A 207103-nucleotide genomic window follows, 5' to 3' on the forward strand; every position below is an offset into this window, starting at 1 on the left:
CCTAGTGTGTATGTCATGAAATGTTTCTGAATCAAATCCAACGAAAGTGGAAAATATAAAAGCAGAGAAAAGGATAAGATGACTCTACCTCTGTAGGCTGGAATGAAGGGGATACTCCAAGTAAGTGAAAGTGGGAGCGGTGCGGCACCTGCAGTGGGGATAGAGACAGTCTGCTTTCTCCCTTCTTCCATCCTGTATCCAGAAAGTTGAGGAAGAGGTGAGATGAGGTCAGTAATTACCAGAGAGGAAATAACTGACTTTGGCTGAGAGATTTTTATCAAAAGCAATGTAACAGCTGCTTTCAGAATCAGACAATGATGATGTTGACATTGCTCCCATATTTCACAGTCCAAGACGGGCAGAAAAAGGGGACTATTTTCAGTCTAGAAAATGCTCATTCCTTTCTCAGAACATGTCAACTATGAAGAAAGAGATTGTTCCCTGACCGGTGTGGCTCAGTGGACTGGGCATTATCCCACAGAGCCAAAGGTCACCAATTCTATTACAGGTCAGGACACATGTTTGGGTCGCAGGTTCCGTCCCAGGTTGAAGCAATCCATATTTCTCTCCCTCTCTTTCTTCCTCCCTTCCCCTCACTCTAAATATAAATAAATGAGAGAGAGAGAGAGAGAGAGAGAGAGAGAAAAGAAAGAAAGAGAAATTGTGATTAAGCCTCAGAGAGAAGAGCAACTGTGGATGGTGATGGGACAGTGAGAGGGGAGGTGAACACTCATGAGGACTGAGAGAGAGGGAAGGAGCGTGGGGGAGAGGGCTTACTAAGAGAAGCTTCTTACTTGCGGGGGTGGGGGTTTTTTGTTGTTGGTTTGCTTAGTGGCAGCGGTTATCCCAAATGGGTCTAATTGAGGCTAGGGGAGCTCAACGAACATGTTCCCATCGAAACCCACTTTGTCTCTCTTAATATGGGCATCTATCTCTGAGGACAAGACCATAGTAACTGATGAGCTGGTCAGTTAACAAGCGCGAGAGGAATTCCACCCTCTGAGAAAAGAGTGCTGCAGTTCTCTGCTTTGGAGGAGGGCCAGAAGTAGGCCGGAGGCGGGCTGGAGGCGGGCCAGAGGCGGGGTAAGTTTGGTGGGAAACGCTGTAATTTCCTTTTTACTTTCACAGTAATAGTGCAGTATCCAGAATGGATGTCCTCTTTGTGGCTATCCTTGCTGTGCCACTGATCCTGGGTAAGTTCACTTCTCTCCAAGTTTTAGGGCCAGGTCTTCTGCCATAAATAGAGTGGGAGAAAAGAAAAGGAGGAGAGGGTGAGAGGTACAACTCAATGGGGAGTGATAACACTCTCATCTGTGCTACAGTCCAGTGTTGGGATGGAGGGGAGTCTGGGAAACAGAGCTAGGAAAGAGGGTGGAAAGCGGAGTTCTGTCAAAGACGGCACAGCTGATGGGGATGGAGCTCGAGAACCAGGGAGGTCCTAACAAGAGTGAACTCAGCTCTGCATCACCACGGAGCTGCAGCAGATGAGAGGGACTAACGTGCAAGTGAAAGAAGAGAAGTGGACTCTGAACGTGAGGCAGTCTGAAACTCGTGGGGGAAGCCTGTATACCTTCTTTCCCAGAATGTTGGAGAAAAAAAATCTTGTATTAGTAAAGAGATACAAGTTGGGGTGACCTTTAGAGTAGTGAAGAACTGGGTGCCTTCAGGGACAGTCTGAAAAGTAACTTGGCTCCTTCCCTCTTTTGTCCCCAGTCTGCCAGGTGCTTTTTTTAAAAGGATGTTTTATTGATTATGCTATTACAGTTGTCCCATTTTGTTCTTCCCTTTCTCTACCTCTGCCCTGCACACCCGCCTCCCACCAGCATCGCCCCACCCTTAGTTCATGTGCATGGGTCATACATATAAGTTCTTTGGCTTCTATATTTCCTATACTATTCTTAACCTCCCCCTGTCTGTTTTGTGCCTACCAGTTATGCTTCTTATTTCCTGCACCTTTTCCCCCGTTCTCCCCCATCCCTTCCCCACTGATAACCCTCCCTGTGATCTCCATTTCTATGATTCTGTTCCCGTTCTTGTTGTTTGCTTTGTTACTTTTTGTTTTTTAGCTTCAGTTCTTGAGAGTTGTTTGTTATCATTTTACTCTTCACAGTTTTTGATCCTCTTTTTCTTAGATAAGTCCCTTTAACATTTCATATAATAAGGGCTTGGTGATGATGAACTTCTTTAGCTTGACCTTATCTGGGAAGCACTTTATCTGCCCTTCCATTCTAAATGATAGCTTTGCTGGATAGAATAATCTTGGATGTAGGTCCTTGCCTTTCATGACTTGGAATACTTCTTTCCAGCCCCTTCTTGCCTGTAGGGTTTCTTTTGAGAAATCAGCTGATAGCTTTATAGGAATTCCTTTGTAGGTAATTATCTCCTTTTCTCTTGCTGCTTTTAAGGTTCTCTACTTATCTTTAATCTTGGCTAATGTAATTATGATGTGCCTTGGTGTGTGCTTCCTTGGGACCAACTTCTTTGGGACTCTCTGAGCTTCCTGGACTTTCTGGAAGTCTGTTTCCTTCGCCAGGTTTGGGAGGTTCTCCTTAATTATGTTTTCAAATGAGTTCTCAATTTCTTACTCTTCCTGTTCTCCTTCTGGCACCCCTATGATTCAGACATTGGAACATTTAAAGTTGTCTGAGAGGTTCTTAAGTCTCTCCTCATTTTTTTTTTAAATTCTTGTTTCTTCATTCTGATCCGATTGAATGTTTATTTCCTTCTTCTGCCCCAAACGGTTGATTAGAGTCCTGGTTTCCTTCACTTCACTGGTGGTTCCCTGTATATTTTTCTTCATTTCACTTTGTATGGCTTTCACTTCCTCCATTTTTTGTCTGTACCCAATTATTTCTGTGAGCATCCTGATTACCATTGTTTTGAAGTCTACATCTGATATGTTGGCTACCTCCTCATCTCTTAGTTCTTTTTCTGGAGTTTTGATCTGTTCTTTCATTTGAGCCATATTTCTTTGTCTTGGTGTACCTATAACATTGTAAGGGGCGGAGCCTTAGGTATTCACCAGGGTGGGGCAACCAACTTGGCTGTGTTGTGGTGCTGTATGTGGGGGAGGGGCCAGAAAGGGAACAATGCCACCTACTCAGCTCTCACCCTGCTTTTCAGTCACTTCCCCCACTAGCCACAAGCAAATTGGGCCCTTCTGGTGCTGATTCCCATGTGGGTGGGTTGTGTATGTCCTAGGACCCTGTGGATCTCTCCAATGAACTATCCTGTGAGACTGGAAGTTTCTCCCGCCACTACAACTCCCGTGGGATTTTACAGCCAGAAGTTTTGAGGCTTTATTTCCCCACGCTGGAACCCTGGGTTGCATAGTCACTCTCCCTCCCCAGTTGTTCCTCCTGGTTTATCTGCATGTGAATGACTGCCCAGGTTTATCCACCTGCTGCCATCTCACCTGCCCAGTCTGAGGCCTTGCCACATGTGCTGTCTGCCTGGGCTGAGGATACAGGTCCGCCCCTCCCACCAGTCTGGATGAATGTTTCTTCTTTAACTCCATGGTTGTTGGACTTTCATACAGTTTGATTTTCTGGCAGTTCTGGCAATCCTGGTTGTTTTTTGTTTTTAAGTTTGTTGTCCTCTTTTGGTTGTGTGAGGGTGCAAAGTGTATCTACCTACACCTCCACTTGGCTAGACGTCTGACAGGTACTCTTATTGTTTTCTTTTCTCCAGGTTTTTATGTCATTCCTTGTGGTTAAGAGAGAGCCTTCAAAGTGTTTAGGGAAATGTTTTAGCAGGAGGCCTACAGTATTGACTCAATTATGTCAAAGCCACATATTTTCAGTTGGGGGAAGGAAGAAAAATGAACCCAGATGGGTCATTTAGTCCAGCTGACTCATTTAAAGAAAAAAAAAACAGATGTTAAATGGATTGTTCAGAGGTATTCTGCTAGTTAGCAGTGACACTGGAACTAAAACACAAATCCAAAGCCTAATGGTGTGTGTGTTCATTATTTGTGAGAGTCCCTGATAAGAGAAAAACTGTCATAAATACATTACAGTCTGGAGCATACCAAATAGTAGACTTGGGGTTCTTAATTTCTGATCTTTCTCTCCCCGCTTTCTACCTTATCTTTATTTTTTAAAATAAAGATTTAATTATTTATTTTTTGAGAGAGGGGGTAGGACGAAGATAAAAAAATCGAGATCCGTTGTCTCTCACACACCCCCAACTAGGGACCTGGCCTGCAATCCCGGCATGTGCCTTGTGGTTTGCAGGATGTGGCTCCACTGAGCCACACCAGTCAGGGCACACTTCCTATCTTTTTTAGGTTTAGTTATTGTTTTGAGTTTACAGTATGTGAAGGGACCTATTTTCTGTTCTGGGAGTTCCTGCATTGAAAGGACATAGAGTAACAAGCTTCATCACAGATGTGGAGCCCAGAAGACTGAGAAGAGTTTAGAGGTGCAGAAATAGAAAGATAGTCTGACCCTTGCAAGTGAGGCAGAGAGAAAGGAAATCGATAGAGCTGAGGTCAACCTCAGGTGTCCTTTTGTTGCTAAGAAGTTCCAATGCCCCTTAACCTCTAGTCCTTGTCCCCACAGGACAAAACTATGAGGATGAAGAGGGACTGGAAGAGGAAGATTATTATCAGGTGGTCTATTATTATACAATCACTCCCAATTATGGTGAGTATGTATAGGGCTCTGACCCTTAGCAGGATGGAGAGAGGTTTGGGGATAATTCTAAGACTTTGCCTTCCCCTTTGCAGTAGAGGAACTGGGTCAGAGAGAAAGTTGGCTATGAGCAAAGACTCTCAAGGCTCATAATGTTAGCAATTTTCAGTTCTTTGGAAACTGGTTGAAACAATTTGAAAGTTTTCAAATGTGTAAGTTATTTTACATATTGGATTGAAAGTATAAATGCATACACATTCACAAATACTTTTCCACATTAAAGTTCATTAGAATTAGATTGTACCATTAAATTTTACAACTTGGGCAAGTTGAAGTGTTTTGAGCAATTTCTTCCTTTTCTAATTTTTAGATGTAGTACTACCTTTCTTTTTAGTTATTTCTAATTATTTTCTTTTCCCCAGATGACATTATTGCAAATTTCACTGTTGATTACTCCATATTTGAGTCAGAGGACAGGCTGGTGAGTGACATCTAAGAAGAAGAGGATAGGTTAACAGTTAAAAAGGAACTGGGCAACGTTGAAATGTAAACTACCAGTAGAAATAAAAATGATTTGGGGCCCTGGTGGGGTAGCTAAGTTGGTTAGAGTATTGTTTCAATACACCAAGGTTTCAAGTTCAATCCCCAATCAGGGGACATACAAGAATCAACCGACGAATGCATCAATGAGTAAAACAACAAATCCATGTTTCAATCTCTCCCTCTCTCTCTCTCTCTCTCTCTCTCCCCTCACTCTGCTCCCTCTTTTCCACTCTTTCTCTAAAATCAATAAATTAAAAAAAAATTTTAATGAGTTAGGTAAAGTGAAACTGGGTAGTGGGCATACAACAGACCTGTTATCACAGCTGGGAAAAGAATGAAGCCAGAACCCAGGAGGTTAAGACGCTGAGAGGGAGGGGTAGTCCTTGAGTTAAGGGAACTGGTGAATGGGATGGGTACACAATCCTTGCAAATGTGAGATAGGGAAGATCCCTGAGCTTAAGTCTTGGAGAGCCAGCAGGAGGGATGGGAGGTGCGACAGGTGAGGTGAAAGAGAGAAGAACTCTAGAGAATCTATGAGGATGTTGGATGGAAACAATGGTAACTCTTTGTTTTTTAATCCTACTGAGGGTAGAACAGGTTGGATACGGAAGTAATGAAAGAAGAGACTACCGTAAGTCATGAAACAGAACACAGAGACCATCAGAAGCCAACTGAGAAACCAGTGACTATGAAACCAATGACAATGGGACAAATGATAACAGAACCAATGACCACAGAAACAACCACAACGGAACCAACCACAACAGAACCAGTGACAATGAAACCAGTGAGTTAATTGGGGATGAGGTTGGAGGGAGGTGAGACATCCTTACCCCAGACAGATCCTAGGGCTGGTGACATGGAGCAGAGGAAGAATTGGAATGCTGAACTTTGGTGGATAGGGGAACCAAATAACTAGTATTGCAATACAGACAATCATCTCAGCTTGGCTATCATTTCTTTCACTGAGATTTAATACTAACCCTGTATCCCAAAACCTGGGATATTTGGTGCAGTTAAGTTTCAGTTCAGTATGTAATGCCTGTAACCTGCATATGTAACCCATGCCTAAAGCAGCTAAGAATGCTGCTGATGATGAAAAACAAATCTATGGTGTTATTATTGCCCTCAAAGTATTTATAAAACCCAAGTTTACACTTATGAAACATTTAGGACAATATGAAAAGGTTTACAACAATGTTAGATTACAAATTTGAGAGCATATGACATAGACAAGTGCTTTAGGCAGTGGAAGGAGAGATCAGTGTAGGAGTTGCCTGGAAGACTTTTAGAAGGTGATTGTGCTTGAGATACACTTTGAAGAATAGGCGAGCTTTTGATTGGTGGTATGTTATAAAAGGATGAAAACAATCAGGAAGAAGAATCGTTATTCCAAGAATGAAAGAGTTGCATTGACGAGGGGGATGGAACAAACGTGGCATGTTTTGTGGATGAGCTATGAAGAAGAGGGTATGTGGAAAGGAACAGTGAGAAATTAAGAAAAAAATTACAAGACTCTTAATATTTGCTTGGTAATTTCCAATGTGGGAAGACATGGCAGAATTATAGAGAATCTATAGTGCCAGGCTGAAGTTTGGACTTATAAGAAACAGGGAGCCTAGTAAGTTCTTCAGAGTGGTAAAGACACAATGAAAGCAGTATTTTAGAAAAATATTGGTATGATTGTACACAGGATGCAATGGAACAAAGAGAGATTCTTGAGATTTGCATCATTCTCAAAACAATCCATTAAAGGCCTAGACTAGGGCAGTGGCATTTTCAATGGAGAAGGAAAAAATAAGAAATATTTTGAAAAAAAACAACAACAACCTTGTTTCAGTGATAATTACATATAAGCACTAAATGATGAAAAGAGTTAAAATAACTTACAAGTTTTAAACATGGATGTCTGGGCAAATGGTTGACCCAGAAGGTAAGTGGGAGGTCAGAGTAGTTTGGAAGTGATTATAAATTTGGTATTGGCCATCCAAACGGTAGCAGAATGAGTCCAGGACTGCAGTTCTAAGTAGAAAGTCACAGTTACGAAAGTATGTGAGCTCAGTAGACCAAAAGGCCAATGCCTGTGCCTGTAGAAGGAGAAAGAGGAATCAGCCAAGGAAATGCAGATAGCCCAGTTTGTATTACATAGTCTAGAAGAGAAAGTTTAATATAACCAACAAAAAGCTGCCAAGAGACCAAGGAGAAGGAGGTTACTCATAATCCCCCAAAAATCAGTTTTAAATGAGTGGTTGCAAAAGCTAGATTTTGTGGAATTAGGGAGTACATTGTAAAGTGGAGGAAGAGTATAGACCACCCATTTGTGAAACCTGGCAATAAAAAAAAAAGGCAACAGGACCAAAGTGCAGCATGAATATAGTTGAATGTGGATGGGAGGAGTTGGTAGGAATGGAAAACTGATGCTTGACAACAAGGACAAACAAATATTTTAAAGTATATAGTAGGTTCCCTTTATGTTGTAAATTCCTTGAGTAGCAGGTATGTCTTCATGTAGCACAGTGACCAGCACTTAACAAATAAAAAGTACATGTTGAATTGAGTTGGACCTCCCTAGGATGGTCGGGAATGGCTGAAAGTCTCAGAGGGAAGGATTATTTATAGCAATGGGGAGGAAGACTGGTCTTTCTTTACACTCAAGGGAAAGGAAGACAAAGGTTAGTATAAAGAGATGGCTATCTTTCCAGAGGCGGGAGGGGTAGTAGGAAGGATGATGCTGTCTGACTGTGGGGTGCCATCTGTATTTTAGCAGAGTCCAGATACGAACCATGCTGTATCCAGTCTGCAGAGTCCTGTTTCCCTCCTCCTGCCCTGGGCCCTCCTTCAGGAGTGGATGTATTTCATGTAGAAGGTGAGAGTACAGCCATTGGCCTTGGGGGAGTCCGTGAAGCAGTTTTTACCGCCATCTCTGGCTAGTGTTTCCAGCCTGGTCAATTCTCAGATGCTTAAAAGAAGAGGGGTCACATTTGGAAAAATCTTATTATCAACCTTAGGAACTATCAAGGCAAAGACTTTAGTAATAAGAGTCATTACTTTTTCTGAACTGGGGGGATTTCAGGACCTCCTAGAGCAGAAGCAGTTGGAATGGAGAAGAAACCTCTCCAGGTTCCCAGTCTGTCTTGAGGAATTAAAGGTAGTTCCAGTCTGATGGCAGTTTAAGGCATGGCAACTGCCAGAGGGCAAAATGGGAGGGGCCATATAACCTGGCCAAGTCTGGAGGCAAAGTTCAGAGGCAGAAGGGGTGGCAGTTCCGTAAAGTACGGGAGAGGTGGTTGGGAGAAAGGAGGAGGGAATAGAAACCTGTACTTATGGAAGGAATTTAAGCTGGGATTCTAAATAACTAAGAGGCTATTTAGAGATTTAGCAGAAGAAAGGGGTGCAAAAAGGAGGGGACACCTCTTCCAGATGTCATGGAGAAATCTAGCTCAGAAGATGAAATCTGGCGAGTCTTCACAGAGGTGGAGGGCACAGAGAGGTTTCCTGAGTCCCCTGAACCTGGTGGTGGTTGTTTTTTTGTTTTTTTGTTTCCCCTTCCTTTGCTTCCTTAGGAGAAAGAAGGCTGCTATGACTCTTTGGATGGGGAGACGGGAAGAGGAAATTGGACGATAAAATAAATAAATGAAATAATTTGGTTACGCTCTACTCCTGCACAAGGGTCTGTTCTAAAGCGGTAACATTAGGAGAGCAGGATGATATGGAGGTGGGATGAGTAGATTAAGAAAGGGAGTTAGTTAGGTGGCAACAATATTGGAGTTATTAGGACTTGAGATTTTTGGAAGAATGGAGAACAGCACCCACAGAAAACAGGTTTATTCACAGCCCATAATTCCCTCTAACTCTGTTGCTTTATTTTATTATATATGGTGTTAAAATAGTGTTTGGGGAACGCTGAAATTTATTCAGAACCTTTTTTTTCTTTTTATAAAAAAAGCATTGTTAAACATGTAAAATATCAAAAACTACTTAGAATAGATTCTAAAAATTCACACACTCCTCCACCCCCACCCCCAAACAATGTGCCTTTTCCAGTTAGTAATTAGGGCAGGCAAGGCTATTTATGTATGTATGTATGTATGTATGTATATATGTATGCATGTATTTTCCCTATCCGCGAGACCCTAATCAGAACTGGGCTGCCCCCTTGCGGTCTCTTCTATGTCACAGCTTCAATCAGCCTATAGTCCATGAGCCCCATCACCTTTTCTCTTCACTGTACCGTTTCAATACAGCAAGGGGCAGCGAATAGTAAAACTCCGGACTTGTAACCTTCCCGCCTTCAAAACCTTTCGAATCTCTCGAGGGAACAAATGAAACCGAAGATGGACAAACACATAACCTACAAGATCAGGGACCTCCCTCACGCTGTTCCTTTACAGAATTCACGGGCGCAGAGCCCGAGGAGCCCGGGTTGAAAAGTCTGGAACAATCGAGTTCTGCTTTGACCTCTAGAGTCGTGGCGGCCTGGCATCTGAGCTGGTAACGTGCACGGCGGGTTATGTAAGGAAAGGGCTGAAGGAGCCGCCCCAGGGGGAGCCCTGGAGAGGACGCGGTGTTCTCGGCGGCAGTCCCCACCCTCTTCACCCAGCAGGGCAGGAGGCACCCAACTCGTAGGAGAAAAAGGAGGGTATGGTGAAACAGACACCAGGAAATCACGAGGGCTGGGCCTCCGAGAAGGGTGAGGATACACAGTAGCACGCCTCCATTCTAACACACGTTGCAGACGCAAGTCGCTGACGGTTCCACGTGCTCCACCCGTGAGCAGAAGCGCTCAAATAGGGGATGGAGGGGTACGCTCGCAAGGAGTCAGGAGTTCCATATTGCGAGGCTCACGCCTCAGGTCCCACAACCAGTCTGCACACTAAAGCCAAGAGCTTCCGGCGCACCACCATCCTATTTAAGGTCACGAGTTCCGCCTTTTTTCCTCCCCTCCCTTCTTTTCCACTCTTTTTCCATCCTCCTCCTTTTCTCATCACCGGGTCCTCTCCGCCCGCCGCATGTAGGGGCGGAACACGGAATGCTCTCCTTCCAGCCAATCGTCACCTGAGTGCCTCTCTATTGGTCGAGCCCCTATATGCTGTAGCAAATGGGATATGAACTTCAGCAACTACAGTCACGTGCCACCGGCTAGATGACCAATGAGGGTGCGAGGTCTGTGTACGCAGGGGAAGGCACGTGCGGAGCTGCACGTGTTTGGGAGGGGGAAGGGGCGGGACCCAGTGGAAGAGACGCGGAGGTGGGGAGCTGAGACCCGTAGCGTGCGAGGAACTGGAGACAGTCTGCACTGAGTCGACCGACACAGGTGAGGAAAACCGAAGGACCGGCCCCGGTGTGCGCGGGATCAGCCCCAAAGAGAGTGGGTTTAGGGACCTCTTGGTTTTCGGAGCGCTCGTATCAGGTGGCAGAGGGACCCAAGAAGGTACGGAGCTGGGATCCTAATGGGAAAGAGTGGGAAGAGCCGGGGTGTGTGTTGGGAGGGTGGGGGTGGGCGGGGGTCTTTTTGGGAGGCGGTTCGTGCAGAGTCGCTAGATGGGTTCCGGTGCCACAGATCTAACGTTCGCGGTGGCGCGACCTCAGGTAGAGAGGCTGTCTGCGGGATCAGGTGAACAGTGGATCAGACTGGGGAATGTTAAGTCAGGTATTTACTCTGAAGCGAGGGAAGAAGGAACGGGAGTCTGTCAGGCTAAGAGCTGCTTTGCGGACACCAGAGAGGCAGTCCAGGTTCCTAATGGAGGCGGGGGAGATGGCTTGTCTCTTTTGTCTGAGACAGGTAATTTTGAGGAGGGAGGCAAGAGATGTGATTATCCCGTACTGTGCACCCCAGTCTCCCAGTCCATTTCCTAAGTCTCAGATGCTGGTTTCAAACTCCTTCGCTTTGCTCTTCAGTTGCAGGTCCGATCTTTGGGTACTCAAGGAGCTGCTCTCCAGCCCCTGCTTCTGAACCTATGGATTCTCCATCTAGCGCTTCTTCCTATTCTTCCTCCTCTCTCCCTTCCTCTTTTTCCACCTCCCCAGGGAACAGTGACTTTGGCTTCCCCTCCGATAATGAAGGGGAGGAAAAAGGGGCCCATGGCCCCAGGCCAGACACTGTTGGGCAGAGGGGAGGTTCTCGGCCCAGCCCGGGTCCTATTCGGTGCAGGCAACGACACAAGGTTTCCAGTAATCAACTTACAGCATCGCACTCTGAACAGCGGGGCTTGGCTTCTCCTATGGTGGGATCTGGGGTCAAAAGATCAAGAGATCGTGAATTGGAGACCAGTCGAAACATCCACAGTTGTACCACAGAAGGGGACCTGCTCTTTGCTCAGAAGGTAAGAGAAAGCTGAGAAAACAAGACACTACACACCCTGCTGATGGACAAGAACCCTGTGAGGATAGTATTGGCTCCCAGATTTGGAGCTGCAAGAAAAATCAGTACTAGTGTGGGCAATGCTTGGTCTTCTCATAGCTTTTGACCTGTTTCCCTGCAGTGTAAAGAGCTCCAGGGATTCATACGTCCTCTCACAGACCTACTGAATGGGCTGAAGATGGGTCGCTTTGAAAGAGGTAATTATTTGATTAGTTTCATTCTATTAGTTGCATTCATCTAAGCTAGGTTTCTTGCTCTCAAAATATGTTTTAAATGTGTATTTCTCGTAAGTCTTTGTTTGGGTTCAGAATTATTCCTTTTTTTTCTCCTGAGACTTAATTTCTTTGGGTGAATCCATTTTAACCTCCTTCTGTCCTTTATTTGATTAAATTTTTGAATTCCAATCCTTGATGTCTTTCTTACTTCCTGAACCCAGGATTGAGCAGTTTTCAGCAGAGTGTGGCAATGGACAGGATCCAGCGTATCGTCGGTGTTTTGCAGAAGCCACAGATGGGGTAAGTTCTCTCGGTTCTTTCCTTAGTAGTTCATAAAAAATGAGACATCTTCAGTCCTGTCACGTTCCTCTTTTCACACTTAATTTTTCTTATTTTTTTTTTCACAGAGAGCGTTATCTGGGAACCCTGCTGCAGGTAGAAGGAATGTTAAAGACTTGGTTTCCTCACATAGCTGCCCAGAAGTCATCACGGGGTAGTAGCAGGCACCAGCGGACCAAGGTAAGAACTTGTACACGTGAGGAAGAGGTGCAAGAATAACCAAGGAAATGAAGTAGACATTTAGGGATGGGCTCCCTCCTCCATTTTCTTCTGGGTCTTTTCATTTTTTCGACAAGTTTCTTTTCAGGGAAGGGAAAGATAAAACTTCCTTTATTGTCTTGATTCCTAGATGGGTTTTTTTTTGCTCTATCACTACAAAGAATTCCATGTGGCAGCTTATCTGTGTTCTGCATAGAGAGAATCTTTTTTTCACCCAGCCAGATGATTCATACAGGAAGATGCCTCAGCTTCCTTCTGTAAATTGTTTCTCCCCTACTGCTCCAAAAATGCTTTCCTTCTCCTTTTTACTACTGCCCAAGGATCCTTGTACCAGACCCTCTGGAAGCATGGGTTTATGGACTGGTCATCAGAAGTAAGAAATACATCACTGGGACTGACAAGGACAGCTATGAGGCACCCGTAGGGGAGTGTTGGATAGATCTTAGAGCTAGTATAAGAGTGACCTATTTTCCAGGTCTTCAAATAATAGGGTATTTAGGGGGTACTCAAACGATAGGGAGGAGAAAGTTTCCTGTAGATGATAGACATTCCTTGTTTCCGATCAACCATAGTTATCACTTTGAGAATAATTGATTTAAAAATAAGCAGGAGCCCTGGCCAGGTGGCTAAGTTGGTTGGAGTGTCATCCTACTACCCAAAGGATTGCTGTTTCAATCCCCAGTCAGGGCACATTCATGAGTCAGTCAATGAATGCCTGAGTAAGTGGAACAACAGATCAGGGTTTCTGTCTCTCTCACACAAATAAATTTTTTTTTAATTAATGGTTTTAAAAAAAAGAGAGAGAGCAGGAGGAGCAATGGCAAGGTTGCTCCCCAGTCAGGGCACATGCAAGAATCAGCCAATGAATGCATAGGTAATTGGAAGAACAAATTGATGTTTCTCTCTCTCACTTTCTCCCTTCCTCTCTAAAATCTATTTTTTTAAAATAATGATTAAAAATAAGTAGGAGGAATAGAATGAAACCTTACCATTTGTGACAGCATAGATGGACCTACAGAGTATTATGCTAAGTAAAATAAGTCAATCACAGAAAGACAAATATGATATGATTTCACTTATATGCGAATTCTAAATAACAAAATAAAAAGCAAACAAAACAAAAATAGGCTCATAGATACAGAGAACTGACTGATGGTTGCCAAAGGGGAAAGGGTTGGAAGACTGGATGGAAAAACATGAAGGGAATAAGATGTACATGTTGGTAGTTATGAAATAGTCATGGGAATGTAAAGTATAGTGTAAGGAATATAGTCAATAATATTGTAACAGCTATGTATGGTGCCCGGTGGGTACTGGAAATACAGGGGGGAACACTTTGTAAAGCAAGATTGTCTAACCACTATGCTGTGTACCTGAAACTAGTACAAAACAGTATTGAATGTAAACTGTAATTAAAAAATAAAATAAGCGTGAGGATCTTGCCTGCATATTAATTTATACTTTGTAAGGCATTCAACATAGGAAATTGAATTTAAAATATAGAAATTGGAAAGTGATTCCAATTAAACGAAATTCTAAAATGAACTAAAAGTAGTAAGAACCCATGGGACTGTTTTGTTCTGTATATGTCTTAATATCCAGTGCCCAACATAGCATGTGGCACATAGTGGGCCCTCAAGTGTTTGTTGAATAAATGAAAGTATAATTGGGTTACTAAAACTTTTACTTAGTTATGATCTGACAGGAAAGTATCTGTTGCACAAAACAAGGTATGTTTTCTTTGCAAACAGAGTTCCCAAGAAAAGCAAAGGTTCAAGCAATGGGTAGAATTAATCTAAAAACATTCTCATAATTTCTTTTCTCTTTTCTTTCCCTCCCTAGCATTTTCCGAGCCACCACAGTTATCCAGCTGCTTCCTTTCCTGCACATCCCGTGGAAAAGATGGACCAGATGCAGCTAGGACACTTAGTATTGACACCAAAGCAGCCTTGGCATCTCACTGAACTGCCACCTATGAACCTCACTTGGATCCACACCACTCCAATTTGCAACCCCCCTCTCAGTTCCCCAGGTACCATCTCCTTTAGCTGTGGTCCTTCAGGCACCGGAACCAGCATCGGTGTCATCCTTTTCCTCCAGCAGAGAGAGCAGCCCTTCACCTACTCAGCCCCAACCACTCCAGTTCCCCCTACTACAGCATCTCCCGGCATCCCTGGTTATCCTAAGAAACTATCTGGAGAGGGACCTCGTTGCCACAGCTTACCAGTAACTCTGCCATCAGATTGGAGCCGTACCCTGTCCCCTCGTGACCTACCCGACATGGCCAGAGAGATAACTGGGGGACACCTAGAGCAGATGAGAAGCCATCCTCCAGTTGCTCCTGATGTCCATCCTCTCAACCCCTAGTCCGGGACTTGAGCCTGTAGTTTCTAATTTGTATAAATATATGTCCATACGTATGTGTGTGTATTTTACTTTTAATGTGTGCATTCGTGTTAGGGGAAGAGAAATCCTTTCTGATTAAAGAAATTTTATACTTAAACAGTGTGCTGATTGGGGGAAAATTGAAACCTGTTTCAAATACCTACATTTATCCCCTAAACTGTAGAACAGAAGAAAGGGGGTGGGAAGGTTTGTGAAATTGAGCTCCACCAAGTTAGAAGTCTGGATGAGACAGCAGAAGTCCTGTGGGAGAGGAAGAGGGACTCTGCCGCCGTCTTCCTAGGAAACACCCTTGAGACAGTTAGGGAGCTCAGAGTTGGCTTTGTTTTCGTCATTCAGGCTCAGGGACTAGTACATTTCCCTTTGTGTCTCACTGGTGTAGTCATCCAGCTGGCCCAGACTAGCAGGTTCTTCTGCTTCCTGATAGCTCTTTACCTTAATGGGAACTGTTGATGCTTGTGGATAAGGGCATATATAATCTGCCAGAGGTGGGACCCAAGAGCCAGAACAGGCACTGTGGTTGCCAGTTTTGAAGAGGAAGGGGTGCCCTAGAACTGTTAGAATGTGGAGTCCCCTCACACACTGGGCCTCATCCTCAAATCAAAAAGCTGAAGCTACTAAATTATTGTATTACCGTATTTATTATTACATTATTTATTACAAACAAGTGTCAGCCTACTGTTGCCCACCTCCGTATCTTGGAGTAAGGAAGGGTACCTACCCACTGTTATCAGGTGGCAAAAATTAAGCCTGTGGATTTACCTATATCTATTCCTTCCCATATAATACTCTTTGTGATTTGTCTCACTTTCCACCAAAACCATATCCTCCCCCATTGTAAGCCTTGGCAGCATATGAGGGTATGCACTCATTTTACCGTTTATTGGCTAACGAGCATGTTTCTCACAGCTAGTTACATGTCTTTCCCCTGTGTTTCAAGTCCTCTGTTCTCACCACATAATTGTTTCCGTTGATTTCAGAGAACATGACCTCCTCTTTAAGGCAAACCTCTCCATTAGTGCTTTTGGTTACTCTCACTTCTATTATAACACTTACCCCCCTTCCTCCTATAACTTCAATTTATCATCAAATTATTTATTATTTATTTAACCTATGAGTTTGATCAGGTGATCTTTTCTTGAAAACCTCTCGAGCCTGATTGCCCTGTCTTGCTTTTTCTCCATGATTCTTGGCAGAGTAGTCTAATTGTACTCCTTCTGACTCCTTTTTACCCCTCAGTCCTTAACCTCGTGTGGCGTGTCCTCCACTCTCACTCTACTACACCTTCCCAAGTCACTGTTGAGCGCACAGAATCAGAGTACTACAGGGTAGCTACCACCCAATCAATAGTGAGGTCCGGGACACCTTTACAAAGACGATGTTCTTTGTGCTGTCTGTATCACTTGACACTCCTGATGCTGCCCACTGAAACTGTCCTCCCTTGGATCCCATGACAGTGCACTAGCCTAATTCTCCTCTTACCTGCCTGGCAACAACTTCGTAAACTCTTAATGGCCCCACTTCTGCCCACTCCAGAGTGTGGGTGTTCCCCTAGGCTCACACAGTGAGTCTTTTCTCTGACAAGATGTCTTTCATGGCTTAAATTATTGCCTCAATTTTTTAGAGAGAGGGGAAGGAGAAAAAGAGGAGAAACATTATGTGTGGTTGCCTCTCACATGGCCCCCACTAGGGACCTGGCCTGCAACCCAGGCATGTGCCCTGACTGGGAATCGAACCAGTGACCCTTTGGTTTGCAGCCCGTGCTCAATCCACTGAGCTACACCAGCCAGAGCTATTGCCTCGATTTTAGAAGACTGCAAAAACTTCATTTCCTGTCACAATCTTTCCCCTGAGATGACATACTGAATGTCTACATTCCTGCTGGAGGGTTCTATTTACATATTACTAACACTTAAAATTTATCAAAAACTTCAGCATTTTAGAGCCAAGAGGTACCCTTTGTATCTGATCCAACTCCTTCATTTTATAGATGAGGAAACAGGCGTCTCGTGCAAGAACACAACATGTGGTACAGAATGGGTTGGTTTATAGTCTGGTGCTTTTATTTGGTGCTCACCAGTCAAAATTATCATATTTCTTTTAAGGTGTTCTGTTCTCCCTTTTCATATTCAGTTTTTCTTCAGTTAATGCCATCTGTGGTACCATCATTTTTTCCAGCTAACTAGGCTTAAAATTTGGTGTCATTCAGGCACCAAATCCTTTTTATTCTGTATTTGGAATATCTCTTAAAACTCATTTCTTCACATTCATTCCATTGCCGCCTCTCTGGTCTGAACTTTGACTAGTCTTCCTTACCTCGATCCCCTTCTCACTAATAACCAGAAAAATTTTCCTAGAGCAGTGCTATGCGTGTTGTTCCCTATTCAAATCTAATGGCTCACTGGCGCTCAGAGATGAAAATCCAAAACCTTCCATCAAGATCCCTATTTCTCCATCTGCTCCCCTGCGTGATCCCTCTGTTCCAGTTTTCTTATTTGTTCCTGAAAATGATAAGGCTTTTTGCCTCTGCACTTACGTTCACGCTGTTCACTTTGCCCAGTCTTTCTTTGTTCTATCAACTAAACTCTACTGTTCTCTAACTCAAGTTCTTCTTCCAATTATTCTCTCCATTAAACATGATACATGTGGGCTCAGTCTTTGGCCTGTAAAATGAGATCATGTACGTAAAAGAACTAGTACAAGGTATGGTATATAGTAGGTCCTCAAAAATATTACTTTTCCCCTCCTTTATTTCAAAGTATTTTTATCCCATTTGATTCCCATGACAAAATTTGTGTGATTGAAGGCAGATGTTAGTTCCATTTTACAGATTAGGAAATAGACTGGTAGTTTAAGTCAGGGATCAACAAGACTTATATAGTAAATACTTTAGGCATTGTGGGCCATGCATCTCTATTGCAACTATCCGACTCTGCCACTATAGCCCAAAGCAGCCATAGATACATAATACATAAACAAATGAACACAGCTGAATCCCAATAAAGTTTATTTACAAACGCAATGGTGGAGTTGGATTTGACTTGTGGGCAGTAATTTGCAGACTACTAGTTTAAGTAACTTTTTCTAGGTCATATGCCTGAAATCAGAATTTGGATAGACTCCAGATCTCCTGACTTCTCATCCAGTGCTTTTTCACCACATTATGCTGTAGCCTATATAACTTATTTTGCATTTATGTCTACATATTGACTTTTGATAGTCCAAGAGGCCCTGGATGGTATCAATAGTACCTGGCACAGAACAGGCATTCAATAAGAATTTGTTGCGGAGCATAACAATGTCCCAGTCTAGCTCTATTATGGTATTTTGAGCCTGGCTTACTCTGAACTAATTAGTAAAACTTATCATGGTGTGTGCCACGCACCTGTTTTAAAGGAGGTACTCAAAGAACCTTGTTGCACAAGTACCTGGTTGGGATCTGCTTTCTTCTTTTGAGCTGTTTCCTACTATTTTCCAGTAGGCACTGGATCTGAACTTCTGTGAATAACCATAAATGGATATGTAGAAGTGACATAGGAATAAAAGGAAAGCTGTTTCCATAGTGAGAAAGAAAAAAAAATTATTTCTCTAGGTCTCACTAGGAAGCAAAATGACATAAAAGAGTCTTCCATTTTAAACCCTGCAGGTGTTTCCCAGTTCTTTATTTAGTGATGCAGCTGAAAGATGATGTTATAGGAAACTCATGGTATGTTCATTTTGCTTTTTTTCCTTAGTTTTTAGGCAGATGAGGGGTGTGACGCTGTTTTTCATCCGGAGAGCAGACCTCAAAGAATCCGTGTTCTTTGCTACGAGAAAACAGGAAGCATGCTCATTTTCTTTCCAAAAAAAGAAATGCCTTACATATCTATTAAAGACTTAATAGGATTAAGGGGTACAAAATCGGGCTGATCTCCGGAGCCTTAGGACATCGACCCCCTCAGAAGGCGAGGAAGTTGTTTGCAGGGGGTTTGAGGCTACGAGTATTTTGCTTTGTCAGGTGTAGAGTCTGTGGGGGTCGGGTGGGGACGGCTGGAGAGGCAGTCAACCCCAGCTAGAAAGAACGTTGCCATGGTTTCCGCGTTGGTACCTCCCCCCACGCCCTTCAGTCGGTGTTTCTTTGCTTGGCAGAAGATTACGTATTTCCGCTTCCGGTTTCGAACTGGCTCGGGCGCTGGCGGGGGTCGGGCGGGCGCCGGGTGAGGAAGGGTGCTGGGGGTGGGGAGAGGAAGGCCGGTGCAGCGGGAGGGCACGTTTGCGCGCAGTTGTCCCCCTTTTTAAAGCCGGAGAAAGACTCGGCTCCTAACTCCCACCCCAGCCCTCCTGGAGCTACGAACGGTCCTGGATGGAGGGGGGCTCTGCGGTGCATCCCGATCCTCTCGTGCTCGTCCACGTCAGTCCCCGTGGTGACAGCCTGCTACCACCTCTTTGCTTCCCCGTGGTAGAGCTCATATGGGCAGAAAGAACGAGGGAGTCTTGATAACGATTGGCGTGTGATGTGAAGGCTATGAGAACTTGCACGTGCCTGTCTTATTGAGCACGTTGCATATCCAGACTGAATAAGCCGTGCGGTAGAGTGTGTATTCTGTTGTGTGTTTTGTTTTGTTTGGTTTGGTTTGGTTTGGTTGACCTGGTCTCTATATGTTCTTTTCCTTTTCTCCATCATTCTTTAGGTCCTACGGAGTGAAGACTTAATTTCAAGTCATGGCAAAACATCTGAAGTTCATTGCCAGGACTGTGATGGTGCAGGAAGGGAACGTGGATGGTGCATACAGGACCTTAAACAGGTAACTGTTAAGGGACCAGAATCATGCTCAGGTCAACTCTCTTGAGAAGTGTGGTGGTTCTCTCCCCTCCCCTGCCATGCGTTGTTCTAACCAGTGCCAGTCCAGGTGTGCATAGTCTTGAAATTTCTCAGCCCCTCAGTTTACTGTCTTCGAAATGAAGTCCTCAGAAACCTAGCTATATGAAGCTTATTCATCGGCTGTCATTCCTTTGATGATGAACCTGAATTCTCTCCAAGACCTCAAATACAGCCAAAGGGAAAATTAAGTTACAAAGTTGCCAAGGAAGCAGGAACATGATGTTCCTGTATGCATCATGTACTATGCATGATGCATAGAAAGCTGACGGAGGGATTGGTGTGGGACAAACCTAATGGAGAAGACAAATTCAGATTTGGAATCTTGGAGGAGCAAGCAAGAGATGAAAAGCATTATAGGTTTAGAGGAAGGTTACTTGCATAAGCAGAAACGTAGAGATGGAAGTATACTTACTGGCTGGAGTGGAGGTGCTGTATTGAAGTGTTCTGAATGCTGTAGACTAAGAGATTTGAATGACCCTGCTGAAGAATGCCCTACCACTCCTGTTTCTTTTTTTTTTTTTTAATTTGATTTATTTTAATTTTTTTAGAGAGGGAAGGGAGGGAGAAAGAGAGAGAAACATCAATGTGTGGTTGCTGGGGGCCATGGCCTGCAACCCAGGCATGTACCCTGACTGGGAATCGAACCTGCGACACTTTGATTCGCAGCCTGCCCTCAATCCACTGAGCTATGCCAGCCAGGGTCCACTCTTGTTTCTTAAGCATGCTTCATTCTTGATTTTTTCTCTCCAGCATGAAGCAGAGCTTGGAGAAACAAATGCTTGTTGAGTTGAATTATCAAAGAATTGATGAAAGAGATTTTAAGAGATTATATGAGGTGGCCCTCAACCTTAAGGCCAGTGAGGTAGTAGCTTTATTTCATAAGTAAAGGAGGTCTGGGAAGGTAAAATTATACTTCTTGGTCACACCATTATTGAATGATGAAGAGGAGTATAAAACACACATTTCTAGTACAGTGTTCTTTGCTCTATGTTACGAGATTATTTACTAGTTTCTCTGGAAATAGAGATACCTGTGGCAGTTATTTTCCAGTTAGGAACCCTTACTTGACTGGGTTTAAATATTGGTGGGGTTCTTGGGGACTGAGAGGGTAAATGAAAAAGAACCTAGTTCTTAGCAAAGCAAAGAGTTCTGAGTGTGATTGGCTGGATGGCAGAAAACCACAATACATGAAGGCAAAGATGTTGTCAGGAGCTGTGTAAGTGAAAAGCTGTTGCTGGCTGAGGATGGTTTGTGTGTCTTTTACAATGATTTGGTGTTGAGTCAGCCCCATTTCCTCATTCAGTGTCTGTGCGTGCCAGTCATATCCTTGCACAGAAACTGTGCCCTCTGCATTACCATTTGTGTTGAAAGTGAAAATAATCCGTTACCTACCCACCCAGTGGTAAGATACCCTGTTTCATTTCTTTCTATTGCTGCTTATTCGCACCTCTCTTATTTCATTCCTTCTAGTGGCTGTCTGCGAGAGGGTTGTAGTGTCTCATGACCTTTTTCTGCCCGTAATTGAAAGCACAAAATGAATGTTTTACAGACTCTGTATGAATTAGCTAATGGGATGAAATGCTAAATTTGGGGAAAGGAAGTCTCGCAGATTACTCCACCCTTTTTCTGGCTTCTCTCTGTAAGTCCTTTTCTGTGTAATATATTTTGATGGCCCTTCTAGTCGGGAGGATTGAGATGTTTGTATTGTTATGAATGCCAGAGGGGAGCTGTTACTTATGGTAAAACAGATTTCAAAGTCTCAACTGTAGCATCCTTCACATCCTCTATTCCTAAAGTGCAGATAACACAAAAGCAAGAAGTTTGTTTTTAGGAAATTAGTTTCTTTGACAAAAGCCAGAAACAATTTGTGTTGCGGTGTTATTGTACTTATCACACCATTTCTTAAAATCAAGAAAGTAGCTACAACTTTAATACGTTTGGCCAAGCCACAGCCTGAAAATAGTTTTTTCACATAAATGAGGTTAAGGGCACAGACGCTGAAGCTGACTACCTGGTTCAAATCCCAGCTCTGCCACTTGCTAGCTTCGTGATCTCTGGTATGCTACTTAATGTCTCTCTGCCTCAGTTTTGTCATCTGTAAAGTGGGACTTTATAGTACCCTCATAGGGTTGATGTGAGGATTCATTTGTTATAATTAAAGTGCTTAGAACAGTGCTCACCACATACTAGGCATTATGTGTTACCTATTATCATAATTTGGAAGCTATTTTAAGGGAAATTTTTACCTATTTGGTTTTGCTTTGTGGGTAATTTATTTATTTTGAGAAATTTGCTGTAGTGGTTTTTCTCTATCTCGATCATCAGGTTATGCTCAAGGTGGCCTAAGAGATGAGAAAATTAGAAAATAATTAAGCTTTATTTTGTCATGAGGATTTAGTTTGCTGGTGGTATTAAATGGCTTTTTTTATAGACAGTGATAACTTTTCAACCAAGGTTCCTCCTGTTTATTCTGTTGCTAATCTCATTTTAAAATAACAGTATTTATTTCCTCTATATGCACTGCTTTCTCATCCCCCATTTCCACTTAACCAATTTAAAACCTGGAAAACAATGTATTTCTAATTTTGTTTGCCTGGAGGGGTGACAATGTTTTGCTTTTTCTGTTTTCTTTTTTCTTTTATCTAAAAATCCTTTCTGATCCTAGGTGGGTGGTAGATGAGGGATGAATGAATGAGAGAGAGAGAAAGAGAAAATACCTGGTGCCATCTGGCTTGGCACTATGTCAGATCTTGTTCTTAGGCCCTTTCCAAGTATCTCTAAACTTCTTTTGTCCTTTCTCCTTTTTGTGGCACTGCAGCCCCATACTTCTTTTAAGGGTCTGTCATCAGAAACAGCAGGAGACTGGTCAGTGTGACACCACATGGTTTTCAACCCAGGCTGCCAATTAGAATAACCTGGGAACGCTTTTAAAAAATTCATGCTGCTGGGGTCCAACCTCAGGCTAAATTAGGGTCTCTGGATGGCAGCATCTGACCAGCAGTGTTTGTTAAAATGCCCAAATCAGCCAGGATTGTGACAGACTTCTTAAGGATAGACACCCGTGCTTTTGCATTTGTATATCGTTTGCATCTACGAAAGTGTCTGGCACATAGAAGGCTCTCAATAAATATTTACTTAATGAATGTGAATGTTCCTCTTATCTCTCAGTCTTTTACTTTAGTGTTTGTCAAACCTTTCCACTGAAATATCCTTAACAGCAGAGAGTGAAGGAACCACAGGCGTACCTTGTTTTATTGCACTTCGCTTTATTTATTTATAGGTGTTGTGTTTTTTTTTAAACAAATGAAGGTGAGACCCCGCCCCCACCAGCAAAAAGATTATAACTGGCTTTATTGCGATACTTGCTTTATTGTAGTGGTCTGGAACCGAACCTGCAGTATTTCCAATATGCCTGTATGGGGGTGGAGGGTGGGGTTCTGCCAGCGCTAGCAAACAACAGGGAATGTCTTTGAAGAGTCTCTCTCTCTCTATATCTCTGTCTCTTATCTCTATCTCTCTAGTTCTCTCTCCCTCTCTTTTTAAAATAAAATTTTAGGTAAATTTTTAAAAATCTGTTGCTATTATGTCTCTTTTAGGGCTAGCACCCTCCCCCCCACTCAAGTTAAAATTGATGCTCCAGGTAGATGCGCCAAATTTATTCAGAGACTTTTGTCTCTCCATAGTAAGTACCCTTAGGTCTAAGAAACGTGGCATTACTTGTTCTTCACTAAAATACCAATGTAGTAATAGGTTTGGGGAAAACCAGTTTACAATGCTTAAAATGAAATTAAACAGAAGAAGTGGAGTGGTTAGACAGAAAAATAAATGAAGAGATTGAAGCCTCAGAGACTCAGGCCCTGAGGTGTGATGGTCTCTTTTAGGCTTCCTTACGCGTTTGGAAAACTCGAACTTTGTGGCTGGGATTATCTAGGGAAAGCAGAGCAAGAAGGCTGTGTGGTTGGAAGGAGCCAGCACTGGGCAAGTATTGTGGCAGTGATTTTTATTATCTCTGGGAAGGAAAGTTACTTTGTTGATTTAGATTTTAGGAAACTGCTTTTCTATTCCTTTTTATCTTGGAGTGTTAGATATATGTATCCCCATAAATTTCTTTAAGATTTAAAAAAAAGATTTTATTTATTTATTTATTTATTTATTTATTTTTAGAGACGGAAGGGAGGGAGAAAGAGAGAGAGAGAGAGAAACATCAATGTGCGGTTGCTGGGAGCCGTGGCTTGCAACCCAGGCATGTGCCCTGACTGGGAATTGAACTTGCGACACTTTGGTTCGCAGCCCGCACTCAATCCACTGAGCTATGCCAGCCAGGTCCCATAAATTTTTTTTAGCCTCAGGAAATAAAGTGGTATTTTAATATATATTATTTTGCTCTTAGAATAATTTTATAGGCAAGGATTTTTACGCATGCAGATATGGGTAAGCTGGTCCTGGTGTGTCCCAGTCTTCTGTCTGTCAGACACAACATTTTCTGATGCATTCTTCTTCACTTGTTTTTCTCTTCTTTTCCCTAACGTCCTCTCTCTGGCCACCTTTTCTGTATATATCTATTACATACCAGGCTTCTCCTTATCTCTCTCAGCTTTCTGATAGTTGGTAGCTTAAAAATAAGTTACACATTCTGAGGTCTAATTACAACAGTAGGTAGAGAGCAAATGAGAGGAGAGAGAGGTGGTTAAAACTTTGGCATGTTTGGCGAGCAGAGGCGATCTTACAAAGGAATCAGCCTATGTGTCTGCCCAGTGAGATCACTGCAAAATGTTTGTTATATAAGCAAGGGCCCTGATTGGTGCCCTGGGATGAGGAGATAGAGAGTGAGGGTTGCTAGGAAGCCCTGCATGATTGGCTGGCCCCAAGCAAGGAAAGACAAGCACACTGGATGCGTGCCTAAATGACCCCTTTTATTTCTGGTAGGCGAGCCTCTGGTCCTGACATAGGCTAGCTACACTGACATGTGAGTCTGCCACCTCCAACCTCCCCCAGCTCCTTTTACATAATCTGTTGAATTTCATTGAAACTGGCAGCTGATTTCTCCTTCAGTGTTACGTTGCCAGGCACCTGAACTCAAGGTTGATTTGTTTACGCTAAAGCTCTTGGTCTTCCAGTCCTTGAACTACCTTTAGAAGCAGAAACATCATTAATTAATATCCTCTCCTTTTACTTCATGAGTTCTATAAAGCTCTTCCTGTATCCTTTTTATTAGACATAAATTGAGTAGATGCCTCTACGGTAGGAACTGGGGATCATTTAAAGATGATCTGTGCTTTGTAGGATAACTAGAAAGTGCAGCGTAGGGGAGGGAATCCCCACCTGGAATCTTAGAATTTATTTGGTCTGTGTTTAGGAACTAGTTAGAACCACCCAGGGAACACCATTAGCAACCCTATAATTACATTGGGGGTCACCGATCTTTTCATTCTTTCCCCTCCTCCATTCTTTTCTTCTTCTGGTACTTCTTTCTTGCCTTGTATTTTTGCTTCATGACACAAGCATTTGCTGTAAGATGATCACTTCTGTTTCAAACCCCTTTTGAAACTCCAGTAGGATACCTGAGTATGTGTCTAAACTCCCTCCTCCCTTTGCAGTTTTCTTCATCCTGCTTTCAAATTGTCTTTGTTGCTCCAGTAGGACCCCCTTCCTAGGTGAAGTCATATCCAGGGGGGCTGTGTTCCTTTTATAATCTATTCTCAACTTCAGTCAGTCTCCTTGTTCTTTTTATATTACATATCTGGTTTTTTTCTTTTAGAGACTTTTTTTCTGGGGTTTTTTTCCTCTAATATATAGTATCTGGACCAAAAAGTGGGTTTTATTGAACAGCAGTAAAAGAGGTCTAGAGAGAAGTAAATGCTTAGATGTCTGGATCATTCCTTCTGCTGACTGTGCCCTGTCCTCTTGGCTTCCATCTCTTTCCTCTGATGAAGGAGCCTCGCCCAGCTCTTTTCTCCCTCGTTGTCTCCTTTGCCCATGGGCACTGCTGTCGTTTGTCTCCGGAACCTCAGCAGGTTTTGTTTGAGAAGCAGAAGTCCATTTTGGAGCACAGCACTAAAAGTCCTGATTTCTGCTTCTAGCTCCATTTTGTGGTCTTGGGCAGGTCAGCCTCCCTGAATGTCAGTTTCCTAATCTGTAAATAGATGAGGTTACCTGCTTGATCAGTTTCATAGGATGGTAATTAGGCTCATGGATGTGAAAAACCCTATCTAAAATCTAATGTGCCATCTTACTACAGGTAATATTGAGGCTTTCTGAGCCAATATTCCCAAGAACTGTTGTCTGTTATAAAGTCACTGAATCCCTTGAGCTGTGGGCATTTGTCAGTCACCTAGGGGACTCATTTGTATCATATATTTACTGAAGAAGGCTTAATCTCTAACCTTAAGCACACAACCCAGTAAGGAAGATTAAAAAAAAATCACAGTTAAATATACATTGTCTGATTAATGCTTTAAAAGAGGCCTTAACAGCGTGCTACAGTGTTGGTTCTCCTGGGACTGTCAGTGGCACCTTGGAGCTTGTTAGAAATGTCCACTGCTGGGCTCTACCCGAGACCTGTGGAATCAGCAACTGGAGATGGCCCAGCAGTCTGTGTTTCAACAAGTCTTCCTTTGCTACATGGTAATGTTTAAGAGCCACTGTGCTTTGGCACAGAGGGAAGGAGGGATGAATTTCACCTAGAGCACTTTACAGACATAACTACTGATTTGGGCCTTTGAAGTATAAATAGGATTTCATGAAACAGAAAAAATAAAGGAATGATATTCCAAATAAAGAGAACATCTTGAGCAAAGGTAGAAAGTAGATACACAGTATGCTTGGAGAACTGCACCCAGCTGATTGTGACCAGGGCATAGGCTTTATAGGGCAAGTTATTAAAGGTGAAGCTAGAGAAGTGGGGTGCAGCTCAATTGCTTAGGGCTTCAGGCTCACACTAGTGGTTCTTAGATTTAGCTGCACATTGGAATCACCATGTTCCTCTCCCCTTGTGATTTAATTTATCTGGAGGGTGGCCTAGGGGGTGGAATTTTTAAAAGATCCCCAGGTGACTGTAATGTGCAGACAAGATTAGGAACCACTGGCGTAGACTATTTTGTATATTGGAAAAGATTTTTTAGCATCAGAGTGACATGATCCAGTTTACGTTTTAGGACAATAATTGGTATAAGGAAGGAGAATGGAAGTAGGGCAACCTACTTATCCTTCACAACTCACATAAGTTTAGGAAGCCTTTATTACCACCTTCTCATCCTCAAGTCCAGTTTAAGTGATTCTCCTGTGTGCTTCTGTAGCAGTGTTTCCCTTACTTTTGCACCTATCACCCTCTTGTAGTTCTTGTATAATTGTCTTCTCTACTAGACCTCAGGTAGGGAAACATGTCTAACTTTTTCTGTCTTTAGCATTTAACACAGTGTCTGGCTTCCAGAGTTGGCATTATTAATAAGTACTTTTTCATTAAATGACCAGTTAGATGATTATTTCAGTACTCCAGATAAAAGATAATAAAGACCATAATTAGAACTGTGGCCACAGGAAAGGAGAAAAGGACAAGATCTAAACTATTTCAAGATATAAAATTTATAGGATATGGTAACTATGGATGTAGGAGGTGAAGGAGAACTCCTAGTCCAGGAACATACTGAGATTTTTAACTGGAGTAACCAGTGATACCATTAACAGAGTATAGAGAAGGAGGGATAGGTTTTAGGAGGAGACAGTTAATTTGCTTTTTTGGCATTTGGAAATAATCTAGCTCTCAGGTAAGATTGGGGTCAGGCATAGAGATCAGGAGTAGTGCTGGATCAGCTCTCAGTTGTGGCTCTACATTAGAATTATTTGGAGGTCTTTTACAACATTTCCAGTGCACAATCCCACTCTAGACAGGTCAGTCTGAATCTCTGAGGAATGGGGCCTAGGCCTCAGTACCTTTTAAAAACCATGTGCGGGGTGGTTGCATCATGGTTGAGGCTCACTGGCGGAGGGTAATAAGATCACATGTAACCAGAAACTAAATGGTTTATAGTCAGAATCTGAAGGAGTGCTGATATTTAAGGGTAAATTGAGGAAGAAAGCCATCAAAGGAGATCCTTCATGGGCAAATACTGAGTCTTTTGGTCTTTAGTGGCTTTTCTATTGTAAGACTAGTGTTGGGTCCACATGACTTCTGGGGGGGACAGTTTCCAACAGAACCCAAATTACCTGTTTCTGGGAGTTCATGGCAATTCCCTAGACTCTCATTTCTCTGCCACTAAAACCTGGACAAACTGATTTATACAAATATGATTCTCTGGTAGCCTACAAATCATTCTCAATATTAAACAGCAAGAGGCTGGGAGAGATCCTATAGGCACAGTGGTTCCCATGTCTATTCACATTTGTAATTTACCCAAAGCTCAAATCTTTTCAAGTTCATGTTCAATCTGTTGTTGTTATCTTGGGCTTTGTAATACAACATAGAAGCAATAAATAGAGTTTCCTACTAGGCAGAAGTAGCTGGTGGCTTCTCTATATAGCTTCTTCCTGTGTGCCCTTCTTCCAATTATAATAGCCATGTCTCAACCTCCTTATTTCCATTTGTGTTTGTGACTTGTTACATATAATGAAAGGGCAGGGAAAGCAGGAATGGGGCCATGTAAACAATGCCAGGAATGGAGGGCAGCAGCAGCAGGTGCCTCCAATCTCCTCTGGGTCAACTGATGATGGGTTGAGAAGGAGAGACAAATTACAGATAGGAGCCAGAGCTCTCAAGAGTCCAGGGACTAGATAAATTATAAAATAAGCCTCCATGTCATCCTGGCTCAGTAAAAACAAAGAGATGAGCCCTGGCTGGTGTGGCTCAGTAGACTGAGAGTCAGCCTGCGAACTGAAAGGTCACCAGTTTGATTCCCAGTCAGGGCACATGCCTGGGTTGCAGGCCAGGTCCCTGGCTGGGGGCATGTGAGAGGCAATCAATGTTTCTCTCACACATTGCTATTTCTCTCCCTCTCTTTCTCCTCTCTCTAAAAAATAAGTAAAATCTTAAAAACAAAACAAATAGGTGAGTTTGAGTTAGGTGTGTTATAAACCCAACAGGTGAAGCTGGATTGCAAGGACCTGGCAGGGGGTTAGGGAGGCAGAAAAAAACAAATTGAGCTCAGTTTTATGGTCACTTAAAGATTAATAAAATGTGGTTTCTGCCTTTGGGGATTTTCAGTCTAATGAGAGAAATGTTTGTGTAAGTAACTAATGGAAGAGCAGAATGAAATAATTGCTGAGTAGGTCTACAATAAAGTAAATGGTTTCCTCTAATTAAAGAAGATGAGAAGCCTTTGTGGAAAGGTAACATCTGGGTTTGGCATGAAAAAGATGAAAATTTCTGTCAGAAGGCTGGTGGCTGGGGGTCAAAGGTGGCATTCTAGGCGCAGGGAGCAGCGTGAGTAAAGACTTGGTGTTAGAGCGTGTTCAGGGACTGGGCAGCACCGTAGTGGGTGGGAGCATGCGGAATGTGGAAAAATGATGGGTGAGGCTGTTACTTTAATGTTCCCTTTTGTGTCACAGATGTGATGAGCGTCTCCCCTTTCCCTGTATTGAGTAGACCCAGAGATTTCTCAGACCTACTGGCTTCAGCTATATCAATTTTTAAACACAGCAATCATGGAACTGTATTCCCCACTAAGCATCAAATAGGCATCGCCCTCACTGATTTTCTTTTATTGCTACTACAATGACTCGCCCTGTGCGGAGACTCTGAAATGACCCCTTGGTTGAGAATCACTGCCACAGGTAGCCTCTGTTCTTATAGGACTGTCATAATCCTCAGGCATGCTGTGGTAGAAAAAAGGTTGAGAACACGGCCTCAACGATAAATTCCCCAAGAGCAAGAACCACTCAATTAACTGCTCTTTACTCCCCCAAATTCTTTTTTGGGGTCTCTATAAATAGGCAGTTAATGCTGTATTGCCACCACGTCGCATCAGTTGTTTGGTCAATTGACTTCTGACCATCTATAAAGTTGGAACGGAATAGTAATGAGCCCAAGCTTCTAACTTCATTACCTGCCTTCATGCAGAATCCTCACCATGGATGGGCTCATTGAGGACATCAAGCGGCGCCGGTACTACGAGAAGCCCTGCCGCCGCCGACAGAGGGAAAGCTATGAAACCTGCCGGAGGATCTACAACATGGAAATGACTCGCAAGATCAACTTCCTGATGCGAAAGAATCGGCCGGATCCGTGGCAGGGCTGCTGAGGCCTGTGGGTAGTGGGCCCAGTAGGAGAACCTCTATCCAGGCGCGTCTCCAAGTCTTTCTTTCTGCAGCCCTGTTTTCTCTTGCCATTTCTCGCAATAAAACTCAATCACATGTTTATAAGAAGGCCTGTGTATGTAGAAACAATCCCACTGGTCAGCAATGGTCCCTCTCTTTCATTAAGTGAAAGAGAAACTGGATCAAAAGTGGTCTAGGAGTAGAATGGTGGTTGCCAAAGGCTGGCTGGGAGGGGGCAATGAAGAATTATTGATTAATGGGGACAGAGTTTGAATTTGGGAAGACGAAACAGTTGCGGAGACAGGTGGTGGTTGCATAGTTGCATAACAGTGTGAATGTATAAAGCCACTGAATTGTACACTCAGGTGGTTAAATGGTAGATTTTATGTCACAGGTGGCAAACACAAGGCCTGCGGGCCGAATCTGGCCGTCCACCTTGCTTTATCCAGCCCAGCACCTTGTTCCTGCCCAGTGGCAGTGCCAAGCTCCTTGCCCCACATTAAGGAGTAGTTATATTTATGCAGTCCTAAAAGTACATTCGGCCCTTTGAAGGCAACCGCGAGGCTGATGTGGCCCCCCCGGGAAAATGAGTTTGACACCCCTGTTTTATGTATATTTTACTACAATAAATTTTTTAAAGTAGTCTAGGAGAAATGAGGAAATTTTCTAAAATGTAGTGGAATATATTTACCATTTCCTACCCAAATGTTATGAAACACAAAGCATGATCTTACCATTGGAAAAGCATCTGTTAACCCTTTGCTGAACTGCCCCCCTAACTGTTAGGTAAAAGAAGGAAAGGAAAGATGTATATGTTTGGAATAAATTCTGCTTCTGAGATACCCGTCAAGCAGACTATAGAGTGCTGGAATCCTTAACATAACTCTTAACCTGTTTTCCCTCATTCCTTTAGTTGTTCTAAAGGAGGCCAACAGAGGGATGGTAGAAAAGAGAGTAGGGTAGTGTTGAGAACTAGAGGGGCACAGAGCCAGAAACACCTACAGCAGCAGTTCTCCAACTGTGGTTTTCAGATCTGCAGTGTCCATATAACCTGAGAAATTTTTGGAAATGCAAATTCAAGGATGGTACTTGAGACCTTCTGAATTGTAATTTGGGATTGGAACCCAGTAATAATATAGTTTAACAAGCTCGGTAGGTGACTCGGAAGCCCTATCGTATTCAAAAGAGACTCCAAGAGACTCCAGATGGAGGTCCCACCACCAGCCCCCGACAGGCACTCCTGGGTCTGCGGTGAACAGCTGGGGGCATCTGACCCCTGGGAAGGCCAGCTGCTCTGCTTCCTCTCCTGCTGTGTATTTCCTCCTATGTTGTTCCTCCGACAGCCATGCTGCTGATACAAGGAGAGTTGGTGCCAACCACTGTAAGAGAACGCAGTGGGTGGGCAGCAGCCGCCAGCTCACCTCATCTCAACCAGGCTGCAGCCCTCTGGGCACAGCGTTTGAAAAGGAAGTAAACAGCAGACTGCCAAGCCCCCTACCTCTCAAGATTGCTAGCGTGCAAACATTGCCCCCTTGTGGTGTAGTAGCATGGCTTCAGATTACTGGCCTTAATTTTGCCTTTATCCTCCCTTTCACAAATACCACACTTACTGCTGAAGCAGGCCTGCCAGAAAATATTCTTGGAACCACTGTTCCTTGCTTATCAGGGCCTGATTATCTATCTTCCTTTTGGCAGCCATATGTGGAGGAACGCATGGCACAGAGATAGCTTAGGCCTGGCCCTCTGGAAACTTCCTCTGTGGTTGGAGAAATTTTATACAGAGAGTCTTCAACTTTGTCAGCTTTGTACAACCTCATTTTAGTAAGTTAACAGATTAGACTTTGATACTTCTGAATCACCTTCCAGTCTCTGAATTTGGTTTTTAATACATCATTTTTCTGTGATTTTGATCCACATCATGGTGACATCTGCCAATCGCTGTTGCCGAAGCACGAAGGCCTGACCGTTGCAGGATGGCAGGGTGTGTTTGTGGTGGTAGAACCGCACCTGTTAACTTGGAGGTATTCCTCGGAGGTGAAAGCTGCTTCTGTGCTCCCTCCCAAATGCTAAGGTGTGGCTAAGATCTAGAGTTTAATTTGGTCTGAAATTACCGCCTGCTTGTCTTAATCTCCAGTCCTGATCATAGTCCACATCTCCCATATCAGTGAACAACGATGGGCTTTAGCAGCGGGTCAGAGGGGCCTCCAGTGTAGAGGGTAACTGGCTGGCTGGCTGCAGTTCTAATCAGCTTGTCCTGTCATGGCAGGAAGAAAGATCTTCCACTCCCTGGTCTGGGAAGCCAGAAAATGACTTTTGGTCATATGACAAGTATGGATTGCCCTAATCTTTTTCTATTTGCATTGGGTTCAGGAGAGAGGTGGTTTGTTAATCACCCCCTTACAGGGTGATAGATACAATACCTCCCACCCTGATCTTATGCACCTGTGACATCTTTTAGAGGTACGATTGCCTCGGGCAGGCCTGTTCCAATCCCAATTTAAGGATCTTATAATGTTTAAAAAGCTCTAGAAACAGGTATCCCTTAAAATTGGGACTGTTGAGTAACTTTGACATTGTACTTCAAAGTTTTCAGAAGTGTGCCCTGGCTGGTATGGCTCAGTGGCTTAAGTACCAGCCTGCGAACTGAAAGGTCACCAGTTCGATTCCCAGTCAGGGCATATGCCTGGGTTGTGGGCCAGGTCCCCAGTTGGGGGCATACAAGAGGCAACTGATTGATGTATCTCCTGCACATCAATGTTTCTCTTTCTCTCTTTCTCCCTCATTTCCCCGCTTTAAATATAAATGAAATATTTTAAAAAATAAAAAATAAAGTTTTCAAAAGTGCACTAAATACAAAATGAGTTTGCCTATATGTTAGCTGAAAATAGTAAGGTATAATAACTCACTGTGTACTAGTAAGATAAAGTAATAATGATATGGTGTGGCAAATGTAAGTAATTAAAGGGAAAGGAGAATGTTGGAGCTTCCACTATATGTGCCAGCTACCTACACATACAGTTTTTTACTTAGTCGAAAATCTGATTCAGCCATGTTCTTGACAAATTATTTAACATAAACTTGTTTGCCCTGTAAAATGAGTATAACTGTATCTACAGGTTTGTGATTGAGTCAATGCATGTCAAATAATTAGCATAGTGTCTGGCACATAGAACTCAATAAACGTTAGCAAGATAACCCCCCAGGTGTGTCAGCCAGAAACCTGATCATTGATTCCTTCTCCTCACTCAGTCATCACCAGCGTCCATTTAGCCCCTTCTGGCTGTCTCGGTGATCGAATGCCACAACCCTAGTCCCCGCTACCGACATAACTCTTCTGGATCACTACAGTGGCCATTTCACACCAGTATTGCCTGCCTTCGGTCCTTTTACATTTTGGCCAGAATGATTGTTCTAAATTGCAGTCTTGCTCTTTTTACTCGCTTGTGTTGGTAATTGGTTCCTATTGCTTTCAGGATGAAGTCCAGATCCCTTAGCATGGCATTTTAAGGCCCTTCGTGATTGAACCATGCTTTTCTCTCTAGCAGTTTGTCCCCTAAATGCATTTCTGGATGACAGAGCACATTTTCTCTCCTCGCCTGTACACCAGCGCTCAGTTGGGCGTTCCCTGAGATGCCTTCCCTGATCCCTTCACCAGCTTTCCTTCCTGTATTCTCTTTAGTGCATCTTTTCTTTTTTAAATTGAGGTAACATTTGTTTATGAGTTTCAGGAGTGCAACATTATACTTCGACATCTGTATATACTCCATCATGCTCACTGCCAAGAGTCTAATTTCCATCCATCACCATACAGTTTACCCCCTTTGCCTGTTTCGCCCTCCTCCACCCGCTTCCCCTCTGGTAGCCACCAACTGTTTGCCTCTGTGAGTGTTTGGGGCTTTTGTTTGTTTGTGTACTTGTTTTGTTCATTCTCTTTGTGTCCTGAGTTTACCTGGATATGTTTACCTCTGGAATAGTAGTTTAGTTCTGTAACATGTTGTGATTTATTTCTTATTTGTTTTTCTTCACCCATCACATTTGTGGTTGTCTGCAGGGTTGAGTCTTCGTCTTTCTTACCACTGTATTCCCAGTGCTTAGTACAATGTCCGGCACTTACATGCTCAATAAATATGTGTTTCTTCACGGAATATATGACACTAGCAATGACCTATTGAGACCTATTGAGTCTTGCTATGCACCAGGCACTACATTTTATATATATATATATATATATATATATATATATATATATCATGAAGTTTTCCATTTTAACTTCTTTTTAAGAGAGAGAGAGGAAAGGAGAGACAGAGAGAAACATTGATTCATTGTTCCACTTATGCATTCACTCGTTGATTCTTGTATATGCCCCAACCAGGGATTGAACCTGCATCCTTGGTGTATTGAGACAATGCTCTAACCAACTGAGATACCTGGCCAGGGCTTACCATTTTTAAGTGTAAAATTCAGTGGCGTTAAGTACATGCACAATGCTGCATGCTAATCACAACTATCTCTTTCCAAAACTTTTTCATCCTCTGACACAAACTCTAATCTTTAAGCAATAATTCCCTATTCCCCCTCTCTGCTGCCCCTGGCAGCCTCTATTCTTTCTGTCTCTATTTGTCTATTCTAGATCCCTCACATATGTGGAATCGTATGATATTTGCCCTTTTGTGTCTGGCTTATTTCATTTAGCATATTTTCAAGGCTTATCCATGTTGTAGCATGTATCAGAAATTCCTTTCTGGAAAACAGTATGGAATTTTCTCAGAAAACTAAAAATGGATCTGCCTTTTGACCCAGCAATTCCACTGCTAGGACTATATCCTAAGAACCCTGAAACACCAAACCAAAAGAACCTATGCACCCCAATGTTCATAGCAGCACAATTTACAATAGCCAAGTGCTGGAAGCAACATAGGTGCCCATCAGTAAATGAGTGGATCAAAAAACTATGGTACATTTACACAATGGAATTCTATGCAGCAGAAAGAAAGAAGGAGCTCCTACCCTTTGCAACAGCATGGATGGAACTGGAAAGCATTATGCTGAGTGAAATAAGCCAGGTGGTACAAGACAAATACCATATGATCTCACCTTTAACAGGAACCTAAAGAACAAAACAAACAAGCAAAATATAACCAAAGACACTGAAATAGAGAACAGGCTGACAATTACCAGAGCAGAGAGGGGAGGGAATTTCAGGGGAAAAGGGGAAGGGTTTACAGGAACAAGTATAAAGGACACATGGACTAAAACTAGGGGGGGTGGAAATGGGAGGGAGGTGGGGAGCACTGGGAAGGTGGGCTGGGATGGGAGTAAAAGAAAACTGTACTTGAACAACAATTTTAAAAAGTTATAAAAAATAAAATAATTAGAAAGAAATTCCTTTGAATGACTGAATGATATTGTGTATATATACTACATTTTGTTTATTCATCTGTCAGTGGACACTTCAGTTGCTTCCACCTTTTATCTATGGTGAATAATGCTGCTCTGAACATAGATGTATCTCTCTGAGAACCTTCTTTCAGTTCTTCCAGGTTTATACCCAGAAGGAGAATTGCTGGATCATGTGTTAATTCTGATTTTACTTTTTTGACAAACTACCGCACTGTTTCCCATAGCAGCTGCACCATTTTACATTCCAACTAACACTCCAGTGTTGCAGTTTTTCCACATCCTGACTCTTTAATGTTCTGCTGTGGATTTTTTTTTTAAGATTTTATTTATTTATTTTTAGAGAGGGAAGGGAGGGAAAAGAGAGAGAGAGAGAGAAACATCAATGTGCGGTTGCTGGGGGCCATGGCCTGCAACCCAGGCATGTGCCCTGACTGGGAATCGAACCTGTGATGCTTTGGTTCCCAGCCCGTGCTCAACCCACTGAGCTATGCCAGCCAGGCTGTTGTGTTTTTTAATAGTAGCTATCCTAATGTGTGTAAAGTAGTATTTTCTTATGGCCTTGATTTGCATTTCCCTGGTGACTGATGGTGTTAAGCATCTTCTTAAGTATTTATTGGCTGTATTTGTATATCTTCTTGGAGAAATGTGTATTCAAGTACTTAACCTATGTTCCTTTTGAGTTGGGTTGGTTTTTGCTGTTGAGTTATAAGAGTTCTGTTTGTTTGTTTTAAATATATTCTGGATAGTAATCCTCTATCAGATACATGACTTCGAAATATTTTCTCCCACTCTGTGGATTGTCTTTTTACTCTCTGATGGTGTCCTTTGATACACAAAAGTTTTAAATTTTGATGAATCCAATTTATCTAATTATTCTTTTGTTGCTTCTGTTTTTGGTGTTACATCCAAGAAATTATTGCCAAATTCAATCTCATCAATCTTTTCCTCCTCATTTTCTTCTAAGGGTTTTATAGTTTTTGCTCTTAAGTTTAGGTCATTGATCCAATTCACATTAATGTGTGTGTGTGTGTGTGTGTGTGTGCGCAGAAGGGATCTAATTTCATTCTGTTGCATGTGGACATCCGCTTTCCCTGCACCATTCTTGGAACATGCTGTCCTTTCTCTACTGAGTGGCCTTGGCACCCTTGTCAGTCATCAACTGGCCATATATGTGAGGCTTATTTCTGGGCTCTCAATTCTGTTCTGTTGGTCTATATGTCTCTCTTTATGCCAGTGACACACTAAATGTGTAACATTTAATCCTCACAACACTGTTGAAGTAGAGATTCTTCTCATTTTATAACTGTGGAAACAACCTCAAAAATTAATTAACTGAAGGAATCACGGGTAAGAACTGGGAGACTAAGGACTTAAACTCACCAGATTCTAAATATTGGAAATAAAATCAGCTCCTAGAAAAACATTTCCCTCTGGGGAACTGAACCCAGATGGTTAAAAGCACTAAAACAAAAAAATTGGCAACTCTGCAGATTTGTAACTCACCGTCTCATTCAACAGACTCTTTGGAGTGAATATTAGAAAAGCCACTGGTGTTAGGTGTTGTAGATGCCGTGAGGAAACTAAGGCATGAACAACTTGAGCACCATATTCAAGCTCCCTCAGTCTGTTCCTCAAAGCCAGGCTTTATTCCACCATTTCTACTGCACAATAATTTAGGAGAGGTTTTGGTATATATTTCTCAAACTTCCTAAAAACCAATCTTCATATGCATTGTGTGCTCCTTGGGACATTCTAATAACCTCCCTAGAAAATAAAAAGACATCTTGGAATCTAAGTTTCTGTAGTGTGTAATCTGATATAATGGAATATTTTGTCATTTCCTACCTATGATATTATATCATAATGTTGGATATGCTTCTCCCAAACTATGCCCACACACGTTTTTCAAAATCACTAGTTTAAAGGGTCAGATAAGGTCTAGAGCCTCATTTTGAAGGAAGAGAAAAATACAGGCTTATTCATAGAATGAGGAAGACATTTCTGAAAAGTCTTACTTATCATTTATTGAGCTTTTACTGTGTCTGACACTGTCCTAGGTCCTGGAGGTATAAAAACAATATGACATGATTCCTGCCCTTAAAGAATTTCCACACTTTAGGTAAAAACCAGACTTCAGCAGGTTCTGAGGCCTGTAAGATCCACTGCAAAAAAAAATCATTCTTTAATTCAACAAATGTTTATTTAACTATGCCAAATGCTATGATAGACACTTAAGATATATTAAGGACAATGATTCCTGCCTTTAAGGAATTTACATTATAGCAGAGGGATTCAGATAATTTGCAGTAAATATAATAAGTAAATTATCTAGTACAGCAGGTGATAATAAGAACTATGGAAAAAGGAAAAAAAAAAAAACCTCGGAGGAATCAGGAGTGCCAAACAGTCTTCAGACTTAAATAGGGTGGTCAGGGAAGGCATCATTGCAGTTACATTTGAATAAAAATCTGAAGGAGATGAGGGACCAAGCCATGTAGATATCTAGATGAAAAGCAATGTAGGCAGAAAGCAGTAAGTGCAAAGGCCTTGAGCTTGGCATTATTCTTTGCGTGTCCAAGGAAAAACAAGGGGTCAGGATTCTAGAGATGAATGAGTGAAGAGTATCGGTAGATGAGATTACAGAGGTAATGGAGTAGCGTACATCTTGGAGATCATTTTACTTAGTGATATAAAAAGGCAGAGAGGATGGTTTTGAGCAGGGGAGTCACATGCCCTTTCTAATGTGTTAACATGATCACTATAGTACATGTCTACTAGTACTAGATAACTTGTTTATGTGATGAGACTGAAGGGGGACAAAGTGGAAGAAAGGGAAAGTGTTTAGGAGACTTCTAAAATAATGCAAGCATGAAAGTGATGTAAGTGGAGGTGGTGAAAAGCAGAAGGGTTTCTGTATGTATTTTGAAAGAAGGGCCAATGGAACAGAGGAGTCCAGGATGACTCCAAGATTACTGGCCTGCGTAACTGTAAGAATAGAGTTGCCATTAACTTAGAATGAGGAAGACTGTATTGGGAGCTGGGGTGTTTTGTTTTTCGTGTGTGTGAGGGGGTATAGAATCGAGTTTAGAAAATTGTGTAAATTATCTTATGTCTATATAGTAGGTGTAAGTAATACATAAAATATCTATAATAGAGATGTCTATTATACATTTATGTGGGCAATTGGACATCTTATATATGATGTAGTTTTATTGAACTCTGAGTAGCACTATTTTAAGTACGTTACTCAAGTCACTTTGAGATGGATTTTTTTTTACAGGTGAGGAAATAGAGGGCTTAAGTAATTTGCCTAATGAGTAGGAGAACTGGAATACGAAACTAAGCACTCGGACTTCAAAGCCTGTGCTCTTACAACCATTAAGCAACACTGACTCTCAGTGAATTCCTGGCACGCGCTAGCAGGCAGTCGATAAATACTTGTACCAATTAATGAATGAAATAATAAAAGGCGAGGCGAGAGGCGCTGCTATCTTCAGAGTCCTATAGTCGACTTTTTTCCGGGTGGTTAGTCTTTGACACTGTTAATTTAACCAAGGGGGAGAGGTTAAGGAGACGTGGCTAATGCTGGTGCTGTCGACTGTTAGAGAGTTGAGTTTCTACCAGAAAGGCCCCGTTCAGCTTCGCTTTTAGCGCACTTATTCTCCACACTGCAAGCGGCCCAACTTCTGCTTCAGGCCACAAGTACTTTGGAGTAACCTGCTTATCGGGTTTAGCTGGGGAAAACGAAGCTGGCGGGAACACGTGTGCTGCAACTGTAGGGCTCCACTACGCATGCGCTCCGCCGCCAAGAAGGTGGCTACTGAGGCTGCGCGAGTCGGCGACGCGGCCCGGCCCTCCCCCGTCACGTGTGGGAGGACCGCAGCGTGGAAGCGGCGGCGGCGGTGGCGGTAGCGACGGCAGGCCGTAGGGCAGTGAGAAGGTTTCCGGTTCCGGTGTAACGTTCGGGCTCCGTCTCAGGGGCTGAAGTTTGTGAGGTGAGTAGTGGCCCCGGGCCCGGAGAGGGTGTCCTCGGGTTTGGGCTCCTGGGGCTAGGGCTCCGTCCAGGAGGGAGACCGGAGCGGGAAGGTTCAGTAAGAAGGCAGCTAAGAGAATAAGGTTCCGTGGGAGAACGGGTTGCAATGAGATTATTGAGAGGAAAAGGGCGGGGGCGGGAAGGGGACGGGGTGGGGAGACGAGCACACAGAGGAGTTCGGGTAGACCAAGGTGGGGTAGGGGCCGGTCGAAGAGGCGGAAAGAGCAAAAAGAGAAGAATGGGAGCTTCAGGGAGGTAACTCGGGTTATAGTGAGTAAGCGCAGGGAGTAAGGAAATTCAGAAGACTGGGTTCTGCTACTTGGTCATTCAGAGATCATGCTGCCTTCCTCTCCACATCATAACATACACACCCGTCCCACGCAGTTCTTGTTCAACATTTGGTTAGTGACACAGCTGGTTACTGTGTGAAACTTTGATTTTTGCCCACTGCTTGTTTAATGTGCACATTATCTTATGGAGTGTTGTGTTGAGCTTGAATACATCTGTTAGTATAGTGTCTGAACACACATTTTATCTAATAGAGCAGTACCGCACTTACTGCTTTGGATTTTCAAATTGCTTACACTTTATTGCCTGTGACTTAATTCTACGGGAATATAAGCCCTTTTAAAGACAAAGATAAAGATAAAGACAAAGAATTCTTGTCTGTTTTGTTCGCTGTTGTATGTATCCTCAGCACCCAGTATGCTGCTTGACACTTAGTGATTACACGATACTTATTGGATAAATTGAGTACAGTGTAGGTATGGCAGCTGTCCTCATTTTGTAAGATGAGTAAACTGAGGCACACAGAATAATCTCTTGCCTAAAGGCTGCTAAATAGTAGAGTTCAATGTTGCAACTGTTCAGTGTGAGCTCTTTCTTCACTCTGTGTGAGACCTGAGTATGCTGCTTTTGGGCAGTACACATTAAATATGTAGAGATTGGTAGATTATACTGCTGCCTCATGATGAGTGGATAGAGTCACCATAGAACCGTTCATATGATGTGTCACGGAGGCATAAGATCTTTCACTCTGAGTTTCATGACTATTAGCCTCATGTGGTTATTCCAAAATTGCATATACTTTTTAGCAACAGGTCCTAAAAAGGATAAACCTGCCAAGAATGTAGAAGTTATTCATACTGAATCTTTTGGGAGAAAAGATGCCTTAAAACATCTCGAAAGACTGACTCACTGATCAGACCCTGATATGTGGCACTGCTGGGCGGAGGTTAGCTTGGAAATAGAGGTCAGTGCAGTTTATTGATTTTCAGGCATTGTGGAGAAAATCGGGGAGATAAAATTTTCTCTGTGCTCATGAGTTTGGAGATATAGGTGGGAAATCAAAAAGTAAACATGAATAATGTTTAAGAATTATACTAACTTGCATTAAATGACAATTTAAGGATTTGTTATAGAGAGTCCTTTATGGTAGTGTTTTTTCTGCTAAGCTAAAAAGTAGGAAAGTAAAGGTGAAAGGCAAACAGAGAGACCATCCAAAATGCGAGTATTCCTTCCTGAGCTGAGGGATTGCTTTTATCTGGGTACAGAATTCTCACTGGGATGAATATGACTTTAGAGAAATATGACTTCAGTCTAGCAGTGACAGTCTTAAGGATTATGAGCTTTGATATAGGATAACTGATCTCCCTTATTTGCTTTCCTTAAAAGGAAATCTATAGGTCAAGATTGAGTTAAGGAACGCCTGCTTAGAAGTAAGAATAGAAAAGCTGGCCTCTAGGTAGACTTTTTCAGTTTTGTTTTCAGGTTATACGTTTGCCAGTCCTTGTTAATAAGACAGGATCAGAAAAGAAGCTAGAACTCATTTCTCAGACTAGATTATTCCCAGGATTGGTTGGTTGGTTGGTTCCACAGATTTCATTGACCTACTGCTGCTGAGTTAGGGTTAAAAATCAAGTGTAATGTAGTCCTTTTTGCTGTGAATATGGGTTTTAGGGAAAGAATTTGACTTGAAATGAAGTGGAAGAACTTGGCCTAAGGATTGAGTATAGGAGTGGGAAAGACATTCCTGATGTACTAGCCACTTGGGTCTTTTCCTGTCCTCTAACTTAAGTCTTTTCTGATTCCTTTTTAGGTGCAGTATTGAATCCCACTGAGCTGTCCTTTCCTGAAGAATGGCACTATCTAAGAGGGAGCTGGATGAGCTAAAACCATGGGTAGAGAAGACAGTGAAGAGGGTACTGGGCTTCTCAGAGCCCACAGTGGTCACAGCAGCACTGAACTGTGTGGGGAAAGGCATGGACAAGAAGAAGGCAGCTGGTATGTGCCTTTCTGAATCTTTTGACTTACCATATAGGATGGCCCCAACATTGCCTTGAACTTTCCCAGAAGGGTCAGGCCATGTTTTAGTTTTTCTTGCATTATAATGGAACTACCCCAAATAACTAATTTTGTTCTTTAATTTTTTTGGTGACATTTTGAATCTCATACTGACTTCCTTTGCCCACTGTACTGTTACCTAAGTTAAATTTACTTAGGAAATGTGTTAAAGTAAGATGAATACATTCAGATTCACGTTGACATCTAAACATGCAGAAGTTATCGATGAAAAAATTTAGGGAGACAGATTTTATTAATAGTCATCTCCTACATTGTGCCATTTGGGAAGAGTTAGGGAGATTTTTAATCCCCGAGTTTGCTCTGGCTGTGCTACTTCTACTCTAAAAAATCATAACTGTATTTTTACCTCATAAAGTCATTCAACATAAATTCAGTGTAAGAGAATTTATGGGAACCCTACAAAAAAATTTAAGAAAACGTTTCCTTCCTTTCAGGGATAAATTTCCAGTGTTGGTGTTTGTTATATGCTTGTTATTGAACTGAAGTACTCTTACCTTTTCAACCCTGCCACCCTCTTTTTTTCCTGTCAGACCATCTGAAACCTTTTCTTGATGATTCTACTCTCCGATTTGTGGACAAACTTTTTGAGGCTGTGGAGGAAGGCCGAAGCTCTAGACATTCCAAGTCTAGCAGTGACAGGAGCAGAAAACGAGAGCTAAAGGTAGGTTACAGTTAACTATCTGGTGAACTCGGGAGTGTTTTGAAGGGTAACAAAGTTGCTGAGCTTACTTGGCTCACACTTTGATAGCCACTATTAGAATACCTAATAATCAGGAGAGGTACTTAGACCTAAAGCAGAGGGGGTGAAATGAACTTGCATTATCACCAATTTATAGTAATGAACTACCTAAGTTCATGGGTAGAACTATTCCAAGGAAATAATTGACAGCTTTTTTTTTTTTCATATACAGTTAGGAGTTTTGGTTTTCATGTTTCCCTATGTCTCCCCCCACCCCCACCCCCTTTACTACTGCCTATAGATTGATCTAAGATTTCTTGCTTTGATTTACTTGACACCTAATAGATTGTTTCAAAGTGTGACTCCACTGCTACCTGAGCTATAGACCTCATTGTTGCTCCTTTATGGAGATTTCTCTGCAGTGGACCTGCAGATGGAAACCTAATAGCAGTTACTGTTTAGTATATGTCTGGAGAGCCTGCCATTTTTCTATATATTATATTGCTGGTCATCTGGCCCTATAAGTAGAGTACTTAAATGGACCATTGTTATTCCCTTGCCTACTTCACTTTTTACTCTGTGATTGCTGATTGGTCATGGCTTCTGAGTATTTGCAGTATCATAGCTGATCTCTCTATCTTTCTCTCTGTCAATCTCTCTCTTAAAAAAAAATCTTTTCTGTGACTCCCATCAAACCTTCCAAAGTACTTTTGATACCTTGGCTATCCTATTGCTTTTCCTGAAGCACAAAGAGTGAATAAGCAATGTCTTCTTGTTCCCTGGCCAGGCTGTGGAACCAATAAAAATAGATATTTGTGTGTTCTTTGTGTTTAGGGTATTGGAGGGTGGTCAGAGGAATGAGAGATAGTCCTTGCCTTAAAAGAATGTGCAATTTAAGGGTTGGGGTGGGGGAACACAACAAAATATAGTCACAAATTTAAAAATCTGAATAGCAATTTCATGTAAATTTTAGGGTTGAGTATAATCTTTTGTTGAATTTTATTATGTTTAAAGGGGAATGCTTGATCCACATTATACACAGATCTGTAGAGTGAAGATGAGTTAGGGCAGGGCATGCTGTGAATGAAGTGACTAGATGGGGTGGGATAAATAAAAAAAAACGGTTTCTTGAAGGAGGTATCTAGATAGCTTTGGGATATGGGTCCCATTTTGGTCCATTCAAGTCCCCACCCCACACAATATATTATGGGAGAGTCCTTTTTCTTGAACTGTAGGAGTTCCAGGAAGCGCTCACCCCTGGCCGAGGATATGTCCTTGCAAAACACGAGCCCTCCTAGTGAAGAGGGGATGTCACCCAAAGCCTACCACCGGTGTGTACATTTGCTTTTTCCCATTGTCCCTTCCAGTTGGCCATTCTTGGTCCTGTTAAATTCACCTTGCAAATTAGTCAGCATATTTGAGTTCCCATTGTTTGATAAGAACAAAGTAGTACTGGGGAATACTGAAGAAGAAAGAGAAAGCCCCTGTCCTGGAAGAGCTTAGACTCTAGTTGGGAGAAAGGACTAACATTGAAAGACTTAACACTTGGCAAATGGAATGTATTTTACATAGTATGAACCAAACTATTAAGTGCTAAGGAGGCGAAACAACAGTTTGATCAGAGTGGGATGAGATTATTAATGAGGAAAACTTCCTGGAGGAGGTGAGTTTTAGGCAGGATTTAGAACAGGGGTTGTGGAAAAGTTGAGGGAGAACATTACACATGTGGCAGTAGCATTTGCAAAGACTGTGAAATGGGCACATTTATAAGGACATGGGGGTGAAATTTGCTTGACTGGAGTGGGAGAATGATGAAGTTGGGCGAGATGGTCCATTTGGTGGAGGGTCTAGGAGACTCTGGGAAATGCCACAGAATGCTGATAGGAACTAGGATGATTCTTCTCTTCTCCCATGGGCAGGGATACAACTCTTCTTTCATCTTGGGTTCCCTTAGGAAGTTTTTGGTGATGACTCTGAGATCTCAAAGGAATCATCAGGAGTAAAGAAGCGACGGATTCCACGTTTTGAGGAGGTGGAAGAGGAGCCAGAAGTGATCCCTGGGCCTCCCTCAGAGAGCCCTGGCATGCTGACTAAACTCCAGGTTAGTAATTAAGAACTGGAAATAGTGATTTTGTGAGTTGAAGAAGCAAGAGATGCTTGCTCTTTTTATTGTGGACTCTATGTGAATTAGTGTTTAGTACTGGGGAACTTTGATTTCCTGTTTCATGTTTCATCATTCCTTGGGTTAACCAGGAGTATTCCAGTTGAAGGTTAATGAAATGGCATTTACTGAGTACCAATTATGTGGCAAGCAAGGTGTGTTACATACTTCATTTGCCCAGTTATGTACCTCTTTAGATCATTGGGAAAGTTATTGAAATAATCAGAATTCAGCTTGATGCTAGAGGAGAATTTCCAGGCATACTGCAGAAAAGGTATAATCCACTTACATAATTTCAAGTCGACTTTGTATTTTTTAAATAGGAATTATCTGGTTTTTATAATAATGGGTTCTGTTTAGGCCCTGGCTGGTGTGGCTCAGTGAACTGAGCACCGGCCTGCAAACCAAAGGGTCGCTGGTTCGATTCCCAGTTAGGGCACATGCCTGGGTTGTGGGCCAGATCCCCAGTAGGGGGCTTGTGAGAGGCAACCACATGTTGATATTTCTCTCCCTTTCTCCCTTCCCCTATCTCTAAAAATAAATAAATAAAATCTTTTTTTAAAAATGGGCTCTGTTTAAAATAATATTGCTGCCACATAAGCAATAACTATTGCTTGTATCATTTAAAGTTTCTTGGGGGGAGTAGAAAAAATATATACATATATATGTTTGGGTGGATGGGTTTGCTTATATTTCTGAAAGGAAAGAAGCTGATAATTTTGTAGTAGGGAATGAGGTGGAAGAATTCACAATATATTCTTTTATACTTTTAACATTTTGAACTATATAAATATATCACCTACTCAAAAAGTGTTAAGAATAAATTTAAAAAATATTTTGGAGCCCCTTGACACCAGTTCTCTTGGAAAATTTGAGAAAGAGTTACTTGATTTTATCGTCAAAGCTTATCACCCTGAACTTCTCTGGACAGAAGGAGGGGTTTATAGAGACTATGAAGCAGATCTTTTATTGTCGTCTCTGGTTATCCAAACTAGGAATTCAGGGATCAATAACATAATTTTTTTTTATAGACATGATTTATTTGGGTTCTTTTAGGAATTTTGTTATTTAAATGCTCACAATAGCCCTGGTTAGGTAGGTACTATTTTTACCCCTTTTAGACTCTTGGAAGTTGAAGGATTAAATATGATGTCCAAGGTCACACAGGCATTAAGTGTCAGAGTTAAGATTCAAACTCAGGTTTCTCTGCCTCCAGAATCTTAGTCATCAAGCTGTGTTATTACCTAACATGCCAATCCTGCCTTGGGAAAATGCATTGAAGAATTCATTGTTTAGCTGTGTAGGTTTATCTTTACTAAATTTTCTAGCTGATGATACAGGCAGAATATGATGTCATTCAAAAGTTTCTAGCCCTGTAGACCTGAAAGCCTTTTGGATTTAGGAACCTGTATGGGAGAAATAGAAAAGACATTAATAGTTTTTCAACTCTCCCCCCACCCCCGAGAACAGATCAAACAGATGATGGAGGCAGCAACACGACAAATTGAGGAGAGGAAAAAACAACTGAGCTTCATCAGTCCCCCCACACCTCAGGTACTGTACCCAGATTACTCTGAAAAGAATAATCTTTAGCACGGAACTTCTTGCCATACTTTCGAATAAGAATCCAGAAGTCTACTACTATGTGTGTGTGTGTGTGCGCTTGCGCCTGTCTAATCCATCTAATTCTGATTTCTTTTTCTCTGTCTCACAGCCAAAGACTCCTTCTTCCTCCCAGCCAGAGCGACTTCCAATTGGCAATACCATTCAGCCCTCCCAGGCTGCCACTTTCATGAATGATGCCATTGAGAAGGCAAGGAAAGCAGCTGAACTGCAAGCCCGCATCCAGGCCCAGCTGGCACTAAAGCCAGGGCTCATCGGCAATGCCAACATGGTGGGCCTGGCCAATCTTCATGCTATGGGCATTGCTCCCCCGTGAGTATCTTAAAGCTTGAGAAGCAATAAATGCCTTTGAGGGATTTTCGTTTAAGTGAGCACAATTTTTTAAAAATTGGTTTTGGGGGGCGGAGAAGGTAATGGGGGGAGAGAAAGGAACATCAATTTGTTCCACTTCTTTATGCATTCATGTGCCCTGATCGGGAGTCAAACCCGCCACCTTGGTGTATCAGGATGACGCTCTAACAAACTGAGATACCTGGCCAGGGCTTCTTTGAATGTTACAGATCCTTTCCTGCCAAAGAACCTAAATCATTTTTTACAGTTACCTATTTCTTACATATGCTGAATAAATACCAATTTAATATATTCTCTTGGTTTCCTGGTTGCAGAGTTTATAATCTTTTTATAATTGGTAGGACTGAGGTTAAGGTTATTCATCTAATACTGAAGCTAGGAGTAGAATCGGGTCTCCTGGTTTTAACTCAACTATATCCATTGAACCCCATTTAGGGGTCACGCCTGACCAGTGTGGCTCACTTGGTTGAGCATCATCCTACCACAGTTGGGCTTTGATTTGTTTTATTTTCTGTTTGTTCTTTGTTTGCCTTATTGTTCCACATGTAATTTATTTCTTTGGGCTGTTTTTCAGGAAGGTGGAGTTAAAAGATCAAACTAAACCTACACCACTGATTCTCGATGAGCAGGGCCGCACTGTAGATGCAACAGGCAAGGAGATTGAGCTGACACACCGCATGCCTACTCTGAAGGCCAATATTCGTGCTGTAAAGAGAGAACAATTCAAGCAACAGCTTAAAGAAAAGCCATCAGAAGACATGGAGTCCAATACCTATTTTGACCCTCGAGTTTCAATTGCCCCTTCCCAGCGACAGAGACGCACTTTTAAATTCCATGACAAGGGCAAATTTGAGAAGATTGCCCAACGATTACGGACAAAGGTATCTGGTGTAGAACATAACCTAGAACTTCAAAGAAGTTAGGAAGGTGACAAAGGAAATTAAATACATCCCTAAAATACTTTCAACTCAGTTCTCTGTGTTTTAGGCAATTAGACTTGATTTTTAGCTTATTTGCCTTCTGAATTACATTCAGCTTAGGTGGAAATAAAATTGAATTTGAAAATTCTCCACATCCAAATAACAGTGAAAAGAAACATTTAAGAACCTTTTGGGTGACTTGAGGATAGCTATCCTGGTGTTAAAATTGACTGCAGACCGTCCACAGACATAGAGTTTTGAACTGACTATAGTCAGTGACTTTTGCCTTCTCATTTCATCCTTCCAGAATGAGGTTTTCATAAAGTTTCGTTTGTGCATGTTTGCTGCAGGCACTGTGGGGTGAAGAGGTGTGAGGAGGGTGAGATGTATGTAAATCAACTAGTAAAGGATAGAATAAAGCAGAATGGCTTTTCCCCTAAGCTTTCAGAAATTATGAACTAGTTCCATTAAGTGTAAAGAGTTCAACAAGGGAGTGTTTTAAAATTTGGGATTCTACTCCTTACGTGCTTTCTGTGACTCCAATTTATCTTCCTGTCTTGGTTTATCTTGTCTTTAGGCTCAGCTGGAGAAGCTGCAGGCAGAGATCTCACAGGCAGCTCGAAAAACAGGAATCCATGCTTCAACTAGGTTGGCCCTCATTGCTCCTAAGAAGGAGTTAAAGGAAGGGGATATTCCTGAAATTGAGTGGTGGGACTCTTATATCATCCCCAATGGCTTTGACCTGTGAGTTAATTTCTTTTAATAAGAATTATAGTTTTAATGGGAGAGGTGATAGTGATTCATTAAGTAAACTTTTAAAATCCAGGAGAAATAGGTAACTGTTATACAAGCTCATATACTTACAAAGAATATGTTATGTGGGTTATTTTTAGTTTTTTGGGGGGTTATGTAGGAGGAATGCACACAAATAATCTAAAAGAGCAGATCTGTAAATTATTTGCTTTTGTTATACATTGTTTTGTTATACATTTGCTTTTAGCATATTTTCTTACATTTTTTGTTACTTAAAATAGGTGTTTATGTTCTTAAAGATCTAGTTCTAGAATAGAACAAGGATTCTTAGTTGATAGGAGAGAGAATGGTAAATAAAGCATATAAGAAACCCTTAGAAAAGGGTAAAGGGGCCCAACTATATGGTGACAGAGGATTTGCCTCTAGGTGGTGGGACACACAGTGCAGTGTACAGGTCATGTGTCATGGAGATGTACACTTGAAACCTGTATAATCTTATGAACTAAAGTCACCCCGATAAGTTTAACTTAAAAATAAAAGGGAAACATTTGGAGAGCATTAACTATATCTGCTTTATCATTCTGATACATGGCTTTAGGAGAGTGTGTCTCAGCCTTTCCTTACCTTTCCTTTGTCAGCCACTGTCCTAGGGAATTATTGTTACTGATGACAGACTGATAGCCATCGGTGGTGTTAGAGTAGAAAAAAGATTGCACTAGTGAGGAGAGTTATCCATCCTTAGTGGGACCCAGTTTTCTCATCTTGAAAATCCTGTGTAATATAATTATATGTTATAGGTATGCAAATACTAAAAAGTGTTTGAGTGCATTAAAAAGAATGGATGTTTTCATTGTGTTTCTGAGACTTTTCTTGGAATCATCTCTATCAACATTCTGTTTTCTTTTCTTCCTCCCAATTTTAGTACAGAGCAAAATCCCAAGAGAGAAGATTATTTTGGGATCACAAATCTTGTTGAACATCCAGCCCAGCTCAACCCTCCAGGTAATATATAGATTACTCACTCAAGGTCCCAGAGAAGCATTATCCAATAGACAGTGTGATAATGGACATGTTCTTTATCTGCACTGTCTATACAGTAGTCACTGTCCACTTGTGACTATTGAGCACTTGAAAACTGACTTGTACTAATTCAACCAAGGGACTGATTTTAAATTTTAATCAATTTTTTTTAAAAGATTCTATTTATTTTTAGCCATGGCTGGTGTGGCTCGGTGGGTTGAGCACTGACCTGAGAATCAAAGGGTTGTTGGTTTGATTCCCAGTCAGGGCACATGCCTGAGTTATGGGCCAGGTCCCCAGCAGGGGGCGTTCGAGAGGCAACCACACATTGGCGTTTTTCTCTCTCTCTCTCCCTCCCTCCCTTCCCCTCTGTCTAAAATAAATAAATAAAATCTTTATATATCTTATTTATTTTTAGACAGAGGGGGGAAGGGAGAGAGAAAGGGAGAGAAACATTGATTGGTTACCTCTCACACATCCACAACCAGGGACCTGGCCTGCAACCTAGGCACGTGCCTTGACTAGGAATCAAACCAGAGACCTTTTAGTTTGCCCGACAATGACCAGCCCATTGAGTTACACCAGTCATGGCTAATTTTCAATTTTAATTAATTTACATTTAAGTGGTACGTGTGGCTAGTGACCACGGTATTGGACAGTGCAGCTCTAGGGCACTGAGGCCTAATCTCAAGAGGGCCTCATTGATGTCTGTTACAAGTTGGGCTTTTGCCATGGTGTTGACTCCCAATTTCAGTCTTGTATATCACTTCTAAATTCCTGCCCTTCTATCTTCTTTGTCTTCAGTCTTTCTCTTTATCATTTTTATAGCAAAAGTCTATTTGCTCAGCTCCAACCCATGTGGCTCATTAGGTTGGGTGTCATTCTGCAAAGTGAAAGGTTGGGGTACATAACAAGAGACAACTGATTGATGTTTCTGTCTCATATCGATGTTTCTCTTCCTCTCTTTCTGCCTCCATTCCCCTGTCTCTAAAAATAAATAAAGTCTTTACATCTACAAGTAAAAAAAATAAAACACTTTCTCCCCAACTTAATAAAAAAAGTTTTATTATCTCAGTCAAAAGAGATACGCTGTGTTTTAGCTAGGTGAATTGCTTGGGTAAATCACTTAGAACACAGAATTTTCTCATGTGCAGGTAATATAAACTGATGTGCTTCTTCAAGAGTTATGTGGATCCTAAAAGACTTTAATGCTTTCATCAGGTTTGGGATGGACAGAAGAGATAATATCTGTAAATTTGCTTGTCAGTAACTTCAGAAAAATAGAATGAGATCTTGAGCTAAAACAAGGTGTAATCATTGAATTTTACTTAATCTGAGTCTAGTTAGCTGTCATCGTTGTGAATCATTAGAAGAATATTGGGGGGAGGTGCTTGTTTTCCAAAGTTGTGTAAACCTGCTTTGGGGGTCCAGGTGAATTTTTTTCATTCTCTGAAACTCTAAAATTATAAATTTTATCATCTTGGCCAATGGTTTTCAAACTGTATTACATAGAAACATTAAAGTTCAGGAGGTAAGATCCAGAAAGGATTCTAGATACCCCCCACCTACTCAAAATCCTGAAGCAGAGAGACCAGAACAGCTCTAATTTTGTTTTCTAGATCTTCCACATTTCAGTTGATAAAGTGTTCAATTGCTTAAAGAAAATCAAGTTAGAATACTACTCACAAAAGATAGATTGCTTTTTAAAAATAAAACATTATTACCACTATCACAACCTAAAAATAACCAAAATGGTTAAAGTAAAGATTCTTTTAATGTGATTGATACAATATCTACATTCCTCTAATATGCTTATTGCTCATTTCTCTGATTAACAGTTGACAATGACACACCAGTTACTCTGGGGGTCTATCTTACCAAGAAGGAACAGAAGAAACTTCGAAGGCAAACAAGGAGAGAAGCACAGAAGGAGCTACAAGAGAAAGTCAGGCTGGGCCTGATGCCCCCTCCAGAGCCCAAAGGTACGTGTTTTAAAAGCAGGGGTGAGAGGGTGGCATGTTGCTCCCTGTAGTTCTAGAGGAACATCAGCGTCTGTCTGTATTTGGGTGCTATTTCCAAGAATCATTTATTGTTCTTTTTTTCCTTTCCTAAATTTTCTACTATCTTTCCTTATTTAAAAAGATCAATATATTCATTGTAGAGGTAATTAAGGTTTATTTTGAGTATTTTTGGTCATATAACACATTGATCTTCCTGGAAGAATATGGTATTGAAATTCGTGAAGATAGTAGTTGCACTGTTTGCCTAGAGTGGTTATGTACATAATTCTTAATATTTGAAAAATGAAAATACAGTTAAAAAACAAACCTCAGTCCTGTAGTTTCCATTGTCATTCAGCAATATTTTGAGTGAGCCCTGTCATGTGTAGGATCTTTCAATTACATGCTTTTATCAATGTGAAAATACCAAAGAAATTAAGTTCCCTGGGTGGAAGAGAGTAGATGGGGGATAAATGGTGACAGAAGGAGACTAGACTTCGGACGGTGAGCACACAGTACAGTGTGCAGATGGTGTGTTGTAGAATTGTAAACTTGAAACCTGTATAATTTTATTGAGCTGTATGACCCGAATAAATTCAATTTAAAAAAGAAAATAGCCCTGGCTGGGTGACTCAGTTATTTGGAGCATCGTCCCATACACCAAAAAGTTGTGGGTTTTATCCCAAGTCAGGGTGATTATGGGAGGCAACCAGGCGATGTTTCTCACATTGATGCTGCACTCTCTCTACCCCCCCAGCCCTTTCCTCTCTCTAAAATCAGTAAATATTCTCAGGCGAGAATTAAAAACAATATTTTTAAATAAATAAGAACACTTAAAAATACAAGTTCCTTGTCTTTCATAAAATTTTTAAGCCATGTAAATAAATGCATACCAACTATTTAGATTAATTGCATGAATTGCCACTAATGCCAAAGTTAACTGTATGGGCTTTTCAAGGTAGGAGCTTTTGGAAGAGGTGAATTTTGAGCAGATTTGAAATAGATAAAGAATATGAATTGGTAGAGGAGAGGATAGGTTATCCCAGCTGGAGAAGCAGTTTCAGAGATTGATTTGTGTCCTTTCTCCACTGCAGTGAGAATTTCCAATTTGATGCGAGTATTAGGAACAGAAGCTGTTCAAGACCCCACGAAGGTAGAAGCCCATGTCAGAGCTCAGATGGCAAAAAGACAGAAGTAAGTGCCATGGGATTGGGTGGAAACCCAGGGCAAGTATCTTTCCCAAGCTCTTGTGGGGGATCCATATTTGAAGGGAGGGGAGAGTCCTCCGTTGCTCTCTCTTTCCCTCAGCCCTGCCTCTGATCTTCAATGCCTTTCTCACTTGTGGATGTCCTTCCTGTCACGACAGAGCGCATGAAGAGGCCAACGCTGCCCGGAAACTAACAGCAGAACAGAGAAAGGTCAAGAAAATTAAAAAACTTAAAGAAGACATTTCACAGGGGGTACACATATCTGTATATAGGTAGGTGTCCAAACTGGGCCAGCCTTCCCCTTCAAAACACCAAAACATTTTCCAAGTTATTGAGGGAAAAGTACTGTGCTCTAAAAGCATACGTAACAGTATCAGCCCCTGCCCTCTTTAAATGACCCTAGCGTGAAGCAGGAATTAGTAAATCTTTTACAGTGGTAAGACTTACTCTTCTGTGTCTGAGGTCTTCTTAGTGAACCAGTAATAGTTCTGAAGAATGAGTGAACGAATGAATGAATCAATTTGTTCAGGCTACGATGTGAACTAAGGATCATGTGTGCTTTTTGAGGCATAAAATACCCTGTGTCTCCCGATGTACTGCAAAAATCCTTTTAGTCCCACTCCAGATTGCACTTCATACACTTTTACTTTTGTGTTAATTTAATGTTTTTATTCTCTTGTATTAGAACAAGTTCATGTTTAGTAACTAGTTCTTAATTATAAAAAGTGGTATATTGTAAAATTAGTGAATCCCTATTAAGAAAAAAAAATTGACAGTACAGAAGTGCACTTAAGGGGACGTTCTATTCCTAATTTCTGATCCCTTAGGTCCACTCGCTATGGGTAATTGCTCTGAACAGTTTTTCATGTATCTTAGAAATTTTTTATGGATACCATTGTAACTACATTCTAAGCATATAAGGGCAAAGAATATGTTGATCTTTATACTGGCAAGAACAGTTAAAAGTATTTTTAGATGATGGTGAATACCTTTCCTTCATTTTTGGTTATTTTCTGATCACCTGCTGTTCATTGTGAGGTGTCCAAGTGCTAGACTTTGAAGAGGTATAAGACAGTGGAAATACTAGACTCATTAGTTCTGCCTTTTATGCATTAGTATGTTCACTTACTCCAAAGATCTTTTTTTTCCTTAGAGAGAAAATCATTTTGGATTCATCTATTTATTTGCCATTCCATTCAGGCAGCTACTGATGCTAAAATGAAAGCCGTAACTAAACTTTCCCTTCTCCAGAGTTCGAAATTTGAGCAATCCAGCCAAGAAGTTCAAGATTGAGGCCAATGCTGGGCAACTGTACCTGACAGGGGTGGTGGTACTGCACAAGGATGTCAACGTGGTAGTAGTGGAAGGGGGTGAGTCTGAAAAATAATGTGGGAGATTGTCCCCAGGCAACGCTAGGCCTTGAAGTCATTAGCATGGTGAGAGAAAGGAGAAAAAGATAGTATATTAGAACCATACTTGGGTATACAAGGTCTATCCAGAAGGTATCCAGCCAGGTAATATGAAAAATAGAGACATTTATTGAAGAAGACAGATATAAGATACACTCTACCTAGGACAATGATACCTCAGTCCCCTTTGACATAGGCACCTTGGAACCTCACACAGTTCTCCCAGTCACCATCAGCTGCCCCATTGTATTTCCTGAATCTCATCAACAGTCTGAAATCCCTTCCGTTTCAAAGGTGATTTTAGTTTTGGGAAAAGCCAGGAGCTGCAGGTGCCAAATCTGGACTATAGGGCGTCTGAGTCACCTGGTGATTGGATGTTTCCCAAAAAAACTGCACCAGGCATAATACATGAACGGGTGCATTGTTGTGATGAAGCTGCCAATCACCAGTTGCCCATAGCTGCAGGCTTCTGAATCATCTGAATAGTTTCCATGGAGGAATTTCAAACTTACCACAAAATCTGATGCAGATTTGTTGCTCTGTGGGCTCAGTTATTTTGAATGCAGTGGCTACACAGTACACCTCACTCAGACGGTGTCTACCGTCTCCACTGACTAGTGAAGTTGTCATTGTTCACACAGGAACATTCCAGTTCACTCCCCTTGGCTGCCAGGTTACATTGATATTGTGCAGACCATTATCATATTAACAATGGCTGGACTTTTTCTGGACAAGCTCTGTAATATCCTGGGCCTCTGTTTCCATGTTTATTAGAGTAAAAGGACCTAAGCTGTAATTCCTGGTATTGCTTCAACTACCATATTAATATCTGGGCATTGAATGAGCTCAGAGGTACTTTCTATGCCACCATCTTCCACAACCCTGGCAAAATTCTCCTTTTCTGTTTCCAGGCCCCAAGTCCCAGAAGAAATTTAAGCGTCTTATGCTGCATCGGATAAAGTGGGATGAACAGACATCTAACACAAAGGGAGATGGTGAATGGGGGTTAGAGGGGATTAGGTGGGAGTTGGGGGCGGTATTCTGTCCATTCATGTATTCCCTACCTCTGACTTTCTTGCTAACACTAGGTAATTTTCAGGAATTTTCGAAAGACCCATTTGGATTATGAGCATGCTACACATTCATAGAGTATTTGTTATATGATCATGTGCATGAGTGTTAGTTATTTTTCTGCCTGTCCTTTCAGGCCTTTCTACCAGTTTCCCTGTCTGTCCTGGGTCTGGATACCAATTACTTGAGTGTGTTAAGTTTGTGAACATTTAGCACACTATATGCACTCATATATATGTACATTGGCTGTATTACTTTTTGGTAAAATGTTTTTAAAGGGTTGAAGCCAAAAAGACTTTGAGATAAAAAAACTTTCTGCTTTGTTCAAGAAAATGTACTTTTCATTCTTTTGCCCAACTTTATTTTATCAAATATTTATTTTTAAAAAGGGGAAGGGAGGGAGAAAGAGAGGGAGAGGAACATCAATGTGTGGTTGCCTCTCAAGCAACCCTTACTGAGGACCTGACCTGCAACCCAGGCATGTGCCCTGACCAGGAATCGAACCTGCGAACCCTTTGGTTCACAGGCCAGAGCTCAATCCACAGAGCTACACCAAACAGGGCAAGACTTTTTTTAAACCTGACTTTTGTCCTGTTATACTTTTTGGTCTTAAAGTATTTTTAACCTCACAAAGTAGTTACTTTTTTATGATAATTGACCTATATTTTGTTTTACAAGTGTTCCTATTTTTACTAGGTATATTTGCCTTCCTCCTCCATTAGACTAAAACCTCCTCAAGGATAGACTCTTGCCATCTGGTATCTGAAGCCTTGCTCTCAAAGTGCTTAGGTCAAGTTTTTATTTTGGTTGCTTGACACATACTAGTTCTTGACACATACTAGCTGCTCAGTAAATGTTGAATTAATTTCCCTGCCTATATAAAGCTTCCAGTCTGATTTGGGATGAAGAATAACAGGATATTTTATTGCAGTACATGGTAAAGGGTGACAATATTTAAAAGAATTTTGGCTGATTTGAACATTATTTGTTTAGAACCTAAATCTTGGTCTCTAGTCTAAATCTAGAGCAAGATTTAGCTATATTGTCTTTTCCAGATGACGAAGAATCCGATGAGGAAGCTGTGAAGAAAACCAACAAATGTGTACTAGTCTGGGAGGTAGGTGATTCTTTTCTTTTTTAAAATATTTATTTATTTTTTACAGAGAAGGGAAGGGAGGGAGAAAGGGAGAGAGAAACATAGATTGGTTGCCTCTCATACATGCCCCGGTGGGGGACCAAACACACAACCCAGGCATGTGCCTTGACAGGGTATCGAACCAGCAACTTTTTGGTTCATGGACTGACATTCAACCAGCTGAGCCACACCAGCCAGGGCCAGGGTAGTGATTCTTGATTAAACAGTGAAGTAGAACTTTAGCTAATTCTTGATTGTTCAGATTATTCAAATGAAGCAGTGGAATGGTAAAACTAAACAATGCCTAATCTGTTATGTAACTTGTGGGTGGGTTTTTTTGTTGTTTTTTATTTTTTTTGGAATTTATTGTTTAATGTTTGGCAGCAAATTCTTCATTATATTTTAGATAAGTTGATAAGTATGTTAGTATCTACAGTCTGGAGAAGAGTTTGGAAAACCTGTGGCAAGATTACAAATTCTCAACTGAGTTATTTCATAGTCATAGATCAGGCTTATAAAGAGGGAAATTAATTGTTGGGTTTTTGTTTGGATATAGTGAAAGAAATACTAAACTTAAGACTATAGAGTTGTGAGTCTGGTCAGTACCACTTGTTAGCTTTGTAACTGGGCAAGGCACTTAAAATTCAATACTGTTATTTTTGTCTATAAAATGTGGTTATAATTTTCCCTCCCTATAGAGGTTTCTTTTTTAATCCTCACTGTAGGACATGCTAATTGATTTTAGAGAGGGGGGACAGGAGAGAAAGAGAGGGAGAAAAACATTGATGTGAGGGAGAAACATTGATCAGTTGCCTCTCATACATGCACCAACTGGGGACTGAACCCACAACCTAGGCATGTGTCCTGACCAGGAAACAAACCCACTACCTTTTGGTTTATTGGACAGTGCTCCAACCAACTGACTCACACCAGCCAGAGCAAAGGTTATTTGTTTGAGAACCTAATTAGATTATTATATAATGGTACTTGGTAAAAAGTGTAAAAAGTAAATAAATCACTCTTCAAATGGAGATTTTGGTTATACAGTTCTTTCATCCCTGAAATCTTAGTGAACCAGCGTTAGTTCTGAAGAATGAATGAATGAATGGGCTTATTCAGGCCAGTTTGTGAATTATGCATTATTCACCCTTTTTTTGAAGCAGAAAATATACTGTTTCTCTAGGAACCATTAAAAGTTTCTTGTCTCAGTAATTATATCCTTATCCTGATATAGTATAGTAATCCTTTTATTCCCACTCGAAAATATACTTTATGCATTTGTAAATATTGTTTACCTTTGTATTTATTGTTTTCATTTTATATTCTTATGTGTATCTATTTTTAAAATGTGCTAGTATTTAGTAACTAGTTCTTTATTATAAAAGTATTAAGTTATTACAAAAGTAGTAAATGCTGCCCTGGGCAAGTAGCCCAGTTAGTTGGTGCATCAGACCGTGCACCAAAAGGTGGGTTGGATTACCAGTTAGAGCACATACCTAGGTTACAGGTTCAATCTCATACATACAGTTGGGGCTCATACAGGAGGCAGCTGATCCATGTTTTTCTCTCATGTTGATGTTTCTCTTTGTCCCTTCCTCTCTCTCTAAAATTAATAAACATATCCTCAGGTGAGAATTTTAAGGGTAGTGAATGCTTATTAAAATAAATTCTCACAACAAAAAAGAGCATTTACTGAAATAGTTCTTTTTCAATTCCCTGGTTCTTTTATTTTTAGATTTTATTTATTTATTTTAGAGAGAGGGGAAGAGAAAGAGAGAGAAACATCAGTGTGCTAGAGAAATACCAATTGGTTGCCTTTTGCATGCCTGCAACTGGGAACCTGGCCCACAACCCAGGCATGTGTCCTGACTGGGAATCGAACCAGAAACCTTTTGGGCCATAGGCCGGCATTCATCCACTCCATATCAGGCAGGGCTCCCTCATTCTTTAAGATCACACTTTATGGGTAATTGCTACTAACTGTTTTTCATGCAGTTTTCTGTCTTATCCTATATTCCTCTAATTTATGCGTAAATATTTAGTCATAACAAGCATAATACCTATTTTTTTTGTCTCATAAGTCCCCACCTGTATACTTAATATCCTAGCCTCTTCATTTCTTTCAAATTCTTTTCCATTTTTCTCTGAGTGTCCTCAGGAACTGCATCTCAGGTTCAGAAATAAGCCAAATTCTGTTCCAGTGTCCTTATTGGAATCTGATCCCTAAAAGACTTGAGGTAGCATTTTATGACTGTCATTGCTGCTGGTGCCTTTGGTGACAATGCACTTCCACCCAGTTACTGTATCTTGTCCTATTATTCTGTGGAGGTAGCCCCCTGGCTCCCCCTTACCTCTCTTCCCCCTTGTCCCTTTATTGTTCTTGATCACTGGGCCCAAGCCCTTCTTGTACACAGGGTCTCACTAAGTCTTGTGAAAAGAGTCCTTCAGCATCTGGCTCTCTAATACCTTTTTCCTGAAAGGCCCAAATCTAGTCCTGGAGGACTGGTGGGAGACAAGTTCATTCCATCTCAGCCTCTGTAGTCCTTCTTGACTTGCTTTCCCACCCAGGCACCAGGCCACAGAACTCCTCATCCTCCATTGAGTCAAAAGAAAAAACCCTTATGTGTAAATTCATGAAAAAATACACACCACATGCAAAGAAATAGAGATTAGAATTGCTTTTACCAGCCCTGGCTGGTGTGGCTCAGTGGATTGAGCCAACTTGTGAACTGAAAGATGGCCAGAACCATTTCCAGTCAGGGCACATACCTGAGTTGTAGATTCAGTGCCCAGTTGGGACACATAGGAGAAGTGACCAATTGATGTTTCTCTCTCACATCGATGTTACTCTCCCTCTCATTCTCCTTCCCTTCCTCTCTTTCTAAAAATAAATACAATTTTAAAAGAAAAAGAATTGCTTTCCCCATAAAAATCACTTCCAGTTAGGCACATTGCTACACACGCAAGCATTATTATAATTTATGAAATGATACTATGTCTCAGTGATTTTCAGTCTTTTTCATCTCATGGTCACTTAAACTAATGACTGAAATTCTGTAGTGCACCAAAAAATACATTTTTTGCTGGTCTGACAAAAAGAGAGAGATAATTTTGATTCATTCAGACCAGACAGCTATTGTTTTGTTGTTCACTATTGTCTTTTTTTTTTTTTTCTTTACAATCTAAGGGAAAGGTGGTTAGTGTGCCTGACTAAATAGTCAGGTATTGTGTGTTTTAAAAATTCTTGAGGCACAGCACACCTGTTGAAAATTGCCACTATGTACTGATTTAAACTAGAAATTATAGTGCTATTACACATTTTGTCTCTTTCCCAGGGTACAGCCAAAGACCGGAGCTTTGGGGATATGAAGTTCAAACAGTGCCCTACAGAGAACATGGCTCGGGAGCATTTCAAAAAGCATGGGGCTGAACACTACTGGGACCTTGCCCTAAGTGAATCTGTGTTGGAGTGCACCGACTGAGACTACTGCAAGCCTTGCCTCTACCCCCTTGCCTATGTTTCTTCAGTTCCCTCCCTTATTCTACTTCCCAGCCGTGCCCACTTGTGTGTGTGATCTCAGAACTGTGCCAAGCCGACACTGGGACAAAGGGAGAACACATTGCTCCCTTCCCCTGTCAGCCTGGTGCTGCCCTTTACTCCCTCATGTGCATATGATTAAAGAGTTATTTTTAAAGTTTGTATGGTATTTTTCACACACTCATAGGTACTGTAGTTTGGGTCTTCAGGTGATCTTTTCTCCAGACTTCTAGCAATTGCTGTGGAAAAAGCAAATTTTGTCATTGATGTTTATGTATATGTGAATGGATGGGAGGATGGATGGGTTATGTGTTTTTGAGGTCTAATGGAAATTTTCGGACCTCATTTTGGGGCAAGAGTGATAAAACCATTTTCCTGGAGCAGACTGAAGCAGAAAAGAGGCGTTAAGTGGGTGAGAGGGGAACAAATGAGTGTCCATCTCTCAGCTTTCAGTATATAGAGTTGGAAGGTAGACAGATTACTTCTGGTCTTGGCTAAGGTTTTTTGTTTTTTGGTTTTTTTTAAGATTTTATTTATTTTTAGAGAGGGGAAGGAAAGGAGAAAGGGAGTGAAACATCAAGGGAGAGGAACCATGTGTGGTTGCCTCTCACACACCCCTCCTGGGGACCTGGTCTGCAACCCAGGTGTGTGCCCTGACTGGGAATCAAACCAGTGACCTGTTGGTTTTAAGGCTACACTCAGTCCAGTGAGCCACACCAGCCAGAACTAAAGCATCCTTGACAAGAAATCATTCCTCAAATGGGTGCATATATGAGAATGTGTGTTGGAGGTCAAGTGGACACAGAAGGAGAATCCAAGGAGGATGTTACATGTCAGTTTGTAAAGTAGAATGGGAATGTAGCCTACTTCCTCACTTTAATGATATGTTTTAAAAATCTTTTTCTAAAAAACATGTAGGTTTTCTCCCAAATCTCTACCCCCAAGAATCTGACTTGATGTTCTGTTTAAACATCTAATGTTTCTGGTTTAGTTTTAGTAGTAGTTGAGTCAGAATAAGTATCCATAGTTAAATTATTACCATATCTATATATTTCGTGTTGCCTATTGAGGACATGGTGCAAATGAATCAAACACAGTAACTTAGAGCTCTCAATAACTCCCTGCTAGTTGGAGCTTACTAGGCAGTATTGTTGAATACTTGGCCAGAAATTACAACATTCTGTTATGAAAGTAACCCTTGTATCTTTCAGGTGCTAGTGTTCCAATTTTAAGGCAGTAGTAGGGAGCAGTAGGATAAAAGAGGTGGGAAAAGAGAAAGGAATGCAAAAGGTCTTAAGGAAAACTAGCAAAATCTATAAATAAGCAAACTATAATCTAGACAGGTGAGGTCACTAATTCTGGAGCAGGATGAAATCTGGAAAAACCAGACTTCCAACAATGAAGACTAGTTGCTTGCTAGTAATCATCTTTGTATCTGAGAACTGGGAGCTGAAGAATTGAACTTGCTTTTGATAATTTCTTGATTTAACCAAGTCCAGGAGAAGTCATTGTCATAGAAATAAGAGCTTTTGGTCCTGGCTGGTGTGGCTCAGTGGATTGAGCACTGGCCTAAGAACCAAAAAGTCGTAGTTTAATTCCCAGTCAGTGCATATGCCTGGGTTGCTGGCCTGGTCCGAAATTGGGGGGTGTGCTGAGAGGCAACCAATCGATGTTTCCCTCCCTCTCTCCCTCCCTTCCCCTCCTTCTAAAGTTAAATAAAATTTTAAAAAATGAGCTGTTGCTTTTATTAAAGATATATCACAAATATATGTGTAAGTAATTTACGCATAACATAATATAAAAGGTATATTTATACTAAATGGTCATTGCTTAACGATGGGGATGTATTCTGAGAAATGGGTCATTAGGTGATATCACTGTGGACATCATAGAGTGCACTTAAATCGAGATGATACGGTCTGTGACAGGCTACAAACCTGTATGCCATGTCACTACTGAATACTGTAGGAAACTAACACAATGGCGTCTGAGTACCAATATCTCTAAACAGAAAAGGTATAGTAAAAATATGGCATAAGAATGTTAAAAATGGTACATCTGTGTAGGGTACTTTGCTCTGGGTGAGTCAGGGAGAGGTGAATGAATGTTAAGGCCTAGGACATTAGTGTACAGTATTGTAGGCTATAAATACTGTGTGCTTAAGCTACACTAAATTTTTTTTCTTCAATAATAAATTAACCTTCGCTTACTGTAACTCCTTTATAAACTTAATTTTTTTAAACTTCGACTTGTAACAACAGCTTAAGACATTGTACAGCTGTACAAAAAACTTCTATCCTTATTCTATAAACCCTTTTCTATTTTTGTAATTATTTTCATTCTTTAAACTTTTGTTAAAAACTAGGATAAAAACATGCACATTAACCTAGGCCTACACAGAGCCCATCATGAGTATTGCTGCCACAGAGCACATCTTTTCCCACTGGTAGGTCTTCAGGGGCAATAATGCATGGAGCCATCATCTGTCTATGATAACTGCTTTCTGAAACACCTCCTGAAGTACCTGCCCAAGGCTCTTGAGGAGTTACCCTTTTTTCAGAAATTTGTTCATGATGGTTGGTTTGTTTTTGTTTTTTCCTATCATAGATTTGCTTGTGAGAGCAGATAATGCACCGTGAACATACCTTTCTATTAAAAACCTTTTGGTTTGGGGGTCCATGAATCATGTCTAGGAGCTCCTCAGTGTCATCCTCAGCCATATCCAGGTCGAAGTTGTTTACTGTCTCAACCAGAGTCTTGATTTTTGTAACCTCATCCTTGGCAAACACTTTGATGTCATAAATGAGCTTTTGTTTTTTTTAACAAAGATTTTATTTATTTTAGAGAAAGAAGTGTAAAGGGAGAGAGAAACGGAGAAAAATACTGATATGTGAGAGAAATGTCAATTGGTTGCCTCTCACACATGCCCCAACAGGGGACTAGTCCTGCAACCCAGGCATGTGCCTTGACCAGGAATCAAACCAGCAACCTTTTGCCTTGCAGAACTATGCTCAACCAACTGAGCCGTGATAGTGATAGATGAACTTCTTGTCTTCTTAATGATGCTGTTCACACACTCCTTGGTAACATCACCCCATGCCCAAGCAAGGTTCTCAATGCAATCAGATGTAATCCTCCCAGACCTGCATTCTTCCTCACTTGCAGGGAAGACACTGGGAAAAGGTCCTCTTCAGGTGGTTGGCCTTAAAAGCTGTTGTAACTCCTTGGTTCATTGGTTCGATCAAAGAAGTGGTGTTTGGAGGGAGAAACAGTGCTTTGCTATTGGGATGAAAATCACCAGTGAAAGGAGGATGTTCATGAGCATTATCAACCATAAGCAAAATTTTGAAAGGTATATTATTCTCCAAATAGTATTTCTTCATTTTGCTGGCATAGAAACTCAGGAGGGCATCTTGGAAGAGGAGCTGGGTCATCCGTGACTTCTATGCTGTGTGTTTATTTTTTTTATAACAATTTATAGGAGAATTATTTTTTTATCTTTTTTTAAAGATTTTATTTATTTTTTTTTTTAGAGAGGGAAGTGGGGAGAGAGAGAGAGAGAGGGAGGGAGAGAAACATCAATGTGCGGTTGCTGGGGGTCATGGCCTGCAACCCAGGAATGTACCCTGGCTGGGAATCGAACCTGCGACACTTTGGTTCGCAGCCGGAGCTCAATCCACTGAGCTACGCCAGCCAGGAGTGTGTGTTTATTAATATGCTTGAAAGCCCTAAGGTTCTCACTTTGCTAAATCACAAAGGGTTTTAATTTATACCTTGCAACATTGCCTCCAAGCAAAACTGATACCTTATCATTAAAAGCCTTGAAACCTGAGGGGTTCCAGTCAATATGGCACAGGTAAACATGGTACTTGGAACCTCCCACAACTACATCAAAATTACAACTAAACTGTAGAAAAGTCATTCCGAACTGAATATAGCTGAACAGAAGTTCTACAACTAAGGATATAAAGAAGATACATTGGGACTGGTAAGGAGTGGGTGGAGACATAGAATGCTCTGGTCTCATACCCACATGTGGCAGATAAAATTCAGAAGAAATAGCTCAACTGTGGAAGTCCCCCCTAAGGAGTGAGGGGTCCCAGCCCCACAGCAGGACCCCCAGCCCAGGGTTCCAGAGCTGAGAAGAGAAGTCCCCATAACTTCTGGCTGTAAAAACCAGTGGGGTGCTGGAGTCCCAGGGTTCCTCTTAAAGGACCTGCACACAGACTTATTCAGACTTACTTGGTCTAAGCTCCAGCACTGGGGCAGCAGGTCAAAAGGCACCAGGGACATACAGGAAGGAACTGAGTTGTCTGGCATCAGGGCAAGGACTGGACAGGCAGCTTTCTCCTAGACAGAAGTGCTGGCAGAGGCCATTGTTCCTTTTCTGAGTCCTCCTCCCACAAAGCCAGCAGGTGGATGCCATATCTGAGTCTCCATCAACCTAGCTAACCCTGTTTATTTTGCCCTGATGATTCTGATACCCTGTCCCAACCAACTTGTGGACACGCCCAAGCCACTTCCAGTGGCTTTTCCATACAAACGGTCTCTTGCCTCATGCTTTAAACTTTCCTAAAATCTCTTAAACAAGCAGCATCTGTTTTCTGTGTACCCTCTACATCTTGCTAAGTGACCCCAAGCCCAGCACTAGCAGCAGCCAGCCTTGCTTCTCAGCTTGGCCTCTCCTGGGCACCTCCAAGACTAACACAAGTAGCAGCCATCTGCAGGTCATTCTGCAGCTTGTGCCAGGTGGCCCCAGGCAGGGCACAGGCAGTGGTTTATGTTAAACCTCCTGGGAGGCCCAAGAGCCAGTGCACCCAGTGGACGGCTTCAAACAATGTCAGATTACAACCCTACTATTTCCATGAGTGATACACTTAAAGGGCAGACCCAGTGAGCACCAAAGCCCACTGAAGCACATCCTGCTCCATAGCTTCAACTCCTGCATAGCAGCTATTCCACTGTAGTCACAGCTGGTCCTCACAGTCAGTGGGCCTGGGGTCATTTTCTCCCAATGATGTCAATGACAATTAAGGCTCAACTACAGTGCACACAGCCCACACAAGGGTGCACCTGGAATGCCAAGCTCAGGCACATGGGGAAGCTGTAACCTACAGGACACCTACTACCCACCGCTACTTTGTTAAGCCTGGGAGATAGAAGCTCTATCTAATACATAGAAACAAACACAGGGAAGCAGCCAAAATGTGGACACAATGAAACAGGTCCCAAATTAAAGAATAGGCAAAATCTCCAGAAAAAGAACTAAATGCAATGGAGGCAAGCAAACTACCAGACACAGAGTTCAAAACAATGGTTATAGTGGTGTTCAAGGAATTTAGTGAGAACTTCAACAGCATGAAAAAGGACATAGAAACTGTTCAAAAGAACCAGTCAGAAATGAAGACTACACTAGAAGCAAAAAGAGTAGATTGGATGAGCAGAGGATCGAATTAGTGATTTGGAAGATAGGGTAGCATAAAACATTTAATTACAACAGTAAAAAGAATAAGAATTTTTAAAAATGAGGATCATTTAAGGGACCTTTGGGACAACATGAAATGTAACATCACATCACAGGGGTACCATAAGAAGGAGAGAGAGAGACCAAGGGATTTAGAACCTATTTGAAGAAATAATGGCTGAAAAATTCTCTATCCTGGTAAAGAAAAAAGACACACAAGATCAGGAAGCTAAGAGATCCCCAAGCAAGGTGAACCCAAAGAGGCACACACCAAGACACATCATAATTGGAATGGCAAATGTTAAAGACAAAGAGAGAATCTTAAAAGCAGCAAGAGAAAGACAGTTACCTACAAGGGAGCTTCCATAAGACTCTCAGCTGAGACTTCCAGCCAGGATGGAGTTGTAGGTAGATATACAATCGAAAGAAGGACAACAACAAATCTAAAAACAAAAAAATAACCAGAATTGCCAGAAAATCAAACTGTTTGGAAGTCCAACAACCAAGGAGTTAAAGAAGAAACATTCATCCAGACCAGTAGGAGAGCCAAGCACAAACAGCCAGGTGCAGAGAGGACTCAGGCAAGGTGGCAGCTGGAGGACCAGGTGGTCCAACATTTGTGTGGGGACAAGCCGGGAAGAAAAACTGGGGAGCAAGACAGACCAAGCCACCCAGGGTTCCATGAAGGGAAGTAAAGCCTCAAAAGCTCTGACTGAAAAATCCTGTGGGGGTCGCGGCAGTGGGATAAAATCCCAGCCTTACAGTAAAATTCATTGGAGAAACCCACAGGGTCCTAGAATGTACACAAACCCACCCACCCAGGAATCAGCACCAGAAGGGCCCAATTTGCTTGTGGGTAGTGGGGGAAGTGACTGAAAAGCGCGGTGAGAGCTGACCAAGCAGCATTGTTCCCTCTCAGACCCCTCCTCCACATACAGCACCATATCCCAGCCAAGTGTGTTGCCCTGCCCTGGCAAATACCTAAGGCTCCTCCCCTTACTATGTAACAGGTGCACTGAGACAAAAAAAAAATATGGCCCTAATGAAAGAACAGGTCAAAGCTTCAAAAATAGAACTAAGTGATGAAGAGACAGCCAACCTATCAGATACAGAGTTCAAAACGCTGGCAATCAGGATGCTCATAGAAGTGGCTGATATAATCACAAAATAGAGGAAGAATTGAAGACTATACAAAGTGAAATAAAGGAAAATGCACAGGGAGCCAACAATGACAGGAGGAAATCGGGACTCAAACAAACCATTTGGAGCAGAAGGAAGAAATAAAAATCCAACCTGAATAGAATGAAGAAAAAAGACTTAAAAAAAATGAGGAGAGACTTAGGAACCTCTGAGACAATTTTAAATGTTCCAACATCTGAATCATAGGGGAGCCAGAAGAAGAGGAAGACCAAGAAATTGAAAACTTACTTGAAAAAATAATGAAGGAGAACTTCCCCAATCTGGTGAAGGAAACACACTTCCAAGAAATCCAGGAAGCTCAGGGAGTCCCAAAGAAGTCGGACCCAAGGAAGCACACACCAAGGAACATCATAACCAAACTAGCCAAGGTTAAAGATAAGGAGAGAATCTTAAAAGCAGCAAGAGAAAAGCAGAGAGTTACCTACAAAGGAGTTCCCGTAAGACTATCAGCTGATTTCTCAAAAGAAACCTTGCAGGCAAGAAGGTGCTGGAAAGAAGTATTCAAAGTCATGAAAGGCAAGGGCATACATCCAAAATCACTCTACAGCAAAGCTATCATTTAGAATGGAAGGGCAGATAAAGTACTTCCCAGATAAGGTCAAGTTAAAGGAGTTCATTATCACCAAGCCCTTATTATAATGAAATGTTAAAGGGACTTACCTAAGAAAAAGAAGAAAATAAAAAATATGAACAATAAAATGACAACAAACTCACAACTATCAACAACTAAACCTGAAACAAAAACAAAAACTAAGCAAACAACTACAATAGGAACAGAATCAGAGAAACAAAGTATCACATGGAGGGTTATCAGCAGGAAGGAGGATGGAGGAGAATTGGGGAAAAGATACAGGGAATAAGAAGTATAAATGGTATGTACAAAATAGACAGGGGGAAGGTAAGAATAGTGTGGGAAATGAAGAATCCAAAGAAGTTATATGTATGACCCATGGACATGAATTAAGGTGGGGGAATGCTGGTGGGAGGGTAGGTACAGGGCTGACAGGAATAAAGGGGAGAAAAATGGGATAACTGTAACAGCACAATCAATAATACATATTGTTAAAGAAAGAGAAATAAGGCCTGGCTGGCATAGCTCAGTGGATTGAGCACGGACTGCGAACCAAAGTGTCACAGGTTTGATTCCCAGTCAGGGCACATGCTGGGTTGCAGACCACGGTCCCCAGCAAACCCACATCGGTGTTTCTCTCTCTCTCTCTTTCTCCCTCCCTTCCCTCTCTAAAAATAAATAAATAAAATCTTTTTTTAAATTATAAAAAAAGAGAAATAAAAGGCTCTCAGTTGATTTTTCAATACAAACTTTTCAGGCCAGAAGGAATTGGCATGAAATATTCAAAGTGATAAAAAGTAAGGACCTACAACGAAGACTACTTTACCCAATAAGGTTATAATTTAAAAGGAGAAATAAAGAGCTTCCCAGACAAGAAAAATATATAGGAGTTAATTACCACCAAATCAGTGTTACAAGAAATGTTAAAGGGTCTTCTTTAAGAAGAAGAAAAAATTAAAAATATGAATAATAAATGGCCATAAAAAAAAGAATGAAATCTTACCATTTATCATAGCATGGATGGACCTAGAGGGTATTAGTCTAAGTGAAATTAAGTCAGTCAGAGAAAGACAAATACCATATAATTTCACTTATAAGTGAAATCTAAAGAACAATAAAACAAAAACAAAACAGAAACAGACTCATATATGCAGAGAACAGGCTGATGGTTGCCAGAGGGGAAAGGGATTGGAGGACTGGGTGAAAAAGGTAGAGGAATTGAGAAGTACAGATTGGCATTTACAAAACAGTCATGGTCATGGAAAACAACATGTAAAAATACAGTCAAGAATAGTGTCATAACTATGTGTGGTGTCAGTTGGGTACTGGAGATTTCAGGGGGAAAACCCTGTAAAGAACATGATTGTCCAACCACTATGCTGTACACCTGAAATGATAGTGTGGGACCTCAGCTCTCACACATAATTCGTTCTGGAAGGCTGTTTGAGAAGTGGTTTGTCTGAAAACAGAATTATACAAGTGACGGATCATGCAGTTATCAGCATGAAAGGGTTGTCGGGTAGAGAGCTGCAGTTTTGTTTGACAACTGAGACATTTTTTCCATGAATAACTTGATCAAGAACCAAATTGTTCAAGATGGGAGACGTTCAAGAAGTGAGGTTTGACTGTAATACAAAACAATACCGAATGTGGGCCTGGCCAAGGATTTCACTTTGTGTGCTATGTAAAACAGAAAATGTGGCCAAAGCACCATTTCATACTCACTAATAACAATCGTCAAATGAAAAGCCCCAATTAGGTCCCTGGCTGGGTATCTCAGTTGATTAGAGCATTGTCCCAATACGCCAAAATTGTGGGTTTGATACTTGGTCAGGGCACTTGCAAGAATCAACCAGTGAAGGCATAAATAAGCAGAACAACAACTTGATGTCTTCATGTCTCTCTCTCTCCACTCCTCTCTCTTTCCCTTCCTGTCTCTGTCTAAAATCAATAAATAGCCCTGACTGGTGTGGCTCAGTGGGTTAGGTATCATCCCGCCAACCAAAGGATCAGTGGTTTGATTCCTAGTCAGGGCACATTCCTGGGTTGTGGGACAGGTCCCCAGTTGGGCGTGTGCGAGAGGCAACCCATCAATGATGTTTCTCCCACACATCAGTGTTTCTCTGCCTCTTTTTCATCCTCCCTTCCCCTCTCTCTAAAAATAAATACAAATTAAATTAGAAAAATTAAATTAATAAATAAAATATTTAATATAAGCTGCAATCTTTAAATTTTAATTTAAAAAATTTTTTAAAAAGCTTTGAAGCCTGACATTGACTTGGACTCCATTTCCAGAATTGGGAGGTTTCATCCATATTGAATACCTCTCTACCATCAGCTTACCTAAAGTTTCTAAAAATTCTTCAGCTGCCTTCACATCAGCACTCAGACTCACCACTCACTTTCACATTAATGAATAATGATTCTTGAATCCTTTAAATAAGCCAGGGCTAGCAGTAAACTTAACATCTTAATTGAGCCCAGCCTTTTCTTTCAACATTGCAGATAAACATTTTGCTTTGGCTGTGATGGTCATGGTGCTAAAAGGCATGAAATGTGTCTGGTCTTTAATCCAGGCCATTAGAAGTTTCTCTGTGCCAATACAGGTCCTTCTTGAACTTTTGTTCTTATTGCCTTTAATGGAGCAGATCCTTCAACATCTTCCCTCACTTTGTTCTTGTTCTTCGAGATCGTGGCTATGGTGAAATGGGACATGCCTGACTGGCGAGCAATAACCATCACTGATTTTCCACATTTCTACTCCTTAATCACTTTTAATTTTGTTTCTAGGCTGATTACTTGATATGGCCTCTTACGGGGAAGATTAGCCGTGGATTGTGTATGCTTAGGGGCCATGATGAGCAAAACAACATGAAGTTAAATTGAGCACAACATAAAGTGATGCAATCAAGAGACGCAGTAAACATGAGATGTGAGAGGCTGCTGCCAGCGTAACATGGCACAGTTTTTACAGCACTTTTTTTTTTATTGTTGACACTGTTACAGATGTTCTTCATTCCCCCATTGGCCCACCTCCACCCAGCCCCCACTCCCTCAGCCCTGGCCTTCAAACTCTCTTTTTGATAAGTAGAAAGAATACACTATAAAATAATAATAAAAAGTAAAATGTAGTAAATACATGAAGCAGTTACCCAGTCATTATGCAGAGTCCAAATATTATGGACTCTACATGACTATACGTGCACAGTAGGTTTGTTTACACCAACACCACCATAAGGAAATAAGTAATGCATTGCACTGTGACATTATGTTGCCTATGGCATCACCAGGCGATAGGAATTTTTCAGCTGCATGATAATTTTTTGGACCCTCTGTCATATATGCAATTCATCTTTGACCAGAACATCACTCGGCAGCACACAACTGTACTATTGTTCATTATGAGGTGTTCACAATGAGACTTATTTCCGTCTTGAGCAATCTTTCATCTCACTATGCCTCCAAGTGGTTTTTGTTGTTTTTTTAATTTTCTTGACCCCATACTTATTACATTGAGCATTTTGCTCAATAAGCGTTACCTTTTTAATGAGAAAAGTAGATTTAAGAGGCAAGAGATCTGAGGCTTAGAGTAAGTACTTTTCCCCATGGTTATGGTTGGTAAGCGGTGTGGCTTAATTTGAACCCAGGTGTGTCTGGCCTGGGCCCAAACACGCCCTGCGTGTGCTGCCTCATTTGTGAAATGAGGTGGGAGAAACAGACGTGCTCTCTCAAATAAACGTTAATGTCAGCATAGTTCCTGTCTTGGGACGCTGTTATCACTTAAAATAGTAATTTCTTTGCTACTCTGTTTCAAAATATGTATAAAGTCTTTAGTTAATGGCAGTTATTTGTCCTCTGGAGAGTTCTGAAAAGAACTTTAAAAGTCATTTGGAATTTACAGTGGATAATAAAATGAGGTGATCAAGATAAATAATCACTTCAATTTTTTTTGTGACCAGTTTTTATTGTTATTCTGTTACAGTTGTTCCAATTTTTTCTCCTTTGTCCTCCTCTGCCCACCCTACCCCCCATTTCTACAGTCAATTCCTATGGACTAGACAAAGGAATGAATGACCCATGGATATGGATAGCAGTGTGGGAATTTTCAGTTTTTTAAAAAATGTGTCTATAAAGTAATTGGACTGATCCCCCCCCATATGTGGCTTATCTTAAAGAATTTTTAGAAATATTCTTGCATGACCCGTGAACATGAACTAAGGGGGGACTGCTAGAGGGAAGTGGGGTACTGGGCAGAGGGGGCCAAAGGGGGAAAATTGGGACAATTGTCATAGCATAATCAATAAAATATACTTTAAAAGTATTTTGAACAATGGCAATACCATTGGAATATCAGTACCCAATAGTTATTATTGGATAAATAATAATTAACAGTGCTTAACAATGTAAAGTTTTAAGGTGCTTTTACATGTTATTCAAAGCAATGTTCCTGGAGGTAAGAATACAAATAATTTTATTCAGGGCAGAAGATGCTATTGTATAAAAGAGAAATTCCATCCACTTGGAATGATCATGGAAGTTTGCATGAAAGAGGTAATTTAAGGTAGCGCTTAAAAAATAGGTAGAATTTTGGCCCTGGCTGGCATAGCTCAGTGGATTGAGTGCGGGCTGGGAACCAAAGTGTCCCAGGTTCGATTCCCAGCCAGGGTACTTTCCTGGATTGCAGGCCATAACCCCCAGCAACCGCACATTGATGTTTCTCTCCCTCTCTCTCTCTCTCTCTCTCTCTCCCCCACCCTTCCCTCCCTAAAAAAATAAATAAATAAAATCTTTTAAAAAATAGGTAGAATTTTGGTAGCAGAAGAGAATATTTTTGGCAGAAAGAACAGAATTAATTATAAATAGAAAATTACAGGACATATTTAAGGAAAACAATAGTTTAGTGTACAAGGAACTACAGGTGGAAGGCATTTGAAACAATACTGGGAAGTTAGATCATTACCATTGTGGAGGATCTTAAAAGCCAGGGCTTTTACTTAACTTGGTAGGTAAGGAGGAAGCAGTTCACACGCGGGTGTGTTATTTATTGTGCTGTTTCATTTTGATAGAGAACCAGTGGATTAATCTGGTAATGCTATATAAGCTGAAGAGATAGACTGGGAAACTGATTGTGATGCTGTTGATATATAGTTCATCAGAATGGTGATGACAACCTTAAGTAGGTAAAAGCAAGGGGAATGGAAAGAAGGGAATTTATGCAAGAGATTTCTGGGTGGACATCCATAGGATCTGATAACTAGATGGAAAGTATGGAATCAAAGATAACTAGGATACCCAACTTAAATAAATCTGAATGCAGGTGGTAAATTTAATCTTTGGGAGAGAATGAAGAGAACGATGAGAGAAGGGCTAAAAATGAAACTGTCAAACACAAGGGGTGAGCAATGGGCAGAGAAAGGAGCCATTAATTTAGCGGAACTGATTGCGGATTTTGTGTTTAACAGAAGCAAAGGGAAACTAGTTTTAAGCAAGGTTGAAGTGTAATAATAACTGACATCATCATCCAGCCTTTACTAAGGCAGGCACTACTCTAAACAAGTACTCTACATGCATTAACTCATTTAATAATTATAGCACCACTGAGAGGTTATGAAATTTCCCTGAAGTTGCTGCTGGCAAGTGGCAGAGCCTGAGTCTGAGCGGTCTGGTTCTAGATGTCTCGCTCTTAACATCACACTATGTAGTAGAAAAGTGAAAGTTAAGGCTGTAATCAGTGCACTGGAATTGGCAATTCATGGATCATTGGTGTCTTTTAAGGGGGTTTTTCCTCAGCACCTATGATAGTGCACACCTATTTCACTGAGAAAAGAGAAGCAACTGAAGAGAATTTCTGCACATTCTCACCAACAAATGTACCAACCTACCTAAATCTTTACCTAGATTCTCCCTTACCTTGCTGTTGCAAGAAAGGAACTATCTGTGGATCTATCACTTGATCCTAACCTCTCCTACCTACTCAAGGACATCAATCCATAAATTGTCCTATTTCTATCATGTATCAATATTTCCCCCCATGTATCATTTATAACAGCTACAATTATTTTCCATCTTGGAAAAAGAAATGATCCTCTGATCCCACACTTCCTCCAGCTTCAGCTACATTTCTCTGTTCCCATTTTATTTTTTCCTAGTCCTGGAAAAAAAAAAAAACCAGATGGGTGAGTGCACAGATTGGGTGGGGGGCACATGTGTGGAGTGCACATGTGGAGGGTGCACAGAAGGTGGTGCAAAAGTGGGGTGAGGGTCACAGGTCTCCCCATTTTATTTCTTGTAAAAATAATATATATAAATACTATATGTGTGTGTGTGTGTATATATATTATATATGTAATATCTCCATTACTCTAATTCTCTCTAGAACCCTCTCCAATTACTTTCCTACCTGGAAGCAGCTCTTGTCAAACACTGGCAATGATCACCTTGTACTCAAGTACAGTGGTCACTCCTCATGGAATGCAATTTGCACAGCAACACCTGACAAATGATTACTGCCTTCTTGACAGAGTTTCATTACTTGGCTTTCAGAACATTATTCTCTGGGTTTTCCTTTCAAAGTTATTCCTTTTCAAGTTGCTGTTTATATGTACAATAAAATAAGTATATTTTATTGACTATGTTATTACACTTGTCCCAACTTTTTTCTCCCCTTTATCCCAGCTCTGCCCTACACCCCCCAAACCTCCAGCCTTCCCCACCCCCTTAGTTCATGTCCATGGGTTGAACATGTAAACTCTTTAGCTTCTCTGTTTCCTACATCATTATTAACCTTCCCCTGTCTATTTTATGCCTACTAGTTATGCTTCTTATTCCCTGTACCTTTTCCCCCTTTTCATCCCCTCCCCCTCGCCAGTGACAACCCTCCGTGTGATCTCCACTGTTCTCATTCTGTTCCTGTTCTAGTTGTTTGCTTACTTTTTGATTTTTAGGTTTAGTTGTTGATAGTTGTGAGTTTGCTGTCATTTTACTGTTCATATTTTTTATTTTCTTCTTTTTCTTAGGTAAGTCCCTTTAACATTTCATATAATAAGGGCTTGGTGATGATGAACTCCTTTAACTTGACCTTATCTGGGAAGCACTTTATCTGCCCTTCCATTCTAAATGAGAGTTTTGCTGGATAGAGTAATCTTGAATGTAGGTCCTTGCCTTTCATGACTTTGAATACTTCTTTCCAGCACCTTCTTGCCTGCAAGGTTTCTTTTGAGAAATCAGCTGATAGCTTTATGGGAACTCCTTTGTAGGTAACTCTCTGCTTTTCTCTTGCTGCTTTTAAGATTCTCTCCTTATCTTTAATCTTGGCTAATGTAGTTATGATGTTCCTTGGTGTGTGCTTCCTTGGGTCCAACTTCTTTGGGACTCTCTGAGCTTCCTGGACTTCCTGGAAGTCTATTTCCTTTGACATATTGGGAAAATTCTCCTTTATTATTTTTTCAAGTAAGTTTTTAATTTCTTACTCTTCCTTTTCTTCTTCTGGCACCCCTATCATTCAGATGTGGGAACATTTAAGGTGGTCCCAGAGGTTCCTAAGCCTCTCTTCATATTGTTGAATTCTTGTTTCTTCATTCTTTTGTGATTAACTGTTTATTTCTTTCTTTTGTTTCCAGTTGTTAATTTGAGTCATGGTTTCTTTCCCATAACTGTTAGTTCCCTGTACATTTTGCTTTATTTAATTTTGTGTAGCCTTCATTTTGTGACTGAGCTCACTCTATTCTGTGAGTATCCTGATTTCCAGTGTTTTGAACTCTGCATTAGATAGGTTGTCTATCTCCTTGTCACTTAGTTCTTTTTCTGGAGTTTTCATCTGTTTTTTTTCATTGGGACTATACTCTTTGTCTCAGTGCACCTGTTATGTTGTAGGGTGCGGAGTCTTAGGTTTGCCAGGGTGGAGCAACCCTGTTTGCTGCGTTGTGGTGCTGTCTGTGCTGGAGAAGTCAGAGAGGGAACAATGTCGCTCACTTGCTCTGCTCTAGCCACACTTTCCAATGAACTGTCCTGTGAGACTGGGAGTTTCTCCCACAGTCGCAACCCACACAGCTTTTATAGCTAAAGGTTTTGAGTCTTTAGTTTCCTGTTCAGCCAGTCCTGCCTCACCTGCATGGTCCACCGCCTTGCCCCTCCTACCAGACTGGCTGAATGTTTAACTCTTCAGTTGCTGCAGTTCCATGCAGTTTGATTTTCTGGCACTTCTGGTTGCTTATTATTTTTAAATTGGTTTATATCCTTCTTTTGGTTGTGCAAGGAAGTGAACCATTTCTACCTATGCCTCCATCTTGGCCAGAACTGTTCCTTGGACCTTTTTTTCTATCTATACTCACTGCCTGGGTCACCTCATCCATCTCATGGCTTTAAAGATCATCTCTATACTGAAAACCTTAAATTGATATCTTCTACCTAGACCTCTCTCATGAACCCAAACTTACATATTTAATGCCATTGATGTGCCTGATATCTCAAACTCAAGATGTCCATTCCTGAGATTCTGATTCCTACTCTTTTCTCAAAAGACTGCTCCTCTCTCTCTTTTGTGTCCTGGTCCATCTGAGAAAATGGCCACTCTATTCTTCTATTCTTCTAGTTCATACCCTCTCTCTCTCTCTCTCTCTCTCTCTCTCTTTCTCTCTCTCTCAAGTTCATTTGAATCTTTATTGGCTATCTGGGCCTTAAAGCTGCCCCTCAACTTAGGGCTTCCATGAGCTGTACAGAACACCTGCCACCTACTGGAGCCAGAAAGGTGACACAGAGGTACAGAGGTTGGTGGTCCTTGTCCCAACATACACACCCCACCCTTTGGGGCTTCTAGCACTGAGACTTCTAGGGCTACAAACCTGTATCCTCAAGGTTTATATCTCATCATTCTCCAGTTGAATAGCATGAACCTCAAACTCATTGTGGTGTTCTTAGATTCCAGCATTTCCTTGGAAGCTCTTCTGTTTCTCTCCAGTCAGTCTCTTCCTGCGCCACCCCCCCCCCCCCCCAGCCTCCTCTCTAGGTCCTGGGGCATCTCCTCCAGCCTCTGCCTGACCACTAGCCTCCTATACAGGTTCTAAGAACTGCCTTCTTGCCTCCACCTGTCCCCTACCTTCTTCTCTAGAATCCAGGCCTTCATGGGCTTCTTGTGCTGATGGTTTTTTAGCAAACAGAGACCCAACATCTTGTGGTTCCAGTGACTCTTTGAGCTTTGAGTGCCTAGGAATCTCTCCTGGGAAGTTGTTGAGCTCCTCAGAGGTCATAAGCCTATCTCCATTCAGGTTCTGTGTCTCCAGCATCTTGTCTACTACCAGGACCACCAGTTTGGTAGTGTGAGAGTCAGCAGCTCCAGGAGCCAAAGTTGCTGTCAACATAGATAATATCTCCAGGACATTTAGCTGGGCACTCTGGTCATAGTCACGAAGGGCAAGGAGGCAGAGGAGAACCTGCTCCTGGTTATGTGCTCCAGCTCCCCTTCCATCTTCTCTGGTCCTTTTATGTAGCTCTACAAAAGTCGGAGCTGCTTCTGGCCTGATTGGAATGGGTTGGCAGGGGCTGCAGCTACACTTCAAGGATCAACCTCATGGTTTTACCCTTGGGAGTAGCCTGACCCATGGGCATCAGCAGCAGCAGCACTAACATTCTCATTGTCAAAGGCAAAAATCCTTCCTGGAACTGGAACAGTAACACGTTTCCTGTGGCAGTGTGGTGAGGCTCAGGCTGGGGGCTGGCTTTGGTGTCACTCAAAACTGTGCTGCCTGCACCTCACTCCCAGTACACAGGTGGCTCCATGTCACCATCGAGGCTGCAGCTGCCACCCTGGCACCCACACATCATCAATGGGGCCGATATCACCCCATGGAAGGAAAAATGGTTATTGGGAGGTGAAAAAGTCTTAGGTATAACAATTGTTTGTGATCCTCTGAAGCTCAACTTTACTCAACAAAATCTTATTACTTGATTTTTCCCACTTTCTTGGGTATGCCACAAGCAACAATGGCATTCAATTCATGGAAGATACACAATATGAATCCAAGGCCAGCATTACAAAATTATGGGAAAGGTGGATGTGGTTGGAGAACTTTCTATCTTTCAAATGCCCTATTTTGAAGTTCATAACACAGGAAATTGCCTACAAATGACTGTTGACTGTGACATTGCATATGACTTGGGCTGATCCTTGAAGTGCAGCCACAGCCCCTGCCCAGCCCATTCCAATCAGGCCAGGAGCAGCTCCAACTTTTGCAGAGCTACATAAAAGGACCAGAGAAGATGGAAGGGGAGCTGAAGCACATAACCGGGAGCAGGTTCTCCTCTACCTCCTGCCCCTCCATGACTGTGACCCGAGTGCCCAGCTGTCCTGGAGCTGTTGTCAATGTTGACAGCAAATAAAAATTTCATATTTTATGATTTAATTCTACAAAAGTTATTCAATTCATCATTAACTATACCAAATGCTGAGAAGAAAAAACATCAACAATATCACAATAAATATCAGGCAGTTGATAATTAATAGAAGTTAAAAGTTCACTAAAACTTCTTTTTTAAATTGAATTTTTATTCCAAATGACTATACTAGCTAGTAAGACAACAGCTAAAACTGAAAACAATTTGCATAACTGGAAATTAGTTGATTTGCAGGACAGCAAACGGTGCGATGACAGCCTTGCCACTTGATAATGGTTATAACCAAGAAATCATAATAATAACCAATGTCTTTCTGATGTGCAGTGTTTATAGCAAATAACATAAAAAGAAAACAAAAAGACAAGGAAAACTCCCCACAAAATCCCAAAGCTCAGAAATTAACATTCACTTAAGAGCATAATGGTGAAGACTTTTGCTAGCAAAATTATCACAATTCTTAAAATGGGAGTTTTGAAGTACTTCTTCAAATTCAAAAGCTAAAAAAAAAAAAAGAGGGAACAGTTACAGGGGCTTAGAAGAGCTGCCCCTGCAACGGAGACCATCAGTCCTACTTCCAAACAGTGATAACCAGTGAGCCCGACAAACTGAACAGAGAGGCCGACTGGCTGGCGCTGATGTCACTGAATGTACAAGAACATGTCGGATCACTCGGGAGCCCCAGCCAAAGCCCCAGCTACTGTTCCTTCTGAATGATGCTGAGGTTATCTTTCTGCCCCTCGAGTTCCTCAGCACTGACCATCAACAGGTCGATGGCAACGTATTTGGTTTCATGGAAGTGCAGCAAATGGACCTGTATGTAAAGATTCACCTCTGCACTTCTGCACAAGTATGGGATATTGCCCACTGCTTTAAGGTGAGCCCTCTGGGAATTAGGATACAGTTTGTACATTTCTTCGTTAGCTTCAGTTGAAAGTGTACTCTGGTCAAATACATCTATAGTAGTTACAGAATGTCCTGAATTTTATGAGGTTCCACATAAGAATTTTGACAATTCAGGGTAAGTCTCAGAGTAAGCCATTTCACTCTGACCAAAATTTTCCAGCCTGTCCATCATGAAATCAATGGCATCAACCATCACAGGGTCCACTGGGCCAGACAAAAAGTGTCTAAGAACTGATGTGGGGTTTTTTTAGCATAAATGATGGCATCAGCTAATCCTGTTTGCAGTCCAAGTTTGATTAAAGATAGAGGTGTCACTGAAGGAATCGCAAAGGATGAGGGAATGGATCTGGGAAATTTGTGAGTATATTCAGCAAATTTCTAGGCCAAAAGGCCTCCTAAAGAAGCCCCCAAAAGGTGAATTTTATCCAATTGCAATGGTCCAAAAGTTTATGAGCCCATCACAGAATTCAAGATGATCCCAATAAACTGGATATTGCAAAGCTATAATTTGGTAACCCCATAGAGTCAAAGCCAAAGTCTGGTGGAAAAATACATCTGCGGTCCCATTCACTAGGGGAAGAGATATGAGGGAACACCTTATATTTCTGGGACCTGCATCATAGAGCAACCTTACTGTCTTCATCATCTGCAATCATCTTTTTAAGGGAACTGTACTTCTAAACCAGTTATAATCAGGAGAGACTTTAATTTCCTCCATGGTTAGTTGAAAGGAAGGTTAACCTTGCCATGGCCACCTGAACATCCCTTTCCCTTCTCCCCAAGGCAGCTCTTCTCTCCAGTACAGGAGCCAGCAGGCCAGGGAGGGTGTTCGGGGAGGTGGCTGGGTCCTCATGGGGACCAGCAGCCAGAGTCCAGCAGTCACAGGACTGGCAGGTGCAGAAGGCAGTAGGAGCATGCTAAAACTTTAAGATATTAATATCTTAAAATATTTAAGATATTAATTTTTCAATTGTTTTAGTTTTGCTTGAAATGTTTTTTAAATTAAATGTATTGGGACGACATTGGTTAATAACATTAAAAGTTTCAAGTGTACAATTCTATAATACATCATCTGTATATTGCATTGTGTTCCTACCATCGTATATTTGATCCTCTTGATTCTCTTCATCCTCCCTTCACCCCCTTCCCACTACTGTTGTCTGTGTCCGAGTTTGTTTTCTTTGTTTTTTGCTTTCTGCTTTATGTCCCACATGAATGAAAGCATATCGTTTTTGTTCTTTTCCATCTTTTTCCCCTTAGCATGATACTCTCAGGATCCGTGCATGTCAGAAATGGCAGTATTTCATCCTTTCTTACAGCTGAATAGGATTCCATTGTATGTGTGCATTACATCTTCTTTATCCAATCATCCATCAGAGGACACTTAGGTTGTTTCCATATCTTGGCACCATGAATGAGGCTGCAGTGAACATAGAGAGAGGTACATAGATCTTTACAAATAAATGTTTTGAAATGTTTTGGGTAGATATTCAGAAGTAGGATTGCTGGGGCATATGATAGCTCTATTCTTAATTTTTTGAGGGACCTCCCTGCTGTTTAAAGTGGCTGTACCAATGTACAGTCCACCAGCGGTGTACACATGTGAGGGTTCATTTTCCTCCACATCTTCTCTAACACTTGTTATTTCTTGTCTTATTGATAACAGCCATTCCAACAAGTGTGCAGTGGTATCTCACTGTAGTTTTAATTTTCATTTCCCTTGTAGCTAATAAAGTTGAGCATCTTTTCATATACCTATTGGCCATTTGTATGTGTTCTTGAAAAAAGTGTCTGTTCAGGTCCTCTACCCATTTTTTAATTGGATTTTTTGTTTGTTTTTTGTTGTGAAAATATAACAGTTTAGAATACTTTAAAAAATGTTTACATTGCTATTATTATGTGTTTATGCAAATTAATAATTTGCACATGTAATATATTATTACAATGTACATCAGTAAAGAAATTACTTGAGCCCTGGCTGGTGTAACTCAGTGGATTGAGCGCGAGCCTGCAAACCAGGGGGGTTGCCGATTCAATTCCCAGTCAGGGCACATGCCTGCATGCCTGGTTATGGACAGGGTCCCCAATGAGGGGCATGTGAGAGACAACCACACATTGATGTTTCTCTTCTTCTCTTTCTCATTCCCTTCCCCTCTCTCTAAAAATAAATAAATAAAATCTTAAAAAAAAGAAATTACTTTCAAAGTTAACCAGCAAATATAGTTAGAAAGTTAAGCTAAATATTAATAGCTTTAACATTTTAAAATATTTTGTTAATTTTGGTTTTTTTAAAAATATATTTCATTTATTTATTTTTAGAGAGGGGGAAGGGAAGGAGAAAGATAGGGAGAGAAACACCCATCAGCTGCTTCCCACATGTAGCCCCACCAGAGACCAAACACAACCCAGGCAGGTCTACTCCCAACAAACTGAGCCACAATAGTCAGGGTGATTGACTGATTTTGAGAGAGAGAGAGAGAAACACTGACTTGTTGTTCCACCCATTTATGTATGCATTGGTTGATTCTTTTATGTGCCCCAACTGGGGATTGAACTCACAATCTAGGTATGTGCCCTGACCAGGAATTGAACCTGAAAACTTTTTCTTTTTTGGTGTATAGATGACACTTCAACCAACTGCACCACCCAGCAAGGGCACATTTTGAATTTTTAACTTAAAGGTTTTAGTCATTCTTAACTCTGTATTGGATAAAAAGAGTAAACTTCATGCTTACTCTTGTGTAAAGCATATATATATGTATATATATGCATATATATATGGTACATATACAGATACACAGTATATTGGTGGCATTAAACTTTCACGGGGGTGTAGAGGATTAGGAAAATATCTAAAAAGTATCTTCAGGGGTAGCAATAAGGAAAAAGGGTTTTGAGAAACACTGTTCTAGGTCCAAAAACCTTGGTGTCATACTTGACTCATTTGTTTTTCTTCAATGCTTCTTAAATCCATGAGCAATCCTTTTGGCTCTGCCTTCAAAATATATCCAGGATGTGACACAGCTTCTTGTTATCTTTTTTCTTACCACTCTGGTACAAACCACCATCATTTCCTTGTCTGGATTATTCTAATAACCTCCTTAACCAGTGGCTCTGAAGTCACTTTTTTCTTTTTCTCCTCATCTTTCTTTCTTTCTTTTTTCCTTTTCTACCAATACAAAAGTTTATTTAACAAAAGTTCTATGTGAAAATGTACACAACTCAATTTTTATGTTGTAGAGGAACAGGTGCTATGGAGAGGAGACATATGGGAACTCTTCATTTCTCTGGTGAACACAGCCATTCTTTACACTTGTCCCAACTCTTCTAACATGATACTATTTCCTCATATTACCACCATTCCAGTATTGTTCTGCTGCCCACTAGTTGCCATCTCTGCACATTCATTTATTATAAGATTCATAAAGGGATCAAATCTTCTTGTCCATAAAGTTTTTTAACTTGGGAGGATGAGTTTTTCTCATGGTGTCTATTCAGCAAGCTCAAACATACCTCCAAACAGTGTAGTCTATTTTCGACATAGCAACCAACATGATCATTTAAAAAGATCACCATGTAATTTTCCTGGTTAAAACTCTTGTGTTTAAGCCCTGGCTGGGTAGCTTAGTTGGTTAGAGAGACATGCCAATACACCAAGGTTGTGGGTTCTATCCTGAGTCAGGGTACATACACGAATCAACCAACAAATGCACAAATAAGTGGGACAACAAATCCATGTTTCTCTCTCTCTCTCTCTCTCTCTCTCTCTCCCTCCCTCCCTCCCTCCCCCCTCCTCTCTGTCTAAAATCAATAAACTTAAAAACAAAACAAAACAAAACAAAACCCTCCTTTGCTTAAAAGGGCTCCCCATCTCAGAGTTAAAAGCTAAAGTACTGTCCCCTAGAGCAACAAATATAAAGGAAGGAATAAACAAATGGGACTACATCAAGTTAAAAAGCTTCTGCACAGCTAAACATCAGCAAAATGAAAAAGGAACCAACTGTATGGAAAAATATATTTGCCAATGATACCTTGGACAGGGGTTTGATCTTCAAAATATATAAAGAACTCACATGACTCCACACCAGGAAGACAAACAATCCAATTCAAAAATGGGCAAAGGACCTGAATAGACACTTCTCCAAGGAGGACATACGGAGGCCCAGAGACATACGAAAAGATGCTCAGCATCACCATCCATCTGAGAGATGCAAACTAAAATCACCATGAGACACCACTTCACACTGGTCAGAATGGCCATCATAAACATATCAACAAACAACAAGTGCTAGTGAGGATGTGGAGAAAAGGGAACCCTAGTGCACTGTTGGTGGGAATGCAGACTGGTACAGCCACTGTGGAAAACAGTATGGAATTTTGTCAGAAAGCTAAAAATGGAACTGCCTTTTGACTTGGTGATTCCACTGCTGGGATTATACCCTAAGAATCCTGAAACACCAATTCAAAAAACCTATGCACCCCAATGTTCATAGCAGCAGTATTTACAATAGGCAGGTGCTGGAAACAGCCTAAATGCCCATCAGTAAATGAGTGGATCAAAAAAACTGTGGTATATTTACACAATGGAATACTACACAGCAGAAGGAAGGAACTCCTACCCTTTTCAACAGCACGGATGGAACTAGAGAGTATTATGCTAAGTGAATAAGCCAGGAGGTGAAACACAAATACCATATGATTTCACCTATAAGTGGAACTTAATCAACAAAACAAACAAGCAAGCAAAATAGAACCAGAGACATGGAAATAAACAACAAACTGGCCTTGGCTGGTGTAGCTCAGTGGCTTGAGCACATGCTGCAAACCCAAAGGTCCTGAGTTCTATTCCCAGTCAGGGCACATGCCTGGGTTGCAGGCTAGGTCCCTGCCAGTAGGGGGCGTGTGAGAAACAACCACACATTGATATTTCTTTCTCCTTCCCCTCCCCTCTCTCTAAAATAAAAACAAATAAAATCTTTAAAAAAAAAAAACCCAGTGGGGAGGGGGCAGGGGATAAAGGGGGGAAAAGGAGAAGGGTCAAATCAAGGAACATGAATATAAAGGATCCATAGACCCCATGGACAAAGACGAGGGGAGGATTGAATGTGAGATATCCTAAATTAAATTATATCAGGCCAGAGAGGAAAGGGGAAGAAAAAAAGAGGTTAATCAGTTAATACCTGCAGTGTAAAACCAACAAAAGACTGCTCACACTCAGTATATTTTGGAATTATTCAATTAACTTCAGGCAGTTATTTCCAGATTATCTAAAAATAGCCAGGCACTCTCGAGCCTCAGGAGTCTCCACCTCTTGTTTACACACGAGCTTTACAGATTATGTTGTGGACTCTGCTGCACCTATCCCGGCCTCACCTTCTCGCATCCCCTTATCTATAGCTAAATTCTTCCGGAGGGATTTATTTCTTACTCCCCAGACTTGATGTATTGAAAACAATGCTTGCAAAACTCAAGGACGTTGGTCATGTCTTTCTTACCTAGTCATGTTGCTGGTGGCTTAGACCCTACGCCTCAAGACCAGTTTTCTTTTTTTTTTTTTTTTTGTAGCAATGGCCTAATACACCCTTTTTAAAAAAGACTTTTCAGCCGTGAAAGTTAAAGTTTTTTAACAAGAGCCAAGTGTCACTTTCTTCCAAAGACCTTCCTGATGCACCAAACCACCTTTCCCATGCTTATATACAGGATCACCCATGCAATAAATACCTCTACCGCCCTTACCCTGCTTCATACTTCTTTACATAGTTTATTACTACCCCTTGATATATGTTTGCTTACGGTCTGCTAACACTGAGGCCCAGAATGAAAAATTTTTTTGTCTGTTTTGCTGTTACTTTTCAACATTTAGAACGGTTCATTCAACACATTCAACATCTTTTTGTTAAATGAATGAATACTAGATATGAACCTGACAAAAGTTTCCCTGCCTCAAGAAACATGAATCTACTGGGGAGACATAAAGTTAAAATATAATAATTGCACGTGCTCAGTGGGTCACGGAAGCCTGCAAATCTGCCCAAAGGTTTTGCATCACGTATGTGATAGAATGGTTAATCTAGGTTGTATAATGTATTATGCAATTGTGAGATTGTGTCATAACTGGCGAAGGTGAGATACCTTTCAACCTTTCCTCGTGTCGAAAATTTTACGGGGAAAATTTTGTTTCACTTCATTTATTTTCTCTTCCTATAATTCAAATAGTCAAGTAGTTACGAATGGTATAGACCAAGAAAAATATAAAATACTGCTTGGTCTAGGAGTCTGCGTAGTGAATGGCTCACTGGCGCATGCGCATCACATAAAGCACTGCAAGATGGCTGCTGGCCACTTTGTCGTGCGTCGGTTCCAAGGAATTAGTGCCGTGGCGGCTGTCGCCAGAAAGTAACGGTGGCCGCTGAGTGGTGGACGTCTCCTGGCACTGATGTGAGCTAGGTATCCTCAAGGGAGAGACTTCGCAACGAAGCAAAAGGTGGGGCAGAGCGGTGAAGCCCCCTCCCCCAACCTCTCCTTAGTTTGACCAACTCCCTATTCCTTCCCTCTCCGTTTTTCCTCCCAGCCCGCTACACGCGGATTTGCTGCGCATGCGCACAAATAATCGAAGCACCTCCTTAGCCCTAGGGGCTGGCGGACTCCTGCGCGCGCTTCTCGCTCTCCTCCCTTGATTGGTCCGATTGCCCCGCCATCGCGGCTGCCCTCTGCTTTCTAGGTTGAGAAGGAAGCGGGGGGCGGGGCTAAGCAGCGCGTGCGCGATACTGTTGCTGTCCCTTTGCTGCTGTTGCGTTGCAAAAAAAATCCTGACTAGGTAGCCTTGGGCCTTTTCTGTGGTAGAGGATCTAAAGGGGCAATCGGCTAGTATTGAATTTAAGATATTAGTGCCCGCTCTGATAGGAGTGTGGTGATAAAAGTGGGGAAGGGTCTTACTTAGGGTTGAGCGCCAAAGAATATAAAACCATTGGTTTGGGGGTCAGGCATTTTGAAGGGCTTTGCCCTGTTTTCTGCGAAATTCCTGATTACTGATTAGTTTAAACACAACCCCCTGAACAATTCTAATAAACCTTCGAATCCCGCAGCCTCTCCTTGCAGCGGGTGCGAGCCACCAGGGTGCACAGCAGCTGACCCGCCCGTCTTACCACCAGAAGAGCCTAGCGCGTGCACCATCCCCTCCCCCTGACCTCCCTCCCCACCTACGGCTTTCACGCACTCGCAGTGATTGTTTTGCTCGCTCCCGCCTCCGTCGCCGCCGCCGCCGCCAGAGGAGCAGCAGCACTAGTGCAAACCGGGAAGATGGCGGCCGGCGGCGGCGGAGGCAGCAGTAAGGCCTCCTCCTCGTCGGCCTCTTCGTCAGGGGCTTTGGAGTCCTCGTTGGATCGAAAATTCCAGTCGGTAACCAACACCATGGAATCTATTCAAGGCCTGTCGTCTTGGTGTATAGAGAACAAGAAACACCACACTACTATCGTCTACCATTGGATGAAGTGGCTCCGGAGATGTGAGTGTTGGGGGTGCTTAGGGGAAGGGAAGCCTGGGGAAATAGAAGGAAATAATCCCGGAATCGCTTGGGGTTTTCCCATGGAGTCACTGCATTTCGTTGGGGATGTTCGTTCACATTAAAGCTGTGACCCGAGTGTTCCCAAACCCAGACTCCATTCCTAGCCAGCCTTTTCCTAAATTGCAGGAGGCTTAGCATTTCTTGGATATTTTAGCCACTGACTTGGTGTGACCTTGGGCCGTTGGCCCCGTATCTGTAGATTCCTACATTGTATCATTTCGGAGCCATGTAAGGTTTTGTTGACTTACTGAACCTTTGCGGAAATTGTCGCGTCCGTTTGTTTCTTAGATAGGCCTTGACATGTTAATGATTTTTGGTTTCCTTAAGACACACAAGCTCTGGTTTTAGAAGTAGTACATCCACATATTTCGCTGGAATATGTTGGACCACTCTATTTTCTAATGATCTAAACTTGTGATGTGTAGTGAGAAGGGCTTTATCTGGATGAATGTTGAGTAACATGAGCTCCACTTAGAGCTGAGGCGACTACCTGCGGGGTTTTCCCTGTACCTGTGTTTGCCGCAATAAAATACAGGCTTCTTGATACTGACCGGAAGCAACTGTAGTAGGTATCATCAGTACTTTAAAAATCACATGAAATACCGTTTTAAGGAATTTTTGGTCTCATAGGTAATAATCAAAACAAGAAACCAAGAAACGTGCTTTTTTTCCTGCAACCCTTGTTAGCAGAAGAAAACAGCATCCGAATATTTGTCCACCAAAATGATGCCAGTGTCACCTAGTGGGTGGAAAAAAAGAAATACACTTTTTGAAAATATATAGTATCCTTTTCCCTCTAGTTACTACTGTTTTGTCTTTATTGGGGAGTTTTTTCTTGTGCCTTACTACAGAAAAGAGGTCTAGTAAACCTGTCAGGAAGCATGGATTGTTTGCGAAAGATTTCATCTCTTTTATGAGGAAGTGTGGAGAAGTCACTGTTGCTTTCTCCTGAGAAGAGAAGGTTAATCCCAAATCCACCTATATTGCAATTTTAGGTCTTCGTTGCTTCCTGTCCATAGCTTGTCACCACTTCTTACTCCATTTCTACCATTGCTTTTGTAGTATTTTGACTTGTGTTTACCTTTTAGGGAACAGATGGATAAAAAACTTGCAAAATCATAGGCCCCAAGCTTCAGATCATTTGTATACATAAAGTTATTGTTGGGAAAGACGTTTTTTGGCTCTTTGAATATTTGCTGAAAGGGTTGTAGAACCAAGACAGTATTACCTATATGTACCAATAACAGATCGAAGTTACTTTTTTCCAAGAGGTAAAATTATTCCAATAGAACATACAAAATCAAATATAACAGTCATCAACATGTTAAGTATCTGCTGTGTGCCCAGCCCTTGTCATTTACAGTATATCTATCTTGTTATACCTTAACATAACCATAAGAAGTAGATTTTTTAATCATTGATTTACAGATGGGGACGCTAAGGCTTAGAAACATTAAATTGCTTAAGTTTACACAGTAAAATGGTGGAGTTAGGTTTTGGCTCTACCATATCAGTTGATGATGGCCACATTGAACTTTGTAAAATGTTTTCAAGATTTTTAATGTACTTGGCACACCAGTGGTAGCAAGCAGTGCTCATGTGAGCCTGAGGACATGTTTTTTTCTTAAACATATTCTTCCTGTTTTAAGACATTTTTACTAAGTTATGCAAGTATTTAACATTTTCTACCTTTGGGCTCTGGTGCTTTAACACTATGGTTACATCATTTGCAAGAATAAGTTGGTTCTCATCTCTGCCTTGTGGGATTACAAATGACAATTATAATAATGAGAAACCAGAGCCAGAATTTTTCTGCCTCTGCTGTTGATATTGTGTCTGAATTTATTTCCCTTGTTAATATCTTAAAAGGGGAAAATATTGCTTTAGGAAGACAATACTTCATTTGAAGTGCATGATATATAATTTATTCAATTAAATGCTTTTGGCTTTGCAAAAACCTGATTTTCTCCCTCTTGGCCTAGTGCAGTGCAACTTAACTTTCTAAAATGGTTCAAGATAATTTGTAGTAGTTTTGTATTTACAGTTGACCTTTGAACAATGTGGGGATTAGGAATGCCAACCCTTGAGCAGTCAAAATCCTTGTATAACTTTTGACTATTCCAAAACTTTACTAATAGCCTACTGTTGACTGGAAGCCTGACTGGTTACAGTCGATTAACACATTTTTTGTGTGTTATATGTATTATATACTATATTCTTACAATAAAGTAAACTAGATAAAAAATGTTAGCAAAATCATAAGGACAAGAAAATACATTTACAGTTTTTATTGAAAAAAATCCACATATAAGACTCTCACAGTTCAAACCCATGTTATTCCGTGGTCAGCTGTACATTTAATGGGTATCAACTATTTTGTAAGTAAAGCCTTTTGAGAGATATTCAGGAGAGTGGTGAAGGGTGAATAAAAATAATTTATGCATTGGACCTCAGTTTTCATTTAATTTTATTATTATTTTTAAAGGAGTTCTTAATTTTTTAAAGATTTTATTTATTTATTTTTAGAGAGGGAAGTGAGGGAGAAAGAGAGAGAGAGAAACATCAATGTGCAGTTGCTGGGGGCCGTGGCCTGCGACCCAGGCATGTGCCCTGACTGGGGATCGAACCTGCGATGCTTTGGTTCACAGCCCGCACTCAATCCACTGAGCTACGCCAGCCAGGGCTTTAATTTTATTATTTCTTTATAGTTAGAATTATTTTAGTTTGAGTTTGGTTTCTGAGTCAGCTTTAGGAAAATTTGTGAGGCTGATACTTTTGCCTTTCCAGCCTTTCTGTCCATTTTCCTGATCGCCACTTTTGTTTCTCTCTCTCTTTTCTGGCATCCATTATTTAGTAATTTTTGTTTAGACCTCAGGGTGAATTTAAGTAACTATGTTAGCTCTTCCAGAGATATTTTCATTTTATCCTTTAGCTTCATAATGTATAATAAGAGACTTTTGTTCACTTTTAAAGGTGATAACTCAGAGAAGGTGAGTAGGCTTCTTGAAGTTCCATGGGTGGGTCATACTGATTTTATTCAGGTTTCTCTTAATTTGTTTGGATGAAGCATTCATTACCATCATTTTAAAAGTGATCTTTCTGTAGCATAAACATGCCATTCCGGTACTTCAAAGTCCTGTGGTTGGCATTCCATTGCAATGGGGATAAGATCTAAACTTAAAAAGTTTCTGCGCTGCTACCTCTCAGACTTCTTCCAGTTGTCCTCTCATCATTTAGATCCAAGCTCAAATATTACCTCCTTGAAAGGCGTTCCCTAATGACCTTATTTCAAGGGGTCTTTTCAGTTGCTTTCTGTCACATCACTTTATTTTCAGTATATGAAATTACCTTGGTTTTTGTTCACATGTTTGTTGTCTGTCTAGTCCCACTGGATGACAAGGCTGTATCTTCTTTGCTGCTGTATCCTCAAGCGGCTAGAACAGTGGTTGGCACATAGCAATCAGTAAATATTTGCCAACATAATTCAGTGAAATAATCAGGAACTTATATTGTTTTAATACTGTTTATCAGAAGGAAATATTTATAATTTAGTGAAAGAAATAATAAGTATGGTTGCTGGCAGGTTCAACATATGGCTCTTGTAGGAACTTGATGTGCAATTTGACCAGAATATTATTTCTCTACTTCATTTGGCCCTCTTGTTTTTAATGTAAAATAGGAATCAATATGGAAAAGTAGAACTAGATCTAGGTTCAGATCTTAATTCCATCACTAATACCTGGGTGGCTCTATGCAAAGTACTTAAATTGTGAGCATCAATCTCTGATTTGTAAGTAGAGATAATGATTCCTCATAGGATTGTTGTCTAGATTTAAGAAGATAATGTATGCATTTTAGCATAAGTCCTTGTGTATAGAAAACATTCAGCTTATTTATCATGTTGGTGATGATTATGCGGAAAAAGATAATCTTAAGATCCTAGGTATTCAGAATAAGTACAGCAGAACTTTGTTTTGGGTACAGTGGTGGAAATTATATTCCCATTCAGGACAGATGAATTGGATCTGCCTCTCTGTAGTGAATTAGCGAGTGCTCTGAAGAACTAGCAGGACAAACTGGAAAATACTGTGTTCATGATGTCTCCGTGTTGTCTTGTTTCTAAGTATTGAATGGTTAATCTGTTTTATACGAGCTGTTACGAGAATTCAAGTGAGGTTTTGAAGAAAAGCAGGATATAGGGAAGTAGAATCATTAGTAGAATCTGGTAAGATTTCCCTTGAGCTATTTTTGGTACAAACTTTAAATATGTACAAGATTCAGAAAGCATGATATTCCCCCCTTCTGATTACCCCACTTCACTCATTATCAATTTAATGGTCTCCTCCCCATTTGAAACAAATTTCAGTAATTTTTTCCATAAGAGAGACTTATATAAATATGGACGAGCATAAAAAACCTCTTTGTACAGGATTAATTTATTGTAGAGAATTTGTAAAGTGCAGTTACAGTCATTGGCAGTGGTTTCTTAATTTGGGTTTTGGGATCCTTAGCTGGACCATGAAGATGGTGTTAAACAAAAATTTGAACTTCCATGGTGGAAAGAAAAATCTTTAAAGTAAAAGGTTTGCTCTTGCTGTTGTGGCTCAGTTGGTTGGAGTGTCGTCCCATACACCAGAAAGTTGGGGGCTTGATTCCTGGTCAGGACACATACCTTAGTTGTGGGTTCAATCTGCAGTAGGGGCATGTACGGAAGGCAACCAGTTGATGTTTCTCTCTCACATTGATGTTTCTCTCTTTCTCCTTTCCTCTCTTTAAAATTAAAAAAAAAACATTAAAAAAAAATAAAAATAAATAAGATAAAATAAAGTGTTTATTAAGCTATTGCTAGCTAAAAAGAAGACGGGTCTTGGGGCACGGAGTCTCAGCCTCCAGCAACATGTCCCTCTCAGAAGTTTCCAAGGGTTTTTATATATCAGGTAGGGGGAAGAAAGGTGTAAGCAATCTGAAAGAATATGCGTTAGCTATAGGCAAAGGGATGGGAGAAGGTGAGTGTGTGTGTGTGTGTGTGTGTGTGTGTGTGTGGCAGCAGCTCTGGGATTAAGGACAAAGCAAAAAGAAATGTCCCCTTTGTGGACTGGCTGTGTGCAGCGGAGGCTCCTGGAGTTTGAAGGATAATCTGTGGAAATAGCCTCCGGGAAATTAATCTGAACTTCCAACAAACACAGAAGGAATTTGAGCAGTCTTTTGTTTGTTTGCCTTCAGCCATTAAAAGTCTAACAGTTGTGTCTCTTTCTTTCACCCTCTGGCCCAATAATGTAATTTAGAACATCCCAATTTTCTCCTTTGTCATTTTTAGCTGTACCATGAAGATGATAATTTTATAGCTAATTTACAGCAAGAGCTTAGTATGTGTCAGGCACTATTCCAAGCATTTTGCATGCATTAATTCATTCAGTCCTAACAACCCATTCAGTCTCTCTCACAAATGGGGATTATTGTGATCCCATTTTATAGATGAGAAAACAGGCACTGAAAAGTTGAGTAATTTGCCCATGGTTACAGATGGTGGAGCCAGGATTCAACCAGTCATCCTTGATTTACAGTGTTCACTTAGCCATTGTACTAGACAACCTGTCCTAGCCATAAAATATTTTCTGCAGGGCAGAAAACCTTTGATAACCTGATTATTTATTCAAGATTAGGCCACATATGTTAACTAGATTGTTGAGATTTTAAATCTTAGCATTACACTGTTTTGTTGTTGTTTCTGTTTTGGCATTCCGTGGCAAAACTGATTATCTTCTGTAGATCTGAAGCTCTGATAGGCATTTATTATGTCTTCGATGAACAAAAAATGGAAAAACTAGTCAAACGTTATTAATGTTGTCTACTAGGCAGAAATCTCTGAATGTGAGGTATATTTAGGTTAAATAATAAATGCATTTTGGGGGGGCAAAGATTTTGGGGGTACAACACTGGGCAATGGGGAGTGTAATCTGTTATATTTGATATTCCATAACTCTGAGGGTCTAGGACCATTTTCTGCAACTTTAGCCCTATTCCTTTAAATGTTTACTTTCTTCATAATCCATCCTTTGTTGGAGATATGTAGGCTAGACATGTAGAGTATGACAGTACTGCTATAGGTGTAAAGATTTTAAATCACATATCATTTGGATACAAATGAGTAAAACAGGTGGACTAAAGGCAGATTTTTGAGCTGCAGGATGAATTTTGCTTATAAGTCCCTAGTTTACATTTAGTTCTTTTAGCGAATATTTATTGAATACCTACTGTGCCAGGCACTGTGGATATAGCAGGTGAACAAAATGGAGAAAATTTTTTGCCCTCACAGAGCTTAAACTCTAGTAAGGAGAGACAACAAATAAGTAAAATATTAAATATGTTAGGAGGTAAGAATATTAGAAGTGCTATGGAGGAATATAAAGCAAGTAAGGGGCATAGAGAGTGTTACAGGTATTTCAAATTGGGTGATAAAAGAAAGCCTCACTGAGAAGGTGACATTTGAGCAAGAAAGTGAGGTATTAAGCAATACACATATGAAAGTGTGAGAGAAGAATGTTCTAAGACAAAGAGAACAAAAAAAATACAAAGATCTTGAGGTTAGAGTGTGCCTGGTAAGCTTAAGGAACAGCAAGAAAGCTTTTGTGGCTGGAAAGGAGTAGTGAAAATGAGGATTAGCAGATGAACTCAGAAATTATGGTGGGGCAGATCACAAAGACCTTTATAGATACTGTAAGGACCATGGCTTTTATCTGGAATGAAATGGAAGTCATTTGAGTAGAGGAGGGATGTGAACCGATTTGTGTTTCTAAAAGGTCATTCTGGTTGCTGTGGAAGCCCTATAACAGTTAGGTGGCTATTGTAGTAATCCTGGGGTAAGATGTTGGTGGTTTAGACCAGGTTGTGGCCAGTGGAAGGAATAAGTAAATTGAATCTAGATCTCTTTTGAAGGTAGATCCTGCTGGATTTCTAGATGGATTAAATATGGGGTAGGAAAGGAGAACAATCAAAAATGACTCTTTTTTTGCCTGAAAGATTAGAAAGAGTTGACAGTTACTGGTATGGGGAAGGCTGTTTAAGTGGGGCAGGTTTTGGGAGGAAGATCAGAAATTTAGTTTTGAATATATTAGGTTTGGGTTGCCTACATTTAAAATAATCTTTATTGAGGTATAATTCACAGATAATACACTTTGCTCTCACTTAAAGTGTACAAGTCAGTTGTTTTAGTGTATTCACAGAGTTCTGCAGCCGTTGCCAGAGTGTTAGTTTAGTGTGTCTTTAGAGCCACTAGGCTGGAAGAGATCTACAGTCATGTGCCAGGTAATGGGGATACATTCTGAGAAATTCATTGTTAGGTGATTTTGTCATTGTTCAAACATCACAGAGTGCACTTACACACACTTAGACGATATACTCACTACACATCTAGACTATATGATAGATCCTGTTGCTCCGAGATTGCAAACCTGTACAGCATGTTACTGGACTGAATACTATAGGCCGCTGTAATGCAGTGGTGTTTGTGTATCTAAACATAGAAAAGGTACAGTAATGATATGGTATAAAAATTATACACCTGTGTTAGGGCACTTAGGATGAGTGGAGTTTGTGGGGGAACAACTGGAAGTTGCTCTGGGTGAGTGAGTGAGTGAGTGAGTGAGTAGTACATGAATGTGAAGGCCTAGGACATTACTGTACATACACTACTGTGAACTTTATAAACACTGTGCACTTAGACTGAACTAAATTTATAAAACAATACAAGATTAAATCAAGCACAAGAGAAAATGATGCAAGTGGACACTAAACACCAGATGCACGAGGCTATTGCCAGTGTAACACAGCACACTGTTTTACAGCAAACTTTTTTATTAATGAGTACACTCTAATCATAAACAGTATAGTATAGTAAATATGTAAACCAGTAACAAGTTTGTTTATCATCATTTTCAAGTATCACGTACTGTACATAATTGTGTATGCTATACTTTCATACAATACAACCGACAGTGCAAGAGGTTTGTTTACACCAGCATCACCACAAAGGAGGAATGAGGAATATGTAGCACTGTCATACTGTGATGGATATATCACTAGGCAATGGGAAAATTTAAACTCCATTATAATCTTACGGGGCCACCTGTATGGGCAGGCTGTCATTGCCGAAATACTGTGTGGCCCATGACTGCACTAGGGACTAAGTGTAGGGTAGAAAAATGTAGTAAGATAGAGTAATAAGAGTAGATGGAGAAAAGGTCAAGAGAATGCTCTGAGGCATTCTGATATTTCATTTTATTTCATTTCATTTATTTACTTTTAATTTTATTCTCACCCAAGTACATGCTTACCAACTTGAGGGGGGGGTGGGGGAGAGAAACTTTGATGTGAGAGAAATATCAATTGACTGTCTCATATGCACCCTGACCTGGGACTGAACCCGCAACCCAGGCATGTGCCTGGCTGGAGATCTAGCCTTCAACCTTTTGGTTTATGAGCCAGTGAGCCAGTGCTCCAACCAACTGAGCCACACCTGCCAGGTTGTATTCCGCTATCTTACATATATCTTTCTACTTATTTGGTCTTATGTTCTTGGCTTAGGTTCTTTTTGAGGTTCAAGGTAAACTTTATCTGAGCTTCTCAAAGAAATATCGTATTTTTCGGACTATAAGATGTACTCCCCACCTCCCCAAGTTTGGGGGGAGGGGTGCATCTTATAGTCCAAATGTAGTTTACCTGGCTCACTGTGGAGGGGTGGAGGGACAGCAGTGGAGCAGGATCACAGGAGGCAGGAACCGCCTATTTTTTTTCCTACTCTAAAACCTAGGTGTGTTTTATAGTCTGAAAAATATGGTAATAAATATCTATTTTGATCTCTCTCATATTTCTACTCTTGGTTTAGGCCTAATGGCACTTCTGGATTAGTTAGGTATTAGCTCTGTTAATAATTCCCAGTTGTAACATTACTGCATAATTGGTCCTCCTCCCTTTTCTGTGGATACCTCCTAGATCACATTAAAAAAAATTTTTATTCTGTTGTCCTAGGTTCATTGAGATGCAGCTAGTATTTTTGATATTTCCTGACAATATTTAAAAACATGAGATTACCTTAATTACAGCTTATAATTATTGCAGTGATATATACTAAGTGAACCTTTTTACCAATATTATGAGACTTAAGAAGCCGTTGTTAAGTTCTTTATTTAACTGCTTTGTCTCTCAAATGCAGAAGGGTGGTACTATATATGCATGACCCAAGGTGGGTTTGTAGAGAAGGAGCTCAGAGACCCTAGTAAAATTTCTCAAAAACTTAACTGCTGTTGTACAAACCAGCTTGACTGAGTTTATCATTTGTTTGTCAAGGAAACAAAAAATAGTTGATGTTTTGTTTAATTATAGAACACTGGAGAAATGCACATCTTGTAGCAACAGAACTGAGTTCCTCCTTTTGGAAAAAGGCAAACATTTCATCTGTACTTTGGAACATAAAGTTTTTCTGGCTAAGATAAAGACAGTTTAAAAAATACCTAATTCTTTCTGTTCTTTTCTTAGAGAGAAACATTGCAATAGAGGCCCTTTGATGAAAGAAATGAAAGGTTAATACGCTGATTTTAAATTTTGGTTGTGGCCTTTATCTTTCCCTCATCTTTGTTCCTTCTCCCACTTTACTCTTTAGTGAATAGTTTCACTTGGCCTTCACTGTGTGGTTCTTTGGTATCCACTAGCAGAGAGAGTTTTTTTATTACCCTTTAGTAAAAGTTGCAGTGTTCAAGGGGAAAATATCTGTTAATGTTGGGAATTATAACGTTCCATGTTTAATTTTAAAAAGACTAGAATGGGTACAGTGCTGTTTTGAGTTCCCTTTACCATCATTATAATTTTAAAACTGTAGTGTAAGGCAGTATTTTAAATTGATGATCTCTTGTGTCCAGGGTTCAGTCAACATTACTTAGTTACTAAATGTTATTTCTTATAATTCATATTTTTTAGCACCCAATACAGAGTCTTACATGGAGCAAGCATTCAATATTTCTGAATTCTGGGCCCTGGTAAGGTAGCTCAGTTGGTTGGAGCATCATCCTGATGTGCCGTAGTTGTGGGTTTGCACTCCAGTGGGCGCACTTACAAGAATCAACCAATGAATGTGTGGGTGGGTGGAACAAACAGATAGATGTTTTTCTCTCTCAAAATATAAATCAATAAAAATAAAAAGTAAAACATCTTTGCAATTAAAAATAAAACAGGTTCTGGAAGTATGATAATATGAGGGTTGTTTTTTGTTTGTTTGTTTGTTTTGTTTTGTTTTTGGTAGCCTTCACCTTAGGATATGTTCATGAATTTTTAGAGAAAGAAAAGGAAAGAGAGAGAGACATCCATCAGTTGCCTCCTGTATATCCCTGACCGGGGATCGGGCCCATAACCTCTTGGTGCACAGGACTGTGCTCCAACTAACTGAGCCACCCAGCCAGGGTGATAATGTGAGTAACAGTCTAAAAGAGGTACCACTTTTTTGGTTGGAGTGAAAGTATTATTCACTGAGCATATATACTAGATATCATACATATATTACCTATAAACCTGACATTAACTCTGTAAGATAGGAGTTATCCTAACTTAAAAATTTTATGCTTTGGCTGGTGTGACTCAGTTGGTTTGATATCCCTGCTATAGAAGAAGGGTCACAGTTTGGATTCCCAGTGAGGGGCACATACCTAGGTTGCCTGTCCTGGGGGTTCGGGGTGGGTGCATGTGGGAGGTGGCTGACTGATGTTTCTTTCTCTCTTTCATGGATGTTTCTCTCCTTTTGCCCCTCCCTTCCCCCCTCTCTAAAAATAAATAAATAAAATCTTTGAAAAAAAAATTGAGCTAGGGCTCAGAGAAGTTAATTGATTATTTTGGGGAAATTGTCAGTACGTTTATAGCACAGGAAAAGGAAACCATACCTGGTTTCGGAATGGCCAAGCATAAGCTTAATTTAAAAAAAAAAAATGTAGGCAGATGGTGAGAGTGAGTGGGATAAAGAAAAGAAATACAATAGAGTCAAAGCTTGAGTTGCTTACAAAGTACTTTCTTCTTATTTAATAATACTCTTTATTAAATTTCTAGTCATTAAGGTAGTTAACTTCACAAGCATATCACTAATAGATTCAGTAATAAATAGCTAACATTTAATGTTAGCTAGTGTTAGCTAATGTTCTTACGTGATGTCATTTAATGTAACAGTTCTTAAGGTTTTTTATTATTTGGTCTGTTAGTAATGTATATGTAAAATTAACTATACTGGTTACAGGCACAATAGTAAAGTATTGTAAATGATAATAAGTGAAGTTCTTGAAGGCTCAAGTGAGGTAAATTATTCAAGGTGCACAGCAGTGGACAGTAGAGCCAGGATTCCAATCAAAGCAGTCTTCACTCCAGAACCTACATTATACCATAGTGCTGGACGGCTTTCCACTTCTTTTAAGGTTTATTGGTATTGTGCAGTGTTCTGTAGGTAACATTGTGTATATAGTGTAATGGTTCCCAAGCAGCCTTGCGGCTATTTTTTTCCAGCTTTACTGAGATATAATTGACATATAACATTATGTAACTTTAAGGTGCTGATTTGTTATACACATATATTGTAAAATGATTACCACAATAAGGTTAGTTGATATCTCCTTAACCTCATATAATTACTTTTTTTCCATGAGAACATTTCAAGATCTGCTCTCAGGAACTTTCAAGTATATAATGCCATATTTTAACTACAGTCACCATATTATTCATTAGATCCCCAGAATGAGTTCATCTTATAACTGGGAGTTTGTATCCTTTAGTTAGCATCTCCCACTTCCTAGCCCCTGGCAACCACCATCATATTCTTTGTTTCTATGAGTTTGTTTGCCTGTGTATTTTCATAATTTCACTGAACTGCAGAGTAGAAAGCAATCCATTAATTCATATATAACAGTAAATTGAATATAGAAGCAGATATGAGACACTAGTTGACTTCTATTAAGCCAGATACTAGCTTTTCAAAAATGTAAAATAGTGCTACTCTACTCAATAAATTTGTTTTGCAAAATATAGTTAGTTTAATAGAAATGTATATAACTTAATAATAGTTTTATCACTGTCATTTTTAATGAATTAACATATTTTTAAATTATTCATTTTAATTTCTAAAGCAGTAAATAGCATAGATATAACCCATATAAACAAAAGCTCTTTGGAGTCTTCAATAATTATATAGTTTTAAAGTGATCCTGAAATCAAAAGGTTTGAGAACCACTGCTTGATAATATAGAATAACTTTTATCAAGTTTCTACAGGATACACGTCTGTTGTCTGTTTTTTTAATATTGCATATTGTCCATTGATTTTCAGACTTTGTTTCATCAGTCATTTAATTATTATTTTTTAAATGTGTAAGATCATAAGTTTGCTAACATTTTATTATGCCAAATAAGGACATAAAAATACACTGCTATTTATACTGTCACTATCGTATTATAAACTACCACTTTATATGAAAAATTTGCCTTGATGCTCTTGTCTTTCAGGTCTCAGCTCAAATGTCATGTGCTTAGAGGTTGAGCCCTTGTCATTCTAGCCAAAGAGCCCACCCCATTCCCCGTCCCTGCATCGTCATTCTTTTACCACATCACCCTATTTTATTTTCTTTATACCATTTCTCATCATAAAGAACTATTTATTTATTTGCTGCTTTACTGAGATGCATATGCCCCTCACCCCCAACTATAATCAAGTCCATAACAGCAGGGAATTCATTTTGTCCACCACTACGTGCTCAGCGCCTTGAAGAGAGTGCAAAACATAGAAAGTGCTTAATTAACGAATCTTTCTTAAAGCTGACCTCAGACCATACTGGGAGAATTGCTGCTGTTGAGATTATACAGTTTTCTTAGATTTAAATATTTAGGCCGGTCTACTTAAGTTTTAAATTCTTTCAGTTAATCATGCATACTCTATGTGATATTTTAAGGTTAACAATTCAAAGGAATGAACAGGGACCCTTTTTAGTCCTTTTTATTAATACTAGTGAATGCCCAGAGAATACATTAATTTGAAAACTGTTTACCCATTTTTTAAAGGATTTTGTTTATTTATTTTTAGACAGGGGAAGGGAGGGAGAGAGAGAGAGAAATATTAATGTGTGGTTGCCTCTCTCACACCGCCCTCTGGGGTCCTGGCCTGCAACCCAGGTATGTGCCCTGGCTGGGAATTGAACTGGAGACCCTTTGGTTCCTAGGCTGGCACTCAGTCCACTGAGCCACACCAGCCAGGTCAGGATTTTAAAAATAAATAACTTATCAAAAACAAGAGTTTCTAAAAAGAAGATTTCTTACCAGTAACACATTTCAGAAGATCCCGTTTAAAAGACTTAAAAAACTTAAAAGACTTGTTTAAAAGACTTAAAACCTCATCATAGAAAAGGGAAAAGCTTTTGAAATCATTTATAGGTCATCCTTATATAATATGTTTAGTATCAACTAGGTAAGAATTCATTCCTATCCTTTTGGGTTTCTCAGATTGCAGTGTGTAGTCCCTACGTGTAAACAGACAAATGTGGGTAAGATACTGAGAAAATAAAACATAGCAATGAACAAAAATAATGGAATGACTTTGTACAACAGTATCTCCCCAAAACTCTTTGGTTTAGGGTTTTACTGTCAAAGTTTAGGAACTTCCAAATTAGAGTCAAACCTCATTTCATGCTGCTGGACTTCAGTACCTTCCGTAACATGCTTCATGGATTTCCAAGAGGGGTGGGAGGTGGATATTTAACATTTTCCAAACTTATTTGACCATGGAATCCCTTTCTTTTCTAGTTATTTTAGATGATTAGTGTTTCATGGAACACACTTTGGGAAGCTTTATTATGGAAGTGTTTCTAGGAAACCCCCAATTAAAGGAGAGAGAGGACCAATTTATATTTGTGTGTAGTAAGAAAGGCTTAATGGGGGAAACAGTTGTTTAGATAGATGTGAACAGGTGAAAGAAGACATCCCAAATATAAACAAAGATGTCCAAGAATCAGATGGTAGCTCAGTTGGTTAGAACTTTGTCCCAGTACGTCAAGGTTGTGGGTTCAGTCCTGGTCAGTGCACATACAAGAATCAACCAATGAATGCATAAATAAGTGGAACAACAAGTTGATTTTTTTCTCCTCTCAATCTCTCTCTTTCTTCTTCCCACTCTGCCCAAATCAATAAATAAAAAATCAGAAGCAAGGAGCGACAAGCAGATGTGCACATAGCCAAGTGAAGATGGACAAGACAATGGGAAGGAATAAAAAGCATGACTTTTGAGACATGAAGGGAGAGTTTTTAAAAAGGAAGTAACTATAGATATGCATAAAAGCCACAGTAGGTAGTGATTAGAACACTGGACCAAAATTATTTTTATAATATGGTGTTATTATAATTTTTGGCTTTTGTTCAAAAGCTTTTAGAATTTAAAAACCAAAATCAAATCAATGAGGTCAGGTATTAAATATTTAAAAAATTTAAAAATTATGATCATGTTCTAGAACATTAAGTAAAAAATGAATTTATAAAAACAAATAATAAACACAGATTATCATTCTAATAAATCATCAATTGCTCCTGAGTTTGCTGCTTCCTTCCATATGGCCCTTGTGCCTGAGGCACCCTTAAAATTGCCATGTGTGATGTAGCTGTTTGGGTTGGACGTCAAAGCTTGCCTCACTCCTCTGACCAGTGCTTTCAGAACCACGTCTGCTTAGTAGTTCAGAATTGCTGATTTTTTTTTTCCTTGACCAACTTGAGATAGATTGCCTTAATTGGGGTCTAAATCCTCTCTTTCCCCAAGGAGAGACCCTGGGGTGAGGTGGGTTTGTTCCCTTACGTGCACTCTGGAAGTGGGAGGTAAGAAGGCTACAGGGGAGTGTGTCAGGGGAGTTTCCTGAGCTGTGTAGCAGCAAATAGTAGTAAATAGAGTAAGATGTTTGTAGTGAAAGTTAAGAGGGATGGGGATGGGTGTGTAGGTAGGGAAGAGAGAAAGACAACCGAGAAAGATGAATGAAGCTGCATTTGAATTATGCCAACAGAAGTACTGTATTTTGTTTTTTTAAAATAGTACAGTAAACTGCAATACCTGAAACCGATACTGTGGTTTTTAAAAATAAATAGTATATTTGGGGAAATGTTGAGAGGCCGGTACAAGGACCTAACCAAATGACAAAGATTTTTAGAAAGTAGAATTTGATAGAACTTTTCAACCAGTTGGATGTTGGGGATGAAGTTAAACAAAAGCTTGGAAAGTGGATTCTGTGGATGCTGTCTTTGGTGACAGGGAATTGAGAAGGAAGAGCTAGATGATGAAAGCAATTTTGAATATGTGGAGTTGGAGTGTCTAGAGGGCATTTCAGAAGAGTTGTTTAGTAGATAATTAGCCTTATAGATAGTGTCTGTAATCCTAATATTGACTGTCATTTATTGACAGTTATGTACCTGATGCTGTCCTAGGAGTTTTACATGTATTATGTGATCTTGGCAATAGCCTTTGAATAACCAGGTATTATTATTATTTATCTCTTTGTCTAGAGGAGAGAGCAGCATTTTGAAAAGGTCATGCAGTTGGAAATGGGGGCTGGGCTTTGAAACTAGGTTTGACTGACTTAAGAAATGTTTATAACCACTGTGTTGTATTTGGAAGGGAGCTTTGGGTTAGAGATGTAGACTGGGGAACTGTAAGTGGTAGTTAGTGAATGAGCTTTCAAGGAACAGTGTTAGGAGAAGAGAATAGGGCCAGTGAAAGAACCTGACAAACACCAGAGTTTTCAAGGGTCAGCAGAAAAAAAGGTGTTCTAGGTAGAGGAGAGGATCGGAAAGTGATTTCTCAGAAACTAAGAAGAGAAAGTTTGCCACAGGAGTTTCAGTGGAGGAAGCTTCTGGGAAGGAGGATGATTGTACCTGACATCAGGGTGAACGGACGTCTTCTGTGTTTGGTGATGTGGCAGAGGAGATGTTTTGCAGGATCCTTCCACTAAAAATACAGCTAAATCCTATGGCAGTTGCAGCAGACATAACTTTTAAAAATAAACTTAGGATGGCTTTAGATTTACAGAAAAGTTGCAGAAATAGTGTAGTTTTCATAGACCCTACACCCACTTTTCCCTGTTGTTAACATCTTAAATTAATTAGTACATTTGTTATAACAAATGAACTAATATTGACACATACTTATTAACTAGAGTTCATACTTTGTCGATTTCCATAGATTTAGCCTAGTTTCACCTACTCATCATGTTTCTTTAGGCTCCTTTAGACCAACTGTTTGGGGAGTACTATGGTCCCAGGGGTATTGTAGAATGTGCCTTAATATGGGTTTGTCTGTTTTTTTCTTTTTCTTTTTCTTTTTTTTTTTTTAATGATTAGCTGGGGTATAGGTTCCTGGAAAGAAGTAAAGTGCCAGTCTCATTACATCATATCAAGAGTAACTCTTGTCAGCATGCCTTATCACCGATGGTGCTGATGTTGACCCCTGGCTAAGGCGGTGTAGTGTTTGTCAGGTTTCTTCCTTATAAAGTTGCACTTTTTTCTCCCTTTATCAGACTACACTTTGGGAAGAGGTCACTGCACAGTACACATTTAAGGAGTGGGAAGTTATGTTCTACTTCCTTGAGGGGGCAGTATCTATATAAATTATTTGAAACCATTCTGTGTGGAAGGTTACAAGCATATTTTATTTTATTTATTGATTTTAGAGAAAGGGGGAGATGCATCAACTTAGTGTTCCACCCATCCATGTATTCATTGGTTGCTTCATGTATGTGATGGAACCCGTAACCTTGCAATATCAGGATTACGTTCCAACCAACTGAGCTACCCAGCCAGGGCTATAAGTCTGCTTGTAATGCATTACTAGATATGCTAAAAAGTAATGGAGCTCTTTAAGGGTCTATCCCATATGAAAATGAAGAGGGAGCAATGAGTTATGGGCAGATAGAAAAGGCTGGGTTGCCGGAAGGCAAATGTCCATATTAGCACCAAAGGGAGGCCAAGGCTTTGGCTCACGGCCACATCTGAGAAGGATGTTAAATTGGAGCAAGGTCACTATCATCTCTGACTTTGCTAGAACAAATATAGATACATTTTGAGAGAAAACTTTTTCTGATTAAGCTTTCTGAGTTCCCACTGATAAAATTCAACAAAGTATAAGCTCACAATAGACGAGAATTACCAAACACAAGGAAATAAACCACCAAGAGTGAGATTTGGTAGAAACAAACCCTTGAAGACTTAAACTATTGGAATAAGATACAAAATATGAAATGATTGTGTATAAAATGTTTAAATTAATAAAAGATGGAAATCGAAATAGCAAGAAATGAAAGATTCTCAGGCATGGTTGTATATTAGAGTTTTGTAAAAGAACCAAGTGAATGTTATAAATAAATAATGTAGTTGTTGAAATTAAAAGCTCAATGGATGGATTAGTTAAATGAAAGATAGATCTAAAGCAGTTTCTCAGAATGTAAGCTGAGAGATAAGTAGATGTAATAATGAATCTAACATATGTGTGATTGAGGTCTCAAGGAGAGAATAGAGAGCAGACAATATTTGAAAGAATAATGATTGAGAAATTTGAAGAATTAATGAAAGATATGAATATACAGGAAGCAGAATGTACATGAAGGAGGTTAAAAAATACATTTTTAAAAACAACTTTATGGCCCTGGCTGGTGTGGCTCAGTCGATTGAGCACTGGCCTGTAAACCACAGGGTCACCAGTTCAATTCCCAGTCAGGGCACATGCCTGGGTTGCAGGCCAGGTCCCCAGTAAGGGGTATATGAGAGGCATCCATATATTGATGTTTGTCTCCCTCTCTCCCCTTCTGTCTAAAAATAAAATAATTAAAATCTTTTAAAATAATTAATGTAATTATTTTAATTATTTATTTATTTTTAGCGAGAGGGAAGGGAGGGAGAGAAACTTTGATGTGTGAGAGAAACATCAGTTGGTTGCCTCTCACGCGTCCCCAGCCTGCAACCGAGGAACGTGCCCTGACCAGGAATCTAACCCATGACCTTTTGGTTTAGAGGATGTTGCCCAACCGACTGAAACACACCTAGTAAGGGCAGAGAGTTAAAAAACAAAACAAACAAAAAAACAAACAGTTTTTAAATCTCTGCCTACACACAATTCATAGTTAAACTGAAAAATACCAAAGACAAAGAAAAGCCCTTAAAAACAGCCAGGAAGAACAGATAGGTAGCTTAGAAAGGAATAACAATTAGACTGATAGCATCAATGGCAGCTAAAATACATTGGAATAAAATATTCAAAGTGCAGAAAGAAAAATAATTAATCAGTCTAGAATTGCCTACCTGGCAAAGCTTTTTTTTTTTTTTTAAGAACAAGCGTAAAATGAAGACATTTCCAGGAAGACAAAAGCTGGAAACCAACTTTATTACCTTTAAAGGATATATATGTAAGGAGAAGGAAAATAATTCCAAGAGGAAGGTATGAGAAATAAAATGCTCTGCTGAGCAAATGAATTGGTAATGATGAGAGTAAATCTAAATGAACATTATATAAAATAATCTTTAATTTGTGGGATTTTTTTAAAAAGTCATAATTGAAATATTGTATAACTGTAGATCAAGAAAAGATTGATCTGAAATAAAAGTATTCTAAGACCCTCATTTTTTTTTTCAAGAGAGAAGAGATGTTTAAGGTATTTTTAAACTTCAGACTGTGTGTGTGTGTGTAGTAAAAATTCAAGAGTAGCTACTAAATGGCTAGACATAAGATATGTAACTTCTAGGCACTAGAAGGGAGAGAATAAAAACCAGAAATTTCCCAAAGAGGCATGAAAGACGAATAGAGAAACATGACACATGGACAAAGCAGGGCAAATATAAAACAAGTCCTAATATATTAATCACAATTAAATGTAAGTATAATAATCCTGCCGGTTAAAAGAGATAGATGAGCAGTTTGATATTTTTAAAAGATTTTATTTATTTTCAGAGAGAGAGGAAGGGAGGGGGAGAGAGAGAGAGAAACACTGATGTGTGAGAGAAACATTGATTACTTTTAGCCTCTCGCCTCTTGCATGCCCGCAGCTGGAGAACCTGGCCTACGGCCTAGGCATGTGTCCTGATCAGGAATTGAACCAGCAGCCTTTTGATTTGCAGGCCAGCACTCAACCCACTGAGCCACACCAGCCAGGGCCAGTTTGAATTAAAACAAAACAAAACAAAACAAAAACTCTTAACTAGATATAGAAACATATCTAAAATGGAAAAGTTAAAGATAGAAGGCAATTACTACCCAAATGTAAAAAATAAAAACCATAACACTATGGTAGTTAATTGAATAACAAATTAATGAGACTAAGAAAACGTTCTTAGGGATAAAGAGGGTCCTTAAAATGACAAAAGTTCTATGTAACCGGAAGATGTTAACAGTTCTAAATTTGTATGTACCTAATAAAATAGCATCAATGTATAAAGCAAACATTTGTATACTAAAAGGAGAATATATCTGGTTCATCATTCTAGTGGAAGGGTTAAAGCATAGCTCTTAATTATTGCTAAGAGCTTAAAGTAAGCTCTTAGTTTAAGAAGATACAAAATTTGTAAAGATATAGAAAATTCATTATTACTCCATATATCTGGTACAGTGGATTCATGTAGAGAGAACTCCGTGCTCTAAAGTGAGAAAATATGCATTCTTTTTGAAGAAACAAGGAATATTTAAACCAGTTAATGATGTATACTCATCCCTAATGCAAGATTAATATAATTTCTAGTACTTTGTAGCATACAGATTCATGTTCCTTAGTCTAGTACTATTAACTTGGAAGTTAACAAAACAAGAAGTCCCACTCTGTTTAGAAATTAAAACATACACTTCTGAATAACTCATGGACCAAAGAAGAAATCATAATGGAAAATTTAAAATTCATAGAACAGTAATCAGAATACTGCATGTCAAAGCTAATGTCATGTTTTATTGTATACTATGTGTGTGCCATTTGGGATCCATCAGCAAATGCATTAAGATTACTGGCCAGTGGAATCAACATTTGATAGTGAAAGGGGCAGACAATAACAGTGAAAAAGGAGATCATCTAGTATGATAGAAAATGGTCAAGTCTTTTGACAAATAAAGTAAAAACAGAGCAGGGAAATAGGCCTTAGAATTGAAGGTGATGATGGGGGGACAGTTTGTAGTTTAAAGAACTTAAGTGGCTTTTCTCTGGAGCATGCCCATGCCTTTCTTCCCTCTCGGGTGTGCATCTTTATTCTCCCAAACTCCAAGGGTTCCCATGAGACTTGCAACCAGGGGAGCTGTGGGCAGTGGCAACTCATCCTAGGCTTACACCCCCCGCCCCCATCCTATCTCCAAAGCCCCGTTTTCTCTGACTTTTCAGTGAGCTAATGGCAGCCTTGCCTTGGCTCATGTCTTTCATTGTGACTTGTACTTCTCAGTGAGTCCACACAGCTCAGCATGGCCCACTTCTTTCCTATAACAGTTCTAAAGAGCCAAAGCAGAGCACTGCCTAGGCTGTCTCCTGTTGCTTCTTCTATCCTAGACTTTTCAGTGAGCTGATAGCAGCCCCACCCTGGCTCACGTCTTTCCTGTAATGTTTCTAGGGAGCCAAAGCAGAGTACTGCCTAGGTTCTCTCCTGCTGCTCCTTCTACCCTAAGCTCTTCCTTTGTTTCACTGTCCGCAGCTTTAATGTATTCTCAAAAAAAATTTTTTTAAAAAGGAAGTACTTAAGATAGGCTTCATTGAGAAAGTGAGAGTCAAGTAAATCCCTGAAGATACTGAATTAGTCAGATAAATAACTTGAGAAAGAGAATTCTAGATAAAGGACACAGAATTGAAACCCTAAAGTGTGAGTACATATGATATGTTCAAGAAACAGGGTGCCGGAGCACTGTGGCTGGAATGAAGTGGATGAGGGTGAAAGTAGGTGAGGTCAGAGTGATAAGGGAAATGGCAGATCATGTAGGATGACAGTCTTTGGCTTTTACTTGGAGGGGAAGGAGTAACTTTTGGAGGGTTTTGAGCAGAGTGTAACATGCTCTGACTTACCCTGTTTTTAAAGCATCCTCCACTGCCACAGTGGAAGAAAGAACAGAAGTAGAGAGACTCATCATAATAGTAATGTTATATAGTCCATGTGAGTGATGGTGGCTTAGACTGGACTGACAGGAATAAGGGTGATGAGAAATAAATGATTTCTGGATATATTTTGAAGATTGAACAGGTTGCTGACACCTGATGACAGTATGAGAAAAAGAGAGCAATTCATCTCTACTAGGTTTATGTCCTGAGTGATAGAAGGTTGGAGTTGTCATTAAGTGATGAATGCCTTGAATGGACAAGATTTGGGGGAGATCAAGAGTTTAGATTCTAACACAGTGAATTTGAGATGTTTTTTAGATAGTACTTAAGTGGAGATTAAGTGGCTGTTGAGTTAAGGGAGGAAGTCTGGGCTGGGATGCAGTGAAGCTGTACCTAAGGGAAGTTTATAACCTGAAATGCAAGAGGCCTGAAAACTAATGAGCTAATAAGCATCTCTCATAAAAAATTAGAAAGAAGAAAAGTAGAATAAGCCCAAGGAAAATAGAAGAAAAGAGAAGATAAAAATAAGAGCCAAAAATAAGTAACAAATCAACAAAGACAAAACTTCTTCAAAAAAGCTTAGTAAAAAGTAAACCTAGAGAGAAAGCATAAATTAAACGATACTAGGATTGGAAAAGGACGCCTACCTACAAATTAAGTATAAAATGAAAAATTATGTGAACAATTACATCAATGAATTTGAAAACTCAGATGAAATGGATAAATTCCTTTGAAAAACTAGTAGTGTGGTCCAAGAAGAATTAGAAAATTTGAATAGTTCTGTAAATACCAGATTGAATTAGTAGTTTATAAAATCTTCCTGTTAAGAAAACATCAGGACCATGGAACAAACATCTTGGACCAGAGAGCAAATAAAGTACTCAAAGATGAAATAGATGGCATCAAAAGGAGATAAAAGTTGACTCAAAAGGGATTTTACTGACAAAATGTGGGACAGTTTGCACATTATAAAGAATAATGACAGTAATGACGGAGGGAAAAAAATCCAGTTCATAATGATATTCATTAAAAGAAAGAGAACAGGGAGGGACAAAAAGAAAACTTTTTTTATAGAAGAATGTTAACTAATAAGTTATATACTTTTTTGTATATTCAATATTAAGTGACTAAACTTCTTTTTAAGCCCTGGCTGGTGTAGCTCAGTGGATTGAGCACGGGCTTCGAACCAAAGCATCACAGGTTCAATTCCCAGTCAGGGCAGGTGCCTGGGTTGCAGGCCAGGTCCCCAGTGGGGGCCACATGAGAGGCAACCACACACTGATATTTCTCTCTCTCTCTCTCTTTCTCCCTCCCTTCCAGTCTCTAAAAATAAATAGAATATTTAAAAAATTCTTTTTAAAAAAATAAATCATGAATGGTAGATGAGGAAGTGAAGATATCTGGCCATTGTAGTAGACAGTTCCAAATATTTGAAAAGGGAAAGTATGAAGTGAGAAGGTAGCTTTGGTGGATCATGCAGCTAAGAAAGGGTTGCTTTCAAATGAGTCACTTCAGTATATTAGGGAGCCATTAACTGGTTTGTTTTTTAAACTAATGTATTGTTAAAGTACATGATACATAAAACTTAATACTTGTGTTATAAAATGAAGAAAAGTAAAAGTAAGTTATCCTCCATTTTGTTCTTCTCCATGCGCAATCTCATTATGAACAATTTCTCACATATATTACCAATGTTGTGCAACCATCACCGCCATCCGTCTCCAGAATTTTGTCATCTTCCTAAATTGAAAGTCTGCATATTAAACAGTAACTCCTATTTCCTACCATCCCACAGTCCCTAGCAACTACCATTCTTTCTGTCTCTATGAATTTGACTATTCTAGGTAGCTCATATAAATGGAATCATACAGCATTGTTCTTTTGTGACTGGCTTATTTCGCTTAACATATTGTCTCTTCAGGGTTCATCCATATTATGGCATATGTCAGAGTTTCTGTCTTTTTTAAGACTAATATTGCTTTGTATTATTTTAAGAGATGCTTATGTGTATAATCATATTTTGTTTACTCAGTGTATTCTTGAAAGAGAACTGTCTGCCCTGATTGGTGTGACTCACTGGGTCGGGTGTCATCCCACAAACCGAAAGTTGGCAGGTTCGATTCCCAGTCAGGGCACATGGCTCAGGTTGTGGGCCAGGTCCCCAGTTAGGAGCATGCAAGAAGCAAACGATTCATGTTTCTATTGCATATGGATGTTTATCTCCCTTTCTCTGGCCCTTCCCCTCTCTCTAAAAATTAAAAAAAAAAAATCTCTTTAAAGAAAAAAGGACTACCTATAGATATAAAGATTTTTTTAAAAATTACAAACAAATACCTGTTCAACTTTACATTAATAATGTGGAAAGCCTCAAGAAAATTGAGGAAATCTCCATGAAGATATGTACTGGCTCAAGAAGTAGAAAACCTGAAAAAGGCCTCAGACCCAACCCAGTTGGTTTCCTAGTCACACTTGTGTGATCATGTATGTGTGTTTATGTTTCATACAAAATGGAAAATACACTTACCAAATTCTTTAATATATGATTCTGTTAGGATTTTGACTGGAATAATATTGAAACTACTGATCAGTTTGGAAGAACTGATCTGATATTGTGATAGTCTTCTCTTTATGGAATCTCACTTTTTGTATTTAAAAGTTCTTTATCAGGTTATGTGATTCCTTTTTATTTTTAATAAGAAAATTATTTGCTAACAGTATACACTTAAATGGACACTGAGTTTTATCAAGTTATTCTGTAAGTATAGGGAATGACATTTATAGATTTTGTAAGGTAAACTCACCCTTGCATTCTTGAGATAAATGATGTATATCTTATTCACTACTGCTGCTGCTTGCTTGCTTTTTTTTTTTTTTTTTTTTTTTTTTTGATCTACAGACCATGGGTCCATATAATCTCAAAAGGAACTGCCCACATACAGTTAAAACAACCTAGTTATTGATTATAAAAAGCAGACTAATCAGATGAAGTATTTAAGTTTGCATTTATTTTTTTAATCTTTTTTTTTCCATTGCCATTTAGTACCCTTAAACTCCCTCCCCACAGGAATCACCACACTGTTGTCCATGTCCATGAGTCCTTTTTTCTTTTTTGTTCAAACCCTTCACCCCTAAGCTCCCCTCCCCCATTAGCTGTAATCCTGCTCTCCATCTATGAGTCTCTGTTTTCCTTGTTTGTTCATTAGATTACACATATGAGTGAAATCATATATTTGTTTGTCTCTGATTGAGTTATTTCACTTAGCACAATGTTCTCCAGGTCCATCCATACTGTTGCAAATGGTAAGGGTTTGGGGTTTTTTTTTTTATCTTTTTTAAGGCTGAGTAGTATTCCTTTGTGTAAATGTCTTATAGTGCATTTATTTTGGTAGGTCCCAGTGAGTCAGGGTCAGAGAAGGTTTATTGAACTAATAGTTTCTAGACATGGACCAATCAGTTTAAGAAAATAAAAAACTGCCCTGGCTGGTGTGGCTCAGTTCTGGCCTGCAAAAGTTCAGAGGTTCGATCCGCAATCAGGCCACATGCCTGGGTTGCAGGCCAGGTCCCTAGTATGGGGCGCATGAGAGGCAGCCACCCATTGATGTTTCTCTCCTTCCCTCCCCTCTCTCTAAAAAATAAATAAATAATTTAAAAAAAAATAAAAAATAAGAAAGGGTGCTGAAATGGGTTTGTTTATATTGCCAGCTGAGGACATTAAACTTGTTACTATTAGTTCATAAGCATACCCTTAATTATTAGGAAACTAGGAAGAAGATAAAAGAACAATCCCTTAATGTGAATACAGTTTTACTTTAAGAAGGATAAGCTATGTTTTTAATTGTCTCATTTTTCTGCAAACCAGTGGAAATTTCATCACAGGCCTCAGGCCAGAATTTGGGAACTAGTGTATCAGGTCATACTATACTGCTTCTTGGTGACTTCACTTACTAGCTAGATAGATTGAGAAAAAAGTCAGGGCCCAATATCCAACTGTGACAGCTGATTGGCTGATATTATATATAAAGTTTTATGGAAGCGAATTCTCCTAAGTTTTTAATAAATGTATCATTTTACAACTCCTGGTCTCAGATATGCTTTGGTGGTGGTGGTGGTGGTGGTGGCGGCATTGATATTGAAATGTCAAATGATACCCTGGTTAATATATTGTTTTCTTACAAGTTATTCTTTCCTACTCTTTGTAGAATCTTCCTTACCTACTAGAGATGTAATATATCTTAAATGTTCAGTGGAAATGTTTTGGGAATTAATTTGGTTGAATTAGCCACACTAGTATTTCTCTTCATTGATGTAAATAAATAAAAAAACAGTTATCTTGTGCCAATACTTACTGAAGATGAAAAAGAATAATCTGCTTTTATTGGCCTTAAGTTAGACCATGGCAGAGAGGCAGTCAACAAAATACATATTAGAAAGCTAGTTCATAGTTAGCACCATGGAAGATAGAAAAGAAGTAAAACATACAAGTCTATTTTTAAATACTTTACAGTATAGTCAAGGAGAACCTAATGTATGAAACACTACATGGTATTAAATATCAGCAGTATGAGTTCAGAGGAGAGAGAAATGGAAGTGGTTTCAAGAGCTTTCATTTGACTTGGGTTTTGAGATGAGAATTCAAATAAACGAAAGGACAAGAGTAAGGTGATTTTAGATGGAAGGAATAGTATGAACAATTTTTAAAATTCATGAGCAAACAGCTTTGTGTTATGCCTGAACAGAGTTTTGATTATAATCAACGTTTAAGAACATTTTGCTGATTAAACGATATGTACATAGTTATTATTCTGCATAGTTAAATAACTCATGTAAATCACTGTACTACTTAATGTCAATTATTGTAGACCAACCATTTCTGAGGACAGCTCAAAAGAAACAGTTGGCTTGAAGCTCTAAGAATTCTTTGAAGACTAGGGTTCCCAAGTATCTGGGCCTGAGATTTTGTGGGGCGGGGGTAGCTTAGATGTTTCACAAGCCTCCTAAATGTTAGGAACCAGGACAAAGCAAGGGAGTCTGGGGATTGGAGGAGCTAAGAATCATTCAGCCTTTTTTCTCCCTATTCTCAGAGTTCAGAGTTAAAGAGGAAGAAACTATTGTCACATATCTTAATTTAGATTAGTTTAAATGGATGGCATTCTCTTCTCATACTCACCTGGATATATACTAACTTCGAAGAAAGGAAAACTGGGAGAAAACAACTGTCAGTGAAGTATTTGATTTACTCTGTAACAGAGACTAAAAACAGATGGTTAACATAAATTATTTATTCCTTCCAAAAGTCTTTTGAGTGATTATTTTAATATATGCAAATTAAGGCCTGATACCAATTTTTTTTCTTTTGTTTTTTTTTTTAAGACTTTATTCATTTCTAGAAAGAGGGGAAGAGAAAGAATGAGAGGGAAAGAACCATCAATGTGTGGTTGCCTCCTGTGCAGCCTGCACCAGGGACCTGGCCCGCAACCCAGGCAGGTGCCCCAACCAGGAATTGAACTGGTGACCCCTTGGTTTGCAGCCTGTGCTCAATCCACTGAGCCATACCAGCCAGGGCAGTGATATACAACATTACTCAAGGTCATAACCCAGTTAGTCATAGAGGTAGAATTTGAATTGATGTTGGTTGGGGGCCAATTTCTATTTTCTTTCTGCTATACCATCCTCTGAAGGGGATCAGAATTCTGATATGTGGATTTGAGACAGGACTATTCTTAGCACCTTATAGGGGACAGATTACGTTATTTATTTGATATTCCTCTTTTCATCAGCATTTTTGTGTTAGTGAAATAAGGTCAAATTTGAAAGACTAAATGTTACACAAGAGCCATGGTGGGGGTTGTTTAAGACTCTGTAATACAAACTTACAGAAGATAGACTTGGTTAACAAGGAATGGGAGTAAAATATTCCTTCTTCACATCTTAGATCAGGAGTGTCCAACCTTTTGGTGTCTGTGGGCCACATGAGAAGAAGGATTTTCTTGGGGCACACATTAAATACACAAACACTAATAAAAATTGACGAGCAAAAACAAGTGCATAATTTTTGTGGTATCTACCACCACAGATAAGTAAAAAAGTCGTCACATAATAACTCTGATTGTGTAGCAACACTTTTTTTTTTATTTTAAAGGTTTTATTTATTTATTTTTAGAGAGGGAAGGGAGGGGGAGAGAGAGACAGACAGACACAGATATCAATGTCCGGTTGCTGGGGGTTATGGCCTGCAACCCAGGAATGTACCCTGGCTGGGAAGTAGCAACACTTTTGATATTCTTTTTTTAGTTTATTTTATTGATTATGCTATTACAATTGTCCCATTTTCTTCTCCCCTTTATCCCCCTCCATCCTGCACTCCTCCTCCCTCCAGCATACCCATCCCCTTCTCAGTTCATGTCCATGGGTTGTACATATAAGTTCTTTGGCTTCTCCATTTCCTGTACTGTTCTTAACCGGCCCCTGTCTATTTTGTACCTACCATTTATGCTTCCTATTCTATGTACATTTTCCCCTATTTCCCCCCACTCCATCCCTCCTGATAACCCTCCATGTGATCTCCATTTCTGTGATCCTGTTCCTGTTCTAGTTGTTTGCTTAGTTTGTTTTGTTTTTGGTTTTTAGGTTCAGTTGCTGATAGCTGTGAGTTTGTTGTCATTTTACGGTTCATCGTTTGATCATCTTCTTTTTCTTAGATAAGTTCCTTCAACATTTCATATAACAAGGGCTTGATGATGATGAACTCCTTTAACTTGACTTTATCTGGGAACCCCTTAACTGCCTTTCCATTCTAAATGATAGCTTTGCTGGGTAGAGTAATCTTTGATGTAAGTCCTTGCCTTTCATTATTTTGCATACTTCTTTCCAGCCCTTTCTCACCTGTACAGTTTCTTTTGAGAAATCAGCTGATAGCTTTATGGGAACTCCTTTGTAGGTCACTCTCGCTGCTTTTATGATCCTTTCCTTATTTTTAATCTTGGGTAATTTAATTATGTTGTATCTTGGTGTGTTTCTCCTTGGATCCAACTTATTTGGGACTCTTTGAGCTTCCTGGACTTCCTAGAAATCTGTTTCCTTCACCATATTGGGGAAGTTTTCCTTCATTATTTTTTCAGTTAAGTTTTCAATTTCTTGCTCTTCCTGTTCTCCTTCTGGCATCCCTGTGATTCAGATGTTGTAATGTTTAAAGTTGTCCCAGAGGTTCCTGAGTCTCTGCTCATTTTTTTTGAATTCTTGTTTCTTTCTTTTTTTTTTTAATATTTTGAAAGTGTTTGTTTTTTTTTTTTAATTCTTTAGGTTTTTTTTTTTTAAGATTTTATTTATTTATTTTTACAGAGGGAAAGGAGGGAGATAGAGAGAAACATCAATATGCGGTTGCTGGGAGTTACGGCCTGCAACCCAGGCATGTACCCTGACTGGGAATCGAACTTGCGACACTTTGGTTTGCAGCCCGCGCTCAATCCACTGAGCTATGCCAGCCAGGAAATTCTTGTTTCTTCATTCTGTTCCAGTTGGATGTTTATTTCTTCCTTCTGGTCCACATCGTTGATTTGAGTCCCAGTTTCCTTCCCCTCACTGTTGGTTCCCTGTATTTTGTTCTTTATTTCACTTTGCATAGCCTTCACTTCTTTCTCTATTTTGTGTCTGTACTCAACCATTTCTGTGAGCATACCACTGTTTTGAATTCTACATCTGATAGGTTGTCTGTCCCCTTGTTGCTTACTTCTTTTTCTGGAGTTTTGATTTGTTCTTGTTCTCTCTCCGCCCCCCTCCCCCAAGATTTCGTTTGTTTTTAGAAAAAGGGGAAGGGAGGGAGAAAGAGAGGGAGAGAAACATCAATATGTGTCTGCCTTCTGTGTGCCCTCCACTGGGGACCTGGTCTGCAACCCAGGCATGTGCCATAACTGGGAATCTAACCGGTGACCCTTTGGTTGTATTTGAGAAACTAGTGCATCAATATCTGGTTTGAAAGAAGTAATTGCAATTCTCAGTGGGTTCTCAAGGTGGTCATCACATATTTTGGTTTTAATTTTACTCTTAATGTGTCTTATTCTTGAAAACAGTTGCTTGCAAATGTAGGTGCTGCGAAATAGCAATGACATGAGTAAGGTGTGATTGAAATAGTGAGAAGTGTACACATTATTTTACATGACATTGAGACACATAATCACAAAACAAATCTCATAACGTTTTCAGTAATTTATGATTTTGTGTTGGACCATAGTCATAGCCATCCTGGGCCAAATGCAGCCCAGGAGCCACAGGTTGGACACCTCTGTCTTAGATCATTGCTTGGTATTATCTAGGGAACCCAAAATATTTGAGTAACTAATAACTAATAGGAGAGAGAAGCAGGTAATTTGGAGCATGGGAGTGATTTTGTTTTATTTATTTAGTTATTTGTTTTTTTTTCAAGATCAGATAAGATTGGGGGCATTTAGGGTGGTATGGCCATAGACTAGTTATTTATTCTTTTGACAGGAGAAAATGTTCAAAATGTATTATGGATGTACATGTTAGGGTGCGATAAGATTATGAGACCCAAAAATGCGTTGGACAGTTGAGATGGTATAGTAAATACTGTGCCATTTTGGACAACGAAGAGGCAGGAGTCTGGGATTTCAAAGGAAAAGTAAACAATTCACAGATAGACAATGTCAATGTAAAAACATCCAAACATAAGAGTTTATTTGAGCCAAACTGATGACATGCTGGGAAACAAGATCTCAGATGCTCCCTGGATGAGGGTGATTTTAGAAGGAAGACTTTGGTTAGTATTTATTTACCCACTAGAAGGTATTTATTGTATATCTGCTAGGTAGCTGATTTGCATTGAGGTACAAAGCCACTGTGTGAAAATTTATGGTCTGGTCAGGAGACATTTGTAAATGAGTATTTTCAACTCTGAGTGAATAGTACAGTATCTATGTACATGTTGTTAGCAGTATCAAGGATGGACATAAAATGTAGCAGCATAGGGGTGTTTTCTTTTTAATTTTTATATTATTTTGAATAAATACTTGCCCAGGTCAAATTTCAAAAAGTGTACAAATATAAAAAATAAGTTCCTCTATCATGACTCTCCTTGTCTCTCATGATCTTTTGGTTTCTTTTGATAGAGGTATCACAGTTAGCAGTTTCCGGTATATATTTCCAGAATTATTCTTTATGAATATAAAGTATATGCTTGTTTGTAGTTTTGTACACGTATATAGCATGCTGGACCAGTTATACCCAGTGTATTTCACTTTATATCTTAGAGATAGATCTAGATGAGATATAGAAGGTCCTTGTGTTTTTTAATTGTTATGTATATATAATTCAGTGGGGTGGAGGTAATATATTTTATTTAGCTGAGTCCCTCTTAATGGACTTCTAGGATATTTCCAGACTTTTGTTGGAAATAGTGCTGCAAAGAATATCTTTATATAGTCTTTGTACATAGGGGCAAGCATATCTGTGGGATACATTCCCAGCAGTCTGGAGACCGCATTGAAGAGTGGTGAAACTAGAGGCAGAGATCATTTATTAGGTTTGTTCTAGTAATGATGAGAAACTGAAGTAAGGTGCAGGCAAAAGGAGTGGAAGGAGAGAGAATGAATTAGAAACTGTGTATTTTATCAATTCTAAGATGCACATCGTTTTTCACATTTTAATATATTTGAAATCTGCATTTTATAGTTGATGGTTTCATTCAGCTAATTGGAAGTACTTTTAAAATTTCTTGGTGGTATGTAAAGTGTTGCATGTTATAAACAGTGGTTTCTTTTTAAAAATTTCTTTTATTCATTGATTTTAAAGAGAGAGAGAGAGAGAGAGAGAAACATTGATTTGTTGTTCTACTCATTCATATATTCATTGGTTGATTCTTGTATGTGCCCTGACCAGGGATTGAGCCCGTAATCTTGGTGTATAGGGGCAACAATCTAATCAATTGAGCTACCCGGCCAAAAAATGGTTTCCTTTTTTCTTTTCTTTCTTTCTTTTTTTTTTTTTTTTTTTTTTTTACATTTAGTCCCCTTTAACCCCCTACTTCCCCCAGTTATCATACTGTTGTCCATGTCCATGAATCCTTTTTCATTTTTGCTCAGTTCTTCCCTCCCCCTCCCCCATTAGCTGTCATCCTGCTCTCTGTCTATGAGTCTGTCTGTATTTTGCTTGTTGGCAACTATGGAACATTTACACAGTGGAATACTACTCAGCCATAAAAAGAAAATTTAACCTTTTGTGACAGTATGGATGGACCTGGAGAACATTATGCCAAGTGAAATGAGCCAGTCAGAGAAAGACAAATGCATGACTTCACTTACATGTGGAATCTAATGAACAAACTGAACTAACAATGATTTCTTAAATTGAGAAAAATGCAGTAAATAATAAAGAAGGAAGGATTCACAAGACCTAAAAAATAAGGGGAAGCAAGAGTCAAGGTTGACATACCTTTTTTCTTCACTTTTCAGTATGTAGGCCATTTTTCTCTTTTCTGTGTAGACTTCATAGTTGATTAATGGTTACATAAATTTTGTGAATTGAATAAACCAACTCCACTATTGGTGGGTATTTAGATTCTAAGTTTCTTTGACTCTTTTTTAAAGATTTTATTTATTTATTTTTAGAGAGGGAAGGGAGGGAGGAAGAGAGAGAGAGAGAAATATCAATGTGCGGTTGCTGGGGGTCATGGCCTGCAACCCAGGCATGTACCCTGGCTGGGAATCGAACCTGCGACACTTTGGTTTGCAGCCCGTGCTCAATCCACTGAGCTACGCCAGCCAGGGCTCTTTGACTCTTTACAGATCATTAATAACACCGAACAGTTTCCTTTTAGAATTAGGAAACATTTAGATTTAGTGGACTTCTAGATAATTGTATATAGCAATATTTAACCAATGTTCTGAGTGACAAATTACTTAAAGAACGTCTGAGTTGGTACCTTATGAATGTCAGGAGACAACTTTGAAATTTTTAGTTTAGATGTGGCTCTTTTGATGTACATGGAAGTCATTTTGTTTGTGACTCGTGTTCTAAAAGCAGTAGTTAAGGCAAAAGATTAGCCTTAAAACTGTTCACTAATTACAATATTTATGCATTTTTTATCAGCAACCTTGTACAGACATATACATGTATGTGTGTGATGTATACTGTAACTGGTATCATATAATTCCACGGAGTGGACCATTCAGAAATTAAGTCAGTTGAATGTTGTGATGCTTGGAACACAAGCAAGTTTAGGAAGATTCAGACTTGCTGGTTCTTCTGTTTCTCTTCATCTTTGTAAATATAATCTTACTATTTCTTCCAGGTCTTCACTAGTCAATATTTCTCTATGGCCTCCAATTTCTTTCTGAAATTTAATTGCCTTTGTCCCTGAACATTTAACTCTGTTGTTTTTGGTCTTAAACTCTTGCTCAGTACTTATGGATGAATTCTTGTAAGTTAAATGTAAATCTGATATGACTAAGATTAAGCTATAGCTCTTGAGATCTGTAATTTCTTTGTTGGGATATTCTTTGTAATTCGTTTTATAGAGCATGTGATATTTACATAAGACTTTTGGTTATTGGGGGTGACACATACAGTAGTTCCAGGGTTCTCAAAACCGTGACATCCATCACAGAGTTAGTACATTATTTCCCAGTCTCAACAAGAACACCTCATCAAGAGGGAGTTTCAGGCACATTTTAAGTTTGTTGATTAATCTTTTCTTAGATAAACTTAATTGTAAATCTGAGCCCTCAAACAAAATATTAAGGCATTCATTTAAAAAATAGTAAATAAAACAAGCACATTGATTTTATACAACACTGTTCAGTAGTTTAAGTTCATAAAAAGAGCAAGAAAGCTCTGTACTTTAGCTTTGAAAGGAGCCTTAGGAACTGCTTAAATATATTCAGCTTAAGTTCACCAAGGGTCTTAGCTCAGCACTACACATAGGTGACCTCACGTCCTGAGGTTATCTACACACTGTTAACTCTCACACAGTGTCCCAGGTTGGATGCTATGTGATTATCCTCACATTGTGATGGAGCAGTGTGGTACTCAGATTTTCTCTGTAGTTACAAAAGTGTTCTTTCTCACGCCTTGATATAGTAGATAATTATTCAGGTAATTATTTTTATTAACCTTCAACAAAGCAACTAAGTAATTTTAAGGAAGTTGGCAGATTTAATAAAGAGAAGATATGGATTCTTTGGGGAATGGTGTAATTTTTCTTCTCTAAATATTTTCATGACACTGCCATTATTTGTACTAAATAGCCTCACAAATATTTATTTAACTGGGATATTAAAGCCAGAGGATATGTTCTAGATAATGTATTATAAATCAGTTATTTTATATACTTTCTCTTTAATATAAAAATCATATAACATTGCATATAACTATTTTGGAAAATGTAGAAAATATCCAATTTTATTTATGGAAATACACATTTTCTTTCCTGTGTTTTTCACTAACTCTAATTCAAGCATCTTCCTGTTATTTATAGACAATTATCAACCACATAATATAGATGTACCTTTATTTACTATTTCCCTATTGTTATTCTTTAGGATATTCTAGTTTTTGTATAATTATAAATAACATTTTTGTCCATGGGGTCTTTTCTTCATTTTGTTTTTCCTTTCAACATCTTAATTTTACAAATGAAGTCAGATAGAAACTAATGAAAATTATTGTTCTTGAGGGTTACAGCTTAGGTCTTCTGACTGGCATGTTCTGCCCTTTCCATTGTACCATAATGCTTGTTCTCTATGATTGAAAGAACACTCAGGTTGAAATACTTTCTGTATTATATCAACCCATCTTTGGAACAGGCAGGACAGACATAAAATGTTAATAATAATTCAAGTTAAAAATTATTTAACCCTTCTGCCACCAGGTTAACAGTTTAGTTTTGAAGTTACTTAAGCTTAAATCAGTAGTGCTTCTCCTATTGTCAGTCTCTTTCCCCTTCTTCATAATGAGAAAAACAGGGTTAATTACTTACTTTCTAGACTATTGAGGAATTGCTGTTGTGAGAACACTGATTTTACATCTAGATTAACTTCTGCAGCAGCCCCTAGCATACCTAACTGTACCCCAGATAAAGTCTAGTCCCTTTCTATTCTGTATAACTACACAGAAACCAGCTGCTGTACTGGATTATTAACTAAACTGAATAGAAAACTACTCATTATTGTTCATTCTTTTTCCTCTTTTCATTGTATTTTTCTTCTCTTTTTTCCCCTAATTTGTCATTCAAAAATAGTTACAAAAACCTGCTGTGTTAGGCATGGTCCTAGGTGCTGAGAGTTCAACCGTAAACAAAACTGACAAAAATCCTTCCCCCCTCATATTCTCATGGGGGGCTTATATTCTCATGGGGGGAGACAGGCAAAAAATAATTAAATTCTATAGTATATTGGGAAATTACATATTATGTGGGGAAATAAAATAAGGAAGGATGATAAGAGTGTTGGTGGCTTGGTGTTATACTTTTCCTGGTCAAGGAAGTACAGGAAGTCACTGAGAAAGTGATATTTAGGCAGATATTTAAAGCTGATAAGAGAGTAAACCATGAGACTGTATGGGAAGAGAACGTTCCAAGCAGAAGCAGCAGGGGGTTTAAAGGACCTGGAGACAGGGAGTATACCAGGTGTGTGTGTTGTAGGTCTTGCAGCAGCAGGGTGGCCAGAATGACTGGAATGGAATAAATGGTAACCAGAACAGAGAATCGGAAAGATAACAGGGGCCAGATTGCTTAGGATTTACAGGCCATTACAAAGACTTTGATCTTTACTCTGAGTAAGGAGGGGAGCCATTATTGGAGGGATTTAAGCAATGGAGTAATATGATCATATTTTTATTTTAAAAGGATCACTCTTCTGAGTTGAGATAAGACTGAAGTGTGGGGCAAACAAAGGTAGAAACAGAGAAACCAGTTAGGAGGCTACTACAATACTTTTAGCAAAAGGTGATTATGACTCAGACCAGGAGGCAATGGTAAGTAGTAGTTGGAGTCTGTGTATTTTTTTATTTTTATGTGTACATTTTTAATCCTCACCTGAGGATATGTTTTTTTATTGATGAGAGAGATATCAGTTGTCCCCTGTCCACACCCCAACTGGGAATCATACCCGCAACCTTTTGGTGTATGGGATGATGCTCCATCCAGCTGAGCCACCCAAAGAGGGCTGGAGTCTGTGTGTCTAAAAAAATTTTATTACTTTTTTAGTAATTTCAGATTTAAAGTTTCAATATATTACGAAGACCTCCTGTGTCCCTTTCACCCAGATTCCCCAGTAATTAATGTCTTACTGTATTTGCTTTACCATATTGCCCTCTGCATATACACATACATACACCCACATGCATATACACGTACTATTTTCTGAACTATTTGAAAGAATGGTGCAGATAACAATGCCATATTTAATACTTCGCTGTCTATTTCCTACAGATTCTCCTTATATAATTGTATTAATAAGCTTGGGATGCCATAAAAAATACCGCAAGCTGTATGTTTGGGTCTTAAACAACAGAAATTTATTTTCTCACAGTTCTGGAGGATGGAAAGCTCAAGATCAAGGTCTGACAGAGTTCAGTTTCTGGTGAAAGTTCTCCTCCTCATTTGTACATGGCCTCTTCCTTACTGAGTCCTCACATGGTGAGATTGAAGGTGGGGAGATATCTTTTGTCTCTCCTCCTGAAGACAAAAACACTCTTATCTTCTTAGAAGGCCCTACTGTTATGACTTCATTAATTACCTCCTTATAGGCCCTATCTGCAAATATAGTCATATTGGGGGTTAAGACTTGAACGTATACATTTTGGGGAGATATAACTTAATACATTGCAACAATTGTAAGATCTGTACAACTGCCAAAATCAGGAAATGAACAGTGATGTAATACTACCGTAAAGTCCATAGACCGTGGTTGAATTTTGCCAGTTATCCTAATAATGATCTTCAGAGGTCCAGGGTCATATTAATTGTTATGTCTTTTTAGTTTTCTTCATCTAAAACAGTTTTTCAGTCTTTCCTTATCTTTCATGACCTTGACATTTTTTAAGAATATGGACCATTAATTTGTGCGATATCCATACATTTGTTTTTCTGAGGTTTCCTTATTAGATTCAGGTTATCTAGTTTTGGGCAAAAATACCACAGAAGTGATGTTGTGTCCTTAATCCATTGTATTTGGAGGAACATGATGTCAATCTGTCCCATTAAGAGTGACATTAGCCCTGGCTGGCGTAGCTCAGTGGATTGAGCGCGGGCTGTGAACCAAAGTGTCGCAGGTTCGATTCCCAGTCAGGCCACATACCTGGGTTGCAGGCCACGGCCCCCAGCAACTGCACATTGATGTTTCTCTCTCTCTCTTTCTCCCTCCCTTCCCTCTCTAAAAATAAATAAATAAAATCTTTTAAAAAATGTTTTTTAAAAAAGAGTGACATTAACTTTTATCAGTTGGTTAAAATGGTGTTTGCCAGGTTTCTCCACTATAAAGTGAGTATTTTGTGGGGAATTAGTTTGCAACTATATAAATATCCTGTTCCACATTAAGCCTTTTCTCACTAGCTTTAGCATCTGTTGATGATGGTTGCTTGAGTCGGTTTTTACTGCCATGGTTGCCACATGCTGATTTTTTTAATTACCTCATTCCTTATAGATTTATTAGTTGTCACTTGATTATAAGGCAGGACTTTCCTCCCTTATTTACTTATATCACTATATATTCATGGATTGCTATTTTATTCAGTGGGTTATAATTATTTATTATTTTTTGACACTTGTCCATTTCATAGGTTTGGCCACTAGGAACCTCTTGAAGATTGCCTGTGTCCTTTTGACATTATTATTTGAGCACTTTTTAACTTCATAGTACATGTTCCAAGTTCTTTACTTTTTCCCTGGCATGGAGTCAACCATTTCTCCAAGAAGCCCTGGTTTCTCTTAGAAACCAATATCTAGATATTAAGTAATGGGACATTATTACTTCATGGTCTTTCCATTTTGGAGGGAGGGACATCAGTGTGTAAGATACATATCAATCTGTTGCCTCGCCTCCAACTGGGGACCCGGGCATATGCCCTGACTGGGAACTGAACTGGCGACCTTTCTGTCCACAGGCCAGGGCTCAATCCACTGAGCTACACCAGCCAGGGCTACTTCTAGGCCTTTTCAATTGAGAGAGTTAGAAAATAGTCATATGTACACACAAATGCCCATAAGAACATACACATATTCAGTCACTGTGTTTTCTGTATAAAACTGTGAGTTCATACCAAGACTTCCAATTATAATCCAGCACCACAGGATTTATTCTAGCCTTGCTTTTTTCTATATTTGTAATTTCCTAAGTCTGTATATTTCAAAGGTAGTATTAGTAAGATTCTGTATTGTGAGTTTGGATATGGAGTGTGGAAGACAGAGGAGTCAAGAATGACTCAAAGTTTTGGGTTGAAAAAAAGCCATTTACTGAGATGGAAAAGACTGGAGGAGTAGACAGTTTGGAGGAAGACATAATGAGGTCACATGGTGAGTCTTAGCTGTGTATGAGGCATCCAAGAGAAGATGTTGAGTTGGCAATTTATTTGAGTCTGTAGTTCAAAGAAGAGTTCCAGGCTGAAATATAAATTACTTTAAGACAACCAGATTACATTTGTTTAATAACCTATTACTCTGGAAGATATGTGTTGTAGAAAGTTAGGAAACAGGCGAGCAAAAAGTAAAAAATAGGCATCAGTACTATTAAACCTTATTTCCATAGCCTTTCCCATCTCTTGTACAGATTGTTTCCTAACATGAGATCATTCTGTGATTGCCTCTTTTTCAGTTGATGATTTCATCTAATCCCAGACCACATTCATATTTCTTCAATTGATCCAAAAATGTAATTTACAGCTAGTTAGTCCAAACATATCCAGTTCTCAAAAAAATTACGTCAGATTGCCACATTCCTGGAGCCTCTTAATCTCTTCAGTATATTTTATGCCATTGAGTTGTTGATTAAGACTGGACCAACTGTCCTGCAGAGTATTTAAACTTCTGAATTTGTCTGGTTTCTTCCTTGCAGTGTTGTTAGTTCTTTTTATTATTTCTAACAGTAAAATCATTTGTTGCTTTTTCTAAAACACTCTTCTGTAGAAAAGCTTTTTATGGCTTCTCTTAGCCACAGAAAAAAGGCTAAAACTTTTTAGCTCGTTATTTAAGTCCCACCAGACTTTGTCATGTTTGCCTACTCTTCCAGCGTTCTTCCACCCAGACCTTCCTCCTCAGACAGGTAGTGAGTGATTAAGAATGTAGATTCTGGAGCCAAACTGTATTTAAATCCCAGCTTTACCACTCACTAGCTATGACTTTGGACAATTTGCTTTATTCTGTGTTTTAATGGAGATAACAGTACCAAAGGGTGTTGTAAAGACAATCAGTTAATATTTGTATCATCTGTAGAACAGTGCCTAACATACAGAAGGTGGTAGTAAGCACTTGTTATACAGGCCTACTCGGCACCTTTGCTCATGACTTGTTCTCACTGGAGTGCTCTTCCCCTTCTTTTCTGGATGTGAAAAATTTAACTTCATCAAACATTTAACTGGTATTGATTGAACACCCATGAGACACTGAATAAGACATTGGGGGCATGGCAAAAACAAGACAGAAAGACTTCTAGCTTTCAGGGAGTTTATACTCTAATGAAGGGTGCAGTCAAGAACACTGCAGTGAGATAAGTGTTGACAGGTTAAGTTTAGGGTTCATTAAAGATTTAGACTCGTGGAGGAAGCTTCAGGGGAGATGTGAGATACAAGCTGAGACCTGAAGAAAGAAAAGGAGTAACCTATTGAAATGGGTGACACTTCAAGGGAAGGGGGTGTGGTTTGGAGATGAGAACAGTGTTGTTCCCCAAACGAGTCTTAAGGGAGAGAGTGGCTGAAGTTGAGGCTGAACAAGTAAGCAAGAACTAGGGCATAGAGGATTTGGAAAACATTCAGGATGGTCCTTCTCAAATTCCATTTCCTGTAGGCATCTTCCCAGACTACCTCAGCCAACTTCTCTCATTCCTCCTGAATTTCTTAGTGCTCTGGCTAGAGTGGAGGTTTTGCATTGGGGAAAAGTAGCAATAAAATAATTGGGAGGTAATTTGTTTTGAGAAGTAGCAGTGAGATGGAGGGTCAGAATCTGACGTGAATAAAATTTAAAATTTTGGACATTTTTCTGTGGAAGAGTAGAAAACACTAAAGATTATTCAGAGTGGGTTATCATGGAAAAGGACAATTCTGAGAGACAGAGAGAGGGGGAGAGGTTTCTGGGAATCATAATTCATTAAAGATGGAACTTTGAGGGGGGAAGAGGGGAGGGTTGGGTGGAGGGGCTGGAACAGGAGTAAGGGGGAGAAAACTACTTGAACAATGACTGGGGGAAAAAAAAAAGATAGAACTTTGATTTTGAAGAGAAAGAGATGAGACTGGAACAGAAGGTAAAATCCAGATCATAAATGGAGTCTTAAGATGTCTGGGCATTTTCCAGTAAGCCATTGGAAATCATTTACAGATTTGATCATGAGAAATAACTGGACATTGTTTGCATATTAGAAGATGAATTTAGCAACACTGTAGGGAATAAATTTGAGGGGGCCAAATCTAGAGGCAAGATAAGCAGTTAGGAGGCTGTAGAAATGGAAATCCAGGTCAAGGGTAAAGAACCCTACAAAGAGCTTTAGTAGGAAGAGAAGGAGAAGAGGGATAAATTTGATGGACATTATTGGAGACAAAATTGGTTAGACTTGGAGATTTATCAAATGGGGGTGACCATCAGATAGGGAGAAGGAGGAGTCAAAAAAGATTGCTAAAATTCTGACTAAATACAAGAACAGTAACAGATGGAAGAGGGGAACCATTAGTAGTAAAATATTGAAAAATTAGCTGAAGGTGCCTCTGAGACTTAGCACTGACTGGTAAAGGAACTCCAGGCTTGATATATATGGATATGGGAGCTGTGGTTACATAGGTGGTTGTAGTTAAGGGCATGGAAGAGATGATTATGCTGATAGCATTCCATTTTCTGTGTGCTAAGCACTGTCCTTAATGCTTTTCATACATTATTTAATTCTTGTATTAACCAGTGGAATTGTCATTTTACAAAGAGAAAAAAAGTAACATATAAAAGAGTTAAGTTATGCATAAGACTCCAAAACTAGTAAGTGATAGAGCCAGGAATGGAACTATATGACTTAAAATGTGAAGTAAAACACCATGCTGTGGGTGAATAGAGAAGAGTGCTTAGGGGAGAATACCACAGAGTGTTGACATTTGAAGCAGGATAATTGCAGCAGAGCTGCCTGACTCTACATGCCCACATGTGTATATGTGGAGGAGCCAGAGAGAGAGGAGGAAAATCAGGAGAATGGTTATGACAGCAACCAAAGGAGGAATTACTGAAACAGATGATTCCGTATGCCAAAATCCACAAAGAAATGACATTTGAAAAAATTTCCATTGGGTTTTAGTAAGTTGGAATGTATTGGTAACTTGGGTGATTGCTGTTTGCATGGAGTGATGGTAATGTAAATGAGATAGCATAATTTATATAAAGCTTTTTAGCACAGAGAATTACTTTTTTTTTAAATAGGGAAGAAAGAGAGATTAATTTCTCCCATACCATCTTCTCTTAATCTTATTTTTTTCTAAAGATTTTATTTATTTATTTTTAGAGAGAGGGGAAGAGAAGGACAAAGAGAGGAAGAGAAAAATCACTGTGCGAGAGATACATCAATTGGTTGCCTCTCACATTCCCCCAACTGGGAACCTGGCCTGCAACCCAGGCATGTACCCTGTCTGGGAATTGAACCGGCGACCTTTTGGTTTGCAGGCCAGCACTCAGTCCACTGAACCACACCAGCCAGGGCAAGAATTACATTTTTTAAGTACAGAAAAAAAGTAACTTCTGTAATTATGGAGTTAATGAGAGTTAAACTAGAGACAATGAATACAGCAAACTCTTTCAGATTCCCGATTCTGAAAGACCTTAAGTGACTCACCTAAGTTGATCTGGATGGATTTAAATGTGGATACAGTTTTTAACAGAACATAATTCCCATCCGATTATTTATGTTCTGTCTGTGAAATAGCATAGAAGTTTATCAGTGAGAAGGAATGTGGTAATATAGGAGCTTGGTAAGAGTGGTAGAAATTTGAAATAGCTCTTACTGCAAATGGGAGAAGGTGCAGACTAGGAATATGTGAGGGTCTAGCCGTTTTAATCCTCCTGATAGAACTTTTCTTCAGAGGAACGCAAGATCAGAAATAAAGTTGTAGTAAAGGCATTCGGTTAGATTGATGCAGATTGATCTAGATTTAAGGTCATTGAGTATGTGTGCTAGAAAGGCTAATACATTTGAGGGGAAAAGGAAAATATGAACGTTTTGATGAAAAAACAACTTGAATAGTGGGTTAAAGACTCTGGAATTGATGGAGAAAAAAATTGAGTACTAGAAGGGGCTGCAGAGAAAATGAAGAACTGATATTTTGATGAAATTAAACAACAAATATAATGGAAGTGGAAAGGTTGTGGTCAGAAAAGGGGATTTTGAAAAGTATAAAGTGTTACAGGAGGTTATAGAATTTGAGATCAAGAAACTGGGAGACTGGAAAACGATGGATCATCCATCTATGTGGATATTAAAATTGTCTGGGATAACAACAAAACTTTGGGTGGTGTTGCTCAAGGTTCCAGATTGTAAATTGATTAGACCTTGCCATGGGCCTTTAAAAATGATCGATCTAGATGTGTTTATGGGATCAAATTACTTATTTCCCAAGACATTCATTAGTGATAGAAGTAGTCATAGAACTTCATCTCCAGTAGATGTATCTGAGTGGTATTTGGACTGGTGGATCTACAATAATAATGTAGAGAAAGTTAAGGAATTTGCCTGAGGTCACATTCTGACTGGATTCTAAAGCCCTGGTGTTTTTGCAATAAGTTGAGCTGCTGCAACTCAATTTTTTGTTTTCCCAAATGTTTGGGAGGACAGTTTTGTTTTTTCTTCAGTTTCTTCAGAATTAGTTTTTTTAGTGTCAAGCATCTATAAAGTAAAGTAAAAATTTATTCAAGGAGTACTCTGAACAAAAACATAACCTGAAGCAGTCAAGGTTTTTAGGTACTAGTTCAATAGGTCGATCATATTAGTTCATTTGTCTCTACATCCATTCATCCACCTAATAGTAGGTATGCAGTTTGAGAACATTTAGAATAAATTGAACTAACTATAAATTGACTCATTTGGTTTTATTTATTGTCTTTTGTCATCTCTAGCTGCCTATCCCCACCGTTTGAATCTCTTTTACCTTGCCAATGATGTCATACAGAACTGTAAAAGGAAAAACGCAATCATATTCCGTGAATCATTTGCTGATGTACTTCCTGAAGCAGCTGCTCTAGTGAAGTAAGTAAATTCTTACTGTTCTTTGGGATGTAAGCTTAGAAAAATTAGAATTTTATTTTCTATTTTTATTTTACCCATTAGTAAGAACTGTAATAGTTGTACATGCTTGAAGGTCCAAGTAAATTTTGCCCAGTTGTTCATGGTAACCTTCCTGCTAATACACACATTTTTTAAAATTCTTTGTTCCCTTTCTGAAAGCTTGTTATTTACTGCCTGCCTCTTCCTGCCTATTTTATCATATGTATCTCCTAGTCATACTCTCTGGCTGTACTTATTTCCAGCTGCTTCTTCTGTTTTTGTAATTTTTTTTACACATTTGCATACTTAAGAGTCTTTCTGAAATATTGTCCCCTCCACAAAATCTGTATATTATGGGAAAATGGAAATGTTTATTACCAACTGCATGTTGATTTATTCCATTCTTAGTAAAACTGTACCCAGAATTTTCCAAAGTGATAGAACACATAATCTGATTTTCTTTTTGCCCTGTTTTAGTTGTTTTCCTTGTGTTTCATTTATATTTCTGAGTTGTTTGGTACAGGAGAGACACACACATGGAGGATAAATAATTATATGGAACAATTAAATAGCTAAATATTTCCTCAAATTATATATTTATTAGCATAATATTATATTTGTATACATATATGAACATGCTATATCTTTGATCCAGTTGTTAGTAATAACCCCATCAGAACCGAACAATCCTTTTTCCTTCCTTTGGATTGTTAACTTGAGGTGTCTGCTTGGGTATTACAAAAGATCAGAATGTGGTCCTATTTTAATGTACTAAGTAATAAAGGTTTGTACACATGTATAAAATAATAATAACAGCACCTTACATTTATTGAACACTTGAAATTGACCAGATATTATGCTGTGTGTGCTTTCAGTCATTTAATCCTGTGAACAACTGTATAAAGTACTGATAGCTGCTACTCTTACTCCCATTTTAAGGAAGAGGAAACTGTGGTTTAGAGAGATTAAGTAGCTTGCCTAAGCCCTCGCAGCTTTTTGTGTGGGGGTATAGGATTCCCATCCAAGCCTCTCTAGACCCCAAAGCCCGTATTCTTTGCCACTTAACACTAGTCTGTGTTACCTCTTTATATATATATAAACCCTGTAATTTTGAGTAAGAAAAGCAATATGCTGGGTGATCTCCACTTAGAGTATCTTCTGTGACTATCACTGTAGTCTTTTTAAAACTTAACCTACTGTTTCCTAGACCTAGATTTCATGACCTAGTTCATGGGTGTCAACTTTTATTTTACCATGTAAAGATATTTTTTAAAAAACAACTACCTTGTATTACTATTACTGTTGCACAATAAAAGATGGGAAAGACATAATCTAAAAATAAAGTACAGTCTTTTTAATTAAAATTTAAGCTCTGAAAATGTTTTTAACTCAGGGTAAGGGTGTTTTCAGAAACCTGTAGTAAATATCAAACCTAATATGAAATGATAAACACATTCCAAGGCAGATGACTTCTATTATTACCATTCACCATTTTGTTGGTTAGTCCATTGATTTCTAAATAAATAAGAAGAATGTGTTTAGAAGAGACAGGATTGTCATTATTTACATACAATATAAATAACCTACATCAGGAGTGGGCAACTTTTTTTTTTAAAGGACCAGGTAGTATTTGAGGCTTTGCACGTTGTAAGATCTCTGTCCCAACTAGTCAACTTTGCCATTCTTGCATGAAGGCAGTGATAGACAATCACAGATAAATGGAGCTGGCTGTGTTCCAATAAAATTTTATTTACAGAAATGGGCAGCATGCCAGATTTGGCCCAAGGTTGATAGTTTGCCAATCCCTGGCCTAGGTAGAATCAGCTAATAAAAGAGTTCAGTTAAACGTCCAGATTCAAGTTCAACATAGAAGAGTATAGTATCTTTCCTATATATGCTAGCAGTAACCAATTTAAAAAAATGTAAGTTCCAGGCAGGTGACATAGATGAGTGAAGTGGGTTGAATTTGCAGAAAAAAAATATCAAAAAGGGGCAGCAGCTAGTCAGCTCTACCCTATCGCCATAAATATGAGCCCAGTGTTAACACACACTGCCAGACCTATCAAAGACTTTTTTCACTTTTTAAGCTAGGTTAAAAATCTAGATTTTTATATGAAGTCTCCCAGTTTTTAAATGTGCAAAGCTAAATTGCAATAAAAAATACTGTTAGCCAAACAATACACATCTGATGACTAAATTTGAGCCATAGACAACCCATTAGAGACCTCTGTAATGAGGCATTATTTTCTTTAATCCCTTTATGGAGTTACTTCATTTCACTTGATTAAAAGTTGCTATGGTGTAGACTCCCTGTCATATGTTAAGACAGATGGCCAAAAGGGACACTAGTTTTTTGTTGTTGTTGTTGTTGTTGTTGTTGTTGTTTAAGGCTATTTTTTTTCTTAGAATTTATTGGTTTATTTTTAGACAGTGGGAAAGGGAGGGGGAATGACAGGGAGAGAGACATCAGTGTGTGGCTGCCTCGCGTCCCAGGCCTCTGCTCTGACTCAGAATTGAAGGACTGGGAATCGAGCCATTACCCTTAGGTTTGCAGACCAGCACTCCACACAGCCACACCAGCCAGGGTAGAAACTAGTTCTTTCAGATGGGTTGGGAACTTTTCCTTTCCAAATAATTATCTAATTATTCCAGTTCCTTCCCTCACTGGTTTGAAATTCCGTGGGCTAAGAAGCTGGATATGCTAGTAGTTGTTGTAATGAACATATACATGTGAGAGGGAAGGGCATAAATGAAGATAAACCAACCTGATGATATTTATTTGCCATTTGTATCCTAGAGATTCTAGCTCAGGTACAAAAATGCTAACTCGTCTGCATATATATACATCATTATGAGAACAGAATAGTTGACATTTCTATTTGAAACACAGGGAAAATGTCTTTATGAATGTCAAGAGTTTGTTACCACTTGGAAAACTGTGGACTATTCTTCCACTTCAATAATTTTCTTTTATTTTTTCACCAATAGGTGTAATACACACACATGCCCATGTTATGTATAGATTGTAGAAGAATCTCTGTAACTGAAGGTTTGCTTGTATTATATTAGAATTGTGTGAGAGTGGGTGTAGCTTTGATGATAGAACTTTCCTAAGGCCTGTTGCTATCCCAGGTTTTCATAAAAGGCAGTCATTTTTGCTTTTAAATTCTCTTCTTTAATTGAACTGAAAAGTGAATTTATATTAGTTATCATCATCAGAGCTTAATGTTTTGGGTTGTTTTTTTTAACTCTGGTGGTATAGAGATGTATGTATGACCTTTGTTGGGATAAGATACCATGACAGATTTTGGGTAAACAGTGAGTTTGGTACTTTGAAATACACCCAACTTAAAGGGTTTCTTACGTAGTCGTTGATTAGTGAAGAATGTCTTGAAACCATTTGGAGTTTGAATTTTGGCAGTTTTCTCACCTTCTTACTAAACTGTCGGACCTGCCTTTCTGCTGTGTTTATACTTTTTCTCTGGGAGACTTAATCTACTCATGGATTTAACTGTTAATTCATGTCTTAATAACTACAGATACTACATGTGTAGCTCTAGATTTTGGACTGTCTTCAGTTACTTCTGGGATACTGCTTCATTGTTACATGATAATATTCAGCTCAAAATGTCTAAAGCAATAACATACGTTATGTTTGTATAAAGTCCTACTCCTATAATTTGTGTGAAAATATATTATAAATTGATATTATTATACAGTATTATTTGAAACTCATAGTAACCAACTTTGCAGATCAGCAGATTAGATTTTATTATTCCTTTTCACAAATGAGAACACTGACGCCCAGAACAGTTAAGGAATTGCTCAAAGTAAAATGACAATTTAGTAGAAGAGCTCAGACTGAAACAGATTTTTCTAACTCCTAGTCCTCTTTTATCTCTATTCTGCCACCTAGTCCCCCTAAACTTAACTTACAATTTTTATTTTATAGTGATTCCTTAGTAATTTTAAATTCTTAGCCCTTTATTTTAAAAAAAAAAAATTATTTTAAATATTTTTATTATATTTTTACAGAAGGGAAGGACGGGAGAAAGAAAGGGAGAGAAACATCAGTGCCTGTCGTGTGCCCCCTAATGGGGACCTGGCCTGCAACCCAGGCATGTGCCCTGACTGGGAATCAAACCAGCGACCCTGTGGTTCGCAGGCTGGTGCTTAGTACACTGAGCCACACCAGCCAGGGCTTAGCCCTTTATTTCTTAGTCATTTACCAGGGGCCTATTCTTCTTCCATTTCTTCCTCCTTCTCCCTCCACCTTTTAACTTTACATTATCTCTATTTAATATATTTGCATTATTATAACAGCCTTCTATCTAGTTTCTCAGTTAGTGATATACTTTTCATTCACTTTAGGCTATGTACACATTGATGTCCAGAGATACGATGGTTTAATAAGGCCATAGGCTCTGGAACCAAGGTACATGGGTTTGAATTCTGGTTTTGCCACCTCCCAGCTCTGTAACTTTAGGCAATTTAAATTAGCCTCAGTTTCCTTTTCTGTATAATATAGCCAGTAATAGTCCCTACCCCACAGAATGTGGGAACTGAGTTAATAGTACATTTAAAAAGCTCAGAACACTGACTAGCATATAATAAACATTTAATAAATTTAACTGCTTCGATGATGATCATGATGATGATTACTTCTACTACTATTAACAAATTAATGTTACCAAATCACTACCCTGATCATGCTGTAAAATATATTTTTTTTACTACTTTACAATTTAACAAATTTTTTCCAACCTTATTATTTCTTTGAGTCTCAAAATTATATAACTAGGGGCAAAAATTATTATCTTCATTTTACAGATGAGGATACTAATAATAAAATAACTGACATAAAACTACTTTAAGATATGTAATTAAACATTAAAAATTAAAAAAGAATGAGATCCTGTCACTCAGCCTCCCCTGAGTTGTTTGTTTGTTTGTTTGTTTTTAATCTTACAGTACCATTATCCAAGCTCCTTAGGAAGGTATTGAAAGCTCTCTACAATAAAATCTCAACCTTCTTTTCTGTCTTCGTCGACAGCTATCCCATGTACTAATAATGAACCATTGCTCTTGCCAGACACTCATACTGTATGTTTTAATATAAGTGCTTGTGAATTTTTCTTCATCTTCTTTCTTGGGAAGCAGTGGAGATTAGTAGTTAAGAATGTAAGCTTTGTAATTGGGTTGCCTGATCAGTTTCAAATCTTGTATCTACTACTTGTTAGACTAGTTATTTAATTTCTCTGAGCTCCAGTTTTTTGTGTTTTTTTTTTCACTTGTAATAATACAGCTTGTATCTTAGGGTTGCTGTAAGGATTAAACAAGCTGATATATGTGAAGCACTTAATAAAAGTGTCAAGAACATCAAAGAACTCTAAAAATTAATGAGCTAAGTATCTCATGAAGTTTAAAAAAGAGCAGAATAAGCCAAAAAAGGAAGTTTGTAATAAAAGCAGAAACTAATGAAACTTTTAAAAAGAAACATGCAAGGTGGTATTCAGGATAGTTATACTCGTAGAGAAAGAAGAATGATGATTCCCAAAGGCTGGGGAGGGGGAGGAATGGGGGAGATACTGTTTAATGGGTATAGAGTTTCAGTTTTGCAAGATGAAGAGTTCTGGAGTTGGATGGTGGGGGTGGTTGCACAACACTACGAATGTACTTACTGCCACTGAACTGTTCAGTTAAAAATGGTTAAGATGGTAAATGTTATGTTATGTATATTTTACCACAATAAGAAGAAAATAGGGGGTGGGGGGCACAATAACCACAAGGCCAAACATACAGTAGAAGGATTCAACAAAGGAAACTTTGATTCTTTGATAAAATAATAAAGTCAGTAAACTTTAGATAAGATTGATCAAGAAGAAAAGAGAGAAGGCATCAATAAACAGTATTAGGAATGTAAAAGGTGGATATGATAACAGTTATTGCAGATTCTAAGAAGAGGATAATATGAACAGGGTTATGCCAATAAATTTGAAAATTTCTACAAAATGGTTAAGTTCCTCAAAAAATACAAGCAGCTATAGTGGCTTGAGAAAAAAATAAGGAACTAATAATCCTATAACCATTGAATAAATTCTAATCAGCAGGCAGAAATCTTCCCATAAGAACATCCCCTTTTTTGTAATGGGTTTGCCACCAGAACACAGGTGTCATTACAATCACCACTGAAGTTAAGCCAGAATGGTAAAGGAAAAGACTTGTACAAACACTGTTCATCATTGTACACAAGTCCGCCACTTCTGGCCATCTGATCTACAAATATGATGGGATTGACCAAAGCCATTGAAAAATTTGACAAGGAGGGAGTTGAGATGACAAAGGGCTCCTTCAAGTGTCCCTGGATCTTGGAAAAGGTGAATGTAAGTGCCTGTTATCACTATTGATGTCGTCTTGGGGAAATTTGACCATTGGAGATGCCCGAAGACACAGAAACTTAATCAAAAAAGATAATCATAGACACATTTCAAGCTAACTGTGCTGTCTCAGTTGTTTCTGCTTGCATTGGTGAATTTGAAGAAGCTATCTCCAGACATGGGCAGACTCATGAGCATGCCCTCCTGGCTTACACACTGGGTGTGAAACAATTATTTATTGACATTAACAAAATGGCTTCAGTTGAGCCACCCTTCAGCAAGAAGAGATTCAAGGCAATTGTTAAGGAAGTCAGCACCTACATTAAGAAAATTGGCTACAAACCTGACACAGTAGCATTTGTGCCAGCTTCTGGTTGGAATGATCAAGTGTAAACCTGCCTTCATTCAAGAAATAGAAAGTCACCTGTGAATATGGCAGTGTCAGTGAAACCACGCTGCTTGATGCCCTTGATTGCGTTGTGTTACCAACTTGTCTAATTGACAAGCCTTTGTGTCTGCCACTCCAGGATGTCCATAGTACTGATACTGTTCCTCTTGGCTGAGCACAGACTGGTGTTTTCAAACCCAGCATGGGGGTCACTTTTGCTGTGGTCACTGTTAGAGCTAAAGTAATATCTGTTGAAATACGAATGAAGCTGAAGCTTTGAGTGAAGCTCTTCCTGGTGACAGTGTGGTTTTCAGTGGCAAGGATGTGTCTGTCAAAGACGTTTATCAACACTCAGGCGATTATTTTGAACCATCCAGGCCAAATCAGTGCTGGCTATGCACCTATGCTGGATTACACAGCTCACAGTGCTTGCAAGGTCACTGAGCAGGGAAAATTGATCACCATTCTGGTAAGAAGCTGGAAGATGGCCCTGAACTCTTGAAATAGTTAATGCTGTTTCCAGTAAACACCCTAACCCTAACCCTAACCTTATGAAAAAGAAAATGATCAAAACAATGAACCATAAAATGACAAACACCTATGAAAAACTGAACCTAAAGAAGAACAAGAACAAACTAAGCAAACAACTAGAACAGGAATAGATCCACAGAAATGGAAATAGATCACATGGAGGGTTATCGGTGGGAAGGGGGAGGGGGAGGGGGGGAAGGTGCAGGGAATAAGAAGCATAATTGGTAGGTACAAAATAGACAGGGGAGGTTAAGAATAGTATAGGAAATGGAGAAGCCTAAGACCTTGTGTGTCCAACCCATGGACATGAACTAAGTAAGGGTGGCGGGGGGATGGAAGAGGGTAGGCGGGTGCAGGGGAAGGCATTTTTAAGTTTTTTTGTTTTCCACATTAGTACTTCTTACGGGAAACAACTTGACCAAAACCCTGCCACAGAATTTTGAGACCTATTAAAAAATGTTTAATGAGAAAAACAAAAAGAATGTCCCTGACCTAGAACCCTTACTAGCAAGTTCACCAAATGTTGAATAAAGAAATAATTCCAACCTATACATTCTCGTTCAGAGAAAAAAAAAAGAGAGAGAATGCTTCTCAATTATTCTTAATGAGACTAACATAATCTTGACACCAAAACTAGACTGGAAGAGTATGGGGAAATTATAGAGGAATCTTATTGATGAACATAGATGCAAAAACGACCTGAATCTAGCAGAACCAAAGAGTATAATACATCATTACTAGGTAGGGCTTTTCCCAGGAATGGAGGCATGGTTTAATGTTGGAAAATAAATTCACATAATTCACTGTGCTTAAAAATTAAGAGAAAAATTGAATGATGATCTCAAAAGGTGCAGAAAAAGTAAAAAATTCATTTATTATGAAACAAGCCAGGAACAGAAAGGAATGTCCTTAGTCCAGTAAACATATCTTCCAAAAACAAAAGCCTACATCAAACCTGCTACCTAAGAGGAACCAAACAAGGATGATGCCCAATAGTAACATTCCTGTTTAACTTTGTAATGGAGTTCATACCCAGAGCAGTAAGCCCTCCTTCACCACCAACACCCCCCAAAAAAAGAAGAAAGAAAGAATATAAATGAAAGGATTGAAAGGCAAAAAAACCCCAAAATTGCCATTAATTGCAGATGATATGATTGTATACATGGAAAATAAAAAAATATTATAGGTAAATTAATGATATTAAGAGAGTTGCCCCTACTGGGTGGCCCAGTTGGTTGGAGTGTCATCTCATACACCAGAAAGGTTGTGGGTTCAAATCCCAGTCAGGGCACGTACCCAGGTTGCAGATTCGATCGCCAGTTGGGGCATATACAGGAGGCAACTGATTGATGTTTCTGTCTCACATTGATGTTTTTCTTTCACATCAATGTTTTTTTCTCTCTGCCTCCAACCCCCACAACTTCTCCCTCTCCCTGTCTTTCCTTCCTTTCCTTTGGCCTACTTCCTCCCTCCCTCTCTCTAAAAACCAATAAAAAAAAGTTTGGCAAGGTTGTTGGACTCAAATCAATGTAGTAAAATTATTTTAACTATGGAGTAGAAACAAAGTAAGAAAATGAAAAACATTTTAATTTTTTATGCTGGAAAAAAGAAATACAGTTGATTCTTGTTTTTCACAGTAATTATGTTCCATAAAGTTACCATGAACACCAAATTAGTGAATGCTGAATCACTGCTCCTGGGGGAAATACAGATTCCTGCAAGTCCCTGGTCACAGTTTCATCAACCGATCGATATATAACCTTGCTTTATGCGTGTTTCAGTATAAAGATACCTTATTATAGATATATATATTTTTAAATGCATTGTTGAGTCATAACATTGACCTCACAGCAATGCCTAAACAAAGTTTAGTACAAGTAATTTCTTAGTAAGGCACATGACAGCCTTCTTGTGCTTAAAAACCTAAACAGAACTTCAGTACTAAGCTTGGAAGCCATCATAAATAACAAATTTATCAACAAAAGGGCAAAAATGTGAAGAAATATAGCGGTAAATAAACTATGAAAAGGACATGTGTTTCTAGTATGATAGCTGAAACGAGAGCAGAGAGCATCATCCCCTTGTTTGACCTCATCTGAGAACGAGCACATTGGCCAACTCAAAATTTTCACTACTTTGTGCATGACCAAGAATGACTGCAAAAGCGTTGTGTTGCTTTTGGGGTTACAAATAAATTTTAGAAAAACGGGTGAATTTGCAGATGTGGAGTCTGAGATTAATGAATATTGACTATGAGTATACCGAGAAATAAATCTTAAAAGATGCATAATATCTCACCCTGACTGGTGTGGCTCAGTTGGGTGTCACACCAAAGAGCTAAGGGTCGCTATTTCTGTTCTTGGTGGGTTGCAGGTTCCATGTCCAGTCAGGAAGCGTGTGAGAGGCAGCAGGTCGATGTTTCCATCCCTCTCTTTCTCCTTCCCATCCATCCCCTCTCTCTAAAAATAAATTAGTTAAGTGTGTGTAAATAAATAAGTAAATAAATTGTTTTTAAAAGATGCATAGTATCATCTCTGGAGAAACTTGTAAAATTTAATTGAGAAACACTGAAGAAAACCTAAATATCTGTGGATAGGGAAGACTATTTAACAGTGTCAGTTCTTCCCAGATTTATTTTATAAATCCAATGCGATCTTAATTAAGATCTCAGTAGGGTTGTTTTTCCCTGTATTTTACAAAGTGACTCTGAATTTTATATAGAAGTGCAGAGAGCTCCTTCCTCCCTGTTCTTTAAAAGAGAAAGCAGAGAAACTCTTGAAAAATGACCAGTGGGATGATTCACTCTACAAGATTTCAAGACTTACTAAAAGGGGTGTGGCATTGGCTCAGAGATAGCCAAGATGCAGTCTAGAAACAGACTGATATATGTGAATACTTGATTTGTGTATGAAACTATAGGTAGTGGGAAAAGAACTTTTTTGTAAGTATTACTGGGACAATTGTTTATTTATATAGAAAAAATTAAATTTCACTCTCACCATACACAAAAATTAATTCCATTTATTTTGGAATTAATTACCTGACCATAAAAGAATGATAAAGCTTTTTGAAGACAATATAGAATGTCTCATGACTTGACTTCATAAGATTGCTAAACTCAGCTGCATTAAAACAAAGACCTTGCCATGGCTGGTGTGGATTGAGTGCCGGCCTGAGAACTGAAAGGTTGCGGGTTCAATTCCCAGTTAGGGCACATGCCTGGGTTGCCGGCCAGGTCCCCAATTTTGGGCGTTCAAGAGGCAACCAATTAATGTATCTCTTGCACACCGATGTTTCTGGCTTTCTCCCTCCCTTCTCCTCTCTAAAAGTAAGTAAATAAAAAATCTTAAAATTAAAACAAAATCAAGAAAACCAAAGACTTTTCATTTATCAGTGGACATCATAAAGAGTGAAAAAACAAAGCAGTTGGCTTGAGTGCATGGCAGTGAGTGGATATCCTCGACTGTCCCACTTTCTGCCCTCATCACTTTGGTCGCCGGCTGTGTTACTTGAGCTCTTCATGGCTTCCACCTTCTCCTCCCTTCCCCATGGAGTGCACACACCATGACAAAGAAAGACAAGAAGTCCTTTGCCCATAGCTTGGTTAACTGGAAGCTCTTTGACAACTCTACCACTGGAGTGTCTGGGGTGCGCTACCAAGGGCTGGAGTTTCATTTTGCCCTTTACCAAGTCCTTTATGGGTTCTTGGCTGCACTCTTGACACTCACAATGTGGACTGTGCTTCAGAACGATGAGGTTCCAAAATACTGTGGCCAGATTTCTAGTCCAGGACTACAGTTTTTCTAAAACCAGTGCTTGCGTTGGAATATTGATTCAGTATATTTGATTCAGAGTCCTGTAAAGGGTACATTGAAGACCTTAAGAAGTTGCTGAAGTCGTATGATTTAAGTGAACAGAAGAATCTCACGATCTGTTCTGATGGAATACTTTTTGAAGGGTCCCAGTTTCCTGTTGCTTATGCCAAACATGGAGTGAAGTGGATAGTCCTGGCGTTGGCTACTCCAGTGGACACCCTTGTATTCTTCTGAGAATGAATGGAAGAATTGGATTACAGCCTCAAGGAGAACTAAGAAAAGAACACTTTAGTAATTTTAAGGGTGAAAACATAACTCTATCAGCTTTTCCTTCCAGTGCAATTAGAGACTTAAAATATTTTCCATATTATAGGGAAAAAATGCACTTGAGATTTCTATAGCCATTAGTTGCTCTCCAGCTTGGCTTTGGTGCTAGCTCTACACCAAAAGAAGTAACAGCCAAGTGCAAGATTGTTGGATCACCCAACCCAAAAAACCATCATGATCGTGCAAGTTTTTAGGATAAGTTGTGTTTAAAATCATAGTAGGAGTTAGGATATCTCCACAGAATAGATGTGCTGTCTGTCTTCATTTTGTATCAGCTAGATCTGATATTTTAGAATCATGAGACCACCTTAAAGAAAGGTGGGATGGTACATGACACTGGGTAACAGCATACATGCTTCCAGATCATAGTGTTCAGTGTCCTCTGAAGCAACTGCCTGTTGCTTCTGCTGCCTTTGGTAGCATTGTACAGTCACCGGATAGGGACTGGGAACACCTGATTCTAAACTTGACATGTGGAATGGAGGTCTTGTCCTGTTCTTATGTGGTTTATTTGCCAAGTGCCTAAAACTTAATGTGTGCTGTGCTATGTAAATATTTCATAGACTTAACACTGGTTAGCTATCATATTTTGATACCGGCAAAGTTTTAGAGATGAAAAGGTAGGGAAAAAAGTGGTGTGTGGAGTTCTGTATGTGAAAAAGAAAAAAGAAAAGTAGATTTGGAAGATGGTCCTGGGGAAAAAAAATGAAGAACAAGCCACAGAGTGGGAGGAGATATTTGTAGTACAGTCAACAGTGGGACCATAAAGAATGATAAAATGAGAAGAAAAAGACCCCCACCCCCAAATGTAAGTTTACCTGGCACTTATCATACTAGAAATTGTTTAAATATTTATTAATCACTTTTAATTTTTTTAAGATTTTATTTATGTTTTTAGAGAGGGGAAAGGAGGGAGAGAGAGAAACATCAGTAGGTTACCTCTGGAGTGTCCCCTGCTGGGGACCTGGCCTGCAACCCCTAGGTATGTGCTCTGACTGGGAATTGAACTGGCAGTGCTTTGGTTCACAGGCTGGTGCTTAAATCCACTGAGCCACACCAGCCATAGCTAAATATTTGTTAACCGTTTTTAAAACAATAAATGCAAATAATAAAAATGTAAAGTAGTTTTTGCATTCTTACAGATTTCTAATACGTGGCTTAATAGCAAAACAGCAAAATTACCGTAGATGCTTCTGCAGTCTGTTGTGATACATGTCATAATAGCCTTAGAACTACTGAGATACATGATTACATATAAGTCAAGTTCCAGTCAGAAGAGAGAAATCACACACCTGTAATTTAAGCAATGAAAATACAATATAAAGAATTGTCTAGTAGGTAAAAAGTAGCTAACTACTAACAAGAGTAGAAGAACTCTGAGGTGTGATGGGACACCTGGACCTGAGGGAAAAGTGAATAAGGAGCACCCCTCTACTCCCAGCTGAGACTCTTACCTGAGGAAAGAGGAAATTGCTACAGGCACATGCCACTGTAGTTGCTAAGAAACAGGGTGGAGAAATGCAGGAGCAACCTTCTGCTGTGCTAAAACACTGCCAAGATGTCTGTATGCTTGCCGATCCACTTCAGAACAGAACACCAAAAGAATTTCTACAGCCAATTCCAGCCTCTCAGTGTCCCTCTAGGGCCCTCTGTTGGCAGAGACTAACAGTGAGCCAAGGGGAAACAGTTTGCATTATGACTCCACTATCAACCAAGAAGAGTGGTTTAGAGCAGAGAAGCAATAAATTAATATCTGGCACACATACCTACCAGATAGGGCACACAATTTTAAAGTTCACCAGTACCAAAATTAGCAAGATAGCGGCACAATGGGAGCTCTCATATACTGTTGGTTTGAGGGTTCATTGGTATAAAACAGCCTCCTTTAAAAAAGTTTATTATTGTCCTGACTGGTGTGGCTCTGTGGATTGAGCGCAGGCCTGCGAACCAAAGGGTCACCGGTTCGATTCCCAGTCAGGGCACATGCCTGGGTTGCAGGCCATGACCCCCAGCAACCGCACATTCATGTCTCTGTCTCTCTCTCTCTTTCTCCCTCCCTTCCCTCTCTAAAAATAAATAAATAAAATCTTAAAAAAAAAATATGAAAACAACCCAGATACATATTGCAAATGAATTACTTGGGTGTATTAAACAAAGCTTTAAAATGTTAAAAGAAATTATGAAGCTTGAAATAAGTGATACACTAGGGAAGATACTTGTTATAAGCAAATAAAAAAGATAAGTTATAAAATATGAATTAGTTTAGTAGATATAAAGAGCAAGTTTTTAGAGATGAAATCTATCTCCACTCTAATTTCAGAGTTGTTGTTTTTTTTTTTTTTTAAGTATTGTCTGCCTCCTCTTTGAGTTGACCCATTACTTCGTCTTCCATTCAGTCAGCAAATTATTAGGTTAGCCAAAAAGTCTGTTCCATTTTTTCTGTAAAATAAAACACACATTTTTCATTTTCACCAATAACTTTATTGATTTCGATGTTTTAAATATATCAGCTGTCTCCCACCTGGTATAGCGTTGATTGTTTTCAATTAATGTCTTGATTTGATCACCATCCACTTCAATTGGTCTACCTGACTGTGGAGCATTGTCCAGTGAGAAATCTCCAGCATTAAAATTCACAAGTTACTTTTGACACATTTGATCAGTCACAGCACCTTCCCCATACACTGCACAAATCTTTTTTTGCATTTTAATTGAGTCTTTACTGTTTTTGAACTAATAAAGCATAATATGCTGAAAATGTATGTTTTCTTCTATCTTCAATATTAAAATGACTACACAAAAATTTACCAATTTTGATTTTTTTTTTAATGCACACTGATTTGACAGCTATCACAATACAGTCTAGCAAAATTGTTTCAAATGAAGTTAAAGACAACTAAGCACTACTAGAGCCATCTTACAGCAAAATCAAACAAACTTTTTGGCCAACCTAATACTAAGAACTTGCAAGATATAGTACATTATTCTGATGACATTCAAGAAATAAGATAGTGATAAAGAAAAGATATTTCCCTGATTGAAGCACAAGATTATGCTGTTTCATTCTGTTTATTTTAATTATGATACCTGGGCATCTCCTCTTGTGCTCTTCATCAACTTTTTGCTTTGAAGTATTTCGGTGATACCTTGCTGTTTTAAACCTTGGGGCAGGGATTGCTGTTGAACATCCTAGCAGTTCTGTAAGGTCAGCCAATTTTTGTTAAGTTAGTCAAACAACAAAGTTTTTAAGTAATTGTTTTATGTTATGTGTAGTAATGATTATACTATCTACAAGAAATTGAGGTTGTGATTGGTAATGGCCGAAACAGAAGTCTAGAATAGCAAGATAAATAGAGCGGCTGTTCTGGGGTTTGTTTTGGTTTTATCTTAGGAGAATTCCTGAATACAAGAGATGGTTGAATTGTAAAAGTCTGAGAGCTCTGTGTCTGTATAGATAAAGAATAAATTGCCCTGGTTGGTGTGGCTCAGTGGATTGAGCACTGGACTGCAAACCAGAGGGTTGCTGGTTCAGTTGCCAATCAGGGCACATGCCTGAGTTGCAGGCCAGGTCTCCAGTAGGGGGCACTCAAGTGGCAACCATACATTGATGTTTCGCTCCCTCTCTCTCTCCATTCACCTTTCTAAAAATAAATAAATAATTTTTTTAAAAAAAAAAAGAATAAATCTAGCTAAGAATTTTAGCACTAACAAATTATATACTAAAAATCATTTTATAAAAAACTTCCCAGAAAAGCCAGAAGTAAAACCTCTAGGTTCCTCATTTAGTACTTTTAATTATATTATATCCTAATCTTATTTGTATGTTTTCTTTGCAGTTGCTGTTGTTGTTGTTGTTGTTTTCCCCAGTGTATTTTACTTGAGGACTTTGCTGAATAGCTATTGGGACTTCATAGTGAATACTTTGGTTTGAAAATGACAAAATCCAGTTATTATTTATTTAGTTACTATTTAGTGAGCACCTTGTAGGTGTCAGAGAAACACCAATAAATAAATTACAATCTCTACCATGAATAAGTTCTAAGTCTGTTTGAAAAAAACATGACTTCTGGCTGAATGACCAACCATCTATTCCAAAAGGTTCTTTTAAATAACACATTTACATTTTTTAAAGATTTTGTTTGTTTGTTTGTTTGTTTATTGACAGGGGAAGGGAGGGAAACATCAGTCTGTGGTTGCACTTGTGCACCCCCTACTGGGGACCTGGCCTTCAACCCAAGGCATGTGCCCTAACTAGGAATCAAACTGGCGACCCTTTGGTTCACAGGCCAGCACTCAGTCCACTGAGCCACACCAGCCAGGGCCAGTTACATTGTTTACAAAATAGCTGAACCAGCAACAGTAGACATATCAGAATGTGAGAGCTGACATTAACCAGTATGTCTATGTCAATAGAACCATGTAATGTGGGCAGTTAGACTGGAGAGGGAACAAAGTAGTCTTAAATCATAAACTCTTCCGGGCTTCCAATTAGATTTTCTCTCAGGAATACTTTTCCTGCTTAGACCACCAGGAATCCCACAGATTAAGATCAACAAATATATGCTCCCAGAGATCAAACACATTGAAAAACAACCCATCATGAGGGAGAATCAGATTTAAACCTCCCCTACTCCCAGTAATGAGCTTTAGATATTAGAATCATCAGACAGTGTAAAACAACCATGTAAGAAATGTTAAAGAAAGGTTAAATGAAATAAAATGAACAATGGGCAGATTTGGGAAAGAGCTGAATAGTTCTGAAGAAATCAGAATTTCAACACTAGAGGTGAGCAAGTAAAGATTAGAATGAGAGGCCTCCTTACCATCAAATTAGAATCCTGGAGGAGAAAACGTCTGAGTTCTTTTGAAGAGGTAATGGCTGAGAGCTCTGGAATTGATGAAAAACGTGAATCTGTAGGTGTAGGAAGCACAACATGAACAAAGTGAATAAATAAAAAAAAAATCCAAACCTGGTCATTGTAATGAAATTACAAAACAAAAAGTTTTCAAAAGCAGCCAAAGCACACCTACTTAGGATAACTGTAATTTCAAAACAAAACCAGAAAATTAACAGGGTTAGAAAAGATGGGGGAAATTTTCTACATTTCTGGTAGTTAACAAACTTCTGAATCAGTTTTACTCTGGGGCATTAGCAATAAAAGGGATGGTGAGTCATGCTGGCTATAAAGTAGATGAAATACCTAATAGTGGCTTTTACAGAAGATATGTGAAACCTGTGTTAATAAATTGTATTTCAGACTGTTGAACATAAATTCATAAATATTAATGCTTTGCTGCAATAAAGAATTTTGTACAAATCATAGGTGTTAATAGAAAAATAATAGTTTCCAAATTAATTCAAATCAAAAATGCCAAATTTCTCCTCTTTTAGAACTTAATATTACTCTAAATTTACTCTGGAAAAATAAGTGATAATATAACTAAGAAATGTTTTGAAATATAATTGTAATGAAGGAAAGTAAGCTACTGTTTTGAAGATAATACAGTATAAAAATGGATCAATGTAACAGAATTTGCAGCCAAGAAAAGATCATTAAATACATGCTAGAGGAAGCACAGTAAGTCCATGTAGAAAAGAGAAATGATACTGGAGCAATTAATAGGAAATCTGTTTAGAACTTGACTTTACATCCTATATCCCAGTAGATTTTAAATGAATTATGCAACCGAATGTTAAGAAAATAAGTTACAGTTTTAAATATCTTTGTTAGGACATTTTTAAAACATTCAGGGAAATCTGATTATAGAATAAATGTAGATGATACCGAAGAGTTATTGTTAATTTTTATTAAGCATGGTAGCAGCACTATGGTTATATAACAAAATGTTGTTAGGATTTTTTAAAAGTAGGGGTAAAATGACGTGATAGCTGGGATTTGCTTTAAAATAATACTTCAGCCCTGGCCAGTATGGCTCAGTTGCTTGGAGCATCTTCCTGTACACCAGAAGGTTGTGGGTTTGGTTCCCTGTCAGGGCACACGTGAGTACCTAGGTTGCGGGTTGATTCCTGGTCTGGGAGACTACGAGAGGCAGCCAATTGATGTTTCTCACATTGATGTTGCCCACCAACCCCCATCTTCTTTCTAAAAGCAATGAAAAAAAAGTCCTTGGGTTAGAATTAACTTATTGATTAAATACTTCAACAGAGAAGAGTGATAGGTGGAGAAAATGTGACAAATCTTGATAATTTTTTTAATCCAGGCAATTCTATTCTTCTTTTCAGTATGTTTTAGATTTTTGATAGTACAACTTTTGAAAGAGAGGAAATGGTTAAATTGAGATTACAAATATAAATTGAAATGAGACAAACCATAACTGCAGAAGTGTGGTGAGCAGTATACTCATACTGGTGGTACGGATATAAATTGGTACAGCCCCCTTAGAAAATATTCCACATTGTTAAAGAGAAAGAGAAATTTGGACCACAAGATATTCCATGCAGCATTAATCGTTGTAACAAATCTAGAAACAACCTAATATCCAATGGTAGGCAGATGGTAAATTTTGGACCAGTCACATGATAGAATATTGTGCAGTCATTAAAAGTAATGTTTACAAAATTAGAACATTGGGAAAAGCTTCTTTGTTAAGTGAAGAGAATATAATACAATTTTATATATGTGTATATACATATATAACTATATGTAATAAATATATAAAATTGGTTTCAAATACAATACTAGCATCCATAAGGGAAAAAACTAGAAGATACTAATGCTGAAATTGGTATGCTATAAAAAAAAATCTCCATTTGATGAAAATGAGTGGAGTTTTTCTTTACACTTTTCATAATTTTTGCAGTGCTGTATACATAAATTTATAGTATATGAATACTATATAGCATATATATTATTTGTATATAGTACTTATATAATATACTTAGATTATGGTGTTTTAATATATGAAATTTATAACTTGTAATATACTACTATTGCATACTATATACATAACACTATGCTGTAAATACACTAAATACTACTGTAAAATTACTGTATATACTGCTGTATGTGTGTGTGTACCATATTTTTGGACCATAAGACATACCTAGGTTTTAAAGGAGGAAAAGAGGGGAAACAAATTTTGAAGCAAAAAACATGGTAAAATGTTTAATAACATAAATAATATTTCACCAATGTAAATGTAAACAGAACTCAACGGCAGCATTAACAACCATTTATCCTCCCAAATGGGGGGGTGCATCTTACAGTCCGAAAAATCCATGTGTGTGTGTGTGTGTGTGTGTGTGTGTTATAATGAGAAGGGATGTCAGCATTAAAAATAAGAGTAGAGTCTTCATTCTGGTTAATAAATCTCTAGAAAATATGATTTTCTAGAAGTTTAATACAATTCTGTTTCTTATACATGATGTTATTAGGCAAAAAGAAGAAAGTCCTCTGTTAACACATTATATTATGGATTCGTGTTTGAAGGGGGCCATAAAGTTCACATAGCTCAGCTTTTTGTCATCAAACTCCATATTGGGTTGGTGGTTTGCTTGGGGAGAGGTTAAGTTTTTGTTTTGGGTTGGGTGTTTTTTCCATTTTGTCTTTTGACATATCTGCTAAGAATGTCAGAATGTTCTCAGTTCTCTAACAAATCTGGCAGAGTGAAATTTCTTTCCCTATAACTTAATGCCATAGTCCTTATTTTATCTCCTGGGACCACATAAAACCAGTTTGATCCCTTTCCTTTACAGCAATGAATAACTTCCTTGCATTGTTTCTTGTTTGTTCTACAGTTCCACATTAGATATGATTTTAATTTTTGCTTCTGGTAATTATCTGTCAAGCACTTTTATTTTAATACTTTTCTTGCCTTGCTAAAGTTAGATGACTAGCCTGAAGCAGAAGCCCGTCTGTGAAGCAGAGTAAAGTGATACTTCTTACCTCTACCATTCTAGATATGTATTACTATAGTATTAAGTAATTGCTTTTTGGAAAACCTGTTACAGAATGTGATTGATTCATAATGTTTTCAGCGAAACCTTTAAGGAAAAAAAAACTATATAGCATAGCTAAGCCTTGTCTTATCCTTGTGCAATTGACTTTTTGGACCTTATTAATTTTATCTTACTAGATTCAGCCTATCTTTTCAGATTCTAGTGTGTCAGTGAGCACACTTAAGTAGCCCTCTCAACTTCATATCCATCAGAAAGTTTAGTGTGTTGTTTATAACATTATATGTGTCATTGATAAAAAGTATTGAATAAGAGTACTTAAGATTTTAGTCCTAGGCACTCTGGGGTGGGGGGGCAGTTTTAAAATAAACATGAGCCCTGGCTGGTATGGCTCAGTGGATTTCACACCAGCCTGCAATCTGAAGGGTCACCGGTTTGATTCCTGGTTGGGGCACATGCCTGGGGCCAGGTCCCCAGTTGGGGGCATGTGAGAGGCAACCACACATTGATGTTTCTCTCCCTCTCTTTCTCCATCCCTTCCTCTTTCTCTAAAATTAAATAAATAAAATCTTTTAAAAAATAAACATCAAAAGACATTTGGAAAATAATTTTGTTGACAACTTTATTTCAGATTCATAGTTTGAGATATGTTAACATTGTTTTCTATCTCACTTTTTTTTTTCTCCTCAGGGATCCATCTGTCTCTAAGTCTATAGAACGAATCTTTAAAATCTGGGAAGATAGAAATGTATACCCAGAAGAAATGATTATGGCTTTAAGAGAAGCTTTGAGTAAGTGTCTTTTCTCTCCTGAAAGAAAATTTTGGTCACTGTTCAGTCTTTAAAATGAAATCTATTTTATAGGCCTGGTCCTGTTGCCTAATAATGAAAAATAAAATTTTGGATGTAGCCTTGTTTGTTTAAAATAAATATTTATAAAAATTTGAATTAAAATCTAAGTAGAATTGGTTTTGGGGGGTTGAATTTTGTTTTTATTGACTAAAGAAAGTCAATCCTATTAGGTGACAATGGCCACCTGATTGTTTTCTTCATTTGCTTTACGTAGAGCGATTAAACTGTTCACTTCTTGTGCTTAATAACTACTTCCTTGTCCTCTTACTGTTGGAGAATTTTTGGACAAGTTTTCAGTTTTCACTATAACTATTTGATATCAAGCATTATTGGCATTCTTTAGTCTCTGCCTTGGTTTAGATTTATGGTAAGTTGTATACCTGGTGGTTGTTTTTTTAAAGAAGTTATTTACTGCCTGTGTGTTAGATTCAAGTAATTAAGCCATGGAATAGGAGCTGGTAATACCTGATAACATGACCGTTATTTGACTAGAAATTTGCTTTAAAAATAGCATCTTCTAAGAAGCTGTTAAATTCTTCCTTTCAGTGTGTCTACTGGTATTTTTAAGCTTCCTACCTGATTCTCAAGATGAGTAATTTCATTGACTGTAGAAATCATGTTTATTTGACAGCTTCTTAGAGATCTAGCAGGTGTTTTATTTTTTTATTTTTTTATAAAAATGAAAGAAAAGGAAAGAAAGAAACAACACACAGTCTCGGATTGCCTTTTTTCATGCTACAACTTTGACACTGAAGTGGACAGACAGAACAGCTTCCCGTAATGCCAGATTGCAAAAACTGAAATGTTTTCCAGGTACCACTTTCAAAGCTCAGAAGCAGATGAAAGAAAATCTGAACAAACAACCGAATAAGCAGTGGAAGAAATCACAAAGTAAGGAACAAAATCTCAACTAATATAAAATTAACTCCTCTTTTTGGAGCAGAAGAAAATGTAGACCATTTGACATCGTACTTCGCATAAACCATGGGCAAGCCTGTGTTTTCCAGGCCTGGGAGGCTCTCAGTGACTTATACTAAACAAGCCATCATGGAGTTACTTCTTAAAAAAAAACCCAAAAAACTACTTTTAAACAAAGAAAATGCAGGAAGAGGGTTTAAATGAGTGAAGACTCAAGAGTAGTTGGGGGATTAAAAGAAGAAAATAAATACTTGATAGTGCCCAGGCTAACTCTCAGGTTCAAAGATAAATGAAGTTAGAGGCAGCTGGCATTAAGCAACAGAGCTGAAGAGGAGACTAGGCATTAAGAAGCATTTCTGTGGGAGCCATGAAATCCTTCAGATTTGGGGATACACTCTACCAGATTAGACATGGGCCTCAGATCCTGGCCAGAAGCTCATTCTCTAACAGGAGCTCCTGCTATGTTTATCATGTTTACCCAGCATGAGACCAAGGGAGTGGAATACTGCATGCGATAGGCTGCTGTGGGCCAAACTAAGGAATATTGAGAAAGACCCGAAGGTGTGGAGGGAACAAGGTAAAAGACAGTGAGAATTAGGAGGTGAATCAAGACACTTGGGATGGTTTTGCTCCGGCAAGCATTTGATTTTCATCATGATTAAGTGAGTCCTCTGACATCTTTTTGGGCATAAGTTGCATGCTTAGGAACAACAGGAGTCGTCATTTCGGCCAAAAGTCCACCACAGTGATAATGTACTTAGAACTTTCCTTGCCTGTTTTTGCTGTGAACTGAGTCAGCAGAAAAAGAAATCCAGAGCTAAATACATAAGAATAGAGTTGATATTTGTAAGTAATTTTCTGCAGCCAGTGCTCAGGATTAATTGGATGTCCTGCTCCTGAACACTCTTAATTAGAAGTATTGAGATCCTCTTATACTCAGTCAGACTAGGAAGAAAGGTACTTCATGTATCTCAGTATCTCCAAATCAATAATTCTAGGACTTTATGACTTAAAGAGCCTATTGGAGGTAAGTAGGTCAGTCCTGTCTAAACAATATGTTTTTATATTGACCATGCTTGGGAGTGTTTAAATTTCATATTCTACTATTTATTCTAGAAATTAGTATTTAAGTGCATGTTTGATGTAAGTTCAAAAGTATACCCTTAAATATAGAGCAAAAAAATTTCTGAATATTAGTTAACATTTTCTGCCTGTATTCTTAATGACCTTTTGTTTCATTCCAACAGCATCCACGAATCCAAAAGCTGCTCTCAAGTCTAAGATAGTTGCTGAATTTCGAGTAAGTTACAGAATATGTTGAACATTCCAAAGCATTATTCACCCTTTTTGTGTTAACAGTTTCATCTATAGTCCATAATACTCATTTTTATTCAGTAATACATCAGTTATATTTTATATTTTAAGTTGTAAAGGAATCCAGATTGGGATCAGATTACTTGGAGTTTTATCCGTTTCTCTATTGGAAGAAATAACCTTCTTACAGAAAGTCTATTACAGGCTTCATTCTGTACTGAATCCTCCAGCCAAATTAGGATTTGCATAGAGTTGACATAATAAGACTGTCTAATTAAAATTTTAAAACGATATATGGAACTTTGTTTCATTCTTAACCCTATATTCATAAATCAGCTTTGAATAACTAAGGGAAAGGATCTTTTAAAGTATATGACTGAAAAAATGTTTTGACATGAGAATTGATACTGATATATCCCAGAATATGAGGAAATGGGAAAGGTTTTTCCCTCTCTGGGTTTTATTAGGTTTTAATGGGGAAAGTTAAGTAAGTCACTGATCTTGTAAATGAAATTTGACTCTGCCCTGTGTTCAGTCTCAGGCCCTCATTGAAGAGCTGCTGCTGTATAAGCGCTCAGAAGATCAGATAGAATTGAAGGAAAAACAGCTGGCAACTATGCGAGTGGATGTGTGTAGCACAGAAACTCTCAAATGCTTAAAAGGTAATACATACATCCTTTCAACTAGAGTAACTCAGATTTTCTTTCCAGATCCATCATTTTCAAGTGGAGAGACTGGCCCTCCTGTAAAGAGAACTTGATGTTGTCGAGAGCAGTTGTGCCAGCTCTGGTTTCTAGTGATTTCATGCATATGCATTTCATGAGTACATTCCTGACACAAGTGTTATATGTCGATTGTATCTCAAGAAAGCTAGAGAAAAAATAAGTTTAAAAAACCCAAAGAAATCAATTCTGTCATTTTCCCCATATCTAGTGCTTTCTTACATAGTTTAGGTTATATATAGACAGGTGTGTTTCACATGGGAGAGGAACAGGTTTGGGTGTGGTCTTTAATCAGATCATTGTGATGCCTTGTAAATTGGGTTAGTTTTTTTCCTTACATTGTAAATTATAAGTAATAACAGTAACTTATTAGAAAATAAATCTAATGAAGGTAGAAATTACCTTTATTTGTTCACTGCTGTATCCAGTGTCCAGAACAATGCTTGGTACATAATAAATATTTGATAAATATTTTTGAAGTAATGAGTAAATGGCTACTAGATATTTGGCATCTGCTTTAAATTTAACATGTTGCCAAATTTAATCCTCACAGCATACTAAAAACCTCCATTTTGTATATGGGAAGTCCGAGGCTTCATAAGGAGATGAGTAGTTTGCCTGAATTACACAGCTGTTAAAAGACAAAGCTAAACTTGTATTCATTTCTAAATCCATATTCCAATAGTCATGGGAAAGTATACTTAGGAGAGTAAGTAACAGTTTGTGATCACATCACTATTGTGGCAAAAATAATGAAGTGTGTGAACTCTTCTGATATGAAATTATCAGCGATCTTTAAATAGGAAAGAATTTTAGTGCAATTCACAGACAGATCACTTTATTTTTCTAAGCCTTGGTTTTAAGTTAATGTTCTAAGTGAACAGAATCCAGCCTCACTGCATTATTCCTAAGTAGTGGTGTGGCACCAAATTTGTGAAGAAAAGCAGTCAGTGAACTTTCTTTTAGTTGCACTTTCTTTTGTTTACTGTAATCACAGGTGTCTTCACAATGGACTGTTGCTTTTAACTCTTTCAGATCTTTTTTGTGATTTGGAGAAGGCTTTTTAAGGTTAAACTGTAAGGCTAAGAATATTGCACACTAAGGCAGCAAGAACAGGTTCACAGATCATCGGGCAGTCAGGTTTACTTCAAAAGATTAAATTGTTTACTTTGTTTTTTTTATCCTGAAATGAATACTTCCTCTGTTATTTTAGATAAGACTGGTGGGAAGAAGTTCTCTAAAGAATTTGAAGAGGCCAGTGCCAAGCTGGAGGAATTTGTGAATGGATTAGATAAGCAGGTGAAAAATGGGCCCTCACTTACTGAAGCACTGGAAAATGCTGGAATTTTCTATGAAGCACAGTACAAAGAAGTAAAAGTGGTGGCCAATGTAAGTAGTAATTAAAGCTATCGTATTGATTGCTTACTGTATGTCAGTGTGTGTTTTATATGTGCTGTCTAACTCTGTGAGGATAAGCATTGTTATTTCCAGTTCACAGGTGAGGAAGCTACTTTTGAAGAGGGTTAGTTACCTTGTACCTGTATTGAGCTAGCAACTGTAGAATCTAAATTAAGACCTGGGTCTTTGATGTTAAAGCTCACACATCCCTGATTCATGCTTTATGTCTTCGGATTTGAAAAGGGAGTATGTCAAGATACTGTTACAGGATATAAAATTAGGCTAAAATATATGTAGAAAACTAAATAGAGACATTCTGTTACTAAATTTCATGTAAATTGACTAAATTAAGGACCCTCTTTGTCCTTTGGAAGAGAAAGTTGATAACTGGACATTTGTTGATAACTGGACAGTTGATAACTGGTTTCTGAAACTGTCCTTTTTGTACTTAAATTTTTAAAAGTTTTAATCACCACATATGGTCATAAAAGCATATGGAATAATACTGAGTTGGCCAAAAGTTTGTCCATAAGATGGCGTAGTTGTCTTTAATTTCATTCAAAACAGTTTTGTTAGGTTGTATTGTAACAGCTGTCAAATCAGCATGAATTATAAAAAAAGTTATCAGCTATGGCAGGTGTGGCTCAGTGGATTGAGCTCCGGCCTGGGAACCAAAGGGTCATTGGTTCAATTCCCAGTCAGGGCACATGCCTGGGTTGCCGGCCAGGTCTCCAGTAGGGGACATGCAAGAGGCAACCACACATGATGTTTCTCTCCCTCTTTTTCTCCCTCCCTCCCCCTCCTCTAAAAATAAATAAATAAAATCTTTTTCCTTTCTTCTTCTTTTTTAATATTTTATTCATTTATTTTTAGAGAGAGGGGAAGGAAAGGAGAAAGCAAAGGAGAAAAACATCAATGTGTGGTTGCCTCTTGGTGCCCCCTACTGGGGACCTTGGCCTGCAACCCAGACATGTGCCCTGACTGGGAATTGAACCAATGACCCCTTGGTTCACAGGCTGGTGCTCAATCCACTGAGCCACACCAGCCAGAGCAATAAGTAAAATCTTTTAAAAATGTTATCAAATTTGGTGAATTTCTGTAGAGCCATTTTAATACTGAAGATGGAAAAAATACACAACATTTTTGGCATATTATGCTCTATTATTTCAAGAAAAAAATGCAACTGAAACAATAGATTTGTGCAGTGGATGGAAAAGGTGCTGTGAATGATTGAACTTGTCAAAAGTGGTTTGTGACATTTTGTGCTGGAGATTTATCACTGAACAATGCTCCACTGTTGGGTAGACCAGTTGAAGTTAATGGAGATCAACTCAAGACATTAATTGAGAACAGTCAACATTATACCATGCAGGAGATAGATGACATACTCAAAATATCCAAATCAATGAAGTTATTGGTGAAAATAAAAAATGTGTCTTTCATTTTCTGGAAAAAAAACTAAACAGATGTTTTTGTCCAACCCAATAGATTCCATTAGTCTCATTTCCTAGAAGCAGGTCCTTTGAACTCATTTAGCTTTTTTCCCTCCGCATTTGCCTGCATATTTCTAAATAATGAGCCCATATTATTCTTTTTTGGTTTATCCTATTTAAGAAATATCTTTTAACTTCTTGATGTGGCAAATAAGGATTTAGCTTATATTTACCTGCCTTCCCCTTTCTCCCAATATAACTGTTTTAAATGTGTTGATTACCTTTGTGAATTGAAGTACAATTGACCCTTAAGCACATGAGGGTTATGGGCATTGACCCCCATCCCCTGTACAGTCAAAAATCTGCACATAACTTTTGACTCCCCCAAAATTTAATTATTGTGCAGTCATCCCTCAGTATCCACTGGGGATTGGTTCCAAGATTCCTAGCAGATACCAGATCTGCAGATGCTCCGGTCTCTCATAGAAGATGACATAGAACAGCACATATGGTCAGCCTTCCCCACCTGCAGATTGAAAATTCTGTTTTTGACCCATGGTTGGTTAACTCTGTGGATGCAAAATCTGGGGGATACAGAGGACCGATAAACTCTTTATATATTTATTGGGGGGAAAAACCCACGTATAAGTGGATCTGTGCATTTCAAATTTATGTTGTTTAAGGGTCAGCTGTACTGTACTATTTTTTGACCACTAACTCTAGACTCCCCACTTTATAAAATGAGTTCATGAACGTCCTTATCCTTTCTCATTAGTTTTGATTTATCTCTTCAGTTTCCCAGCTTCAGTGAACTCTTTTATAGTGTTGTCAAAGTTGATAATATTTGCATTTCATTCTATGATCATAATGGTCGTCCGTGCTTTACAGTTTGCAAATTAATGAACAAAGCTTATGTTATACCTATGTCAACATTGCTCACTTCAAGGTTTTATAGTAATTATGGTTATATTAGAGATATGGGTTTTTTCCTGGAATTTTTTTTTCTTGCATTGTTTGCTTTCTCATTGTCTCCTTCCTCCCTCTGCCCTCTTTCTGTCACATCAGATATTCTGAATCTCCATTTCCCCAGAGGTCTTTCTGCCTGAACTTCCATTCTGCTCCATCATTAGGTCTCTAGAGTTCATCCTAGGACTATTCTATTGCTTTTCTTAGGTAGGCCCTCTGTTTTCCAGATTTCTTGTCTCCTTTTCTTACTTGTATTTCTGGTTTTGTTGGAGCACCCTCAATTAATTTCCAAAAAAGGAGTTCGGTTGCAAGATATTTTCTGAGTCCTTACATCTTAAAATGTCTTTATTCTGTGCTCATATATGCTTTGATAGTGAATGGTTGAAAAGCATTTTCCTTCACAATTTATCAGACATTTCTCCTTTGTCTTTAGTATGTATTATATGAAGTCTTTACAAGATCCTTTGCAGGTAACTGGGTTTGGGTTTGGGTTTGGGGTTTTTTTCTGTCTACAAACTTTTTGGGACATTATCCATGATGTTTAAAATTTTTATAGTGATGTATCTACATGTTTTTCATTCATTATGAGTTACTTGGTATGCTCTTTCAGACTATAGATTGGTGTTTTTCAATTTGGGAGTAATTTCTCTCTCCCCATTTCCTTTATTTTCTCTTTCAGGAACATTGGTTAACCAGATGTTGGACCTCCTAGATTGTTACTTAATGTGTCCTGTGTTTTCTCAACCTTGATCTTTTTGTTCTCCCTTCTGGAAGATTTCAACTTTATCTTCCAGCTTCATCTTTTCATATTTTTATATTTGAGTCATTTTAAATGTCTAAGAGTTCTCTTTGTTCTTTGTTCCTGTTCTTTTTTTTTAGTAACCCTTTCTGATTTTAGGCATACAACAATTGTGTCTCTGAAGATACTAAAACATTTTTTTCTTTTCTTAAATTGTCTGTTTTTCTGGTAGAGTCTTTTGGTTGTTTTGTTTGTTTGTCTGTTTCCTCCTAGATGTCTTGGTCTTTCTCTTTTATGATTTTGACTTTCCTTAAAACTCGTATCTCTCTCTGCCCATTCATATTTAAGGATGAAGTATGAAAAATAGAGGGACTCTGTCCATGGGTAGGGATTATCTACTCTTGGTTGGCGAGCTGACCATTAGTCGGGACAGGAGGAGCTCTAAATGTCAGAAGGCTGAAATCTTTTTGCTGGGGTATTTTAACTCTGTAGAGAAGAACTCATTTTTTTTTGTCTGGGACATAGTGCCTTGGCTGCTAAGTATGAAAGTTGCAGAGGAGGTGATAGTAAGTGTTTTGCATTCACACTTTCGATTAATTGTCCAGATTTTGGCCCCACTACCTACTCCACCTTTTTATACTCATCATTTTCTGGATCAGAGCTGCTCCAGGATTCTGCCAGATGGATCTCCTCTTCCAGGTGGAGCTCTCTTCCTGTGTACTCCTGACCTCATTTTCTTCCACCCTGCCTCATCACTGCTCGCTCTTCCATTCATGTTCTGTTGTCTAAAAATCTTAGAAACCTTTTTTCTCAAGTATATTTCTTGTTGCTGGTTTATACCTTTGTATTCCTTTACTTTCCATTTTATAGGAGTCTTAGGAGGGAGAAACCGTGAATGGGAATGGTCATTTCATCATTTTGACCCCCCAAAATTTATAATTTTTGGATAGTGACCTATACTTCCGAGCCCCTTATTTATAGAGTCATTTAAAGTCATTTAGTCTGCTTTGGAGGTATTCAAAAAATGGCAAGCATTATTAAGCAGGCATTTACTAAGCAATTATTCTGTGCCAAGCATTGTGTGATACAGAGAAAAGAAACCCGGCTCTCGTAGAACTCTTGATCTGATGAAGAAAGTACAATGAAATACATAACTGCAGTCCTGTGAGATAAATGCCACAGTAGACATAACCATTGGGTACTGTGAGAACAGATTGAATTGGTACTGTGTCTAATTTGGCAGTGGGAGTGGAAGATAAGAGAAAATTTTTCCCAGAGGAGCTGAACTCTGCAATTGCAGTAATTAAATAAATGAAGCTCTTAATCTCTGGTGAACATTTTCAAAATCGTGGGAACATAAGAGAGCATGGCAAAACTGGTAGACCTGAGAACAATTTCTGATAACTGGGTCTGTATGAGGAGGTGATAAGTAAAACGAGAGGTAGTCAGGAGCAAAGTTCTGAAAGCAGTAGTAGATAATTGTAGGGTTTTCATTTTTTTAAGTTTATAATTTTAATGATATGGGTTAATTTTATGATGAAATATTTAAAATATTGATGTAAAGAACAAAGTATAAAGTATTAAATCCACATATTCATAGTAGTAAAGAAAAAGCATGTGACTTTTGCCCTGGCCAATGGCTCAATTGGTTAGTGCGGTGACCTGTGCACTAAAATGCAGTGGGTTCGATCCCCAGTCAGGGCACATACCTAGGTTGCACCTTTGATCCCTAGTCTGGGCGCCTGTGGGAGGTAACCAATCAATGTTTCTTTCTCACATCCATGTTTCTGTCTCTCTCTCCCTATTCCTCTCTTTCAGCTCAATAAACATATCCTTGGTGAGGAGAAGGAGAAAATAGCACAAGACTTTTGTCTATAATGAGATTAGAAACTGAATATTAGAAAATAACATTTCAAAAAAATTATGAGTAGTAGTTATATTAAATTTTTTTTACTTCACTATATGTGGTTTTTTAGAACTAACTTTTTTTTAAAGAACAGATCATAGGAAATTGCCCTGGCTGGGTGTCTCAGTGGTTGGAGCATCGTCCCATACAGCAAATGGTTGCAGGTTCAGTTCCTGGTTGGGGCACCTGAAGGAGACAGGTAGTTCGTGTTTCTGTTTCTCTCGCTCTGGCTCTCCTCCCCCACCCTCCAAATCAACATATTGTCAGGTGAGGATTTTAAAAAAGAGAAAAAATTGTTATAAATTTTAGCAAACATCACTTTTGGGAACTGATGAAATTGTTCTCCCCCCAGTATTTTATACTTTTTTTTGTCAATTTTCTGTATTTCCTACAGAAAAAAAATACTCTCCCAAATGAACAAAAATCTTTGTTTTTTTGTGCTTCAGACATAAGAGCTTTTCAGAAAATTCTGACACCCACTAATTATTAGTTAACTGAAACTTAAGCTGTCAGTTTCCTTATCTATAAAATAAAAGGGTTAACATTTCTGCTTTCTGGCATTGTTATGAAAATTATGTAATAAAATGCTCTGCAGCAATACATCTTCATAAAAAGGATATTTTTTGAATGACTAACTTTTTGGGAGAGCACTGACTTTGACTGGAATTAAATTAGTATGGTTTGTGGCTGAAAGGCGCTGTAATTGTTCTTGCAGTTATAACTGGAGTTAACTCTTTAATAGGAAGTGTCCGTTCCTCTTGGAAGACAAAGTATATCAATGCCGATGTCATTCTGTAACTTTGGCAACATTAAAAAGAATGAGACAGAAGCAGAAATTTTGCTAGTTTAGGGAGTCCTGATTTATTTAGTAGGGCAGTTCAAGGTTAAGTACCAAAAAAGGATTTTAGTTTGCTAGTAGTATGATCAAGTTTTCGTTTCAGAATCAAGATAGCAGAATGGAAAATAAAAGATTATTACAAGCAGGGAGATAAGTTATTTTCTCTTTGTCTGTAGTATTCAGTAGTTATACAATGATGAGCCTAGGTGTGGTAGGTGTGATCTTCATATTTGTATGGTTTGGAGTTTGGAGAACTATTTAAATTGATGGTATATTAGTTTATTAGGGCTACTATAACAAAGTGCCTCAAACTGGATGACTTAATAATTTATTGTCTCATACTTCTGGACACTAGAAGTCTAAAATCAAGGTGTCAGGAGGGTTGATTCTTTCTTGGGCTGTGAGAGTGGGTTCTATTCCTGGTTCTCTTTGGTAGGTGGCTATTTTCTCCCAGTACCTCTTCACATTGTCTTTTCTCTGTGCATGTCTCTGTGTCTAGATTTTCCAATTGTATAAGGATATCAGTCATGTTGGATTAGGACACATCCTGATGACCTCATTTCAATTTGATTACTTCTTTAAAAACTCTGTTCTCCAAATAAGGCCACAAATAAGGCACCCCTGTAGCCTTGAGGCTACAGGGTTAGGACTTCAGCATATGATTTTGGGGAAACACAATTCAACCCTAAAAAATGGCTTAATGGTTTTCATAAATTTTAGGAAATTCTTGGCTGTAACGTCGTCATGAATTGCTTCTGTTCCATTCTTCTTTCCTCCTGGAACTCTATGAATACACACAGACAACACGTGCATGCATGATCTCATTGCTATGTTCCAAATTTCTTTTTTTTACATCCCCTTTTTTTTCCAACCTCCCCCTTTTTTTCCCCCGACCTCTCTCCAAATTTATTTTTTTATTTTCTTTCTGTATTTTTCAGCCACTTTATCTCTGCTTCCTTTTAGATATTTTCTATTAATGTCTTCTAATTCATTATTTCTTCTTCTAAATCTTAGCTACTGTTAAGCCTATCTATTAATTTTGATGGGTTAATTTTCAGTTCTAGAATTGCCATTTGATTTCTTTTTTAGAAAGAACTCAGTTTTCTAGTCAAATTCTTTTGATGTATTTTCTTCATCTTTGCTGTTCTTTTTTTTGTTGTCTTTTTTTTTAACAATCTCAAACTTAAAGAAATATCTTAAGTACATTATGAAGACCTTTGTTTTCCTGAATCATTTGAAAATAAGTTCCTAACACTTCATCTCTGAAATTTTGTCAGGTGTATTTCCTCCCAATTATATTCTTCTCCATAAACATAACATATAGCTTTATTCAGTAAATTAATTGATACATTGACACACTATTACTATATAATCCTCAGACCCTATTCAAATTGAGCAGTTTTTAAAGCAAATGATCCTATCCCGCCAGAATCAGGATTTGCGTTCATTGCCTTTCTCTTTAGTTTCCTTTGATCTAGAATGGTCCCTCAGTCTTGTCTTTGACTTTCATGACCTACATGTGTTTGAAGATTATAAGTCAGATATTTTGTACAGTGTCCACAATTTGGATTTATGTGATGTTTCTTTATGATCAGATTGAGATTATTCATCTCTAGTAGGAATATCACAGAAGCAATCTGTATGCTTCTCATTTTATCATTTCAAATAGCATACAAGTTTGGTTCATTTTACTACCTATAGTATTCCCTTTGATATCTTTTATTAATGTGGTATCTTCTAGGCTTGTCCTTTGAAAAGTTTTTCTTGGTAATTGCTGTGGGTTGAATTTTACCTCCCCCCCCCCCCCAAAATTTGTTGACACCCTAACCCCTAGTATATGTGAATATGCCCTTACTTGGAAATAGGGTTTTTGCAGATGTAATCAGATTAAGAGGTCATCAGAGTAAGCCTTATTCAAGTATAACTGGTGTTCTAATAAAGAGGGAAATTAGGATACAGACTCACAGGGAGAACATCACGTGACAGCTGAGACAGATATTGTAGTGATGCAGCTGCAAGCCAAGGAACTCCAAGGGTAAATGGCCACCACCTGGAGCTAGGGAAAGGCAAGGAAGGATTCTGCCCAGTCTCATGGTCCTGCTGACCTCTTGATTTTGGATTTCTAGCTTCCAGAGTTTTGAGACAATAAATGTCTGATATTTTATGCCCAATTAATACCCAATTAGTGGTACTTTATTACCACAACCCTGGGAAGGTAGTATAGTAATTAGTAAGCATTTTGTGGGGAGATATTTTGAAACTATGTAACTATGTTGTTCCCCATCAAACTTTCAATTTATTCATCTATTTATATCAGTATGGATTCAGAGTCCTATTTATTTGTGTTTGTGTTTTTAAAGATTTTATTTATTTATTTTTTTAGAGAGGGAGGGAACGGAGAAAGAGAGAGAGAAACATCAATGTGCGGTTGCTGGGGGTCATGGCCTGCAACCCAGGCATGTGCCCTGACTGGGAATCGAACCTACGACATTTTGGTTCACAGCCCGGGCTCAATCCACTGAGCTATGCCAGCCAGGGCTATTTATTGTTTTAATTACTTACTACCAATACTTATTTTGATGCTCAAATTGTCCCAAATTTGGCCAGTGGGAGCTCCTTTAAAGCTATTTTAATTGTTCTTTTGATGCATCCTTGCCTTTTTTTTTTTTTTTTAATCCTCGCTCAAGGATATTGTTTCATTGCTTTGAGAGAGAGGAAGGGGGAGAAACACCTGTGTACCTGGATCAGGGAACTTGCCTGCCGCCCAGGCACGTGCCCTGACTGGGAACTGAATCTACAAGCTTTCAGCTACAGGACAACCCTCCAACCAACTGAACCACACACCGGCTGGAGCTGTCATTTTTTGAGCATTTCTTTATTTTTTTGGACCAGGGTGTTAAGGCTCATCTTGCACTGTCTTGCCTGACCCTGGAATCAGTCATTTCTCCACAGAGCCTGGTTTCTTTTTGTGAAAAGTCATGTTTAAAAATAAAGATTTGAGTAGTAGGTGCTTACTATTGGGATAGCACTGCTGCCAGACTGTTACTGGTGTGCAGAGTTAGGAAGTAGATGGGGTGGGCAAAAGTTAGTTTACGTATGTGAGTACGTGAAACAGTTTATTCTTGTACTATTATTTATTTATTAATTTTTGTGTTATTTGTATTATTTGTCTTATTAGTATTGTTGTTACTTTATCACCTTATTTGTAATGATTTGTCTTTTAGATAATGATGTCTGGTGATTTAACCTACTTTTGCCCACCCCTGTATGTGTATATATATGTAGTTAACCTACATACATACACACTGACACCTGTATTTATTTCTATGTCTGTCTGTATATATTGCAAACTGTAAGTTCATACAGTTATCTCCAATCCCAATCCAACACCACAAGGTTTCTTTCTTCCCACATTTGTAATTGCTTTTTCTAACAGTGTAAAAACCTTGTTTCCCTTATGTTTAACATAATCATTTATTTAACCCACCTCCTTGTGTGTAGCCAGTTTACCAACACTGCCATCTCACCCCAGTCACCTCTCTGGGCTTTTTCTTCTGCTTAGGCTGCAGTGTCCCAATGCCTTTCACCCATGTAGACCTTTTTTCTCACCCTATTTTGGTTCTGTCCTTTCTTTTCCTTTCCTTTCCTTTCTTTTTCTCTTTGTTTTGTTTTTTGTTTTGTTTTGTTTTAGGGATTTTATTTATTTTAATTTTTTAAGTATATTTTATTGATTATGATGTTAGAGTTGTACAATTTTTTTTCTGCCCTGCACACCCCCCCATCAGCATTCCCCTCCCCCTTCGGTTCATGTCCATGGGTCATCCAAGTTCTTTGTCTTCTCCATTTCCTATATCATTCTTCATCTCCCCCTGTCTATTCTGTGCCTGCCGTCTACCATTTATGCTTCTTATTCCCTTACCTTTCCCCCCCTCCCCACTGATGACATTCCATATGATCTCCATTTCTGTGATTCTGTTCCTGTTCTAGTTGTTTGCTTAGTGTGGTTTTGTTTTTGTTTTTATTAGGTCCAGTAGTTGACTGTTGTGAGTTTGTTGTCATTTTACTGTTCATATTTTTTATCTTTTTCTTAGATAAGTCCCTTGAACATTTCATATAATAAGGGCTTGGTAACGATGAACTCCTTTAACTTGACCTTATCTGGGAAGCATTTTATCTGCCCTTCCATTCTAAATGATCACTTTGCTGGATAGAGTAATCTTGAATGTAGGTCCTTGCCTTTCATCACTTTGAATACTTCTTTCCAGCTCCTTGCCTGCAAGATTTCTTTTGAGAAATCAGCTGATAGCTTTATGGGAACTCCTTTGTTAGGTAACTTGCTACTTTTCTCTTGTTGTTTTTATGATTCTCTCCTTATCTTTATTCTTGGGTAATAAAAAAATACGATGTGCCTTGGTGTGTTTCCCCTTGGATCCAACTTTTTTGGGAGTCTCTGAGCTTCATGGACTTGCATGTCTGTTTCCTTCACCAGATTGGGGAAGTTTTCCTTCACTATTTGTTCCAATAAGTTTTCCATTTCTTGCTCTTCCTCTTCTCCTTCTGACACCCCTATGATTCAGATGTTGGAACGTTTAAAATTGTCCTAGAGGTTCCTCAGCCTCGAGGACATTCATTTTTTTGAATTCTGGTTTCTTTATCTGTTCCAGTTGAATGTTTATTCCTTCCTTCTGTTCCAGATCTTTGATTTGAGTCCTAGTTTCCTTCCCTTCACTGTTGGTTCCCTGTATTTTTCTTTATTTCACTTTACATAGGGTGCACTTCTTCCTCTATTTTGCAACCATACTCAGCCATTTCTGTGGGCATTCTGATTACCAGTGTTTTGAACTCTACGTCTGATAGGTTGGCTATCTACTTGTCTCCTGTCTCCTTAGTTCTTCTGGAGTTTTGATCTTTTTCTTTCATTTGGGCCATATTTCTTTGTCACGGCACACCTGTTACATTGTAACAGGTGGATCCTTAGGTATTTGCCATCAAAGGCAACCCACTTGTCTGGGTTGCGGCACTGTGGGGCATGGGAAGGGTCAGAGAGGGAACAATGCCGCTTACTCTGCTCTTACCCCATTTTCAGTCACTTCCCTGACTTCCCACAAGTGGATTTTCCCTTTCAGGTGCTGATTCTGAGGTGCTGATTCTCAGGTGGGTGGGTTTGTGTACCCTATAGGACCCAGTAGAGTCCCCTCCAAAGGACTCTCCTGTGAGACTGGGAGTTTCTCCGGCCACCACAACCCCCACAAGTTTTTATAGCCAGAGGTTTTTAGGCTTTTGTTTTCTGCACTGGAACCCTGGTTTCCATGGTCTGTCTAATTCTCCAGTTGTTCCTCCTGGCTTATCTGCATGCGAATGTGGGATATCCGGGTTCTACATCTGCTGCCTTGCTGCCCCAGTCCACCAGCTTACAGCCCCGTTAACGTGTCCTCACCTGTCACGTGTCCTCATCATCCTGGCTTTCCATCTCCACATCTCCTACCAGTCTGGGTGAATGTTTCTTTAACTCCTTGGTTGTCTGGGTTTGATTTTCGTACAGTTCTGGGCGTTGTGGATGTTTTGTTTTGTAAGATTTTCTTTCTTTTTAGAGAAAGGGGAAGGGAAGGAGAAAGAGAGAGAAACATCAATGCATGGTTGCTTCTCACACACCCCCTACTGGGGACCTAGCTCGCAACACAGGCATGTGCCCTGACTGGGAACTGAACCAGCAAACCCATTGGTTTAGCAGGCCTGCGCTCAATCTGCACTCAATCCACTGAGCTACACTAGCCAGGGCTGTTTTTAAATTGGTTGTTATCCTTCTTTTGGCTATACAAGGAAGTGAAACATATCTACACCTTCATTTTAACCAGAAGTTTTTGTTTTTATTTATTTTTAGAGAGGGGGGGAATGGAAGGAGAAAGAGAGGAAGAGAAACATCAGTGTGTGGTTGCCTGTCACATGGCCCCCAATGGGGACCTGGCCTGCAACCCAGACGTGTGCCCTGACTGGGAATCAAACCTGTGATGCTTTGGTTCACAGCCCGCGCTCAATCCACTGAGCTACGCCAGCCAGGAATAAAAGTTTATTTTTTAAAAATCAATAATATTTTAAGCCCTGGATGGCGTAGCTCAGTGGAGTGAGCGTGGGCTGGGAACCAAAGTGTCGCAGGTTCGATTCCCAGTCAGGGTACATGCCTGGGTTGCAGGCCATGATCCCCAGCAACCTCACATTGATGTTTCTCTCTCTCTCTCTCTCTCTCTCTCTCTCTCTTTCTCCCTCCTTTCCCTCTCTAAAAAAAATAAATAAAATCTGTAAAAAAAAGAAGAAGAAAAGAAATCAATAATATTTTACCTCCTAGGCTGTGCTTGATTTATGGATTTGTTTTTTTGTCTGTCTTCATAGTCATTATTATATTTCTAGTACCTGGGAGAGTGGTCAGCACATTTAGACTCTTGATAAACATCGATTGATTGTATAGATGGAAGAGAGCAAGGGAAAATGAATTACAGATAACCTCTAGGTGTCTGATACAGGCACCTGTGTGGATGGTAATACTCACTTAGAGAATACAAAGAGGAGAGATTGGAAACTACTTCATGCTTGACAGATGATGATATTTTTTTGTTTCATATCTGTGATATAGTTAATAATTAAGAAATCTGATCAAAATCAAAATGATAGCTTCTTGGTTCTTTTCTCAAAGCAGTAAACTATTATTTTTTTCTTTTAGGCATACAAAACTTTTGCTAATCGAGTGAACAATTTAAAGAAAAAGCTAGATCAATTGAAGTCAACCCTTCCTGATCCAGAAGAATCACCAGTCCCTTCCCCAAGTATGGATGCGCCCTCTCCGACTGGTTCCGAGTCTCCTTTTCAGGGAATGGGAGGTGAGGAATCCCAGTCGCCAGCCATGGAGAGTGAGAAATCTGCCACACCTGAGCCTGCAACTGATAATCGTGATGTGGAAGACATGGAGCTCTCAGATGTGGAAGATGATGGGTCAAAAATCATTGGTATGTCTTTGTGTGACTAGTAGGCAACTTGTTCTTTATGTTTGGCTTCCCACCAATGAACCTGTCCTGGACAGGTATTAAAAGATAGTTCAATCCTTACAAAATAGAACACCAAGATAGCATTAACTGTCTCTAGAGCAGTGGTTCAGGATTCAGTAAACCACATGGATTAAGAATCATTGCTCAGCATCTGTGTTGTTCAATATGGTGGCCACTAGCTACAGGTGACTGTTGAGTGTTTGAAATGTGGCTTGTCCAACTTGAGATGTACTCTTAAGTGTAAAAGGAACACACTGTATTCTAGAAACAAAACTAAAAAATTGAGTGAAACATCTCAATATATTGAAATAAATAAATGTTATTAATTTTACCTTTTTTTAAATGTGGCTACTAGAATATTCAAACTTGTACATTGGGCTTGAATTCTGTTTCTGTTGACCAGCACTGCTCTAGAAGGAGGAGCCCTCGCTTACACTGGAATTCCTTATTCTCTGTTACTTTTGACCTTCAAGATTCCAAAGCCACAGTTTGTTAACCACACTTTTAAAACTAACCTGGATTGGTGAATTGTTCCTGAATTGTTCCTTGGACATCCCAACTTTTATAACTATTAGAGCATTTGACTTGTGTGGAATGTAATGTACTAGCTGTATGGTGCATAGTGTTCTAGCTGTTAAAAGGCATCAGGAGTTAAAATTGCAGTTTCAAATTAGTGCTTAATTGTACCCCCCAGTAGGTCAATTTCAGAAAGTCACACACACATAAATACGATGAAATATGTACAGTGTTCCTACTCTTTAGAAAGCTCTCAGGTTAATGAAAAAGGATAATTTATGACATAAGTATCATTACGGAAAGACAGAACACAAACGTCTGCCCAATGACAACATGCTTCTAGAAATGTACAAATTTAGTACACAGATACTAAGACGATGTAAAGAAATCATAAGATGAAAAATTAATTTGGGAGATTCATTTTAAATAGGTGTTAAAGTCAGAAAGAATCAAATTATAAAGAATGGGGCTTTAAAAAAATGAAGTGAATAATTTTCTCTAAAGCATAGTGCTTTTTACTCCCAAATCAGGAAATAATTAGGACATACTGTTTCATACTGGAAGCGGAGTCTGGAAAGTAGTAAGATGCAGTAATATTTGTTTTTTGTTGTTGTTGTTGAAATAGTAGAGGACAGGAAGGAAAAACCTGTGGAGAAGTCAGCTGTATCCACCTCTGTACCTACAAAGCCAACAGAAAGTGTATCAAAGGCCTCTTCATGTACCCCAGTGCCTGTGACCATGACAGCAACACCCCCTCTTCCAAAGCCTGTGAATACTTCTCTTCTGCCCCCTTCTCCGGCATTGGCTTTGCCAAACCTGGCTAATGTGGATTTGGCAAAGATCAGTTCCATCCTTAGCAGCCTGACGTCAGTCATGAAAAATACTGGTAAGTAAGCTCTGTAAAGAGGATAAAAGGCAGGCTTTCATTTTTATAACTGAACCATCTGTCTGTGGGGATTTTTATTGATTTTTTAAAATTAAAAGTATTTTAATTAAAAATAAAACCAGCACTTTGTCATTATAGAAAAATCAGAAAAATAAGTACAGAGGAAGGAAACCACTTGTGTGTAATCTTACACCCAGATGTTTTGGGAGATTAAATATTTGTCATAATTTTTCTTTCAGTAATTGAAACATATTGCATATAATGTTTTAAAGCCAGCTATTGAAAATTTTAGCTATATTGGATTTGACTTTTTATCTAAGCCTTTTTATTAGACAGCCAGTATGTTTCCAGTGTTTCACTGTTTAAAATAATACTGTAAGCTGAGGGCTGGTAGCTCGATTGGTTAGAGCATCGTCCCCATACACCAAGATGTCAGTCAGAGCTACCCGAGTCAACAAGAATCAACCAATGAATGCATAAATAAGTGGAACAACAAATCGATATCTCTTTGTCTCTCACTTTCCTCCCTCTTCCACTCCTTAAAAATCAATAAGTTTTTTTAAAGAACACCATAAGGAACAACCTTGATGATAAAATTTTATGCACAGCCCTTCCTGTAAGGTCTGATAAGTGTATAGAGCTTTTTTATTTTTTATGGAAATTTTAATGAAAATACAAAAGTAGAGCATCTCCACGTACTCATTACTCATCTTCAACTATATAAACATATGGCCTACCCAATCCTGATTATTTTGGAAAAAATCATAATTATTTTACTTCTTCATAAATACTTACATATGTTATTTCTAAAAGGTAGATTCTCAGATAAACAGCATTTAGGTTTTTTAAGCCTTTCATGTTGTAACTAAAATGATCTCCAGAAATGTACTATTTATGTTCCAAGTACTATATGAAAGTCCCTGTTGTACCTCAGCTTCTCCAAAACTATTTTTGTTTTAACCTTTGTCAAATTCATTCTTAAAAAGTCATTTGTTTAATTTTCATCCTTTGATTAAAGATATGGTTAAAATACCTTTTACTTATCATTTTTCTTTGTGAAAAATAAGCTAGTGATCATATTTTGATCATTAAAAAATCAGAAATTACTTTCTCTTACTTTTATATACTTTTTCCCTGTTAAAAATTAGTCTAGTGTTTGAAAACATAAAAGTGTAACGGCGGTTGCTTACATAACCTTATTTTATTGACCAGCTCAAAAGCAGAATCTTACTAATCACGTAAAATCACGCTGTGGCTGAGTTACACAATTGCAGTGGCTCTAATCAGAATCACCCAGCAACATGTACTGAGTACCCACAGGACCCTGAGGCATAGGTTTCATTCTGTAGAGAAAAAATAAATAGGTTCCCTAGTTCCTTTCTATTGCAGCTCTCAAAACTAATGGAATATGTGTGAAAAACAACTCAATACTTGTTTATTTTAGGGGCCATCCAGCTAGATGGGAACAAATCTTCATCTGATTTTCAGGGGTGTGTGTGTGCGTGTGTAGGCCATGATATGGACCATTTGTGAATCAGTCACAGAAGAGTTCCTGTTAAACATACCAAACTTGTTTAAGTGGAAAGTACCATGGATGTAAAGGTCATTTCGAATTGCATTTTCTTGAGTTAATCTTTCTGCCACCAGGGGTCAGTCCTGCATCAAGACCGTCTCCGGGAACTCCTACAAGTCCTGGCAACCTCTCCAGTGGCCTGAAAACACCTGCACCTGCCACGACAACATCTCACAACCCTTTGGCAAATATCCTCTCGAAGGTGGAGATCACCCCAGAGAGCATTCTGTCTGCTCTTTCCAAAACCCAGACACAGTCAACCCCTGCACTGCAAGGTAAACTGACATGCCAGGGGGATTTGAACTATGAATGTTTGTCTCTGGCTTAGTCCTGGTTCCATTTCTGAGCAACCCAAAGCCAGGAAATACATAATACAGTTAATTCATTATTCTCTTTATTATTTATCATCTGTGAGCTGGCATTTGTAGAATTATAAAGTGTCAAAGATGAAAGGGACTTTATATATCATGTAGTCTAATCCCCTCCTTTTCAAGCGAGGAAATTAAGGCTCAGTGAGGTAATGCGACCTGCCTAAGGTCACAGTACTACCTATTTCGTGATGAGCCAAGACTAAAAGCCAGATTTCTTGACTGGAGTCCAGTACTCTTTCACCTACATACACCATGGCACCCTTAAGGGCTGCGTTTATCCCAGCTCTTAGTATGGATTAGTATATATTGAGTTTTACATATATTAATGTTAACTGAAGCTAAAGACAGTAAGGTCAATCTATCAAATATTTTATGAAAATATGATTATCTCACATATATGCTAATGGTTTATAGAAGCTTCTATTTATAGATACACAGTAAATATTTTTTGGTTTTGTCTACATATAACCTCTACCTTATTTGAACCTCTCTTCAGCTTTGTTAATTATCTGCTTTGCGCCTAAAACTATTTGCTGCTTACATAAAGTTTTCATAAAACTTACCTACTCTCTGTTCTCCCATCCTCCAGATACCAACACAACCTCTTTAAACCATCTCAGTATAACTATGCGATGAATTGCAAAAACCAGAACAGTATCTGTATAGTGTTTTACTTTGTATCAGTAGTTTCCAACCAGGAAGCTTCCAGGGGACATTTAGCAAGGTCTACACTTGAGCTTAGCCAAAAGGCCAAGAGGCAATACAATTGGCAAGGTCTAGATATTTTTGTCTCATAACTCGGGCAAGGGTGGAGATGCTACTGTGTGTGTGTGATGTGTAGAAGTCAGGGTAGCTATGGAACATTCTCCAGTGCACAGGGCAGCCCCAACAATATAGAATTATCCAGCCCCAAAAGTCAGTAGTGTTGAAGCTGAGAAACTCTGCTTTATGTGGAGAGCAAGCAGTACATGTATCTATTAATGTTATTTCCTAAACTGTTCTGTAAGTGAATCAGCCAAGTATTATATCATAGCAGACTTTGTGTTAAGATATAGGAGAATTTTGTTAAGTAAAACCAAATAGTCCTGGGCTGGTGTAGCTCAGTGGATTGAGTGCTAGCCTGAAAACCAAAGGGTCGCCAGTTAGATTCCCAGTCAGGGCACATGCCTGGGTTGCGGACCAGGTCCCCTGTAGAGGCGTGTTGAGAGACAACCACACATTGATGTTTCTCTCCTTCTCTTTCTCCCTCCTTTCTTCTCTGTCTAAAAATAAATAAAATCTTTTTTTAAAAAGAAAAAAACTAAATACTATTAAGTGATAATTCATAGCCCCCATGTATTGGCACCAGCAATAAAGGATTAATGATAATACTACAGCACATCTTACACTACTAATTTCAGGGATAATCAGTTTGAAAGATTGGCGTGTTTATGATTCTCCCTTCTAGTCCTGTAGTTAGAGTAAAAACTTAAACTCACTTGTTTTAGCTTTTTATATATAGATTTAACATGTCTTAAAGAAGCAGCTTTCCCCCCCAGCAAATTGTTACAAGAATATCATGGGAACTTCCTCATTAGGCAAAATTTGAGCAGAACTAGGTGCGTTCTGACAAACTGAGAAGTGGGAACCCCAGAAAACAACTTTTGTGGAATAACGGGGGTAGTTCATCACCTTTCATTTCATTATGGGAAGTAGAATTCTCCTTGACTTTTAAGAGACCTGTGCCCAGCAACTTAAATAGATGTGTTTCTTCAAGGACTATAAAGGAAATCTTGTAGAACTTTGTTGTGATTGTGTCATTCACAGCCCTTATTGGAAAATTTTCTTTTCTTTTTTTTTTTTCCTGGAAGATTTTCAACACAAAGAATGACTTCAGTGGATGAAGAGTTGTAGTGTATGGCTTGTAAAGACTGAAGAAAAGTAATAGTTTGTAGCACAAGACTGTTTCACCTATTGCCAGAAATCTGAGTAGTATCTTTTTTAACAAGATGGTCTTTTGAGAAATTTATCTCACAGTATCTGAAAGATATGCTGAAATACCTTTCTAAAGTCATTTGACATTACCATATATCACATTCTAGTGCTTTGAGGACTTCTGGTTTTGGTAAGAACAATGACTACTAAAAATTAAATCATACTATTAGAAGCAAGAAAATTATATAGCTAGGGAACTTTTTGGAACTGAAACATGGATTTTTTTCAGGAGGATAATTGAAATAAAGAATATTTCAATTCCTTGGATACTACTGAATATTGGATAACAACAGAAATTATGCACCATTGTTTAGAAGCAGATGGCAGTTCAAAGTGTTACATTGATAGAGCCTTAAAATTTTTCAGGCCTTAAATCTCTTAGCAAATATGGATTAAAATTTTCAAAAAACACCTGGCTGGGGTAGCTCAGTGGATTGAGCTCGAGCTGGGAACCAAAGTGTCCCAGGTTCAATTCCCAGCCAGGGTACATGTCTGGGTTGCAGGCCATAACCCCCAGCAACCTCACATTGATGTTTCTCTCTCTCTCTCTCTCTCCCTCTCTCTCTCTCTCTCTCTCTCTCTCTCTCTCTCTCTCTCTCTCTCCCCCTCCCTTCCCTCTCTAAAAAAAAAAAAATAAGTAAATAAAATCTTTAAAAAACATAAAAAAAAAGAAAATGTAAAGTTGCAGATTGATGTATGTGTAAAAAAAATTTTTTTTCAAAAAACATTAATTGGAGTATATGTATTAACTGAAATTTTTTTTTTACCATGTCATTATGAAAGAGCATTTTTAGTGTATAACTAAAAAATTTAAGTTGAGGTGGAGTGTACACAAGTTTTCATGTATCGCCAGAAAGTATGTAAATTTTCCAAAATATGATTGAATGTATAGGACTTTCTGTTACCTTTTTATTATGTTTTTCTAAAAAACCTTTCTACAGGAGCAGTTTGCTTTGGTGGATTTCAGCCTTTGCCCCAAAATATTTTGGGTTTCTGAGAAGAATTTGTCTATCATTGTGTAGGGTTGAATCTTCTCAGCATCAGCTTGGTAGATCAGTAATCCTTGAATTTTCCCAGCTATAAGGTGGGGATTGTGTGTTGTTTTGTGAAAGAATCAGAACCTTTGATGGTCTCACTTTGTAAGTCTTTGTGGTGTATGTTTACATGTTTATTATCGCTGCATTTTACAACTAAAAAATGGTAACTTACCCTGGCTGGTGTGGCTCAGTGCATTGAGTGCCAGCCTACAAACCAAAGGGTCACTGGTTCAATTCCCAATCTAGGGCTCAAGTGTGGGTTGCAGGCCAGGTCCCCAGTAGGGAGCGCTCAAGAAGCAACAACACACTGATGTTTCTCCCTCTCTCTTGCTCCCTCCTTTCCTTCTCTCGAAATAAATAAATAGATAAATACTTTTTAGAGATTAAAAAAAGAAATGATAGCTTAGAACATTGTTTCCCCCGACGGTAACACCAGTACAGCAAGAGATGCTTCTTTAAAAATTGTCCCTGTTCAAAAAAATTATCTGTATTTTGCATGTTATCCCCCTCTTGAGAATAACATAGGTCCATTAACTTATTAGAAACAATTGTGGAGGTTGCAAAGGAAGGGCAGAACACCTGTTTAGGGCAACAGTTCCACAAATAAATATTAAGAAATAACTGGCTTAATATGTTATTTTAAGAATAGCTTTGCTTCTTTTCTTTTCCTGCTTTGTCTTGTTTAAACTATAAGTGATTCTGACACTAAAATCTCCCCCTTCCTGTTGCCTTTTGTTGTGCCGTGTTGGACTTGTTTCAGGACTGTACTAGAAACATTTCAGTGATTCCCTCCCTGTCTTTATATTGACAAATTAAGTCCAGTGTTTTCTGCGACATTTAGCAATTGCTTGTTTGGTCTGTATTCCCTTTGGTTTCATATTTTAATGTCTATCTGGTTCCCACTTGAATGAATGAGAATATCTGATTAGCCTAAATTGTTTTTATTGTAAGGTAGGAAGTTGTTCTTTTCAACTCCTCTAATCTTTGTTTCTACAGGCCTGTCATCTTTACTTCAGAGTGTCACTGGGAACCCAGTTCCAGCCAGTGAAGCTGCATCCCAGAGCACTTCAACTTCCCCTGCCAACACCACCACAGTCTCTAGCATAAAAGGAAGAAATCTGCCCTCCAATACCCAATCCTTTATTCCCAAAAGCTTCAACTATTCTCCTAATTCATCAACATCCGAGGTCTCTTCAACGTCAACCAGCAAGGCCTCAATTGGGCAAAGCCCAGGGCTCCCAAGCACTACTTTCAAGCTACCATCCAACTCTCTGGGGTTCGCAGGCGCCCACAATGCTAGCTCTGCTGCCCCACCTACTGAAGTTGCCATGTGCCAATCTTCAGAGATCTCCAAGCCGAAGCTGGAGTCCGAGTCCACCTCCCCAAGCCTGGAAATGAAGATCCATAACTTCTTAAAAGGTAATCCTGGTTTCAGTGGCTTAAACTTAAACATCCCAATCCTGAGCAGTTTGGGGTCCAGTGCCCCGGCAGAAAGCCATCCCTCAGACTTCCAGCGTGGCCCTACTAGCACTTCAGTCGACAACATTGATGGAACCCCTGTAAGGGATGAACGCAGTGGGACGCCCACCCAAGATGAGATGATGGACAAGCCCACGTCCAGCAGTGTAGATACTGTGTCCCTGCTTTCTAAGATCATTAGCCCTGGTTCTTCAACACCCAGCAGTACAAGATCACCACCCCCTGCGAGAGAGGAAAGCTACCCCCGGGAGCTCTCCAATTCTGTATCTACGTATCGGCCCTTTGGCCTGGGCAGTGAATCGCCCTATAAGCAGCCTTCAGATGGAATGGAGAGACCATCTTCTCTGATGGACTCTTCACAGGAAAAGTTCTATCCAGACACTTCTTTCCAGGAAGATGAGGATTACCGAGATTTTGAGTATTCAGGGCCTCCACCCTCTGCCATGATGAACCTAGAGAAGAAACCAGCCAAGTCTATCCTGAAATCCAGCAAGCTTTCTGATACCACCGAGTACCAGCCAATCCTGTCCAGTTACAGCCACAGGGTCCAAGAATTTGGAGTAAAGTCTGCCTTCCCTCCATCTGTAAGGGCCCTCCTGGACTCTAGTGAGAACTGTGACCTTCTCTCACCTTCCCCTGGGCTATTTGGTGCCTTCAACATAAGAGGGAATGAACCTGGGTCTAACCGGTCACCATCACCGAGTAAGAATGATTCATTTTTCACCCCCGACTCCAACCACAATAGCTTGTCTCAACCTACCACTGGGCACCTCAGTTTGCCACAGAAGCAGTACCCAGACTCTCCTCACCCAGTCCCACATCGTTCCCTTTTCTCTCCGCAGAATACCCTTGCTGCTCCCACGGGCCATCCACCCACATCAGGCGTGGAGAAAGTCCTAGCCTCCACCATTTCCACCACGTCGACGATTGAGTTTAAGAATATGCTTAAAAACGCCTCACGAAAGTCCTCAGATGATAAGCATTTTGGCCAGGCCCCGGGCAAGGGCACTTCCAGCGATGGTGTCAGTCTCTCAAACCTCGCCCAGCCCGGTTTGACCGCCACTGACCAGCAGCAACAAGAAGAGCACTACCGCATAGAAACCCGAGTCTCCTCCTCCTGCTTAGACTTACCTGACAGCACCGAAGAAAAGGGGGCCCCAATAGAAACCTTGGGTTACCATAATGCATCCAATAGGAGGATGTCCGGGGAGCCGATACAGACCGTAGAGTCCGTCCGAGTTCCTGGGAAGGGAAATAGAGGACATGGGCGTGAGGCTTCAAGGGTGGGTTGGTTTGATCTGAGCACTGCAGGCAGCTCTTTTGACAATGGCCCCTCAAGTGCCTCTGAGTTGGCATCCCTTGGGGGTGGGGGCAGTGGAGGCCTCACTGGCTTTAAAGCAGCACCATACAAGGAACGGGCACCCCAATTTCAGGAAAGTGTCGGCAGCTTTCGTTCCACCAGTTTCAACTCAACATTTGAGCATCATCTTCCCCCATCCCCCTTGGAACATGGGACACCCTTCCAGAGAGAGCCCGTGGGGCCGTCGTCTGCCCCGCCCGCCCCTCCCAAGGATCATGGTGGTATCTTCTCTCGAGATGCACCCACTCATCTACCCTCTGTGGATCTTTCGAATCCCTTCACAAAGGAGGCGGCCTTGGCCCATGCTGCCCCACCCCCTCCTCCTGGAGAGCACAGCGGAGTTCCTTTCCCCACCCCACCCCCTCCACCCCCTGGGGAACATAGCAGCAGCGGTGGGAGCGGTGTTCCCTTTTCGACTCCACCCCCTCCTCCCCCTGTTGACCACTCTGGGGTTGTACCCTTCCCAGCCCCACCGCTGGCAGAGCACGGAGTGGCAGGGGCAGTGGCAGTGTTTCCCAAGGACCATAGTTCTCTCCTTCAAGGGACCCTGGCTGATCATTTTGGGGTGCTCCCAGGACCCAGGGACCATGGGGGCCCCACCCAACGGGACCTCAACGGCCCTGGCCTTAGCCGTGTGCATGAGAGCCTGAGCTTGCCCTCTCATTCTCTGGAGCACCTGGGCCCAGCCCATGGAGGAGGTGGGGGAGGCAGCAACAGCAGCAGTGGCCTCCCCTTGGGTCCCTCTCACAGAGACGCCATCAACCGGAGTGGTATGATTTTGCGGAATCCCCGGCCAGACTTTCGGCCTAGGGAACCTTTTCTCAGCAGAGACCCGTTCCACAGTTTAAAGAGACCCAGGCCACCTTTCGTTAGGGGCCCTCCGTTCTTTGCACCAAAACGCCCATTCTTCCCTCCCAGGTACTGATGGAAACCAAGAGAAAGGCATTTTAAACAGTCTAGAGAGCATTGGAAGTAGGAGTTTGGTTTATTGTTGTTTTTGTTTTCCCTCCTCTGATTTATTTTTTTTTATGACCAAGGGCCTCCCTTCCAAAGTAAGAAGTCATATGCTTACATTTCACTATTCCATCCAGTCCTCCTTCCCACTGCACTCACCTACCTTCCCCAAGTTGTTTGTATTTTAGGGGGCGGGTCGGACAGGGGACAGGGAAAGAAACACAACCAAAGCCACTTCCCTTTGGCTGGGAGTTTGAGGGATGGGAAGGAAAGCAAATCTTATATTACCCTATCTATTGAAGAGTATTACTACATTTGAAATAAAACTTCCACCATTACAGATGATAGCGTGCAATGTTGGGGTGTTATTTTGGGGTTGGCTTATCAGTAGTCAGTCACTGGAAGGGTTCCTGTCCCCTTCTCTCTCCAGCTAAGGAACCTGCTGTGACCGGCTTGGCTCCCTTCCCTGTGTGCTCTTTGCCCTGCTGACGGCCAAGAGATGTTGCAAGGGAGGAAATGTGGGAGACCTTGGACCTGTCAGGCTGTTGTGTTTTGTTTGTTTTTAAAGGCATGTTGAAGTTGAGTTTTTTACCTTTCTCCTAAAAATCTTATTTAAAAAAAAATTCAGATTCTTCCAAAGTATTACCAGGCAGTGACTTTAAGAAGACATAAACTGCATTCTGTCCTTGTAAAATGTCTTTATTTTTGGAATGAAAGAGAGTGGGCTGGATATACTTTTGAGGTTAAAATAAGGAGTAACTTCAATGTAGAGAGTTAGAGAAAGGACCCATTAACAGGGCGATGTGACCTGCCCATTCTTCGTAAATGAGAGAATGGAAAACACCTTTGAGATTTCACTCCTCTTGCACCAGGCTCTTGCTTCTCTTGACTCTCAGCTTTCACTCCTGCTGCCAGAAAGAAAGGCACTACAGTTGACAGTTACTACAAAGGTGCAACTGGAATATTATTATCCCTGTATTTTTTAATGTAAGAAGTAGACATTTTTACCATGGTGCCTCCCTAATGTGATACTTGTTGGTATGCTTCAGCAAAGGTTAACTACTAGGGAAAAGGACTTGCTTGACTTTCCTTTCTTCTTGCCTTTGTCCTGTATTCACCCCCTTCTTGGTCTTTCAAAGGAGAAGGTTCAGCAGTACCTTTGTGTTAACACCTCTTCAGATGTGTCCAGTGACAAGTGAGCAGTACGAGATGTATCTTTACAGAGAAACCGGAGAACCCAATAAGTCCAAATGTACCCCACTCTCCAGTAGCAGCCATTCACATCGTCAAGGCTCAAGCCTTACCCTCACCTCCCACTCCTAATAGGAAATAAAGATATTTCTGCTCAGTCATTTCTCATGAAAGAGTTCTCCATGAACTGAAAGGCTTCTAATTTGTGTTTCTACAGCTAGTACTAGGGAAAAGACAATCACCATACTTCGTTTATATCTGTCTAGTGACACTGAAAAGCAAATGTTGCTTTACATTTTTTTACTTAGTGTCTTACCCTAAGGTACACACACTGGAAATCTCCAGCTAAGTGAGTAAGACAATATTAGGTTGAGTGTTCTAGAGAACCCTACTAAGTTTCATGTTTTCTTCCAAGTTAGTATAGAACTAACAATAGGAAGTATGGGGATTGCTTTGGATTCCTGCAATATTTCCTTAGTGAAATATTTAAGGTGGGCAAGAGGGCAGTGTAGTGGCAGAAGGTGATGCTTTGTCTCAAAGTAAACTTGCTTTTCAGATAAAGAGCAGCTTAAACCAGGTGTGTGTCATAGGTTGGGAGTTCCGTGTAATTTATGTCATGTTATTTATTTGGGCTTGCCATGTGTTCTGTGGTTAGGATGGAGCAAGTCATTCATCTTCCTAATGCATTTCTGTTCCTAAACCAACTTACTTTCTTTGACCCTCTCAAGCCTCTCTGCCCTGTAGCTCTCCCCACAACAATGCATGATACCATGACCTTGTATATGGGATGGGGTATATAGTGTAGCAAAGACGGTCTAGTTACATTGAGTCCTCAGACATTTGTTTAGGGAAAAGATGAGTAGGGGAGAGGGGGTGGGGAGGGGGAGGGAGAGTTCTATTTGACTCAACTGAAAGTTTGGTTTTGTTTTTTGTTTTTGTTTTTTCTGTGTGGGTTTTTTTTTTTTTCCACAGAAACTAAGTGGGATGTGTTTCGTTCTAAAATAAAAGAATGTGAATTCTTTCTGCTGCTCTTGTTTAAGCTAAAAGTAGTGTTTACTTGAAAAGGCTCTCTGACCATTTGGTTTTATTAGAAAAATGTGAGGGTGTCAGGAAAGTGGCTTCCTGAATGCTGGGGCAGAATAATTGTTCTCAAAAGTACAATGGCTAATACACGAAAGGAAGACCTTGTACAGTTTTAAAGATGGACTTTTAAGGGTTGAATTTTTTGTGGGCTGTTTTGTTTTTTAAGCCACAAAAATCCTCGCACTTGTTTCAGGATGGACGTGAGGATTTGTGTGACTGTCAGCTGTTAACTTTAAGGAAATCTGTCTACAGCAGTAAATGAAGACGACAATGTATATATGTGATATAGTGAAACAGAAGACAATTCTGGTATTCATAACATGAAACAAAGGGGTTTTATTCTTTCTGTGTCTGTGATTTAAAACTCCGTGCCCATGCTCTGACTTTTGTATTTCAACCTGAGTTTAAAAAAAATAAACAAGATATTTTTTAAAGAAAGCATAGCATAGTGTGTCTCGGAAAGGACATGATTCACGTGAAAGCTCAATATACGAAGTTGTTAACTGAGGTCCTTGGTGTTCACTGTAAAATCACAGACAGAGAATTGGTGGGGGTCGTGGGTACACTGGTACCACTTAAAGCTCAGTGATAACAGCATCAGAAAATAGAGTCCTAAAGTATTTTGTAATAGTTTACTCTTCTGTGAGCTTATATGAAAAGCTCTCCCTGCTTCCCTCTGCCCTCCCAAATGCTGAGAATAAGTAGAATTTTGTTTGATTCCAGGGAGGGTAAAATGATCAGAGAGTAGGGCTTAATCCTTTCCAATCCCCAGAATACAGTGTTTGTGATATACATGGTACAGCGAACCTATCTAGATAATGTGAATATGCTAAACGTCCTAATTGCAGAATATTCACTATCCTGAAATTACTGGTTTATGCAGAATTAAGCCTCAGCTGTTACTGTTTTTGAAGCCGCTGTAAATTACTGCTTTTTCCCCCTTTTCCTCTCCTCCCCCCCCTTTTTTGAATGGGCAGGGGTGCCTGTTAAGATTAAAATTAGATATGTTGGATTGATATTCTCACATGTTCAGTGTGGAAGACAAAACAAGTACATGCTTTAGAGGCAACAACAATGAAATCCTTTTGAAATGTGTATTAATATCACTTAATAAAATAACTAGTTCTAAAGGTTTGACATTTTTCTTTGAGATTTGGGGCTTTAACCAAGGGCCCCTGGCTTCTCCGGTGAGTGCAAGGTGGAAATTCCTCCAGAAGCGGAAACTGCTGCTTTGTGGTACAGGCCAGCGGTTGGAAAACCTAAATTCTCTCCAGCAAAGACCCTCCGTGACTGTCCAGGGCTGAAGGTGAAACCGGCTACAGAATGCAGAAAGCAAGCCTGGATGTATCTCTGAAGATATGATCGGATTGGCTTTTGGTCTAAGAGTGTGTGGGGGGAGAGGGGGTGGTGGGTGTGCCTGCACATTTCTGAGGCGCACACACAAAGATACCACAGACCACCCATCTCCCTTCCGTGTGACCACTTGCACTTTCCTCTTCCAGCCATTCCGTCCTTTTTTAAGTCTGTTTGTCCCCAGTGTTATGTTTTTGTTTTCCAATTTAATAAAATATGGTTTCCTTTGTTGTGTGGTTGACTCTTCCCCTCTCACATTGATCTTGTCCAGCTGTCTCCTTTGACTTCTGCACTTGATGTCACAAGGCAATCTGTGCCTCTAAGAAAGTCATAGCCTTGTGGGTTTTCTGTTTGATCCTTTGTGTAATTCAATTTTGGAAAGGGATGATGGGTGGAGTGAGATCAAAGCTGTTCGGGGAGTGGCGGTAGTGAAGTGGGTTATACTGTATGGATAGTTATTTGTGTATGCAAAAAGTTGTACAATTATGAGCAAAGGAACATTTTTAAAGCAAGCATAGAATTGGGGGAGGGGAGTGACAGGGATCCTTCTGGCCAATTCTTTGCCCACATCTACCTTTCTTGCTGCATATTGGCAATCTGTCACAGAAACCACACTTAACCCTCTCTTGCCCTATCCCTTAACCCAGTGAGCCTTAATGAATGGAATGTTGGCTTTAAGGGGCAGAGAGAGTCATGGCACCTAGATCAGGCCTGGGTCACTGGCAGGGTAGAGGCTCTAAATAGCCTTGATTACGGGAAGCTACACATGTGTGTCACCAAAAATCCAGAAATGGCAGCAGCCTGAGAACACACCCAGCCGGTAGGGTGTACTGCTGAGCTAACTGGCTTTATTTCTTGCTTGTCCCCTCTTGGGACCTTGACTTGCCCACCTGATTCTTGTCTCCATCCCAAGCAAGCAATAGCATTCAGACTTCCCTGTTGGCCTTTCTGGATGTGTTGGAAATGTATCCTTCCCCTGAAGTTATTTTTAAGCCAACCCGGTATAGGAGGGATGAGTTACCCCCTCATATATGTAGATAGTAATGCAAACACCATCTGAATGGATACAGGGTTTGAGGTGTTTCTCATACTTGTTTATGAGTAACTGTATAGACAAGTTTGGCCAGTTGCTGCTCACAATTGCTGAGTACTAACTCACAGGCTGCATAGACAAAGCTACTAGAGGGACATACTTGAGATATTGGCTTTTAAGTAAACATCCTGTTCTCCCTTCCCCCATGTAGAAGTAAAAAGCATATAAGCTTCAAAGGAAAAGAGTAAGTGCAGTATAAAACTCAAATTACTTCTGACTAGCTACTGGGGAGGAAAAGAGAAACCTTTCATGCTTAGTTGTAAGTTTGAGAGGAAGGGAAGAAAAGAGCTGAGATCTCTAGAAAATGATGATGCAATTACCTTGTGTTCCTTTATTGATTTATTTTCCTTTCCCTTTGTGCTCACTATGGCAAAAGTCAGAAGTTGAGAATACAGGTGTGGCTGGAGGGGCCAGTGAGCAGTGCCAACAGAGGAAACACACGCTGCAGCTTTTTGTGTTTGACTCAAAATGGGTGTTGGCTAACCCAGTCCACCCCAGGCCTGTTGGGGTTCGTAGCAAATTAGATGTTGCAGCAACTTCCTTTCATCACCATTGTAGCCCCTTATTTTTGAGAACTACTTAAGTGCTTTGCTGCGCAATTTGTGGAAAAGAGATGAGGACTTGAAACTTGTTAATTAACATATTTCTTGGATTATTTCAGTCCGATGGGTAGAAAGAAGAGCTAGGTGGCCTCCATTGCCTCAGTTTTGCCCACCCCTGGCTAGGAATCCTTTGCACCCACATGACACATTTAAGATTCCATATCTTCTAGGTGGCCGATTGTTGCTAAGGGCAACAGATTAGGAAAGGATTAATTTGAAATTTTGGTTAATGGATAGTGGGCTTTGCATTGTATATTACCTTCTCTAGATGTATCAAGGACCTTTCAGAGTGCTTTGCTCTTTCCTTTGTTTTTTACTTAATTACGGAACCTAAGCTGACATCCCTGCACTGGCTCCTGTGTTTGGGACACTTCCCTGTTTTTTCCTTGGCCTTGACCTGACAGATCAGGGTCACTTAAAAGGCAGGGGTAGCAGCGGTGCCTGTTTCCTTGTTTCTCTTCTACAGACTAGAGATGTCTTGGGGAAGGGAAGTCTTAGAGACTTTAGGTGCACCCAAGGCTTTATTTTCAAAGCCAAGTTCAACTTGTCCCTGTGCTCCTGATAAGAAGCTTCCCCCTCTTTATTTACTCAGCAAATGTGGCCGAAGTTTATGTCTCTTTTTGGCATTTTAAAGCAATATTAAAAAGCTTGGCCCCTTCCTAGATCTTTATTACCAAGGGAAAAAAAAACATTTTAATATATCTAATCTCATACCACCTACTGCACCTTAGCCACTCGGTTAGTTCTGTGAGCCTCAAAAGCATTTGGTAGCAATGATAGAAACCTTTCTTTATATATTTTCATCTTACATTTCTTTTACCTCCAGTATATCTTCTGCCTCTTTGATGCAGGGAAATTTTGCTTCTAAAAGCTCATACAAGTTTAGAGGTATGTGTGGGTCTGATGACAAGTGGAAAATGCACTTTGCCTTCCGTGGAGAGCATTCTTACATATAGTTTAAGGTTATAACAATACCACCTCAATCAGAGCTTCAGTTTTAGGATGTCTCTTCTAAAAGAGTAAAGCTGAGAATTTCCCAAAACTTCCTTAAGGAATACTCTTCACCGAGAATTCCCTGTCCCCTAGGCTCCTGTGAGATCATATTATTTCCTTAACACTTCTTTTCCCCATCCTTAGTCTGCCAGAGAAAATTTGGTAAGATGCCCCTTTTCTTGGCTTTTATTGGACCCCTCTCTCCAACCTTTCAAGGCCTTTTTGGCCCCAAAGTCTCCAAGTAGTGTACCCGGGGAGGACGCAGGGCTGTGCTACCAAACGTAATGCATTCTGACTGTTCTGGTGTCTGAGAGGCAGCAGAGTATGGCATAGTACAGACTTGGGATTCAGGGACTGGGGCTTCCCTAAGGGTCATTTTCCAGGTTATAAAGGAAGTCTAAGAAGAGCTACTATTTGTCAGGGTTATTCTAGGAATAGCGAAGGCAGAACTTGGCACATAATAGGTGTTCAGTGACATTCTGGGTAAGGTAAGAGCAGTTGTGTAGGGGTGTTTACCGGGAAGACTAACCTGTTAAATTCCTTGAGGCTGAGACATGCTAGACACAATTCAGAAGTACAGAGGAACCAGCGATGAATGAATTGGCCTTATCTAGCTTGCTTTTGCTGGCTTGGTTGCTACAGGGGGAAGAATGGGTTAACCTGACATTCCTTCCTTCCTCAACTGCAGCACAAGTTACATAGGTGGTGATGTAGTACTTGACTGATCAGCACCCCCTGACCGCACAGTTCAGTGCATCGTGCAGGCACAGTGAGCAGTCGGTAAATGTTTGAGGGGTGAGTGGAGGAAGCTGCCATAACAGTCAGGCTTACTTACTCCACCATCTCTCTGCTGTCTGCACGAAAGACATGGTAGAGTGATTAAACAATGTGTGTGTGTGTGTGTCAGTATATGTATCCTTTGCAGTTTCAACTCAATACAGTAATTTGTACATTCTTGATTCAATATTTATTGAGCACCTACCATTTTGTTGCCTGCTATGTAACACTACCCTGTCCCTTTTGGTGTGGAGCCATGGGGAAAGTTCTGCCTGTTGTCACACTTTCTGAACTTAAAAATTCTCACTACCTTTTCCGAACTACACACACACACACAAGTAATCTTCCTCTTCCACAGTCTTGTGTATTTCTTTTTGTATTTCAGGGTTCTAACATATCAGAAGATGGAGCCAAGAGCCAGAGTGGTGCCTGTGACTCAGATCAACTGCTGTTTTTTCCCCGACAGAACCTCTGGCCTCTGGAAACCTACATTAAACAACAATCTCTGACAGCGCTTCCTCCACAATCCTTGATTCCATCACTGGAAACTTGAGAACCAACTCTAACCACCCCCACCCCCAGGTGAGGGCACTGATAGCAATTACGGAGAACTTCACAGCTGCCCCCAAGTCCATTTCCCCTCACACTTGACTAAAATCTGACCACGTTTCTATTTTTACTGTGTAAAAATAAATCAAATATGCCTAGTCCTGTGTCCTAGATACAGCAGGGAGAGGGGAGAGAAGGGATAAAGGAAGTTGAAAGCTAGAATGGGAATGAGAGGCAAAAGAGCTAAGATTCTAGGGTCAGACAACTGTGAAGGTGGGGGCACATACTGGGAGTAAACTCTACCACCAGCAAGGGTCTGGTGTGGTGGGAAAGTGCATGAGTTCAATCAAACCCAGCATCAGCACTTAACCGATTGACTTTCAATCACTTACCTTCTCTGACCTTAAATTCCTCATCTGTAAGATTTAGAGGTCTCTTAGGGCCCTCTTAAAACACGAGTATGAAGGACTCCAGGAAGTGCTCTCTGCAGATTCTCTGTTCCAGCCCTTGAAGTTGTTATATTTATTAATTCTAATAGTTTGTTGCTATTGTTGCCCTTTACCGTGTACCATATATTAGGTGAGTTAATACAAAATTAATTTAACGATTGGGAGTGATACTATTATTCCCATTTCATAGATGAGAAAACTGAAGCATAGAAATTAAATAATTTACCCACAATTACATAGTGAATGGCAGGCAGATTCAGGATTTAAACTACTAGGTCTGTTTTGGTTCCAAATCTATGCTCGTGTTTTCTACCTGCCAGTAAAGACTATGTTTAAAAAAAAAAAAAGATTCATTGTTAAAAAGGGAATTACTATTCCTTCAGGTCCGTTTTTCTCCCTCTCTCTCTCTAGAGTTTCCTGCTCCTGTCCTCCAAGCCGCAGGACACCTATTGCTACTTTGGGCTGGAACTGCAGGTCTCGGGCTTGCGTGTGTAACAGTGTAGGTCTTCCGGACAGGCGGAACCACCCACATCGCTGCTCGTGCTGTGTGGGGTGTGCCTCTCCGCAGTTCCTAGAGGTAGTCCCAGGGTAGAGTGGCAGCTTTAACAACCAATAGGCATGGAAGTTGAGGGGCCAGAAGCCAATGAGGAATCTGGTGAAGGAGAAGAAGCGATCATTTGAGGATGTAGGCACTGGTCTGAAAGAACATGGGACTGTATCAGAGGTGGCGGCGGCTCCGGCTCCCAGGGTTACAAGCCTGCGGGCTGCACACGGTGCGTGAGGTACCCAAAAGTTCCGAGCCAGCCCAAAGCCCAAGGTGTAGACTCTCATCCCAGTCTGACCACCCTGTGCTCCCACCCTGAGTCCCCGGCTACCCTAGGCTTTTTACGCACTTTTTCCTAGTGTCAACAGCCTGGGGAGTGTAGGACCCCTAACGTAGGGCCCTGTATCTCTTAAAGACTAGAGAGAGGACCGCGGCCACTTATATATCACCTCCCACCATCCCATAGCTCAAGAATAACTGATTGGGGACTGTGTTACCTCCTAACATCTTTCCTTCCAGGCAGCTGTGCCGAACCCTCCACACTGGTTGGTAGAGCGGCTTGGCCTTTTTGAGGAGCTATGGGCTACTCAGGTAAAGAGGGTAGCAAGCATAGCAGAAAAGGAACACCGGACTATTAAGATAGCGCTTCCCGGAGGCCAGAAGGTGGAGGCAGTGGCATGGAACACAACCCCTTACCAACTAGCCCAGCAGATCAGGTACCAGGCCCATTTTCTACCTACCAGTATTCTACATCTGCACTTCCTTCCCCTGGACCAGAGCAGGGGAAGAAAATTGCTTCTTTCTGTTCCATCCCATCAAGCTAGCTTTTCTTAAGGATTCGTCTTTATCTGCATTAGTTTCAGAGTCTCTGCCCTTTCCCTGTTATCCTTGGGGTGGGAGGAGAGAAAGGATGGGTTTTATTGCTCCGGTAACACATTTCCCCTTTGCATGTTTGAAGTTCATACGAGATTAGTCCCTCCTTCCCCCGTGGATTGTAATCTTGTCTGTTTCTTTATTCCTGCCCCCGCACCCGCACTGAAGTTCAACCCTGGCAAATACTGCAGTGGCTGCCCAAGTGAATGGAGAACCTTATGATCTGGAGCGGCCCTTAGAGACAGATTGTGACCTCAGATTTCTGACATTTGATTCTGCAGAGGGGAAAGCAGTAAGTTTCTTCCTTATCGAAAATACAGCGGCTACTAAACTAAGAGACATTTAAATGTGTGTTTCTAACTTTTTTTTTGCCTTAGTATCTCTGTTTACACTTGAGAAGAAGACCTACCACAGATTGCTTGTCTTGACCATTCCTAGCTAAGCTGGAAACTTACGAGGAAAGTGTTTATTTAGCCTAGATCTGTTATACGCAGACATCATTTGTGCTCGTGAAAGGGAAAGATAATAAGTTGAAAACAGCAGGATGATATGCCAGTTCAGTGCTCCCGGCTCTTGAGACGCCTATCATAAGTCATCTGTAGCATGTATTTAATTCTAACATGGCTTCCACAGCTGAGCACACAGCCTGGCCCTCTGTCCATTTTGTCCTCTTCGTGTCAGCTTAGGTAATGTAGGCCTCATCTGTTAAGGTGCAGAAAGATGACGTTCTCATATCGCCTATCTACAAATGGTCACCAAGTCCTAAAGCAGTGGTTGCATCACACTAGATTCCTGATATAGGGGGGAAAAGGGGGGGATGCTGAGTAGACCCTTTAAAAATCAGTCTTGCCCTGACTGGTGTGGCTCAGTGGATTGAGAGCCAGCCTCCAAACCAAGGGGTCCTGAGTTTGATTCCCGGTCAGGGCACATACCTGGGTTACAGGCTGGGACCCTAGCTGCGGGTACATGGGAGGCAGCCACACACTGATGTTTCTCTCCCTCTCTCTTTCCTCCTCCCTCCCCCTCTCTCTGGAATTAAATAAATAAAAACTTAAAAAAAATTAGTCTTAACAAACTAGGTTACCCTGAAGCCCTAAAAGGAGATGTTACAGGAGAGCAAAGGAAAACCAACTGGGCTTCTACAACTGGGAAGGGAGCCTGGAGGAGTGGGGCCGGGGGTACTCTCTTTGGTGCTCTGCCCCTACTGACCTCCAGTACGTGGTAGTCCTAGAAGAGCCGTACTAAGTTCACACCAGACTCTCAGAGGAGAAAATCAGGAACTAGGAGTTACAGGGAAAGGTTATGAACTCGTGAACCCCTTTCTTGTGAATCCAGGTGTTCTGGCACTCCAGCACCCACGTCCTGGGGGCAGCGGCGGAACAGCTCCTCGGTGCTGTCCTCTGCCGAGGCCCCAGCACAGAATGTGGCTTCTACCACGATTTCTTCCTGGGAAAAGACCGGTGAGTAGTCCACGGAAGGAGGAGAATGGTTTCTTTTTTAGGGACTTTGTCATATTTTTTCAGGTTTTTTGAGGTATAATTGACAAAATTGTAATATTTTTAAGTGTACAAGGTGATAATTTGATATTTGTATACCTTGTGAAACGATTCCTACAATCTAATTAATTTGTCACCTCACTTTTTGTGTGTATGTGTGAGAACGCTTAAGCTCTACTCTTGGCAGATTTCAGCTGTGCGGTACAGAATTATCAACTGGTCACCACGCCAGGCGTTAGCGCCTTAGACCGTACTCAGTTCGTGTCCTTCCACTGGAGTGGTGTCCGAGGTCCTTTTCTGGGGCCTCGGGCGTGTTCAGTCTGGAGGAGCAAGCTGGGAAAGGGCCTCCAGGTCCCCGCCGTTACTTTGGTGTCACCTTCTCCATTGGTCTGTGTTCTTTCTCTTCTAATTCTCCTCGAACCTTATCTTTTCTAGCCTTTAGGAATTCTTCAACTTTTACTTCATAACTATTGCTTTAATTTTGTCCATCCAGATTGCCTGCACTCAACTTTTAATTTTATACATCGAGCATTTGCTCCAGCTATAAAGTTTGCACCTGATTTCCCGTTAAAGTTTTCTCTTAGTTTGCCTAAAAGCAGGTAATTCAGGATGTTTCTCGAAGGCAGGATGGCACCTCCTAGCCAACAGGTATGTCACCCAGGTGATGCTTCTTAGGGGATGCAGACCAACCAATTCTCACCTTCCCAGGACTATCCGGGGCTCAGAGCTGCCTGTTTTGGAGCGAATTTGCCAGGAACTTACAGCTGCTGCTCAGCCCTTCCGGAGGCTAGAGGCTTCCCAGGATCAGCTTCGCCAGCTCTTTAAGGTGCGTTGGAATCCCACAGTTTTAGGAGGAAATCAGAGGCATGAGAGAAGGGGTGACTCTCTCCCAGGACATCTTTGTGGGGATAGAGACCAGTCTCCACTCATCCATTCTTCCAGGATAACCCCTTTAAGCTTCGCCTGATCGAGGAGAAAGTGACAGGCCCAACGGCGACAGTGTATGGGTGAGAGTGGTCCAGAGAAGGGAATCCGGGGGAGGCGAGGGCCGGAAGTGGGGTGAGGGAAGGAAGACAGAAGGTGACCTGCTGCTCCAGAAACAGGAATGGGAACAGGATTTGGTTCTCATCTCCCATTGCTCTGTCTGTGGAGTAGTTTTCTTTACTTCCTCTTTCTGTCTGCTAAAGGCCATGGGAGGGAGAAAACTAGAAGCTCCAGAATTTGGCAACCACTGACTGACTCCTTCCTTCTCCCAGGTGCGGCATGTTGGTCGATCTTTGCCGGGGCCCCCACCTTCGGCATACGGGACAGATTGGAGGGCTGAAGCTGCTCACGGTCAGTGGTGAGGACAGGGTTAGGCTGAGACTCCGGTTTTCACTGGAGGGGGCAGGAGATAATCCTCTCTCTCAGCCCCTTGATACTCTGATAGCTGAGGGAATCCTGGAGGAGAAAGATACTTAGTCTCTGCCTTCTAGAAACTTTGAGTCTAACGGCAGATACTGGACACACTGCCAGGGCCCAGAAGCCAACACAAATTCCATAGTTAGGTGTCAGTGCTACAGGAGGTGGAGGGGGAGGGCACGGGCAGGCCGGACAAGGCCATGTAGGGAAGGCTCCTGTGAGTAGAGGGGTGTGAGATGGCGTTTAACAGGCACAGGGAGACTGTTCTATGTCAGGGGCATGTCTTTGATGAAACGGTGTTCCTGGGCACGGGGAGCTACTAGATGGAATGGGAGCGGAGAGCGAGGGGTGAGGCAGACATGCAGAACAAAAAGCGCGGATTGAAAACCCAGCCAGCGGCGCCTTGCCCCAGCTCGGGTGTTGATGCAGTGTGTGGCCTTGGGTAAATCTCCTCACCCATTTCCCCCTTCTAGTAAACGAGGCTGTTAATTTCTGGCCCGCCAGTAAATCCACATCTAGGGACAGAACCCGCTAGTGCAGGAGAAAGCGACTGAGGAAAAGTTAAAAGTGCTGTAAAATGCAGGCTGTTTCTTACTAGCAGTACTGTTGTTTGAGGACAGCATGAGCAGAGGCATCGGATTTCGTGTGGCTGGGGACAGGAGCTAGTGTGGGAGATTGAGTCTTCTGGCAGCTGTCTGGGGGTTGATAAACAGATGGATAGGATGACATTCGACCAGATCTCAGGCTAGTCCCCGGAGCAGTCACTGACTGGAACAGGAAGGAGCTACGTACAGGGGTGCTGGCAGGGCAGCAGTGCTGAGGATGGGGAGAAAAAGAGGTGGCAGGATAGGGTTAGGCCTGAGCAGGACATGGGTGGAAATCAGGAGTCGGGCCCCTCCAAGGCTGTAAACATCGCAGGGGGTCTGCAGGACCAGCCTGCTGGTGTCGATGGTGGGAGAAGTAGGGCATACCTGTGAGGCCTACGCTGAGAGTATCATTTGAGGTTTGCAAGAGACGTTCGGTGTCTTCAGCCCTCTCCGTCTTCCCTTTGACTCCCGCTGTCCTCCCACAGAACTCGTCATCCGTATGGAAGTCCTCGGGCGCCCCAGAGACACTGCAGAGGGTGTCCGGGATTTCCTTCCCCACAGCAGAGGAGCTGAGGGCCTGGGAAGAATGGAGGAGGGAAGCAGAGTTACGGGACCACCGGCGCATCGGGAAGGTACTGAGATTGGGGTAATGGGGGGCTGAGGATGAGGGTCGGAACAAGATGAAGGAACCTGATTGCAAAGCTGGGAGCCGATTCAGAACCCGACAGACTGAGCAGCTCCATCACTTGTTTCTTCTGGGTTCCAAGGCCCTCGCTTCCCCCCTGAAGTGACCACTGCCATTCCTGACCCCAGGAACAGGAGCTCTTTTTCTTCCACGAACTGAGTCCTGGGAGCTGCTTCTTCCTGCCGCGGGGGACAAGGGTGTATAATGCCCTGGTGTCCTTTATCAGGGTAAGGAGGACCCAAGTCCAGGGGAAGGAAGACCAGGGAGGGGCCGAGGGCCTAGAAGAAGCCAAGTGTTAAAAAGGGGGGCTTACAATAAACTAACAAACAAAATAGAACCATAGGCATGGGAACATGGAACAGACTGACAGTGACCAGAGGGGAGGGGGGAGGGGGGTAATGGAAAGAAGGGGAAGGCACTAGACTATGAACATGTGTGAATGGCCCTCAGACATGGACAACAGTGTGGGAACTGAGTGCGGGACCGGGGCCTGGGATGGGTGGAGGAGGGCAAAGGGGGAAAAATTGGGAAAACTGTAATAGAAAAACAATAACAAAATGATTTTAGAAAAGAAGTAAAAGAGGGATTAGAAGCATAAACATAAGTATTGTAAAGTGCTGGTGATGCTCATGAAGACACTGGAAACCTGTGGTCTGCAGTGGGGGGCGTAGAGAGTTCACGTGGTACTTAGCAGGTTGACTGTCATCAGCACAACCTGAGGACCCAGGAGAATCACACAGCTGCCGCCCGCCCTTCTCACCTCAAGGTCACGTTGACCTTTCACGTCTGTGCCCTCCTTTCCAGGCTGAGTACGCCCGCCGCGGTTTCTTAGAAGTGAAGACACCCATGCTGTTTGCTACGAAACTCTGGGAACTCTCAGGGCACTGGGAGCATTATCAGGAGGACATGTTCGCACTGCAGTCCGCAGGCTCCGACAGGCCCGCCAGCTCCCAGAGTGACCACCCCACGAGCCATCCCACAGACACGCTTGCCCTCAAGCCCATGAACTGCCCTGCGCACTGGTGAGCAGGGGCCGGGAGGCCTGGGTCCTCCCAGGGCTGGGGCCGGGCACCCAGCTTGCTAAATATTAAGTACTAGGAAGCACCCTGAAGCGTATCAGGGCACTGATCTGAGTCCTGAATCTGCCCTCTTGCCAGCTGTGTGAACTGGGAAGATCACTGTGCCGCTCTAAGCCTCAGTCTCGTGTTGTGAACACCAAGGGTTTGGAATTACTGTCTAAGGTTCCCCTTCCAGCACAGTGCCTGTCACAGAACAGGTGCGCGGGAAATGCCGTCTCTTACTGTTATTACTGAGAGATTCCCTTTGAGCCACGCAGGGCTCTCATTGTGATGAGCAGGACTGTCAGGACTTGGGGAGGGCACGCTAAAGCTGGAGATGTCCTTAGCTGACGGCACAAGGAAAGGAAGTCTTCGGGGGCCAGTTTTTCCGGTGGCACTAACCTCTCCCCACCTCAACCTCAGCCTGATGTTTGCCCACCGGCCCAGATCCTGGCGAGAGCTGCCCCTGCGACTGGCAGACTTTGGGGCCCTGCACAGGGCTGAGGCCTCTGGCAGTCTAGGGGGACTGACCCGGCTGCGGTGTTTCCAGCAGGACGATGCTCACATCTTCTGTGCACCCAATCAGGTGGCCCTTCCCCCGTCCCACCAAGGCACCTGCCATTCCCCTATGAGCCACCAACATTCCTGACCCTCAGCTGCCCTCTTTATTAAATACTGCAGTTCAGCTATGTGCTATCCCCAGCTTTCCCCTGTGTGTGTGTGCCCTCTGCCTCCCCCAAACTACTGTCATCCCAGAGCCTTAGCTAGCACACAGCTCACCCGCCCTTACTTCCTGCCCCAGCTGGAAGCAGAGATCCGAGGCTGCCTGGATTTCCTCCGCTCGGTCTATGCTGTCCTTGGCTTCTCCTTCCGCCTGGCACTGTCCACCCGGCCGTCTGGCTTCCTGGGAGAGCCTTGTCTTTGGGACCAGGCTGAGCAGGTGAGCAGGTGCTGGGGAAGCAGAGGCGGATAAACCCCTCTCTGATGGAAGAGGAGGCAAATGGGAGTCAGGGCGCTCAGTAGAGGCGTCTGCCGAGGGGGCCATCTGCGGGAGACCGGAGGGTTACGTTGCTCGTGAAGTCCTCTCTCCTCCCCTGTAAAGGTCCTTCAACAGGCCCTGGAAGAATTTGGGGAACCCTGGGACCTCAACCCTGGAGATGGTGCCTTCTATGGGCCTAAGGTAAGCTGGAAGCTTTATTGGACAGCGTTTGATTCAGTTTTTGTTTTGTTTTATTAGATATTTAATAGATAACTTGTGGTGGCTATAAACAAGAGCAGTACAGTTGCTGTCCCCGTGGACTTAGGATCTAGTGGGGGCTGTGGGGCCGTAGGTGCTAAGGGAGCCTGTTACTCAAGAGGGTCAAGAGAGGCTTCCTGCAGGACTCTTTCCGATCTGAAATGTAAATGTCAGCGGGGTGAAGAGGTGTTTCAGGAGGGAAGAGCGTAGGCCGAGGCTGGGGAAGATGAAAACTCACAAGGCAAGCTGGAAGAAGTGAAAGACATCAGGAGAGAAAAAGAGCTGAAAAGTGTCTGCTGGGTTTAGTAAAAAAGCTGTTAGGTTTTTGGGGGATTTGTTTCTTTGTTTTTTATGTTACCAATGAATGGCAGACAGAAGAAAATTGGTTATAAAACCATTACATTACTAAAATTTTTGCAGCGTTTTAAACATTTCCAATCATGCGATAGTGATAAAGATCAAAAAATGTATAGAGTTGATGGAAGCTCAACAAATAGGACTTAATATATTATACAACTGAAACCACAGTTGCACAGCACATCCAGCTCCCCAAATTTATCCGTGCATTATGAAATTGAAATGTATGCTGTCTCCCCAAAAATGTTCCCTCCAACCCCATTTCCCAATTACCTTATCTACAAACCTTTTCATTTAACCTATTAAAGCAGCTGTGATGGGTATATAATCTACAGGACAGTCTTCATTATTACTTCAGATCAGACACTAAGTATATAGTCCTATGATCAACCTTTAGTTACCTTCCTTTCAAAAGGCATTTGAACTGCTGCCATTGTCTTTGAAGAGTCAAGCCTAAGAAACTACCATATTGGTACTCAACAATCTGGTGTAGTAGGTAATTCTGTAAACTATAATAATACCAGTAACCCATGTGTCCACACACTTGTAAAAGAAGGATTTCCTCTCTGAGAAATGTTACTTAGTAGGTCTCTGAAAGGAAAGTTGTATGACTGTGCTTTCTCATACAAAAGGGTTAGGTGACCCTAAATATTTACCCAGTTGGCTAACAAGCTTACAGTTGAAATGTTTTTAAAATATTCAAATCCACAGGAGTAATTATGGAAATAAAATCTCAGAACATAGCATAAGACACATACAGAATTACTTTTTTTTTTTTAATATTTTTTTATTTTTGGAGAGAGGGCAAGGGAGGGAGTAAGAGAAGGAAACACCGATGTGCTGGAGATACATCGATTGGCTGCCTCTCGCGCGCCCCCAACTGGGGGCCTGGCCCACAACCCAGGCACGTGCCCTGATGGGTAATCAAGCCCACACAGCCTTTCAGTCTGCAGGCCGGCACTCGATCCACACCAGCCAGGGCCAGAATTGTTCTTAAAGTGGCACATCCAAAATAAATCTAACAAGGCAACACAAAAACCAATTTAATAACAATTTGAAATCATGTACAGTGGGAAGTGCTTCTGTTAAAGTCATCAACCAAAATTAATGAATGGCAGAAGATTACTGTCTCAAAATATACTGAATTCATGTGTTAATATTACCATAAATTCAGGTTATCAATTAAGTTAAACAAATTTTAGAGCTATTGTTATAAGATAAATAAATGTACTTCATGATAAAAGCACAGCAGCAGCTAAAAGAAATTTGATAACATTTGTCACAAAATACAAACTTCCTTAATCATTCACAACCCAGGACAGTAAAATTTTCTTGGAAACTTCTTTAAAGACTTGATTTAACATGCCAGGAAAATGTTATTTTTCCATTAAGGTGGATTGATGTAAATTGGTGTGAGGTCAGTTGCACACCTGGAATCAACTCCGAGCAGAAGTACCAGCTGCTGACAACGCGTGTTTACCTGTAACGCAGCTGGGCGTTAAACTGTGCAACTGCTGGCGCCAGTCTGCTTATGAAGGCAATGCTCTGGGTGCAAAGTGTTCTCGCAAACAGTGGGCAAGCAGGTTTCATTATTATATATTCAACAATAACCCTGAATTCATCAAACAAAGTCCGACAATATGGCTTCTTCAAGAGGAATATCAAAGAGTAAGAACTGTATGGCATACAGGATGGAGCAAAAAAGCAGGTTTACAGTTGTATCCACTTTCAAATAAAATAATAATAATGCAAGAATGAACTCTATGTTTCACAAGTAGGTTTACAGTTGGGAGTATGCAAAACAGTTTATTTTTGAATTATTGTTTATTATTCAAAAGTAGATACAACTGTAAACCTACTTTTGCCCCTCCCTGTATTTCATTACAAGCAATGAATTTCAGAATGTTCTGTTGATTAGCACTTAATTTATCCAAGATAAAGCTCAGCAGAGGTAAACTATTTGACCCTTTGCAACGAGGACTTTTATGTACATGTGGCAGGATGAAGCAAGGGAAGTACCAGGCCAGGGGATACTCAGTGTAACAGGATAGGGACTGAAAGGGGAGAGGACACAAGAGGTAGTGGCAGCTGCCCTGTAACAAACCTGGGGCCGGAGCGTTCTGCCTCCCTGGAGGGGCAGCAGCCTTTGGTGCAGGCTCAAAGCACTGCTGGTAAGAGCACTGGCCAACAAAGCACATTGGTAAAAGCTTGATGCTTCGTGCACCCCAAGAAAAGGCAGAGCCAAGAAAGCAGAGCAGTAAACTGTGGATGAGGAGAGAGCCACACGGCCATGTCCAGTTTATTGGTCGTCATGAACTGGGCTGTGCCTGCCCCAGGGGGACACTGTCCAGCACAGAAAAGAGCAAAGCTGGATGTCTAGAAAGACCAGGGCAAAGGCGGAGCTCGAGGCTCTTTGGTTTTGCAGGGCCATTTTTGGTAAAGTGGAGACTGGGGTGGAGTCAGAAGTGAACGAATGAGGCAGAAGAGGGTTACTGGGGCCTGAGTAGTCAGAGGCGAGACTTGAGAATGTGTGAATGCTGCGCTGAGAGGGTGCCTGTTTGGGTCAGGGAGAAGTTGAAGTTTAGGGGAAGTTCCTGGGGAGGCGCGAAGGGTAGGATGGAGGGCCCTCCACCCGACCAGAGGGGTAACCTTTGCCGTTGTTTTGGGGGCAGAAAGAAAGTCTGGAAGTAGATTCTGGGAAGTTCATAGGTGTGGAGATAGAAGTTGAGACATTTTCCCATCTCACAATACTAATTACCTGGGTTTTCCATGAAATGGGGAAGAGGATCATTTGGTGCAATGGGAATGGGGGAGAGGAGAGTTTGGGAGGGGGGTGGAAATGAGAAGAGAGAGAAGAAAGCTTGAAACTCCTGGAGGAGAACAGCGCCCAGCTGACCAAGGCAGCTGGAGGCCTGGGGCAGCAGCAGGGTACAGCCGCGTTGCATGAGGTACAAGGCAGTGACTTGCATGGTGGCATCGGTCCCTGGTTTTGCACCTGCGCGGGGTGTGCCGTGTTGGGCAGCGCCGAGCGGTTGTGTTTCAGTGTCCCAGAGATGGAAGGGCGGGCACCATCAGGGCGGGGTTCCGCCACGTGGATGTGACAGAGGAAAAAACGAGCAGGGACAGCTGCGTGGGGAGGAGTTGAAGGCAGGAGGGGCCTGTAAATGGGAAGGAAAAGAGGAATCGAGGAACCTGGGCATTGAAGTGTTTTTAATAGGAATCACCGTCAGTGCTAGAAAACCAAGAGTTGGCGGTCAGAGCCGGGTGGGCCGGTGCAGAGGTGCGGCCTTTCCAGGCAGTGACGGGATGTGGGGGGTGGGGCTGTAGTGCGTGTGTGGACGAAGGTCTCTGAGTTGAGGGGCTCAAGGAAATGAGAAGCCAGGGTGTGGATGGGTCATTCGTGTGAATGTTGGTGTCCTCTAATATTATAACACCACAATAAGTGGAAGGAGCCACGGAGACTGGCTGCCAGAGTCGCCAGTGGGTGAGTAGAGCATGATACAGCTGGGTGACATGTCTCTCCTAGCAGCCTGGGACACGGGTAGGTGGGAAGGGGGGTGGCACAGATAATGGCGGATGCTGGGTCCGGGGTCTGCCATGCCTTCTGTGTCTCCCCAGATTGACGTGCACCTCCGAGATGCCCTGGGTCGGCCCCATCAGTGCGGGACAATCCAGCTTGACTTCCAGCTGCCCCTGAGATTTGACCTCCAGTACAAGGGGTACAGGGCCTGCCCATCCCCTTTCCCTTGGCTGCCCATGGGATAGGTGGAGAACAACCTCCTGTTCTACCTTTGACCCTAAAAATACCAAATTCTCCACACCCTCCCCTTCTGGGGCTGCATATTTCTAAAAACTGGAGGGTGATCTTGGTTACACAATTTGTGCCGCTTCCTCCATTCCATCCACCTCCCTTTTCCCTCCAAGGCAGGCGGGGGCCCCGGAGCACCCAGTGCTCATTCACCGAGCAGTGCTGGGCTCTGTGGAGAGGATGCTGGGGGTGCTGGCGGAGAGCTGTGGCGGGAAATGGTGAGACCTCCGGCTCCAGACTTCTGCCCTGACCCTCCAGCCGCATAGTGCATGCCCCAGGGCCTGGCCCCTTCAGACTCCGGCTTCTGTCTCCTGCTCGAGTCTGCTCTCTGCAGCCACACTCACAGCCAGAGCCAGAATAAGTAATTTGCCCTTCCCTCTTCTCTCCCAACCAGGCCACTGTGGCTGTCCCCATTCCAGGTGATGGTCATCCCTGTGGGGACCGAGCAAGAGGAATATGCCCGGGAGGTGAGGAGCTGGGGGTAAGGACAGGGCTGAAGCAAGGCTAATGGATAGGATAGGAAGCGACCCCCCGGGCAGCACAGTGGGCACAGCAGCAGGAACCAGGAGACTGGGCGCGGATGGCTGCTGGCCTGTATGCTGGAAAGTTCACATCTGAGGAATGAAACTATCCCTGCCTTGTGGGGATGTGTGAAAAAAATCATTTTTTAAAAGGTTGTATTTATTTTCAGAGACAAGGAAAGAGAGGGAGAAAAACAGCAATGTGTGAGGGAAACATCAGTTGGTTGCCTCTCCCACACCCCCAGCCACCCAGGCATGTGCCCTGACTGGGAACTGAACTGGTGACCTTTCGGTCCACAGGCCCGAGCTCAATCCACTGAGCCACACCAGCCAGAGCAATGTATGCAAATTAAGTCCACATACATGAAATGCTGACAACAGAGCACTTGGCACAGAAGGGGGTGTGGATAAATGTTGGTTTTATTTTTCGCCTCTAGACAGTGAGGATATGGGCTGTCCCCGAGACGAGCAGCTGGTGGGTCCGGTGGTGGCTAGAAGCAGGCAGTCAAGGGGATGACTGGCAGGTGGGGCTGCAGGAGGAGGCAGACAGGGGGCTGCATGGGGCCAGGGCAGAGCCTCTGCAGAGAGACAAGGAGGAGGGTGCTCTGTGTGGGCTGGTCAGCCTTGAGGCACAGGAAGGAGGACTACATGGGGGCTTGGGGAATTCTGGCATCAAACTGTTCTAGCTCCTCAGCCTTCCATTAAATTAAGTTGCTGTTACTAAACCTCTGACCCAGGCACAGCAGAGCCTGTGGGCTGCAGGACTGGTTGGTGACCTGGACGCTGACCCCAAACTGACCCTCAGCCGGAGAGTCCGCCGGGCTCAGCTCACCAGCTACAATTTTCAGTTTGGTAAGAGACCAGGTCAGGTACCTGCCCCATACGCTGTTCTTTCCTATTTATTAAGTTTAGTCATCTTCGTATTTGGCCCAGTTGGGGCTCCATTCCTGAGCTGGACAGGAGCCAGGATTCAGGATGCCTGAGCCATTTGGGCCCCAGGTTTCTTCGCCACTACAGCTGCCCGTGACCCTCAGAACAGTTTTCTTCTGACCCTTCCTATAGCCTGTGGTGTCTGTTAGGCTAATTAACCAAGGGAGCATCAGAGAGAAAGGGGCAGGAAGGGTTAACAAGGCATTAATTAGTTAGCTCTGTTTATTCTAGACATAGGCTAGTCAGCCCTACGGAGGAGGAGAAAGGTAAGGAGAAAAGGTAGCCCTGCCTGTCCCTTTTTTCGTTCTCCAAGGCTCAGAGCTCTGTCCTGAAAGCAAGGAGCAGAAACTCCTCAGCCAGACGACCTGATTCTCCAGTTTCACACCCACTCACCCACTCACACTGCGCTGCCAGCACCGAGAGCAGGCTGCCTCGTGGGCCGTGCACCCCGCCACCTCCCCTCCCTCTGACCTGCACACACGCGGTTCTCTCTGGGTCTGCTCCTTGACCCCTGTGGTCTTTCTCTGGCTGACCCTACTATCTCTGACCTCTGGGCTCCTGACTAGAAGTGATAAGGCATATAGGAGAATGTCTGGAACATTTTCTTATCTCCTCAGCAAGAGCAGGGAACTGAAGGGCAAGAGACAGCTAAATATATCCTTCCCTCAACCATATCTGGGCTTAGCTCTCACCCTTTCTGAAGATTTAGATCTCTTCAATTTCTGCATAGCAGAGGGAGAGCGCTTAGGTGGAGGTACCCAAACCTCCCCCTTTCTTGCAGTGGTTGGCCAGAAAGAGCAGAGCAAGAGAACAGTGAACATTCGGACCCGAGATAATCGGCGACTTGGAGAACGGGACTTGGAAGAGGCTGTGGGGCGGCTGCTGGAGCTACAGAACGCCAGGGTCCCAAACGCTGAAGAAATGTTCTGAGCTTTTGTATGCTGCAGAGACAGAGGTCTGCCGGAGCCACCAGCCTCTGAACACGGCAGAGGCCAACCTAACTGACAGAGTCCAGAGTCCCCAGACCCTTTGGAACTCATGTGGAGGCGTGAATCTACTCCCCTAGAAAGAATCAGGTCTGGAGGAAGCTGTGGCTCTTTGCATGGGAGGACAGTGAGACTAAAAATAATAAACTTGAAACTGCTGGGGTTGTGTCTTCATCTCTGGCTGCTGATGGGATCAGAGGTAAAAAGTCCGCCTCCCTCTTTTGTCCCAAGGTGTTGGGGAAATTGAAGAGGGCAGCCCAGGCCCTGGCTGGGTAGCTCAGTTGGTTAGAGCATCTTCCCAGTACATTCAGGTTACCCCAAGGTTATGGGTTTGATCCCTGCTCAGGGCACATATAAGAATCAACCAATGAATGCATAAATAAATGGAACAACAAATTGGTGTTTCTCTGAAATCAATACATGCTTTTTTAAAAATTAAGGAAACGGGCAGCCCGGGCCTCTTGGCCCTCGGGGAGCCCCTGGGATAGCTGTCCTGTCCTGACCCCAAACTCAGTGCCCCATTTCCCCAACCACTATTCGGCAGGTTGTCAGATCCCCTCCTCCACGTGCAAATGGAGAAACTGAGGCACAGAGTAAGCTCCCAAACACCTCTTGAACCATATCTCAGAATCTGTTTCTCTTGGGGTCATAAAAATGCCCTCCTCTCATTACCCCCATTCTTCTCAATCCTCTCAGGATGCCTCAGGGTGAGTCTGGGAGGAGTGGCTGCCAGAGGAGGAGCAGCTGGGACTGAGTCACAGCAGGAAGCTGAGGAGGGCGGGAGCTGTTCCCAGATAAAAGGACCGAGCTGGCCCTGAAGTTCTCTACAGCAGTAGCAGCAACCAGAGAACCAGGCTCCCAGCAGTCCAGCCCTCCTGTCCAGATCTGCCTGACAGCACTCACCTCCCGGGTGGCCGCTGACCAGTCTGCCCCAGGATGGGGACCATGTCCGGAGCAGCCTTGGTCTTGGCCTGTTTGGCTGTTGCTCTTCTAGCCTCCGAGGGAGGTGAGTTGGGGTTGGAGTCAGCACTTGGGGAGGGGGGCCCGCTAGCGTGGGCCTGGGGCCTGAGTCCTGAGTCCAGCCATCCTAGATGGCTCATCACCAGCAGGTTGATTCTCCATTTGGTCCTGCCTTTGAGCAGGCTCCAGGTGGGCCCGTGCACTGAAGCCTTTGACAGGGAGGGGGCTCAGGAGCACAGAAAGAGACTGGCTGGAGACTGTTGCTGCTAGAGATTATTCCTAGTGATTGCTGCCAAGAAACACAAAATTAGAGTCAAAGGATGACTCCTGGGGTGGGGCGGGGCAGGGAGGTGGACTCTGTCAGAGAAGGGCCCTGCCTGAGGGAGGAGAATGCGGGACCTGTTAGGCAAGGACCCTGCTGCTCACAGCCCTTTGCTGACCGTCCTGACAGACCCCCTGCCTGGGTAGGGGACTAGACGGAGCCACCTTCCACCCAGTGCACTCTCTGCATGGATGCTGAACAAAATGCTACTGAGGGGAACCAGAGAGCATCCTGCGTCTAGCCTGGATCTCTGTAAAGCTGCATTGTGCTGTCCGTCCTAGGTCCTAGTCACTGTGACAAGCGATTCCTTTTCCTGGGCTGAGGGGTGGTTTGCCCCAGTCCTGAATCACCGCAGCCTCCCGATCCTAAACTGAGACCCAAACTAAGCAGCATCTAGGACTAGTTAAAGGGGAAGGAGGCACTTGACTTTCTGGGCAGTTCCTTATCAGAAGGCCCAGAGATGAGTAAAGGGCTTGGAGTGGGAGGGGAGGTGGGAGAAGTGGACAGGTGAGGCCCCTGTCAGTTCGAGGTTCAGACCTCCTCCTCCGAAGGCTAGGGAAGCGTCACAGCAGAGAGGCCGTGGGGAGGAGAGCCCAGGCGTCCTGAGGGGCCAACAGGGACGCGGGTCAGGTCCTTCCTCCCCGGGCCCGTGTCTCCCATTCCGTTTAGACTCAGACTTGGGAGACCCGAGGCTTTGAGCCCGGTAGAGGTCGGAACCCAGTGATTCACGGCTAGGTGTGTTTGGGGGTGGGGGGTGGACTAGGGGCCATGGGGCAGGGGCCATACCGAGGGGCTTCTGGCGTCTTGCTTGTCTTCCCTGCACTCTTGACCTCTAGTGCCTCCCCACTTTGTGCTCAGGGCCGGGAAGGGGCCTCTCAAAACCAGCCTGACTCACCCTTCCTCACTCCAGGTTTCAAGACTTCAGGCCAGAAGGAGCTGGGACCAGAGTACCTTCAGGAAGGTAAGAGTCTGGGGAAGTGGCATGGGATTGGGGGTCGGGCAGGAACTGCAGGCTCTGACCATCTCCCCTCTTGCCCCTAGTTGGCTATGCAGCGCCCCCTTCCCCACCCCTGACACAAGCCCACCCCGTGGACCACCCTGACACCACTGAGCATGGCCCTCACTTTGAGGAAAACAGTGAAGGTAAGTCCCTCCTGTCCCTCCTCCAGGGTTCTAGTCTGGCTTTCGTCCCCCTGTCTTGAGGTGAGGGGGGGAAGGAGTCCCTGTGCCCTCTCCTCACCTGCTAGAGGAAGTGGGCTGTTCACACACCGCCCTTCTGTAGTGCCGCCCCCTCCCTCTCTGGAAGACGGCTTTGCCCAAGTGGAGGAGCTGTTTTCTCCCCAGCTCCTTCTGGAAGCAGGTGAGTGCTCGCCAGCCCCTGGCCTGCCCTCCACTGTGATCTTGCCGACATCGGTCTGACCCGTGCTCCTTGCTGTCCTCGCCCTCAGGATCCTTCTCCCTCTCGGGAAGCCACGCAGCGGATCCCTCTCTCCCGCAGAAAGCCATCCCTGTGCAAGAAGAGCTGCCCTCCTCCCAGCTCCCTATCGAACAGAAGGAAGGTAAGCGACTCCCCCTCCTCTTCACTCTCCCACCTGCCCCTGGCTTTGGGGGCTGTGCCACTTACCAGCTGTGTAAACTTGGGTAAGTTATCTCTCTAAGCCTTAGCTTCTTCCTCTGTAAAACAGGGGCAATCGTACCTATTTTACAAAGTTATGAGATTAAATGACATAAAAGTAGCATTTATTTTCACTTCTTTGTTGAGTTCCTCTCTATGCATGGGAGCTGGCCAGGACCCCGTCTTTTAGAGAGAGCCACCCTGACGTGATTTTTGCTTTTGCATCTTCTTCCCCCCAGTAGACTCACATGTGCCACAACAGGAGGAACCGATCGACCAGAAAGAGGGTGAGTGACGGCTCCGGTCTGTGACCCCTGCTTCAGGGCCCAGGACCACCTGGGCTGGGTGCAGGGAGCCCGGGCCTCGGGAAGCAGCACAGGGAGTGGGGCTCACTTAGGGGGACTATCAGGGTGACACCCTTCGGGCCTCAGTTCTCATTTCCTTTCAGCCCCTCAGTCTGAACGTGAGTCACGGTTCATTTCTTTCTCTTTCCCCATATCCTTCCAATCCCTCCTCCTCAACCCCAAGTTCTTTCAACCCTCCAAGTCATCCAGCCTTTCTCTACGCTCTGCACGACCCGCCTGCCCACTCTGTTTTCCCCACTCTAGAGGAGCCAGGGCACGTGTCTTTGAGTCCAGCCTCACACTGCCAACAGGGCCGATCCCAAGGGAGCTGGGGCCACCGGCTGGACGGTTTCCCCCCTGGGCGGCCTTCTTCCGACAATCTGGACCAGATCTGCCTTCCCACTCGTCAGCATGTGGTGTACGGGCCGTGGAACCTGCCCCAGTCTGGCTACTCTCACCTTAGTCGCCAGGGTGAGACCCTCAATATGCTGGAGACTGGATACTCCCGCTGCTGCCGCTGTCGCAGCTACATAGAACGCATGGACTGTGCAAAGCTTGTGGTAAGGGTTGGGCTCTTGGTCCTGGGGCGTCCCTTGAACCCTACACGGTATGTGTGTGTGTTTTAAGGACTAGACTAGGCCTCAGCCTGGGTATGCGAGAACCTTAGGTCCTGTCATTGGTGCTGAGAGCAGAGACAGTCTCTGCTTCTTTCCTATCTATGTGCCCGGGGTCCTTTTCTGGAGCCTGGGAGGAAGACAGGAATGTGGACAGTGGGCTGCTAGGCTGATCCACCCCTCTTGCTCTAGTGGGAGGACGCAATGACCCGGTTCTGTGAGGCCGAGTTCTCGGTCAAGACCCGAGCCCACTGGTGCTGCAAAAAGCAGGGGGAGGCTCGATTCTCCTGCTTCCAGGAGGAAGCTCCCCAGCCGCACTACAAGCTCCAGGACTGCCCCAGCCTCCAGCCTGTGATTTTATCGGGCCTCGAGCTGCCTTTCCCCCCCGGGGTACCAACGCTGGACAATATCAAGATCATCTGCCACCTAAGACGCTTCCGCTCTGTGCCACGCAACCTCCCACCTACTGACCCCCTCCAAAGGCAGCTGCAGGTTCTGACCCGGCTAGAGGGGGCGTTCCAGCGCTGCTGCCGGCAGGGGAACAACCACACCTGTGCGTGGAGGGCTGTAAGTGCGGTTTCAGCTCCCCCGAGAGCCTGTCTGCCTGCCTGCCCACCCATCTCTGACCTCCGATCCTGCTGGCCCATTCCTCCACGTACCTTCCCACTGTGAACGCATGTACCCGTCCTCTGCTTGTGAATGAATGTTCGCCCATCCGTTGTGCTGGTCATCTGAGTCTGTTCATCTTGAGCCTTCATCCCGCGCTCCTGGCCTCGTCCACCCAAGATCCCACTCGCGCGCCTGTCTGCCATCCATCCGTCCAGCTCTGGCCTCACCCGACCCTCTCCGCCTGCGCTCCCAGCTCGTCTCCCGTGGCCAGCTCCAGACCTCACCTGTGCTTCCGCCCTCCGCCTTCCCAAACCCACACATCCCGAGCCACCTCCCTGCCCTCTGGTTCTTTGTCCTCCCCTTTGGCACTTGGGGTTGGGAGTCCCTCACCTTCCAGTGTAGGGCAACAAGGGAAGCGGAAGGTGAGGAGGAAAGGGGCCACTGTCCAGCCTTTTGACTTCTCTCTTTCTGGCCCACAGTGGGAGGAGACCCTTGACAGATACTGTGAGCAGGAACACGGTATAAAGACCCACCCCCACCCATGCTGCCACCACCCTCCCAGCCCCGCCCGCGACAACTGCTTTGCCGAAAACGCTCCCTACCCCAACTATGACCGGGATCTCTTGACCATTGACCTCAGCCGAGTCACCCCCAACCTCATGGACCATCTTTGTGGAAACCAAAGGGTTCTCACCAAGCAGTAAGTCTTGCACACTTCCTCCCCAACTCTCTCCTCTTCCCCAAAACCTCCTTTTGGGGCACCCTCCTGGGTTCTCTTGGCAAGAACATGATCATGGTCTCCAAGCACCGTTTTTATTACCTGGGGGTTCCTAAAGAGCCTGAACCCTGTCCCTTTCCCACCACAGTAAACAGATTCCTGGGCTAATCCGGAACATGACTGCCCGTTGCTGTGACCTGCCACTTCCAGAGCAAGCCTGCTGTGCTGAGGAGGAGGTGAGCGTGGTGCAGGCCGTCACAGTTTCCAAGGGAAGGGAGGGGAGGGGGGGGAGGGGATGCCTAGACCTGGAGTCTGCCCATGCTTTTAGGACATCGACACAGCCCACAGAAATAATGAGGACTAGGGGCGGAGGTCTTTTTTCTTGGGTCCCGAAGTCCTCATTCCTGACCTGACCTGCTCCCCACTGCCAAGTTCCTATTAAGCTCCAAGCATTTCCAGATGTGCACATCTGTCCATCACAGGAAGTCTAGCTGTGCAAGGCAGCCTCGCACTGTCTCTGGACCCCAGGAAGGGATCAGAAGGAGAGCAGGAGCAGCTGAGGGAAGGGGGACTCTGCGCGCCCAGGTACCCATGCCTGACCTCTTACAACCCGCCCCCTCACCATCTCTGCTGTTTTCTTCTCACTCATCAGAAATCAGCCTACATCAGTGACCTGTGTGGTGAACAGAGAAGCATCTGGCGAGACCTTGCATTCTGCTGTAAACTGAGTCCTGGGGATGAACAGATCAACTGCTTCAACATTAATTATCTGAAGAACGTGGCTCTAGTGGCTGGAGACACTGAGGATGACAAGGGCCAGAGGAAGCAGAACCCAACTCAGGGAACAAATACCAGTCCCAGCCCTTGAGCCCAAGGAAGAGTGAGTCACCCCAGAGCTTTGGAGGATCAGACTGGGGGAACCCCACCCCACCCTCCTGGAACACACAGTAAACACCTCTGGGATTTGGCATGCTCATTGTCTGTAATGTCTCACATACAAACACACCCTCCTAAGCCAGCCTGCTGGGGTTTTCTTCAGTGACTGGACCCTGAGGCCCACTGCCCTGCCCTTACTGACTGAGCAGTCATTCCACAGGCTGTGATGGAACCATAAATAAATGGCTTCAATTCACTATTCGTCATCTTGAATTTATTCACATATTTAAAAGAAATGTCACCTTGTCAGCTGGCTATCAGGATTCAGAAGTGAAAAAGACATGGTTTATGTCCTTGGTGAGCCCCCCAAATGCCACAGCCCTACCCAACATCTTTTTTTTAAAAGACTTTGTTTATTTTTAGAGAGGGAGAAAGAGGGGGTAAGACAGCGATGTGTGAGGAAAACCTGGTTCTCATGCCAGGCATGTGCTCTGACCAGGAATCCACTGAGCCTCACCAGTCCGGCCCATGACTGACACTTTTTAGTCTTTTTTTTTTTCTTTTTCTTTTTTTATTTTAGATTTTAATTATTTTATTTTTAGACAGAGGAGAAGGGAGGGAGAAAGAAAGGGAGAGAAACATTAATGTGTGGTTACCTCTCCAGTGCCCTGCACAGGCAAACCTGGCCCACAACCCAGGCAGGTGCCCTGACTGGGAATCGAACCAGCGACCCTTTGGTTTGCAGGCCCATGCTCATTCCACTGAGCCACACCAACCAGGGCTGACACTTTTTAACCTTAATTTTTGATCTTTGGAATCCATGCATTGGTTATTTCAAAATCCACCTATTTGAACTATCAATGTCCACTGTGTTAGTCAGATTGCTCACATTCCAGGAACCTAGCAAGTGTGGTAAGTGGTGGGGCGCAGTGCTGCCACGGAAGTGCCCGTATCCTGAGCGCCCAGAAGAGGCAGTTAGGGCTGGGGGCAGTCGGGGAGCGCTGGGGAAGGCCTCACGTTGAGGTCGGAGCTTCTCCAGGAGAGAAGTAGAAGGTGCAAGGGGCAGGTATCACCCAGGCAGCGGCAACAGCTCCTGCAGAAGCACAGAGGTTGAAAGGGCTTCACTCCAGCGGTGATCCTCTGAGATGTAGCTGCAGAGATAAGCAGCTCACCAGGAATGGCTCATCCACCCACAGGTATTAAAGTGGATCTTGGCACCTCTGCCCGCGAGGGGCACCAGCAGTTTCAGGCAGAGGATGTGTTCAGATAAGTCTTTTACAAAGTCTAGTCGGCAGCTGGCCAGGCAGGTACATGGGAGGCCAATTCGGAGAGTGGCTGGACAAGGCCGAGGGGAGGAGGCTGTAACCGCCAGACCTAAGCTGGACCACAGGTTGGAGGGACTCCAGCCCTTCTAGGCTGACCCCTGGAAATCGGAGCTGAAAATTAAGACTGGGGTTTATAGAGACTCTGCTGCTAGGACAACAGTCCAAGAAACGGGACTTCCCTGGCCCAGTTACAGCGGAAATGGGTGAACCCAGGCCCCCGCCAACCTGACCCTGTCAGAGACAAGCGGAGCCCCAACAGCTCTCAAGCCGACACAGCGGCTCCCCTCTCCCATCCCCCATAGCCTTTTGTTTATTTACTAATATTTTGCCGGGAAGGCTGTTTCTAACCAAGCAATGTCTCATGGCTCTTTCGCCAGTCCGTCAGCAAAGGAGCCAATGAGAGAGCGAGGACTGCGGTGGGCCCCGCCCCTTAGCCGGCAACCCAGCGCCCGGGCGACCCGGCAAACGGCGCTCGTTACACTCTCGAAGAGCGTCACTGCGCCTGAGCGGAAGTCCGGCGTACCTTCGGTGGGCACTAGGACCCAGGGACTGGAGAGGGTGAGGCGGGCCAGTTCCTTCCCCTACCCACCCACCCACTAGCTTGTCCTTCGCCGAGGTCCTTACGAGCTCTTTGGGAGCGGCAGATCCCCGGTGGGTGGGGGGACCCACGGCACGCTCAGCGAGTGATGCTTTAGGCTGCAGTTGCAAAACGCAGTTCCAAGTGCTGGACGGGGAGTCCGAGACGAGTAGGACCACTGTCCCAACCTGTCGGAGTTTACAGTTTACCGGAGAGGAGGGGAAGGGAACCGGAAAGTAGTAGTAAGCAGTGTAGTGAAAGAATATCAGTGCTAATTTAGTATACGCATCATCAGCTGAGTTAAAAGAAGTCATTCTCACTAGGGGTCAGCGAACTATTAAATGAAGGAGATGGCTTTGGATAGAGCCTGGAAGCAGGGATAGGATTGCTGTTAGTTTCCAAGAAAAGGTGAAAGTGTTCACATCTACTGCAATTATATAAAGTATTAAAATATGATTTATGAGGTCCAGGGGCGATGGATAACGGAGTCAGAGCACCAAACTACTTAGAGGGGCCTGGAAAGCCTCCTGGAGGAACCCAAGCTTGAGTTGGATTTTGCTGGAAGGAAAGGGAGGTTTACAAAGCCCTGGGTGTATGCAAAGCTCAGCTAGAGTAAAATAGAGTGTCCGTTTTGTATTAGGCAAAGTGCTAAGTATTCTGGTTAAAATTCTCAGGGATCATTAGCTCTGTGGAGACTTGAATCCGAGCCTGGCTTTCAGGGAGATCTTGGAGAAGGCCATAAGGCAGAAAGCGTGACTGGTATATTTGAAGAGCCACTAAATAGTAAAAACGGAGTGAAGGGGTAGCTAGACAGAAGGTT

General features: G+C 40.9%; 7 protein-coding genes, 1 long non-coding RNA gene and 3 pseudogenes across 27 annotated transcripts; 9 read left to right on the forward strand and 2 right to left on the reverse strand.

The window, feature by feature from the left end:
* The first annotated feature begins 1088 nt into the window (after positions 1 to 1088).
* On the forward strand, positions 1089 to 8834 carry C14H1orf54 (chromosome 14 C1orf54 homolog). Of its 4 annotated transcripts, none has more exons than XM_036015139.1 (6): positions 1089 to 1193; positions 4563 to 4646; positions 5057 to 5117; positions 5769 to 5964; positions 7945 to 8043; positions 8741 to 8834. In XM_036015139.1, exons 1-5 carry the CDS (start codon positions 1148 to 1150, stop codon positions 8038 to 8040), a joined length of 483 nt encoding a protein of 160 aa, XP_035871032.1. In that variant the 5' UTR covers positions 1089 to 1147; the 3' UTR covers positions 8041 to 8043; positions 8741 to 8834. The 4 variants fall into 4 exon arrangements, with proteins under 4 accessions (XP_035871032.1, XP_035871033.1, XP_028358883.1 ...); XM_036015140.1 differs by having other exon boundaries at positions 5769 to 5949; positions 7942 to 8043; XM_028503082.2 differs by having other exon boundaries at positions 5057 to 5115; positions 5770 to 5964; positions 7942 to 8043.
* A 1558-nt stretch (positions 8835 to 10392) lies between these two features.
* On the forward strand, positions 10393 to 14749 carry CIART (circadian associated repressor of transcription). Of its 3 annotated transcripts, none has more exons than XM_028502741.2 (6): positions 10393 to 10491; positions 11076 to 11500; positions 11660 to 11735; positions 11975 to 12053; positions 12161 to 12272; positions 14154 to 14749. In XM_028502741.2, exons 2-6 carry the CDS (start codon positions 11135 to 11137, stop codon positions 14676 to 14678), a joined length of 1158 nt encoding a protein of 385 aa, XP_028358542.1. In that variant the 5' UTR covers positions 10393 to 10491; positions 11076 to 11134; the 3' UTR covers positions 14679 to 14749. The 3 variants fall into 3 exon arrangements, with proteins under 3 accessions (XP_028358542.1, XP_028358543.1, XP_035871030.1); XM_028502742.2 differs by having other exon boundaries at positions 10405 to 10608; XM_036015137.1 differs by lacking the exon at positions 10393 to 10491 and adding an exon at positions 10664 to 10959.
* Positions 14750 to 18829: 4080 nt separating this feature from the next.
* On the forward strand, positions 18830 to 30667 carry MRPS21 (mitochondrial ribosomal protein S21). Of its 4 annotated transcripts, none has more exons than XM_028502739.2 (3): positions 18830 to 18910; positions 19385 to 19498; positions 29627 to 30667. In XM_028502739.2, exons 2-3 carry the CDS (start codon positions 19416 to 19418, stop codon positions 29805 to 29807), a joined length of 264 nt encoding a protein of 87 aa, XP_028358540.1. In that variant the 5' UTR covers positions 18830 to 18910; positions 19385 to 19415; the 3' UTR covers positions 29808 to 30667. The 4 variants fall into 4 exon arrangements, with proteins under 4 accessions (XP_028358540.1, XP_028358541.1, XP_035871886.1 ...); XM_028502740.2 differs by lacking the exon at positions 18830 to 18910 and adding an exon at positions 18913 to 19104 and having other exon boundaries at positions 29627 to 29928; XM_036015993.1 differs by lacking the exon at positions 18830 to 18910 and adding an exon at positions 18937 to 18960 and having other exon boundaries at positions 29627 to 29928.
* An 8437-nt stretch (positions 30668 to 39104) lies between these two features.
* Positions 39105 to 59648, forward strand: PRPF3 (pre-mRNA processing factor 3). Of its 4 annotated transcripts, XM_028502585.2 has the most exons (17): positions 39161 to 39218; positions 41355 to 41539; positions 42151 to 42281; positions 43535 to 43630; positions 44254 to 44400; positions 45931 to 46014; positions 46175 to 46395; positions 47009 to 47315; positions 47932 to 48098; positions 49030 to 49109; positions 50966 to 51109; positions 52222 to 52321; positions 52494 to 52607; positions 53587 to 53705; positions 54656 to 54739; positions 55871 to 55932; positions 59286 to 59526. In XM_028502585.2, the coding sequence occupies exons 5-17, from the start codon at positions 44383 to 44385 to the stop codon at positions 59430 to 59432; spliced, it is 1647 nt and encodes a 548-aa protein (XP_028358386.1). In that variant the 5' UTR covers positions 39161 to 39218; positions 41355 to 41539; positions 42151 to 42281; positions 43535 to 43630; positions 44254 to 44382; the 3' UTR covers positions 59433 to 59526. The 4 variants fall into 4 exon arrangements, with proteins under 4 accessions (XP_028358383.1, XP_028358386.1, XP_035871800.1 ...); XM_028502582.2 differs by lacking the exon at positions 43535 to 43630 and having other exon boundaries at positions 39105 to 39218; positions 59286 to 59648; XM_036015907.1 differs by lacking the exons at positions 39161 to 39218; positions 43535 to 43630 and adding an exon at positions 40356 to 40508.
* A 536-nt stretch (positions 59649 to 60184) lies between these two features.
* LOC118498254 lies at positions 60185 to 64733 on the forward strand. The gene is made up of 2 exons (XR_004900781.1): positions 60185 to 60992; positions 64645 to 64733. It is a non-coding gene; the product is annotated as an uncharacterized LOC118498254 (long non-coding RNA).
* Positions 64734 to 75770: 11037 nt separating this feature from the next.
* On the reverse strand, positions 75771 to 76353 carry LOC114489131 (annotated as a pseudogene).
* A 928-nt stretch (positions 76354 to 77281) lies between these two features.
* LOC114489228 lies at positions 77282 to 78943 on the reverse strand (annotated as a pseudogene).
* Positions 78944 to 84321: 5378 nt separating this feature from the next.
* On the forward strand, positions 84322 to 179605 carry RPRD2 (regulation of nuclear pre-mRNA domain containing 2). 6 transcript variants are annotated; one of them, XM_036015808.1, is made up of 12 exons: positions 84373 to 84499; positions 85101 to 85519; positions 127975 to 128104; positions 148169 to 148269; positions 149143 to 149220; positions 150495 to 150547; positions 151097 to 151223; positions 152497 to 152672; positions 165279 to 165561; positions 166742 to 167002; positions 168650 to 168850; positions 172954 to 179605. In XM_036015808.1, the coding sequence occupies exons 2-12, from the start codon at positions 85315 to 85317 to the stop codon at positions 175719 to 175721; spliced, it is 4383 nt and encodes a 1460-aa protein (XP_035871701.1). In that variant the 5' UTR covers positions 84373 to 84499; positions 85101 to 85314; the 3' UTR covers positions 175722 to 179605. The 6 variants fall into 6 exon arrangements, with proteins under 6 accessions (XP_028358431.1, XP_035871703.1, XP_035871701.1 ...); XM_028502630.2 differs by lacking the exon at positions 149143 to 149220 and having other exon boundaries at positions 84322 to 84499; positions 172954 to 175843; XM_036015809.1 differs by lacking the exon at positions 84373 to 84499 and having other exon boundaries at positions 84863 to 85519; positions 166745 to 167002.
* Positions 138737 to 140004, forward strand: LOC118498238 (annotated as a pseudogene).
* Positions 179606 to 183246: 3641 nt separating the features above from the next.
* TARS2 (threonyl-tRNA synthetase 2, mitochondrial) lies at positions 183247 to 198482 on the forward strand. 3 transcript variants are annotated; one of them, XM_036015811.1, is made up of 18 exons: positions 183247 to 183424; positions 184252 to 184622; positions 184904 to 185100; positions 185426 to 185549; positions 186593 to 186717; positions 187462 to 187579; positions 187696 to 187760; positions 188010 to 188088; positions 189227 to 189373; positions 189555 to 189653; positions 190231 to 190448; positions 190908 to 191070; positions 191287 to 191424; positions 191587 to 191664; positions 195697 to 195797; positions 196007 to 196104; positions 196281 to 196353; positions 197145 to 197259. In XM_036015811.1, the coding sequence occupies exons 2-17, from the start codon at positions 184548 to 184550 to the stop codon at positions 196307 to 196309; spliced, it is 1854 nt and encodes a 617-aa protein (XP_035871704.1). In that variant the 5' UTR covers positions 183247 to 183424; positions 184252 to 184547; the 3' UTR covers positions 196310 to 196353; positions 197145 to 197259. The 3 variants fall into 3 exon arrangements, with proteins under 3 accessions (XP_035871704.1, XP_028358851.1, XP_028358852.1); XM_028503050.2 differs by lacking the exon at positions 183247 to 183424 and adding an exon at positions 198119 to 198482 and having other exon boundaries at positions 184487 to 184622; positions 196003 to 196104; XM_028503051.2 differs by lacking the exon at positions 183247 to 183424 and adding an exon at positions 198119 to 198482 and having other exon boundaries at positions 184492 to 184613; positions 196003 to 196104.
* Positions 198483 to 199070: 588 nt separating this feature from the next.
* Positions 199071 to 204637, forward strand: ECM1 (extracellular matrix protein 1). 2 transcript variants are annotated; one of them, XM_028503185.2, is made up of 11 exons: positions 199071 to 199329; positions 200516 to 200566; positions 200647 to 200748; positions 200888 to 200965; positions 201054 to 201164; positions 201460 to 201507; positions 201829 to 202124; positions 202371 to 202745; positions 203267 to 203487; positions 203654 to 203741; positions 204158 to 204637. In XM_028503185.2, exons 1-11 carry the CDS (start codon positions 199260 to 199262, stop codon positions 204371 to 204373), a joined length of 1656 nt encoding a protein of 551 aa, XP_028358986.1. In that variant the 5' UTR covers positions 199071 to 199259; the 3' UTR covers positions 204374 to 204637. The 2 variants fall into 2 exon arrangements, with proteins under 2 accessions (XP_028358986.1, XP_035871705.1); XM_036015812.1 differs by lacking the exon at positions 202371 to 202745 and having other exon boundaries at positions 199074 to 199329.
* The last annotated feature ends 2466 nt before the right edge of the window (positions 204638 to 207103 follow it).

The sequence above is a fragment of the Phyllostomus discolor genome, chromosome 14 (assembly GCF_004126475.2).
Source record: "Phyllostomus discolor isolate MPI-MPIP mPhyDis1 chromosome 14, mPhyDis1.pri.v3, whole genome shotgun sequence".
Lineage (NCBI taxonomy): Eukaryota > Metazoa > Chordata > Mammalia > Chiroptera > Phyllostomidae > Phyllostomus > Phyllostomus discolor.

What these genes read in the sequence shown, in the direction of transcription:
- C14H1orf54 (XM_036015138.1), top strand. Translation starts at nt 1,148, where the DNA reads ATGGATGTCCTCTTTGTGGCTATCCTTGCTGTGCCACTGATCCTGG. An exon ending in TGCTGTGCCACTGATCCTGG is followed by an intron (nt 1,194 to 4,562) that starts GTAAGTTCACTT and finishes TTGTCCCCACAG; the next exon opens with GACAAAACTATGAGGATGAA. An exon ending in TACAATCACTCCCAATTATG is followed by an intron (nt 4,647 to 5,056) that starts GTGAGTATGTAT and finishes TCTTTTCCCCAG; the next exon opens with ATGACATTATTGCAAATTTC.
- CIART (XM_036015137.1), top strand. Translation starts at nt 10,719, where the DNA reads ATGGGTTCCGGTGCCACAGATCTAACGTTCGCGGTGGCGCGACCTCAG. An exon ending in ACCTGCTCTTTGCTCAGAAG is followed by an intron (nt 11,501 to 11,659) that starts GTAAGAGAAAGC and finishes GTTTCCCTGCAG; the next exon opens with TGTAAAGAGCTCCAGGGATT. An exon ending in TTGCAGAAGCCACAGATGGG is followed by an intron (nt 12,054 to 12,160) that starts GTAAGTTCTCTC and finishes TTTTTTTCACAG; the next exon opens with AGAGCGTTATCTGGGAACCC.
- MRPS21 (XM_028502739.2), top strand. Translation starts at nt 19,416, where the DNA reads ATGGCAAAACATCTGAAGTTCATTGCCAGGACTGTGATGGTGCAGGAA. An exon ending in GCATACAGGACCTTAAACAG is followed by an intron (nt 19,499 to 29,626) that starts GTAACTGTTAAG and finishes GCCTTCATGCAG; the next exon opens with AATCCTCACCATGGATGGGC.
- PRPF3 (XM_028502582.2), top strand. Translation starts at nt 41,395, where the DNA reads ATGGCACTATCTAAGAGGGAGCTGGATGAGCTAAAACCATGGGTAGAG. An exon ending in TCAGTCCCCCCACACCTCAG is followed by an intron (nt 46,015 to 46,174) that starts GTACTGTACCCA and finishes TCTGTCTCACAG; the next exon opens with CCAAAGACTCCTTCTTCCTC. An exon ending in ATCCCCAATGGCTTTGACCT is followed by an intron (nt 48,099 to 49,029) that starts GTGAGTTAATTT and finishes TCCCAATTTTAG; the next exon opens with TACAGAGCAAAATCCCAAGA.
- RPRD2 (XM_036015808.1), top strand. Translation starts at nt 85,315, where the DNA reads ATGGCGGCCGGCGGCGGCGGAGGCAGCAGTAAGGCCTCCTCCTCGTCG. An exon ending in AGATAGTTGCTGAATTTCGA is followed by an intron (nt 150,548 to 151,096) that starts GTAAGTTACAGA and finishes CCCTGTGTTCAG; the next exon opens with TCTCAGGCCCTCATTGAAGA. An exon ending in AACTCTCAAATGCTTAAAAG is followed by an intron (nt 151,224 to 152,496) that starts GTAATACATACA and finishes CTGTTATTTTAG; the next exon opens with ATAAGACTGGTGGGAAGAAG.
- TARS2 (XM_028503050.2), top strand. Translation starts at nt 184,548, where the DNA reads ATGGGACTGTATCAGAGGTGGCGGCGGCTCCGGCTCCCAGGGTTACAA. An exon ending in ACCACCGGCGCATCGGGAAG is followed by an intron (nt 189,374 to 189,554) that starts GTACTGAGATTG and finishes TCCTGACCCCAG; the next exon opens with GAACAGGAGCTCTTTTTCTT. An exon ending in TCTTCTGTGCACCCAATCAG is followed by an intron (nt 191,071 to 191,286) that starts GTGGCCCTTCCC and finishes TTCCTGCCCCAG; the next exon opens with CTGGAAGCAGAGATCCGAGG.
- ECM1 (XM_028503185.2), top strand. Translation starts at nt 199,260, where the DNA reads ATGGGGACCATGTCCGGAGCAGCCTTGGTCTTGGCCTGTTTGGCTGTT. An exon ending in ACCAGAGTACCTTCAGGAAG is followed by an intron (nt 200,567 to 200,646) that starts GTAAGAGTCTGG and finishes TCTTGCCCCTAG; the next exon opens with TTGGCTATGCAGCGCCCCCT. An exon ending in ACCGATCGACCAGAAAGAGG is followed by an intron (nt 201,508 to 201,828) that starts GTGAGTGACGGC and finishes TCCCCACTCTAG; the next exon opens with AGGAGCCAGGGCACGTGTCT.